The sequence below is a fragment of the Scleropages formosus genome, chromosome 3 (assembly GCF_900964775.1).
Source record: "Scleropages formosus chromosome 3, fSclFor1.1, whole genome shotgun sequence".
Classification (NCBI taxonomy): domain Eukaryota; kingdom Metazoa; phylum Chordata; class Actinopteri; order Osteoglossiformes; family Osteoglossidae; genus Scleropages; species Scleropages formosus.
The window spans coordinates 32,182,729-32,461,835 of NC_041808.1; the positions used below are offsets into that span (position 1 = coordinate 32,182,729).

Here is a 279,107-nt window from a genome sequence, read left to right on the forward strand (position 1 = left end):
CAGGGATTACAGAACATCACAGACTATCGGAGCAGAAGCAGGTGTGAGATCACTGACAGCCCCATCACACCTGACAAACTCAACAAATTCTTTCCCCGTTTCGAGGTCTTTAACAACGAACCACTGGATATTAAACTGACTGGTGAGGACACACAGAACCCACCATTCACGGTCACATCTGCAGTCGTGGCAAAGACTTTTGAGAAAACAAACCCATAGAAATCAGCCGGCCCAGATAACATCCCTGGATGGGTACTTAGAACCTGCTCATCGGTGCTAGCTGATGTCTTTACGGATGTATTCAATTTGTCCCTTGCACAAGCCTCAATTCCCACCTGCTTAAAGAGGACCACTATCCTGCTGCTGCCAAAAAACAGTAAAGCATCCTGCCTCAGTGACTACCGACCCGTTGCACTGACTCCAACAGTGATAAAGTGCTTCAAGAGAATCGTCATGAGGTACATCCAGACCATCACTCCGGACACTCTGGACCCTCTCCAGTTCGCATACAGACGGAACAGATCCACAGAAGACATCATCAGCACAACAATACACACTGCCCTCACCCACCTGGAAAACAAGGACAGCTATGTTCGAATGCTGTTTATTGATTACAGCTCAGCATTCAACACAGTGACACCTTCGAAGCTCATCAACAAGCTTCACAATCTTGGTGTGCCCCCACCCTCTGCAACTGGGTTCTGGACTTTCTAACGGGCAGACCCCAGTCCGTTAGAATTGGGAACCACACATCCAGGTCAATTACCAGAAAGACAGGAACTCCGCAGGGCTGCGTGCTGAGCCCCATGCTCTACGCACTCTTCACCCATGATTGTGTGGCCTCCCAGAACAACACCAGCATCATTAAATTTGCCGATGACATGACAGTCATTGGACTGATAACAGGAGGTGATGAGTCGGCATACAGGAGGGAAGTGGCTGACCTGGTGAAGTGGTGCCACGACAACAATCTCTCCCTCAATGTCAACAAAACAAAGGAGTTGATAGTGGATCCACGGAGAAGGAGGGAGCAACACTCATCAGTGGAGGAGAGAGTGAGCAGCTTCAGATTCCTGGGTGTTCCCATTACTGAAGATCTCGTCTGGTCTCACAATACTACATATCTGGTCAAGAAATCATGTCAGCGTCTACACTTCTTGAGAAGGCTGAGGACATTTGGCATGCCAAGCCGAATCCTCAGAAGCTTCTATAGGTGTGCAATCGAGAGCGTCCTCACCGGCTCTATCACAGTGTGGTTTGGAGGCTGCACAGTACAGGATCGTAAGGCACTACACCGAGTGGTGAAAGCTGCTCAAACCATCTCTGGAACGTCCTTACCATCACTGGAGAGCCTGTACCAGGCCAGAACTATCAGGAAAGCCATTAACATCATCAAGGACAATAGTCTCCCCCAGCACAGCTTTTCGGCACCCTTACCATCAGGCAAACGCTACGGGATTGTTAAAGCCAGAACTTCAAGGCTGAAAAACAGTTTTTACCCACAGGCCATCAGGCTTGTGAACGACACCCATCCACTGCCTCTCCACCCATCACGGCAGACACAGATTACCCTCTGAGCCTGAGAGGTGTCAACTACCTCCATCCCTCCTACACACACATACACACCCATAATGCCAATAACATCAGAGACCACTGACTACTTCCGCATACCTTGCTCACACAAATACACACCCCCTTTCAACTGCGAATAAACCCAGTCTACCTCTGCAGGACTTTGCACATGTACGTCTTCAATGTTTACATTGCGCACTGCACTCTGTATATATGTATATAACTTTTTTTCTTGGATTTTTGTAGTAATAGTAATTTTTGTAAATTTGTGACTTAGGCCTTGTGTTTTTCTTTCCTTGTGTTTTTCTCTCCTTATGTCCTTACAATTTATGTCATAGGGTGCTGAGAGGATTCACAGAGGAAGAATTTCATTGTATGTGTAAAGAACTGTTTACTGTACATATGACAATAAACTCTTGAATCTTGAATCTCCAGGTGTTCCGGTTTCCTCGCACATTCCAAAGGCATGGAGCACAGATTAATTAGTGACACTAAGTTGCCCGTAGTGTATGAACTGGTGAGTGACTGTGTGTTTTGTGGATACCATGTAATGGACTGGCCTCCTGTCCAGGATCTACCCCCTCTCAGCCTTGTGCCCAATGCTTCTGGGATAGGCTTCAGTTCACCCTGTTCAGGGCAAGGAATTATTGAAACTGGATTGATAGATGGTTGGATGGATAGTTTGACATCACCATATCAGTTGTGTTCTCATGAATATCATTACCATGCCGATGATTAAAATACATTTTGCAAACATGCTGCTTCTGCAGCTATGCTACTTTTACTGTTAGTGCCTGGCAACCCAATTTTACACTATTTCAGATAATTTATATCAGTAGACCTGTACAGGTGCTCCTTCGCTGCATTGCTGCATTGCTATTGTTACAGTGCACAGTTAGTGACACAATTATTTTAAAACAACCTACAATGATTGCATTTAATTGTCTTCAGAAATTACACTCTGCTTGTCCAATCATCTTCAAGAACAATATCTGTTTTATTAACTGTTTCAGCTATGAACTATATGAATAGTGGGGAAACTCCTCCGATCTGAACCACATCCATTCAGACATTTAGCTCTAGACCATCAGGCCAGGCTGACAGCACACAGCTTATGAGGAGGAGTGTTAAGGGTGAATCCAATAGCTGGAGTAAGGTCCAATTCAGATTCAGACACACCAGGAGGAGGAGTAAAATTGAACTTTTGTAGGAGTGAAGTGAAGACGAGAAAGAGCTCCATCCTTGCTAGACTCTCTCCAAGACACACTCTACGCCCTGAGAGAAAGAACAACATAAAAATATAATATTCTTCAAAGACAAATCAAAATGCAGAAATCATAACTTTTCAGATTAATACATTAAAAAAATCTTGCTTGAGGTAGAAACCGAAGCACATCTCACAGATGCAATATCCTTTGGGAAAAATGTATCCTGGAAATGGTGATCAAAAAAATGTGTTCATTCATTCATTTTTTACACTACACTAATAACTCCAAGGAGTGTCTATGAAATCGTTTAGCTGTGTACTGTACCTGCAGAGAAGGGCAAGAAGGCATCCTTTTTCACGAATTGACCCTGCTCATCCAGGAAATGTCCAGGGTTGAATGTGTGGGGCGTCTCCCATTCATTCTCATCAAACAGCACAGATGTCAGCAATGGATACACAGAGGTTCCCTTAAGACGAAATGCACAGACAAAATATTATATAAAACCTATTACATCAAGGTATAAAGATATAAAGATAAATTACTATCAAGAGTGAAAAATTTCCAATGAAAATACAGATAAACTACACTTGAACACTTGTACAAGAAGGTGATGAAACTTGACAACAGTCCTCATCAAGTTAAAGAAAAAATTTGTTGTAAAGGACAAAGTGTTCACCTTCTTGATGTGGAAACCCTGGAAAACCACATCACAGGTGGTGATGTGGGGGATACTCATTGGAACAATGTTGGCCATCCTTTGGATTTCGTGGATCACAGCATTGGTGTACGGCAGGTTCTTCCTGTCCTCGACTCTTGGCTGCCGACTCCCAGTAACCCTGATCAGCTCCTCCTGAACACGGTCTAAGAAATATAGAAAGTGCATTGTGTTTTTTCTCTATGCTGGGTGCCTTAGGTAGTTTCTTCATGCATGTCTTTTATCCATTACATTGAATTTTTGTGTGCTTGTTTGAACTTTTGCTAGTATTGCACCTTTGTAAGTGTGTTTAGTTCCTCTGAGTTTGTATACGGTACAAGAGCTGTCATGGAGGCTTGTGAATGTGCTTGCATATGCTCACCCTGTACGTGGGGGTACTTGGCCATAAGGAGCAACCCCCATCGCAGTGTGGCAGCTGTGGTTTCAGTTCCAGCAGCAAAGAGGTTAGACACACTGCACACCAAATTCTTCTCACTGAAGAATGAGTTCTGCTCCTGCAATTTGAAAAAAGTGCTACTACCTATATGGGTAAATGTGTAATGATATGTTGTACAGAAAGTGCATATCATTTAGAACATGAAATGTCTTATTAACACTAAAACGTTGTCTTAGGTGATATAATACCTTAATTTGCAAGTGAGAAAGGAAAGCTGTTTTATTATCTATCATACATAGAGGACAGGAAGAGAGAAGGTTTTTTAAGATGCGGTGACTCCTGAGCAGTGGGTTCAGATCCAGCTCAGTCTTTGTGGATTTTCCCCGCACTGTCCAAACACATATATTTTATAAGGGTTGGTGATTTTACATTGCACACAGTGTGTGCTAAATTTACATTTATTTAGGAGATGCTTTTCTCCAAAGCGACTTTCAATGAACTCTTTGTAGTGTTATGAGCCCACATCTACACATATCAATGGAACACGCTCTCTCCGTCGGTCACATACTATGGGTGAATCTGAACAACATGTCTTTGGACTGTGGAAGAAAACCATGCAGACACAGGGAGAACATGCAAACTCCACACAGACTGCGCAAGGATCAAAGCCAAGCCCTCTTGCACCACCCAGGCACTCTGAGACAGCAGTGCTACTCACTGTGCCACTGTTGTACCATGCCACCCATAGGGAACTGGGGCAATAAATGGGGGAATAATTGTAGTGTGTTTAGTGTAATGTATGTAATATTCTTATTGTCTTACTTTCCCCTAAATTCTAGACAATAATAACTATTGTGCTTTGCATTGGGGGAAAGAATCTGTTGAATGAATAAATGTAAATGCATCAAATCTTTATAAGGACAAAGACACAATCCATCATTTTTTTGTTTCTAGTGACATCTGTTAAAGCTCATATTTTTTGCCTGAATATTTAGTTTTTACAGCCAGAAGACTGGCTAATGGCTTTATTTGGTTCATTTTAACTTGTCTAGAAATCATTGTGTAATGACAATATATTTGTTCTACACTGATGCATAAAACACAGTTTTATGTTACGCTAGTTGAAGACAGATTATTTTTCTCAGTTTTCTACCTCAGTGAGTCACATGTTCTCTGCAGTTAACAGGATTGAGTGCATTTCTGGGATAACTGTTGTAGAATAAAACTGAGTATCCAGTTAAACTCATCACTTGGGATGTTAATGTAATTGAAGGTAAGAGGATTTAAATATGCTGAAATTTTCATCTAAGTGGGAAGTCCGTTTGCTCATAATTCCACAGAAATGTTTTTGAAGTGGGGGTGCAGTGGCGCAGTGGGTTGGACCACAGTTCTGCTCTCCGGTGGGTCTGGGGTTTGAGTCCCACTTGGGGTGCCTTGCGATGGACTGGTGTCCCGTCCTGGGTATGTCCCCTCCCCCTCCGGCCTTACGCCCTGTGTTACCCGGTAGGCTCTGGTTCCCCGCGACCCCATATGGGACAAGTGGTTCTGGAAGTGTGTGTGTGTGTGTGTTTAAAGTCCTGTGTCAGCTTTTTTAGAATAGTTTTTTTATGCTTTATAATTTCTTAGTATTTTTCTATGGTGTATCTTTGCAGTTGTCTGTATATATGGAGGATTTTTGTGATTAATTTTCTTCACACTCACTGTCTGAACTGCTTCTCCCATAGTGGGTCACAGGGAGCCGTAGCCTAACCCGGCAACACAAGGCATAAGGCTGGAGAGGGAGGGGACACACCCAGGACGGGACGCCAGTCCGTCGCAAGGCACCCCAAGCAGGACCTGAACCCCAGACCCACCAGAGAGCAAGACAAGTTCCAACCCACTGCGCCACCACACCCCCTATTAATTTTTTTCAGTCAAATGAAATTATCTTTTGATGTCTCACAGACACCCCTCTACTTACGTAAATTCGATTTACGTAAAAAATCCCGGCATACACGTTATTTACGGATAGCGCTTTTACTTTACACAAAACATCTGAAATGCATTAAGTGCAAGTCAGCGTAACCAGACAAGGCAGAAAGCTGCATCTTCTCAGTTCTCGCATGTTCTGAGCCATGAACACATCTCCTCTCAATAGCGTAGTGCTTCTTTTGCATATTTTTTACCCATTTCGTTAGTCACAATGCTTGGTGGTAAACATGAACTTGAAGGATTCACGTACTGCTGAATCTCTGTCCACATTTAAAAAGGGTCTTAAAACTCACCACTTCTAGATTCACTTTGACTATGATCTCTTAAGTTCATGTAACGTGTAAATGTTTATGCACTATAACTTTGAGATCATCACTGTTAAACAATGGATAAACTTTCACGTAGCTACGTGTACAGTGAGTGTAAATATATATATATATATATAAAATACTAGGAAGGAATTGTTGATATTTGGATGAAGTTTTATACAGCCACTCGTATGATGTAAACTGGTTCATATGGTGGAAATAAACAAACTAGTCATACTTAAGAAACACGCGTCTGCATTTAAGTCTCTGTTCCTGCTAATGCAATGCACACACAGTATTTTTTACATGAGGTGTACGTCACTTTGGGGAACAGCATCTGCTAAATGAATACATGTACATGTAAAGAAAATGAGAACCGTTTAGCAAGCATACAGCAATCGATTTGGAGATTAAACTGAAAATAATAAGTAAGTATTATCATCTATGGCACGGGAACTGGGTTTAGCTGAATACGATAGTGATGGATGCTGAATGTATAAAGGTAGAACAAGAAAGGAAGAGCTAGCATGAAAACAACACTAATAACAAAGAAACATCAAGGTGCAATAACTGAGATGGAAAAATTATTAATTGTATTCCACTGTAATCTAGTGTTCTTATTCTTGCTTTTAAAAAGAATAAACTACATCCTAACCTCAGTTCTGAGAAATTTGTGTCTAGGACCCAGAGATATCTGTACGAATGTTTTTCTACAGTTGAAACCTGGCAGAAAAACTTACGAAGAACAAAGGTATATTTATTCATTCAGCTGGCACTTTTCTCCAAAGCAACTTACAATTATTTACCCTTTTACAACTGCAGAATTTTACTAGAGCAATTCAAGGTAAGTACCTTACTCAAGGGTAGTACAGCTGGAGGTGGGAATCAAAGTTGTGACCTTTGGGGCCAAAGGCAGCAACTCTAACCGCCACACTACCAGATGTCCCAAACTAAGGTCCCTAAAGTAACATAACTGCCTTCTGAAGTGTTGCACGCTGGGCTGTGACGTGACACATTTTTCCTGTACCTTCACTTCTTGCTGCTGGAAAAGGAAGGAATCCACAAAACACCTGCGGTGCTTAGTATTCAGGGTGTTCTGAAGTTTCTTCACCAATCCCCTTATGTGCTCCTCACTGATCTTCAAATTTTTCACTAGGTCTCTCCAGTCCTTCATTAAGGGGCCCAGCCATGGAAACATATTATATACCTGGCAATGGATGCAACACTGGTCATATGAAGCAGAACAATGAACAATTTAGTTCTTTCCTGCTATTTATATCTAATTTTAATAAACTTCTATGTCCCACTAGATGTCAAATGACTCATGCTCAAATAGACTGCAACCCATAAACTGATCGGATCTATTGGAGAATGAATAAGGTGCATAGTGATCAATTCTGCTTGCAGTACCACTGACATACTCCAGAAGAAGGCAGAGACACTACCTGGATAGCAGGTGTTCCTGTGAGCCGAATTCTTTCATTTGCACAATGGACCATCTCCTGAAACAGGGGGTCGGAGTAGTCAAATCTGGCACCGTACACAATGGAGGAAATGATGTTGGAGACTGCATGATTCAATGCCTCTTTGTTATCAAAAGGTTGACCTGATAAGACCAGAAGAGCAAGGGTGAGAATCACTTGTGTAATGTAAACAATCTTTGCTTTTATTTTGCTCCAGGCTTAAATGGAAAATGTTTTCTATTTCTTCAACTAAGGTATGAGGTGGTGCTGCATGTATCCTGCACTGCAAAAAAAAGGTAGAGTTATTTATTTCTGTGCTGTCATAACCCCTATTAATAAATAACAGAATTTTTGGCAAAGAAGATCAAAGACCCAGAGCTATGACATGTTGGTTCAACAGCATTAAGGTTTTGTAAAAGCAACCTGTGCTGGGAGCGCGCGCGAATTCTACTCTCATCTCTTAGTCAGCTTGGGATCAAAGGAGCGGCACTAAGATGGTTTGAGTCCTACCTATCTCACACACACACACTGTCTGAACCGCTTGTCCCATATGGGGTCGCGGGGAACCGGAGCCTACCCGGTAACACAGGGCGTAAGGCCGGAGGGGGAGGGGACACACCCAGGACGGGACGCCAGTTTGCCGCAAGGCACCCCAAGCGGCACTCTAACCCCAGACCCACCGGAGAGCAGGACTTAATCTTTATTCATTTAACTGACACTTCTCAAGTGCAACTTACGTGCTAAGGTTAAAATTATTGATGCATTTATAGAGCTGTGTAACTTCAGGGTAACTACATTGCTCAAGGATACTAGAGCAAGGGGTGGGGATCAAACCTACAACCTTTGGATCCAAAATCAACAGCTCTAAGCACTACAGTATAAGCAATGACAGTTACAGTGAGACACAAGTATTACATTTAATGTATTAAAACTGGGAATTTCAGAGATGGTTATTGTTCTACAGAAGGATCAGTGTTTTATGGATTTATTAGCTGCTGAGAATTTTTTTCTATTGCTAAAGTGATTTTATTTTTCTGATCCAGAGCCCATAGAGAAAAAACTGATTTACTGTAGTTTTTTTCAAAAAAAAAAAAAAAAAGAAAAAAAAAATCCTATAACCCTGCATCTATATTGAAGGTAAGAAGTTTTGAGTTTTAAAATTTCTGCTTACAACTCACCATATGGTAACAACAGTATTTTTCAGTTTTACCTTACATAATTGATAGCCAAGTTGAAGATATTTTAATCAGATTGAAGATATTTTATAGGAGCCAAAGGAAACAGTGACACTGTTCTGTCAAGACATTTCAAGCATTGGCATGAAAGGCTAGAGCTGTCATTTCAACATGGGGTTTTAGAAACACTATCAGATTGAAGATACTTTAATCTGTTTTAATCTGTTATGTTAAATAATCAACATTACCTATGTACTCATACTATATTAACGATATTGTTTTCATTCTTTGAGTAAAAGTCACACAAAAAAGAAAATTAAATAATCAGAAGTGACACTAGTATATGAAAAAGTAACCTGTACATCCATCTTTGTGATGTATAGTATTTAAAGATGATTTTATGAGTACTTTATATGAAATTCAGCTGATGTCTAGCATTATAAAATAATACACAAAGAAACCCTTATATTCATTAAAATTGTCACATCACAACTATCGGACCTTTATGGTTTCCAAACAGTTGGATCATGTAGTCAATCTCATTGATGATTTTTTCTTCAATTATTCGCTTGCCCATCCCAAAGTCCCGAAGACTGGTCAGAGCAAATCGTCTCATCTCTTTCCAAGACTCTCCATTAGCAAACAGGATACCTATGGAGGATGACAATACTTCCATAAGAACTTGATGTAATCATCTGAACATATAGCCCAAAAAGAGCTAAGGTAATGGTTTTCAGTGCACATTGTATAGGAATAACATATTAATAGGAATAACCCAGTAATATCATATAGTATTAGTTCCCTTACCACAATTAAATTTTAAAGCTTCAGGTATACCAATGAAAGTGGTTCAAATATTAAAATATTTGTAGTTAAGAACAAGTGTCTGCTTGTTGAAACGGATTTGGCTCCTGGAAGACATTTTTCATACCATGGTTGTGGCTCGTCTTATAAAAAACAGGAGTTATGTCCCGACCCCCAAACTCTTCAGAATAGTTGACCAAGGCATCTTTCACTGCCCTGAAGCCTGCAAGGACCACCACTTTCTTGGGACCAAAATGAACAGTGAACACTGATCCATATTTTTTGGATAGCTGGAGAAAGTGAAAAATGACATTATCTCTTGGGCAACAAATTTCATTGTAAAATGTCTTAACAATAAGAATTTTTCCCAACATTAAAGTGGAGACTAATTTTTGTGAACCAAGGTTCCCAAAATTTTTGTTGTAATACAATATTGATATCACACACACTTTCCGTTGCAAGGCACCCCAAGCGGGACTCGAACCCCAGACCCACTGAAGAGTAGGACCTGATCCAACTCACTGTGCCACCGCATTGATATTATTTCTCATAGAAATGATTTATAATACTATGACAGGCCAAGTGATCATAATAAAAAATAGGTTTTTCATAAAATCCCAAATTTTTTTGTGTTTATTTTACTAATTTTGAAAATTTCAATTAAAGAGAGTGGCTATTCAAACCATTAACAGCTAGAGCAATTTAAAATACATGTAACATGGTCTGAACTACAGGAAGAAAAAAGTCACCTCTAGAAATGTTCACTTTTCAGTATCTTTTTGTACTGCTGTGTGACTCCCAGATTTAACAAAAATGTGCAATGGATCACTATTGCCTATACAAAAGGCTTCTCCTGGGTTTCCAAATAAATGAAAGTTTCAATTTCGATTTGTCTTTAATCTTCTATTTCAGAGGCCGTAACATTTCCTCTTTCAAAGACCATAACTTTTTCAGTAATTAGTTTTTTTACTATTATTGAGCTACACAGAAGGTGAAGGCAAAGGCTGCTGATTTCTGCTTTTTCAGGAAGGTTTATTTCAAGATTAGTCTTAAACCAAAACCAGCATGTAATCACTTATTATATGATTTTTTTATTTTTTGCATATTGGTAAACACATTTTACCTGGAACAAGCTGACGTGGGGTCTCTTGAGGTCCAGCTGCAGCAGGTTTCCAATGAGTGGCAAAGATCTGGGTCCTGGGGGCTCTTTGCCTTGTTTAGAAGTTGTGGAGAGGAAGTAGATGACCCCCAAGACTATGAATGCACCAAACAGTGCTGTGCTACTATGAGTCTGGATGAGCCCCTCCAGCAGAGCCATACTTTCCACAAAAGACACCTCAGCAGTTGTTCAGGGCTTTTTAATGCTTGAGAAAACCCCACCCCTTTGGAACTGATCTCTAGGAAGGGGAGTAAGAAGGTAGCAAAACAATCTATTTGGGGTGTGGTCTACACAAAACTCATTCTGTGCATTGAATGGCATGTTGAAGCCCTTAAGGACAATTACCTTTGTCAGGTGCTCACACCATAAAAATTCCAAAGTGATCCTATATGTTGCACTGGTGTTGCAGAAGGTGAAAAGAAATATAATAAACTGAGTTAATGCAGCTAAATAAGCAGTAAACTCTGCTACATTGGAAACTAAATCATTTCTTTCAATGTTAAAAATATTTGTAGTACTTTACATTTTTATATTTTGAAACACCAAACCGTTGTTGTCAGGGTGTAAGAGACTATCTATACCAGAACAAGTAACATCGGTGTTTGCCTATGGATTTGAATGGAATTAATTACATATTTCAAGTGCAGGGTTCTAGATGGTAGTAGATATAGTATGGAATAAAACATATTACTTGTAATTTCATAATTTCTAATAAGTAGGCAGTCCCAGAAAATCATCTTGGAAAACGTTTTCAAAGAAATGTTGACAAATTGGACATTTTTTTCTATATAACAGCTTGTACGAGAAGCTTGTATCAGATGTTTTGAAATGGAGATACACACTTGCTGTGTGAAACCCAAAAGGTTTTCATACCTTAGTGGTGACATTCTGGCTGTTTTCCTTCAGTTTTTTACCACAGTCATACTTTTCACATAACAGACCTATATAATTCCTGCCAATTTCACAGTCTCATCCAATCACAAAGTTGAATTTGGATATAAATATAAAAATGAATATAAATCACAGCTGAAACTGCAGATTCAACACTATTATTATTATTAATTAATTTAGCTGACACTGTTCTTCAAAGCAAATCACAGTGATATGCTAACAGAGTACTTCTTTACTGGAGCAATTTAGAGTAAGTACCTTGCTCAGGGATACAAAGCAAGAAAGGTTATTTAACCTTGGTCTGAACATAATACTACCTTCTAAAAATGAAATATTAGCATGCAACTATTTGCTCAATTATGCAAATAACCTAATTATAATAATACTTTTAATAGCATGAACACCCTTTCGTTTTCACAAATAAAGCCTTAATACTTCTACTAGTGTAATATCTGCCAGAAATTTATATTATTCATATTAAGTTATTTACATTTACATTTTACATTTAGGGGGGTGCGGTGGCGCAGTGGCGCAGTGGGTTGAACCGGGTCCTGCTCTCATGTGGGTCTGGGGTTCGGGTCCCGCTTGGGGTGCCTTGCAGAGGACTGATGTCCCTTCCTGGGTGTGTGTCCCCTCCCCCTCCAGCCTTATGCCCTGTGTTGCTGGGTTAGGCTCCCCGCGACCCCGTACGGGACAAGCGGTTCAGACAGTGTGTGTGTGTGTGTGTGTGTGTGTGTGAGATAGGTAGGACTCAAACCATCTTAGTGCTGCTCCTTTGATCCCAAGCTGACTAAGAGATGAGAGTAGAATCCGGTGGTTGGCAGTGTTGAATGCTGCAGATAGATCGAGGAGGATGAGGACCGAAGAGAGGGAGGAGGCTCTAGCAGCTTGGAGAGCATCAGATACTGCCAGAAGTGCCGTCTCAGTGGAGTGACCAACTGTGAAACCAGACTGATATCCATCGAGGAAATGGTTCCGGGTGAGGAAATAAACAGTTTATCACAGGCCACCCGCTCTAGAGTTTTATAGAGAAAGGAGAGGAGGGAGACCGGTCTGTAGTTTTGGACCAAATTGGGATCCAGGGAGAGCTTCTTATATAGAGGTGAAATGAGAGCTGCTTTGAAGGCAGCTGGGAAACAGCCAGAGGAGAGCGAGGAGTTGATGATCTTAGTGATGAAGGTGAAGAGTTGCGGGGAAATGTTCCGTAGGATTGACAATTGGGATCGGATCAAGTGAGCAGGTGGTGGCTGTGTGCAATATCAGGAGGTCAGAGATTTTAGATTCGGAGAACGGCTAGAATTTGGAGAGGATAGCTTTGCAGGGAGGTCCAGCACGAACCGGGCAGGGTGATGCTGAGAACTTGTCAGTGATTGTTTTGACTTTATCTCTGAAAAACAAAGCAAAGTCATCAGCAATGAGAGAAGAGGGAAGAGGAGGTGGCAGAGAACATAGAAGGGATGAGAAGGTCGCAAAGAGTCTGTGTGGGTTTTTAGATGCAGACTGTACTTTGAGTCCTACCTATCTGACAGATCCTATCAGATGGTCTGGCGGAGCTCTCGTTGTTCTCCTCTGCCTCTCTCAACCAGTGTCCTGCAGCGCTCGGTACTGGGTCCTCTCCTCGATCTACATCTCCTCCCTCGGTCCGGTCATAGCCTCCCATGGATTCAAATACCACTGCTATGCTGGTGATACCCAGCTCTTCCTTTCCTTTCCACCCGGACATTTCTGCCTGCCTGTCGGACATCTCTGCATGGATGTCTGATCACCACCTCCAGCTCAACCTCTCCAAAACAGAGATTCTTCACCTCCCAGCTGGCCTGTCCTCCTTTCACGATCTATCTATGAAACTGGACAACTCACCCTTTTTGCCCACCTCCTCGGCCAAGAGTCTGGGAGTAACAATTGACTCGAGTCTATCTTTCTCTCGGCACATCGACGCCACAACCCGATCCTGCAGATACATCCTGCATAATAGTCGTAAGATCCATCCTTACCTCACAATTGACTCTGCCCAACTATTTGTCCAGGCCATGGTGACTTCCTGTCTGAACTACTACGGCTCTCTCTGGCAAACAGGTCCTGGATGACAGACGAGACAAAGTGCGGTTCAAAGCCCCTTATGATGACTATTAAATCAAGGTTTTCATTTACCCCGCCCGGTACGGGGCCATCGGGGCCCCACCCTGGAGCCAGGCCTGGGAGGGGGGGGCTCGCATGCGAACGCCTGGTGGCCAGGTCTATGCCCACGGGGCCTGGCTGGGCTCAGCCCGAAGCCATGATGTGGAGCCGCTCTTTGGTGGGCTCACCACCTGCCGGAGAGACCGTAAGGGGCCGGTGCGTTGTGATTTAGGCGGTGGTCAGGGCCGAGTGCCCGGCCGACCCAAACCTCGGGTGCCAATTCCAGTTTTTGGGACTTAGAATGTCACCTCACTGGCGGGGAAGGAGCCTGAGCTGGTGCAGGAGGTTGAAAGATACCGTCTAGATATAGTCGGGCTCACTTCCACTCACAGCTTGGGTTCTGGAACCACTCTTCTCGACCAGGGGTGGACTCTCCACTATTCTGGCGTTGCCCAGGGTGAGAGACGGCGGGCCGGTGTGGGCTTGTTAATAGCCCCCCAGTTCAGCCGCCATGTGTTGGAGTCTACCCCGGTGAATGAGAGGGTCGTCTCCCTGCGCCTTCGGGTCAGGGAACGGTCTCTCACTGTTGTTTGTGCTTATGCACCTAACGGCAGTGCAGAGTACCCGGCCTTTTTAGAGTCCCTGGGGGGCGTGCTGAAAAGCGCTCCCACTAGGGACTCTATCGTTCTACAGGGGGACTTTAACGCCCACGTGGGCAGCGACAGTGACACCTGGAGGGGCGTGATTGGGAGGAACGGCCTCCCTGATCTGAACCCGAGTGGTGAGTTGTTCTTGGATTTCTGTGCTAGTCACGGTTTGTCCATAACAAATACCATGTTCAAGCATAAGGGTGTCCATCAGTGCACGTGGCACCAGGACACCCTAGGTCCGAGGTCGATGATCGACTTTGTAGACGTTTCTTCTGACCTTTGGCCATATGTCTTGGACACTCGGGTGAAGAGAGGGGCTGAGCTGTCAACTGATCACCACCTGGTGGCAAGTTGGATTCGATGACGGGGGAAAAAGCTGGATAGACCTGGCAGGCCCAAACGCATAGTGAGGGAGTGGGTTGGGAACGTCTGGCAGAGGTCCCTGTCAGAGAGGTTTTCAACTCCCACGTCTGACAGAGCTTCAACCAGGTCCTGAGGGAGACTGGGGACATTGAGTCCGAATGAACTATGTTCCACACCTCCATTGTCGGGGCAGCGGTCCGGAGCTGCGGCTGTAAAGTCTCCGGCGCCTGTCGTGGCGGCAATCCCCAAACATGGTGGTGGACACCGGAGATAAGGGATGCCGTCAAGCTGAAGAAGGAGTTCTATCGAGCCTGGCTGGCTCGTGGGACTCCTGAGGCAGCTGATGGGTCCCGGCGGGCCAAGCGGAACACGGCTCTGGCAGTCACCGCGGCAAACACTCGGGCCTGGGAGGAGTTTGGCGAGGCCATGGAGGAAGACTTCCGGTTGGCCTCAAAGAGATTCTGGCAAACCGTCTGGCGGCTCGGAAGGGGGAAGCAGAGTTCCGCCAACACTGTTTACAGTGGATGTGGTGCGCTGCTGACCTCAACTGAGGATGTCGTCAGGCGGTGGAAGGAGTACTTTGAGGATCTCCTCAATCCCCCCGACACACCTTCTGTAGAGGAAGCTGAGACTGGGGACTTGGAGGGGGACTCGTCCATTACCCTGGCTGAAGTTGCTGAGGTAGTCAAAAAACTCCTCGGTAGCAAGGCTCCAGGGGTGGATGAGATCCGCCCCGAGTTTCTCAGGTCTCTGGATGTTGTGGGGCTGTCTTGGCTGACACGCCTCTGCAGCATTGCGTGGAGTTCGGGAACGGTGCCTCTGGACTGGCAGACCGGGGTGGTGATCCCTCTTTTTAAGGAGGGGGACCGGAGAGTGTGTTCTAACTATAGGGGGATCACACTCCTCAGCCTCCCTGGGAAAGTCTATGCCGGTGTGCTGGAGAGGAGAATCCGACCGATAGTCGAACCTCGGATTCAGGAGGAGCAATGCGGTTTTTGTCCTGGCCGTGGAACACTGGACCAGCTCTATACCCTCACTAGGATGTTAGAGGGTTCATGGGAGTTTGCCCAACCAGTCCATATGTGTTTTGTGGACCTGGAGAAGGTATTTGACTGTGTCCCTCGTGGGATCCTGTGGGGGGTGCTTCGGGATTATGGGGTCTAGGGCTTGCTGCTACGGGCTGTTCGTTCCCTGTATGACCAGAGCATGTTGACCTGTTCCAGGTGCATGTTGGACTCCGCCAGGGCTGCCCTTTGTCACCGATTCTGTTCATTATCTTCATGGACAAAATTTCTAGGTGCAGCCAGGGAACTGAGGGTGTCTGTTTTGGTGGCCGCGAGATCTCGTTTCTGCTTTTTGCGGACGATGTGGTCCTGTTTACTTCATCAAATCAAGACTTGCAGCGTGCACTGGAGAGGTTTGCAGCTGAATGCGAAGCGGCGGGGATGAGAATCAGCACCTCCAAATCCGAGGCCATGGTTCTCAGTCGGAAAAAGGTGGCCTGCCCCCTCCATGTCAGGGGGGAGTTGCTCCCTCAAGTGGAGGAGTTCAAGTATCTCGGGGTCTTGTTCACGAGTGAGGGAAAAATGGAGCGGCAGGTTGACGGACGGATCGGTGCGGCGTCCGCAGTAATGCGGTCATTGTACCGGTCTGTTGTGGTGAAGAAGGAGCTGAGTCGTTAGGCGAAGCTCTCAATTTACCAGTCGATCTATGTTCCTACCCTCACCTATGGTCATGAACTCTGGATCATGACCGAAAGAATGAGATCGCGGATACAAGCGGCAGAAATGAGTTTCCTCCGCAGAGTGGCTGGGCGCACCCTTAGGGATAAGGTGAGGAGCTCAGTCACCCGGGAGGAGATCGGAGTAGAGCCGCTGCTCCTCCGCATCGAGAGGACCCAGTTGAGGTGGCTCGGGCATCTGTTCCGGATGCCTCCTGGACACCTCCCTGGTGAGGTGTTCTGGGCATGTTCCACTGGGAGGAGGCCTCGGGGCAGACCCAGGACACGTTGGAGAGATTATGTCTCCCAGCTGGCCTGGGAACACCTTGAGGTTTCCTCAGAGGAACTGGAGGAGGTGTGCGGGGAGAGGGAGGTCTGGGGGACTCTGCTTGGACTGCTGCCCCCACGACCCGGCCCCGGATAAGCGGAGGAAGATGGATGGATGGATGGATGGATGGGTGGATGGATGGATGGTTAATCTGGCAGGAAACTACAGTTAGACAAGGAGTGTAGCTTTATATGTAACAGCATATATAAAAAAAATTAGGTATTTGATTGTTTGGTTTTTGATAGACCCAGAAGGATGCATGTATATAGAGGCCATGGTCTTTGCACGTGTAATGTTATCTGAAGTATGGAACTGAATACCCTGGAAAGCAACCTTCTTCATAAATGCCCTTCTTGTTTGATTTTCTCCCGTTGTCTGAAAGATATGGCCCAGAGGTCACTGATAATTTTGCTCTAAGGAAAGCGGTTGTACTTCCAGACTTCAGAACTCTGAAAAAAAAGCCCTAGCTAACTATGCTGTGTCAGGTAACACCAGTGCTTCAAGGCTTCTGAGCTGCTTGGTGGGTGTGGGATTCGAATCTTGCTTGGGGTGTGTAGAATTTGCACCCCCACACATGTACAGAAGACAAAATTCTATTAAAGCGTAGCCACACACATTCACTCATTTACACTCTATTGGCAATTTAGTGTTATTAATCCACCTGAACTGCATTTCTTCAGGTGAAACCCCACACAAACATGGAGAGAACATGCAAACTCTACACAGCCTAAGCAGGGATCAAACTCACAGTCTCTCACACCACCCAGGCAATGGAGGGCAGCAGCATTATTCACTGTTCATTATGATGCCCTCCACAGGTATCCTGTTCACCAGTGGAAGAACCTGTATGACTTTTGGATGAGCAAAATAGACGTGAAAATAATTGAGGATGTTCACTATGTAGTTAAAGAGCTCAAGACTCTTGTTACGGGCTGGTTATAAGATGGTCAAAGGATCTGTATACTTCCAAGGTTAGATCACTCCTTACACCCCTGTGAGAGATTGCTTAACTCCTCTAGTTCTGGCTGAGGATTTTAAAACAAAGCACCAAAACCTTTTACTTTTATTAGACAAAATAAAAACATTCTTTAGAGAACTACTGAAACAGGAGCACATGGTACTACTTGGACTGGTTCCACAGGTTTTAAAGTGGGTGCTCTGCACTGAATGGTTCACTAGGCACCTGCACTGTGTATAACCTAGTAATCTTCAAGATTAACACATATAAAGGTTCCATATGTATAGTCAGAACTGTCACTTGAACTTTGCATACTTGTATAACCTAATGATCTTCACTTTATTTTAAGCAAAGAGAAACTATCATGAACACTCTTGTTGGATATACAATGCATTTCTTAACTTTGATAGAGGAAAAAAGTGCTAATAATTTGTCCTTTATTCTTTCTTTTTTTCACAACTTTGCCTGCAGGTCTCAGGTGAGAGTAAAGACTTGTGCTAAATGCTGACTACACCTCCATTCTCAGATTTCCTATTCTACTATTACGGTTGTCATGGTTGCGCGTAGCGAGGACGGACTCAAGTGCAGAGTTCCCGTAGCGATGTTCAATGAAGCCGAATCAGAATCCAAAAGCAAAGTCGAGGGGCAGGCGTGGGTCAGGCGATCAGCAAACGTAGTACAAAGGGCTAGGCAAAGAACGTGGTCGGGAATAAACAGGCAGAGGACACACCAGTAGAAACAGAATGTGGGGACAACAAGGAGGCAAGCCAAGCCATATGTTAAGACCTACCTCAGAGATAAGACTCAAACCTTTCTAGTACTAAGCTTTTGATTAAAGGCTGATTAAAAGCTGTTCTAGGGAGGACAGTATGATCTAGTGGTTTGAGCTCCTGGTGTGCGCTTCTCCCGGTGATTGTGTTTTGTGTTCCGCAGTACATTGGCAGCGTCCCCATTTTGTTTCATTGACTTTACTCATGAAGTCCTAGCTTGTGTGAAAACATGCTGCTTTTGGGCCTCTATCCCACCTTTGTGGCCGCCTCTGCTTAACAACTGGCCACAGGCCTAAGGACAAAGTAAAGTTGCAATAATTTTAAAATAAAATGCCAAGTACTGCAAAGCTCCATAATCACATGGAAAGTCAGAACTCAGAATTTCATGCCTAGTTATGCTTAACATTTTTCTTGTTTTAATTCTGCTTTGTCAAATCAGTACAAGCTGCATAACACCAGAGTCATGCTGGAGTTATGGCGTGAACACTTAACAAATATAACTGGCCTTCAGCATGTTGCTAATTTCATGTACAGAAGGAGCTAAGTTCTCTCTTGACCCTTCCACACAGAGTGTTTATGTATCCTTTCACTTCTTTTCCTCCTTCTTCTGGCTGAACTTCTTAGGGGGGATGTTTGGGCCAAGTGCACTAGCACTGCGTTTTCAGTACACTAGATCTCTCATTCAGAAAAGCATCAGGAGGTAACCTCTCCCAGGATGGCAATTTGTTCTGTGGAAATCATTTGAGTAGAACATGACTGGAACCTTCCCTTCAGCATTGTCAGGTAAGGTCGCAATTTTCAAATTTAATATAAAAAAAATAATCATGCATCTCTAATTATGCATGTTGAAGGGGATGGTACAGCTGCTGTGCTGAGTACATGGTAAAGAAATAAAGGTTTATATGCACATGGATTGTGACTCTCTTGCTCTTTTGCTTGTGGCAATCAGCACTGCTTGGACTACGTGTAAATGTTTACAATGATACACAGTTGTATATTTTACCTGAAGAATTCAGGTTAAACTAGTTGAAACAGCTCAATGTTTTTAAAGCAATCCCAGCTAAATCGCGTGCTCAGGAGGTACTACAAAAGTGCCACTCTCCTGACGTAAACACACACTTTCTTAACCGCTTGTCCCATACAGGGTCGCGGGGAGCCAGAGCCTAACCCAGCAACACAGGGCATAAGGCTAGAGGGGGAGGGGACATACCCAGGACGGGACACCAGTCCATCACAAGGCACCCCAAGTGGGACTTGAACCCCAGACCCACCAGAAAGCAGGACCCGGTCCAACCCACTGCACCACCCTGACATAAACATTCAACCTTTATATTACAAAAGTTATAATTCCATATTCTTAAAAACTATGGTTTATGATGACACCTAAGGTGTCTGCTACAGTATTGCAAACATCTTGATGTACCATACATGCATTTGATTTCTTTCCCTGTTCTATTCTTGGAATCCCAAGGTGTACACTGCTGTTATGCTTCTGGTTCATTAGTCTGGCCCAAGTGTTTATTGAATGCATGTTCCAGCACAAATCCTTTAAAACTAAAAGTGTTTTTCGAGGACTACCTTACGGTATTTTTTTTTCACAGGCAAGTCATCATACTCAGTTATCATTCTGGGTATCTTACAGGATTACAAATTTTCCTCTGAAAAATTTCACATGTGGACAGTCTGACCTCATGTTTTCTGTGTGTGGGTGGTTTGACCTTCATAATGTTAAACAGTGGCGGGAACCCTGGTTCTTACCTGCTGCTAGCAATGCTGTTTTTCATTCTACGTAAGATCCTGATTACTTCACCTTGACTTTCATTTAATGGATTGTATAAAATGAATTTCTTAAATTGAGTACACTAGTTGGCAGCTTGCGATACATTTTCAATACTGTTAAATTCCTGGTATTTTATTAAATGTTTTAAAATATTCTTTATGAGATTCCCTATAAAAGAATGAGTGCTCACAAGCAAGCTTTCATGTTGCAGTTCTATGTCATATTTTACAATGTTACTTCTCCACAAATATACAGCCCATTGAGTGCCTGTTTTTGCCATTTTCACATACTGCATTATTTATTTAATTCTTTATTTCTCTTCTATATAAGGTAGACACCTCATTTCTTCATTAATGAATGTCTTTGCATGTATTGTATTCCATACAAAGGGTGTGGTGGCGCAGTGGCGCAGTGGGTTGGACCACAGTACTGCTCTCCGGTGGGTCTGGGGTTCGAGTCCTGCTTGGGGTGCCTTGCGGCGGACTGGCGTCCCATCCTGGGTGTGTCCCCTCCCCCTCCGGCCTTACGCCCTGTGTTGCTGGGTTAGGCTCCGGTTTCCCGTGACCCCGTATAGGACAAGCAGTTCTGAAAATGTGTGTCTGTGTATTCCATACAAAATGTTTTTGGATGCACAAGCCAGTTATGACTGGAACTGTTACAAACGAACATTGTCTTGACTCTTGACTGTTTCTGCATTTAGCCAAAAAATAACAAACTTTCTATATTAATGAGTATAAAAAGTAATGGCCTTGCTCAGTATAAGTCTCCTTTACTGCTTTACTCTTATACACACATACACACAGAGTTTCTGAACCGCTTGTCCCATGTGGGGTCGCAGAGCCTACCCAGCAACACAGGGTGTAGGACCAGAGGTGGAGGGGACACACCCAGGACAGGACACCAGTACATCGCAAGGCACCCCAAGCAGGACTCAAACCCCAGATCCACTGGAGAGCAGGACCCAGTCCAACCCACTGCACCACCGTGCCACCACCCCCTTCTCGATTTAAAAGTAGTGTTGGAAAAAATGTATTAGATCATAAACCATCTTCATTGCCTTGTCTTGCAGTGTGTCTAACACGAATCTATGCAAAACCATTGTCCAAGTCTAAACAGCCAGGTCGCAAAATCTGTCATTCCTCCTAACATTAAAGATGGATGCAAATAATTACCACAGAAAGCAAAACAACTAAAATCATCTGCAGCACTTGTACCGCCCTGCCCATTAAACAAATAAATCTATGAGACTGCACATGAAGAGGTAAAATTTGTTTAATATTTTCTGCTCTAGTTCTACACACAAATGGAGACTCATGGAAAAAATAAAGCAGTCGGATCTGACTGACTGAGGCAAAAAAAAAACCATTGAAGAGATCATCGGGGAGGTTGGTTGTTCAATCCAAGAGTCTGGGAAGTACAATGGTCAAATAAAGTTGGTGGACGTCGGAACTTTGTCAGTCAATATTGACACTACACAGCTCACAGAGAAAGTCCTGCAATACATGCAACCATCATCCTATATTTAATGCCCAAGGAACTGAAAAAAACATACCCAAATGTATGTAAAAGTTAGCACTTGAGGGCACACAACCATTTCCTGATACACTCCATGTTTAAGGTCTTTGGCTGTGAGGTTGTATTTCATTGCTATCACATTAAGAAAGAGGGAACCTCAGGTGTGGATCACAACATTAAATACATTTCTTTGCTTCAGTTTTTGTTTGACATTATTGTAGTTGTACTATAACATCAGTAGAGACACACATCTGTTTCACCCAATGCTGGATGCACTGTATACTCACGTCAACTTATGAACGGTTAGGACCGGAAGACTGTTTGTAACTCAACTGGTTCAATAAAACTACTGTGTCAGAATCAATAAAAGCTTAATAATTTAGAGTAGATGTCCTACACTTTATTCATATATCAGGTTCTGCAAAAATCTCAGCTAAAGCTATAATGAATTAAGCATACTGTAGGACTTTTAATATTTATTCCATTCTAAGTCATTGCTTGTTCAGTGTACGGTTGCTGTGTTCCAGAGCTTATCCTTGAAATACAGGGTGTGAAGTGAGATATATCATGGATGAGATACCAACCCCTTGCAGAAGTTTTATTCACTTTAAACATTGTTTACTTTCATGTTATTAAAACTGAAAAATATGTCATCTACAAAACATCCAACATCAACTGTCAGTTGATTTATATAAGCATGAGCCACAATTGTCAGCATCTGGCCACTTTCAGTTTCCTTTATTATTCAATAAAAAAAGATGTGCCGTGACTAAGGTAGGTTCTCTAAAAGTCTTGGATAACTATAATAAATCAAAAATTTTCTGTAAGGCTAAATGTGCAATGTTTCTCACCTTGCTATTGATCACCAACACCTAGGAACAGCAAACACAAGCTGTAAACACTTGCGGAAGTGAGTTGAATTAATTTGGACCCACATGATTCATCTGGTTGGTACATTTTCCTGCTAGTTTATATCTTGGTGTAGAAATGAAGATAGTGTTTGCTATGCAACAGAAATTTCGGAAATTGTCTCCATGTTACTTTGACCTAGTGCTGTTCTTTTGTTAATAAAAAGGGAGAAATAAAGCAAAGAAGAAACTAACAGAAAATTTTTTTTCAAAAATTCATGTGAATGTAACACAGTGGCACAGTGACACTGCTGAAATATACAAGGGTGCTCCAAGAGGTCTTTTCTCCTACAGTATGGTTAGGTGTAAAACATTTGATAAACAAAGATGCACATTAATATTTTTAACATCCAGCTTTTATCCAAGTAACCAAATCTGGCTTTATAAACAGTTAAAAGATTGAATAGGAATTTACACAGTATAAAACGCAGAAATGACCATGAGTGCTGGAAGAGTCTTTGACCATATAGATCTTTATCTACTTTAGAACATGCTGGCAGACCTAGGCATGTGGGGAAACAGTCTAGACAAAAGATTCTTCAGTCCTGTTGGTACCAACCCACTTAACATCTGCATTATGTTAAATATTGTTTTTGCCTATTGACATCAAAACAGTCTCTTGTGGGTAAGACAATTTTTGTGTGTTTCTTAAACTTGAATGGCTTTAGCCACATATGATATAACCCACTGTAAACTGAACTGTTGTTTCAGAGTGTCTCTGCCTTAACGATGGTGAACTGTGGGTCCTGTGGTGACGAGGAGACAGGCGAACCTGCATTGGTGGAGGATCGAGCTGACAGACTGCAGTTGTGCAGAGGGTCTAAAGGCTCAGGGTGGCGCTCCTCCTTGCACGACAGCTTGTATGACTGGCTGTATGCTGTCGCTTGCGACTGTGTGTATGCCACAGTATGGGTCTGTGACTGTGAGAACGTGGCTGCGGTACTCAGAGGGGGAGCATCACTGCTGCACGATGGAAAACCATTCACTGCCTGAGGGCTCAGGCCTGTTAGTTTGAAGGTCTCCAGAGCACACAGGCCAGAGCTGTCCACTGCACAGGACTTCGACTGGGCTGGGCTGCCCTGGCTGTAATTGGATGACGTGGGAACAAAGGAGCTCTGGCTGTAAGAGGAGGATCCAGGGGGTGGGGGGGTTCTGCTGTGGTGCTGAGCTGCAGGGCCCAGCCTGGAGGCAATGCCCTGGAGCGTACTTAGGATCTGCCTTTGCACTTGGGTCTGTGCAGCCTGTTCACGTTCCAGGCGCCCCTGCTGCTCTGCCAGCAGCTGCATGGCAGCACCCAGGTTTCGGAGCTCTGCTCCCAGAGTCTGCACCTGGTCCTGCAGCCCACACCGGACCACTGGTTCTGGGGCTTGTTTCTGTGGGGTGGCACTGGGGGGCTGGTTGGGGGGCTGCTGTGCTCTGATGCCACTCATGCTTGTACCCTGGGCAGCAGGAGGAGATGGCACAGGGTTGCTCCCACGAACTCCAGCACAAGAAAGCGGGTCCCTCTGGAGAGGTGGGTGCAGGGAGCGGAATGACAGCCCAGCCCGCTGCTGGAACATCCGCCGGGCAGGACTGGCAGCAGGGGCTCCGGGGCGGCTCCTCTGCTGGGTATAAACAGACCAGCACAGAACACGTTCAGTGGGAAAAAGACAACTTAACCAGACGCTAAAAATAAACTAAATATTTCTGTAGGGCAGTGACAACAAGTACAAGTGCTAGAACTTAGTATGACAAACTATATACTAAACAAAATGTCTCTGACATACACATATTGCACAAATTTCTTAAACTAAAATTTCTGTCAGCTGTTCCTGTTAGTTTAGAAACAGTAGTGGATATTTTCATACAGAAGCAAAACATAAATCAAGGAGGAAGGAAACAAGGAAGCTATGTTCACACCTTATACTATGATGCCTGAGCACAGTGAGCCCTCTCGGTTTTCTTCATACTTTTAACGGGGGTTCTGTAAACGTGCTATAAATCTACGGCTAACGGGCAGTGGACTGCATCCTTTGCACCTGCGGGTCAACCGGTGGAATCTATACCTTTCCTAATTATAAGTAAGTAAACTCCTTGAGCCATAAACTCACCGTAAGAGCAGGTCGAGGTGGGTTTAGGCCAAAGGACGGACTCTGAGTCAATATAGAGACTTTCCGAGCTTCAGAACTTGCCTGGCAAGACAGGTCCCTTCTACACAATGCCGCCACCGGCTGGCCAGACACAGGAACCATCTCTCTTATCTGCACATAAGAAAACATGCCAACATTGGTCCTGTGGAAGCAGAGTTCTAAAGAACGCATTTGCAAGTTTGATGAACAGAAAAAGGCAAATATAAAACACGGCAAAGATCAGCTACCCGAGCCTTGTGGAGCAGGGCCTTGTCCAGCAGCCTCCTGCGAGCTGCCAGGATGCAGTTGGACACTGGTGACAGGAGGATTTTTCTCCTCGCCGCAGCTCCACCTGTTGACGGGCCAGCGGAGGGTCCAGCTGCAGCTGCCTGGGGGCCCCCTTCAGGCTGGGAACCACGGGCAAGCGAGGTCACACTTACAATTCGGATCCCCTCCTCATCCTGAACCGCTGTGCCGCTGGTACCAGTGGAGCCCAAGGGTGTGGGTGCATCCCTTGTCCGCGCAAGCACAGAATTCACAGAGGCAGCATAGCTGATACCACGTGGCCCCTCCCTCATCATTGTGCACAGCTGCTGGTCCGTCCACCCTGTCTGCCTCCCAGCATTAGCAGTCCCTGCTTCCGCGCTCGGCGGCACCACCGCACCCCCGGGCCCTGCTTCTTCGGGCCTGACCTTCCCCTGGAACTCCTTCAGAAAGAGGTAGATGGCCTGGGCGGACACCTTGATGTTCTCCAGCTCCAGGACGGCCTTGATCTTGCGGAAACTCAGGCCTGCCTGTCGCAGCTCCACCACCTTGCGCTTGGCAGCATCATCCAGCCGGCCCATGTTTGCTCACAGCTCGGTGGCGCGGACTCACCCGCCCTTCCTGGACAAGCGATAGGCAAGAGGAGCAATCTGAGGGAGGCACTAAAAAGAGTGGAGATTTCAGCAGTGTGCAGCAGGGGCAAGAAGTGCTGGTGCCAGCCTTTCCGACAGATGCCACCTAACAACACGTCAGCTCTGACAAGTGGGCCACACCTCCTCGCGGACAGATGCGCGCTGCGCCCACTACTTGCCCTGCGAGTGGCTGAACTGGAGGAATCGATCGCCGGGCGGGGGGGATGTGCAAAGTTAACTGGTGTACGAATGATCGACCCTTCTGGGCTTCTGCGAACTTGAACGCAGCGTCACGAATTTGTAAAGACGGACTTGTAGCGCGTGGTGAAACAGCTGAGCTGTGGCCGGTTACAGCTGTGATAACTGCGCAGCTGTCGCAGCAATTTCATATCGCCAGCAGCTGTCTATTTGTCTTGCTTTGTTGTTCGGCGCTCGGTAAGAAAATTAACTAAGTAAACCGAACCGAACTGAAGCGTTTAAAAAGCGCAGATGAAACGGAGGATCGACGCATCCAGAATGCCACTCCTAGACCTGTCACAGGTTGTCGCGATGTCACGCGTAAATAAGAAGTCAGTCAGTCAGTGCAAATCATCTGTTGAACACGACACACACACAGAGATGATATTTACCTGCCTGGTAAGTTACACTCACTCAAACAGCAGCCGCTGCTGCACCGATCGGCGGGCAGGTGCCTTGTTGTCTTGAACTTGAAGCCGCTGGCATTCAGAAGGAACTGTCAATATTGAATATTAAACACGTGGACTTTCAGCCTGGGCTCTTCTCTGAAACAGAAACACTTCGACTCGAGGCGAGGCAAGGCAAGCCACACACGACGACACGACAGCGAGGAAGCCCGCTGTGTGTGTGTCGCGTGCAGCCGGGAGCTCTGCTACTTACCTGAACAGCGAGTCGCGGACTTCGTCTTCTTCCACGCTAAAAACACACAGCAGCGGCGTGCACGCGACAGAACCCCACGCGCGTGCTTCCTCACCCCCGTGTCCCCGCGACTGTTTAGCTGTAACTCCAGCAAAACGCAGGACCGCTCCTCGACGGGGGGCACGCGACGCTCCGCTCTTAGCGTCACAGCATACGTCATCAACGTGCGACCAAGGAATAAGGCGGCCTCCGCTAAGCGCCGTATAACAACACCACCGCAACAAAGATAAAATGTAAGTAGGGAACTGTTTCATGTTTGCCGGTGTTCGACGTTACAGTTACGCGGTTGCATACGGGGGGCAGTGGCACGTTGGTGGTGGTGTCGTCGCGTCGCCGGCGAAGTTGTGACTTGTTTTTTAATGAATGAAACGCGGCGACGGGTATTCCCCTCGAGCTGCAGAGTAAACGGAAGACTAAGGCGCCAACAACGGTGGGCGCGCGCTCAGACTTCCAGGTCCGGTCTCACTCAGTCCGTATGCTGGACGCAGTCCTGCTCCTCTCCTCACTGTCGTTCTTGCCATGAGGGCGATGCTTCACCTGGTTCAGCGGCGTATATAAATACACAGCTTTATTATTATGGTAGTAGAAATTTTTACAAACGCAACAAAAAGATAGAAGAGCTATTATTGTATTGCAGTTAAATAACAAAAGCTGTTTGTGTTTCTTACGCACACCCTGTGTCGCACTGTCTCCCCCCGACGATCTGCGGTTATTTTATTTATCCAAACTCATACATAATACGCGTTTGTAGTAGGCGTCGCTTGTAATTTTCCCCTCGGATCTTCTTTGTCTTGTCCCTCACCAGAACAGTCAATCCCCACATCCTGTGCGACTTCCCATTCTTTACACTACACTACACTACACTACACTACACTACACACTTCAGGTCCCCCCTCAGAACACCAGTTTGTTGCACACAGTACTGTACTTTTGCGAAACTGGAAACATGTTTCTTGTTCTTTCACTTCCTCGGGAGCGCAGCAGTGCGCCGGCCCAACTGCAGCCGTTGCCTTTCGTAGGTTACAGCACTCTGTTCAGCGTAATCTACTTGTTAGTTTACCACCATCAGCCTTCATTTTGGTATAACCTTCGACCCATTACGAGTTTACATGTTTTCCCCGTGTCTGTAAATAAATGTAAATGTCTGTGGGTTTCCTCTGGGTGCTCTGGTTTCCTCTCACACTCCAAAGAGATGCTGTTCAGGTTCCCCCATAGTGTGTGAGTGACAGAGAGAGAGAGAGTGTGTGTGTGTGTTCCACTGATGTATGGATGAGTGACCCATTGTAAGTAGCGTATCTAGCAGCGTAAGTCATTTTGTCTCACAATTTGGATCAGTTGTGAGAAGGCATCAGAAATAAAGCTAGAATCAGATTTATGGGAATGCAAGAAACTGCAGTTGTCTTTTCTCTCTCTGTCTCCTCCAACACACGTGCAAACACAAAATCCCCTAGGGCTCCATCGCCTACTAAGCGGAAGGATCGTTCGGAGGAAAAAGCGAAGGAACGTCTGAAGGAAAAGGCAGCTCCCAAAGACGGAGCTGATAAGGAGAGAGGCAGAGAAAAGGCCCGCAAGCGCCGGAGTGCTTCCAGTGGCAGCAGCAGCAGGTCCTATAATTCTGAACCTCATTCATGTGCTCGGTTTTCAGCCACGTTTGAATGACACTATAAAAAAGAATTAGGTCTTATTATCTGCTTTTTGGCAAAAGGTGACTGCTGTAAATGTAACTATTATATTTGTTTCACTTTAAATGTTGTACCAGAGCAAGTGGCCCCTCCCAGGCCTCATCATCACCTTCATGTTCACAGAGATTTGATGTGTAACGGTGTTCCTGGTCTGTTGGCCACACTTCAGGTCCCGCTCAAGCTCCACATCCAGTACTAGCTCAGGCTCCAGCTCAGGCTCCTCCAGTGGTTCCAGCTCTTCATCTGCCTCCAGTCACTCAGGCTCCTCCAGCTCCTCCCGTTCCTCCAGCTCCTCCAGTTCGTCCGGGTCACCCAGCCCGAACCGTCGTCGCCATGACAATCGCCGCAGGTCACGTTCACAGTATGTATATTTTCAGTATCATTATGAAGGATGATTATGTTCGTGACAGCTTAGCAGAGATATGGTTACTTGTTTAGTGAAAAACCATCAGGTAATCTTGTGGATTCAATGCTGAGTGAATGTGTAAATGGTAGGTCCAAAACAGCAAGGAGAGCAGATGACAAGGAGCGTAAGCGCAGGACCCCAAGCCCGAAGCCCACCAAGCTCCATCTGGGCCGACTGACTAGGAATGTTACCAAGGTGAGGGCTGATACAGTAAGAAGAGCCAACAAACTCCAGTCCTCTCTTCTGCATGACTGGCCTTACTGAGGTTTGGTGCATTTTTCCCTAGGATCACATCCAGGAGATCTTTAGCACCTATGGCAAAGTGAAGATGGTGGACATGCCAGTGGATAGGCTCCACCCGCATCTTTCCAAAGGCTATGCCTATGTGGAGTTTGAGACACCTGAGGAGGCTGAGAAAGCCCTGAAGCACATGGATGGAGGTGGGTGGATATCCAGAACTGGACGATATTGGGGGGACTAAGGATTGTCTGAAGTCTGAAGATCATAGAGAATATCGGTGGTCTTCGTAGCTCGGGTTGATGGTTGAGGTGTTCGATTGTTCGCCGGGCTTGGCATTTAGGTTGCAAATGTTTCATCGCCAGTCGAAGTGACATCATCATGTCTGGAGTCTGCCTTGCATTTCTGATTTTAGTGTGTGCAATGCATTTAAAACAGGAAAGGCTGTGGAGTATGTAACTATAATGTTGTATTTAATAATCCTATATAATTTAGTAAAGTGATGTGTAGTGTCTTGTTTGATTGAGAGATTTGTGATTCTGACCTGTGATGGGTGCCTCATCTGACCTGGTCCTTTTCTGCATCCCCAGGTCAGATTGATGGGCAGGAGATTACTGCCACTGCAGTCCTGGCGCCACGCGTACGCCTCGGCCCGCGTAGGCCCACTCCCCCACGAAGGATGCCCCCACCACCCCCTATGTGGCGCCGCACTCCACCACGCATGCGGAGGAGGTCAGTCTGTCTCCTGATTTTCTCGGCTGGAAAAAAGACATTTGCCATGTTTCTACCTGCGCTGCAGGTATCCTGATGCGCTTTATCAAAAATATGCTCTCATCCAAAGGAATTTAATGAAGGGAATCAGGTTTAGTATTTTTAACAGACTTCCACTTCTGTGTTAACTGTTCATCACTTAAGCACTTAGTATCGCTCCTGCAGTTCAACCCACCACCCCATTGACCCCTCTCTCTCTTTCTAGGTCTCGATCACCACGTCGACGGTCTCCGGTGCGCCGGCGCTCACGATCTCGCTCTGCTGGCCGCCGTCGCCACCGCTCCCGATCCAGCTCCAACTCATCGCGGTAGAGGAGTACCTTTGTGATGCAAGTGCTGTGAGGATGGGGTGGATTTCCTGAGCTTGTGGAAAACTTTGACGGGGCGTGGCAGCCTCTGTCGCCTCGTTTATCCTGACCTCTCTGCAGAGCGGACTGAAGGAGTATCAGTCCTACAGTTGGGCCTCCCTGGTTTTATGGTTTTGTCTGGTTCTAAATGTTTCATTTAGATATGTTTTTAAGCCAGATGTTCATTACTAGGAAGTGTCAGTGCTGTGTGTATTTTTACTTCTCTGTAGCTAGGAATTAAATCTTTGTAGTTGAGCCCATACCTCAGAAGTGGAAAGTTTTTCCATTTTTACAATCTATTGATAATATTGCAGCTTTTGGAATTAAAGGAGAAAACTTGAACAAGAACTTCAGTTGTATTTTTTGTCACATATGTGCTCACTGTACATAAAGCTTGTCTTGCTTGTGATTTCACATGGAATTATTGTGAAGGTCAAGTGACAGCAGTGCACATTGCCCAACAGGTGTGTTTCTGTGGTTTTCACACTGAGCATGAATGTGGATCATCAAGTAAAAGTTTTTATATGTAATATGCGATGTCTGTAGCAACTTCACCAGCAATTTACACTATGTATGTATATGTATTTACCTGTGACTGAAGTTACAATACTAAAATGTATATTGGGTAATGGGGAGTGTATTTTTTTTTCTTTTTTACTTAGCATCACACATTTTCCATGAACTTGAATAAACAGGGCATACAAAAAGTTGGCTCCTACTCCATAAATCCAGAAAAGTAGCAAGACACTGGCAGTAGCAAACAGGCAACTGATGTTCCGTGGAGGCGGACGCTGTGACATCAAACGCCTGTTCTTCGTTTTGAAGGCATTTTACAAGCATCTCCAGTTGAAATGCGTTCCTCCGAGGCTCAGCAACAGGAGTGTACTTGTGGGTTTTCGAATCTTGCTGTTGAAGTGCATGGGGGGTGCGGTGGCGCAGTGGGTTGGACCGGGTCCTGCTCTCCAGTGGGTCTGGGGTTTGAGTCCCACTTGGGGTGCCTTGTGATGGACTGGCGTCCCGTCCTGGGTGCGTCTCCTCTCCCTCTAGCCTTGCGCCCTGGGTTGCCGGGTTAGGCTCTGGCTCCCCACGTCCCCGTATGGGACAAGCGGTGCAGACAATCATGTGTGCGTTGATGTGCTGTTCCTCTGCTGCCTTGTCCTCCAAGTAGGTGTTTTTTTTTGCGCTGGAGTCCACGAGTCTCCTGGACTGGACCTCTGCGCTGTACAGCGAGCGACTGTCGAATCCCTTCGCCCACCCTCTTACTGAACGGTACCGAGTGCGTGTTCCCTCTCCGCACTTCCAGGCTGACTGACCACGGGGGGAAAAGGAGAGCAGAACTAAACTGCACGTGCGAAATTGCAAAATTGCAAGTTTCCTCACCGAAGGGACGGGAATGGGAAAGAAGGCGGCTGCGCTGGGAGCGCAAAGTGGAGCCGCGGTCGGGACAAGAGGGACACAGTCGCCGCTGGGGGTCTCGCTTCTGCCGCACAGTCCGAGGCAGAGAGGACAGAGAGGGGGAGGCGTCTCCATGAGGAGGACGAGCGCACGTTCAAACAGAGCGAGAGAGAGAGAGAGAGAGAGAGAGAGAGAGAGGGGAGTCCACACCGCATCATCTCGCACCATCGGCTCGAACGGCACCGCAGATCACGACTGACCGTCAATATCATCGCAGTGAGTGTTAGACGTGCCCGTGTGCGGTTATCCTCCTTTTTCCCATCACTTACTTTTAGCTTCTTCATTGTGTTCATTTAAGCCCCTTTTTTTTTAGGATGATACAGACAATTGTGTGTCATTTCCAAATGAGGCAGTCAGTTTGATCGCAGCCTTTTTTTGGGCGTCATCTGGGTCGGAGGCGTTAAGTCACTGAGTCGTTCGGTCCGGGCGGCTCATTGATCAGTTGAGGAGATGAGCGCGACGACGAGCGCGGAACTGGAGGAGAACCGGCGGCTGCTCAAGGAGCTGCTCTGCAGACCAGGCAACGGGAGATGCGTGGACTGCGGAGCTGCAGGTACGGTGGCAGGAGCGGGACAGGTGCGATCGACCCCACCCAACCCTGATCTCGGGGTCGTGGTGTGTGTGGCGGGGGTGTGGGGGTGTGGGGAGGTGGGGGGACTCGGACCGATGTACCAAAACCGACTGCTGGACGTACACTTGCAACAATAACCGCAGCTGTCACTCTCCGTCCGTGTCGACCTGACATGTGCTTCAACTTCGCTGCGCAGGACGCTGGAAACCTTAAACATCTGCCTTCTTCCCCACTACTAGTTGTTTAACTTTCACGTCTGCAGTCGTATTTGCCGATCCCTCTGATTCCTCCCTCCGCCTTCATCTCCGTGTGACGGTGCCACTTCACGCGCTCTTACTTCCTGTGGCAGAGAGGGTAGAGACTGAGAGGAGGTGAACTCAGTAAATGTCAAGGTAGATGGTGCCGTTAGAGCGCGACTGAATCTGCCTTTGTCGGCATGAGAGCAGAGCGTCGCGCGCCCTGCTGCTGTTGCCCCTCGTGCATCATCTATTAATAACTCATAAGGAATAGGGAAGGTTGTGTCTGTGGAGCTTTGACCAGCCGGAGACTTGGTACATCAGGGTCTAAAGGTGTGGAGAACTGAGCATGACAGCAGATTGAGGGATTGTGTGTGTGTGTGTGTGTGTGTGTGTTAGCGCCAAACATTTCTTCCTTGGCTTGAAAGTATGGAATGAATTCCGTCATTTAGAAGAAGAGAGATCCTCATAGCTGTGATCAGAACTTAAGAAGCATTTGTCCACAGCTGGATTTATGTTAGGTGCCGTTGGAGTTACTTGCTGTAAAAGGGATGCATCCAGCTGTTTTCATGATGGACATTGACTCTTTGAGCAGAGACATGGACGCTGGTGGAACCGTCTCCTGCGGAAACATCTTAGATGACCTGTATTTTTCTTTGAAATTGGCCTCTCTTGATGTGTAACTTTCTTGGACTTCTGGTTTTCAGAATGGACCTTTTTGCTTCCATGTCTACCGATGCCGCGCAGCTGCTGCTGCTGAAGGGTAGCTGTTGCAGTCCTACACAATGAACTTTGGTCATGACCCAACAGTTTGTAATATGTTCTTGCACTCCTGTTACCATGCGTAATTCTCAGATTGGGAGTGTCCAACGCTGGTTTGCAGTCAGACGTATTGGCGGAGATGCTGTTGCTTCAGAGCAGAAGAGGTGAATGAGGATGTGGCCGGCAGCACACACACTAGAATCAGCCAGAGCTGTCCGTATCCTCACTGGATGTTGCTGCTTGTGTGTGTGTGTGTGTGTGTGTGTGTGTGTGTGTGTGTGTGTGTGTGTGTGTGTATACGCGCTGTGCTGACTGAAGACGACCGAGACTTTTTTCTAAAACGCTGCATTCCCTAGGGACACTGATACACTGAAACCCAGAGCATGAGTTGCCATCAGCGTTTCCTGTTTCCCATCGATTACCACTCCCTCCAGAGACTCTTCTCAGTATATTGCATAGAAACGGATCAAGTTTTTATTTCATTATTATTTACTTTTTATTTATTTGTCTTGCAGGGAATATCTTCATAGACAGCAAAGAACCTCAGAGCTGATGCACTTTCCCATACGTGGGCAAGCAAATAAAAGGGTACAACGAAAGTGAAACTATCTGTAGGCAAAAAATATAATTATGGATGTAATGTAATTATAATAATTATGGACAGAATTATTATATCCTGTATTGACTCGATCAGTGTGCTAATATTCTTTCGTTATGCGTGTTTCATGTTATTTCATTTACAGAATATAAATAATTTTTTGTGTAGAAGGCTGTGAGATTCCAAGAATTTAATAACCGCATGATTACTGTAGGGAAATCCTGCTGTGTCAATCTGCTAAACAGCAATGCAACCCTTTAAATTTCTGCAGGATATGATGGAATAAAAATGACCTCACAATAATGGCAGGCCAAGGTATTGGTGATGTAGCATAATGGGCCGGATAATCCATTAGCTTCTGAGAGATGTAGACCACAGAGGCTTTCTTACAGGATCAAATTCGTTATCCTTCAATCCCCACTGGAGCCCTGCTCATTGCACCACATGCATTTCCTGTGGCTCTGGACTGTTGTGACCATATCTGTGTACGTGTGACTGGAAGAGTGCACATATCCGTACTGTTAAATAGTAGGAAGAGTCTGCAAGACAGCCTCTAATTGTTAAAGACAGCGTATCAGATAGGGGAGGTTTGAATGCCGGGCTCCATGTATTACACACACTGCCTGAGGCCGCTTGTCCCCAGTGGGGTCTCGGCGAGCCGGAGCCTAGCCGGCAACACAGGGCGCAGGGCCGGAGGGGGAGGGGACACACCCAGGATGGGATGCCAGTCTATCACAGGGTGCCCCAAGCAGGACTTGAACCCCAGACCCACGAGAGAGTGGTACCCAGCCAAACCCACTGCACCACCACTCCCCCCTTGTATTACATTTCACAAAGCGAAATACCTATGGCTGTATTCTGGCGAATCCGTTCGGAAGCTCTTCAGCTCTCTAAATGTGTGATACGGATTCATTCTTAGGTTTATTCGACAAAAAATGACAGAATGAACTGATGGAACAGTGAGAGACCGTGCAGTTATGTGGTTGTGCAGCTGGTGCTCTGGGCACCGGGAACTTTTGGCTAAAAGGAAGACTTTGAACCCAACTAGAAAATGGTTTGTCCTCCTCGTGAATGCCTTGAGCTTTCAGAATAATTAAATAATTGAATTATTAGAGGATTATAAATAAATTAAAAAGAATTACCTAGCGTCCAGATGAATTTTGCAGATGGCTGTAATTAAGTGCTAACACTATTTTGAAAGAATTATCAGCGGAGGAAATGAACCTCTAACCTACTGTTTTAATTTAATTGCAACATCAAGAGTATGAACTTTAGAAGAAGATATTGTCTTGTCCAGTCCGTACATCATGTACATACTATCTAGTTCACTTTCTTGATCGATCCTGTGCAGTTATGTAATGACTTAAGGGATCAATAGGACTCTTAATTATTGTATGGGGCGTGAAGGATTTCCCAAGTGTGTTTGTATATTTGTGCGTATGACTCATACCGTGTATTTCTTTTTCGGTGTGGTTATGTCTCAGCCAGGGCGGTAGTTCGTGCTCTTGATTCAAAGAAGGAAGTTAGAAGCATACCTCCAAGCTGTCTGATAGCCAGAAGTGTGTGTACCAGTCATGTGTTTCTAGGTGTGTACTTGGTCTGCCGCAGTGTCCATCTGGTGCACTTGCGTTCTAGTTTTTTGACCCAAATGCTCCAGAGCTGCGGCGTAAAACAAAAGACGCGCTGCTGGTTTCGGAGAGGATGCTGCTGGCATAGCCAGTGCAAGAGCCTATAATATTGTCGCCATAGCTACAGCTGTACCTTTGCTATTTTTCTTTTTAATAAGATCATTACATGCGGTCATATCCTCACTTAGATACGGGCGTCTTCAGTACTTTTCCCAAAGACTGGCAACATGTTGTTTATTGTGACTGATTCTTTGTCTGGGAGCGTTTAAGGGGAAGCACTTTTCAGTCTCGTGCTCCTCTAAATGTCCATATATATTAATGTGGAAAAACTTGTACATTTCTTTGCGGAAAAATGATGGCTAAGCAACTTGGTAATGACAGGTTAAGGAGAAAACACTGGGCACTTGGAGTATGGCTGGCAAATGGTCACTTCAGAAACCGAATAAAGTAAATCGGCGATTCCCGTATTTTTGGAGGGAATGATGTCAGATGTAATTTTTTCATCCGCGTTCAAAGAGATTCTCAGCTCTCTTGAACTCAATTTGAACTTTTTCGCTCATGCTTTCCTTTCATAAATGTGAAAAATCAAAATTGCCTGTTCCATGTTCTGCTCAGTTCCAGCTAGTTTTTTTCTGAAGATGAAAGACAAAGATCGATAAAATTGCCAACTCAGTCTATATATATGCACATTTCTTGCCTACGGACGGTTTCGGAAATGTTTGAAGTAAGAGGTGTTTTGTGGCTGTGAAAGAATAAATTGTATGTTGCCCTTCTGACAGGGTCAGTTAATGATCTGTTTGTGAGTTGAAGGAAAAAATACGAAGTACATTTGAAATGAAAGATTTGATTTGAGCAACGGGCAGCAGAATTTCTGGGGTTTGATCCGCTGTACAGTTTAACAGGGTTCAGCACTCTGGTGTCAACTTATGAATTTTAATGAGGCCAGAATGATTTGCTCTTTTCCTCCCTTGAGACAGCTCTACCTTTTCTCCAGTTATCTCTGGTGGGGGCAAAATGATATAACTGAAAAAATACCAATGCAGAGTAGTGAGATGCTGTTTCTGGACCAGAGGATGTTTGGGATCCCAGGGTGGGATACTGACTTAATTTGTCCCAAGTGTCTGCCAGTCACAGCAATAAATAAAGTGTGTTGAAAAAGCTGGCAGATGTTACGTATAAGAAAGCTGAGCACACAATGTGATGTTTGGTCCAACATTGCTAATTTTCATCGCTCCATTTCTGCAACGAGATCCTCCGAGATGTTTGTGGATTATTCGCCATCGTCTCACCGTGCAAAGAAACACTGTACAGGCATCGGTGTTAATACCATAGGAGGGGTGTGTAGGTGTGTGCTCTGTGGAGTGTTTAGTGTTGCGTTACGAGAGGTCTACAGATGGCTTTTGTTTTCTGAGTTTTTGCATTTTGGTTTGCAGGGAGAATCACCGGGTGCTCATTTTTTATCAGATAGACGTCATGACCAGTTTCCCAGCCCTCGCTATACTTCCTGTTGCAACGTGAATACCGTTTGTAAAGCCGAAGAAGCTGTTTCTTTTCTTTTCATTTTTTTTAAAAGCAATTTATACCTTTAAAATCAGAGTGCTGGGTTCCGCTTAAGGTATTGTTAACCAGGCAAAGTGAAAGTGTTAAATAAATGTGATGTTTTACACGGTGGGGATGAGGAAGGCTATAGATAGAGCTATAGATAAAATTATGAACGCAAATGAGACACGTGTGTATTGTAGTGTGGAAGTGTAGTTCGTGTGTACAGCTTTCAGACTCTTGGGGGGTCTGTTCTTGGACTTCTAGGGGCCCTAGAGGCCCCGGCTTGTTTTTGAAATATGACAAGTCAAAAATGAAATACAAATATTACTACGATAAGACGCTCGATGTCATCATTCCGTGCGAAGGTAATCAATTTTCAGTGCAATAAACTGAGTGCAATATTTTCTCTGACTTTATTTATGGACATTTTTGTAGGACGGGGGTCCTTAGATTACAGCACATTCTTAAAAGGATCTGCGGCCCAGAACAGGTGAAGGACCTCTAGTGTAGTTGTACACAGACATACACCTTCGTCACCTTCCTTCACCTGCAAACACTGAAACACACTCACGCACACGTACAAGGATGCAAAGTGACTGTGTACATCTGCTCAGTGTCATACCTCACGCGCACATACAAATGCACACATATTCATGCACGCATTAACCCCCGCAGTCATACTGATTTAGAGACAATCGCATGCACACATTCAGACGCAAACCACATGCTTTACTCTAACCACACTGGCCTGCATATATAAAAAAGGCACATAGAGCAGTGCATATAATATATATAACTGGAGCAGAACTCAAAGTTATAGATTACTGAGCTCAGGGTGCGCTACGGCAAGCTGTAAATATGCAGGTGAATCGGCGTGTGGAGGCTGAAGCTCTAAATTAGGTCAGAAGACCCGTTTCCTGGTCGCCATTCACCTGCCCTTCAGGCCACCTGCTCTCCTGTGTTTGAGGTCTCTGTGCTGGTGGTGTTAACCTGTCCCTTCAGGACATTCATCCTACTGGGTATGTCCATCCTCCTACACAGAGATGTAGCTGTACAGGATGTTGGTGCCATTTGAAATCTGCTGATTCTGACTCAGATGGCTGTAAGGTCACATGGATCTTCAGAGCCTGTTTCCACACTGATAGTTGGGCTCTTCTGCTGGTGTGCAGGTCTTGCAAAAATGTGGTTTGCTTGCAGCTACCCAACTAAATGCTTCCTGATTTCAACAATGTACTGAAGGGTTTTAAAAAAAAAAAAAAAAAAGAAAAACTACGCAGATTAACATTATCAGTCATCAGATGAAACTCAGTTCACTTGGCTGTGCTGACCTTAGGGTTAGAAAAGAGTGTCACTGCTACAACCCAGAGTAATTAATTCTATGCTTCCATCATTATTCTACAGACATTTCATACCCTAGCATTACCTGTAAAAGGTGTGGCACAGTGGTGCAGCGGGTGGCACTGGTGTCTAAATGCACCGAGGCTGTGCAGTTGGATGTGGGTTTGATCTTAAGTCAGTCTGTTTGGTGTTTGCATATCCTCCCTATGTGTGTGTGGGTTCTCTCTGGTTTCCTCCCACAGTCCAAAGACGTGTCTTTCAAGTGAACCGGTGGCTCTAAATTGCCCTTTGTGTGTGTGTTACATTGCGGGGCGATTGTAGGATGTTTAGTGTAGTGTATCTAACATGTTTCTAAGTCACCTTGAATGAATGTGTCAGCTTAATAGTGCATAGTAATCGCTGTACATTACTTTGGAGAAAAGTGTCTGCTAAACGAGTAAATGGAAATGAACTGTATGAAGTTTGCTAAGCAAAATCTCCCCACGTTTAATCAGATGCACGGCTTGGTCATTTATTTTGCTCTTTTCGTTCAGGGCCACAGCCTAAAGTCAAAACAGAAGGGAAAGTCAGAAAGTATTCACAATAGCCTGTTTTTAAAATGAAAAATTGCGGATACTTTCTGATTTACTCATATGTGCTAGGAAGGAGTTCGGAAGCCCCCTGAATGTTTGTGGGTATATGTAACGTCGGCCGGGCTCTACCGGGGAATGGCAGCTCATGATGTTCAGGCCTGTGCCAAACATTGCTTCTCTCACTCACTATTACCTGTTTGGCTTGCAGACCCCACCTGGGCCTCCTTCACCCTGGGTGTGTTCATGTGTCAGAGCTGCTCTGGCTTGCACCGCAGCATCCCGCACATCAGCAAGGTGAAGTCCGTGGTGATGGACGGCTGGCATGCTCCAGAGGTGAAGGTAATGGCGCCCGTGGCCTGCTCTGGGCTGGACTTAGTAATGGCAGAGGATTGTGGTAGGGATTGGGAGGGATTTCTCTGTAATCTTTGTGACTGGATTTTTACATTTCAAGAGCAACACAGTGATGTGTTTCCAGATGTCAGCCCCACTGTCACTGCCTTCCCATCATATCTTAGTGGTCCTCCAAAAATCCGGCAGGGATTCGTAGGGCGGGTTGCATTTTAAGCACAGGATTGGGGATGAGAGGCTGGGAAGTGGCTGTGATTGACAGCTTTGTTCAGGTTTCCTGTGATCAGGGTGCAGTGCAGGTGCCCTGGGCTTTTTTTTGGCTTGGAGCCGCAGGTGCGGTGGGATCCAGATGAAGGATTTAGGAGTATTTGGGCCAGAGAAAGGCTAGCCACGAGTTAACTTCACATTTTGGGCTGCTGCTGCTGTTTTAGCCCCAGCACAGCCTGGTCTGGTTATGATTGATGGCTGGCAATCTGTCTCTGCCAGCTTACAGCGGGAGGAACCATCAGTGCAGCTCCAGCCTGGGGAGAATCTGATGAGTCTGAGCTTGGCAGATGAGGAGATCGGGGCTAGGCTTCTGGGCTGTCGGAGGTACGGCTCAAGGGAGGAGGGGGCTGGGTTGGGGGAGTCTCAGATGCAATGACAGCACCACACAGCCATGCTTGACAGCTGATGGATGAAAAAGGAGGCCCAGCTGAAATAAAGAGGCATAGGAATTATTGTTAACACTTTTACAGAACTTTCTTTTTTTTTGCTAATCAACAAGGGTGATCAACCAAGAAAAGAGTCATGGCGAAGTCTCCGTCCCAATATGACCCCTCTTTGCTAGTGAGCAGTGAACAGTACAGCGGCTTTTGCAATGAGCTGGCGCTGTAGTGCACAATGTTCCGATCTCAAACAGTCACTGGAGTTGTGCTACGGTACAGGACTTGTATCCTCTGCCCACAGTGCACCACTCACACTACTTTCTGATAAATACTATAACAGTACAGGCATCCCTTGATTTACGAACTCTTTTCATCCACACTTTTGCTATCACGCTCTTTATACCCAATTTTCAATTTCCGGGAACGAAAAATCAATGTTATGAAATTTATCTAAAGGGTATGCAAAAGAATTTGAAAGTCGCAGAAGTGAACGGGAAGTGCAGCAAGGTACTGTAGTTGGCGCTGGTATGCTATCAGCTATTTTCGGTCTCGTGTTCGCTTTGTCTCCACACGTTTGTGCAGCGGCAGTGCAAGAATGACTGCCAAGCCACCTCCCTCCTTCACCCACCATAACTCACTATCAACTATTCTCTTTGCTCGGCAAGTACAGTAACAGCTCATTACAGTAAATTGCCTTATTAATTTTACATTGTCGTCCGTTCTCATTTTTATAACATGAGTCTCATTATTAAATTTTCATTACTGTCTACTGGATATAAGGAGAGCTCAGTTTCTTTCTGAAACGTACAGTTGCCCCATTAAGTGTTTGATAACCATGAAGTGATTCTCTCTCTGTTGATGTGATCCGCTTTTATGTTGTTTTCTGAGATGTCCTCCGTTTCGCAGAAAAGCGTCTCCTGAAGTGTAAATGTATTTGTTTTATACCATAGGTTGATATATAGTTATATAGGTGTCTTGCAGTGTTTTAGTTTTCTGGAGCGGATTAAGTTCGTAAATCGAGGGATTGCTGCATTCACACAATACTCACACACTCGTATAAGTTTGCTCACGGCGTTGCTCACCGCAGCGGTTTGCTCGCATCGCTCCACGAATAGCACTTTGTGCTCGGCGCTCCATTACAGGGCTGCCCACAGTACCCTTTCTGTTGCCCTTCGTCTGCCAGTCGAACGCTGCCTGGTATTTTTGGTTTAACATGATTCCTGCAGACCTCTTCCCCGCCTCCACCCCTGAGCCCGTCACGCATTTGAGAAGGGAGGCTGATTTGCAAAAGGGATCCTAGCTGTAAATGCAGGGACGCTTAAGAAACCTGTTTCTCTGCCTGCTTTCAGTTCATGGCCTCGACGGGGAACTCCGCTGCCAAAGCCAAGTATGAGCAGAGGGTGCCTCCGTTCTACTACAAACCCACATACAGAGACTGCCAGTGAGTGACCCCCCTCCCCCGCCCATGCGTATTCACACCCTGTGTGCATGGATACACATAGCTTTCCTCCTGCTTCGCTTTCTCAGCAGCCTATGTAATAATGTTGACCCGTTCAAGTAGCTGTCAGTCAGTGCAGAGTCCCATCTTCGGCCCATCTACAGGTGAAGAACCAGAATATAAGACATGAAGATCCTCAGCAGCCAGACAGCCTGAGATCTCACACACGCACACACACGCATTGTGTGGAGCCACTTGTCCCAAGCAGGGTCACGGCAAACCAGAGCCTAACCCAGCAGCACAGAGCGCAAGGCTGGAGGGGGAGGTGACGCACCCAGGACAGGATGCCAGTTTGTTACAGGGCACCCCAAGCAGGACTCGAGCCCCAGACCTGGGACAAACCCGCCGCACCACCGCACCCCCCTGCGACAGCCTGAAATCAGACGCTGAAGTCAGGCAGACTGTGAGGCTCTAGATGACGACCGTGCGTTTTATCGATAGGGAAGTTTGCGTCTGTCTGCTGCTCCCTGCTTCCAGCAGGAGACTGAATGGCTGGGCCAAGAAACAAACGGGAGATAATAATTCGATGACTTCAAGGCCAGGGTCTTGCGCTCCTGAAATGTTTACTCGCACACAGATTTAAGAGAACGAACGCGATCCCTCGGCAGAAACAAAACAAGCATTTGGAGTCTTCAGGAAAAGCTAACATGTTTAATTTGATTCAAAGTTTTTTTCCTCTTGTTTTTAGTTTATTTTTTTTTAAATTATTTATGCCAGATTCTCGCATATTACTGTAAGGTAAATGCTGTCTGTAAGGCTCTTTCTTGGGGAATTGGAACAGCACTTGAGTAAACATTGTCACTGTAAATATATGTCGGTACCATATGTTGTTTCATTTGGCAAATGGTATATGATTATTAAATGATAAATACAGTAGAAGAAATAGAATTAAGAGTAAACTACACTCTGGTCATGTCATCTGACCATGAGTATACAAGCCTGACCATCCTGCTCTGCCCTATCCTTAACCACACACATTGTCTGAACCGCTTCTCCCATACAGGGTTGCAGGGAGCCAGAGCTGAGCCTGGCAACATGGGGCATAGGGCTGTGGGGGGAGGGGACACACCCAGGACGGAATGCCAGTCCACCGCAAGGCACCCCAAGCAGGACTTGAACCCCAGACCCACTGGAGAGCAGGACCCGGTTCAACCCACTGTGCCACCGCACCCCCCCTAGCCTTGACCGCTGATGGGCAAAGGATCGGGACCTCACTTGTAATGTCAGTATATTGTTGTGCAGTCTCTATTGTGGACAGGTTCTTCTAGCTATATGCGATTAAATATGCTTTGAGACGTTAGTGAAGCTATTTGGCTAGTGCGCATAGCAAAGGTGGTGGGCGTTAACATCGCCAGCCACAACACCTCCTCTTTCGTGTGTCAGGCAGAACTATGACACCACAGAGACCATGTTATGACAGTGTGTGTCCTCATGGAGATGTGGGCCTGACCCTTGGATTCTCTCTATTTCGTTTTTAAATAAATGATCAAGTTTTAGTTTAGGACTTGCGTGAAAATCGGATCATGTTTTAGGTCTTATTTATGTGGAAATGGAGAAAATTCTAAAGGGTTCACAAACTTTCAAGCGCCACTGCTGTATTTTTGCAAGTACGAACGCGTGTTCATGTGCTACATTATTATTACGTTATATTACTATTTTTATTTGGGGGTGCGGTGGTGCAGTGGGTTTGCCCGGGTCCTGCTTTCTGGTGGGTCTGGGGTTCCAGTCCCACTTGGAGTGCTTTGTGATGGACTGGCGTCCCGCCCTGGGTGTGTCCCCTCCACCTTTATGCACTGTGTTGCCGGGTTAGGCTCTGGCTCCCTGCAACCCAGCATGGGACAAGCGGTTTCAGACAACGTGTGTGTGTGTGTGTGTGTGTGTGTTATTCGGATTAAGTTTCAAACACACAACCATTACACCATTACATAAAGGCTGCTGCCCCATTAGGAAACCAATCCTGCAATTTTCTGTTTCTTCATGTCAACTCATATCCTGTATACCATCAATGTTCATCATTCAAAAAAAAATGTGTTGGGAAGCAAAAAAGAACTTCTTGAAAAATAAAGAGATTTCTATTGATCTGATGTAATGTCTCACATGAATATTCTGTCTGTGTGGTGTGAATGTATTGTACAGCCACTACAAATACCGTGAAACAGGGGTGCATGGATTCCAAGATGTTTTTGGGTGAATATGACATCTTGAGGGTGGTAGGGCTGTCACCGTCTTTTTAGCACAAAGCAGGTAAGAACACCGGCAGAAGCACAAGTCCCCTCTGGTAAATCTGAGCAGCTTTTGTGGGTGCCGAAGCTGCAGCCGTACCCCCCCCGCCATGTACAATCACCGATGGCAGAAATGAAGCGTAGAAAGTGAGCACAGCTATGGGCAGCAGCAGGAGGACAGACTTCCAGTTGGTCGCTCGCGTTGATGTGGTGAGATGGGGGGGGGGGGGGGGGGCACACCCGATTTTTTCACACTCATAAATGCCATGTTGAAATACAGAGTTTTTTTTTTTATTTTGCTTGCTGATTATTAATTCAGATTAGGGTGGATTCTGTAGAACGCATGAAGGCCAAAGAGAAAACAAGAGGAGTAGGTGGAGAGGAAGAGAAGGGGAAAGAAATGGAGCAGGCTTTCACATGTTCTTTATGGTGTGCCAGACAAAGAGGGTACATAAAATGACATCAGCATGGGTTCATTGTCACGTCCACGCCCACAGCACAAGCAACAACACCTGACTCCGCACTAACTCATGAGTAATCACTCACCTTATAAAGACCCTCTTCATCTTCCGTACCCCTGCGGAATCTCATTTGGGACAACCGCCCTCCCTCGCGTTACTACACGCACTCTTGCTCAGTCCATGATCTCCGGTTTTTTGACTCGCTTCGTTCTCCGACCACGTCCATGGATCCTCGTTCCTGTCCCGTTCGCCGATCGACCGACCCTTGGCCTGTCCCTGGTTTTGAGAACTCGCCTCTTCCCTTAACTTCTGATGAACAACGCTGCACTTGGGTTCAGCCGTCCCGGCTCCCTGTGTTCCGCGTGACATTCATCCATTTCATTCTGTATGTACTTTATCATCAAACGCATTTGTGTGCATTAGCAGACTTCTAATGCACCACAAAACAAGTGTATGCATTCCATAGTTAGTATGTAGGTGGCTCCAGAGGACAGCTTCGGCCGAGTGACGAAAAAGCGGTGTAAAGGGCAGGTGTACGCCATCGCAAACACACAGTTCTGGCTGGCCCCAGTGCGGAACAGCTGAGCATGTCTAATTCACATATTCATTGACCTGTGTGTGCATGTTTATCGGTGCATCTTGGTTGAAAGGTGATGTGCATGTGTCCTTTGCAGCGTCCTGCGAGAGCAGTGGGTCCGGGCCCGGTACGAGAGGAATGAATTTGTCTGCGTGGAACAACAAGAACCCTATTCCACGGGTAAGTGGGTGGACACACAGGCTACTCATACAGGTTGGTCTGGGCAACGCCCCTCAGTCAATGGTCATATCCCCCCCGTAGTGATCCCAGTCCACACTGTAAATGGATCAAGTGTCATTATTGCATGTACAGCCAAAGCTAATTCGATATTTTGGCAGGAAAATCCCACTGGGAAGGATAAAGTGGAAAAGTAGAGGGCAGTGCATTCAATGGGCTACTGTGCAATTGTGATGGATGTTCTCAGATGATGGCCAACATGATGAGTGTGTGTGTGTGTGAATGTTCCCCACTGAGAGGACACCTTCCTTAGGAGGAGCACGTGGTGGGTGGGCTTTTCGGAGTGTTTTTTAAGGGGTTGCCGACACAAGCTCCGTTAGTATGGACATGGTCTCCACTAGTAGCTTTGGGTGTTTCTACCCAACCCTGACGGTGCTGGTTGTCAGCTCAAGAGTAAAGTCAAGACAAAATGGAAATACACTCGCAACATGCGTCATCCCTCATCCATTGCTTTGGCGGGGCAGCCTGCTTTGACGGCCGGGTTCCTCTCATGCCGAGACCAAGTGGACGCGCGCACCGCTCATCTTCGTAAAGACACGCTGAAGCCGTGTCTTAAATCAATGTCGACACCGAACGTAAAGACGAACGGATGGGCTACATTGGTGCTGACCACCTGCTTCATTGTCATGGTTGTAGACCAAGGGATTCAAGGTTATTACTTCTGCTTCCTGCGGCTGATCTTCACGATTATCCGCCGCCAATCCCTGATGGAAGCGCCCCGCAGATGTGTCACTGGACCCGTCGACCGGCATCAGAGACACAGATCCATACCGCCTCGTACGCATACGTCACCCGGTTATAGCAGTTCGGTGACATGCGCAAGAATGCTAATTCGTTGTCATGTCACAGTAGTCTATAAATTTTTTCTATTTGATGTGTAAACCCGCATAGTGTGAATTATTAAGAAGAATGGGATAAATATAGCTTTGACCTTTGATACTTTATTAGTTCACAGATGCTTATACATTACACAGTGCATTTTGGCGAAAACTGAGCAACTGTGAAATGGAGGGAAAATCTTTGCCGGGACATTTACATCGAGTAAATTAAAATCTACCGATGATACTGTTGTGCATCAGGAACCCACTTGATGAGCACCATCTCTTTAATGTAAGGTAGCTGCGATATGCAGTTTAGTTAATGCAGCTGTATCTCCTAATGCTCTCGTCTGGGCGAACATGCTTGGATGTCTTTAAGACTGGGCATTTTTGCAGACAGCTCAGATCACATACAGCAGTGGTGGCCCTCGAACCTCAAACCCTCAACCTTGCACTGTCAGGTGAAGTTCCCAAACCGCTGGGTCTGTCGGTGGTCGTCGTCTGTTCTGAGATCATGCTGCTGGGGTGGTGTTGCTAGATCTTGCGGTTGTGACCTGAAGAGTTATCTCCATGGGTGCCAGACATGGGCTGCGGCATGCAGTGCTTCCTCCTTAGCGAAATGTCACAAGGTGCCTTCTGTTTGGGGTTGCCAGAAGTCTATTTGCAGGTGGAGGGGGGTTGAGGGGGGGTTGTTGACCTGAACTTTTAGTAAAAACACCAGGCTTTTTCTAAAATGTCTTATGAGCGGCTGGCTTTTTACAAACAACAGCAATGTGTCTCCTGGGCTATAAAAAGACAGGGCTGTATTTCTGCTAAAGGTGAGGGAAGGAGACACGTTCTACCTACTGACAGCTACTTTGCCGAGATTGATATTTCACGTTGCCCGTTGACAGCCCGGAATATATTTCCAAGCTGATTGCCTGTTCTTACGTACAGCTTGCAAGGGCTTGGTTCATCTCCCTTCTCACGTTTGAGCCGGAACACTGCGGCACCGTGCTCTAGACACCGCGAAGAGCGAACCTACGACCCCAGGGGAATACAGTGTGTGGTGGGAGGAGTCCCTCCCAGCATTCCATCCTGGATATTCTGCATGCATAATGAATAAGGGCAGCATCAGTTACACATGCCAGAGAAATCTGGTCTTTGCTATGGTGGATGATGACTTCATTACTTCAGGAGGAGATGGGTTTTGGGAACCAGGCATAGGCGGTGCTCTCTGTGGCCAAGTACAGTACAATGCTAGCTGGTATTTTACCTCCTAATAAAAAGTAACTTTCACATGGGGACTGTTTATCGACTTGTCCTGTCATGGTTTATCTTTTGCAGCATCAGTGTAGTTGAATTTGTGGTGGTGCTGTTTGCCCAGCGGAGATTGCGGTATTTATAGGGAAGGTGCCGTGGGGTGGGATCCTATGCGCTACTGGTCAAGGATCAAAACTGCTGTCTTGGGAAGAGCAGAGCTTGAATGGACAGTATGGTCCCAAGGCCAATTCTGTGTGTGTGTGTGTGTGTGTGTGTGTGTGTGTGTGTGTGTGTGTGTGTGTGTGTGTGTGTGTGTGTGTGTGTGTGGAAGAAGATTAATCAGCTGGAAGGAGCCAAAGCTAGTGACTGACGGGAAGGTTGAGGAAAGGCAGTATGTCACAATCCAGAACAAAAATGTCACCCGAATAGGAGGAAGTTCAACTTTGAAATTGGGTTTAAGTGTGTGTGTGCGTGTAAGAGAGGGAGAGAGAGATGGATGTCTTCATACTGAACTAGCAGAACTCCCTTCTGAATCATCTCGCCATCCAAGATTGTTGGAGTTCCCTATTAGTACAACTTCTGAAGGATCATGACAGCTATAGCTGAACATCACACACACACACACACACAGAGGATTTAGCAAAAGTCATGGTATGCTAAGACTGAGATGGTGCCATTAGCTTCCTACAAAGCTTTTATTACTTTTTTTCTGTAGTGTAAACTGATAAAAAATGACTAAGATGATTTCGGCATATTAGTAAACCAAATCTCTTCCCTAATTCCTTCTGTTATTCATTTGGCCGGCAGATGTGGGAAATGATTTAGCGCAAGATGCCAGCCTCCTGGGGGGCGCGGTGGCGCAGTGGGTTGGACCGGGTCCTGCTTTCCAGTGGGTCTGGGGTTTGAGTCCTGCTTGGGGTGCCTTGCGACAGACTGGCGTCCCGTCCTGGGTGTGTCCCCTCCCCCTCCGGCCTTATGCCCTGAGTTGCTGGGTTAGGCTCTGGTTCTCCGCGACCCCGTATGGGACAAGAGGTTCATAAAATGTGTGTGTGATGGCCTCCCTATACAGGGCTAATTGACAGCTGGTTACTGTGTCTGCGGGGAATAAGCAGTGAGTCACTCAGCAGGATCATCGGAACCTCAGGGATGGAGAGACACAAGAGAGACAATGAACACAAGTGGGTGGGAGGCGGAGGAGCAAGGTGATGTGCTGCGTGGGGGGACACTGCTGTTTGACATGGAAGCGCTTGCCTGTCTTGGGCAGATTTTCATTTTCTTCGACTTGTTTCTTAATTTTTATTTTCTTAGGAACAGGAAACATTTATAACCAAGCTGGAGAACTATCAGATGATGCTGCTGGTAGTGTTGAGGTTAGAGCTGCTGAGTTTGGACCCATAGGTTGTAGGCTCAAATCCCAACTCCAGCTATAGTACCCTCAAGCATGGTGCTTACCCTAAACTGGTGCAGTAAAAATTACCCTGCTTTCTCAACATGCAGTGGGTGGCTCAACAAGTAGTGCTGCTGTCTCATGGCGCTTGGGTGATGCAAGACGACGTGGGTTTGATCCCTGCTCAGTGTCTGCATGTATTTCCTTTTCTAGTTGAAAGACAGGCTGTTCAGATGGACCGGTTACTCTAAAATCACCGCGTGTGAGCGATAGACAGGAAGTCTGTTTCACTGATGTATGGATGAGTGACTCAGTGTAAGTAGTGTATCTAGCAGCGTAAGTCACCACGGTGAAGAAGGTGTGTGGGTTCATAGAGTTCATTGGAAGCTGCTGTGCAGAGAAGTCTCTGCTAAATAAATAAATGTAAATATCAACTATTGTCATTGAAACCATTTTTTTACACAATACAAAATGACCAGCTAGAAAAACACAGGGTTCATATCACAGCAACAGCGTCAGGATTGATCATACTTTCCAGTCTATTCAAAAATAAGAGGGGAAAAAAGAACAAAACTTGCATAATGAAAAGCAAACAGAAAAATGTGCTGACGGGGATTCCAAAATGGGTGGGGGGCAGGGCCTGCTCTCTGGCGGGTCTGGGGTTCGAGTCCTGCTGCCTTGCAATGGACTGGCGTCCCGCCCGGGGTGTGTCCCCTCGCGCCCTGTGTTGCCTGGTTACGCTCCGGTTTCAAGCCACCCCACTCAGGACGAGCGGCTTCAGACTGTGTGTGTGTGAGTATTCCAAAATGACCAACATGTAAGATTACAGAGAAATACATAAGTAAAAGAATACATTAATGTATATATTTCCAGATGTACACATACATACATCTGTCAGTTAGTATCAGTGAATATTATCTTATTATAGGGGTAGCACAGTGGCACACTGAGTAGCACTGCTGTCTCACAGCACCTGGGTGGTGCAGAAGGGCGTGGATTTGATCCCCGCTCAGTCTGTGTGGAGTTTCTATGTTCTCCCCATGTGTGTGGGTTTTCTCTGGGTGCTCTGGTTTCCTCCCACACTCCAAAGACATGCTGTTCAGATTCCCCCACAGTGTGTGAGTGACAGAGAGTGTGTTCCACTGATGTATGGATGAGTGACCCAGTGTAAGTAGTGTATCTAGCAGTGTAAGTCACCACGGTGAATAAGGTGTGTGGGCTGGTAACACTACATAGAGTTCATTGGAAGTCGCTTTGGAGAAAAGCGTTTCATAAATAAATGAATGTTTTATACCCGCTTAGTAGTAATTTATTTTTCTTTCATCTTAACTTTTTCTATAAATTGTTTTTATATGTACTTTAAAAATATAAAATATAAAATATTTAACATATCTAACACAGCTTTGGGGTGTTTGTTTGCCTAGCATTGCGGTTGCTGTTTGTCTCCGATCTTGAACCTTCGGTTATCGCTGAAGTTGTTTGGGACTGAAGCTGTTAGTGTGGGGGCGGCGCGGGGGGGTTTGGCCTGTGCCTGCTCTCTGGTGGGTCCGGGGTTCAAGTCCCGCTTGGGGTGCCTTGTGATGGACTGGCGTCCCGTCCTGGGTGCGTCCCCTCCCCCTCCTAGGCCTGCGCCCCATGCTGCCAGGTTAGGCTCTGACTCGCCTCGGGACAAGCGGTTTCAGTGCCTGTGTGTGCGCGCTATTGGTGCGGAACAAAAGCTTCGGTTCCAAAGATGTGTCTCTGGGTTACGGGATGCTGTTTGTTTGTGCGGAGCTGAAGATGTTTGTGCGGTGGCCAGCAGCCGTCCCCCAGGAAGGCGCTCTCTTGGCAGGGGGCCGGCCATCCAGAGGCTCGGGCCCACGGATTAATTTCAACATCGATTGGGCGTGTTGAGGAAGTTATTGATTGGTGAGGTAATCCAGGGTGAATAATTCATACCCTGCCCTCGTGGTGACGCCACTCTCGTCCCCTGCTGCACGAGAAGCTCTCAGACCCGGGGGGACGAGACTCTAATTGGTTAATTTCCCCGGCCACAGCGATCGACCGTCACCTCCCCTAACAAAGCCCCGTCAGCCCATGGACGGAAAGGAGGGAAAACGATGTATTTCTATAAAAGGTAAAGATTCCTCATTGTCATGCAAACGCACGGGGGATTTCATTAGCGTGTAATTCCTCTAGATCGCTGTTTGCTGAACCGCGGTGAGGGAACGAGCGCGAAAAACCCCAGATGGAGTCAGCACGGCAGTTAACGGGAAGCTGTGTGCTCACACCTTCTGTCTGTCATGCTATTCCGTACTCATTTAGCTTTTTTTTTTTTTTTTTAATTTCTCTTTTTATAACCCAACGCTGCGGTTACTTTCTTCACAGGATACAGAGAGGGGTTTCTATGGAAACGGGGGCGCGACAACGGGCAGTTCCTCAGTCGAAAGTTTATCCTGTCAGAGAGGGAGGGAGCCCTCAAGTACTTCAACAAGCATGACGTAAGTGACCTCGCGGCTGCGGCTACGCCATCCCTCCCCCCTCCTGCCTCGCTGTCCTCGTCCTTTTCCTTCCTGTCGCTGACATTTTCATCTGCGACATACCCCCGCACACCTACAGCCCTAGTATAGAGCCAGTTCAGTGAATGAATCCCTGGAGTCCCTCATAAAGGGGACGGTGTCCAGTTCTGGCTTAGTCGGTTCACGGGATTATCAGAACGGTTAAGAGTTCTCTGAGGACAGCAGCCCAGAAGTCGACACCGTCCGTTGAGCTCGATAACCCTTTCTGTAGCTTTGGCAGTGCTGGTTCCAAAGCTCTTGGTCGTAAGACTGGGCTGGACTGGACTGGAATGGAATGGATTGGACTTCTTGCACTTGGTAGTGTTGTGAGCCTGGAATTGGTGCTCTGGAAGTGATCTCTCAACTCCAGACCCAGCAGCCCCCAGCAGGATGCAATAAATTGCCTGATGCAAAGACACAACAGCAGCAACGCACTTTGGAGCATGTCCGGCAGGCAGTAGTACATCTCAAGGCTCACATTTATTTATTTAACAGCTTTCTCCAAAGCAACTTCCAGTGAACTCTATGTAGGGTTACCAGCCCACACACCTTACTCACCAATGACTTACACTGCTAGATACACTACTGACAATGGGTCACTCATCCATAGATCAGTGGAACACACTCTCTGTCTGTCACTCACACACTATGGGTGAACCAGAACAGCATGTTTTTGGACAGTGGGAGGAAACCAGAGCACCCAGAGGAAACCCACACAGACTGAGCAGGGATTGAACCCACATTCTCTCACACTACCCAGGCACTGTGAGACAGCAGTGTTACTCGCCGTGCCACCCATGTTTAGACAAGGTGACACTGCTGATGTCCCCGACCAGCCCCAGCTGCCTGCAAGGCTCCCATGATGTCTGGATGTTCATGTAGCTCTGACCATTGCCTCTAGGCACGAGAACCCAAGGCCATCATGAAGATCCAGACTCTGAATGCTACTTTCCAGCCAGCTAAGATTGGGAACCCCAACGGCTTGCAGATCACCTACCTCAAGGACAATAGTACCAGGAACATCTTTGTCTATCACGAAGATGGCAAGGTAAGCTGAAAAAGTGAGGAGACCTACGTGGGATGGCTAATGGCTGCTCACTGTATGATAATTAATGCTTCTTTTACCATGTGATCCTTAATAACTCTTAGCTCTATGGTAGTTAGTAGCTCTTTAGAGTTGGGGAGTTAATGGTTCTTCGGCGTTTCAATCGTTTCTCCTTGTTGCTATGACTGTGGGCTTTTTCGATATCCAGCTGGACTGGATTTCCAGGTCTATAAAACACTGGCCTGGGAGACTCTTCACTCTAAATTTTTATTAATAAACTATAATGTTTGAAACCACTCAAGTATTTATTATTTTTTTTTTTAACAGAAGATGAGTTCCTGCAGGAATTCAAACTAGAAACCAGAAAAATCCTGCTTTTTACGATTACCTTACCTGCCTTAAGTGATGCAGTTCAAGCATTTGGGTTTCTGCTGAATTCAAACATTCACGACTAGGTCTTCAGCCGAGATTTGCTTCTATCAAGCATCTGGGAAACATCTACAATATAGGTCTCTCTGCTGGACATGCACTTTGCTCTGGCTCAGTATCCTCTTACTGAGATATTTTTGTATTTGAGTAACTTTCATGGCAGATACGATCTGGAACTACTGTGACCTTGCAGGTCTTTATAGAAGAAAGAGCAGGAATAAAATGTCAAAGCACGTTGTTGGTTGTGACCCAAAAGAAGGGGGCACCTACTCAAGTACCGCTGAAGCTGAATGTATCGCTGACACACAATCCTTGTACGTCTCTCTAGATGTGACTGCTGTTGGTGATGTGCTGTACTTGGAATAATACTGATGACAGTAAAGTGAAAAACGTGCTTCTGTTTTCTTCTTGTCGACAGGAAATTGTTGACTGGTTCAACGCCATCAGAGCTGCACGCTTTCACTACTTACAGGTGGCCTTCCCTGGTGCGAGTGATGCTGATGTAAGTCCCTCCCGATACCTTTTATGTGTTCATCTGCCTCCCCCTCATCTCCATCTGAGATTTTGACATGACCTTCAGTTGCCCGTCTTTACTAACTATTGCTTTTGCAGTGATGGTCTTTTTTTTTCGCTACAGGTAACACACATTCTACAGTAACTGTAAGATTTTTTTAGTAACTCGCTGATTACGGAGGATAAGGACATATGTATAATGTCTTTTTTCATCATTTTAATGTGTTCCATTTCTGTTTGGTTGTGTTCAGCTGGTGCCAAAACTGACAAGGAATTATGTGAAAGAAGGTTACATGGAGAAAACTGGTCCGAAGGTTTGCTTGTTTAATGTCTCCCATTTAGTGAAGTTGAACACTGGTTACGTGTTGGGATATTTACTCATTTCATCTAGTAGGGTAGTGGTTAGTGCTGCTGCCTTTTGTTATGATGGTTACTGGTTTGAATCCCATCTACCGTTGCAGTACCCTTGAGCAAGGTACTTACATGAAATTACTTCCATGAAATTGGTTGAATACCTGTGTAAATGATTGTAAGTAGCTTCACATTACACTTATCACCAAAGCAACTTACAATTATTTACCCATTTATCAAGCTGGGTAACTTTGATGGAGCAATTTAGTACAAGTACAGCTCAGGGGTACAACAGCTAGAGGTGAGATTTGAACCTGCAACCTTTAGGTTCAAAGGCAGCAGTTCTAACCACTATAAGCTATCCCAGAAAACGACTACTGATTTTCCTCCTATTTCTTGAGTATTATTGAGTATTATGGCCTACAGATATTTGTTTATAAGGCCTTGTGCCCCTTAGGTGTCTGAAATATGCATATGGTTGGAGAAATAAAAATGAGATTTTCATCACGGGGGAGCAGTATTTTGTCGTAACGACTGCAATAAGTAACGGATGATGAAGTTATCTGTTAAAATGACCCTGCAAAAATTTACACTACAGTAGGATCACTTATGCAGAAGCATACTTTGATGTTTTTGAAAACGTGCGCAGGCAGGATGACAGCCTCTGAGGAATCGGTGCGATACCGTGCGGTTGATCTGCTCTCTCTCTGTTCCAGCATAAAGAGGGCTTCAAAAAGAGGTGGTTCACCATGGATGACAGGAGGCTAATGTACTTCAAAGACCCCCTGGTAAGCTGGCCCAGGTTAACCCACAAATATGCCGCTTCCCTACTGCGGCTGAAAGAGAGCCCAGGCACTTCCTATTGGACCATCTTAACCACTCCCGTGTTGCTAATTTTGGAGTTGGTCATGTTGATATGGGGATTTTTTTCTTCAATCAGTGATGCAGGGAGAATTGGGATTCATCGCTTTCTGTCCAGCAGATGGGGCTCTTCTTATAGGAAAATATTTTTGTTTTTGGGGAGGTGGGGGGATAATTAACATTGTATGATTAATCAAGATGGTACATGTTGTACATAAATACGTTCGCGCACACACGAGTTTGGCTAGTGGTGCGATCCTCTAGTTGAGTCCTTGTCCCGTGCCCAGGATGCCTATGCGAGGGGGGAGGTGTTCATTGGGAGCAAGGAGAACAGCTACACGGTGCTGCCAGGGCTACCCCCATCCACCCAGGGCCACCGCTGGCCGTTCGGCATCACCATCGTCACACCCGACAGGAAGTTTCTGTTCACCTGCGAGACGGAGGAGGAGCAGATGGACTGGATTGCTGCCTTCCAAAGGGTCATCAACCGACTGATGCTACCTCAAGAATACGCAGGTATGCAGTGTGCGTGCGCACACAAACACATACGAGAATATGATCAGCAAATTTTAGGCATTATTTTTTTAAAAAAATTTGTGCTTTTGCCACTGCAACGCCAAATGGGTTGTGCAAAAAATTACTTCAAAACAGGGTAATTAGAAGCTGAGTTAAAGCTAAAACCAGAATACCCTGCAGCCCTCTAGAAGACGTACAAGACTAATTTTACATTTTACTGATGCTGCTCTCTAAAGTGACTGTCACAGTTAAGCTAACTACAATTACTTACGCCTTTGCATAGCTGGGTAAGTACCTTCTTTAACGGTACTACAGCAGGAGGTGGGATTAAGTACCTCTGATGGCCAGTCCTGTATTGCAGTAATTGGTCATAAGGTCATATTTAAAACGAAAATACGTGATTTTGCCTCATGCTATTAAGCTCAAGCTGGGTGCTGAGTGTGTCGACGGCTGCAGTGTTGTGACAGGTTGCAGCAGTGGGTGCGGGAACACTGGAAGTGTGTTTTTGTGTCTCTGCAGTGGAGGCCCACTTCAAACACAAGCCCTGAGTAAGTCTGCTGCCATGGCGTCAGAAGGCAGCAGGAAGGGACGGAGGTGGCACTGCAGGATGGACCGCGCTACTGCTCTCTGAGAACATGTCTACGTGTAGCAGGATTCAAAGCTGCACATCTTACCCTTCAAAATGAGGTCTCCCACAACCCCTTTAGCCCCCAGCGCAACCACACTGAGCCTCACCCTTGATGTCCATGGGTACCAAGTAAATGAATGTTTGTACCAGAGTATTGTGAAAAAATACCACATTGATTTCGAGAAAGATACAATGTAGAACTGGCATTAGCTTCTGCACAAGGGCCGCCCGCGTGTGGCAGTCCGTTTAGTTACACGCAAAGCAAGGTTGTATGTTAACGTCAACTGGACTGATGTTTGTATTTATTTTTTATGGAATGTGTTTAAGCATGTCTGTGTCCATTGGATCCTGTGTTGGGTCAAAGCTCACCGCACTTCAGTTCCCTGTACAGATCTGTTCTTAATGTGTTTACAAAGTGTATTTCCTTACTGAAGGAAGGAGACAGGCTGACTGCTTACACACTCACCAAGGTTTTGAGACGTTTACCTGGACGTGTGATTTGGAAGCGTAAAATGAAGTTTTTACCATGCTCCTTGTGTTCGCCTATTAAAATGGCAACAACCTGTAAATACGGTATATTTCTATAAGTACTGCAAAAAAGGTCATTGACATTCCAACATTAATGGTAAATAATTAAATGTTGAAAGTAAACAAATTGTTCAGAAGTGAAACGTTGGAAAGCACAGAAGAGTAGAAACACTGAAAGGTCTGAAAGAAGGTAAGTTCTAACCTCATAAATCCACTGGGGGGCAGCAGCAACATGTGCAAAAAATTACAAGAAATTACAAAAAAGATTACAGCTCACACTCTTATGCGCTGCACAAAGAACAGAAGTTGCTGTATTACGTGATCAGCACGTGTACTTTAAAAAAGTTAACATTACATTTTTAGAACAATGATATAGTTCTGAAAAAATGGAGGCTGATGGGAAATGCAAACTCACACACTTGTCTGAAGCTGCTTGGCCCAAGCGGGGTCACGGCGAACCGGAGCCTAACCCGGCAACACATGGTGCAAGGCTGGAGGGGGAGGGGACACACCCAGGACGGGATACCAGTCAGTCGCAAGGCCCCCCAAGCAGGACTTGAACCCCAGACCCCCCAGAGAGCAGGACCCAGCCAAACCCACTGCACCACCACACCACAATATGAACTGGTAAGAGCAAAGTGTGTAACTTGTGAATAGAATAATGGTGATCAAAAAGCCCCAATATTCGAAGTATTAGATTTTTTAATTCTGCTGACATTACAAGTACACAAAAATTCAGAAAACGATACACTGTAAGAAGGCAATGATACAGGTCCCCCCCCCCCCCCCCGACATACAGTTTTTACTACGTTTGACTTTCTTGGTGGTTTGTGCAATTCCATTAATAATTAATTGATGACAAGCTTACTTCATTACTTTATTACAGTAGATAAATGAAATATTTACTATACATTATGTAAAAACAAACACCACCTTTTACATTTGAGTAATCCTGCTATTTAAAAATCTCAGCCCAAACATCACCTATAGAGAAAAACAAATTAGTAATTGAAAACAAAGGATTTAAGCATATAATTGTGAATATTCAACACAAAAAAAATGTACCACACCTAGCTATTTTAATGAAGAAAAATAGCAATATTCATCTGAATTAAGAACGGTGAAACAATACTAGAGCACTGGAAATCAAACGCTCTCTTCCCTTTCTTTTCCCATGTTTACACTTGTTATACAACACTGATATTTTACAAAAAGATGGAAGTCCTGAAAGTTAAAATTTCCATACATAATTCATTCTGAATAACTCTTCTAACCAAGGCTGGTTATTTCTGTTCTGCATTGCTATGATTAACCTAGCTAATATTAAAATGAGCCTTGTATAGAACTGAGAAAATGACAAGCTTATATATATGCAAAACAATACTTTTATCGATCTTTCCCCACCTTGTATCTGTTTTAATTGTGCATGTTGTATCTGGATGATTGTACTCTACAGGTTCTGTAGTTGCCAGGGTTATGGCGTGTAGTGACCCACGTTGATCTCGGACCAATACTGTCTTTAACCTCATGCCTTCACGGCTGGGTTCCTCATTCCTGCTTCAGACAGGCTGTTGCAATTACAGAATTTCACTGTATCAGAGCATTCATACACGTGGACCAGTTATTTTTGTAATGAAACAAAGCCCTCACTTAGTGCAGAGATTTCAAAGAATGCTTATAAATACGAGGATGCTGTGACCCACAGGACCAGGAGTGGGAGACCTTCCCCTAGGAGAGTTTAGTTCCAGGTGGGCAGCAATCCATCTGACTGAACTATTTTTAAGTTCTCTTCTCAGCTCTTAGTGGGGTTAGGAGATCTGGAAAACCTGCTGGACTCGGTACCTGGACCATAGCCGAGTAGCCCTACTTTTGGGAATCTGCGCCCTTTAACAAAGAGAAATTCCATGAGGGGATAAAGGGCCTGGTGTCGTGCACAAGTGAGGAGAAACATTTAGTTCGCTAAGCGGTGCTCTCTCAAAAATAGGCCGGCTATGGCAGCCCCTTTCCGGCAGGAGTATTATTCTTTTACCTATACATTTTTCATATATCTCACTTTCCAGAATAAATGGCAAAATAAAAAACGCAAAAGTTATCCCTCTGTCTTTGTACTATGCTAAGGCCAAACCACAGCCGCACAGTATTTAATGTTTGAACACGAGTGACTGCGCTCTGCCCCTAAATAGGACCAGAAAAGAGAATGATTGTAAGCGAAATGGCAACAAAGAATTTGTTACCGACAAGAGATGGACTATATACAATATATACAATCCTACATACAGTATATTGCACAAAAACCAACTTACTTTGAAAAGGGAACTGACGCAACAGGGAACCATTTCTCACACTTGCCTTGAAAAGTCAAAACCAACCGTGTCTGTCTTGTCAGTACCTCTGTGTGCGGCAGTGCTCTCTGGGGTTACACACTGCGGTACTTCACGAAGGGGCAGCTGGATATAGTTGGGGACAATGTAACATGGGATACTCGCCTTTCAGTATGTGTTCGCCTCTGCAGCAATCCGGTAACTGTGGTGACTGTGGGGTGTATACAGGCCAGAAGCGGGGGTTTACATTCACAGCTGCACAGGCAGGTGGGTCAGTCTGTCATCGAGGAAGGAAGAGGATCTCTTTTTCGTTACTGCGCATGGAAAGGGTACACAACACGTATGGACAGCAAGGCCATGTTGGAGAGGCTCTTGCCGAATTTACATGGGCACGCACACATAAACACGGGTCTAGGAGCTGCAGCATCCCGAAGTCTTCATTTCCTTGTTGACGTAATCCTGCAGCTTGAACTTGGGCTCGTTGGGAGCCTTCATGGACCGGTGCTTCAGCTCCCTGGGATGGACAGAGAAAGAGTGATGCTGACAGAGACTGCAAGGGAGAGACAGATGAACTGAGGGAAAATATAAATGGAGAGAAAGTGCTTTCAGAGGATGGGCAACGCCTGTGTAGGCTGACACGGGTAGATGGAGTCTGCTATCCACAGAAGGCCCCAAAGGACAACATGAGCAACTTGTTGTGAACTCAACAGGGAAGGCCTGACATTTCTCTGTGAAAACCCTCGGTCGGATCAGCCGTGCAGTCCAGCTGTCAGTGCACTGTGATGTCAAGGGACTCCATCACAGAACGAGCCCTGAGTCTGCTTTATCGTCCTCTCTGGACACACTTTTACATAGTCGAGTTTTCTCTGTATGCTTTGCTTTTCCTTGAATACTCCTGGAACCACCACATTCTCAGCTCACTTCTCTGGATGACTGAGGTCCAGACGCACTTACTTGGCCACAGCGGTGAAAGCCAGCTCCACGTTGAGGCCGGACTTGGCACTGGTCTCCATGAAGGGTACCCCAAAGTCCTGTAGTGGGTATAGAACTGTGTGTTGAGCACAATGATTTGCTTGGGGTCCCTTCTAGAGGAACCCCTGTAGGACCTCACAATCTTTCTAGCTTGGGAGATAAACCCACCAACTGTACGTCTGTCCCCAGACTGATGACTGTAAGGTTATGTCCTTTGCAATGTGTGTCTGTGTTGGCATGTCAATTCTGGATGTAAGTACATCTCTTCTCTTATGTGAGATCTTCTGTTTGCCACCAAGAGCATAGGTACTCCCAAGTATGTATGGTGTTTCAACCTGGGTATGAGTTATGTCCTTTCTTCTTAAAGCGTTCATCTTTAACTTGTTCTTACTTCGCTGGTGATGGAGGGTGAGGCAGAGGGTGAGATATTGTTTACCTTCAGGAACCTATGTCAAATGTTAGTGTGATGAACTTCTAGTTTTCTCAGGCCGTTTCCATTGTAAAAAAAGTTGAGCAGATACCCATATTCGACTAACATATCATCAGGCCCAAGAGTTATCATATACCTCATTGTGGTTTAACGATCTCCCATGCCACTCAGAACTGCTGAATCCTTCGCAACATTCAAGAATAGTCTCAAAACACATTTCTTTCAGACTCACTTTTCACCTGATCTCTTGTATACCCCATCAACTAGGACTTCATTATGTGTTGAAAAAGAAAAAAAAAAACACTACGGTTTCTATATGCAGCTACTTGTGCAATGTACGCTGGTTAAATGGTGGTATTAGACAAACTGACAGTACTCCGACAATCACGCCTATCTACATCTCTGTGTGCTGGTGAAATGCACTTTCGTTTGTTCCGAGTTGTATGTCTATTTGGAGAAAAGTGTCTGCTAAATGAATAAATATAAATGTAAATACAGAATTGAATTTTGAGCCTCTATTAGGACATTAGGTCAGTTTTCTCAGTGACGCATATTCCGACTGACAGTGACTTGTGTCAGTCCCGCATCCAGAGGTTGTCAGTGAAAGGTCGATGGGAAGCACCGTTAAATTTTCTATAGCTGTGCAATAAATCCAATAAAACTCTTCATACTTTCACAATTATCTTTTTTGATGCTGCTACTGCAATTTTTTACAACAATCAAAATCAATACTTTTGGCCAGCAGAAAACTGAGGCAAGCAGAATATAGGGTGGGTACTGTCAAGGCATTTGTTCATAAACTGCAGAGCTCATGCCAAGGAGGGGTCGTGTGGGGCGAGGGAAGGAGGAGTGTTTGTTTTTACCAAGGAGCTCACCTTGGCCAGCTTCTCGCCCTCCTCCCGTTTCACCACCCTCTCATGTGTAGCATCAGCCTGAAAATAACAGACCGGGAAGGGTCACATCTCTGGTGGTCTTCAGTGATGACCATCATTGTCGCTGACATGTAGCTTTATTGCATAAATCCTCTCATTTTTACCATATACTTTTAATCCATGCCCCTGTCATCTAAAACCCTTGTGCTTTTAATCACCTACCCTTTTATTGACATCCATCTCTAAAACCAAACTTGTGCTCTCTGTCTTGCCTCACCTTGTTTCCCAGCAGCATCAGCACCACGTCTTGCTGGGTGTACTCATGGATCTCTGTCAGCCAGGCCTGCAGAGAGGGCAGAAGAGGGTTTGCTGCCAGATGTCTGAGGGAAAGTTGCTGCACCTGACAGAGCTTTACTGAGATCTTGAACAAATAAAGGAGTATGAAGGGAACTTAGAGAGGTTCCTCAAGTCTGTTACATCTTTTGATAGAAAACAGATGCACATGGACAGGGAGGGAGAAGGTCAAACCAAAACTTGGGAGAAGACAAACACTGAGAGAGGAGAGAAGAGAAGGCAACTGGAGCAGTATAACTGGAGTATAAACCCATAAAGGCTCAGAACAGTGTGTCCATGACACTATAAAAACTTTATGGCACACAGACATCTGATGAGATCTGCCATTGCCTGGCAACCTGAGGGCCTCCTGGCAAAATAACATCCAGAAGGGCGGGAGATCACCAAGCTCTGATTAATCCATCCTTCACCACTTAATATGTGCTTTAACAGAGCTGCGTACACACACCACGCTGGAATACTCTCCTTGATTTTTTCGCACTTAGAGTTTTTTTTTTTATTTTAAAAAAAAGAGACTGGCACAAAAAGTGAAAAACTTAGCTTTGACAGGACAAGGAAATACTTTCTTTAGCCAAGTGACCAGAGTTTTAATGGGCCTCAATGTGACAAGCAGCAACGAAACTGTACCCGAGAGAAGTTTCAAATCTCAAGGAGTACGTTCTGTGAATTCACAGAACATCTCTTACACCACTGCATCTTTTTAAGATAGTCCTGGGCACATCTCAGCTGTTTTAAATGTAAAGTCACTCTGGCACCCAGATACATTTATGCTGGCAATGTGATAAAATACAAGCTCACTGGAATGGTGCTCAACTATTTTAAAAAAATCCACAGCAAAAAGTTTGATTTGTCCACTTCTATTTTCTTATTATATCACAACCCATTGTAATTAAGTTATTTAACATAGGCTGATCACTCTTACATGACTGGCTAAGAAAGGTATTTTATTGTTATGATCCACACTTGAAGGTCCCTCTGTAAGTATGTAGATGACTGAAATGTTTTAACCTCTGCTAAACAATTAGCATTTGATGTGCACGACAAGTCAGTGGAATTCTGGAATGTCTGGACATCCTTCCGGAAATTATCAGATAGTGCTATATGATCATGTCAGTGACACTGTAACCTTCTGACCTTTTGCACTTGCTCATGTATGTGGATGTATTGGTGTGCTGTCAGGTACTGAGTATGTCTGTAGAAACTTTGAAGGAATACTGAAATAAGGGTCCAGTCATTTAAACAGAAATGTTCTACTGGTGTCACCTTGTTCACGTGGGTACAAATGACCAGCAAGATCCAATAGACTGTCCTCAATAAAACCACACAGTCTAATCTGGTCTAGCCAGATCCACTCTGTGGCCCCAGTCTCCAAATGGTCCAGTCCAGTTCAACCCCTCGATCATTGATTCCTCCTGCTCTCACCCCGCTTTCCAGCTCCAGCTTTCCTCTTTGACCTAATCCAGGCCTACCGAATAGCTGCCGGCATCAAATCCTCTCCTCCAGTTTAAGTTTGTCATGTTTTGAACTTCTCGGTAAGCCTTTCGTTTCACTGTCCACAGTCTGAAATCTGCCTCCTCTGCATCCTTCACTTGTCTACTGAATGCCTTTGTTTTTTTTTCTCTTTCCTTCCCAGGCAAATCCACTTGCTCCCCCCCAAAGCCCTGCACGGAAACCGCCTGCACCCTTAACTATGAATTCCAGCTTTATGTGTTAAACTCAGACAAGGCAGCGGCGCGACGCCTGTGCAGACGGTATTATCTCTGATGACACCCTGCTGAACAGCTTTCTGATAGACAGGGATTTTACACGCCAAGCAGAATGCCTAATGCTGGCTAATGTTCCGCCCACCACCCTGTTGCATCCCGATTCATTAAAAAAGCCCCGCTTAAAATGCAGCTCTTCACATTGTGCCGCCGTTACTAATTGCTATGAGCTTTATGTTGGGCCCCACAAAGAGCAGCCGCCCGTATCTCTGTGTGCGCAGCGATGTACGCGCCTGCCGCAAACGAACCCCCGCTGCTTCTCATGGCGTCTCTGCATTCTCTCCGCGACCGCGTGTTCCTCTGCACTCCATTTTTCTGTATGCCTGTCTCCATCTTGCCGTCTACATGTCCTGTACGTGTTTTTTCGGGATGTATGTATCTGTGTATGAGTGTGCATACCAGTGTGCAACACTGATCTGCTTCTAAGCAGATCTAGGTACTGAAACGATGTGTTGGACAAATGCTTGCAGATACGGGTCTCCGCAATGCAAATGAATGCTCCTTTGGCTGGTCTCCTTCCTAGGGCTGCTGCATTGCCGCATCCAGCAGTGCTCGCAGCTCCGTTTCCACACTAACAAGGTCAAGGATGTTCACCCATTCCACTAGGAGGCCCACATGCTTTTTGTTAATGCTTCCCTTCCTGGGTGATTTAGGCTCATGAAGGCTGTTTGCCAGCACTCTTGCTGCCGGCACCAGCACTTTCTCCACACCTCGTGCTCACCTAATGGAAATACACTTGGGCACTACAGTCTGATGGCTGAGTGCAGAGCTGCTCCCTTCATTTGTACTCCGCAAGAAATCCAGGGCAATAAAGGTAAAGTTCTGTCACAGTTTTTACGGTGCATTCAGAAAGTATTCAGACCCCTTCACTTTTTTTGTTTCAGCCTTATGCCAAAATTGTTAATTTTTTCTATCGTCAATCTACACTAGACATCCCGTAATGACAAAGCAAAAACCAGATTTCTGAAATTTTTGCTAATTTATCAAAAATGTGGGGGGGGGGGGGGGGGGGGAGAAAAACTGAGGGGTCTGAATACTTTCTGGATGCACTGCACCTTCATCTTTGCACTTGATACAATAAGAATCGATGAGAGCGTTCAGTCTCAGTGTTATCACGAGGGGTACAAAACCATTTATTCCCATTCAGCTGTTATGCATTGGCTGATTCTGAAGGGCGTATATAACCCTTGAGCAAAAGTTTGAATTCTTCATTACCCCTGAGGTAGACACAAACAGTCAAATGGAATCAGAAATAAATCACTAACAGGCATCTAACTTGGACGTGACAGTTTTTGGCTGTTTCTTTTATCGAGGGAAGGACGCGCTTTGCTGCATTTTAGAATGCAGTGCCCTACTGGCAAAGTCGGTAGCTACACTTGGCCCTAGACGGTAAATAGCCATGTTTTGCTTGCAGCCCAAGCCCCAGCGAGCTGTCAGGATCGCGTCGGCTTTTGCGCTGTTAACACTTTGCAAGGGCCATTGGCAGCAAGCTGTGAGAAACTAGTTTATGCATTCAGGCCGTAACGCTTGCGGCGATTGAGGATGATATTGTGAATCTGGAGCTCCACTGGAGTGTAACGTGGTTCTGAGTAATGAGGTTAACCCTTTAGGGGCAGAGCGCCTGCTATCTCCTGAAGTACCGAAGCACACCAAGCACAGCAATAAGTTTCAGCACCGTCCTTGGCGTCTCGTTTATTTTTGCAATTACTCATTTGTGGCCCGAGGTTTTTCCAGCCTCTGGAAATGGTCAAGCTTATCATTTCTGGAAAGGTACTAAAGAAATGTGACTTGGTGCCACTGGAAACAATGACAAATGCCTGCTTGTCACCAAACAAACAAAGTTGCTTCTTTGCAGCCAGGCAACATTGCCTTTCATCCTGAAGTAAGGGAAAGAAAGGATGAGTGTGATCATTTTTTCATCTGAATAATTGGACTGATTTGTGGACTAAGACGGAACCAGTGCAGTTTTTACAAAGAGGAGCCAAAAAAGAAGGTACTTGGGGAACACTGGTGTAACATCTTCCCAGCAGCTGACTCTCCAGTGACTTTCACTCCAGCAAACAGGTCTGGGTTCACCTGTCCCGAACAAGTTCCGTGTGAGAAAGAATACCTTCCGTGTGCTGCCACACCGTGCCGCAATGATCCGACAGGAGTCTGGAAAAGCTGCGTGCTGCACAGAAAAGTTAATCATCAACAGCTTGCAAGCGTAAACTTTTTGTTACGTCCGGAGGTCACAGACACAGACGTGCATTACTAGCACATCCCTATATGGATGTAGGGGTGTGAAACTCACGTGCAGAGTGAAGCACAGGGCATTTCAAACAAGGATCGTGAGCAGAACAGGACGAGCACACCAAAACATGATCTAAACAGGGCTGAAACAAAGGACTAGGACGGGGGTACGGTGGTGAAGCAGACAGGACAGAAACTCAGGACTGGAACGGAAACACAGTGTGACAAGAACTTTGCAAGCCAGCAAATAACCAGGGACCAAGAATTGCTAGAAAGATAGCTGATCAAAGATCCAACTCTATGGGGCTTCTAATTAGCCTTTTATAGCTTCTTCTCCAATTGTTTCGCTGGGAAAAGCTGCGGCGCGTTCTGCCAGGTGATTGGGACCCACACCTCTGGTCGTTACTTTCATTTCTGCTCACGGCACACATGATACTTTTCACCAGAGGCTTTTTGCTGAGCCTGATTGTGGTGCCACTCCCTCCCTGCTAGGTGGGAAAAGAAGTCATTTAGCAAAAGATGGAAAAAATTCAAGTGAGAATCAGGTCAGGTGCACAACACTGTCCAGTCCTGGTCATAAATCACCACCTCCGCATACCTCAGAAACTCATCCCGTAAACGTTAGTATGTTTTCCTCTTCTATCCAAGGGTTCACCATTTTTGAAGACTGATGTGGCTTCTTTGCGCTGCTGCTAGCACCCCTATCCCAGCTATGGAGACTCACCTGGCAACCACCCACACAGTGGCCTTGAGGTGCCAGGCGGTCAACTTGGAAAGTCAAACCGGACCCAGATGAACGAGGTATTATCCCCCACTGTGGACCCATGTATATGCCCAGTAAATATCATGGATCACATGTCACCGTGCATCTGTTTGGACTGCATGAGCACAACAAACCTACTTCTCCTTCTGCTGCATTTAGCTCTGAACCGTTTTTCATCATCGCAGGTGGCAGGTGCATCTCACCTTTTGCCAGTAAGTTTATTTATTAATTTTTGACAGCCCTATGTTCCTTCAGGCCTCGCTAAATATAATAACAGCACAAATATTGACTGCCACTCACACGCTACATGGGGAGCGAGGGTGCAGTGCGGGCAGTAAATGTTCTACCTAGCCCCAAAGCTTATCTGTACATATACAAATAAGCTCAACATTAACAACTTTTGGGGTAATCAGTGAGAACTAGTAGAACAAGGATTCTCTTCAAGAGCTCATACTGGCAATGTAAACATGGACAACCACATGTTTTTTCGTGCTGTCTGTTCTTATTTCCCACTGGGGAGGCAATGGAGAAGTTCTGCAATCCCAAGCTCTACAAATAAGGCTTCTGTGGATTTCTGAATACTGTAATTGAAATCAATAAAGGCAGATGCTTTTATCTGTAGGAGATGGAGAAAGCGCCATTTGTCAAATGCAAAAAATAAATAATTAAATCAACGACAGAGCCCGACTGCACAAGGAATATAAAACACTATGAACATAAACAAATGCAATGACAAAACAGTGCTGTTCAGGCCTTGTCAGATGCCTGGATCTATTTGCCATTTTAATGGAAAGAAAAAGCTTTATACAGCAACAAATGTTGAGTTGAAATGTCTGAAAGGATTGGTACCAAGGACGGGCCACTTTATTGAAGGTGGTTGTGATTTTACATAAGCAGGATGTGGAACTTTGAAAATGTTTCAGAAATATTCTTTAGGATTTTAAAGTCCAAGACTGCAGGGAGTTTGCTGAAACAAGTTTCTCTGACAAAACTCTTATAAATAAGGAGATTTCCTATGGAGGCAACTTAATCCTCCTCCGCAGCCTGGATGTGTATATCCCCTTCTCTCAGCTGCGCACAGCGGTTCGTGCAGGTTCCAGTTGATCAGAAAGTGTGAAACACTCCGGATGCTCATCTAAATCATCTCTGCTGGTGTGGCTGAGCCTACAGAGGGATCCTGTTGATACCACAGCATCCCTCTTCACAGCATTCCAGCTGAGAGGAGCAGTGATGTGAAAAGGCAGATGTGTTTTTGACCACCAGTGAATATTTGCTTTGTGTGAAACCTGGTGTTTGCAACCATGCTGCAGCGCAAATATCCACACGCTTTGCTAAACTCCATGCTACAAATGTGACTGTCTGACTATTATGCGGGGCAGGGCATCAGGGTAGGGCATCAGGGTAGGATGCTTCCAAAGGCTCTGTTTCAGAAGTCTGAGAGGCCGGAAAAATACAGGCTTCAATCGAGCACAAATGAAAAAGGGAACAATACCTTCCTCCACATCTCCTGCTCCTGAAGTCAAAAGTCACTGGTTCATTACAACCGGATATGAGCATCATTTTGTCATTCCTGTGGCACTGAAGGAAGTACTGAGCATTGCCCTGTTGTACCCACTTCATAATGCAGAGGGGTTTCAAAATACTTTCCCTATCCACATGCTCACTGAGGCCAAAAGAAAAATCAGATAAATTTCAGTAAACAGTAATATATGATGGACACAAAGAGAGAAAAAGTGAACAAGCATTTTCAATTTCGCCTCCTTTCTCCATTACGGTCAGCAAGGATAGCTCAGATGTGTCCCAGCCTCTATAATTAACAACTAATTGTGAAACCAGCAATGGGAACCTCTTCACTGCTACATCATAAACACAGCCCTTTGGAGCCACTGGATCTGCATTTGAATTATTTAGATATGAAAGAGCTGCTCTATATCAAGGAATAAAGGACTCTTTAAAGTGGCCAAACAAAGGGGGTTACATTAACTCTTCAGTCTCCCTCTTGCAAACAGTAACTGCATACAGTTAATATTTACACTGTTTGTACACTTGTCCTTTCAGTAGATTTAATCTACACTTACACCATGTTTCGTTTTTCTTCCCACTGCGCCATTGTCAATCGGTTTTTCACAGGAGCTTTGGCAGTCATCTATCGTTCATGTGTAATTACTGGATTTTCTTATCAGCCCTGACACCTGTGTTCGTGCTTTGGGTTAGTGGTCCCCCTCAGGACTGATACCCCTGAATCCACACGCTGTAGGACATATACTGAGCTCTAAAGAACAAGTGACCCATTGCACCGGCAAGCATTCTTTGCATTCGTGTCATCAGCTCTTAATCAGGTCTTCACCCACGAGGTCTTACTGAACCGCTCAGAACTGCTTCAGTAAATGTCCACATGCGCAAACTGGCCAAAACCAAGAGCTACACTGCTCAAGAGTCACTTTGACGAAAGGCATCTCGCTAAGCAAATGAATGGGGATCATAACGGTAGAAATGGAATTTTAAGGGCAATAATGAGAGCGTTAGCAGTGGGACACTTTTGATCCCCAAATAAGTGCCCTTTCCCTTGTGAGATGAACCAGAGCCCTCAAGAAGCAAGACATGGGAGGATGGGCCTACAGTAATGACCAGAGAACAGAGGCACCAGGAGAAGGAGGGTTTGGTCACAGTGGTTGTTGGGTTCTCCAGGGTGCACCATTATGCTAATGATGGTCAGTGTAGGGTGCAGGGCTTGACTGCTGAAAGGGCCAGATTCTGGTTTTAATGCTCATCCACAAGCTCAAATTCCAGCTCCCTTAGGTCCGCCCAGTGGAGTGCCCAGGGGACCAGCGTGACATATTCCAAAATGCTTTTTAATGCAAAAGCAAAACCTTGACCTTTCAGGCCAGATGTTGTTGCCACAAGGCACTAGAAGCAGATGCAAACCGTCTGTAATAAGCATGCTGACTGGAACACAAAGCTCTTTTAACCTCTTCAAGAACTTGGGTGAGTTTGGTTTAGTCTAGCTATGTCCGGAATCTTGAGATTCTGGGCAGGCAACCGTGATTCTGAAGTGTTATTTATTATTTTGGAAATTGTGTGTACCGAGTTGTTCACAGATGCATACATACATTTTTATTTATGCCAAACATTACAAATAGATTTCACTGAATTTGTAAATACAGTGGTTGAGCACTGCTCCTGTTTTTTCTGTACAGAATAGCAGAACCGAAGCAATTTTTAAAAAAAAGTGATACTCATGTATTCATAGTTTTACTGCAGCGCACTTACAAAAAAGCAGTTATTACTTTGAAAGTACTTCTTTCCAAATTTGACATAGAGAAGCATGGAGACACTGAAAATTCATTTCAGTAAAGATTATAATTAAGCAATACAATAAGAGTTATTATGCTGGAAACTGAAGTTTCATGACCTTTAATCAGCTGATCACTTCCCGTTGAAGGGTCTTGTATTCACCGTACAATAAAGGAAAAGCAAAAGATCTTTCTTTTCACACGTTTCTTCCTCCCTCTCCATTTGCGGTATGGTTGTGTAGCGCACCTGTGCATGACTGGACAGATGTGCATTGCGCATGTAAGGCTGCGTGAGGAATCTAGAGGCAGCAGCAATAGCAGGCTCCCTAGATTCCGTTCACTGTTAATGACACCTAATGAGCCCAGGCGCTTCTTCTTCTTCAAAAATCTGTGCTTGTATTCATTCATTCATTCACTTGTAACAGTCTAGTCTGGGCTTCACTTGAGGGTTTCCAAAGACATGTAGTTGAGTGTACTGCTGAGCTGTCCGTTTGACATCACTGTGCGAATGGATGTGTGTGTACTTATATGTGAGCATCCTGCCGTACATATGTCCTAAAGGTTCTTGAATAATGTGCAAAAGCTACTCATCATCTGTGAATTCACTGTGTGAAAAGAGCGCTCTATAAAAATAAACTGAACTGAATTGATGGACTGGCATCTTGTCCAGAGTGGGTCCCTCCTTGTCTTGTGCCCAGTGCTTCTGGGATACACTGCGGGACACTGTGACCCTGACCAGGACTAGTAAATAATAAATGTGAGTGAGGGAGCAAGCGAGCTAAGGATTATAGATAGACCGTGGATGCGCGGGCAGGGGAAGTATACACAATTTAACAGCAGTGGACTTCATGGCAACCCCCCAGACCTCCTATTGGGTTTGTGGGGTTGATCTGAAAAGGTAAGGCTTATGGGAAGACTGACATGACATTTGGCTCTGTGGTGGAATGGACTACTGAATTCTACTTTTTTTATGACGTAGTACATTTGATCTGTGTTAAAAGTTGTGAAACATTTTGAGATGCTGGCCAACAAGACTTTAAAAGTTGCAAACTGCATAAATAAAAAGGTTACTTTGTCTCCCTGTATCAGTTGGTCATGATGGTCGTGTGAGTGCAGGTTATCCATCCATGGAGGAACTACTTCTTTTACTCATTAAATTAACTGTCATGCCCACATCGTTGGCACAACGAGGAACACCTGGGGCACCGCACGGGGCAGACACATAAAAGGCTGCAGCAGAGCAAGAGCAAATGTGGAACCTTGCTCAGCTTTGTGAATTGTTACCTTGCTACTCAGTATTCTTACCTTCGTCCCTGTTTCCTTGCCTTCCTCCTATATTTCCTACGACTCCCTGAAATCGCTGACCTCTGCTTGTATATTGATTACGACTTTTGGATTACCCTCTTGACTACGTTAGCACCTCGGAGACACTCGCCTGTCTTGTGATCACGCCTCTGATTGCCCGCAATCAAGTAGTTTGCTCTGCACTTGGGTCCGACGACTTCCTTCCGGAACGGAACATGGCATTAATTTTCGTTTCTCACTTGGTCCTGAGTACGGCTGCTTTACTTACTAAAAGAGCTGCAAAACGGGATTCATAAAAAAAAAAAAGGAAAAATGTTGCACTGCGAACTGCTATTTTTGGTGCGGATTGAAATTCCACCTCGTGCTGCCTTTCCCTTAAGCAAGGTACTTCCCCCTAAATTACTCCAGTAAAAATTACCAAGCTGTACAGATGGGTAAATAACTGTAATTATTTTATCATAAATCACTTTGGAGGAAAGTGCCAGCTAAGTAAATAAAAGCAAATTCAGACCAGCCCAAAAGCAAAACATCAGCTATCACCAAATATACATATTGTAACGACCCGCGTTACTGTTTAAATGTAAATAGTTGCATTATGGGAAATAATGTTAAATGTGTGTAACCACTGGGGGCGTTTGCCTCCTTGTTTCCCGAACGAAGTGTTACAGTGAACTCTGCCCGTGTCTGACCGTTGCCTGAATCATTCGACCCTGATCTTTGTCTTCGCCCTTTGGATCCTGTTCGCTGATCGCCTGACCCTCGCCTGTCCCACGACTCTGCCTTTGGATAACGATTCATCACAAATAAACCTCTCTCCCACCGCACTCTGCGCTTGAGTCCGTCCTGCCTCCGAGCCGTCATGACAGTTGGTTTGACAGGAGTGCTATGACTAGAACACAACTGAGTTATACCATTTTTAAAACTTTTACTTGTTACTTTTAATGTCCCTCAGAAATTTAATAATGACCACTTTTATTCCACATTCAAATATGTAAAAAGTTCCTGCACGATTTACAGCCTTAACTTCTGAAGACAGGAAAAAAAAAAAAAAAAAAAAAAAATCCCAGTACCTCCATAAAACACAAACAATACAATATCAAAATACTGAATACTTTCACCAAAAACAATAATCACCAACATCAATATATCCTATGCATCCACAATTAGCCCCAAACACTCCACAATTCATAATAAGCACCCTTTATCATTTAATTGAAGACATACATCCCAAAACCCCGTTAAACTCTGACAGCAACCCATACCCACATCGAACCAAAACAAACCCTGTAGTCAATGCCGGAATGGTCATTGAGACACTCGGGACTTTACCCAGTGGGCCAGTTAGGCTAAAGTGGACTGAAAGCTGCCAGGCCACTACAACCAGCGAGCCTGAGCAACATAGTTGCCTGTTTTCACTCTTTGTAGCAGATATACTATGTACATAGACTTGCACACAAAAAAGCACCAAAGTCAGTTATTCTCAAATATACCTTTTTCTCAAGTGTTCCAGTACATTTAGATTGGTGCAGCAGCACTGAGTCATTTTCTACTCTCAGGTTTGTGAAAAACAGACTATAGAGCTCTGTCACCCAGGAGAACTTTCATTTAACATTCATGCTCATGTCGGAAGAGAAAGAGATTCTGACGTCCCTGGACAATGATGAGGTGACAAACACAGTGCGAGAGTTCAGCGGCCTTCAGGGGGGCCACTTGTGTTTTAATGTGAAAATGACAGCATCAAGTGATATGTGCCACATGTCATTTGAGGTTCTCATCTTCAGAAGTTACATGGGTTCACAGCTGACCTTTCAAATGTGTCATTTCCTTTTCGTGGACCACTGTTTCATTTGTCATATGGAATAGAGTGTTTGGTTAGTGTATGTTGGTGTGACAGTGACATCAGTTAGCGTTCAATTCTACTAAACACCGGTCTGCAGCATTTAACTCCTGTGAGTCCCTCTGGGCCTGCATCTAATACAACCTTTTTCCATAAGTCACTTCGAAAACCCTTAAATACTCAACCCCCCACCTACCCACAGAAACACCCCTATACAACAAGTGCACCAAAACATAGCAAAATATTAAACATTCCTCAAGAACAACCACAAAACACAAACAAACCTTTTCAAGTAATACCAAATAATGAGGAAACATTCCACTTGGTTGAACACTGAGGGAGGACATGTCCCCCCCGCCCTGCGCTATTTAACGCTCAAAAAAGTGCATAAAATACTTGATGACAGAAGCATCAGTGAATTGGGACAGTTGACTATGTTGCACCTCCTTTCCCTCACCACTCACAGCTACAGAACCCTGGGGTCTGAATCCAACCTGGCTCTGTTCTCTTGATTTCAGGTCTCCTCCAGCCCCTCCCGCTCTACAAAGGTAAACAGAAGGGAGGGGAGATAGCAGGGGAGGAAGCTAGAACAATCTGGCTAGACTGATGCTGAATGGGGTGGCACTTTGCCATTCTACTGTGTCATCATCATCTACTCATCCAACCCATAAAGCCAAGATCACCAACTGTACTACTGTGTTTGCACATGGCTGCACCTTGATCCAGTTTCTGAATCTTGGTCGCAATCTTCGTCTTCTCCACATAGTCTTGTGGCTTCTTACCTCTCTTTTTGGCTACCTACCACAGCTAGGCTTCCTCCACTGCAATCACCCACAGGGATGCCTGCATTCCTAAAAACTCTTCCTGGTTTTCAAACTCTGTCCTAATTAGATCGTGAGGAGGCAGACCCATAGAGAAAACAATCATAATGTACCCTGGAACAGGTCAGGGCCTCATTTACCATCTCCATTGTGACACTCCATTGGCCTGTGCTTGTTTCTTAGGAACTAGAACTTTGGCCTCTTCCACTGTTTTGACAGTTCCGCTGACAGCCACTGTGATGTTCCATCCACAGAAACTGACTCAATGTCTCACTTCACGTGCAGCTGCACCATACCTGCTTATTTAGCAAAGAGGCCCTGACAAGGCAGGTCATATTACCCAAACATGATTATGGAAAAAAGAAAGAACACCAAAATGACAGACATTGCGTCTTTACATGAACAGCTTTGCTTTTGGTGGTGGGAATTTGAATCAAAGCAAAGGATACATCTCCATAGCCTTGGCTGACACTTCTGTTTTTAATGGACCAATTCTACCCTTTATCTTATCTTCTAATTAGCAGCTGGTATGCAAATGTAACCCATTAAAACAGTGAGTAGACATTATTTAGAATATTCCCATGAGTGAAACAATTACTTCATATTAGTCATATAAATACAAATATGACTAGTCAGCATATATGTGCAAAATAAAAGATTCTTAATGAGAGTAGAGGTAGGAAAAGGTTGATAAAAACTGAGTTCTTTTGAAGGCATGCAAAACAAATTTTAGTATGTATTTGGGTATCATGCTGCATTGCAATTTTAATTTTGCTCCTTCTAAACCACCATGGACATATTTCCTAGGTCCATAATGTAAGAGTCTACATGACATTCACTGTGTAAGAGCAAAATCTGCTTTTGTGGCAGACCTAAGTCCATAATCACCACTGGATCATTTGAACTTTTTACTTTTTCCATTTCACAAGGCTGAATATGCATGTTTGTAACATCTACAGTCTAAAAAAGTGACAATGGCAATTTGAGGTTAATGACTGCGTGGTGTCAAAAGAAGTCCAATACAGTCTCAAAAGGATGGATAAAGAACATTCATTTACATTGCTTCATTTAGTAGACTTTTCTCCAAAGTGACATAGATCTCAGAAAAATACAATGAGTATTTTACAACATTCTGTGGGAAATAAAAAATAAAAGATGGAACACAACAATGTTTCTAAGGTCATTTTTTTTCCCCTTTCTGTTTCTCATAGCATGGGTCAGTGGCCAATAACGTAGAGAGAATTTAGAAAAATCGCCACAAAGGACTTTGAGGTAGCAACTCACAGCAGTGCTTGAGTGATGTTAAGCAGGACAGTCAGCATCTTGTCCTCTAGTTCGAGTCCCAGATGCACTGCTGTCGTAGATGCACTCCAATTGTTGTACTGCACTGTACTGCACAATTCTTTCAGCTCCCATGGCTCAGAGCCGGAGTGTGGCATCAGAGGAACTGAGCAAGGCAGGAGATCCTCTGTGAGCAGCTGTTGCAGGGTTTGCCGCAGTGAGGAAAGGAAGCCAGCAGGACAGCAGCACTGGTCTGCGCGTCTTCCATCAGCCATTAGTCCTCAGGGGCTCTCATTTTCTTCCCAGTGTTTCCTTCTAGTCAAAAGGCTCTTCCGGTTCTAATCAATTCCTCTACCAGTTGGTCTAGAGCATCACAAGCTTCAGCCACTTGCTCCCAGGGCAGCATCATGTCCATCTGACATCCTTTGAGTGACATGCTTCAGTCCTCAGTCCTCATCCCACTTCTGAAAACACTAACAACTCGCCCGTTTTGCTGCCCCCACATTATGAAGTTAATGCATTCCAAAAACCCTTCATGGGGGAAATTTTAAAATGTTTTTAAGTTAATTACTATCAATTTGGTCACAATGGTAAAAATTATGAAACACTGTGTGATCAAGGAGCAGCTGGTAGCGGTGTGGTTAGAGATGCTGTCTTTAGGTCCAAAAGTCACAGGTTTGAACCCCATCATCACCTCCAGTACCCTTAGGTAAGGTATTTATCCTAAAACTACCCAGCTGTGTAAGTTTTAAGTTGCTTTGGAGAAAAGTGCTAGCGAAATGAATAAATGCAAATGACTATGATCCTGAGTCCCAAAACTAACACCCATTTATGGTAAAATATCACTAAGTGTCAGAATTACTGCAACAATTAAAATCAGCTATCATAATAGAACACCACAGTTTTCCTTCATTAATTACTCTATAATAATGCCATGTTGTCTACATGTGCTCCATCAACTTGAGACACTTAAAACACATCTCAGATATGGGGAAAAAAATTGAAACCACTCTGTAGAGAATACAGCCAGTGAGGATAAATCTGGGACCTTCCCACTTCTGTTAGCAATAACACTCCAAATCAGTAAAATACTCCATTAAAGTACATGTAATAATAGTGCAACCACACAAAAACAATCTCCACAAACCCTTTTTCCCAATAATCAAGACAGACATATATCCTCTCAAATATGCAAATTAAAGCGATCCAAGTAGTTACAGTTCGGTTCTTAACTGAGCTCGTAAGCGGAGCCTGAGAGAAGCGGACCCTACAATATGATACTCACACACACTAACTAAAACCACTTCTCCAAAGTGGGGTCGCAGTGAACCGGAGCCTAACCCGGCAACACAGGGCGCAAGGCTGGAGGGGGAGGGGACGCCAGTCTGTCACAGGGCACCACAAGTGGGACTCGAACCCCAGGCCCACCAGAGAGCAGGACCCAGCCAAACCTGGTGTGCCACCACATCCCCCACAATCTGATACTTAGTAATTTAATTGATAGGTATGTAAAAAATAAGCTTCTCATACAATAACAAACAGGTTGATGAAAAGTACTTGCCCATGCTATGATGTGTACCACACAGTGAATGAATATACTGTATATACACAACAATTTTATTAGAATTAATATCAGTCAACCATGCAGAGACAGGGTAAATGCTAGAAAACAGAGACCACAGTGGGATAAAAAGGAATATGTATGAATGAGGTATGGCAAAATATGACCAGAAAAGAGCACATCCTTCCTAAAATGGAAAAGGGTATATTGCTACCATGAATAGCAAGCATTACGGATAGGGGTGTCATGCTGCTGCTCTTATGATGCGAATATGGTGCTTCATTCTACATTAGTTCTATGCTTTAGCTCCCCTCCAGTTTCAATATCCCAGTAGGTACCTATGATGTGTTATAATGTGATGCAATTTCAGTTTTTCCAATATGTGTGGTTCTTCCTCTTTATCGGGAAAAAATAAAGCAGCTAGCAGGGGTAGATAAGGTGAGGAAGAAACAAAAAACCAGCAAAACAGACTAATGAGGCAAAAAACAGAGCCAGTCTTGCCTTGTGCAGCACTCTGGCGTACACCTTCTGCATCCTCCAGGAGGAAAGTACCACTGACACGTGACTGTGCAGCAGGCTGCAAACAAGGTGTGTTCAGAAGAGCAGGCTGGCAGAGAGAGAAGGAGATGCAAAGAAAATGGTGCTGCTTCTCAAGAACCTAAGTATAGTCCTTCAAAAAGTGAATGGATCGAGTTCATAGGAGTTCTTCATAAAAAAAAAAAAAAAACTGCATGGTATCTGTACCATGATTTTGTAAAGGTATTAATATTGACATAGATCTTAACATAAATCTGAAACTGAAATATTTCAGAAACCGATTTTGTAGAAGGTATAGATGTGCAACCATTTTGACTGTATAACCCAACTACGATAGCACAGAAAGCATGTTGAACCCTATCCCTTACTATCTACAAATAAAATTTAAGTCATGCAAGCAAGGTGGTGACATTTGCAAAAGATCCCTGTAAGCTCTTATTCTCTCTGTTCCTTGGACTGATTTACACGTAAAACAGAGGAGCTTTGCTGTTGGCAGCGCTTCAGACAGCCTTGTCAACAGATCCTATTATATTGTGGATATTCTAAGACGCAGTAACCCTCAAGGATGAAATGTGTTTTGAGAGAGCCTGACTCCTGGGGAGACAATGGAGGAAAGAGCACACGGTTCATGATTTTTTTTTTTGAACACAGCCGAGGACAAACATGTAGAGAATGGAAGATGGCAATACTACGAAACAGATTTTCTGAAAGAGGAAGCGAAGAAGTGAGAAGGAAAGAACAAGAGCAGGCAAGTGAAATTACCAGGAGAGGCCATTGTGTCAATGAAGTACAGTGCTGTGTAGCGACAGTCTCGGACTGGGCTAATGAGGAAGGGCCTCCCAGAAGGGTTTGGTTTTCTCAGTGGAAGAACCCCCCCCAAGCCAACAGTACACAATACACAAATGACTCCGCTATTGAGCCTTCACACTGCGCTCCAGTACGATGACCTGTTTGGAACTCGGAAAGATAAAGGTGCGCAAGTTTCCTCCTCGATTCATGCCAGTGAGAGGTCTGCTTTCATAAGCGCTTGACTCAGAGAAACGAAATGGCTTGGATGCCTTAGGGGACGGCACAAAAAGCCGGTGCCACCGCAATAACAAACAGACCTGGTGAGAGGTGGGTCTATCTTGCTGTCTGAAGAGTTGTGCGTTTGTCTAGACCGCAGCTTTCACGCTACTATCTGGACATGGAGTTCTGAGTGCTGAACTACCAGTGACTTTCTCTGAAGCTTGAATTACAATTCAGTTTTTCCCATATTTACTTCCAACTATAAGTAAGACAGCAAATTCTTCTCACTTAATTTTTATTTTCTCTGTTTCTTCGTTGTAAAACGTAAACATTAGCCTCGCAACAGAAATGCATGCCGTGTAGTGATTATATTAGTCATTCCATATTTCACCATGAATTTTAAGATTACAGTCTAATCTACTGTCTGCCAGTCTGCTGTCATTTTGGCTGGTAAAGGCACACACTTTACACCCTGTGATTCCCAGGACAGGCCCAAGAATACTGTAAACTAAACTACATGACAAGTTTATGAAAAAAGGACTGATCTACAGATATAAAGTCATAAATCATTTCTGTCACAGCACTATAATACAAGCAACAACATGGTAGGATATACTGGATCATTAGTGAATTTCTCTTGAAATCACTTGCATAATGGCTTTTGTGTGATTTTTGTGAAGCAAAGTAATTATTCAAAGACATCAGCGTGGCAGAGTCATGACTTCTGAAAAGACCATATCGGTGTTGGCCAACGACGGGTTCCGACAAAGTGCCCATGACAAAAAACAGGGCCGACCAAATAAAACGTTTCGGCAAAAAAAATCTTTCTGGTATAAAACGTGCAGCTACTATTACATTTCAGAGTAGAAAGTGTGAAGAGACATGATGAAAAACTCACACCTCTGTACATAATACCACTTCAAATAGAAAGCAAAAATAACGTGGCAGCAGAACACCAAGAACATTTCAGAGACCGTTTCGGTACTATACTTAGATTTCTTCACACGGACAAATTTAACATTGGATGTTTGTGTACAGAAGTCTTGACATTTTTTGACGCCGACAAAAGATTTGCTTCTGGAGTCTGCAGAAACGCAGGGCTACGGTAGCATAAAAGTGAGTGTTGAGCGCCAGATGGGGCTTTCAATACAATATGTTCTTGGGGGCTCCATAAACTGCCGAATGGAAGTGAACAGCGGGCCTCAGTTGGCACTGTTGACACTGGCAACAGCTTTAGACTGAGCTCTGATGCTTCTGAATCTGATTCTTACTTGTTTTGTTAAGGCACTTTATGTGAACAAAATTCAAGGCGGTGGGTTCTGTCGGTGTGCTGAAGGGCTGCGATTCACCCTCGGTGACCACAGTGGGAACACAAGTCAAGGCAGGAGGTGGGGAGTGACTCCCGGCGAGCAAAAAAGAGGTTGAAGAACTCGACCGGGACAAAAATTGTACATTCAGATCCCAAGAAGAAAACCACTGTACAGTGAAGGAAGAGTCAAACCGGTTTGGTAAATACACAGCCGTATGTACGGCCAAAAACCAAAATATTGCAAGTCTCTACGGATAAAGGTGTCTGCAAAGCAACATAAATCATGCCGTTAGATTAAAGGCTGTTACTGTGTGGAGTCTTATGCTCCCTATTTTTCATGGTGGCTCTCTGATAACAGAATTAAATGGCTGTTGGTGAAGTGCTGGAACAATATATAATCTGTTTGGGGTGTCTGTGACAAAACTTTCACAGATTAATGGTGCCTCTTTTGCTTACACCATTGCTCAGAATCCAGCCAGCAAAATAAAAAATAGTCCGATATCACAGAAACGGCCAAGGGAAAACAATCTGAATTTTTAAATAACTTTATTTACGAGGGCATTTTAACTCAGGTGAGAACGAGGCCGAAACTGTGTGGTGAAATTATGAGCTAGAAGTGCTCCTCTTACACAGAATGATACAGTGTGATGCAGGGACATTTACCGAAGAGCACGGACCATGCTTCTATGAAGAAAACCACAGCTTTAAGACCCAGGTCTTAAATGCAGGTCTTTTCAATGCACCGTGAGTACTTTCACAGAGGATGACATGTCTAACAGGGAGGAGCACAGAACGGTAAATTAAAACAAAATGGGAGTCAATATTTATTAATAGTCTCAGGTCATTGAAGCCCTGAATCCAGCACTAACATCTCTCCTCTGTGTGCCTCAACAAAGAGGCATTTTTTAATAAAATGTAGTGCGCTAACTGAGCATATGACCAGCTGTCAGTCACACTTAGCAAGAGCCCATTTCTCATATGCATTTCATAAGAGCTGAGATTACAACTTGAGGATTGTCATTTTATTAAAGCAAACCATTAATGCCATATAATGATTATACATAATATGCAATACAAGCATATTTTTTCATGTTTTTTCCTTCCAAATACTTCCATCCGGGCAGTTCTTTCTTACACTCAGTTCGATCTGTTAGACCAGAACTCCTGTGGATTGCTGGCACAGCCAGAGGGACAGCCATCTGCCAACAGTGAGCTGAACAGGGGGCTTTGAGATGCAGGGAGGGGACAGACTGAGTTTCGGTACTTGTTCTGCTCGTTACCTTTGTTGACGCTGCTCCGTTCATCCCCATTAGCATTAATTAACACTCATTAAGTGTTTGTTCAGAAAAAGCTTCAGACTCTGCCAGTGGGCATTGCTGCTGCATGCGAAAGGTGCCCCTGTAGTTCCCACATGCCCCCTAGGGACACGCAGACAGACAGACACCGGCCTCTTTCATTCAAAGTGTCCTTTCCTCCACTCTTCTCGCTTTTCCTCTCCTCTCTGCCTGAAATGTATACGAAAATCCAAACCCAGAAAACTTTATTGGCCAAAAACCCTGTTTGCACTGTTAAAGTATGCATCGGTATTTGAAAACATAAAACCCTGCATGAGAAAACAGCTTTTTGGGTTCAGTCATACCTTTGCTGCATGTGTGCATCAAACAACGGATATTTCTTTGACAATATGAGTTCTACTGTGTAATATCTCCCAAACTGTCACGCCCTGCACACCCACCGCATTGGCGACACCTGCAGATTCCTAATGAAAGCTGCTTAAAAGGAAACGACATGCAAGCAGGGGTGCGGAACCTAGTTTTGCCTCTTTGTTTCCCGACCGATGTGTACCAGTGAACTCTGCCCGTGACTGACTGCCACTTGTATTTTCCGACCACGATCTTTGCCTTCGCCCTTTGTACCCCGTCTGCCGATCGCCTGACCCTCGCCTGTCCCATGACCCGCCTTTTGAATACCGATTTGGATCTATTAAACCTCTCTCACTCATTACTCTGCGCTTGAGTCCCTCCTTCCTCTGAGCGAGCATGACAGAAGGTTCCTCCTCAAAACAGGACTCAGCAGAGATTGCCCAGATGCGCACCGCGCTCGCGGCCCAAGGAGCACTCTTAGGAACGCACGACCAGTCGCTGAGACGCCTGGAGGGGACGGTGGAGCGGCTGATTCAGGCTCTTCAAGCCGGAGGGATTATCCAGCCCTCCACCGGGACGGCCACCGCGACCCCGGCCGAGCCCGCTCCGACCCCACCACCGGGGAAATCTGGCCCGGCCCCGCATATCGCTGCGCCGGAACGGTATGACGGGTCACCTGAGCATTGTCAAGATTTCCTAATGCAGTGTGAGCTGGTCTTTGAATGTTCTCCCCACATGTACCGAACGGACGCTGCCAAGACCGCTTTCATTATGTCTCTGCTTACCGGTCTGGCCCGGGCATGGGCTGCCGCGGGGTGGCGAACACGCAGACGATCCCCCTACGCCGAGTTCCGCGAGCAGAGAGGAGGAGGACTTCGACCGGTTCGTCGAGACCGCTATTTCCATTGACAACTTAGGCCGGTCTCGACGAACCTTGGAAGGCCAAACCAGCCGCACAGCGCACCGGTCGGAGGCAAAACCCGAACCCATGCAGGTGGGACACAGCCGCCTGGTACAGGAGGAATGCAGGAGGAGACTGATGGGGAATCCCTGCCTCTACTGCGGGTCCCCAGAACACCTCCGGGCCGCCTGTCCCGTCTGACCCTCCCAGAGGTCCACCAAGAACCCAAAGGTGAGTCCGGGGGAACCTCGGGGTCAATTGAGATTACCAGTGTGTATTGCTTGGGGAGGAAGGCGGGTGCAGACCAGTGCCCTGGTAGACTCCAGGGCCGCAGGCATTTTCATGGATTGGGGCTTTGCCAGGGCCCATTAGGTTACTTCGAAGACGTGCGAGGTCACGTTAAGCATGAAAGCGCTAGACGGGTAACCATTGGGATCCGGAGTCGTGGACACCCGGACCATCCCTCTCCGGCTTGAGACAGGGGCCTGTCATTGGGAGACCCTAACCTTTCTTTTGATCCGGGCTCCAGACACCCCGATTATCCTAGGCTATCCCTGGTTGATCCGCCACGACCCGGTCTTCTGCTGGAGCACCAACGACCTGGTGACATGGGGAGACGCCTGTCACTCCTCTTGCCTCTCAATCCCATGTCGAGCCACCTCCGTGGAAGGGGTAGAAGGCCTACCCCCGCCAGAGATACCCCCCAAATACGAAGATCTTCAGGAGGTGTTCATCAAGGCTTGCGCTGCTGAACTGCCCCCGCATCGATCCTGGAAGTGCGCGATCGACCTCCTCCCAGGTACCTCGCCGTCTCGGGGCCGGGTCTATCCCCTGTCGTTGCCAGAACAACAAGCCATGCAGGAGTACATCAAGGAGGCCCTTACGTCCGGTCTGATCCGACCCTCCACTTCCCCAGCAGCAGCAGGGTTTTTTTTCATTCAGCAAGAAGGATAGGGGTTTGAGGCCGTGCCTCGACTATCGAGGATTGAACGTGATCACGGTCAAGTAGCCCCATCCCTTGCCGCTGATCACCTCTGCCTTGGAGGGCATTCATGGCTCGACCTGGTTCTCCAAGTTGGATCTCCGGAGTGTGTATAACCTGATCCAGATCAGGAAGGGGGACGAGTGGAAAACGGCATTCTCTACCACGCAGGGTCATTATGAATACCGGGTCATGCCTTTTGGTCTGGTAAATGTCCCCTCAGTCTTCCAGGCATTCCTGAACCATGTGTTGGGGGACTACATCAACCGATTCGTCCTCGTGTATCTCAACGACATCCTGATCTTTTCCCGAACCCGAGAACAACAAGTCCAGCAGGTACGGGCGGTCCTCCGGCGGCTGATGCAGCATCGGCTCTTCGTCAAGGGAGAGAAGTGCGAGTTCTATCGACAAGAGATCATGTTCTTGGGGTACATCTTAAGCCGCGACGGAGTATCCATGGACCCCCGGAAGGACAGTGCGGTGACGTCCTGGCCACAACCCACCATGGTAAGGGCTCTCCAACGCTTTCTCGGGTTTGCTAACTTCTATTGCCGGTTCATCAGAAATTTCAGCACCATAGCGGTCCCCCTTACCACACTGACTTCTTGTAAGGAACAAAGACTCCCCTGGGGGGTGGCGACCGAGAGGGCCTACCAAGACTTGAAGGCCCAGTTTTCCTCTGCACCGATACTGAGGCAGCCTGACCCGTCCTTGCCCTTCGTGGTTGAGGTGGACACATCATCTGTCGGGGTTGGGGCAGTCCTGTCTCAAAGGCAGGGAGACCAGCCGAAGCTGTACCCCTGTGCCTTCTCCAAGATGATGACGCCGGCGGAGTGTAATTATGACATCGGAAATCGAGAACTCCTTGCGATTAAACTCGCGCTAGAAGAGTGGCGTCACTGGTTAGAGGGAGCGGTTCACCCATTTCTGGTGCTTACTGATCACAGGAACCTAGAGTACCTTGAAACCGCTAAGAGGTTGAACTCCCGTCAGGCCCGATGGGCTTTATTTTTTACTAGATTCCATTTCACTGTCTCCTATCGCCCAGGCACCAAGAACGCGAAAGCAGATGCCCTCTCCCGGCTGCACGATCCCGATCCGGTACCCCCTAACCCGGAGGGGATACTACCCCAGGGGTGTGTGGTGGGACCGATCCACTGGCGACTGCTGCAAGAGATCCAAGACACTCCGACCCAGGAACCAGAACCACCACGCAAACCGGCAGGACGGGTCTATGTCCCCAGTACCAACCGAGCGGCTGTGTTGACCTGGGCTCATGAGAGCCCTGAGGCGGGACACCCAGGTGTCCGGCGTACCCTTTCTCTATTGCAGGGGCGGCTCTGGTGGCCTTCCCTGTCTGATGACGTTCAGGACTTCGTGCAGGCATGCACCATCTGCGCCCAGACCTGTACCCCGTCCGAGAAACCCGCTGGCCTCCTGGAGCCTCTCCCGTCACCGACCCGACCCTGGACACATGTGACTCTGGATTTCCTGGTGGACCTACCCATCTCCGCGGGCAAAACAGTGATTCTCTCCGTTGTGGACCGCTTTTCCAAGACCTGTCGACTGGTTCCCCTTCCAAAATTACTGACCGCTTTGGAGGTCGCAGAGATCCTGTTCGAACAGGTGTTCAAGTTGTACGGGCTCCCAGAAGACATTTCGGACAGAGGCCCCCAGTTCACCTCCAGGGTATGGAAGGCCTTCTGGAACAGAATGGGAGTAACGGTAAGCCTCACCTCGGGGTATCACCCACAGGCCAATGGCCAGGTTGAGCGTCTGCATCAGGACGTAGCGCGATACCGCCGAGCCTATTGTTTCACACAGCCACACCAATGGTCCCGGTACCTGGCATGGGCCGAGTATGCCCATAACTCCGCCCAGCATACCTCCACCGGGGTCTCCCCATTTCAATGTCTCCTAGGTTACCAACCCGTTCTCTTCCCCAGAGGAACCCCAGGGAGTCCGCTCCCGGCGGTGGAGGCCTGGCATCAAGAGAGTGCCCGCGTGTGGAGAACGGTCCGGGACCACCTCCTCCGCAGCGCACAAAGACACAAACAACAAGCAGACCGCCACCGCTGCACCCTCACCTTCGTTCCTGGCCAACGGGTATGGCTTTCAATGAAGGATTTCCGCCTGAAAAACCCCTCGAAAAAACTCGGGCCCCGATACATCGGCCCTTTCAAGGTCCTACGCCGGGTCACCCTGGTCACCTACCGTCTCCAGCTGCTGCCGGACCTCAAAGTACATGCCACGTTCCATGTCTCCCTGCTAAAGCCAGTGGGAGTATCTCTTCACCAGCCCACAAGAGACGTCGCACCAACCCCTCCGCTGCCTTTGGATGACAACAACACGTACAGGGTCCGGGCCCTGTTGGACTCTCGCAGACGGAGGAGCCGGCTGCAGTATCTGGTGGACTGGGAGGGGTATGGGCCGGAAGAACGGTCATGGGTGCCTGCCCCTGATATTCTTGATTCGGAGCTAATCACTCTCTTCCACAGGGATCACCCGGATCGTCTGGCTCCTCGCCCCCGGGGGTGCCCGCCTTTTAGGCTCAGGGCGTCCGGGACTTCCCGTCGGGGGGGGGGGGGGGGTACTGTCACGCCCTGCGCATCCACCGCATTGGCAACACCTGCAGATTCCTGATGGAAGCTGCTTAAAAGGAGATGACGTGCAGGCAGGGGTGCGGAACCTAGTTTTGCCTCCGTTTCCCGACCGATGTGTACCAGTGAACTCTGCTCGTGACTGACTGCCGCTTGTATTTTCCGACCACGATCTTTGCCTTCGCCCTTTGTACCCCGTCTGCCGATCGCCTGACCCTCGCCTGTCCCACGACCCGCCTTTTGGATACCGATTTGGATCTATTAAACCTCTCTCACTCATTACTCTGTGCTTGAGTCCCTCCTTCCTCTGAGCGAGCATGACACAAACACGGGGGCACTGTGTCTTTCTTCTGCAAGTTCCACGAGACAGCCAGTGTCCCCAGGTGTAATGCCACTACCATTAGCAGGTTTGATTCAAAATAAAACCTGTGATGAACAGTGTGTTCCAGCTCCCTTTCGACGCTGTGGTGTCACAGCACCAGCACCTGTGTTAACATTTAACTGGTAACAGTCTAACCGTACAGATTCCTCACGGTAACCTGCAGTAAAATGATCTTCCAGGAATGCTTCTGTTTAAGTTCCTGCATTGTAATCATTTATAACCTTCATCACCTACATGGTTTGCATGCTCTGAAAATGCTAGCTATCCTCTTCAGTGGTTTTTAACAGATGTTTCTGTTTTTGGCTGTTTGGCACCCTTTCTAGGTGCAACAGGGTAACAGTTCTGCTGTCTGCGCTTCAGTATAGTCCATGTGATAATCACATCTGCAATGCAAGCTAGTGTGCAGCATCAACCTCTTTTGCTCATTAAATTTCAATTTCCTTAAAGGAGTACATTTTTATGGCCCATTGCACTTTGTGTTTATGCAGTATGGTGCCCGTGGAGACACTGATCACTCAATGGGACTAAAATCTAGTTTCAAACAGACTTCAGGTGCACTAACATTCAGTAAGCAATGCGTGCATGCGGAGCTAGGTTACACCGGTATTCATTACTTGCTTGTACTTGATGAACAAGTGTTAAACAGGGTTCCCCACTAAATGATTCCTTGACTTAATAGAAAAGCTTTTAAAACAGATAACAATATTATGAAAAAAATGCTGAAAAAACTAATTTGCAAAAGAAACATAATAATTACTATAATGCACTTCGTACAAACGCAATTACGGCTCTACTTTGAAGTTCTGACGTTTTCAGTCCATTGTTTCTGACATTATCATCACCATTACTGTTATTTTCAATTATTGTGACTGAACATTTTGACCATTATGACTACCACATGTATTAACAATAATTATACTTATTCTTTCTCACTCAGTTTGGAATTGATTGCTTTGGAGTTTTCAGGGATCATTACTTTCATTCTATTATGGTTGACTATTGTTCACAGTGGAACTTCCACTTCCACAGCGTCATCCTACATAGCGGCAATAAAGCAGCTGGAAACAAAACTACACTGTGAAGAGAAGGACTAAAATGTTCTGATTAATGTCTGCTAGCTGTCAGATGAAAAGCCGAGTGTTACGGACTGGCACTCCTTGAATGGCTGAATAAATCCGGTTGAGGGAGAAATCAGTTGCGTTGAGCAGAAGAACACAGTGCATGCAGCACAAGGCCATGCTGAGTCTGTGTGACTGCCCCCTGCTAGCCCAGCACAACGTGCGTGTTACTCTGTAGCCTTCTTCTGTTTCTCTCTGCTCCTCCTTCTTTCTAGTCTTCCTCTGTCACCCCTCGGGCGATCGCATTACCTCCCTGTAATTCTCCTTATAATAAATTAACACACTTTCTTTGTTGTAGTTCATGGGAATATGACAAATACATACTACAATGCCATTTATGTTCATTCATTCATTCATTCGTTTGTTCGTTCGTTCATTTTCACAATCTAATTATGCCGACTTGAGTTTCACCACCAACTTTGCTGCCTCTGGGAACCATACAACTAGGCACCAACATCTCCCATGACCGTCACTACAATAAAGACACATCAGGGCCACATGTGTTTCCGTACCTTCACGTGCAGGTGCTCCAAATCTTTTGTGGCAAAATCGGCAACAAGGACTCTTGTGCATGAGTGTGGACTGTAATTAATCATTTGATTTAAAAAAGGTAACAGGTATCTCAGTACCAAGGTGATTTTAGCTTTACTTCCATCATGCATCAATCAATGAGTAAATAAATAAAAATGAGCACTATAGACAATACAATATGATTTGTTAATATAGGTATGCACCGCTTTACGACGTTTCAGGCAGTGACGGAGCGCATATACGACAGTGGTCCCATAAAAAGACATGCATCACTTAACGACGGGGATACGTTCTGATTAATGTGTTATTAGGCGATTTTGTCGTCGTGCAAAGTGTTCTTATACAAACCTAGATGGTATAGACTCGATGCAGTCAAGAGACGCGGTAAACAAGATTTATGACCCTGCTTCCAGCGTAACACAGCATACTGTTTTACAGTGAACCGTTTACACCAGGAGCACCACCACGAACACGTAACATGTTGCGCTATGATATCGCTAGTCAATTAGAATTTTTCAGCTCCGTTATAATCTTATGGGATTACCGTCGTATATGGGGTCAGTCGTTAATCGAAATGTCACTAAGCGGCGTTAAACCCATGTTTGTCTAAGCACATTCTATGGTGTTCGCTCAATGACGAAGTCGCACTGCGACTGGTTTCACAGAATGTATCCGCGTCGTTAAACGGTGCATACCTGTAGTTTGGTAACAGCACCTAATTAATTCAGCTCATGTCATTAGTTCCGAGTCTATCTGTACTGATTTACTGTAGAAAGTCAATGTTTCTACTGCTGGAAAAGGCTTGTACGGAACATGGCAGTGCAGCCTGGCACACCTGGCCTGTGTGTCCCCTTTCCCTTAGGCCAGGTTCAGATAGTCAGGGGCATTAATTACTGCACAGCTGCAGTAAGGTTATTCCACTCTCCTGGACCTGCGTTGGTGGCTTGCAACTAAAATCCAAACATTAGTGTCAATCGAGGAACAGGCCAGCTCATCATAAACATGCCTTCGGAAGGGGCTCCTGAACCACAGAGTGCTGCCTGACAGCAGAGACAGATGGCTTCCAGTTTCAACCTCAAATGAGCGCTTTGCTGGTACTATCTGTCCAGAAGAAAGTCACTGTTTTGTCTCAGGTAGGGCTGGGAACAAATCCAGTATCACTTATTCACTATAATAAGCAGTGACAAAACTTAAATGAATACTACCTAGACAAAGTATGTTTATGTCTATATAATAAATGGTTTAGGCAGGACTTTCAGACAGTGTTATGCTTTACTGAGCAATACCAATGAAGTCTGTTTTCACCCCAACTTGGACAGCAGTCAGCTCTCTTCCCTCAGAGAGAACGAGTCAGTTTTACATCATTTTAGACCATAATTAACCAAAAAAGATTCACACAGCCCATCCCACTATCGCTGAGTCATCCTTGGTCTGAAGGAAAAAGACATTTTTGAAAAGTTAACACCTTACCTGTATGTTGTCAAATGAGGTCTTGTTAGTGACGTCATACAGCAGCAAGAGAGCTGGGGGCAGGGAAAAAGAGAGGTGGTGAATCATGAGGATTATTCTTCATGAAAGGACGTCATGAAGCCATTCTGCCCTTGCAATGTAAGCATGGAGAGGGTACAGACAGCTGAGGTCACCGTTTACTTCCCACCCGCAGTCACAAAGGTGGTCTTCAACCCAGCTCACATATTACTCACTAAATGGGTTGAGCTTCTTTCCTTGTTACCACTAACTTACAACACTCCTTGCGGCGATATGGATTTAAGGATCATTTGCTTTCAGTGAGAGAAGGGAAAAGGAAAAAAACTGGCCAGATAACACTTGCTACATTCCAGCCCCGCTCAACTACAGTCCGGTTAAGAGGTCAGGAGATCGTGGTAACCCGTCACTGCCTAATGAAACAGTACATAGCCCAGAAGAGCATGACAATTTTCTGCTTGGCGCTCCAAAGGCCTGAAAGATGGAGGGCTGAGGGGAGGGGAGGGGAGGGTGAGAACAGAAAGCCAGTGGAATGAGCTGCCACCTGGACTGGGGGCTATGGCTGAACAAACAAGCCAAGAAGAAGTGAGCAGCAGGAAAGGAAAGGGTCTTTGAAGCCTTTAAAAATGCAATCAAGAAAGATTCAGAGGCTGACCAAGCAGTTCTGGAACAGCACGCCTTTAAAGAACTACAGCACCTAGCAACATGGAGTTGCACAGTAACAGCCCATCAATCTACAGAAACAGTCGCAGGTCCATACTCCATGGCTGCATTACTCGTAGAGGCACCAGATCAATCTCTTGCAGTATGAAACCATGCCACCGGCAGTTAAAGCCACAAGAACGTTCCACTGAATCAAAAGCTTTGTCAAAATTTAACATCACATAATATTATCACATATTGTACATTACGATAAAATTAAATCAAGACTTTGGACTGCAATAGCCAACACTGGAAATAAGGTACTATTCAGAAAATAGTTTTACTTGGTAGGACACCGCTAAGCTTTTATTCAAAAAAGGATCATAAAGGAAGACATTTAAAGAAGCACATAGTAGCGCACAGCACCGTGGGTTTGGATGGGGCGAAAAAGGACGCACAGGCAGCGTTCATCTTGAACGTTTAACTGAGCGCCGGCACACAGGGAAATAATCCTCTCGGTCCAAGGACGGCATTTCCTCTAGAACCTGTGCCTCCAATCAGCCTTCCCGGCCTGCTTAGCACCCCCAGGCTTTTCTCCGAACACACTGGCACACACGGTCACCCCATCATTTTCCCCAGAAGTGGCACACTTACATTCCACATTTTCCCCCAAAATGCAACTATCTACATTTAACAGGTTTCCTACCTAAAACAGTAACACGGGTTGTTACAACATAGAACTTCACCAAGGTCAACCAGCAAGAGGATTAGTTTAGCAATCCCCAGTTTTTAGCTGGCTATGAATTTAAGGCCTGCCCTTTGGATCTTTCAGTTTTAAATGAACTGAGCCAGACTGGACTACACTGGACTGGACAAAGTATGTTTGTGATTAGAGCCCTGAATGAGGGCTGCAAAATAATGTGGGTTATTCAGAAAACTTGAAAAACTCATTTCTCTCTCCTGCTGTGAATTCCCAAACTACTGACAAGTAAGCAAGAAGCAGAAGTAACATAAGACAGAAGCAGGAGGTATGTGGCTATGCTTTGTGGCTCTCTATCGACTTAGGTATCTATTGGTGAGTACAAGATCATCCAACAAGGGGAAAAAAAAAAAAAAAAAACACAGACCTAAGAGTGCTTTAAAACCACACTTGTTTCTTCATCAGATGCTTACTGCAGGCAGATAACCGTCCAGTGAAAGTCATGGGGACCTAAAATAGACTAAAACTTTATACAGCTTCCTGTTAAACTTTGTGTGGAAATACAGTTTCATAGGATGTCTTATCTAGTGGGGGTGCGGTGGCGCAGTGGGTTGGACCACAGTCCTGCTCTCCAATGGGTCTGGGGTTCGAGTCCTGCTTGGGGTGCCTTGCGGCGGACTGGCGTCCCGTCCTGGGTGTGTCCCCTTCCCCCTCCGGCCTTACGCCCTGTGTTGCCGGGTAGGCTCCGGTTCCCAGTGACCCCGTCTGGGACAAGCGGTTCTGAAAATGTGTGTGTGTGTGTTATCTAGTAAAACTCCATTGACAGACTGATCTGTCAAGGGGGGGGGGGGAGAGAGAGAGAAAAGGGAAAAAAAAAAAAAAATCACCATTCCATATGCACCATCTTCCTTGAATAGATATTTTTCCTAGAGCAGTTTAAAAACACCTCAGTAGGGTCATGCAGGCACTTGTAGTTGTCCCAAACCTCATCGACAAGTATAATGGGTAAAGTGGACATTGCCGGGCCATGCGGACCTTTCTCGAACCCTGGCATGCTGGCGCTTGTTGACAGGATAATTGGGAGGCAGAGTAATTACAGCACTTAGGCGAACGAATGGTGCTCAGACAAAAGCTGGGCAACAAAAGGCTCCCAGAGTCCTGTCACTGGGTCTGAGACGGTAACAGTGCTGTACAGCAGAGGAAAGGGAGAGGAAGAAAGTAGGGGGATGTCAGCAGAACAGAAGAAAAGAGAAAAGGCAATAGAGTGAGCGGAAAACGGGTGATGGACAGATGAGAGAGAGAGAAAAGGGTGAGCTAGGACTACGTGCACCTTATCTGTGCATCACGGCTCACTTCTTTCCTGAAACCCTAGAAAACAACTCACTGCTTGCAAGTCTCCAAAAAAGACTTTGTAGGAGGTCACTGGTGACCACCTATTCAAGACACTCAAAGAATAATTCACCTAAATGTCAAAATACCCAGTTTCCCTCCTTTCAGGCTAATATCCAACATGTGGGCTCCTTGGATAGAGTACTATTAGAATACTTAGAGACCCTAAGTCAGACTCGTGTTTGCCATGTGTAGCTCACACAGTGTAGCTGTTTACAATTAAGACCTGAAGATTCCTGTTAATATGACACTGTTGTGTCAGCTTAAGGTGGATGGTTGAGTTTTACCTTGCAGATCTGGAAAAGGTGATCTGTCTGTGGAGAGCTAACACACAGGCCTACAAAAAGATTAATTGATTCAAATGGAAAGCGCTGGAACAGTCACCCCCAACTCTAAGCAATCTCACATGCCCATCTCTCACTCCCCAGCAGTGGGAAGGCTGATAATTCAATGAGGCCCAAAACAGCACAGCTTGTTAGACAGTCCTAATTTAACACTCCTCCGGCTGCCAGGCTGTCTCCTTGGAGCGCTAGGTTGGCAGTATCATGGGCCAGGCTATTGCTGCACCTCTCATGTCAGTGTTGTCAAGGAGGCTACACAGCCCACCCATCTTCCTTTGCAAAGCTCAGTTCCCTTTCTTTTGTTACAAGGCTGCCTTGTACGTGATTTGCTGATGAATGTGTGTAAGTGTGTGTGTGTGTGTGTATGGGTAAGGTACAGGTCAAAGATGAGAACCTTTTAACCTCCTGCTGTCAGGGCCAAAGCCAGAAACATTCCTACACAAGTGACTTGTGTGGTGAACAACACACTGCAATGACTATCTCCTCAACTTTGAGCTGGAAGATCACAAGGTAACATTTCCATGGCCAACAAGTTCAAAGATCACTAAGCTTAATAACATCACTAAGACTAATAAGCTTAAATTCAGAAAGATTAAACCTAAAGTGCTCTTCGTCCGAGGCAGTGGGGTGCGGTGGCGCAGTGGGTTGGCCTGCAGTCCTGCTCTCCGGTGGGTCTGGGGTTCAAGTCCCGCTTGGGGTGCCTTGCGACGGACTGGCGTCCCGTCCTGGGTGTGTCCCCTTCCCCCTCTGGCCTTACGCCCTGTGTTGCCGGGTAGGCTCCGGTTCCCTGTGACCCCGTAAGGGACAAGCGGTTCTGAAAATGTGTGTGTGTGTGTGCTCTTCGTCCAGAAAAGAGAAGTCAAGATGGTTTTGCAGGTCATTGGGAAGACTTTTTGTTCTGCAAAGACTGGGATGTTATCTCAGTGTGGTATCTGGAAACTTTTAGCAGAAACCACAATGTGCCTGAGAAAGAAGAGCTGAAAGAGCACAGGGATGGGCAAAGACTGACATGGCGAGCGCTAGTGTAGCGATTACTGCACAGTCTAACTCCTCCTGTTGTATCACTCACAATACCGCGTGTTCTTTAAGTGATTTCTGAATCTAGGCCGGTCTTCTCAGCATCACCCCTTCATTGATATCCACGGAGACAAGACGCCCAGGGGAAATTAAAACTCAGTTACGGAGCATTCCTCTGCTTCCTGTTTGATGTGGAAAAAAAACTAAAAAAGCAGTTTCAATTAAAAATGGGACCGCTGTGAGAAAAAAAAAGTCAGGGATATGGAAATGCCCAATGTTGGGCGCTATATTAAACCCGAAGAAGCTGTTGCTCCCACTCTGCAAAGTGTAATAATGGTAGAAAAATTTGTTGTATGAGACATTCCCAGGCTGACAATCCACAGAGTGCACCCAATTCATTGTTACATATGCAGAGCAGGTATTAAATTCCAGCTGATGATGCAGTTTTCCTGCACACAGGCTGGTTGCAGTGATCAGTCAGCTTGAAATTCAATCAAACGCAGTATGGCCGCCTCACTCAGAGACTTACTGACTTTAATGAGCAATTCCCTCCCAGGCAGTCTGCTTTTCCACCTCTTCTAGTTTGTTGAGGCTCATTTACAGACATAGACACAGAAAGACACACACGTGTGTGCAGAATGTGAGGTTTCCGTTCCTTACTAGCCAGTAACAAGCCAGTCTGGTTTCATCTGTTGGCGCTGTTATACTGTACAGCACGTGCACTGTCAATGCAGTGAGACACAGCAGCCCTGGCAGAAAGCAGGCACCATGAGGACGATGAATGGAAGTGGCAGCAGCTCTGCGCTTGGTCACATTTGCAGTGCGCAAATGCACCCCAACAGCGGACAACCGTTAGGTACTGGGCCAGCCATGACAGATATCCCAGCATCCTCGCTGAACCTTTGTTTGGATGACTGTTCGATGCTGACTCCTTTTGGGATAGTTTCTTGGAAAAACTGCATTTCTGCTTATTGAGGACTACACTCGGAGCAAGCAGGGACAGTGAACATTAAGTCATCCCTGGAGAACAAGATCAGGGAGGCTAGTGGGAATAAGAAGGAAGGTGTCAAATATCTATCAGTGAGGTGCAGTGATAACCTGTCTACCAGAAGTGTGACTGACAGGTCAGAGTTAAAAGAACTGACGCAGCTTTTTTACACTGTATTCGTTGCACACCGCAGGTCACACGGACCTGCCCTCGGAAAGGCAGCGTGTCTGCGACTACAGGAGAAAGACAGCTTTAAAGTTGGACAGCTGACACAGCATATACCGACATCCAATCAGCTCTTCCGACAGGTTTCCGTAGTGTTTATCTGCTACAAATTCTAATACAAGCTATAAGCAGCTTAATAGAAAAGAGTGAAAGTGACCCAGTAGGTTCAGCTTCCTCTCTTGAGCTGACAGCCAAACCTCTTTCATACAGGGCTGGACACAAGGGGTTTGACAGAGAGCCAACGGCTGAACCTGTCTGTGCTGTTACTCTGGACTGCAACAGCATCCTTTGCCCATTTAAATGCGCGCGCGCACGCACACCCCGTCTAAACCGCTTGTCCCATACAGGGTCGCGGGGAGCTGGAGCCTAACCCGGCAACACAGGGCAGAAAGCTGGAGGGGGAGGGGACACACCCAGGACGGGACGCCAGTCCGTCGCAAGGCACCCCAAGCGGGACTTAAACCCCAGACCCACCGGAGAGCAGGACCCGGTCCAACCCACTGCGCCACCGTGCCACCGTGCCGCCCTTCATTTAAATGTAGGCAGGGAAATGTAAACTCCCTGGTTCAAGACGCTTTGCATTGTGGGCCCCTAGGAGTAGCCTGCTAGGCTAAGTTTCAGTTTGCGCTGATACGGCCCCCAGTGCCATGCCTCCCTGCCACGAGCCCACCCACTCAAAGTCTGTTCTTTCCCCACAGTTCCTTCCCCCATACATGATGGCAGTTGCTTGCTGAAGGTTCTTCAGGGTTCCCTATCAGTAGGACAGTGGTCAGCATTCAGCAATACTAAATAATCAGAGAACTGGCAGGACCAGAGAGGCTGCTGACATGGATACAGACTTAAACTTCAACACTGATGCAGGAACTGTGGCCTCTCTTACAAAATCATCTGATTCTCCTGGAAACTGAACAATTGCATTTCTATTTACCACTCTGGATTTCTCCCATTAAACCCACCCCTACAGTTTGACTTCCTGAGTGCAGGCTTTTTAAAGCACTTGTAACACCCACCAGAGACTTTTCCTGTTAATATATGCTGCCTGTAGTCTTGGCTGACTTATGTAACAAAAATAGCTAAAAATATGTTGGCTTTAATTTTCCCCTTATGATCAGATGGTCCACTTTCTATGTTTGACACATTTGAAAGTTTAACTTCACCTGTTTTTATACACTGAGTTTCTGTGGACCTGAAGCAGACAGTCAGAATCTCTGAAGGTCTGGGAACACAGAGGTCAAATGAAGACATGTACATAGAAACAAAACTGTGCTACAGTATTCAGCGAGTTCAGAAGCACCAGTCAGTACAGTAAAATTACAGTAAGACACTAACTGCCTTTTATACAAAATGGAAAATGGTCTGAATTTTTTGGTGAGGACCCTTGTTATGCAGTAGAGTGGAACCTTCCTTTGTCACACTACTTTGGAGCCGTTGTCGCCTGGAGACGAAGGTGGATGTGTGGAAGCCCTGGAATAGTGCTATAAATAGCATCTCTGAGAACCTTTGGAAGACTAACTGTCTGATGGGTGGCCCCAAAGTGGAAGAGCAGTGGGCACAGAAGGTTGAATCTCTGGACGGCTCGGTCACCTAGGCCGATCCCGACAGCTTCCCTCGAGTTTAATGAGACCATCCCCCCAACAAGTGGAGCAGGGACAGGGAATATGACTAGATGTAATTACACTGCAACCAGGCAGAGTTAAGTGGGCAGGGAGGAGGGGTGACCTGCAAAGACATGATCAGAATTCTCAGAGCACTAGCCCGCGAGCCCCTGCCTTGAATCATTCTCTGAAACAAGCATTTGGGAGGGTGGGAGGTCACTTGTAATTTAGAGATATAAATGAATTACCCAGGGGGTACAGTGGTGCAGCAGGCAGCTCTACTGCCTCATAACACTTGAGCTGCTCAGCCATAGGACATAGGTTTGAGTCTGGCTTTATTTGTCTATTTGTGTTTTCTTCCTGGGTTTATGTAGACTTCCTCCGGATGCTCTGGTTTCCTTCCACTGTCCAAAGACACACCTTTCAGCTGAACTGAAAACTCTAAATAGCCTTTAGAATAAGAATGTGTGTGACTGGGGTCTTATCCAGGGTGTGCCCTGACTAGATTAGTGCTTCTTGGAGAGGCTTTGTACCACTACAACCCTGACCTGGATGAGTGGTTAATGATGAGGGAATCAGCAATAAATTATCCAACTCCCTTATCTGGACAAGTTCCAATTCTGATGGTGCTGACTGGGAGGGGAAGACATTTTACACTACCATTCATTTTACATAGCAAGACAGAATAATCATGAAAATACATCTTCCTTGTCTAAGTACATAGGTTGCAGCATATTTTCTGAATTATGAATGAATCAGAAATGTTTTGTAACTGTGATGTTTACGTAAGCATTTCTATTTGGATTGTCTGCGTTTCCCATAGATGTTTATTACCGTGGTATGCTATAATATGATATGGGGGGGGGGGGGGGGCGGATCTGTACTCATGGACTTTTGCTGCGCAGGTCTTTTGGAAGCAGCAGACAATGACAGGTCACTCTTTGCAGAGACAACATAGAGAGCAGAGCTCCTGGAAACACAGACGCAACACTTCCTACTGTCACCACATCCTGACTTTCATTCTGTTTGTTTACATATCTTTCCACTTGGTCTGTGCTAAGATTAGAACTGCAAGCACACCTCCACTTCACAGGGAAAGAGCGGAAGGTAGGTATATGAGATTGGGGGGCGGGGGGGGGAGAAAAAACCAGCAGCAACAGTGCTTTTGGTTTGATGCTGAAGCAGGAAACGCAGCCTTCACTTGATATGCCAGGAAGGGAGATTGGGGGGGTGAAAGCAGTAGAAAGCGCACAATACCTGACCAGGAGCTGAGAAGAGTGAGATTGAGAAAGGAAATGTGGGGGCCTAAACAAACACAAACTGGAGGTCCATAGTGCTGTCATGCTGTTTTCTCCTAATAGTCTAATTAAGGCCCCTATTATTGCCCATCATTGCTTCTGGGGCAAAAAAGAACACTAATAAGAAAAAGGTTTTTGCTTCTTTGTAACTGGTTACATGCATTAACAGACATGCAGTGAGTGGGAGCATTGGCTGTGGCAGCTGAGTCTGGACTACAGTCACACATAGGAGGTGGACTCCAGGCAATGGTAGGGATATCACACTGAAATGGCAGCCAATTGCCCTTTGTGGGCATCCTTCACTGGTCACACAAATAATGAAAACAAAAGTGCAAGCAAGGAAAGATGGCCCACGTAAACAATCATTCTGAATGTCACATGCTTACAGGGAGTAGAAACTGCATACCCTTTGCATGAGCGCACGCACACACACACACAAGCTACATTTAAAAAGGAGAACATGTCAGAGGATGGTAATATTAACCATTCCCAAGGGTATGCATTACAGTATGTTTCCTGGGGTGCAGTTGTGTGGAAGAAAATTAGATTGTGCCAGCACTGATACCAGGTACCTTTATGCAAATCTGTTAATGCCAAATAAACAACCAAACAAAAAACATTACATTCAAAAGAACTTACATTTACCCAGTTTGGGTGGACGTGCACGCTTTTTATTAAGATGCCTTCGGTTTGAGTTTGGAAAGGATTCAGATCACAGAGGTAAAGAAGGATCAGGACTGAGTTAAAAGCTGGTACTTTTCTCTGGTGATGTTCCCACTAACATTGACATGGCTATTTATTGATTAAGCAGATGCTTTTCTTCAGCGTGAAGTACAACTCAGAGTAAACAATGTCTGTCTAAACAAAGTGCTTTTCACAACAGTTTATGTCACTTTTAGGAGATGACGAGAGAAACGGGTCTGGAACAGATGTGCAAGATCCTTCTTGAACATTAAAAGGAATTCAGTAGTTCTGAGAGAGAGGGGAGCACACATTCCAGCACATTAGAGTCAATACTGAGAACTGCTAACTTTTGATTTTCACCTCCTCAGTAAGGAGGGAGATGCTTAATGATAAACTAGAAGAAAAGCATGAAATACTGTGTTTCTTCAGTTTCCCTCAAATCTAATCACTCAAAGACAGGTAAAGAATGAAGCACAAGTAAGGCTCCCCCCCTTACTTACCATGCGCATCCCGGTAATAGGCGTGCGTGACACTGCGAAAACGCTCCTGTCCAGCTGTGTCCCAGATCTGGGGCGAGAGAAGGAGAACTATGAGATTAGAAGTCTGCCAGCTCTCTCCTCAGGGTTACAGTCAGGGATAAATTCAGATTAGTTACTTTCATTTTTACATAGCGTTACTCTCACCAGAGTGACACTCCAGCACAAAGACCCTGAAGATACAGGACTTGTTGGTTATTATGGTAACATTTATAGTAGGTTATTAGATAAGACAGCTGGCAACTAAGGAGAGGAGAGAAAAAAGGAAAGGAAAAAAAGACAACGACAAGAGGGAAGGAGAATAAACCTCTTAGGGTCCACATTCTAGTGACTGCCCACTCCTCCTGGGCATTCCTCTGTGGTCACATGGGACCTGTGTTCACTTATCGAACCAGAAAGAAAATATGACTAGTGGCTACTATTTATTAATGGGTGCAATACAAAATCTCGGATGTTTACTCTAACAAAATATGATGAAATGTGAAATAATGGTAAAATGCTTAAAATGTGTGAATGATACCCCATTCAGGTCCCAGACAAGTGTAATTAACACTGTAGAGCTTTCAAGGAATGTTGTTGCACATTTCCATAGCTGCAGAAGGGGATATCCAACATGCCCATTGCTTGGGTTCAATAAAGCAGCAATACAGCTATTACTGTGATGATAATTAGTGCTGGAAGAAAATCATCTTGACTGGTAGAAGCCGTCACACTTCAAGATTCATAAATGACTCACATTTAAATCCAAGGAGGTTTGAGTAAATTAAACCTAATTAAAGCAAACATCTCTAAAACTGATCTGTTATCAATGCAAAATAATCATCTGACATTTGCTCAAACTGAAGTCAGAGGGAAGTGAATAGTTTTGATGCAACAGCATCTAATTTGTGAGTTCTGTTCAGCTGTAGATATTCCTATAGTTTTGTTTTGGTCTATTACATCTGGAACTGGTCAACAAAAATGCAATAAAGACAGTGGAATAACGAGTCACAACAAATACTGGTTGCCCAATGCAATATTAAATAATTTATATATAAATTAATCTTTTTCTATGTTTGAGGGATGCAGTGATTGCAGTGGAAAAAGCTTATGTCCCAGAAGAAATTATTTCTGATGAATGGCTTCAGCAAAAAAAAAAAAAAAAAGTACATTTAAATAAAACATTACTACTATTGATTCTATTAAAATGATTCATACTACTACTAATATCACTAAAGTACTTCATATTTACTATGAAGTCACAATGGCATTATTCCCAGTGTTCCAGGGCCCACTGGGTGGTGAGCAGTTTGCTATGCTGACTATCGTGTTAATTGTACCAGTGCCTTGGTGTCAAACTGAATACCAGTCAGCTGCTAGCACTTCAGCTGCAGTTGCCGTTGAGCTTGCTAATGAACTCCAGTGGCTCAATGTACTCACTTCCAAATTCTGGTCATCTTGCCAGTGTCCACAAAGTTAAGATGTTGCTGCTCAGTGTTACCACATTAATGTCTGTTAACCAGAAATAGTTCTTACCTGTAGCTTCACCTTTACGCCATCAATGTTCAAAACTTTGTTCTGAAAAGGAACACATAATAAAAATAAGTAATCACACATTAAGTTACACTCTATATATTCTAGGTCTATAATGAATCACCACATTTCACTTTTCTGGTACAGGTAAGGCAGTCCTCAACTTATGACTGGGTTCCATTCCACTGACCTTAAACTGTATCATATAAACCATAGGGAAATATAAACAACTGACATCCATAAATGCTATGCTGATGAAAGAGCTTTGTTATACTTTTTCACTAATTTCAGTCATTATGTTAATATACAATAACAAAAATACAGGATAGCATTATATTTTCATGCTGCATGGTTGTTTTCATTTCTAAATCTGATTTCTTTAGTTTTTTCTTTTCTGAAACACCAGGATATTCACATTTTGCTTGCTAGCCATTGCAAAAAAGTAACTTGAGTGGGAGAAAAATATTCTTTAAACAAAAAACACACGTACACTGGCTGAAACCGCTTGTCAGATGGAGCGGTCGTCATTAGATGTTTGACCAAATGTCAGGACTTAAAAGTAATACAATAAGGTTAATGGGATGGCTGTCATATGCACAGGTTGTCATATGTTGCACATTGAGCACTACCTGTAATAAATGATGTTACTAAAGCTAGGAGAGAAGAGGAAAAAAAAAAAAAAAAAAAAAAACAATTAGCATACAGAATTCTGCAGGACACACATGTACTTCTCGTTCTTGGTATCAAAAATATGTGAGTGTTGAATAAACATTTGTACTGTCCCACACTTCCTTCTGCAGCCACATTAAAGTGCATATGAAACAACCTCGGGACATCAACGGTCTACAGGGAAGTGAGAGACTGTTCATTTTTAATAAAGTGACTTATTCCCCAAGGGAGTCTTCCAGTCTGCTTTCTCCTCCATTACTGAGGAAGGAAGACTCCCCATCAATAACTGGTAAGGTGTATATGCTATGTATTATGACGAGAGCAGAAGCAATTACTGCAATAATGGTAAAAATATCTATTATCATTCATTGTACACTTTTCAAAAAAGGGGAGAATAAAAGTGATAAGGAAACCACGGTTTGAATGAGGACTCAGTACTGGCCATTGCGGTACTTTTGTTAGCAAAGATGTACCACTTACTAATCAGGTTAAGCATTCGTCTGGTGGCACACAAACTTTCCACAAAGGAAGCAGACTCTAAACCCGTATATTGCCTACACTTTAGTTTCCCTTATATTGTATAGCTTGCAGTCTTGTTATTGTTATTCTATTGGTCCATTCATCCACTTCTACCACAGCCACTGTAAAACAAGCACTTAGCAGCATGCGGGATTAAATTGTATAACTCATTACTGGTGCCTGCAACTCTTCTGGTGATACAAAACAGCTGAAATCCCCAGCATTTATTCTGTTGCATTTGCTCCATTCTAGTGTGGAGCAACAGCAATGTGAATAAACAAACTGGTTGGTGTTCAAGAGAACATAAGTTGCATTTGATTTCATCACTGCTGCCATGGTGACACGTGGCTTGAGCACTAGGTGCCTCTGCTGCTGAAATGAACAGTCCTTGTTGCAGTCTCATCGCACGGTGGACGTGGCTCACACGACACCAAAAGATGCTCTGTTGTAATGAGGTGCTGCAGTTCCTGCTGTCTAACAGCGAGGATTCTCTGTTTTAAAAAGAAACATGCCTGAGTCTAAAAAGCCACAGTCCACACTTTTCTCATGAATACTTCTTAGGCTTAAAGCCATTGTCTCATTCTGTTCCAAATCCAAAGACAGACTGAAGCCCTCAGTAGAACCTGCATAGCTGTCAATTGTTCCGATCCAGAATACACCCCGTCTCAAATGCCCATTAATATTCATGATGATGTGGCTCTTGCCCAGTACTCCTCAAAGCTGGAACACAAAGAAAAGTTGAGACACGATCATAGCTGTAAGATCTTCACCGTTTTTGTAACATGAAGCAGAGCACAGAGTAGATAAGGCTTTTCAGCCACGCAATCACTTTTACAGAGAAAGAAAAGCTGGGATAAATTAGAGCGCACAACTACCCTACTAAAGAGGTTGCACCGAAGACTTGTTTTGAAAAGTAAGCTCTGTGCTCATCATCATTAGCAAAAGCGCAGTTTGAAGGACAGTCTTAATTGTGGAATGCCAGTGTGTTTATAATGAGGCAATAACAGGGTATGTGAGTAAGACATCATGACACCAGTGGTTTTCAAATAAGCAGATTACTTTCTAATTAACACAACTACCTCCTACTTATTTCCACTTTCCTCTACACCTATAATTTAACATGAATCTAACTGCTAAACTGGAGACTGTTGTTAACGTAACAATATGACAGAATAAGGCTTTAGAGAAGAAATCTACCCATCCCGACTACTGGAGGACAACAATTCTAAAATGTAAAATCTGCAGGAGAAACACATAATCATACTCATACTTGAGTATGCCAGCCACACATCTTGTTTAATGGTATAGGCAAATAAATAAATGCAAGATGCTTAAATACTGCTCTTTCAAACCTTCACTTGTGCACTGTTATACTGTATAAGACATAGCTAGGGACCTTGAAAACTTTGGAACAAAAATTTTATGAGCTGGGAAACTGTTAAAACAACTGATGGAAAGAACCACAAAGTGTGTTCCATCTGCCGAACGTGGTCTGAATTGCAACACCCAGTCTGGTGCAGTAAACTGAGACCGTGGCTGAAAATTGCACAAAGCAGCTATGTGACACAGAAGACTGAGCTGCGCTGTGCTTTAATTTTCTTATTATTCGTTTATTTAAATGTGACACATAGCTTTTGTCTTCCCAAGCCTTTCCACATCAGGGTTTAAGCTTACTTTATGAAATCATTATTTAAAAACATACACACAAGACAATGAAATTTCCACAAAGAGCTGGCAATTTCCTTATAAACCCAGAATGTGCGCTTTATGGTAAGTTCTGACACCATCATCAGGACCAGTGAGGAAGAAAGAAGAAAAAATAGCAACTACAAAATAACAAAATGTTTAAGTTCTGTACTTACTTATTTAAAGAAAAAAAAAAAAAAAAAACTGACCTGAATACAATGAAAATTCATTGTTCTTACTTGTTCCAAATGTGGACTTTAAAATAAATAGATAATTAAATTAATGAGGGGGGCGTGCCGGTGCGGCAGGGTCAGCTGGTGCCTGCTGTTTGGCGGGTCTGGGGTTCGAATCCTGCTTGGGGTGCCTTGTGACGGCCTGGCATCCTGTCCTGGGTGTGTCCCCTCCACCTCTGGCCTTGTGCCCCGTGTTGCCAGGTGAGGCTCACCGCAACCCACTCGGGACAAGCGGTTGTTGACTATGCATGGATGAATTAATAAATAAACTGTCAGATGAGGAAGCTTTTTACACACATGCCGTTGTTACTGCAACCACACATACGTGATTTAGAAGAGCTTCATGGAGGCAATGGAATTTAAAAAAAAAAATAAAGACTGAAAAAGTGAAATTGCAGTATTTTCATGTATTACACCGCTTTTATTCATCATATCAGGCATCGTTTAGGGGTGATTTTGGAATAAAGCTGAACTGGAAGTTGTAACCAATTGAAATCCCCCCCCTTAAAAGAACTGAAAAAGCAGTTTCACTATTCCTTTTTTCAACATTTACTTTTCAGGAACAAATCAGTACCAGTTAACAGCAGACTGGCATATTTAGAAAAGAAATCAAAGTTGCACAGCCAGTTTGAGTAGTCAATACTTCTACCTATTATAACACTGAATAGTGTAAAACACACAGAGGGAGGCATGGAAATGGACCTGGTACCACCGTTGCCTCATAACTAGGGGACACCGTTAAGGATTAAACGATATGGTACATGATCAGTACCGACGAAATGGTACAGTATCATATGATATTAATAATGTATATCTTATGCAGAACACGTTAAATACTAACTAGATACTGACAATGAAACCCAAACTGTGTTTCTTTGATGTTGCACTTAAACTGGAAAAATTCATGCGTTTTCAGTTTTAGTAATTACTAACACTTAATCAGCATTTTTCTTAAAAAAATAAGCATATTGCCTTTCAATGCATCCATGTGAGATCTCTCTTGGCTGACTGTACTGCCTGCTAAAGAAAACACCGCCTCTGATGGCACACTACTTCCTGGTTTACAGAATTATTTTGGCACCAAAGATGCTTACACTGGAAACTTAGGCCACACACAAAAAGTGTGGATTATGCTGTGGTTAAAACGAACGAGTATCATTTTGGTTGCCATCTTTCTTTAGCAAGCATGATTTTGTACATTTTTTGTTGTATAGCGGGAATAATGTAGAAAATAAAGCTTTTGTTGGGCTAAAGTACCAAAAATGGTACCAGAAATGTGCAAAACGATATTTACCATTATAAAATTAAACGATAAATGATACGGTAGTAATACCGGATACTGACGTCCAACACGACTTGTGACACCTTGGATGTAGGTTTGGATTCAGTTAAGTGGAGATTATATGCTGTCCACGTGTCTGCATGGGTTTACTGCCACAGTCCAGAGACACGGTGACTCTACTTCGCTCAATGTGAGTGAATCTATACAGATGTGGCTCTCCTGCAATGGACTGGCATCTTCTCCAGGATGTATGTTACTTAGCCTTGTGCCCTGGGCTTCCGGGATAGGACTGCTGCAGACTTGATTTAGGCAAGTACTTACAGAAAGTGAGTGAGAAAACGATAGAGCATTTAAAGGAATAGGTGTAGGAAAAATATGATTTTAGAGTCAAATTTCAGACACTGAAGAAACGGAATTATAAGAACTTATTTATGTTTTCTCAAGCCTGTCAAGTGGTATTTATATGCACATAATGTACCGGGAGACTGGTATTGGCACTGTGACAAAGGAGACATAACTACATGAGAGCGGCTGGGGTTAAGAGGCAAAGCACAGACTGAGGCAGGCAGGAAGTCAAGGGTGGAGCTATCCAGGACGTGAGGTACTTAAACACCGAGGAAGTTTAAAGATTTGGGAAAAGAACAAAGGCAAAAATACAACACTAAAAGGAAGTAGGACAGAAAGCCTTTAATGAGGTCCCAGACTTGGGACCTTTGGGTTTTACCCACATTACCAAAATAAAGAGGCAGCAGAAAGGTGTGCACCGAACACCTCATTAGGTGAATTCACGTATTAAGTGAAGCGCAGCGTCAGCATTCTGAGCCAGCGCTCGTCCTCGTTCCCGTCCGTGCACGTCTTGGCAAATTTCAGTAAGGGGGGAACCACAGATAAGGGACAATAAATCTCAAGTCTGATCTCTTCAAAGTTCTGTTGGTGGAGGGATGGGGTAACACTATTCACCTAACACCTGCATACTTTTCTGGACAGCACACTGGCACAGTGGGTAGCGATGGTGCCTCCCAGCACTTGGGCAGCATCATTGGATGATTGGTTTGATCCTTTGAGTTCTCATGCACATCCTGTGTTTGTGGGCGATTTCTCCGGGTGTCTGGTTTTCTGCCACAGTTCATGGACATATCGCAGGTGATTTATGACTAAGGTGGCCTTTGTGTGTCTACGTGTTACATCGCTCTGGTGTATAGATAAATAAATGACTAAGGAGATCACACACACATTCATTTAGCTGATGCTTTTCTCCAAAGCAACTTAAAATGTTAAGCTACTTGCATTTACTTACTCATTTATACAACTGAATAATTGTTACTGCAGCAAGCCAGAGTAAGTGCCTCGGCTCAAGAGTACTACAGCTGCAAGTGGGATTCAAACCTGTAACCACTGGACCCAAAGACAGTAGCACTAACCATTACGCTAACAGCTGGCACACAGTTCAGTATCTAGCACTGTAAGGCACATTACATAAAGTGTGTCAGCTACCTACTAGCTGAATCATTGTACCTCCTTTGGAGAAAAGAATGTGTACAAAGTATAAATGTAAACCTTCAACAGTGAGAAGATGATTTTCTCCTTTCCGGAGCCAATTCTGAATAAAACTGAATGTGATGTCTAAAAAAATTGTAAGGATGTGTGTTGAACAGGACCCCTGACTCTGTCGTTCCCAGGCCGACTGAAATGGAAACACTGGCCCTGGCCTCCATCTCCCAAGGCTCTCATTAGCTGGTGGGGGTTGTTCACCCTCGCTGTCCCACACTAAACCACTCGCTCAAACTGCCTACGAACACTGTTTTCTGGGCCTGTGAGTCTACGTGGTGCCGACGGCTACAGCTTTCCTTCACAGGGCTGGCAAACTTGACAACTGCGGACGCTCGGATAGCGCTTGCCCAGCAGCACATTCGCACAAAGCAGCAAGCGGCTTGGCAGGTAGACCGCAAAAATCGGCACTCCGTTCCAGGAAGTAAAATGTGCAAATAGTATAATTGGAAAAAGAAAAACGACATTGCTCTTTTGAGAGAAAAAAAAAAATTCACAGAATGTTTCACTGAAATAGACTATTCACTTGTGTTGAGGAAGAGGAGGAGGCAGGGGCTCAAGTGAGGCAACCAAAAAAATTAAGGGGCCTCCTGTCCAAAGGAACAGGCCCAGATCCACAGGAACAATAACTCCTCTACATTAAACCACCCTCCTGCAGCTCAGTGGTTAAATATTCATGGCCCCACCCCAAGGCCACGTACGTATCATCCTGTTGACATTCAAGCAGCAGGTGGCAGCGGTGGAAAAAAGGAAGGAAAAAAAAAAAAAAAAAAACCTCTGGCCCCTGTGTCATTAATTAGTAACACGATGCACACAGACACACGGTCACAATCTCATCCAGGTGTACAAATTATGGCTGACAATGAGAAGGTCTCTGCTGAGCCTGAACACTATAGCTCCTCCTTCGAAATACAGGTTAGGCTGTAGGTTCAAAACCTGTACAGTGCAGGAAAATGTACTGTAGGAGTGATGTCTGATTGTAGTCCTACAGCTGTGTGTGCGCAGAGTCTGTGTCTGGCTGGCTCTTTCACCACCAAATTCAAGTGGCTTGACCTTCTGACCACTGATGCGGAAACACGTATTAGGACAAGAGGACCAAAAGGAACCAGGAGACAGAGAGATGGGGCGAGTTACTGCTAAACTGTACTAGAGAGATCTCAGACTGAACCTGGAGGTGAAACCTGTTTCTCATCATTTTTCAGAAAACACATTTGTACCCACAGATGGGTCAGGCTAAGACTCACCAAGGTAGACACAGAAAGATCAGACCCGCTGAACAAGGAAACCTTGCAGCCACAATGGTAGTAATGAGGTGAAGAGAGAGACAAAAAGCTTCATGTAGCACGTAGCTCTGAGACCATCATGGCAATTACTTCCACTGTTAGACAGCGAAGCTCTTTTTACAAGATGATGTTAAATGGCTTAATGGCTGATTTTTAACCCATCAGGAATGTATTAGCGAAGCACGGCTAGCTTTTGTGCTAACCGTTACTTCCTTATGATTCTGCGTACAATTATGTACCCGGTACCCACAGCCCAATTTCTTGCTATTGTATTCCACAAAGAAGGAGAAATGGCTCCTTCCTTAGAAAAGAAGTGAAACTGCTACAGAGCGTAAGACTGGTACAACAATCTCAGACCTAAATGGTCCCGCACTGGTGAGATTTGAGTGAAACAGGCATGGAATGTGAAACTGGATCCGTCGACAAATCAGTGCACTGTTCTTCCGATGGATTAAACATCTCTGTAGGTCGGCTTACTTTACCAGTCATTACAATTAAACATCTCCTTATAGGAAAATACCATTTTATCTTAAGATATCTAGGTGACATGCAGCTTCCTCATCTGAGGATGAGATTACTAACTATGCCCAGTCCTGCCTGACAGACAAAAAATTTGTTTGCTGTACTGGAAAATTGCCTTCTCAATCACATCATATTAAGCAGAAAAATACAAATAGAAAAATACTCCACAGACTCCATTTTGAAGTGTGAGATCACAGCAGATGGTGAAATTGTGTTCTGGAGATGCCCAACATATGCTTGTGTTTGCATTTCAAGAGTTGAAAAGCACGTAGTCTTACAAGCTCAGGTTTGAGATTGAGATTACCACTTCAGGCTTAACAAGATGTTGAATCTCACATCTGCTTCAAATTTTGTGAATTTGTACACATAAATGACAGGCTTGATGTGACTCTCAACCTAGGAATACAGTTCAAGCACTGTTTCAAATATCAAACTTGTACTCCCTTTGTTATCTTTGTTATCTCAAAAGCCAAACACAAATGTTTTCATTTGCAACAACAGCTTGTCCGGCACAGGATCTTGCCGGTGGCACAAGTGCATGGTGTGAGGCAGGGTATGCCCTGGGCAGGATGTCATTCTTTCACAGGTCAACCACATATGCACACACACACTCATCCTAAGGTCAGATGTGAGTCGCCAGTTCACCTGAAATCCATATCTTTGGACTGTGGGAGGAAACTGGAGCACCTCGAGAAAACCCAATTCAACACAGGAGGAGCTGGATCCAAACTCACATCTGATTCCACAGTCCAGGAGCTGTGAGACATCAGTGCTACCTGCTGTGCCACCACGCTGCTGAAACAAAATGCAAGCCCATACAAAAAAAGACACTGAGGGGAAAATTGAAATATTACACACGGTCTCACATTGCCATGTTGGTAGACATATTTACTACAAAGGAAATTTATGCCTTTAGTTAGTCAATGGAAGATAATTAACAAGAAATAAATAACGCTTCTGCGGAAAAACATTGAATGCTTCCAGGAAGCTTACAGTTTCACAATAGCTGGAATTACGAAGCTGCAGTGCCTTTTGTTGTACCTTACCCTTGCAATCCCTACACATCTATAATGTCCACACAGCTCCCTCTGATATAAATCAAAAGAACAGCCTGTGAAAGTGGTTCATCCATCTGAGCACATAAAACACCCGGATGACTTGCAAACGTCGAGGAGTGTACACAAGGTGAGAAGCGCACAATGGCACTGTGATGACAGCTTCACAGGGATTCTTCCAATAGTAAGGCGGAAAGGCCAACACAAAACTATAAGGCAAGTGAAAAATGAGCTGTCAACAGCTTTGGTGCACTGTGACATTAATCCTACAGGAGTCTGGAATTGAGCGTTAGGGATGTCAATATAGGAACTGCTACAGGGTGTCCCGTAAGCGCACAACTAGACTGAGGTTTGGTGACTGGGATGACCATCATTTATATTTTACTTTTCCTACCATCATTTGCTAACCCCTTGTGCACTGAGGATAAGGGCATTGTCATTCTGGACTATTCAGCTATTGTCAGGATAGAAAAGCTTCAGCAAGTCATGGACATGTACACTTAGAAGTGCTCTCCATTAATTTGTGCTACGCTCATTTGAAATTAGTGACTCTAAACCATGCCAGGAAATGCACCCCATGACTTAAGAGTCACCAGAACCCTCCGGCGTAAGGCAACAAGTGTTTGTTGGCTTGTACACTTGTTACACGTAGACACTCATTGATTTACTGACATCAAGGTGACTCATTTGACTGCATAAAGTCTTTTCTAACACTCAGGTCGGTCACACCTTGTCTCTACATCACCTTACTTGCAAAAGTACATACATACAGTATGGTATTAATATAGAGTGTGCAAATCAGCTCTTGAACAGGATAATGTAAGAGGACAGATGGAAAAAAAGAAGGACACGATATATATAGCCTGTGATTTCTGACCGTATAATATCAGTGAGACAGACAGGGTCGGCTTACACAGTGGAGGCACCCAGTTTGGCTGGAATCAATTTATCTTGTATGCCGCTCATTGTGCCACAGAGCACAACATATCAAACCACGTTGACAGAGCAACGTGGCCTCTTGCTCTTCTGTGGACATTAGAGTATGTGGAGATGCTTTTCACACACATTTTCTTCACCATTCCCAATACAAGCAGTCTGTAAACAAGCATCATAAATTTGCTATTAGCCCATACATCAGCAGAGGTCTCAAATTTGACAGAGAATATTGACCACAGGGAACATTTCCCTGCAGCCTATTAAGCCACTGAACTGTGATGAACGCTGACTGAGAAAGTGTACTATAAATCTCCACAACATCTTGCCGGAGAGTGGCAGGAACCCCTTCATTCCAGGAAACATATCGTGAGCGCCACACAAATCAGGCGTTCATGTTATTCCTAAACAGGTCGCTCCAGTAGGATTCCCATAAAAAGGAATAGAGCACCAATATATCCTCCTCAAAAGTGGTTATTTGATTTAGGACAAGAAAAGATAAGGAACCTGGGATTTAAAACACTGAGATGTGTTGGCAATTCATTCCACGTTGCCCCCATATAAAGGTACCTTCAATTGTCCAAACAAGAGATCTTTTTCAGTCTTTAAATCTGGGGACGGTGGGGTGCAGGAGGGACTCCTGCAGCTCCTTATTCCTTAGCTCCATTGTTCTCTGGTTGGGGCGAATCACAGTGACCCCATCTTAAAATGCTGTCTTACCCAATGAGGGAGAAAGTGAGCAGGCAGGCAGGCCAACCCAGTCCTGCAGGGTGTACTTCTCTGTGTGATGGGTGTCTCGCCCTCCTCCTCCCACTATCCTGGTACTGACATGCTCAAGGGCAGAGATAAACAGTTCAGAACAGGGGTGGCTTCAGCAAACAGGTCTCTTACAGCAGCAGGTGGCGTAGTAGTTAAGCAAACTGCACTTGGCACTAAATTCACTGGACATTCTGATCCTAAGTCACAAAGCCCAAAATGACATGACTAGCCCAGATCTCTATATCGTAGCCATGACAACAAAACTGTCTATGAGGGTATCGATAAAGGAGATATAAACAAATGTGCAATGCAATGAAAACTGATTACACAAAGCTTTCTGACTTTACCATGGATTGAACATATATGTGTGTGTGTGTGTATACACACACACACACACACACACACACACACACACACACACACACACACACACACACGCTTCCAAAGCTCTCATCCTGTATTTGCAGAACCGTTTCGCAGGTGGGCACGTTAAGGCAGAGACGCTGTTCTGCTGCCTGATATCTCGGTTTGGGAATGAAATGTCATTGGGATGCAGCAGACCTGCAAGGCAGCTGTAACGCCGCATTGCTGAGAGCCCGTAGGACGTGTTGGCATGTGAGTGCGGCACCGCTGTCTTGGGCCAGGAACAACTTTCCACCCACTGCAGGCCACTGAATGTAGAATACAGTGGACTGAAGTGGGAGGGCATGTGCCCAGACACCAGTACACAACTAGTTTTGGTCCTGGATGAATATTTGAAAGAAAAAAAAAAGAAAGCCCATGCTGCATTACATTAGAGCTACAGTATAACAAATATTTAAATCCAAGAAAAGAGCTGACTATGTGGAAAAAGTCTTGTATAAACTTCCCGGTCTTTTACACAGATCAAGGTTGAGCATAATAGAATAATAAACACTAACACGGGGTAATTTACAGTAAGGTGCAGCAATACATAGAAAATAAGCTGCCCTTTATGGCCTGGAAAGACTGTCAGAATGAAGGTTGAGCAGCATTGTCCAGTTTATTATTTTAACTAATTTGCACCAGAAGACAGACAGTGAAACAACACAGGCAGGAGAAACATAATTTGAGCATTTGGAACAGCATCTTCCTCTTCACAGACGAAGAAGCGCAAATGCGGGATGGCGACCTTTGCACGGAGGTGGCGAGTGTGAGGAACATGTGAGGATGAAAGACCAGAAACGGATTAGAGAAACAGAGGATGAAGAAGATGCACAGCAGGGTGGGGAGAGCACAGGGTGACATTTAAACAATGACACTGAGCATCCACCATCACCACGTCCCTTCAGAACTTCTCCGCTCCATTTCAAAAATCATCTGCTTCAATGAGCTAAAGTTACACACAGATGCACACGGGCACATTTGTGTGCATAAACAAACGCGTGAGTGCACACAAATGGTGGCCTTTATAGAAAGGTACCCAAAGTGGTATAAAGTATTTTAACTTCGACTGCTAACTAGCTTGTCATTGAAGGGCGTTAAAAAACGAAAAGAATGCAATTTGCACAGTAATAATTTTTATGAATAAGCAATGCTGTGGCTTCTGAATGGGCAAGGTGGAAAAGCTCAGTATAGGTACTGTGTGTGTGTGTGTGTGTGTGTCTCTCTCTCTCTGGTGTCAACTGCAACTCTGAAAGACTACGGGTAATACCACAAGACAAACGGCCGCTCTGGATAATCTGCAACTATCAGAGAAAATTCCATTTTGCATTCTCGCCCATTCTGACCCAAACAGCCGTATCCTCATTCGTCATTGTTCAGCACCCTGCAGTTTAACATGGACTGGATGGGTGAAATAAAGCAATCTGGATGGAGGATACTTGGGGAAAGGTCATCTCAGCCTGTGGTGCTGAAGGAGCCAGAGCGGTGATCAGTTTTATTAATAAACAAAAAAAAAAAAAAAAAAAAGATTTAAAAAATAAAAACACCTCAGAGAGCACAAAATCATTATGATGACAAAAACCAATGTCATGGAATTCTTTTGTGCGGCTGACTCGTAGGTTAACTATATATATATTAAAAAAAAAAAAAAAAAAAAAAAAAAAAAACTCTGAAAATAAGTACATACACTTTGAACACCACCCACCGCCGAGAGATTTAGACTTTACACATTAGTTGGCCTTGCTCTATTTGTTCTGTTCTGTTAAACACAGAACAGGTAAAATTTACCAGGTGTGTCAAGCCTGGCAATTGTGGCAGTGACTGCAAGCACCTATCATTAGCTCATCCATATTCATGAAGGGCTGGCAGAGAAAGAACCATAACTTTAGTGTTCATCTCCTGACTACAGGTCCTCTGAAAAAGCCAGACACTGGGACAAACCTCTAACCAATAATGTATTTAATGTTCCTCACACTGCTTCACTCCATCAGCCAAGCATGGATGGTGCCAACAGTGAGAAACACACATCTGTACAGTTTAGTTGTGGACAATACTGTATCTGGGAGCCCTTAAACTGTTGAGCTTTTCCAGCAAATCAGTTTTGAATAAGAAGACAACTACCAACCAAGGTCAACAACTGCTTGTCCTGAGCGGGGTCGCAGTGAACTGGTGCCTATCCTGGAAACACAGGGTGCAAGGCTGAAGGGGGAGGGGAAACACCCCGGATGAGACGCTAGTCCATCGCAGAGCACCCCAAGCAGGACTCGAACCCGCCACGCAGTGGGCACTGGCCAAACCTGCTGTGCCACCACCATAAAAGATCAAAATAGGGCATATTACTATTCCAAATAACCAGGAAAGAGGACCAACTGAATTAGACATGTTCCACAAACAAATCCATTTTGAAGCTTTTACCATTTTACCTCTGGTTACACAAGATGTCTCTAAAAACATTTAAGAAACAGTTAAAAGCACAAAAGGAACAGTGGGGAAAGTCCTAGTTTCAAACCCCAGTGATCCAAAGTGACCTAGTTCATTACCCATAGAAGCATCTAGTCACCTAGCCAAACATTCTCCCCCACCAGGGGGGGTAAGGTCTGAGGCAATATGAAGTCTGAGTTAGGTAGGCCTCAAACGCAAAGCTTTAATGGACAAAGCCCCCCTGGAAAAATGAACAAGTAAAGATGAAACGGTGATGAAGTAAAGAAATGATAGCCAATCGGTCTGTACAGAGTTCTACAGCTGTGGATCGATCAAGCTGAAGTTTATCCCACAGCATCTCTAATGTGAGTGGTCAGAGTGACAGAACCAGGTCAAGGCACATTTTCCTTCGCCATTGATTTACAAATGCCGCTGATGGATCTGGGGCGAGCACAGATCCCTCCACTGGAGATGATCAATGGCTGATCCTTGTGTGTTAATTGCAGGGACAAATACTAATGGCCCCTTCCAGCTATTTGTGTTGACTATCACAATAGAGGACTGAGGGTGGGGGTGTCTGTTTTAAAAGCTTTATTAAAAATCCATTTCTCTTTGCAAGCAAAAAAAAAAACCACACAAAGTATCCTGTTGGTCTGCATTTTGTTCAGTCCTCCTTAGCATCTGACCAGTCCCTATCAGCATCTGACCTACTCCAAGACATTTGCTGTGGTTCCCTTCAGCTCTGGTAGGTAGGGGTGTGGTTTCTGAGCAGGGCAGGAGGCAAATGTAGTAGGTAAAACAAAAGCTCACCAAAAAGGATGCACATTGACAGGTGGCTGGAGAATGAGGTAAGATGGTGAGCCTCACCCTTCAGGTTCACATCTCAACACTGCCATCAAGCATGCATATCGAAGATTACTTATTACCTTAGTGACCAGATGGGGCTGTGCAGTGGGAAGGAGGGCAACGTGGCTGCAGAGGTTGATGGTGCCTGTTCAAATCAGGTCAAAGCTGGCATTTCATGTGTTAGTTGCAGAGAACACACACAAAGGATGATGTCATCTTGGCCAAATGTCATCACCAGTTGTCACATCTCATTACCTAGTCCTGTACCAGCAGGTACTCATCTGAACATCAAGTGTTTTGTATGTTCCTTATATGTAATCCAAACTTGCCATGGAAAGTACTGTTATCTACCAGCAGGTAGCAGAGCTGAGTGGCTCATTATGTGTTCCAGAAACACAAAGTTACATAAGCCTACAGTTTACTATCATACAGACATTATGTTGTGAGATTTATTAGAATATACATACTTGCACATAAAATGGACAGTGCAATTAATAATTACAGTAAATTACTGAATATGTTTCCTGAAGCCTGAAACATTACCTTTAAAAACAACAAAAATGAGCAAAAGGTATACCACAATATGATAACAAAACATACTGTAACATTAACTCAGGTTTACAAAGCTGTACCTGCTTAAAAAAAATTATATTAAAAACAAACAAACAAAACATCTGTCAGTAACTCCTTGTCCCGGCCATGGTCACAGCAGTCCAGAGTCTATTACAGAATCACCGGAAACAACACTCGGAAAGGGGGTAGACCATGGATCGGACACCAGTCCATCACAAGGTAGCCAGACAGGCACACACTCACATATTCATACAATAAGCATTGCCCATTCACGTGTACAGCAGGCCTTTGGACTGTGGGAGGAAACCTGAGCATCTGAAGGAAATCCACTCAAAATACAGGTAGAACAAACTCCACACAAGCTGTGCTAGATTCAAAGCGAACCCAAACAGGCCAGGTAGTGCGAGGCGGCAGTACTATCTGTCGTGGCACATAAAATATAACTACTCTTTTATTAACTTACAGTTCTGTAAGATATGAATTATTTAAGATAAAAATTTAAGTAAGTCGAGATGGCCAGTGTGCCCACATTTAAGAGTAGATCACACTTTGTTCACACCAGATGGATATGTGTGCTGTGCCACTAGCTTAGCTGTCTGACTAATCTGATTACTTGCCTTGATTGAATATTTTCCGCCACTTCCCGCTCTTTGTGCAACAGGCTACAAAATGCTTGTGAACAGGCCACCGAGGAGCATACCGGGTTACTTATTTGTTGACCTAGTAAACATCACTGGGCATAACTGAATCTTCAACAATTATAGAAGACACACACACACACACACACACACACACACACACACACACACACACACACACACACACACACACACACACTTTCTGAACTGCTTGTCCCATACGGGGTTGTGGACACACCCAGGACGGGACACCAGTCCGTCGCAAGGCACCACAAGCGGGACTCGAACCCCAGACCCACTGGAGAGCAGGACCCGGTCCAACCCACTGCGCCACCACGCCCCCCCAATTATAAAACATCCCAGTCATATTTTGATATTTGAATAAAATGTGACAGCTTACAGCAACACACACAGAAACACACTCCACCCACTCTGTGTCCATTACTGAAAGGCTGTGTGTGTCTCCAGAAGAAACCATTATCACTGGCGACTTATTGCTCATTTCAGCAAAAAAAAAAAAAAGAAAAAAAAAAAAAAAAGAATGAGTTTTCATCCACACAGCTGTACTCAATCTTTTGTTGTGGACTTGAAGGAACAATTGCGCAGAGCATATCCGTGCGAGTCTAAATCTCTCAGCATCGCACATTCTTTGTAGACTGGCATGGCGGAAGCTGACGGGAAGGGTGTCTGGCGCTGAAAGGCCCCTGGCAGAGCAGGATGTTGGCTGATTGCAAATGGCTGAGAGGGACCAGAAACGTCAGCATCAGTCAAAGAGCCTGGGAGAACTGCAAAGAAAAACAGATCTAGGGGGCTGTGTTGCTTGCAACCACTTAGCTCTTCTCTGAGATGTGTGCTTCACAGGGTAAAGCACAGAATGAACATACTGCAGAAAGCCAGTGAGCTCCATCCAACCTCATGCTTAAGCAACTTGTGGTGTTAATCTATCTACAATTACTTACCCATTTGTATAGCTGGGTAATTTTTACTGGAGCAATTTAGGGTAAGTACTTTGTTCAAGAGTACTACAGCTAAAGGTGAGATTTGAATCTGCAACCTTTAGGTCCAAAGGCAGCAGCTCTAACCACTATGTTACCAGCTGCATCAAGGGGAGCTTACTTTTAAGCAGCTCTTACCTCTCTATTGTCCTGCTTTATCTTCTAGCAAAACAGGAGATCGAGCCCAGAGACCTCACTAGCATCTCCTATTGAAAAGGCATGGCAAACGGGAAACTGCATGTTTGACTATGCCTGCATCTGATTCCTTCTGCTGGAGTCCTCTTTAAAATGCCCAACCCTGAGTGTGAATAGCCATTAATATTACGGTACATTACAGTGCAGACTTATGGTTGATTCATTAAATACATATATCAACACGTTAAGCTGAATGTTCTGAACTACTGTCTTCGAATGACTGCAGCTGCAGCAACATGCGTCTCCGTACTTCTACTGAAACTTAGTATTATAAGGAGACAAAACATCGAGTTAAAGTTGAACAGGATTTAAGCCTATGCAAAATGCCTTCTGTGGGATATGCTTCAAATGACACTAATGAATAGCGGTAATAAGGTGTGTTGTTAAACAAGATCATGGCATAAACTGTAAGGCCAAGGTCTCTTCTAATTACCTGAATTAAAGTGTGCAATGCTATTCTCAACATATTATTTACTGGTGTGAAAGCTCTGAAAGACAATCTCCCCATGCTCGTTTGAGGAATATCTGAAAGAAAGTAAACTGACTCTTGGTTCCAGCTGACAACATAATGTTTAGAAACAAGTTTTGGAGGATGGAAAATGTGTAGTCAAGCTGTGTGCTCTCACTCTGCTTCATGCTCCCTGTAGATCAATAATGCTGGGCGCTGAATGTCACACAGCGGAGCCAAGTGTTCAGTAAGCTTTTTTTGTCAAAGGCGAGGGCCACTGAACAGCACAGCTGCAGAACTGGCCACCATGAGAAAACATAAAAAAAAGGTATAAACAGCACAACATTCCAACTGTTGTCTCGGCCACAGTGGCGGAATGATGAACATGAGAAGCCCATCACTCTCTGATGCAACCAGATCGATTCTCAACGTGAGCTTGATGGAGGAACCTGGGGTGAGCAGGTGGCTGCACTTCCATGGGGCCGGATTGTTGACAGACTGCTGTCAGCTGTCCTGACATCCAGTGCAGACGGGCCTTCCGCAGTGCCACGGAAAATGGCACCGACAGCGCCATCAATCTGCTGCAAAGCAATCTTGAGCTTTCCATTAATGACCCCAGCAAGTTCGCTGCTGAGCTTAAGTAACTCCACACAACAGGGGGAACTACAGTGCTTCACGTTAACTAGTAATCAGAGCAACTATGCCGTAAGTGGTCCTCCAGCTACTTGCATTTTCTGCAAAAACCAATCAAACCTTTATGCAAGCAGTCATTGCACAAGGAGGGGCACGCAAGTGGCCAAACGAAAATGCCTTGTGGTTGTACATAGAAAAGAAGCTTTATTTTTACACTAAGTGCTCTGTGGTGAATCTTTGATAATGGGCCCTTCAAAGCAAGATGTCCTGCATCCAGAAAAGCAGAAATGGACAACTCAACTGCAGAACGGCCCAGCTGCTGAGCAACAGGCTACAGGTCCTTCAGCCATCAGCCATGTGAAGCAGGCTGCTACAAAGGGGTTGTCATGACTACCTGGGCTGTATGCACAGCAGCAGCCACACACCCAGCCCTGAAGAGTTCTTCAACCTCAGGCCATGTGAGCAGTTAGATAACAGATTCACTCAACAGCTGTCAGCCCCTGAGACACAATTATGCAGTAGTTGAGTATTACCAGCCCATGAGCAAAAAAAAGATTCAGACCAGCTACATACTAACTGGCCACACTTTGGCCACTGGGTGCATAGTTATCTAAAAGCAGTCACTCTCTCCAGCTGTATAATCATGCTGCCCCTTGGAATCAAACAGATGAACTCTTTCCCGCATGCTACAGCTGCCCATTTTAAGATAATTTTCCTGTTTTCAAATTTAATTATACTTTATCTGGGACGGCTGCAAAAGTGCAGTCATGGTCAATTTAATGCTATGATTTGTCATACATTATGGTCAAGAGCAAGGTCTTTAAATATAAATCAGTAAATAAATCTTTTTAAGTTTCCTTTCTGAAATGCTTTCCCCTCCTAGTCCCAGTGATTTAAGCTCTTTATCCTGCTGCTATTTGGATTCAGGTATAAGCCTCCCTAGGCTCACAGTAAAAGCACATCACACTTACTCTGTGTTTACCAAGCCTTACAAAAAAGTTGGCAGGAGTGAAAAGCTGTTCTCTCCCAGCAGTTTATTAAGCGCATATTACAAACCTCAGCACAGAGGTCAGTCAGCTTGTTCCCACTCAATGGCCTTCCAGCATCCCCATGGTCGTGGAGCAGGAAGTTAACGTGCAAGGCATGCTGTCCAGACCTGTTTGCAACCTGACCTGCCTCCACCTTCTTCTGACAACACAGCACTAGTGATCGCAACCCTAGTAGCCACAAGATGTGTGGGTGTGTTTGTGTGGGTGTCTGGATAAGTGGGAGAGCATGTGAATGTGCCTGGGTGTGCGTGCAACAGAGCCAAACAACATGTGCTAGAGTGTGTGCGTGTGTACATGTTGTGTTGTTAAGAGCAAAGATGAGATTTCATCCTGACTCTGCTAAACAAACGTGGGGCTGGCCTGCTTCTGCCACAATCGTACCGGTGATGACATGGGCTTTGGCTTCACTTCAAAGAGTGCCTGTGATGAACTAGGCTGTGATATGCCATTAGCCAAAGATTACACCTGTTCCCTATATCCCTGTGGGGGGGAGGGAAAAAAAAAAAAAATAATAAATAAATGAATGAATGAATGAATGAAAAAAAATTATCTTAAGACATTACACTGGGTGGAAGGCTGACTAGAGCAGAACCTTGCTGAAATCAGGACAGATGACAGCACCAAAAGTGCTACTAATTTACACCTAGAAAACAGTGATGCTTTGACTTTGTTTTCTATTATTTCAATCAATATGGGAGCGGAAGCAAGAAAGCCTCCATAGACCAGCAGCATGAGAGATGCAGAATTTACACTGAACAACATAATTCCCTCCAGGACCGCCTTCCAACTACGCATTAAAACGAAAGACTCACACTTCAAAAAAACAGAGAGAGTATGTCACTCTTTCTGCACTTCCCCTGGGGATTAAGATAAAGAACCAGCAGGACTTCCACCTCCTCATCTGCGACCAGTGCTTCTGCCATCACATCGAAAGGCTGTGCAATGCACTGCCACATGCATGTCTATCTCAGGGAACACAAAGCGGTTTTATGTGTTAGCTTTGCACATTTTAAAAGGGGTGCCGTTTGAAACCTAGGAAAGTGCTCTTGGAGAGTGATTGCAAGTAAAATGTGCCGGGTATGTAAAACACCAAAAGAATCAGGTTTACTTCACCTTAAATTTACATTTACACATCTTCATCACAAAAAGATGCCTGAATCCCTAGATCCTCATGAGTCTCATGTAGCACACGCCCAGCTGCCACAGGAGCTGAATGGTGCCCAGTGGTGAGAGAAGCAGCGCCAGTACTGACCTAGAATGAGACCGTCTGTGAATTGATGCCATGTACGAAGCGATCCATGACCAATCCTTTGGGTAATAATGTTTACAAAAAAAAAAAAAAAAAAAAAAAAAAAAAGGCTTTAACTTACTAATTATTCCAACAGCTGTATGTACAACCTCAAGACATGGGTGAATGACTACAAACCACTCACAGGAGACCTATAGGCCTCACCATTCCTTAATGGGCTCATAATGGACACATCAGTTATACTCTAACAATTCAGCCTGTTGAGAACCCATAATCCACTTTCGTCTTGAAGAACCAAAGCCCTCCCGCCACTAGACCAGCACCCAACAGCTTCATCAAGTTGGTAGACTGCCATGGTAACGACAATTTGCCATTGTTATTCCGGACTAGGGATCATTTCCCTGAAAGAACATTCATGATAATTTCTCGCATGTGAAAACTGTACGTCTGTCAGTTGTATGGAGCAGAATAATAAATGAATCCTGTATGCAGACATCAAATGCTTATCTCTGGTCGCCTCAGCCCTAGACAATCACTGTCACGGTTACATCGTGGAGCACTGGTGATCACTATGGCACATGTCAGTGTGCCTTGCTGACTGTGGAAAATCATGGTGACAAGGTCCTGTCTGCATTTTCAGGACTGATCTTTAGCTGTCATCTATCTGCCTCTGCTCTGTATTTACCTTAGATTAAGACATCTTTGGTCACGTGCACTCTTTCACAAGGTGCCTCACAGGAGACGGATGCACATACACTCATCTTTCTCAGGAAGAGTGCTTACAGAGGTTTTCAAAGCAATATCAACTGGACCAAAAAAAAAAAAAAACCCCAAGATGGTACATACATGGAGCATATCATATTTTCACAGATCAGAGCCATTGAAAAAATTACAGTTTCCCTGTAAAGGAAACAGAGCCGAATAACTTCAACATTTGTCAAAGTAAGTAATCCTTGTGTAGCAGAGCCCAGATGATTAAGTGGACCAAAATGTAATTATGGAGATGGAGTGATATAACATTACATCATCTGATTTATCTTGGCCGTCTGATGCCTTGTCTGCAGCCTGTCTAAATTACAGAGCCAAATTACAAAGAAAACCGATTTCTGAGGCACAGTTTTAAGGGAAGAACAGAAAAGGAATCACGGCAATGCATTCTCTCTCTCTCTCTCTCTCTCTCTCTCTCAAACTGCTTGTCCCACTTGGGGTTGTGGGGAGCCAGAGCCTAACCCAGCAACACAGGGCATAAGTCTGGAGGGGGAGGAGACACACCCAGGACAGGACACCAGTCCATCCCAAGGCACCCTAAGCGGGACTCGAACCCCAGCCCCACTAGAGAGCAGGACCCGGTCCAACCCAATGCGCCACTGCACCACCACACCCCCACAATTTATGCTGAAAGTCAAAAACACAAAAGCTACTCTTATGGCGTGTGTGCGATACATAAACTGTAGCCCAGAGACATGTACTTTGACCAGGTCTTGTGAGGAGTTCTGTTCCACAAAAACTATTCAGCACTTTCCTCATGTAATTACATTTCTTAACAACATAAGAAATATATTTATATGCTTTAACTCAGATTGGCAGTGTTGGGGGGGGTTGAAAATATTTCACATGCAGGACATAAAAATATAAAAGCTGCTCAACCATGAAGAAGGAACAATCCCTGGTTCAGCAGGCGAAACACTAACCTCTGGTGGAAAGGTCAAGCAGCAGGTAGCCTCATCAGCTGCCAGGAACCCAAGGTAGAGGAGGAAAGGTACTTGGCCACAACATTTAACACTGTTAGGCTTGTCCAGCTGCTGTCTGTCTCTGTCTGTCACAGCCAGGAAATATGAGCGTGTAGCGCTAATCGAGACAAGAAACACTGAGTGAAGGAATAGCTGGAATTCTAGCACTGCGATCAACCTAGAACCCCCACCGTTTCGCAGACAGCGTTAATGAGTATTAATCTGAATTTACACTGAAGGCACAATGTTCCTTGATCACCATGACACTATTACGTGTCCCCAAATTAGCCTTTCCTGAAACTGTGTTTCTCCTGTTGGAGCTAGATCAACTTCAGAGCGCTTAATGGGCAAGCTGCTCAAACAGAAAATCAACCACAATAACAGTCATACACTTAGCACTGCACATGACTTTCATGTCTCCATCTGAAGCACACTTCTCAGCTTTCTCCTTTACTGCATCACAGACTCAGTGATGTCCTCTCTATAAATACCCTCTTTCCTGCCTCTCCTCCCTTTCATTCTGGACAATCTTCAGTGCACAATGACAACTACATGTGTGTACACAGACAACCACACACGTGACTACTGTTGGGCTCCAGTTCCGGCTGAAGGTCCTGTTGATATTCGACCGTGCTTTTCTTAACTAGTAAGGTGGTGCAGATCACTTTGCTCTGTATCAGTACTGCGAACACTGATACTCAGAACAGAACAGCACGGTATGTATGCCACCTCCTCCATCACTTCCCGATTTCACATCTGGTGTGATTTGCAGTCAAGTACCAGGACTTGTAGATATGCAGTTAATGAGCAAAGGCTACCGAGCCTCACTACACTGATTGCTGAGACATTCCCGCTGGATGTCTGTTACTCTAAAGCAGAGTTACAGGAAGACTGATTAACGTAGCTATGAATGTGCAACAGCATAGCGATTCATTTGTTCATTCATTTTCTCAGTCACGAAAAGATCGAAAGTCACTGCTGTGATACAAAACAAAGGAAAGAGAGAGGAGTGCTACGACATATCCACAGAAAACTACCGGAACCCAAAGTGATGCTCCTGAGAAATCTAATTTAAATAAACACACTTTTGGTGAGATACTGAGTGTGCCAGAAAAAGACCTGTTCAAGTCCCAAATTCCAGACTGGCAACACTGAAGTGGATGGTTCTGTCCAACGTAAATTTACAACAGAATGCTTGTTTTTCATAATCCTATTATTGGCAATGCAATAAAATGTTACTGCATAATTACACACTCTACAAAAAGCACAAATGTTGAGTGCTTGGTGAAATGTTCCAGTGGTTTGGCAGACACTGAGGACAACAACATGAAAACATCTAAACAAGAGCAGCTTGACATGTGAGGAATATTGGGAGCCCAGAAGAAAGAGGCTCTGTGGCAATTTTGCACTGTGCAGACGGAAGTCGGCAAGGACAGGGAGCAACACGCACTAAATGCATTTTGAGGATTAACTTTCAGTTTCCAAACTAGTGTTCAAAATTAATACTTCAACATAAAACGATTATTGCAAAATTAATAACACAGTTACACCTAGTGGGACAGCTAGTAGCCACCCTTGGACTGAGAGGTCGCAGGTTCAAATCTCACCTCAACTCGTAGTACCCTTCAGTGAGGTACTTACTCTAATTGCTTAAAGTAAAATTACCTAACTGAATAAATAATTGTAAAGTAGCTTAACATTATAAGTTGCTTAGAAGCATCAGCTATATGAATAAATGTAACATATATTTACTGTATAGACCCGAAAAAGTGCTGAATTCAGAAAAATCTAACACCACACATTTCTATGTTCTGCATAAACAACAAGTCTAAAATCACTTAAGAATGCACCAAACTGAAAGCAACCAGTCTACTGTACTCTGTGACATATAAAATCATATCCAGTGTGCCTTTTGATATTGGCTGGCCACAGGCAGCTAATTGGATCAAACAAGGGTAGAATGAGAAAGGCTTATTTCATTTGCTGCATATTGCTGGTATGGTACACTATAGAAAATGCACAAACCACAACTTGCAAAGCTGTGTGTCACAGGAAGAAGCAGACACTTGAGTGAGGGTGGGGGGGGACTCTTGGGAAAATAATCAATACATGGAATTCAAAATGAATCCACATCAAGTTTGGAAAACTGAAACTGATGTGTGAAATATTATTCTTTATTTAGCTAAATGTTGGAAGAGTCAGGGAAATATATAAGATTTGTAAGACACTCAACAAGTAAGGGATAGAACCCTCCAAAAGCCATAATTCAGCATTACAGTGGATCTCTGAAGCTGAAATCTGTAACTGAAGCTTCAATACACATTTAAAGCATGCGCCTCGGCATGTGGCATTATTTAAACATCTTGAAAATGTAGCCTTCCCAGGCCTGAAGGTTCTCAACTGGTCTTCCAATTCCAGACAGACAAGCATTCTGGATTGTTTCACTCATAACAACTCTGAATATTCCGCACATCAACTATTGGAGAGGCTGTCATTTTCTTCTTCACTAGAGCAGAACATTAAGCAACACACAGCCAGTGTGGACCAAAGCTGCCAACCCACTGAAGGGGCATCTCACGGCCCATCGACTGTGAATCAGCAACACTGACAATGTGTTTCTGAAAGGTCATATTTTTGCAGAGAAATTAAGCATTTTTGCGATGTCAGAGTCTTCCTTCTCCCTTCCTCTTGCACTTTTGTGGTCGGTTAACACAAGGCTGATGGGTGTTGGTTGGGGGTTTGACCCCATTGAACACAGGTGGAAAATATCTTCAGTAAGGATTCAGATGACACTGTTCTCTAGAACTTCATCCCCTGCTGCAACAAAACACAGTCTCCCTGCCTACCAAGGTGATTCTTTACCGCCACTGTAAGACCTTGATACCAATTCCTGAGTTCCTGCAGAACAGCCAGGAAATAGCACACAGATTACAAAGGAACATCTTACACACAAAATCACATCGCTCCACCTAAGACGTTACCTCACAGCCAGACGTTTGCTGGTGCTTTGGGAAATGCATACTGAATAGGCATCCATAAAGAACACTGAAATGTGGACAAATTTTCAACTTGTTGCCTTGTCTTACATAATGAAACAAATCAGGGAACATTTCAAAGCATCCATGCCAGCCTACAGAGCGATTCAAGGCAGAGACACAAACTAGGAAATTAAATCAAAATAGTTAGAACAATGAGCCATAAATGGACACATTAAACTGTGTAATGCACAGCTATTAAGACCTGTTAGTCATGTGGAGAACAAAGTAAACATTTCGGTCCTGAACGAGCTACTTTCCTTCTGTTATTTGCCCTCCTTGTGCTAACAAAATTTGTTGAAGTGAATAGTCAGGTGCCGGATGTACAGGAGGAAATCCTGACCATCCCTCTGCAATTGCAGTATTGCTCAATCCCAGAGCAATGGGGGACACTAAGCTTGTTGAACACTGCATGTGTATAACCGCATATATACGAGTCTTTGTGGGCATACGCGGATCTTTTTGTCGTGTTAAATGTATACGCGCAAGTGTGTTTTCTCTCCCGTAGCACATACCCTGAAGTCGATCCCCACAGTGGAGATGAAGCTTCCAGCCAGGAAGGCCCCATCCTTGAAGCGGACAAGAAGGCAGGTTTTGCCTACACCAGAGTCCCCAACCAGCATCACCTGCAGACAGAGAGGAGCCAGACTGAGCCCAGGGACATGGTCTCAATGTGCTACCACACCATGCAGCAAATGGGCTGAAAACAATAATCACATCTTCTCCTAACACAGCAGCACCAAAATCCAAGAAACTCAAGCCCTCACATAGCAGGGTAATACAAAAGTGTTCAGACCCTATCCCTCTTTCCCACCACACCCTGTGTTCCATATCATTCATTGGTGGTCACTTAAAAACAGTTTTTGAAGCATGCAGGAGTTTCTGAATACTCTTCATGGAAATAACACATCCAAGAGACAATAGCATTTACTGAATGTCTAAGTCTTTCTTTACACATTTGAATATGGAATATTCTGGGACTGAATAATGGGAAGTGATGTTGAATAGGCAGCTATGGACCTCCTTTGACTTTGGAAAAAAAAATGGCGATGTTGACAATGTACAGAGGTGGGATGGGAAACTGAGGCTCATGAGGAACTGAAGACTCCCCAGTAGGAGAAAACATGTCAGTCACATAAGTCAAAGCCACTCCTGTCAAAAGAAAGCAGTCAAACCATGAATGGCTAAACAGCCACTCAATACCAGTGGCATCTACCAGCAGTTCAGCTTTCATGACTGATTTTCTTGTGTTGTGATGCTTTTTGATATTCTAAACTGCAAATAGTGACCGAGAGAAGGTGGGCAACTTTCAACAACTGAGCATATCATTAGTGGTGATAACCAACTGGGTGATTTAAAGAGTAACAACACCCATCATTTTAAAAACACACAGGTAGTGGAATCAGAAATTTCACATGCATATATTCATTTTGTTTTTTCCCCTTGGGTTGGATCGTTTACACTGCAACTGCTCCCAGGTGGATTGTCATAGCAGGACACTGTAGTAGAGAGCATAACATATCTCAGGGAGGTTAATTCAAACATGCATTTAGCTGTAGAAGACAGGGTCTAGATTTATCATGCACATCAAGAGTCCTTACAGTGCAAACACACAAACCAAATCCAGCACAAGAGCCCAAATACAAACTCATCACCCAGACCTTGGCTCCCAGTTCAAGTCTTACATCACCGAAAGGGTTAACCTTATTCTGACATGATATCTCCCCTGAACCACAAGGAGAAACAGGGTGAAACCATGTGGGATGAAAGGAGGTGTCTGGGGGGGTTGTAGGCACACCACTGGTTATGTGCAGTGAGTAAGCAGGTCAGCAGTCAAGGCGAGCCGCACTCCTACTGTTCCACAACAAGTGCCTCTGAGGCCTGGTCTGAGAGCGCAGCTTGTGTGGGCCGGCCTCTCGGTAACAGCATTTTAAGATGAGAGGGAAAAAAAGAAATCCCAGCCTAATCTCCCAGGAGTCTTCAAGTCTTTTTTTAGTCAAGAGGAGTGATGTATTGTAAAACGATTGGTTTGTCTGCCCTTTTCCGCAGAAGAAAGAACAATTCAATGACTTGCTGTGCAGTTTTGTTTTGGTACCTCAATCACAAGAACTGAACAATGCTGGTTCTGGTGTTGAAGAAATTCTGCCAGTGAGTCATTCTCGCTGCCATACGCTGCAATGTGAAGGTTCTTACACCATGGCAGCGATACACTGACCCAAGGCTGAATGACAGCCTCCTGCTTTAAACAGAAAATGGTTAAAAAAAAAAGTGCTTTGCTATACACATTTAATCTGGGGTCAAGATTAATATCAAATGGCAATCAAGCAGTTTAAACAAATGCACTCATCAGAAGAGTGCACCGAGACACTGGGAGGACAAGGTGGTTGCAGATGTGGCCACTGCAAGTCCAAGAGACAGGCTACTGGGCCATGAATGACCTTGAGGCTTTGGTGTGCTGAGGCACCTGTTGATTCAGAAGACAGCAGAACCCCATCCTTCACCTCCTGTAATTCCTCTGTTCAAGTCTAAATTGTGCCTCATTACATGCATTCTCTTCTCAAATGAAAAGGAGGGGTGGCTCGTTACATCAATGGGGCTCATCCTTACTGCCATTAAGAAGAGAGCCGCGTGCACCGCGCGCGCTTCCCGCCGCTCGCTCGGGGATTATCTGTATTGACACAGCTGGTGCAGGAGCGCGCGCCCGCTGGTGACTGATGATGGCTGTTTGACGCACCCGCAAACAGATGAAATACGAGCGCACACGAAAAGGTGCGAATTCGTGACCACGCCGTGTGGAGGGAAAAACAAAAAAAGAAAAAGATTGTAACGTTTTTATCAAATCATTGATTGTCATAAATTAATCCGACTTCGCAAAAAACAGCACTCACTGACTTTCTGTGAGGATCTAGCTTTCCGTTGCAGTGAGTTAGCCGAGTGGATTTCGAACGGAGAAGCTGAGGTGGAAAATGTTCTAAAAAAAATAAATAAATAAATATTACGGTTGTACGGCAGGCAGAGCTGCTACACTCGCTGAAAAACACAGCTCCGCGTTAACTCGTATGAGGCGGGAAATGGACACTGCTGCTCCGTCCGTGTTGTGTGGACAGCTCCATCCCTCTACCTGGTGGGGTCGTCTCCCCTCATTGCCGCCATCATCTCAGACTTACCAACTTTCCGTGATTAATCACTCCAAGTCGCCGGGCTTCCGTGTAATTAAGACAGTTATTTTAAACTGACGCGGAAACGCAGAGTTTGAGTCACCGTTCCATTATTAGATAATCGGGCACTTTGACACTTACTTTACTTCAGTTTATTTCGCCTCGTCTGGCCACCCACCTTGAAAGCCATGTCGTAGAACTCGCTGCTGTTGCTCAGGGACGGTCTGCTGGGCCGGACAACCCCGTTGGAAGGACTCTCCGCTCCGCAGCTCAGCGCCTTGCTCGTCTTCCCCTTACCTGTGCTCTTCGGGCTACATGCTGTCGGACTGCTGTTACTTTTCCCCTTCACCGCCTTTTTTCTGGACATCTTCCTTTCTTTCCCCAGCCGAGTCTACGACGTCCTAGGCGCAGTTCTTCTCTGAGCACCGTTTACTGAATAGTAGTAACTAACTGTTAATCTGCACTGCTTTACCTTCGTCTTCACACTTGTTTTGCGCAATTTCTTGTTATGTGTAAATCAATGTATCTAACGTACTGACTGTCACTTCACCTCAAGTTTTCACCTGTGTGTCAGTATCGCAGCTATTAATGTCTTACTCATTTTGGTCGTAGGACTAATTGGCAGTTGTCCAGCTCATATACTATAGCCCTTTTCTCTCTGATGCTTCAGACACCAACTCCTCTCCGGGCTTCGTCTTAGCAGTGACTGCACGGCTCCGCCGCCCTCGACACCGACAACACGCGTGGTTCTTTCTGAACACGATGTCAACCAATCGCAGCGCACCCTCTGTCAGCGCCGACCAATGACGAGGCTGCGCTCTCCTTAATATTGACAACAAACGTGGTTCTTTCACGAGGAGGTGTAAGCCAATCGCCGTGCAGCATCGCACAACGGCGACCAATGACACGACAGAGAGGAGGGGCGAAATGCACAATCAGACGGGCGGTCGGTGCTACGCCTGATGCGCTCCGATGATCGTTCCGGCCACTTGTTGATAACCGGCAAGCTTCACTGAGACACTGGAATCTGTGGACGGTACAACTATTATATATCTTTTCCCGCTGTGAAGGTCGCCGAAAGAATTTAATGAACGTAGATTGCAGGTTTTTTAAATAGCATCCATCCAGGGTACGGAACGCAAATGCTTAGTTTACAAATAATAATTCACAAAAATGATAGAAGAGCAGCATATGTTTTTCATAATTTTCTCCATCATATTTAATTATTTTATTATTATTACTACTTTTGCGGTGCGAACCGTTACTTTGACCTTTTTTTCTTGTGTCATAAGACGCTGCACTGAAACCTTCCTTCCGCTGACAGATTGCGCCTTGTAGGCGTACATATGCAAATATATGCAAATAAAACCAAGAGATACACCAATAAGAAGGTACTTTCTGGTTGCGCAGGCAAAAGCAGCAAACCACGTCTATTCCTGTTTCAACACCAGTCAATATGAAGTGCAGAAAAACAAAGCAAAATACAACAGAAATGATGCACGTATCCGTAAATACACATGATTCATGCGTTCTGGTGTGGAATGGAATCATTTTCATGAAGTTTAATTCACTCGTGCTGATTCAGATGGAGCATTTTTAGTGTGTCCTGGCCCTGCTTTGAGTGACTCACTCAACAAAACATATGCGAAAATTAATCATTAATCATTAATACCTGCGATCACCGGTTGCGTTTGCAAAATGATGTTTCTCTTTAATTACCTTCTTTACGCAGATGAATTTTATGCTTCATTTCTGTACCGCACCTACTCACCAGCTTAAAAATCTCACAATGTAATGAGTGCATCAAATCGAGGATGGTTTTTGGGGGCAGGCCCAGGTGCTCAGGTAAAACAAGGAAAGCTGCTGATGGAACAAATCACGGTACAGACAGGTTGGCTTTCAAGATGTTGAAAAGCTCAGAATTTTTAACCCTATGAGCCTGTGTCAGTGTCACTGCATAAAGTGACAATTTATTAACATAACAACGCCGAACACCTGCTCTGTGATATGAGCTTTCTGGGACTGACTCCTGGCCCTTGTAACCCCACATTTATTCATTTTGTTGTTGAGGCTTTTCTCCAAAGCAACTTACATCCCCAATTCCAAAAAAGTTGGGACAGTATGGAAGATGCTAATGAAAAGAAAAAGCGTTTCTAAATTGGCTTTGACTTGTATTCAAACAAAAACAGTATAGAATTTATTTCATGTTTTACCTAATCAGCTGCATTGTTTTTTCAAGATATACATTTAATCTGAAACTGATGTCTGCAACACATGCCAAAAAAGTTGGGACAGGGTTAGTTTAGGACTAATAACAATGTGACAAGTTGAGATAACAATGTGATGTGAAACAGGTAATTTTAAACAGGTAAGGCAATCATGCTGCAGTATATAAGGAGCCTCCAAAAAAGACATAGTCCTTCAAGTGCATGGATGGGTTAAAGTACACCAATTTGTCAACAGATGTGGCAGCAAATAATCCAGTGCTTTGAGAATAACTCCCCCCCCAAAAGACAAATTGGTAGGGTTTTGAGCATTTCACCCTCTACAGTGGACAATATAGGGATAAGATTAAAGGAATCTGGTAAAGTCTTGGTATGTAAAACCACTCCCGAATGCACATGATTTCCAATCCCTCAGATGTCACTGTTCTGAAAACTGCCATCGGTCTGTAATGGATATCATGACATGGGTTCAGGAATGCTGCCGTAAACCTTTGTCAGTCACCACCGTTTGCTGCTGCATCCACAGATGTAAGTTATACCTTTACTATGCAAGGCAGAAGCCATATCCATCAATGTAGTCCAGAAGCGCCGCTGCCTTCTCTGGGCTCGGTCTCATCTGAGATGGACAGTAGCACTGTGGAATCATGTTTTTTGGTCCAATAAGTCAACATGTAGGGGGCGCGGTGGCACAGTGGGTTGGACTGGGTCCTGCTTTCCGGTGGGTCTGGGGATCGAGTCCCACTTGGGGTGCCTTGTGGTGGACTGGCATCCTGTCCTGGGTGTGTCCCCTCTAGCCTTATGCCCTGAGTTGCCAGGTTAGGCTCTGGTTCCCTGTGACCCTGTTTGGGACAAGCGGTTCAGAAAGTGCGTGTGTGAGTCAACATGTCAAAGAGTTTTTGGAAAGAAACAGCCATCATGTTCTCTGGGCCAAAGAGGAAAAGGACCATCCAAGCTGTAATCAGCTTAAGGTCCAAAAGTCAGCATCCATCATGGTATGGGGGTGTGTCAGTGCCCATGGGAGGGGTATCTTGCACTTCTGTGAGGGCACCATCAATGTAGAAAGATATGTAGAAATTTTGGAGCAACATATTCTGCCGTCCAGGTGCCATCTTTTCCGGGGATGTCCCTGCATTTTCCAGCAGGACGACGCCAAACCGCATTCAGCCCAGATTACGAGTTCATGGTTGCGTAAGCAGTGTGCCGGTACTAGACTGGCTTGCCTGCAGTCCTGACTTCTCTCCAGTTGAGAATGTGTGGCCCATTATGAAGCGCAAAATATGGCAACGAAGGTCCTTTACAGCTGCACACCTGTATAATGGATGAATGGAGGAAATTTCTACTTTCTAAACTTAACCAACTGGTGTCTTCAGTGCCCAAATGCTTACTAAGTGTTATTAAAAGACAGGGTGATATTACAAGGGTAAACACTCAGCTGACCCAACTTTTTTGGAATGTGTTGGAGGCATTCATTTCAGAATAAATGTATATCTTCAAAAAACAATGCAGCTGATTAGGTAAAACATTAAACACATTGTCTTCATACTGTTTTTGTTTCAAAACAAGTCAAGTAAATGTAGAAATAACTCCTTTTTGCTTTTAATTAGCATTTTTCATGCTTTCTTAACTTTTTTTGGGATTGGGGTTGTACAATTAGTTATCCATTTATACAGCTGGGTAATTCTTTACCAGAGCAATTTTAGGGTGAATACCTTGCTTAAGGACACTACAGCAGTAGGTGGAATTAGAACCTGCAACCTTTGGGTCTAAAGACAGCTGCTCTTAGTACTACACTACCAGCATCTCTGTGCATTAAATTAAAGAGTGGTTATTGGAGATTAATGGATTTACAGTTTCAAACAACTACAGCATTCTCTGTGTGTGTGTGTGTGTAAGAGTGATGGGGCGGCAAAGAATAGGTCTCACTCAGCAGCTACACCAATACCTTTATTCTCAAGCAATCAAGGTAGGTTTTTGCATCCCATCCCAAAGAGCCCCTTGACTTATATTTATTCATTTAGCTGACATTTTTCTCCAAAGAAGCTTATAGTGTTAAGCTACTTGTAATTATTTTACCCATTTATACAGCTGTGTAATTTTTATTGGAGCAATTTAGGGTACAACACACAGAGGGGGGATCAAACCTGCAACCTTTGGGTCTAAAGGCAACAGCTCTAATTACTACTCTACTAGCTTACCAATAAAAACATCAACTGACATCATCCAGTGATATAAAAATATAAAGTAAGCACAATAAAATAATCCTTTTCTAATAAAAAATGGTGTTTGCTCTGACAATCATTTATATTCGTTGTTTGCAGTTCTTTGCATTATGGAGATTTAAACAAGCTGAAATGATGGCATTGTCTGGCATTGTCTACTGGACTCTTTCTCCATCGATTAAACTTCACAGAAATCAGATGCAGCTATTATTCATTGGTTTTGGCAGTGCCATTAAAATCAGGTCCAATTCTTCTGGCGACAGAAATGCAAATACGACAGGTCTCAACAGAGTCTGCCTGACTGGCAAAATATCCTGATTAGAACTGAGCCAATATACAATATTTCAAAAAAAAGTTCTCCTTCCCATAAGAAGCATTGTCACAATGCAGGAGAGTAATTATGTCAGTGAATTCGGTTTGGAAATAAGCCCAAGAATCTCAGCAGAAGCAGGTCCTGTAGATCTTTCTGTTTTGATTTCTTTTTCCAGATAAGACAGGAACTGAAAGGAATTGTACCAGAGTGGACAAAATGATAAATTACTAGATAGAGTAATTTGCATAAAAAAATGTAAAAGCACATTTACATTATGGCGACACTGTTGTGCAGTGGGCTGTTTAGGTGTCGGTTCCAGTCTGGTTCAGTCTGCACGTTCTCGTGTGTCTCTGTCGGTTTCCTTCAAGTGCTCTGGTTTCCTCCCACAGCCAAAAGACGTGTTCCAGGTGAACTAACACATTGTATGAAACCGCTTGTCCCAAGCAGGGTCACAGTGAGCCCGAGCCTAACCCAGCAACACAGGGCGCAAGGCTGGAGGGGGAGGGGACACGCTCAGGGCGGGACACCAATCCATCGCAAGGCACCCCAAGCGGGACTTGAACCCCACACCCACCCGAGAGCAGGCACAGGCCAAAAGTGCTGTGTCACCACACCCCCCCTCCAGGTGAACTGTTTACTCTAAATCACCCGTATTGCGTGACTGGGTACGAGTGTGCGACTACCCCTCGATGATGTGGCGTTCTTTCCAGTCTTGTGCCCAGTGATTCCAGGATAGACGCTGGACCTCTGAGACTCTCACCAAGCGGTCAGCGAAAGTGAACGAAATAGATGTACATTACAGTAGCCAGACCTCAGCATCACTGGAGGCATTAAAAACACAAAAGCAAAACACAATAATGTTATTGTACACTAGGGGGAGCAAAAGGCCACATCATTTCACATTTCTTTGTGGAGAAATAAATAAATAAATGAATAAATTAGTACAAATGAAAAGGAGAAATGGGTTTCGTGCGCAGGAAACTAATTTTAAGTTCAAGGTGTGTTTTCATCTTGCTCCTGAAACAGTGACTGCGAGATGTTGTCCGTTTCCATGACCTCATTGTCACCTTGACCCAAAACGTCAGCAAAATTGTTTAGTGAACATAGTCATGCTTACTTCTCTTTTCAGTAAGCTGGTAATGAAATCTGTATCTCTTATACATGTTCTGTATTTTCTATGAGATGTACGTCGCTTTGGAGAAAAGCATCTGCTAGATGAATAAATGTAAATGTTCTGATCCCTAACCTTCTGCAGTACGAAGTGGCCTGTATCTGATGGTGGGACGGGTACTGGTCAGTCCAGCCACATTGAGCTCCTAAGCACCCCTTGTCCCACCCGCCAAGCCTTGACAGCTGAGATTCATTGTACACCATGCAGCTGTGCCCCTGGAAACAACTGGACATTTTGGAGGGAATTAAAGAAGTCAGCAATTCCTTCCTGGTTTAAAAAAAAAAAAAGCTTAACAGTCCTGTCAAGGAGGTTTAGACATGCCACTGGACATCACTCTTGGATTTCTGGGGGCACACTTTTGTGTGCGTGTGTATGTGTGCTGGCAGTTTACTGAAATATGAAATCAGAGAAACGATTTCAAGGAATCTTGCAGCAGCTCTTCACTTTGCAAACAAACATGCTGTGGCAGATGCACCCTGCATTTCAAAAGCATCGGAACATCAGCTGGTAGCCAGGCGGTTAAAGACACAGACTATAACATAAGGGTCGGTGGTGTTGTTCCCCTGTGAAGGACACTGAGTGTGAGACACTCAAGTAAATAATCCACAAGCTGAAATGGCAATGAAATAACGGTGTAACGGAGCTGCAGGCACATTAACCCTGCAGTAGCCAAGTCAGCAGGACGGGAGGCTGAACAGAACGTGGAGATTCCATGATCCTAGACTTCTTCTCTCCTGGCACCAAGGGAGGCTGGCAGGACAGAAGGCTGCCTGCCTGCTGCCCAGGGAACCACGTGCATCCTCAGCTGTGAAAATGGGGAGGGCTGCTGGACGCAGGCCCACCTGGGACAGCTGCAGCTTAGATAGCCTTCCTCTCCTCCCTGACCAGTCCTCCACCATGGATGCCCTTCGCAGGGAAACAGGCATGAAGAGGATGAGAAGCCCCTGACAGTCTCTGATTCTTGCCTTTTTTTAATCATATATACATTTACCTGGCAGAGGGCATGGTGGCGGGGTGGCGGGGTGAGTTGGACCAGGTCCTGCTTTCCAGTGGGTCTGGGGTTCAAGTCCTGCTTGGGGTGCCTTATGACGGAGTGGTGTCCCGTCCTGGGTGTGTCCCCTCCAGCCTTATGCGCTGTGTTGCCGGGTTAGGCTCCAGTTCCCCGCCACCCCGTATGGGACAAGCAGCTTCAGATGATGTATACATTTACCTAAACTTATTTATTTAGCAGATGCTTTCCCCCAAAGCGACTTCCAATGATTTTCATGTAGAGTTATCATCCCACACACCTTATTCACCAAGGTGACTTACACTGCTAGATACACTACTTACAATGGGTCCCTCATCAATGTTTTATCTGAGCTTTCTGAGAGCACTAGAGTTCTGGCACTAAAGAAGATCCTCAGGAGAGATTGAAATGACGAGCGTGAAAGAAAACCCCTGCAGCTCAGTACTCACAAGCACTGCTGGCCTCTTTGCCTTAAGGAGCAGTTTAGCCGAGAGCGTAAGGATCATACCTATGGCCAACAAAGAGCCATCTAATTTAGACATGAAGCAACAGGGGGGTACTTGCACGCTGACAGACTGAGACGAAGAAGTGTGTTGAGAGATGTTCCATCTGGAAGAAACATGGCCGTTTTTAATTTTGAATGTTGGGAGTATCATTTACAGAGTCATCCAAGGAGGTTTAAAATGGGGTAATGACGGCAAAAAAAAAAATCTTTAACTGAGCACAGGGTTTTCGATGATGTAAGAACAGGACAGAAAGATTACAAGTACCAAGACTTTATTTCTAAACATTCCAATTCCCACAGACTTAAGTGGTGAAGTAATTCTTGAGTACCAAGGCAGCGCTAAAGTTGTTCACTGAAGACATAGAGGGGCATCAGCAAGGAGCTGGCAGTGCAGTACTTGGAGCTGTTACCTTTGGAGGCAAAGTTTGCAGCTGCTAATCTGACCTCCTGCTGTAGTCCCCTTGAGCAAGGTACTTACCCTAAATTGCTCCCGTAAAATTACCCAGGTGAATAAATGGATAAATAATTGTAGGTAACTTAACATTGTAAGTTGCTTTGGAGAAAAGAGTCAGCTAAACAAGAAAATGTGCTGACTGATGCTTGTTGACGTTTATACACTGCTGGGGGTTCATCCCCATGCACACACTCTTCCACGTGTCAGTGTCACCCTCTCCGTGAAAGGTGACATGATTTATGGACTCGCACATGGTGCGGCCATCACGGTCAGGCAGCGCGGTAGCGGAAAGGCAGCCTGGAAAACCGCTGAGGCAGCAGAGGTTTGATTTTACACACTTGGGTGTACGGGAGAGCATCCAATGTCTGTGTCAAGTGTCGCGGGCAAACTTTTATTTATTTCCTAAAGAGGATGTGCAAGTGTTAGAGGGCAGCTCTTACTCAGGCATTGTGGATGTGGCACCTTTCACAAAGGTCCAAAATAGATATCCCACCTAGAATTCACAGGGAAAGCAGGTAGCAAGTTTTCTTGTGGTTAAAAACCTGGGTAAAAAGATGTGTGGGCACTGAGCATTGGGTAATCTCAAAAATGAATTAAAACTTACTAATTATCAGCCTTAACATCACAGACCTATACCTACAGTCTCATTCACTTACTCATTTTTGTTAACTGCGTGTACTGGTCAGGGTCACTACGGTCCGGAGACGAGTATCCCGTGAACCAGATGGAAATCCGTCGTAGGGTAGCCGCACACGCAGACATTCAGTTATCCACTTACACAGTGCGGGCAGTGTAGAGTGTCCAAGTCATCATTGAACATCTTTCAAACGTGGGGAGGAAACCAGAGCATGTGGAGGAAACCGACGCAGGCAGAGGGAGAGCATGCAAACTCCACAGATGCCAAAAGTCTTATTGAATGAATTGATTTATATATTACTTGATTTTAATTTCTCAGCCAATGATTATCCATGGTGACTTACAATTTTTCTCCTTCAACAGTGGGATATTTTAACAAAGAAATTGCTCAACTATAATAACTGTAAGGAGTTGGGAGTTTCACCACCCTTAAATCAGAGGAGTCACCTCTCCTCTTCAGTATTTAACCAGTATTTAACACATACAAACTGCAGCTGCCAGGTAAACTCTTTTCTTGACGCTCTGAGACTACCGGATTAACTAGAGATGGAGTGGATTAGTCCGTAAAATTGTTCAGAGCTGCTGAGATGTAATCTGATGGTTGTTCGTTTGAATCCTGCTGTAGTACCCTTTGATTAAGGTACTTACCTTGTAATGATGTATCAAGAACACCCTGCTGTGTAAACGGGTAAATGACTATAATGTTGTTTATCTGACATCGTAAGTCACCATGAACATTGGTGTGTTATTTATGTTGGTATTTCTTTTTTTGCTCTTCTTGTTTAGCGCTTCTCCTGCTTTGGTACCAGTTTCATTTGCTTCTGTAAAGAAAATAAGAGTATTGGCTGTGTTATATGCGTCTCTTTAATCACTGCGCCTTTTAAAATAAAAACCTGGACTATGCATCCATCACTTCCAGTAACAAGTGATCGTAATACATTCCCCTCCTGCTGGCTTCAGTAGGACCTCCTCACTCCAGCTCCTGGACCCTTCTCGCTCCAGCTTAATGGTGGGATCCCCTCTACACTGAGGGCCAGCAGAGCAAACTGGGAGCAGCTCCAGACCAGAGGACTGCTTTTAAAGGGGAAACCAACATGGAAATGGGCTTAGCTGGTTTAGAAGGTTCAGCGGCAGAGGGCTGGGGCTGATTTTTTGGCACGGAGGAGATGTGGTAAGAGGAAGATGAGCTTTGCTGAGCTCGTGAAATAGACGGGGTGTTATTTAAACGTGGAGGCAGTGATGGCGATTTGTGGTATGTCTGGTCAGTAGGGTTTGACGCTCGCCTAGCGGAGGGAGCTTAGTCGCTGGTTGGATCCTCAGAAGCCAGTCGAGGCATGATATTTTTCCAGGAGGTACCAGCAGCACAAGTGTTTGTATGAGTGTATGTGCGTGTGGAGAACAAAGTGCACGCGCGCTTGGACAGACATGTAGACAGAGAGGGTTAAACGTTGGCTAAGAGAGGCTGGAGGGAATGGGCTGTGTTAACAGAGCCAGCAAGGCAGTGGGTGATGATGAGCTCATCTGCAGGCGGGATTTAGTAGTGACAACTGGAGACACAGCCTGAGCCAGCCCTGCTGTGGGCACACGGTATCAAAACAACTTTCTGGTAGCGCTGTCCTGCTGGCAGGGGCCCGATGCCTTCTGCAGCCCATTAGCTCACAACTTGTTGGACAGGACTCCACCAACATAGCACAGGTTCCTCTACGGAGTGACCATGTCGGGTTTCATTGCAAATGACTCGGTACTACGACCTTCAGAAGTATGCTGCATGCCCACTCTTCGAAAAGGTCTCTCTGAAGGTCCATCTGAGGTGACATGGTCCATCCTGGCCTGCAAAAAGCAAAGAAGAGAATGTTTGGCTTCAGGATGAAGAGTTTTGCCTCAGTATTGTGGGCTGGAAGCTGAATCCTTCAAAAGTGAACTCAATGAAAGCATACGGTCCACAACATCTCATTGTGGACCTCATTTCTGGCATTCTAAACGACATGGGAAGGGTTTTGATGCTTGTTCCAGGTGTTTCCAGATTTCTCCTTAAGCCATAAAGTGTCTCCGGTGCAGGTGGCTTGGTGCACTGGCAGGGAACCCTGAACGTCTACTAACCAACGTCTCCTTCTTCTCATTTCAGCGGGTTCCCTGCTGAGAGCAGCAACTGCCGTTTAGCCTCTACCCAACGAATCCTGCTGGAATCATTTCATGTGGAAAGTCACTCAAATGTTTTCTTTTTAAAGGAAAAAAAAAAAGAGTTCAAGTAATTACACTTCGTCCTCTGCAGAACGTTAATCGCTCTGTGGCAATTCGTTAGCGATGGCAGCAAACCCAGTTTGATTAATGGATACGTGTGGTGATCGCGATCGCTCCGTGTTTTTACTGCACCAAATTAAGTATGTGACTGAATGTCTGGACTGGGCTTTCCAGTTCTGTAAAATTAATGAAAAGCCATAAAAAGTGGGCCAAACTGTTTTCATGCCCACTTATTCCAGCGGACGTCCCCCATAAAAGCATAACTATTAGTGGGTCTTCCGAGACCAGTTAGCAAGACATGGCTAAATAAACCATGCTTGCGCTATAAAGACCTGTTCTGCCACCTCCAGTCCCCAACCCCCAACTCCTCTAATACCCTCACCCTCCCTCGCAGCTCCAGCGTTGGCTACCTAGCGTGGCTGAAGAGCCATTGGCATAGTTTGAGCCCATAAATAGTGATTAATGTCAAACCTAGCCCAAACCTGCCTGCTATTCTCAGCCTCGGGGCCAATCCACACCCTAGCTGACATGCCCAGGGGCCTGCTGTGGGCCAGCCTGTCAGGCTACAAGCAGAGGCAGCCTGGCTAGCAGGGGGATTTGGAAAAGGACTCTCCTAGGAGAACCATTTGTGTAGGAGACAGAAAGGCTTCATACACGAGAAAGACTCTCAGAAGGCAGCTTGCGATCTCAGTGCTGCGCTCTTCGAACAAGGCTTGCTGGGTTCAGGTTGATCTCTTGTTCTGGTTTGTTTTTCTTCATTTGTTTCAAAACCTCATACCGAGGTTCACTTCCGAGTAACCGTCAAAGATGTACGCCTGTAACGTCCCCCAACAGAGCTACGGTCATCTGGTCACAGAGCAGTCGGAATACAATGAGAGTGATATTCAATCTGCCGCTTCCCGATTCAATCTTCCCCGCGGTTTGGCTCTGAACTTCTGCCACCGAGGCCCATCTCCTGGGTCCTTCATCCATATCCTGTTTGAAGCCGGATCAGACCGGTGATCTGGGGACATCATACTGCGAGCCTGCTGCCGTGGACTTCGCTCTTGCCTTACGGGGGGCATTTAGCACGGAGCACACGCTGGGGACCGCCCCTCGAGCAACCACTGGGTGGCAGTGCAGCTTCAGCCCGTCATGTGTGGCACGTCTTGCTCCTGCGTTGCCAGATTTCGCCATTTTCAAGTAAACTGGCACCGGAGCACATGCTTAATAGAAGGCTATGCTATCCCCCATGAAATCATGGCCATCAAAAAATGAACTGAGGAGGACGCGTACGCTTCTTGCGTCCTTCTGCCGGTTGAAACGTCTCATGCACATTGCAAAATATGACCTTTAGTGCCTATGAACACAGCAAATGTTCACCTTCTTTACCACATTTCAGCTTGATCAGTAGGGTGTTAACATGATCAGTAGCACAGTGGCTAAAGGCCTACACTTGTAACCTAATGCTACTGATGTACATTTATTTATTTAGCAGATGCTTTTCTCCAAAGGAACTTATAATGTCAAGGTCACAATTATTACATGCTAGCAATCATTTACCGATTTATACAGCTGGGTAATTCTACTGGAGCAATTTAGGGTAGGTACCTTGCTCAGGGGTAGGCATCAAACCTACAGCCTTTGGGTCTAAACACAATAGCTCTAACCACTACACTACCAGCTCTCCCGTTAGTCCCCTCTAGTGTCCTTGAGACAGAGACTTACCCCAAATTACTCCACTATGAATATCCAGCTGTATAAATAGGACAAATTCTCTAATTTGATTTAGATAAAGTCGTAAGATCAGGATAACAGTAACGTTGATGAGTGTGTCGTCACGGCACGCTGACCCATCGACAGCCTCTTCTGAAGACCATTTAGTACCACATGGTGCGGTGCCCAAGGGGTAAAGAAGGGACAGGCATTAAGGCAGCTCATGCAGCCCACCATGAGGTCATTAGGCAGGATGAGAAGTGCTGGATGCTCACACTGGTTCTACATTGGAAAACTGGGGGCAAGTTCTTTGCTTCTCTTCTCCAGCTGTATAAGGGGAACATGGTGAGTCTAAACCAGTAACCGACAGATTACCAACGGAAGGAACCAGTGCGATGTGCTGAAAACAAACAAACAACAAGCAGAAAAAAGCTTGTGAGCTGCAGCAGCAAAAGACTTTCCGGGGGGTCGGCGGGTGGAGAGCTGTGGTTGCTGCATCCACTGTGTTTTTATATGCCTCATAACAGCATGAAAAAGAAGAGGAGAAAGGGGAAAAAGAAAAGAAAAGAAAAAAAAAAACGAGCGCCATGCCTGGAATTAATAAAGCTGTGTCTTTATTTGGGATGGGGAACGGCGCCCGAGGACAGGCAACCGCATCCTTCCTGCCTGCAGTGTAGGGACAGGAAGGGCCGCCTGGGGAGGTCACACGGTCAGTGGCCCCGACGAGCCCCCGCTGCTTCCTGCTAGGGTCGGCAGGGGTCACGGGATAAGTACTTCCGGGGTTGCGTGAGGTGCCACCTGTCTCCGGTTGTTTCCCTGAAGCCCCTTTTTTTTTTCCTCTTTCCATTGCAACCAGGTGGAAAAGAGATAGGGGAGGAAGTGCACAATGCAGCCTACCCAGCACTGGGGGTTTAGCACAGCATGATGAGAGAGGTTATAACCCCTGATGAGACAAAGCTGGACGTGTGGTATGCTTTAAGTCCTAGTACCATTGCCCTTTTTTGAAGAAAGGGTGTTTTATTTGCTCTTGCATGACTGCAATCACATGGAGGGACACAGTTGTACATTTGTACTGACAGAGCATCTGGATCAAGATCTCAACTCCTTGACAGGTCTTAAGGTTGGTACCACAGTTACTGTCACTGTTTTTTATCAAATTCTGTGTTTCCCCAGTTTTCTCAGTTATTTTGTGCCGTAACATGAACAGCTCCCAAGTGGAGGTACTCCTAAGGCTCTTCTGTTCTATTTTTTAAACTAATCTCAGTTCACTGCAGGAGTGTTTTTTACACTATCAATGTAAAGCAGACAACTTCTGGTTTTTTTTTTCTTCTTAACAGAGAAAGGACCTTTCCTTGTATTTCAACTTGCAGCCTTTTGGTCACAAGTCAAGATCCGATATCAGACCCCAGAACTCTGCTGCTCTGTCAGAGTTCCTGCATCACAACCCGGATTCTAGTCTCCTATTGTCTAGCCATACCTGAGATGCACATATTAGTAACCTGCAGGTATTACTTTAGTTTATCAGTCTCATATGTACAAGTAATTGAAAAATATTATGAGTTTGGAGGAAGACACATGACCCAGGTTGGGGACAGAGGATTGGCTGATGTCTCACACCCATCACATCATTAATGGAGCAGCGGGGCCAATGGACCATTTGAATCAGACCTGTGGCCCTCTGCCTGAGAAAAAGCAAGCTGACAGATGTTATTTAACCTTGTCCAAGGTAGTTCCCAGCTTTCATGTGGGTAGTTCCAAAACAGGGACAATAACTGAGCTGTGGCTTCATTAACAGTATATTAGTATTTATCTGCACTACTTAGTGTTCATGCACAAGGCTTGACTGTGTCTTGTGCTGTTATTTCAGTGCCTCAGGCCACTTTACACACACACACACACACACACACACACACACACACACACACACACAGAGAGAGTCAGAAGCTGCATGTCCCAAGGGGGTGGTTGCGACAAACCAGAGCCTAACCCAGCAACACAGGATGCAAGGCTGGAGGGGACACACCCAGGACAGGACGCCAGTCTGTCACAAGGCACCCAGGAAGGACTCGGATCCCAGATCCGCCAGAGAGCAGGACCCGGCCAAGCCCGCTGAGCCACTGCGCCCCCCGGCCACTTTACTATAATTCATCAGTCCTAAGAAATACTTCCCCTTTTTATTTTTTAGTACACTCATCCCCTCATTGTTCGATCTCCTCATATGCGGTTTTCATGTAACCTATCTGGGATTATTAATGCTGCTTATCGTTCATCAGTCTGGATTTCCATATATTCAACCTGCCACATCCAGTCTAGGCTGTGACCTTCAGTCCTGCGTGATAAACGGAGACCATATTTGAAAATCGTACCACATGACTCTGTGGCAGAGACTGGGAGACACATTGCATTGTGGGAACCATGTACCTCTGCTCTCAGCTGTGGTGCCTTGCCTGCATACTCATCTGTTTGTGCTTTTACCCTATTTGCACCATCATACTTTCTTTTTCTAACTATTCATTTATGTACATGTGACATTTAGTCTTTTTATTCCTCTATTCAGTCCATGCACACTATCATGTTAAGTTTACTTAATGAAATCATCATTTCTTAAAAAATTGTTTTATATTCACTAGAGCCTTCCTGAATGACATTTCCAATTAGAGCTCACTGTTAATCCTGTAAAACCCGGTATACTTTCAAAGATAATTAAAAATAACTAATCTTTAATCACAAGAAGAGAAAGGAAATTAAACAAAATAGAATGAAATAAAAGTCAACTTCATCATTTTTACTTCTGTTACAAACGTAGACTTAAAACTCTCGGATATAGGATGGTGAGGAAGCTTTTATATACAAACTCATGCTTGCTGTTGCAACTGAACACAATTTAAGAAGTTTAAGGATGCAATTAAATAAGAAATTATTTTATTTTCAAATTATTTTCCAGAAAACAAATGACAAAATGCCCAAACATGAAGGGCTTTGGGTATAATATTGTTACTGTTATCAATTCTATTTTGTTGAACTTTTGCCATATGATATTAGGCATCGTTCAAGGTGATTTTGGAGCTGACTTGGGAAAGCCTTGGGATTCCCCTGAAAGAAATCATGGAGTAAGTAATGTCATTATCCAGGTTTTTGATGTTCAGTCTGTTTTCAAGGAGGAATTTGGGACGGTCAACAGGGAAAATGTATACAGGGTATACAGCAGATTTGTACTTGTCATCTACCTCTGTACCTTCTGGCTGTAAATTCAGGGCTTAAGTCACAATCCTGTGTTATACAGAATCCTACAATACGCTGAGAGATACGTCACTGCTTATTTATAACCACATCTTATAATAAAACACTTGGAGATACACTGCATGAGATGTCAAAGGATGGATTTCAGTTGAAAATCAAAAGTTACAAAAAAGAAAAATTAATGTCTAATGTTTTAATCCATAATTCCTTATGTGTTATGGTTGTTAAAAATGCTTCTGAAGAAAATACTGTACTGGTATACAAACTAGCATTCATAATTCACACACACACACATTTTCAGAACCGCTTGTCCCATACGGGGTCACGGGGAACCGGAGCCTACCCGGCAACACAGGGCGTAAGGCCGGAGGGGGAGGGGACACACCCAGGACGGGACGCCAGTCCGTCGCAAGGCACCCCAAGCGGGACTCGAACCCCAGACCCACTGGAGAGCAGGACTGTGGTCCAACCCACTGTGCCACCGCACCCCCCCATAGCATTCATAATTCCTGCTTACTAAAGAAGAAACACACACACACACACACACATTTTCAGAACCGCTTGTCCCATACGGGGTCACGGGGAACCAGAGCCTACCCGGTAACACAGGGCGTAAGGCCGGAGGGGGAGGGGACACACCCAGGACGGGACGCCAGTCCGTCGCAAGGCACCCCAAGCGGGACTCGAACCCCAGACCCGCTGGAGAGCAGGACCTGGTCCAACCCACTGCGCCACCGCACCCCCACTTAAAGAAGAAACCGTTGCTTAAAATGACACTACACTTTTTATGTTACATATAAAGATTAAAAAACACAAGAACCTCTCAAAATATACAGCAGTCACCACAAAATATAGACATTTTGTGGAGCAGGACAGGTATAAGATAATACACCTTTTACACAACAGTATTTCTCCTTTCTCCATCAATGAAAAGATGTTTTTGCTGTTGCCTCTTGCTACTATGGCTTTAAATTCACTGTGGTACAGCAACGTACATACAGGATTTTGAAAACAAATTTACCTTGTAGCTATGTTTATTCTTGCACCGGTAGAATAATTGAGAGTGAGAATGGGAAGTTATCAAATACAGTACTGATTAGATATTGTAAAACAAACAGTAAGATCCTGTAAGTATGAAATGTAGTTGATGATGCATTTCTTACTTTCCACACATCCTATGTTGTCTGGCTTCATGGAGCGTCATTTCATTCCTTGCCAAGAGTTTCTGTCCAGTGCTCCTGCTGCTAGTGTTTTACTAGTGCTTTGTGTGTTCTTCGCGCATGAGTGACGATTTATGGTACGACTCAACTTTTTACACTCCCTCTGTTTACTCGTTCCAAAAATCTTTAAAAGTTCAGCATCAAATCCCAAGGGGCTGCCCTCGAAAGGATGAGGACTTCTACGTGCTTTTCATTTCTTTCCTTAATGCCCATCAATCGACTTTAACAGCCTTCCGTTATTTCTAATAGGAAAAATATCCCTGCTACATGTAACTTTCTACATTAGCATGATGTAGAGGGGTTGTTTTTTACTGAGTTCCAATATGTATCGGATTAATATGAGTAAAAATACGTCTATCTTCAAGGTTGATCTTAATATAAGTCTTTCTTAAAATGAAAATCTTCTTTTCTTTTTCACACCCCCACACATGGAGCACTTCCACTTCTTTTCTGGGTCTCCGGAACCGGGATGGGGAGGGGACACGAGGGCCCGTGGGCGATGGGCTGAGCCACCGGAACCGAACGGGCCACTGGGAGATGCGGGTGGAGGGAGGGCAAGCAGCCTGACGATTGGCGGTGTTTGAGAGGCTGCCAGACAAAGCGGAGAGCCCTGGCAGTCTCCTTGAGACACGGAGCCTTTGCTGCGGTCCCCAGGGGAAGGCCATATGAGGGGGTAGAGAGGAAAAGGCCCGAAGGCTGACGGCTGGGAGATGGGCCGCCCCGGCGCAGCACGGCACCGCTCCCCATACTCGCAGATGTTTTGCATCAAAAGCTGTCCTTTTGGAATCATTATTTTTGAAAGATGCGGAAGGTCGCAACAGTTCAAACATAGAAATGACACTCATTTGAAAAAAAAAAGAACACAAATGACATTATAGAACTTAATTATACAGCCAGCCCCCAGAATTACATCTAAATTGTTAATTAAATCAGAAAAATTCCACTAAAACAGAAGGACAAACAGGCTTTTTTTTCACATCGAGGATCTCTTTGAAATGCCAGAATTTTTGTGACATTAAAATGAAAAGATATGCTCAGATCGCTCAGGCCTTCGGAGCGTTCAGGAGCACGGATCTTCACAACCGATGTTCACGCAATTACGTGCACGTTTTGAAAACTTGCCAAAATCCCGCTTTCCACTTGGTTCCTATTTTTGTTTGATATGTCAGTTGTATGTAGCAAAGACCTCTCAGCACAGTCTGACAACCAAGTTTTTCTTCCTGTTTCTTGAACTATGTTCTTCAGAGGAATCTTCTGATGGAATCATTGAGAAACATCTGCTTTTGGGATTAGGTCTTTAGCCCAGGTGATGCTGAGGAAGAGCTAAAGGAGGGGCAAGGGGCCATGAAAATGAAGGGATGCTTGTGTTCATATGGAATATAATATAAGGTATGATAATTGCATTATGAGCTCGCTAGCCTGTATCTATGATTTTGGAGACTTACAGTAAGAATCAAAGTAGGAACTTGGACTGATAAGGCAAATAGTTTATTATGGGTTCCCCTACCATGGAAAAAACCACTCAGAGGTAAAAATGTCTCTTATAGAAGTTTCCATTACAGCCCCACACCAGCAATGCTAGAAGCCTCATATTGGGAATCCAGTTTCACTAAATCACCACTGTGACGACGGCGGTCCTTTTCGGAACCACGCGCAGGTACAGACTGCCTGCAGGGGACAGACAAAGTGTTCTTTGAGTGCTGTGGTCGGGCGGGCCGCCAGCTGGCTGTCCGCACCTACCGCTTTCGGGTGGGTGGGGGGGATGTAAGGACTGCTTTATTGGGAGCAGATTGAATCCCATGTCACCAGTGCCTTTATTAACGCTCGACACATGAGCACCCACTTTTTAACAGCCGAGCCTCACTACCAGGTAACGCTCCTGTCTGCGGGGGAAAATGATCACCCAGGCCAGTAAACACGGCATTGTGACAGCGTCGCATTTATTAATGCTATTAACAATACCAGAGCGCCGTGCTAAGATTCCAAGGCTGTTACCTAGGCAACAGCAGAATTTGTTTTCATTGTCAATACTTGTGAAAATGTGTGTGTGTTCGGCCAGCTCTGTGAAGCAGACATAACGCCAATAAAAATTATTTCAGTAAATAATACCAGAGTTACTTACACCAAATGACTTAACTCACACAGCTCTCACAGCCCAACCCTACATTTCCCCCAGTACTTAGACACAGAGGAGCATCCTCTGTGTTAACAGCTGGTTATCACTGTGGGCGTCAGGGGCTCTCTTCACAAGGGTCTTCCTACGAACAGGCTCTTAAAAATCACTGCCACAGAAACGCCGATTAAAAATTTCTGCCAGTTCCTCGTTACACAAATTAATAAGACACAGAAAAGGAACTTCAGGCACTAACCACCCTGCATTATGAATGCCACATAGAACAGAAATACTGATATTGCCATGTAACAAAGATTCATGCGTTCCCATGGCCATCCCCTGTCCCCAGCACAGGAAACTATCAGAGCTCCTCTTACAGGAATGCCTATCCATAGATTCACTCCTTGTCTGTTCGCCAGCTGAACAGCAGGTGGGACAACTGCCATATTGGCAACCTCCCTCCTTCCCTTACATTATAATCGGAGCCTGATTTTCCATTGGCATGTCTCCTCGAGTAAGGTGTGTGTGCCGATGTGCGCGTGACCGCATGCTGGAAAAAGCATGGGTTACGGGGGGGAGCCTGAAAAGCAGCTCTAACTGAAAATGTCACGTGACGAGCAAATATTACTGTGGTAATTGCTGGTAACTCAACCGCAACTAGGGGCAGATAAATTGATGCAAAGTGTGTTTCCAGTGCAGACAGCAGGGGCTATTGGAAGTCCACACTAATAGCTCTGGTGATTACACTTCCATGCCGGCAGTGCTGACAGAGCTGCTGTTACAGGACAGAGTTGTTGATGGCAGGGTGAAGAAAAGTCAGAGCCCTGTCAAAAAACACTGTGCTGTCACCATGGCGACAGCACTGATGACTATGACAGTAGTGATGCATGGTGGTGTTTACCGCGGTGTAGGTGAGGCAAAGCCCTGACACACCCATCCATCCATTCATCCATTCATCAATCCATCCATCCATCCATGCATGTATTTTCATTAACCGCTTGTCCTGATCAGAGTCGCAGCAGCCCGGAACCTATCCTAGCAGCGTTGGGTCCAAGGTTGAGGGGGGTACACCCTGGACAGGATGCCAGTCCATACAATGTTAGGTATGCATACTCATAACATGTACAGTTATATTATCCAGGTGGTCCCTGACTTACGGTGGGGTTACGTTCCGTGAAACCCATCGTAAGTCGAAAATGAGTTTAATACACCTAATACACACTTCTGGGAGATCCGGATCGCTGCCGCTGCCCAGCATCGCAAGAGACTATTGCACCGTATATCGCTTGCCCGGGAAAAGAAATCAAAAAATTCAAAGTACGGATTGTCTATCGCCAGCTTACCATCATAAAGTCGTAAAAATCGTAAGTCAAACCATCATAAATCGGGGACCACCTGTGCTAAAATTTACAGTGAGAAATTTTTACTGGAAGAAAAGGTGAACTCCTGCTCAAAGGTATTACAGCAGGAGGTGAGATTCAAACCTGGCTGTTTTGAGTACAAGACAAAGGGTCAGGTGAAGAAAATATGTACTGCAAGAACACACTTACACTCTCACACGGATACGAAGATACACACCAGTAACCCCCCCAACCACACACACAAACAGATACTGGTCAGACACCCCTCAACATCATAGACACATAAACACAAACACAAATGGGCTGGCAGACACACAAACACGCAAAAAAGAACCCGCCGACACACACAGCCAGAAGCCAGAGCTGACCCCTGACCTTAAGCTGCCACAGAGCAAATCAAGACCATGGGGCATGAAGGAAGAAACTAGTACTTGGGGGATGGGGCTTTTGGTTTGAAGGGACTGGGAGGACCATGGTGCCCCAAGGAAACTGTAACACACTCCAGGAAGAGGCAGTACCCTTAATATGAACCCAACAATGGAAGCCATTCTCCTCTGTGCAAAAAGAGTCCCTTCCATAACAAATTTGAATGGCACTCTGCCACCCAGCTCAGGGTACACGAGGGGGGGGGGGGGGGGAAGGAGCACAGGGATGCAGCCAAAATACAAGAATACAACTTGAACGCGACGCGGATGATTCATTTCCTGTCGTCTGGTTATACCAAGACTGTGCTCAGCGATGGGGTGAAAAAAGAACTGAAGACAATGCCCCAGGAGCACAGCTCTGATCACGTTAGCATTTCGCTGCTCTACGTCAGTGGTGTTCAGACATGCTGAGTAGCTGCTGAGCTGTGGATCCACTTGCTGCCAGGCACAGCCAGACTCGTTCCCCTTGGGTGCACATATACTTTCCTAGAATGGCTTTTAAATTGGACCCACTGGATTTTATAAGCAACACTTGTTTTCCTTCAATGGGAACACCATTGCACTGCGGCCTGTGGCGTAATCCATGAAATCCATGGGCCAAGCATCCGCCAAGACTTCCAAACCTTCAGTGCACCAGATGCTCCCTCCGACAACAATCTTTTGCGTAGTGCCGATTCACAGTGGCTGCAACACTGTAAGACACTATAAAATGCTTCCCCGTTGACATCACTGGGATACGTCGGAGACAACGTTGCACAGCCTGAAGGAAAGGCTGGGAGGGAAGGGGATAAAGAGCAACCATGGATGTTGGGTGTGGATCATATTTGCAGCATCTACAGCGATGGACAGATGTGAAGTTGCTGATGGATGGGACAGCAGCAGGTGCTGAGTCAACTGGGGGTGAGCCAGCTGTGTGGGGCCAGCCATGTGGTGACTGGAGATGGGCACCTGTGGCAGTTCGGGGACAAGCAGCATGGAGATTGAAGGAGGAGCTCAGTGTGACACCGAGTGCTGAAACAATACTCTTCGATGTGGAACGACTCATAGTGACCACTGGGAGTCTTGACCACAAGAGGGGCACGGTGGCACAGGGGGCTTGGCTGAGTCCTCTGGTAGGTCTGGTGTTTGAATCCTGCTTGCGGTGCCTTGCGATGGACTGGCGTCCCATCCTGGGTGTGTCCCCTCCCCCTCCGGCCTTACGCCCTGTGTTGGCGGGTTAGGCTCTGACTTGCTGCGACCCCGCTCAGAACAAGCAATTTCAGCCAATGTGCGCGTGTGTGTGTGTGTGTCTTGACCACAGTCACGTTACAGAAGGGCGTTAGAACTTCCCTGCCATCGCAGGTGCTGCACTACTACAGTGCCATATTGCCCCTTAAAGACAAGGCTAAGTAAACTTAACTGGCTCACCTGACTTTCCTGAAGAAGCTACCGTAGCCTCACCGTGTGTTTCCGTTGAAAAGAATGGAAATGGGGAGGAAATCATTGTTTGAAACTGGATTTTGCTTTAAGAACAGGAACTAGATAGCCAGTGTTTTGCATCAGAAGAGGCTAAAGATATAGCGCTAGCCTGGCTAATAAGTAAAACGGTGACTCTCAATACAGACTTATTCTTGCCTTTAGTAAATATGCACGGCAATGGATTATATGTTTAACCGTCACTATATGTCCACGTATAGCTCCTTATACCGGCGCTACGCTCTCCCTCTTTAACAAAGGCACATTCCCCAGGCTCACAGTCTGGCCAGCTGAGCACATTGAGATTTATTCCTTTAGCAGACGCTTCTCCAAGGTGACGTACATCTCAGGGAACAATACAAACACATCAACAGAAGGAGGGTTCTGGATGCAGACGTGTGATTTTTGACTTCAGACAATTTGTGAAAGTATAAGCCAGTATACGTTACACAAGTAGCTGGATATAGGCTTTTCCATTATTAAATAAATTGTGACTAAAAAATATTAAGAATGAACACTCGCACGTTAATCATGCACTTACGAGATTAGGGGATAAGTGACGTGAAGAGAGGTGAGCTTCGGAACCTTTCTTAAATGTAGAGAGAGATTCAGCAAGAGCAAGAGACGAAGGGAAGGCAGGATGTCCCCAGAGTAGAGGGTTTCATAAAAAAAGTGAGTATAAACCCTGTCTGAGATCCACACCCAAAGCAAACATATTTGAAACGGTGAGATGTTTCAAGACCAGAGTTACGACTTCTGAAGCAAGGAGAAAGTTTCATCTGACAATGAGGGTGGAAATTCACCTCCACGGAGTCCGCTGTCTGGTTTGGACTATTTCCTAGTTCTCAGCCGATCCAGTCGTCCAGTGACACCTAGTTAACAAAGGCACTGGACTCGCTCTCTGTTGAGAATCCAGGCAGTCTTGGCTAGGAATGGTGAAGACCAGAGTGGGAAAAGAAAAGCAAAGGTGGGAATGACCTATCAGCATCCAGTGCCGCTGCTAAAGCATTAACCCTGAAAACAAAGCGATAAAATGAAAAAGAGGGAAAAAAAAAAGAGGATTCTAACCTTAATCGTCCTTCAATTTTAGGATGCAGTACCTCCAATCTCACTTCGTTCGGCCCCGTTCCTCGCTACGGCCCAAGGCTCACGAAGAGGAAACCGTACTTTTGCAACTAAACCCAGAACCGGGAGACTAACAAGGCACCCACAGGCTGTTCCGTAAACCAACCCTGTTATTCAATGGAAGCTAATGTGATAATCCACCCAAAACCGAGCAGCCAAACACCCTTCACTCCACATAAAACAAACATGACTGACTCCATTCGCCCGAGTTCTTCCGCAAAGGCCTTTGGAGGCGCGGTGACCCCCTTCAATGCTCAGCAGGAGGAAACACACTGTGTACTCTGGTAATGAGGATGACAAAAGTAGGAAAGTGTGCTGGGGCTAACTTAGACATTCCTTAAATAATGCCTTGCATGCTGATTTTATTTCCGGTCAATGTCAGTTGAAAACAGCACTCGCAGCGTAGTGGTTTTTGTCCTCTTAAAGAATTAAACTGGCTTCATCTGGTTACTCTGAGAGTTATGGACACCCTACTCTGGTTTGGCGGTAAAAGCACACTGGGGGGGGGGGGTCACTATGCTTGCTGCATAACAGCCAGACAGTGGGAGCCAGGCAGGGCAGTCAAATTCATGTCCATTGGCTGAGGAATAACTCAGAGGATCAAGTTGCCACGTCAGCGCTACCGGCACCAGTCGGGGGGGGGAGCATAAAAGGCAACGACGAAACCAAGTCTGATGCGGAACCTTGTTCGCCTCGCTCCCAAGCTTCCCATGAGACACTACTACTCCTCCCTGCTCCTTGTTCATCGTTCCTTGCCCTCGCTCCTCGCCCTGTGTCCCCTGCTCCTTGTTCCCCAATCACTGTACCCTCCTACCTGGTTGGCTTTCCTGTGTACCGGCCCTTCGCCTTCCTCTCGACTTCGCTTCCCGGATCATCCCCTTGAACGACGTTAGCCCATCGGTGACCCTGACCTGTCTGAGATTACGACTTTGGATTTCCCTAATAAACTTCCTGTTCGCCTTGCACTTGGGTCCGTCATTTCTCATCCGGACACGGAACATGGCACAAGTACTGACTTTAGACCACAGTCGCCGGCACACCGAGAGGGCAGGCCCACCTTTACCCACTACCACGGCCATGAGCATGCTGACAGCCGACACGGTTGACCTCAAACTGGGATGGCTGGGAGAAAACGCATGTTTCTTGACCTTACCTCTCAACACACATCTCAACCACGTGCAGGGCTGCTTGCACCCCCGTGAGATCATTTATGATTCGTGAACATGCGACTGATGGGAAGACTCCACACGCGGCAAGACCTACTCGGTGACGACCCTGGGAAACCCGTTGTTCCCATCTAAATACGTGGCTCGCATAACTGAAAAAAAAAAAAAAAAAAAAAAACTGTTTTTTTTCTTTTCTGGAGGCATCTTGCCAAGAAGTTCTAGTTCGACAGCTGACCTGTGACTTCTTAATTGCCCCAATTTTCAAAGAATAAATTCAATAAGGAGATACAATGACGTTCAGCAGCGGCATAGATAAGCATTAACCTTATATTTGTGTTCCTGCAGTTTCCCACAATCTTTTAATAAGGGATCTTTCATTGGCAGGGATAATGAGCCAAAATAAATTCAATAACATATACTGCGAGTCCGCCATATAATTACAGGAAAGAATATATTAGAAAATGGGACTCACTGTCAATAAGTATACTGGGTCCTTTATGACAGGGCAGACTGAACTAATTGCTGTAACTAGGGTTAAATGATTTAACTGTATTTAACCAGATTAGAAAAATACCAGCTTTGTAAACAATAGATATTAACTTGCTGAGGTACATAACCCGGGCGGTCAGCATTTCGCAAGAGATGGGTGGGACGGAGATGCAGAAAAATTAACTTGCATTTTTTTAATGTGGTAGTTCTTTCCCGCAGTGTTTTCATTGAGTTCATCAGGGAAGCGCTTCAGTGCCCTCATGGCTAGAGTCCAAGCCAGGCTCTGGGCTTCCTGACAGTCGTGTCAGGGGTATAGGATATAGAAGCCCGTGTCAAGGAAGCGGATGATGCTTTTTGCATGTTGGTGTTTGCGTGTTTAGGGGGTGAAGACCCGGTGAGGCTAATAAAGGGGTGGGATAGAAGGAGAGGACAGAGTTTTGTCAGGGGGAGTCACTGGGGATGCCCTGCCCTGCCCAACCCCCCAGTCCCATTTGCTCTCCCACACAGGAAGCCAGCTCATCGTGAGAGCTGGGGTAGGACCACTGCGTACGGCACGCCCTGCAGGAGCCTCAGAACCAAGTGCGTGCTCTCTCTCTACATCTCACTTCTCACACCGGACAAGAGGTCCGGACCCGAGGAGCCCGCTGGAAGGCAGGCCCAGCAATGCCTCAGTAATAAGGCATAACATTCTAGAGCAGATCATCACCTTAGAGAACGACCCAATGACAGTCTCTTAATCCCTTAGTAAAGTTCATCTAAATATTATTTTCTTGTATATGGCTGAGATAATGACTCTCAGGTGTGTCAGCCTGTTCCCACAAGTTTGCTTGCTGATGTCCTGCCAAGGCAGATGACTAATGACGAACAATGGTTAATAGCAGTTTATGAAATCTTCATGTATTTTAAAACTACACCACTGGCTAAACAGCAAAGCGCAGGACACCCGACTGGCCTTCCAGAGCCATCGTAAGACGAGGCAGGAAGGCAAGGAGATGAAAGCAACAAGACGCGCGTCCCGGTGGTCCCGCTGCTGTCCGACTTCATTTATCTGTGCTGGTTTGGCAGGCGCTTTTCCCCAAAGTGATGCACGGTGCAGGGCAAACAAAACGGAGCGTTACACAAGCCGGCCCACGATTCTAGAAGCGTGCTCTGTTTGTTCAGCACGACTGTCTCTGCAGGAACACAGTGCATGAGTAGCTGTGCGTAGAGTTCATAGGGAAAAAAAAACACAGGTGACTGCGACGAACGATGTAACGCAAGTTTAGGGAGCGGTTACGAAGTCCAGAGACAAGTGGGTCTGAAAAAGAGATACATTTTGAAGCCCTCTTTGGATGTTGAAAGGGGGTCCAATTTTTCAAGGGATGCTGCTTTCATGTAGATCCTAATGTTTGATTGCATGAAATATTTACATTTACTTTTTTAGCAGAAACTTCTCTCCAAAGCGACTTCCAATGAGCTCTATGTAGTGTTCTCAGCCCACACACCTTATTCACTAAGGTGACTTACACTGCTAGATACACTACTTACAATGGGTCACTCATTCATACATCAGTGGAACACACTCTCTCTGTCACTAAAACACTATGGGTGAACCTGAACAGCATGTCTTTGGAGTGTGGGAGGAAACCAGAGCATCCAAAGACTTACACTGGTAGATACGCTACTTACAATGGGTCACTCATCCGTACATCAGTGGAACACACTCTCTCTGTCACTCACACACTATGGGTGAACCTGAACAGCATGTCTTTGGACTGTGGGAGGAAACCCACACAGACACAGGGAGAACATGCAAACTCCAGACAGGCTGAGCAGGGATCAAACCCGCATCCTCTTGCACCACCCAGGCGCTGTGAGACAGCAGCGCTACTCGCCGTTCCACTGTGCCACACCTATGTTATAGTATGTTATCGTGCAACAGCAAATAAAAACCTACTGTGATGAAACACATTCAGGCTGGGTGACTGTGATTTATACATACATATGAAAATATGAGGGGAGGGGGGCACGGTGGCGCAGCGGGTTTGGCTGGGGACTGCACTGTGGTGGGTCTGGGGTTCAAGTTCTCCTTGGGGTGCCTTGCAGCGGACTCACGTCCCACCCAGGGTGCGTCACCGGGTTAGGCTCCGGCTCGCCGCGACCCTGCTCGAGACGAGCGGTTGTAGACACTGTGTGTGTATATGCGCGTGTGTGTAAATATGCATATATATTCCATGTGCTCAAGGCTGTCTATAGACCATAGTGGTGACCACTCATGATCATCCTAAACTAATACGGCTCTCAATCAAAGAGGATTACTACACATTAGGCCTTTGCATGTCAATTTCATGGTTGCGAAAGCAGTATTCATAATGACTTATGTGGGCGATGCTGATAGCACTACAAGTGCAGATATATCACCGCGGACGAGCGTTTCAGTGGTGACGCATCCCAGGTAATGCACTTCGCTGAAGTTCTCTTCTTGATTCGGTCTCCATCTTCTGCTGTGGCTTGCCAGTGGCAAATGTGCAACACAGAGAAACCCTCAGACACCTGGCTGCCTGCTGCACCACGCTGTGAGGAAGAATGGTGTTTACATAACTGCCAGATGGCGCCTCGCCGCGGCTGACTGTAAACACAGCGGTTTGAGAGCCGCTAACTGGCAGCCTCTTTGACTAATTGACCGCTTTGCGTCAGGCCACAGAGACGCCCTTGTCGTGCAGCTGGATCTTCTAAAAGGAGAATTTTAATGTTCATTTGCAAGGAAAATCAGCTCCCTTGGATCAGGACATGTGACACGGTTTAAAAATGGGGAACTTGGGGACCGACAGATTCCGCACACAGGGCAAACATGCAGCGCTCTCAGCTGCGTTGCAAAGGTCTAATGGATCACCTTCGCATTTAATACAACTAAAATAAAAAATTTTACACGAGCACTCATCCCACTGTTCATGTGTTACAAGCTGCTGTTAGATATAGTATAAAATGTCTTTCGAGAATGTCTAATGATCGGTAAAAAGCAAAAAGGCAGTGATTAAAATTAAGCACTTTGCAATAATAATTAATAAAATGAAATTTAAACTGTACCTGTACCACTGCTAAAATGCCAAGCAAAGTATTGCCTTCCAGGAAATTTCAAAGATCAATAATTAGGTATAAGTTATAAGACCTATAATACAATAGGCCTGGAGGACACCACCACAGATCCGCGAGAGTGATGCCTCGCTCCCAGATGCCCTCGATGACTTCTACTCACGTTTTGAAAGCGCAGACAATCTGCAGGTGTGCAAATCCCACCCCCCACCCCCGGATGACCAGGTTCCGCATGTAACAGCAGCCAGCGTGCAGAAGACCCTATCCAGAGTCAACCCCCGAAAAGCTGTGAGTCCTGACAATTCACTGATTTCAGCTTGGCATTTAATACAATCATCCAACAGCACCTTATAACAAAGCTGAGTCTGCTGGGCCTCAACACCTCCTTGTGCAAGTGGGTGCTTGACTTCCTGCAGTCAGTCCATATCAGCAGACACACCTTCAGCACGGCCATACCAAGCTCAGCCCGCTCCTGTTCACAGTTCTGACCTATGACCGCACTGCAACGCATGCCTCCAACCGCATCATCAAATTTGCTGATGACACGACAGTGATGCGTTTCATCAGCAACAATGATGAAACAGTGAAACAACTGGTACGCTGGTGCAAAATCGATAACCTTTCCCTAAACATAGGAAAAGCTGTGTGGAGAGAGTGAGCAGCTCGAAGTTCCTGGGAGTGCCCACTGTTGAGGATCTCACCTGGTCCTCACATATGTCAGCCCTCACTGAAAGAGCCCAGCGGCACCTCCACTTCCTGCAGCAACTGAAGAAGGCAAGTCTACCCCCACCCATCCTCACCACATTCTACAGAGGTACCACAGAGAGTGTACTGACCAACTGCAAGGTCTCTGATCGCAAGTTCCTCCAACAGAAAGTGAACATTACAGGAAGGATCATCAGTGCCCCTCTCCTCTCCATGCAGGGCATCTACCGTATACGGTGTACCCGCAAAGCCCTCAGCATCACATCTGACCCCAACCAGCTCTCCCATGTTCTCTTCATCCCCCTACCATCAGGCAGAAGATAACAAGGTATCCGTACCACCTCCTCCACAGGGCTTCTTCCCTCAGGCTTTGAGAATCCTCAAAAGCATGATCCCCCAGACCATCTACACAACACACATACAAAAGAAAAAGACTGCCCAAGTCACTTGAACATAGCATATGACACTTTGTAGAAAGCACATGTCACTTTAAGCAAATAACATGTTATGCAAATAACCGAATGCTCCCCAAAAAATCTACTCAAACTGTTAAATTGTCATGGCACATACTGTCCCCCTATTTCTTTATTGTGCTCCTATAGCTCTCATCACTGTCTCTAGTGTCTAGCATTTTATTATCTCTAGTGCTACAGTGTAAATTGCATGTCCTGTACAATTTTCCTTTTTTATTGTACAGACACCCCTCTACTTCTGTAAATTGGCTTATGTAAATCTGGATTTACGTAAATTCCCAGCACACGCATTATTTACGGATAGCACTTTTATTTTACGCAAAACATCCGAAATACGTTGAGCGTAAGACGGCATAGCCAGACAAGACAGGAAGCTGCATCTTCCCAGTTCTTGCATGTTTTGAGCTGTGAAGCATCTTCTCTCGTTAGTGTCGTGCTTTTTTTTTTTTTTTTTACATATTTTCTACCCTTTTCATTAGTCACAACGTCTGGTGGTAAACGTGCGCTCGAAGGAAAACGAGAGCCGTCTCGCGAGCGTGCAGCAATCGATTTGGAGATGAATTAAAATAATAAGGAAGCACGAAGGTGGACAAAGGTTACGGTCTACCAGGATCAGCCGTTTCGACTATAAATACGAAGGTGATGGATGCTGAACGTAAGATAGAGCGTGAAAGAACAGCTAGCATGAAAACAAACAATAATAACGAAGAAACGTCAAGGTGCAGCAACTGAGATGGAAACATTATTAATTTTATTATGTTGAATGGTGGGGGAGGAGGGGGATCCGACATACGGAAATTTCGACTTACGTATAGGTGAGTTACACATGCAAGAGAATGAAATTTTGTTTCTCTTTGGACCTATGTGCCACAGAAGATATAGTGCAGGGTGTTACAAACAGACAAGTGCAAACTCAGGACAGTGCAGAACACAGGCCAGACTCTGGTGACAATATACACAATGTACAATATACACAGATGATATACACAGTACTAAAAAAGATTTATACATAACATACAGACACCCCTTGACTTATGCAAATAGACTGTTCTTCATCCCGGAATGACAATAAAGTTGACTTTGATTTTGACTCGGACTTTGAATTTCTCTTATTAGGTGTATTGATATCATTTTAAATGTGTCTCATAATATAATATGATAACTAGTTTTGCCCTGGAGGTGTTTTATTCTGTTTTACATTTGGCTCTGGCAAAAAAAAAACTTCCGGAAGGCTCCGGATTGTGTCAATGAAGCAGCATCGTGGAAGAAGTTCCTTGTTGTGTGGCCAGTTTAATTTTAAAAAACACCTTTAATGGGCTTGGGTAAGGAGAACGGATCAAATGAATATTCAGATGGGCAAATGAGTGCAAATATGAGTGTCAAGTTGAAGCCATTGTAAACTGCGTCAGTTAAATCTCTTATTTGCAAACAAATAATGTTTTAATATGTATGAGTCAGCTAAAAAAGCAAGAATATTTTATAAATGGGAATGCCAGTGTTTGCTTTGTACTGTAGGTATCTCTATTGCTCCTAGACTCACTTTCCAAGGCTATTATACTAAATAATTTCCAACAAGCACAAAAAGTTCAGTATCACTATGTTCAAATACTATGAAATATTTCTGAACCTTTAAATTTAATTTCTGGACATTTAACTGTAATGCATTTTAATTGAAAAATTAACCTTCCCCTCCTTCTTTCAGTCTTAATACAGCAGTGATGCTGCCAGTCTTATGCTGTTAGTTAAAAATTTGCAGCGTGGGCTGTATGAAATCAGACTATATTGTAAAGTGTGACAAAAATGTATTTTTGCCAATAGTCCTTTCAGCGAAATGTGAATATGCCATTATTGCACAATTAAATCGGGTGCCTTCAGCAGATGTGATTTTGACAGCAATGAAAGTTATGCGACTGATTGTGAACAATCAGCTGAGGATTTTACACGCGCACACTTTCAGAACCGCTTGTCCCATACGGGGTCACGGGGAACCGGAGCCTAACCCGGCAACTCAGGGTGTAAGGCTGGAGGGGGAGGGGACACACCCAGGACAGGACACCAGTCCATTGCAAGGCACCCCAAGCGGGACTTGAACCTCAGACTCACCGGAAAGCAGAACCCCGTCCAACCCACTGCCCAACCGCGCCCTCGCTGAGGATTTTAATGTTTTGATATTCCAGGAAGTGGAAAAAAAAAGAAAAGTAATGAGTATCTTGAACGTGAAAGAAAAGCAATGACTGGGCGGTTGAGATTACCAACAAGAATTCATGCACTTGCACAGTGAAGAGCAATACTACGTATGTGCTCATGACTCTATGCATCTTTTTATATCTTCATAGATCCGCTTGTACTGATACTCGGTTCAAAGGACCCCGTGTGGGAAAGCATGGACTAGGTTTTATCCTCAACTACTAATTACTGTGCTTACTACTCAAACAGAAGGTACGTTGATCATGTTTGTTATTTCTGATAAGCTGGAGCCTTGTGGGTCAAAGTTCAGGCTTTGTCAGGATCTCGAACCTTACAGCAGAACCTCGCCTGCAGTAACCTATGCGGAGCACGTACTGAAGCTTGTGCCTGGTCAAGAATGAAAGAACTGTTGAATGACGCAAAACCCACACATACGTTTTTTTTTTTTTTTTTCCCTTGGAGACAGAGAGACGATCTGAGGGACAAAGGTTAGAGGTCAGATCACTTAACCAGTGCACCCCTCCCTCGCCCCAAACGCTGCCAGGCTCCGCTGCCTGGACCGTTCTCAGAAAGGGGCCCTTTCTTTGGCCACTCCATCACTAATGCAATTGAACAAATGAGAATAATTATGCTCCATATTGGAGATTGGAGGGGGCAGCGGGGCTGCAGGGGGTGGGGATTCGCTGACGGGAATAACTAATTCATCTGCTACTTTTGCTATTTATCAGACTGCATTCTTGCATTTATGACATTATGGATAATCAAATAAGAAGGCTAGGAATGCATTTCCCCCCCCCCCAAATCATGATTCTGCTAATGTGAAAATGCGGGCCCCCCAGCCTCGGCAGGCAGCCGTGCAATTCTTGGCAACGAAAGCCTCCGGGTGTAGCCGCGTGGTCTCGCCGGGCAATCCATCTGACCTGTGTGCACTTGAACCCGGCAGCATTGTTCCTCCAAGCAAAACGAACACGACCACTTCTAAATGTACAGTAATGCATCTTTGAAGATAAGTCAATCTATCGAGGAGGTACATGGACTTGTTCACCTTTTTGAAACTGTCCCATGGGATAATTGTGGAGCTCACACAAAACACCAAATAATGGGTAAATACAACATTCCAGCAGGGGTGCGGTGGCATGGTGGCACAGTGGCACAGTGGGTTGGACAGGGTCCTGTTCTCCGGTGGGTCTGGGGTTCGTGTCCCGCTTGGGGTGCCTTGTGACGGACTGGCGTCCTGTCCTGGGTGTGTCCCCTCCGGCCTTACACCCTGTGTGGCTGGGTAGGCTCCTGTGACCCCGTATGGGACAAGTGGTTCAGAAAGTGTGTGTGTGTGTGTGTGTACAACACTCCACATTCAAAGACCATTCCCAAAACTAGCAAAGGAGTAGACATGGCTTTTCTAATTTTTTTTTTTTTTTTTTTTAACAAAATATCTTGCAATTTGATCTGTGATAATAAAAGCTTCAAACAGCAGGAAATCAAAACCACAGGTCCACCGGGCCACATGTTCATGCTCTAGGAGTTTTCTATCACTGTCCTTTTCCTTAAACACCATCGAGGCCCAACCTGAGGAGATCTGGCAGAACAGTGGCCAATGCAAGAAGTTTTTCTCCATATTTACACTAGAAATACATGGTAATATTATTGGAAAGATTGGATTTATCAAAGTACATAGGCTCTCTGTCACACACACACACACACACACACACACACGCAGTTATACTGCAGAGGGTGTACTGACATGTACAAAAGCTACACACAAAATAAGAGACACACCAGAAATACCAACATAAAAATATCAATATTTATCCTGAAATTAAACTAAAATAAAGCAAATATATAACAACCCAGATAAATAATAAAGTTTTTCCCTCACTAATAGTTAAAAACTAAAATCTGGTATATATATATATATATATATATGTGTGTGTGTGTGTATATATACACATATATATATAAATATAGTATATATATAAATATATATGTATACACACACACAGAGTACTGTGCAAAATTTTTAGGCGCTTAGGGAAAAAATTTGTGAAGTGTAAATGCTTCCAAAAATAATGCTCTTATTTAATAAACTTCCTACAAAGCTTAGTAATGATCCATCATCAACAACTGTGTGGCACAGTGGGCTTGGCTGGGTCCTGCTTTTTGGCAGGTCTGAGGTTCGAGTCCTGCTTGGGGTGTCTTGCGATGGACTGGCATCCCGTCCTGGGTGTGTCCACTCCAGCCTTACGCCCTGTGTTACTAGGTTAGGCTCCCGCTTGCTGCAACCCTGCTTGGGATAAGTGGTTTCAGACTGTGTGTGTGTGTTTACTTTCTTTCTTTAACGGCATACAAAACCCTTACTGTAGTACTGCAGCTTTTTGCAAAAGGAATGCTTGGAAATATAAAATATGATCTTTCCCATTGACGCTAATGCAGAAGACATTAAATAACAGTCTAAAACCAATATTTCTGTGAAACACCTAAGTGCTAAAGACTTTTGCACCATACTATATATATATATATATCTTAGACATATTATACTATATATACAGTATACTATATCCTTTGATATGATGTTGAAAAACATACAAATTCCCAAAAAATGTTTTTGAGAAAATCACATTTGGTATTTTTGCTTGATTACTTAAATGTAAGTTATTTGTCTAATCTTAGTGACGCAGAAAACACTTTGGACATGTGTTTTTAGATTTGAGGCAATTAGGAGAAAATTGAGTTGGACCTTTTTTGCTTTCTGAAACATGTACCTGATGGTGGATGCCTGTGCGAGAGAGAGAAACTAACTAAGGCAACATAATGGTGCATGGTGTGTGTGTATGAGCCTTTAACATAGTGACCACCTGTCTGATCTGGTTGCTAAAACAGTAAATAATGCTGCTGTAATAAAAAAAAAGACACGGACATTGAAGTGCACAGTATTAAAAGGATTCATACATCATAGCTGACATCTAGTGCCCCTGATACATCAAAAATAAAAATCACTTCAGCTATCAAGAGGCAGATAATAGTGTAACAGTTACACTGCTGCCCTTAGTCATGAAGGTTGTGGGTTCAAATCCCCCTTCCAGCTGTAATACCCTTGAGCAAGGTGCTTACCCTAAATTATTCCAGCAGAATTAGCCTGCTGGATAAATAATTGTAGGTAACTCAATATTGCAAGTTGCTTTAGAGGAAAGGTCAGTTAAATGTATGTATGTATTTATGCAATTCCAAATGCTGCCAAGTCTTAAAATTAATTGACTGTGCTATGTAAATGAGGCTATAAAAACAGAACTGATAGCTGTTGTCCTCTTACACCCCAGCAGTAAGAAACCTTAATGAGTCAAACGGATGTTCCGTAGGTGAAGTTGACATCTACAAAACGGCCCCCATATTCGTCTCCAAAGATCTTCCGATGGAAGGTTCTGAGTTTTCAAAAGGTGTTAACAATGGCGAAAAAACACAATACCCGAAAAGATTATTTATTCTACAGCAAACTGAAAATGAATTTCCGTGCCTGGCCATTCCAGTAGTTGCTGAGATGTTCAGGAGATGAATGAGCTGGAGAAGCAGAGCCCTCAGAAGGTCCTTAGCTTGGTGGGAGCAGCCGGTAATAAACCTGCACACCGAATGCTGTGTCACACAGCCTGGCGAAAAGACACACCGCGATGCTTGTAGAGAGACATGGGGTTGGGGTGGCGTAGCGGTGACATGACAGAGCATATGTCAGAACTTCTGAGTGAGATCACTTGTGTGTCGGGCCGAAGTGCAAATGTTATCTTAAATTTGAGCGTAACCTGCAATAATGAAAATGCTCAGGCAGCTCAGAATGAGCGCAGGCCAACAGCATCACTTTGACCATTTGAATATACAAGTACGAGCCATCTGACAAATTGAACTTTATTAATAGCTGGCACGCGCAGCCACTGCTACCAGCGCATATCAAACGTGGAACCGCCGAGCCATAAGGCCGGGGCGGTCAGCCGTTCGTCAAGGCTTGACGGTTCGTATCTTCTCACGCGCCAACGTGCGGTTTCTCAAAGCGTCTTCAAGCGCCGCTCTGAGTTCTGCAGGAATATCGATCTTCGTTCGTTTGGCTTCGGCAGACGTGACGCGCCGCACGTGTTGGACTGCAGCGTCCGCTGTCGAGCTCTGAAGTGCAAACTTCGGGACCGTGAGGAAGGGCGGTTGCTCTCCATACCAGACTGGGATCTCTACTGGTTCCCTTAAAAGGCAAGCTATATGTCTACAACCACTTGTCCTGAGGTAAACCAGAGCCAAACCCTACAACGCAGGGTCTAAGGCTGAGGGGGATGCACCCTGGACAGGACAGCAGTCCACTGCAAGGCACCCCAAGTAGGGCTCGAACCTCAGACCCCCCACAGAGCATGCCCCAGCCAAACCCGCTGCACCACTGCATCCCCTATAGAGGTCACCTGTTGAAATTCGCCAATCTAACACTCCATTCTATGACCATCCCAGCATAAGAAAAAACTATCCAAATTGAATGAGGGTTTTTGAGCGAGCTTCCCAAAATAAAACCAAAAAAAAATTTTCCGTAACACCGTCAAACTCTGATCTTGTATTAAGAATTAACGCGTTATTAATTAAACAGATTTTTTACAACAAGGAAAACCACCTGCCTCGCACAATTTCAGGACTGCCTAACAGAAATGATTTACATTTATATTTATTCATTTAGCAGATGTTTTTCTGCAAAGCGACGTACATCTGGGTGTAGCAACAGAAGGACAGATTTGGCTGATGACACATGATTCTTGAGTACAATAAGTTCATCTCATACCATGGTATAAATCAGTCTACATTTCACAAGTAGTTAAATATGGAGTTTTTTTTTTTTTTTACAGATAATATAATATGCATTTATCAAGCACATAGGAGATTAGGGAAGAAGTGAGTCCAAATGAGATCCTTCTTAAATGTTGACAGAGATTCAGCAGTTCTGAGTGGGAGAGGGACCTCAGTCCACTACATTGGAGTCTGAACCAAAACTCTTTTGGCTTTTGATTTTGGACCTCTTTTGGACCAAGTGGCTAGAAGCGGAGGAGTGGAGCAGTCTGGTTGAGAGTTCAGAGCCTCGGCATTAATTTCAACCACACTGAGTCACGAGGAGCTCATTTTCTCGAAGAGCTTGATTTTATTTCACAGTTTAAACACAAACACGGCCTCATGAATTAAGCCTAATTAAAGAGTTGGCTTTTTCGTTTAGATACTTAAAACCTATTTACACTTTACATCATAAGTGCTGGGATCTTTCCAGGCCGCTTTACAGCAGGCGGAGCATATAGACGCACAAGGAAAGCTCTGAAGGGCCACTTTTTTCACATGCGTCAAGCACAAAGAAAATAAATGGTACATCTGACGGAAAAAGCCCCGATGCGTTTAGAAGCGTCCGCCAAATGTGATTAACCAGCTCCGTGAGACACAAAAGATGAAACCCAGTTTGCCGGAGCAGACCTGACAGCAAACCGCGAACGTGATGTCTCATATTTGGAGAGCTTTAATCGCAGAAATACGAGCGAAGAAGCAGAAGATGTTAGGGAAAAATTAATGGTGCACGTCAGAGCGGACCGAGCAACCGCGCAAAGAACGGCACTCTCCGTCTGAGTCTTTGAAGTTTATTAAAAACATCTCCCGCTCATTTAAGGGCCTTGACAGCCGGCCGACCGCGGGTGACCACAGACTGGGGCCCGTACGTCCAGATGAACCGAAACGAGCCGCAGAGCCAACTCGGTGACGCCTTGAAACGGGGTGCAGGTTAACACGGTATTTGGCACCGCCGGGTCAATGCGGCATTCGGGGATGATGCGCTCAAGAATAAATGACTGCACGCCGTTTTAAACCTTGAAATTTCCTCGTGCAAAAAGGCAGCGGTATGCCTTTTTTCCCACAGTTCCTTTCTCGGTATCCTGCTGGGTTGGGATTGCTAAAGGAAAACACAACACACGCTGACCAAGGTGTGTCCTGGGCGCACATTTTCCATGCTGTGTGGTCCCGCAACCAGAACCCTTGTGTCGAACCTCACCCTTCGTCAACAGAACTCAAGTGCATTCTGGGGACCCCCAGCGGATGCCAAATGTTTGGTCCCAAAGAATGACTCACTATGAAAAAGTGGGTGGGTTGGCTCAGCGGTTCCGGTTCTGACACACGTGCGGGACGATGTGTGAGCGTGTGAACATGTGACCGGGTCGGGGTGGGATGGGGAAGGAGGGTCACTGAAAACAGCGAGTCAGCGAGATGCGTGGAAACGGGAACGGTTGACGCTCGAGGACGTGGCTACGCCTCGGTACATGATGCAACACGATGCCACGGCAGGTGACCTCGTATTACCTCTGACCAAGAGGGCTACCGAGAGGAAGACACGGAGAAACACAGATTGCGCACAGATAATAAAGACAATATTTAGGGGAAAAAAGCGATCCCAAGCCCTCAGTTACCACCCCCGCGCGCCGCACATGGCGGCTCTTGGCTCAGATTAGGCCGATTAGCTGAGCCTTGCTCCCGCCCGACAGGTGTGCGGTCACGCCCTGGCAGGCGTGCAAACCGTCCCCTTCTGAAACTCGGCTGGAGTGGGGGGGGCGGGGGTTGGTGGTTCCCTCCGACTGTGCGGTCATTCGGTTTTTTTATTAAAAAGAGACGCAGCAGAAGTAGAGAGCAGAGCAGAGCAGAGCAGAGCGGCGTGAGCCTGGGGTTCAGGATCACCGAGCCACACCAGAAAGGACCTGCGGCTCACATAAAATTCCACCCTTCTTCGCAGGGAACCTTTTCATTGCCCCGTTGTCATCTGCTCTCGAGGTGCTTTCGCCATCGCCGTGATCCCGGACCGACAATTACGCAGCACAGCTGATTCTAAAAACATTACGCTTATTGCTTCGAATGACACGGCATTAAAAGTGTGGTTATTCATTTAGGCTTATATGTGTTACTAGGCTCGAGACTATTTTTCATTAGCCCAGTCGTAATTACCTTGGGGTCCTGGGGAAATGGCTCGGGTTTTTACAGTCGCAAGCGCTTAAAGCAAATTATATTCCTGGCACCTGGATCGCCACCAATGCGGAGCTCTCCGGTCCGAGGCCCACGCCGGCATAATTGAAAAAACACTTTCGGCATCATGGCAACCCTCGTGCTTGGCAGACAGCACAACACAGCCGTAGAAATAATAAAAAAGCCAGACAAGCCGTCTGGCTGATTTCGTACTGGCAAGGCCGACATATATTACACTGTTTTCTGTTTCTCATTCTTTTTTCCTCATTTCATTTTTATGTGCGCACAAGCAAGAGTGTATGTAAAGGTAGAACTTTTACGGCTTTAAAATAAAGGAGCAAATGAAATGTGCAATGTGAAAAAAAAAAATCCCCGGTAATGAGACTACGGGCTCCCGGTTAGTCGAATCGAAAGTATGCGGAGAAGACGCACGTGGACAACGAGAGGCGAGGAAAGAAGGAGAAAGTGGTCGAGAAGCAGCAAGAGGAGGAGGAGGGTGAGAGGGAGGTGCGAAAGAGATGCGGGGTGCTGTATGGGGTAGGGAGACGTGGACGTGAAGGAGAGGAGGCCTGGAAGGCGCATAATAACAGTCATTATAACACACACCGTTTCTGAACCACTTGTCCCATTGGGGGTCACAGGGAGCCAGAGCCTAACCTGGCAACACAGGGTGTAAGGCTGGAGGGGAAGGGAACACACCCAGGACGGGACGCCAGTCCATCACAAGGAACCCCAAGCAGGACTTGAACCCCAGACCCACCGGAGAGCAGGATGAGGGCCAACCCACTGCGTCACCGCACCCCCCGAGCCGTTATAACTCTTTGAGCAAACAATCTGTCCGTCTTGAAGTCCATACAGTCAAGAGCAAGTGGGTCCTTTTTTGTCCAAGCTGCTTTATCCTATACGTTTTGTAGCACGCTGCTTTTTATGTAAGCTACTTAGCCGTTTGCAGTTTACAACACGACATGAAATAATGTGTTCAACAGCTAGTCATGCAAGATTTATAGTGAGTCGTTACGTTTCGGGGTAAACTGTCCAGTCCCAGCTGTGTGAATTTACCCCAGAACCAGGTGGCAGTAGAGGTACCCCAGTGCCTGCGGTGCACCGCGGTCCTGTTAGTGAATTGTGCTGAAAAACTGAGCTGGAAGTGCAAACGTAGATTTACAGCACAGGTACAGCAAACGAGTCTGGTCGGGCAATAAAGCGAAGGAGACACCATAAAGGGACAACATTAAACAAACACGCGAAACTAACAGTGCGCTGTGTGTGGTGATCCGACTGTTATTGGTGGCAACGAAGTGGTCGTACAGATGTTCGGATGGGTGAACACTGGCGTGCGCCGAGACCCCCATCGAGAGCGCGTTGTGAGGATATTAAAGGAAAATGTGTGCGAGTGTTAGTGTGTGAGTGACAGAGAGAGTGTGTTCCACTGATGTATGGATGACTGACCCATTGTAAGTAGCGTATCTAGCAGTGTAAGTCTTTGGGTGCTCTGGTTTCCTCCCACACTCCAAAGACATGCTGTTCAGGTTCCCCCATAGTGTGTGAGTGACAGAGAGAGTGTGTTCCACTGATGTATGGATGAGTGACCCATTGTAAGTAGTGTATCTAGCAGTGTAAGTCTTTGGGTGCTCTGGTTTCCTCCCACGCTCCAAAGACATACTGGTCACCGATAGTATGTGAGTGACAGAGAGAGTGTGTTCCACTGATGTATGGATGAGTGACCCAGTGTAAGTAGTGTATCTAGTAGTGTAAGTCACCACGGTGAATAAGGTGTTCAGGCTGGTAACACCACGTAGAGTTCATCGGAAGTCGCTTTGTAAATGCTTTTTAATTACATTTGTGGCGTATTTATAGGTGATGGATTTAATTCCATGTGTGATGTATAATACAAATGTAATCATGTAAAAAGTCCATTTATTCTACTGAATCATGCAGCTCTAATACCGCCACCGCCTTCTCCTCACAGCACGCTTTCCGCATTTACTCAGAAATTAACGTACGCGAGAAATGAAGGGAAAAAAAATGCAAATAGCAGATTTTGCATTTCAGCTTTGCATCCCCAGCATCCTGGTTGGTGGAGACAGCTGCAGGGCCGAAGCTGCCGCAGAGCACAGGGGAGGGAGGCGTTTGAATAAGCAAATGCGGCCCAGTTCTCGTCTGGCCTTATCACCCACAGGACGACACCGCAAGACTAGTCAGGAGTCCACGCAAAGCACCCTGCCTGATTGTTATCATCGCCATACTTTTTCAGCCAGAGCCGCGGGCCAGGCAGCAGGAACGATTCCCACCGACAGTAACTTTGTGGCGACTCACACTGTTCCACGTCCCGCAAACACACATTCACACCTTTTTGGGCTTCATACTGACTTTTGCATGGATGTGACAAATGGTCCCTAATTTAACCCTAACAAAATTCTAAGCTGAAAGCAAAATATTATTATTATTATTATTATTATTATTATTATTATTATTATTATGGGGGGATGTGATGGCGCAGTGGGTTGGACCGGGTCCTGCTCTCCGGTGGGTTGGGGGTTCGAGTCCCGCTTGGGGCGCCTTGCGATGGACTGGCGTCCCGTCCTGGGTGTGTCCCCTCCCCCTCCGGCCTTACGCCCTGTGTTGCCGGGTTAGGCTCTGGCTTCCCGCGACCCTGTATGGGACAAGCGGTTCAGAAAGTGTGTGTGTGTGTGTGTGTGTTTGTATATTATTATTATTATATCATTATTATTATTATATATATATATTATGATATTATTATATCACCTATTATTATTATGATAATAATAATAAGTTAATGTCACAAAGTCAGTTTTTTCAAGGGCTAATATTCTCGAGGAAACATTTTCCTTCAAAAATGTCTCCATGAGGTTATCAAAACATGCACAGGGTCACAGACAGAGACACACACACAGAGACACTAAGTGATGAGCAAGTGACGTACTCATTTTTTTATGTCAGCTCTGTCCTCTCTCGCAGTGACAGCTCCATCCCAGGAGCTGAGATCCAAACCCAAATCCCTGGATGTCTTAGCTCCCTGAGCTCTCAGTGCATTTTGAAACTAGTGCTGTACTCTGGTAACATACGGCCGCCTGAGCTTCAGGGGGACCCTCGTTTCCAAAGACGGAGAGGGGCAGCGCTGCAGCTGGGGATGGTCAGCAATACACGGGTCCGTAAGAAACACGCTCGGCTCCAGGACCCTCTTCGGAAGGAAAGGCAGGCAGAGCAGGACAGCACCCACACAGCATCACATGCTGGTTCCATCACCCTTCAGCAGTTGTCGCACACGGAAAATCACGAGAGCCCTGTGCATAAAAACCCTGATGGAACAAGTGTCGGCAACGCATACAACTTGTATGACGCGTGAAAAGAAAATGCAACGGCGAGCACCAGCGCCGGAAAAGCAAGAGATGGATATGTGAAGCAGTGGATGAGGAAGGGAAGTGATGGAAGGCGATGCTCCGAGCGTCCCGGAGAGCCCCGGGCAGCGTGCAAGTTATGCATGTCATTAGATGGGCCAGATAAGCAGAGTCACCTACACAAGAAGGCCTCTGTTGAGGAGCTTTTCATATGGAAATCACTGGGCCTCCACTGCGAGTGGCCGGCACAAGAATGCTTTCATTTTATCAAGCAATTTAAGTCAGAAGCAAACAAATAAACTAGAAACAGTTACATACGGCGTTTTTTTTTTTTTGTTTGTTTGTTTTATGAAAAGAGAGGGATGCAGATCTCGATGATGAAACTTTGCGCTCCGCCGCCAGAAGACGAACGATGCCGGCGGCTGGATTTGACTCATCTGTGCTTTCCGGTGAAGGAGGTCTCCTTAAGCAACAGAGTCGGATGAGTGCGAAGGGCGTGCTGTTTCCCGTGACAGCACCGAGGTGCACAGCACAGGGCAGATAAACCTTAATACACATAAATCAGGGCAGCAAGAAAACGAGGTCTTGCCCGTTAATCGGGAATGTCCAGATACGTGCGAATACTCGTTAATCGGGGCAGGGTGAACGAACGGCGACGCATCTTAAATAGGAAAATGACACACTGATGTTCTCAGGTGCTAACAGCTGCCTCTAAAAATATTTACACACATACACACACACCGGCTGAAACCGTTTGTCCCAAGCGGGGTCACGGCAAGCCAGAGCCTAACCCGGCAACACAGGGCACGGGGCTAGAGGGGGAGGGGACACACCCAGGACGGGACGCCAGTCCATCACAAGGCACCCCAAGCGGGACTCAAACCCCAGACCCGCTGGAGGGCAGGACCCAGCCAAGTCCGCTGCACCACCGCAACCCCCTTAAATATATTTACACATTATCAAAAAATTTGACTATTTCTCAGCTATTTTCCAAAGTAAGTATGACTGGGGGGAAAATAATGGTATGAATATTATCAAAAGTCATATATATACAGTAACATGGTATTTATGGAAATATGGTGCCCTGTGACACACACACACACAACAATAAAACTGTCACTTACACACCAAATCGAGACATGAGAAAAAGGCCTCTGTGGTGTTGCTCACACTCTTTGTCTGCTCCTCCACGTGAAAAGCAGCATTTTGCAATTAGAATTGTAGGAGTCTTGTAAATATGGGCTTGGTAGCCCATAAACCGAACATAAGGCTCAAACGGCACTTGCTCCCGAAAGTCGGTTCTTGTAAAGAGAGTGCTCGTAAAATGAGGAAGGCTATACTATTCTTGCTCCTTTTATAAAAGAGAAATACATTATCGATGAAAGAAATATGTTATTATAAAAAGAAATACATTATTAGCAAAAAAAGAAGAACTTTTCTCGTGCGAAAAAACCCATCAAAACTCTATCTAGAGGAATCAGTAATTTAGTTAGAAAAAGACCAAAAAAAATTGATTGACTGGTTGCCAGTCAATCAATCAATCGATCAATCAATCAATGGGTTACACATTTTTACATAAGATGGCTAAGGGAGGGCAATGGGCAGAAGACTGACCTCTCTTCTGCATTCTGGGTGACAAAAGAGTTTTACTACTGACACGGAACCCTGATATGTGTGACTTGTACCCAAGGGGCTCGCGTTGTCTTGGGATGACATGGGGTCGGGTTGTTGGTTTCTCCCCGGGAATACTAAGCGTGCAGGGAGACACAGGGGTCTTTCACAGGCCTAGGGTCAGCTGTGGCTGGGGGGGTGTTCTGGTCACCCATTATGCCGTGAGGGCCGGGACGATGACACGGAGACCCTGTTCCTGGCGCAGGCAGTGGCCAATTTGGAGCAGGGTGAGAACAACGAAAAAAAAAAAAAAAGATTGCGCATGAATGCATACAGTACTAAGATTATTTTCCTTTTAATGATCTGAAAAGAAAATCACTGCCCATTTTCCTTTGTGTTTCTTTCTTTAAAGAAGTCAACGGGAAAAGACGTAAAGAACAGCGTCTATTCTGCATGTACACAAAATGAAAGCCCTCTCACGCATTTGACAAATATTATAAATTCCAGTGACATTTTGTGAAAAAGCCCCCGTTGTGCATCCTTCTTGTTGTTGCTATGAAACAAAGGTGTTGAGAACCAAGTATGACAAAGTGAAGCGAACTGGGAAGAAATTCACCGCAAGGTTCAATGGCAAATTCCAAGTGGTGCGTTTTTTTTTTTGCTTAATTTTTTCCTTTTTCCCGAGCTGACTGAATTAGCCCACCGAAAAAAAGGACGAAGTCCGTAGGATCTGAATCCGTTTAATATCTGCTGTGTCTTCAAAACACGTCACACCCAAAACGCTCTAGATTTACATCCAAGCTTGTTTGAGACCTAGTACAATGCCCTGCAAAGTTTCATTTTTTCCTTCCCTCCAGTTACTTTTTTTCCCTGCTGCACACAAAGCCGGATAAGGGTCATTTTACCAGCGTTCTCATTATGATGCAGAAATCCGAGTTTGGCAGCCCGGATCCCGTTCGCATCTCAGCTCTGCGGATCGGATGGGACATTTCCACCTCAGTCATTTCTGACCGCAGACCCCTACAACTCGGACAACTTTTGATACATTTCTTTCGTCCGAGTACATCTAGTGTACGAGAAACCAAGATGTTCTCATCGGTGAATGAGCAGAACATGGAGGTTCTGGGGCGATTATTGAGGATCCTTATTATGTGGGTCACCAATACCTCAATGAAGGACATGAATAACCCTAAACTGACATCTCACCCATACCATATTGGCCTGGGGTGAACTCATTGCAATGCACATTCACATTTATTCATTTAGCTTACACTTTTCTTCTGATGTAACTCTTTACACACCTGGGCAATTTCAGGTAAGCCCCAAATTGAAGGGCAACACAAATGGAGATGGGATTTGAACCTGCAACATGCTGAACCAAAGGTAGTAGCTCTAACCTACTCTATCCTACTCTCCTTTACATAGAGACCCCTCTCCCACACTTTATTCTGAGCGCTTTGCTGTACGTCATTCTATTCTGCATTACTTAGCACTTCATCAGTGCTGAGTTTCGGGAATGCCGGTCAGAGCTGCGGTCCGCGTTGTCTGGTTCCTACTATACTCTGTGCTTTGCTCTATTGGCACTCTATGAATATTGCGTTGCGAGCTGTGTTTCATTTGTGATGTGTCCCCGCTGTCGTCTGCACTGTGTTTGTCGTGTCTGTGGGGGGGGTTCAGTGGTCGCTGCTGTCATGAGTACAAGGAAATGAGCCCAGCCCTCTAGAGATGAGGACTGGGATGAGCTTCGCAGCGGTAGGGGTGGGGTTGTACGAGGGGGGGTGGTGGTGGGGGGGGGTGCAGGCTTTGCAGCCTGATATTCTGGGAACGGAGGGGTCGCAGTGTTGACCCACCTGCTCCCTTCTCTCTTCAGCTGGATCTAGTCGGATTTCAGCAGCTGCATTCCCTCACAAAGCACCTCTTTGTAATCCCTCCGAAGGCGCGCAGATACGACTGCAACCAGAATAAGAGAGCGGAAGAAGAAGAAGAAGAAAAAAAAAAAGGTTTTTAAAAAGTTACAGAAAAAAAAAAACTGCCAACAGTTCCTAGCTGTGCAATGAGTTCACTGGCCGTGCTTGTCTTTCAGCCAGGCTTTGGGTAGCGGCAGGAGCTTCTGTGAGCTCCAGCAGGGGCCACGCTGGGCTGTCTCCGCACCGCCGTGTCCCCCACATACACGGCACACATCGCTCTCCACCTGCTGCGCGCTACGCCGCTCGCACCCCGATCCCACCCACAGGAGGCTGCTGGAGTGGGTGGTGCAGAACTGCCTGAGAAACAACCCAGTAGGGACACGGGGCAGTGGAAGAGCTTAAGAACACATGGGGCAAGAGCTACAGAGCTACGGCAGATGTTCAGATGACAGCGCAAGAAACACACACACACACACACACACATACACACAGAGAGAAGATCCTAAACTGGAGAGCAATACATTAGCACCGAGGAGACCAACGAAAAGTGGATGAGGATAATAAAAAAAAGAAACAGTCCTCAGTGATGCACATTTAATATAATTACAAATAACAACAGGAATACTTAGAACATTGAGAAGTAAATTAAAAACCTCTCTCACTCCCCGTTCCCCTCTCCAAACAATAACATAAATTAACATCTTGTTAAAAATCCTGAGGCCAGGCACCGCAGCAGATTTACGACGGATATTAAAGCAGCCCCAAGTTCTCTCTGGGGCCGTCATTAGAGAACGCGTTGGTAACAGCAGGGCGACTGGGTGAGCTTAATGTACCATTAAATCAACCAATATGGCCATATTAGCTGTAGAAAAAATAACCCAATGTATGTTTTAAAAAAGAGTGCAGGGAAACACAGACAAGCCGCTACAGAGCAGGAGGCAAAGCCTGACCGCTGTCTGGGGCTGGGGTCCAGGGGTGGGGGTGGGCTTGGGGGAAGGGGGTGTCAGGCTGGCACAGAGCCCCTTTTTCAAACGGGCCGACATACGCTGGGCGGGCTGCTGTCAGCTGCTCGTGGCCACGGCCTGCTCTGTACGATCCGCAGTTGCTACTGATGCTCCAACACCTGTGGTTGGTTCATGTGGGTTCTTCCTCTTTCTGCATGTGTGTGTGAGTGTCTCTGTGTGCAAATGAGCAAGGATGTGCACTGGTGAAATTATGGGCACATACATCGCAACGTCACTGCGCTATGGGCAAAAACACAGTTATTCACCACGTGTTTCATTTACGGGAGAGAACGGATTGAAGACCTCTTTACAGTCAGGTAATCCAGAGCTCTGCTTTGAGCTTTGATATATTATATAATTACATCCATCCATCTTCACCAACCGTTTGTCCCGATCAGGGTTGTTAGGGGTCCGGACCCTATTCCGGAATCACTGGGTATAAGACAGAGAGGGATTCACCCAGCGTGGGATGCTGGTCCAATGCAGTGACATATTATATTGCAGCAACCCAAGTTACTGGGGAGTGTCTTGTTTGAGCGGGAAAATGGGTTTATTGTAAATAGTTGAGAATTGTGGGTAAAATGAGAGAGAAGAGAAGAGAAGAGAAGGCTGGCTTGAGGTGCAGGTCCTTGAGGAAAAGGGGTCGTCGGACCAACAGCATTATTTCCTTGTGTTTGCGCCGATACCGCTCACTGTGTGCCGGTGTTCCAATAAATATTCGTAATTAATGGTGTCCGTGCATCCTTCTTCGCCCCATCTGAACGTGCAGCGAGCTACAATATATTATTTTGCTTAGCTGACATTTACCTCCTTAGCAACCTGAACTGATTTTGATTGATTGATTTGATCTTGATTTGATGTTGCAAGCATATCTCTCATTAATGCACCAAATTACAGTGTTGAGGAGAGTGTGGAATGGAGACGTGTAAAAACAGTGGGCATCATGTGAATTTCGAGGGTATGCGTGCTGAAAATGATCCTTCTATTCTGTATGAAAAGTATGCCTTAAAAATGCTGGGAAAAAAAATCATCCTGAAGGTAAACATGTGGAATTTGGACTATTGGGATGGGACAAAACCCCTCAGGGTTACATATCCCAAAAAGACTATAGAAAAATTAATCCTTATTTATGCCTGCAGTTTTACGAAATGTGGATGCAGGAGTCAAAACGACTTGCTCATAAAGAAAAAAACAAAAACCAAAATCACCAGAGGGACCCCAGCTCTTTGTATTTTTGGCTGTCTCATTTCTCCTTGACCCCAAACCCCAAACAGGAAAGGGCTGGTGTGGAGTTTGGCAGGAGTTATTTTTTAAAAAAACAACTCCCACCCGATCCCATAGCGCTTCTGCAAAATGCAAAATCCTATCCTTTGAGGACTGCCAATCAGCACTTGGAGGTGCGGGGTCATCGGAAGATCGAATCCCAGGGGTAAATTCAAAATTCAAGGTAACCTGAAGCCATCTGAGAGGTTTCAGATTAAAAGCAAGTTTTAGCACTTAGATGAAGGTTTGAATAGAGCATTGGGTGCAACATCACTCCTAATGATGTCAGTAATCTGGACATGTCATCCAGGCTGTGCCCCACACCCCAGCCTCATGCCTAGTGATTCCGGGACGGGCTCCAGACCGCCGCCACCCTGACCAGGACCAGCGGTTAGCGAAAGTGAGCGAGTGATGTCAGTAAGCTTTCCGTGGCTATATGATGATCATTTTCCACTAATGAAGATCACACGGTTTGCGGCATCGCTCTGATCAGACTGGATTTCACGACTAAATAATAACTTTATTTCCATTTGCTCTCCAATTGCCTCCAGCAGCCAAAAAATCTATTAACCAATAGAGCTGAGAAACTCACTGACAGCAACATCACAGAAACAGGAACAATATTTCCTACTATATTCTATTTTTAAACACTTGGCAGCGCTTCCACTACAAAATTAAGATTACCGCATTTGGGGGAACGAGTTTCTGCGCATCATTTAATCTTTAAAAAGATGAGCTGTGATTGAATTGGGTTGTTTGGGACGACATCTGAGCCTGCTGCGGCCATTTGCACATTTCAATGGCTTGAATTGGCCGATAATAATTTGATGTTGATGCAGTCTTGTTTATTGGTGGCGGCAGAAGCTAGCCACAGAGGCCTTCGTCGGCTTCTCTGGCACGGAAAAAGTGTTGTTTGGTGGTAAGGATTTTTTTAAACGTCAATAGATGTTTTTGTTTTAAGGATAACATGCTGTCGTTAAACTACATATAATGTAAAGTGTAAAGGCAAACAAACTCCAGTAGCCCAGAAGGAAAAAGCAGGGGGCACTGGTAATCAGCATGGGTATATATGAGAAGCTGTTCTAAACGCACAGAAAAATTTGATTTGTGTAAAGCAAAAGATTAAGCAAGAGAAGGTTTAAGTATCTCTGAAGTTATGAGGCTCAAACTAAATCTTCAGGTGGAACAGTATAACATGAGTCTTTATCAAGAGTGGCACAGCAAGTAGTGCTGCCGTCTCACAGCACCTGGGTGGTACGAAAGGATGTGGGTTTCATCTCCAGTTCGCGTGTTCTCCCCGTGTCTGCGTGGGTTTCCTCCGGGTGCTCTGGTTTCCTGCCACACTCCAAAGACACGCTGTTCAGGTTCCCCCATAGTGGTGAGTGACAGAGAGAGTGTGTGTCTGTGTTCCACTGATGTATGGATGAGTGACCCAGTGTAAGTAGTGTATCTAGCAGTGTAAGTCACCACGGTGAATAAGGTGTGTGGGCTCATCGCACTACATAGAGTTCATTGAAAGTCGCCTTGCAGAGAAGCATCTGCTAAATAAATAAATGTAAAACTCTGAGCTCGAACCGAATACATGTGCAAATAGTACAGCTTACACCATTTAGCCTGATTGACTTTAACAAAAAAAAAAAAAAAATCATCCAGTTGCACTCCATCCAGTTTTGGGTCCAACAAGGGGCACAGTGTTTGCGCTCAGGCGAGTACCAGGTGCGGCTGGGTGCCGCGAGCGTGTTAACCCTTATTCTGGGACAATTTGCATAAGCATGAGAGCCGCTGATTGTACAGGAGGCTCTCCATGACAGTGTGCGCTATGGTCAGAAGGGCAGCTGGGCAGCGAGGGATACTTCCAGCTGCGAGGCTCCCTTCTCCTCATTTCTCTGTCAACACGTCCACAGCAAGAAGGCATGTTGATGGCTTTACTGTGCACTGACACTCACTAGCCGGCAGTTTACCGATTCCCTGGGCTATCTGAGAATGCATATATGCATGTGTAAAGAGCACGTGTGGGACATGCACTTACATGCGCCCCTGATGGTCCTGTATAGGCTTCACAATCACAGTCACAGTGCTGCCAAGACGGTTACCTTTGTATTTGCCTGTTTTGCAGATCTCAGGAGCAATAAGCTCAACTGGTATAAAAAAAGACACACTAGCAAATAAAGCTCCACGGTGCTGTAGTACCGACTGAGAAATGCAATATCTGCGAATGTTGCTGCTTGAAATATCAGCAGGAGCCCTACTATTATACCCCAGAGGTAGAATAACCTGAAATAACCTGAATTGCTTTGGCAAATATCCAGATTTTTGAAGGGACAATGGCTAAAAGTGTTAGTACACACACTCACAAACACACACGTATATAGAAACACACTCAAAAGATTGGTGGTGTGCGTATATAAAATAGACTGTAAATGCATGTAAAGGAGATGCTTCAATAATGGAGAAAAACACTTGTTGAAACCTTCACCCTTTCGACATTGATGCTGCTTCTCACATAACCAGTATACTACCAAATAACTCCCATATAACGCGTGATTGGCAATTAACGCAAATAACCATATGAAAATAGTTGTGTTCTGCTTTGCTCTCGCAGGTTGTGGACGCCGTGGTTTTTGCAAATAGCAAATATGAGTGTGGCAGGTGTCACTTTGCGGCCCTCGGAGGCAGAAGCTGACTACCCGCTCCGGCGACGGGACTTGTTTAACAAGGACTGCGGATGCCGATTAGCGTTGTCATGTGCACATCATAGTCTTTCTCGCTGCGTAAAAATGAAACGGTCTCCAAACGCCACACTTAAAGTCATGTAAAAAGGTGGGAATGGCCCTTTTCCATAAATCATTCTTAGCATAGCAACCAATTGCATATCTCTCAAACTCCTTAGTATGTAGGATGCAGAGAAAATGCATTGCGGTGCACAGTGCTCCGGGTTTGGAGTGGGTGAAGAAGAACAGGCTTATTAGAACATGGACACACAAGGAAATAATGCTCTCGGTCTAAGAACCCCTTTTCCTCCAAGATCTGCACCTCAAGCCAGCCTTCCCAGCATGCTTAGCATCCTCAGGCTCTCTCCCTCTCCTGTTGGCAAACAGTCACCCCATTATATTCCCCATAAATCCCCTCAGCGGTTGAACGCTTTATTCCGATTTTCCCACAATCCAACTATTTACAATAGACCCATTTTCCCGCCCAAACTCACGGTAACGCGGGTCGTTACAGTATGTCTGTGTGCACACGCGTGCGCTGTACATTTTTTTAAATGCTCTTTTCTGATGGCGATAGAATAGTCAACTTTGGGGGCTGCCAAAAAATGCAGATCGCCTCTTACTTTCTGGAAACTGACTGTTTACAGGATGATGGTGATGACTGTATAGGTACGTCAGAGCTGCTGGCATGCTTAAACAACATGTGAACAACATAGGCAGGCAGGGAGTAAAGCGGTTAAAAACAGGTACTTGGGGTTAGGTTTAGCCCTGTTGTCTTACCCTTGAGAAAGGTTCTTAACCGGAAGTGCTCCAGTAAAATATCCAGTTGCGCCAAAAAAAAAAACTGCATAAAATTAGTAAGTCAGAATAAATGTACAGGCCGGGACTTTTTCGATATGCTTGTCTGAAAAATTAGACAGAGCACACAAAACCTCATTCAGGAGTGGAGAACTTGAAGGAATATGAGATCTAGGCAGCGCAGCGGCAAACGGATCGAGCCCAGAGAAAGGCAAGCGAGGTCCAGCGGTCACGTAACTGTGGGAAACGGTTCGATTTCCCGTAAAACTCCGCGGTTGTTCTCTGCATCGCCACCCCCCCACCCCCCAGCACCAAACCGCCAACCTACCCCCACCCAGCTTTGGGTTGTCCCGCACCATCTAATTCACAAGCAAATATGAATGATGATTTATGAGAAACTGGGATCAAAAGCAGACAACTGGGAAGACAGTGTGCACCGCAAAATTCATCCAGAACACATGTACTGTACTGACAGGGAGACAGCGAGGGAGAGAGGGAGCAGCGGCGCTGGGGAAGGACACGCACATAAAAAGACGTATGTGTCCTGCAGACGGCTCCTGCTGTATGGCTTTGTAAAAGATGTAGGGTGGAAGAGGAGCCTCCCAGTGCCAGCTTCCACCCCACCCCGAGTCCTTATCCTGTCACATCATGACAAACTCTATAAATGGAAAGTGATCTGAAATAAATGATGACTTCAGATCTTATAAATCACTTGACTAATTTCCCCCTGGAAAGTACGGTCTGAGACATGTCTGAAGCATTAGGTCAATTCTGTTTTCATCTTCAAGTATCTTTAGATGGCTATGACACTGCCTGGGCCATGTGTAAATGATTAAATGAGGTGAGCACATATCCAATTACCGCACGTGTAACTGCTACGACGAACTCCACACCCCAAAAGTCACACGGAGGTATAGAAAGTGGAAAAAGGTGTAACGGTGTCCTCCTGTGGGAGTCCTGCTCAGGGTCTTAGGCACTACGTCTACTAATTCAAATGAAGTACGTTATGAGTATTTAATTTTACAAACATATAAAAACACAATATACACAATACATACATACATTTTGGATTTGGACAAATTGGATACATACAGTTTATTAGACATATTTACAGTGAATAGCATAGTGTTTAGAGCGGCTGCCTTTGGGCCCAAAGATCACAGGTTCAAATCCCATTTCTGAGCATAGTACCTCTGAGCAACATACTCACCCTAAATTGCTCCACTAAAAGTTGCCCAACTACATAAAGGACAAATAACTCTAAGCTACTTTGAAGAAAAGCATTGGATAAATGTAAATACATATTATTGGATTATATATCGTACATTGTATTATATACTAAAAGTAGACTTTGTATATTACTATTAATAGAATAGATAAATAATGTAACTATTTAATATAATTTAATTGCATAGAGAGGGGGGCGCAGTGGCGCAGTGGGTTGGACCGGGTCCTGCTTTCCAGTGGGTCTGGGGTTTGAATCCCACTCGGCGTGCCTTGTGATGGACTGGCGTCCCATCCTGGGTGTGTCCCCTCCCCCCTTCAGCCTTGCGCCCTGTATTACTGGGTTAGGCTCCGGTTCCCCGCGACCCTGTATGGGACAAGCGGTTCAGACAATTTCATAGAGAAGCATTTCTCTCTATTTATTTCGAGATATGTAAATGTACATGTATATATTCAAAAGATTGGATGGCAGCGGTTTCCATGCCTCCCTGATCTGTGTGACCTTCTCAAAGCACAGAGAAATGCTCTCCCTGATCTCCGGTACTTTCCCCATCCTATAATCCCGTTGACCATACGGACCTCAAACGGCCACGAACACTGACGAACAAGACTACAACATGTCAGGACAAAACACAATAGTATCTGGAAGTACTTTAGTGCTTTTCATATTCGTAAAAAACTGGCTTTGGGCCCGTTGAACTCTCAGCCGTTTGCGCTAATTGTTTCCTTCAGCTCGAAACGCCAAAAACTCCCTCTGCCCGTACCCCGGTTCCCGCACCCCCTCCTTCCGCCGAACCTCCCCAAGCCCACTAATACGTTTTAATAGAACCTACAATTGGGCCAGTAAACCCCTCATTAAGCTGTTTTTATAGGATGAATTTAGGAGTGAAAGAGGCCAAAGGTCAGCAGGAGGGCCTTAATGTTGAGCAGCTGCTGGGAGGTACGGCTGCGATTGGGAACCCCAGAGTTCAAATGGCAGGCCAGCGTCAACATCCATAGGTCCAGAGCGACCACCCGCCCCCCCCGCACCCCCCACACTTGACAACCTGGAAAATACATTTGGCCTGGAACGCTCAGTAAAAACATCCACCACACACTGCGCGTGGGGGAGCGCAGGGAAGAGGATTTGCAGTTCAGAAGGATGCCAGTTGTATCTCATGCGGTTGCACATGTCTGAGCGACTCCGGTCCTGTCCCAAACCCGAAGAAAACCTGTTAGTACCATGTCATAGGAAGCAGTTCAAGCATATAAAACTGTCAGGAGAGACAGAATTCTCGACCTCGCTCTTAACATCGTTATCTGGCGGTGCTGTGTCCACCGTCACAGCGAAACTGTGTGCAGTCCTGCTTTTGGGAATCATACCGAATGCCAAGAGTACCGACATCTCTCCAAACGGGCCAGCTGTATAAACAGCTAAGGTGTCAAATATAAACTGTGGAAGTCAGCCTGGACAAAAAGGCAAATAGTAATAATAATTATGCTATGAGAAAAGCTTATGAGCATTCCAACCGGCTGGCATGCGAAGAAACAGAGTGCGGGGTGTATGGGGGGGGTGAATTTAAAGAGGCGTTTGGCTTTGAGAGCTGTGTGGGGGGGACAGTAGTTGAGGATCTGCTTGTTTGGAGTTTGGTTTTGGTGGTGGCTGAGGAGTCTGGGGTAAGCGTGAGGCCAAGGCCAGGGTGACTGAGAGGATGAGGTCCGCCAAGTGCTGCTCAGGCAATGACTCACGGCAGCAGCGGAGCGCATAGGGCTGTCTCCTGGGAACGCATGGCCCCCAGAGATGAAGCAAGGCCATGAGGCTATGGGCTGTAGGATGGGGCTCCTTCCCCAAGCTACTGTTGACCTACACAATATTTCCGCTACATCCAGGTTATCGTCTCTCAGACTGTCTTTAGCCACCTGGCCAGAAGAAGAGTCTACAGTCTAAATATCTTTCAATATTTGGAAATATAATGTTCTCGAGTGAAAATGTGCTTTCTTTTCGTGTCCATTTGGTAACTGGTACCCAAAACTTGGGCTTCTATTCCATACCAAAAAACAAAACAAAACAAAAACGAAAAAAGATTTTTTCCCCATATCAGCTGTAGTGCTGATGACTTACCGGTGAGGTGGATACACCAAAAACTAAGTATCTAATGGTACATACAAGTGATTCTTTACTCCTATTACTTGTGTGAGAAATTTAAAAGAAGAACAAGAACAAACAACTCCTGGGAACTGGGGAAATTTTTGCTGCCACTTCTACCTCATCTCCCCCTTCTTCTCAGTCTCTCTCGGTCTCTTTCCGTCTCTCTGATTACAGAATCCAGAGTTCCCAGCCTGGCAAAACTGTCACCACAACACAGGGACACAATAAAGGCCGAGTGCTGGTTTTCGTTTGCCGCCATCCTTTGTTTCCCCGCAACCCCCCCCACCTCTCACCCGGGTGACACCAGAGCCTTTTGGACCGTAGGCGCATTCCGCCACTTGGCAGCAAACGAAACCAGCTGTCAGGCAACATTATGGTCTCGCTTCGTAACGGGACTTCCACGCGCTAATTACAAACTTAATCCGGGCTCTCCGCAAATTTCACCAGGCAAAAGATTTCTTGCCCCTTTGTGTGTGTCCCTCAGCTCCACCACTCGCCCACCCATCATCCTGAGTCCCTTCCACAAGTCTTCCTACACAGGAGAGGCTTACGTTCAAATGCTCCTCATCATTCCTGGAGGAAACATCTGCAACGTTTTACAGCGCTGGGAAGTACCAGCACCCTCCGGTCTGCCCTCAGCAACATGACCGGATCACGGTGTAATTGATACACTGAGTTTACAGTACATACGCTGACTGTTGTGTATAGTACAGTGCTTTCAAAACAGCACTGCAGACACAGCATCCATCTGCTAGTAGCCACACGGTTAACTGGCATCATTTTTAGATGTCACTCATGCAAGTCTTTTGAAATGAAATTAAATGTACATTTATTCATTTCATTGACACCTATTTCCTAGGCAACGTTCAACTTTCGATATACTGTACTAAGCTACTTACAATGAATTACCCATTTATATAATTCACTAATTTTTACTGGAACAATTCAGTACTTTAATTCAGTACTTTTTGGTAACTGGTACCCAAAACTTGGGCTTCTATTCCATACCAAAAAACAAAACAAAACAAAACAAAAAAAAAGATTTTTGGTGGTGGTGCAGCAGGAGCTGGAACTCAAACTCAAACCAAAGGCCTTTGGTTGCAAGGAGTCAACTCTAACTACTGTGTTACCTGCTGCCCCTAACAACTCATTCATTTACACAGAAGCATACTCTTACAAAGGTATATCAGAGTAAAGACTATAGCAGGAGCGGGTTTCAAACCTGGAACCGCCAGACTGTAAGGTTATGACCCTGGCCACTACAATATTTAAAAGAAAGAGAGGTTGACCTTTCAGTTTAAATGAAAGCGTAACATATTTCACATTATCTTGTAATGTACAATTCGTTCTAGGACTTGAGTGGCTGGAGAGCCAGAATGAGCCCAGTAAAGGATCAATGGATGTCCATGGAGAACAAGACTTAAGGAAATTCGAGGAGGAGCTACAGCCTATTGAAAGGTCCAGGGAGAACCAGAGCAAAATAAGGGATCCATGGAGAATAATAGAGAACCAGTGGTCAGTAAAGGATCCATGGAAATCAACGGAGAGCCATAACCCAGCAAAGGAACCCTGGAGATGCATGAAAAATCAAAGGCCAGTAAAGGATGCATGGAGGCTGAGGTAGAGTGTCAATGAAGATCCATGGTGAACCAAAGTCTACTAGGGGCTACTAAAATACTCCTTCTGATGCAAAATCAGAGACAGTCAGGAGTAAATAAACTTCAGATGGATATTATCGAAAACGTTTTCTTGCACTTCAGTCTACGGGTCTGTTTTAACTCAGCCAGTTTCTTTACACATCTCTTGACAGAGAGAGATGCCTGTGTCTCTCTGACTGCCTCACACTTTTTGAGCTGTCCATGTGGAGACCAGCTCTCCAGCAACATGTCTTGTGCTGTAGCCCACACAGAATGTCACACCTTTCTAGTACATGCAGTAGGTAGGAGGAAGTGATAATAACTGCAGGATTCTCAAGATAGTTTCTCTGACACAGAAGGTAAATCAAAGTAAGTACCCCAACAAAGTGTAACACAGTATTTGTGAGACAGTGTAGACTGTGATGTACATTTAACAGACACCATAAACACCAGTGTAAAATATCATAGTGGAATTCTGATGGAGTCAAAAACTTTCAGATACAGAATATTGGCATTACATGAATTTATTTAGCTGACATTTTTTTTTCCAAAGTACCTGACAACATCAAGCTACCTACAATTATTTGCCTAGTTATACAGCTGGGTAATTTACACCAGAGAAGGGCAGGGTAAGTACCCTGGGCAACAGTACTAGAGCTGGAGATGGGATTTAAAGCTGCGATCTTCAGGTCCGAAGACAGCAGCTCTAACCACTAGACTAACAGCTGCCCCATGAGTAGAAGCATTATCACTGATTTTGCCAATGATTTTAAAGAAATTCTGGCAAAGCTGCATACTTCACAAACAAACAGACATCCACATAATGGCACATTTAGACTGAGAGCAACCAGTTTTGTAGTCATCATTTCAAGTTATTGCAGTCACAGCCACATATGTTGCATAAAAAAGCATGGATGAACTAAAAAATCTGCTTGAATCCTTCAGAAATCAGAAACACTCCAAAAGGAAAAGTAAGGTAATGAAAAAAACTCTGCTAAATACGTAATTAGTAGAGTTTGCGGATTCCACGATTCATAAAACAGATATCGCTTTTATTTGAGCAGACGAGCCTACAATAGACAAAAAAAGTAATGCGGCAATAGGCTGCGAATGGAAAACATCTGCAGGTAATGATAAACAGACTGGTTCTGCCACTTTACATAGCCCAGCAAAACAGTAATCGGTCAAGCTTACCATCTGACAGTCCCAAACACCTGGCCACCGGCGAGGCAGTTTCACTTTTGCCTTAAAATCTGGGGTGTGGAAAAAGCACCATCACGTCCTCCAGGTGTGCAGATGGACCACTTTGCAGCTCGCCTTCGTTGCACCTTCTGCCTATCGTGGACAATGTACAAGCCCAAATGCCAGCCAAGGGAAACATACCTTTTCTTTCATTGGCAGGACCGTGATAGGAATCAACTGCCAATACACAGGCACAAAGACACACTAGTACAGAAAGAGATCCAATCTTCCCTCTTATCTTCCTCTCCCTCTCTTCATCATCCCGTATTAATGGGCTTATATGATTTAAGTGAAGGCAAAATGTTTTTCTTTCCCCCTTCTTGCTAACAAACAGGCTTCTGTCAGAGATACACTTCCTTTTTTAACAGGGGAACCTGTGGTTACGACGTTAACAAAAGGACATTTACAACAGATAGGGCCTACGCTCACGATGGCTGGCTATGCTGCAGTTCCATCAAACAGTGACAGGGCTCTTTGTTGAATTACAATGGTGGCATTCTACCGAGCCTCGTACAACGTGTCATAAACGGATGCCCAATTTGTTTAGTTTCAATCGTTACTTTGCTTTCTGTTTTCTGAAATCGAGAGGAGCGGAAAATTCGTGGTCAGTTACCTTTGAGGAACTGCATGAGTCTAAATTCTGGAACACACAACGTCTTCATCCACCACAAAAGGGTCTGTAATTAACTTTATTTACTTTTCATTCAAAAGACATTTATTTGTGGGAAAACTAAGCTTATGTATGAAAATACCAAAGGGTAATGACTCAGCTTTAAAAACTAGGACTCAGGATTTTATCAGCCTGGAATAAAATCTTATTAATAATATAGATTAATCTGATGAACATTTGGAGCAGTGCCGGTTTACCAGTGATGTCAAAGCCAACAAGTTGTGTATGAGCGTACGAGCCTTATTCAGAGTGAGTCATATTTACACCAGATATTTACACCACAAAGTGGTGGCTTGTTTATGCTTAAAACGAGCTACTGGGCAGTTCAGCACAGCACACTGAGATCTGAACTAGGAATACAGACTAACTGATACTTAGAATACAAACTGCTGACTCACAGCTCCTGGGCCATATGTTTGGGAATGAATTTGAATGGAGCTCAGCCTGTGCAGTTTTTGCATATCATACACTGGTTCACACGGGGTTTCTGCCCAGTGCTCTGGTTTCCTCCCAGATTCTAAAGACGTATGTTTCAGGTGAATTGCTGACTGTAAACTGCCCTCTAACTGTGCACATGTGAGAGAATGAGTTTGTGTATTTACCCTACGATGGACCAGCATCTCATCCAGGGTGTACCCTACAACTGCGACCCTGCAGGTGAAGTTACTGATAATGGATGACTGAATGTTGATGGCACAAATTATGCACCCAATTGGAGTAATTTATCTTTCTCTCACACAATTCAGAATATAAAACTGCCAAACTTCATACAGTGAGGGTCCTCAGAGTCAGGACTGGTCATTGCAGGTGTAAATACACCCAAGTCCAACCTGAATGGACTATGCCCATGAGGCACATGAAGAAAACCATGCTGCATGAGTATAATTTTTGTTATGTATATCATAATAGAGAGAAAGTGAGTCTGAAATTCTCGTCTGTTTCATACCAGACGAGAACACATGTACCCACGAAGAGAACCGCTATGGGAGTTGCAGTTTCAACCTTCAACCAACCAAAAAACAAATGCTGCAGGCATGCGTGCTTATAATAATGTCTGAAGATTGCAAGGCTTTGGTCAAAGGTTTCTTCCAAGCCAGAAGATTATATTTTGAACATCAGTAGCCATAACATGAAGCCCAGCAGTTATGAATGACTCCACTCAGTCCTATTGTATTGGTAACACTCTTCCGTTCTAGTAGCAGCTAAGTTGTTCACTCAGGGAACAAGACTAGTGTATCTTCTTTTAGTTTGCTCACCTGTAATCATTCACTTGTTACAAATATGAAGTTCTGAATAAATTCTTTAATATTAACCTATATGTTACCAATACGTACTGCGCTGCTACCTGTAATTTTTTTGATGGACAAAAAAACTGAAACTAGTCCCTCCATTGCCAATGCCATGGATATGTGTCTATTTGTATTATATTACATTTATGTTTTATATATAGGTGGAAACAGCATGCTACATTTTTATTTTATTACAGCCTACAATGATTATAGACAGAAAATTACCTCACTACAGATTACATACGCGGCGGACAAACACATAATTAAGAACGGGATACTACGACAAACGAGAAACTGAACTAAGGAACGCGGACAAATCAAAAAGCGGCGGGACAGGAAGTGACGCAAGCGCCAGCACGAGCGGTGAAACGAAATAACAGCACACGCGCGAGAGGGTATGTCGCTGATGTTGGCTGTGTCGCTGTAGCGAAAAAACTTGTAGACAAAAGCGATAAACTCACAACGGCGAGAGAGAGCGAAAAGGGGTGAAGAACAGTGCGTGGAGGACGGGCGGTCGGGCGGGACGGCCGGGGGCGTTGTGTTCGGGTAACAGCTGGTGCGACTCGCGCCTGGAGAGCAACGCGACCGCGCGAGGGGAAGCCGAAGCGGAGCGCGCCACACGCAAAGGAAATAATAATACTACTACTAACAATAATAATAACAGAAGCAGAAATTAATTCAAAAAGTTTTCACAAAGTTTTAACGAAAACATTACTATATACATTCCTCATACAGTCTAACTTGACTGCTATAGCCACAAATGATCATCTAAACCCACCAAAATAAACGAAACAAAGGGAACCTTTCCTTTCTCGGTCTCACAAATCAATCCAGTGCTGCTGCGGGTTCACCTCCAAACAAGGAGAAACTGGAGGGAAACACCGGAGGGAAAGTAACGCAGTTCTCACCCAGAATAAATCGGTACACGCAGTGTCATTGATTGTCCGTGCGGTTAAAGTGGAACGCGTTGCTGCTCCATGCTGTTTCCTGCGATTATCGTATCCCAAACACTAAGGAAACTCTATACTGTTCTATTTCCAGAAAGCAGCGTAAATTAGTAATAGCTGGTGGGCCGAGCGATTTGCCGCTTTACATATTTGAGCTGCTCACACAGTCGAAGCAACGTGGATTGGAACGCGAACACACTCAGGTGTACTTTGCGCAGTCAAGGGGTCAGAGAAAACACCGATGGTGGGGAAACACAGACGACGCCCGGACCGCTCACACAGCAGTGTGTACTGCCCTGTATAATATATTCATATATACTGTATTATATTCGCTGCGCTGCGGCGTCTCACTCAGCGGATCGCAATTTGTCGTATCGCAGGGACTTGACTTAAAAGACACCGCTTCGTGTCCGCGCGCACCCTTTGAAGTGTTGCACCACCTTTTAATAATTTCCCGCACGAGCCAGTTACAGCGAAACACGAGTGGATTTTTAATAGACAAATACACAAAAGAAATGCAGTTATGCACAATCGGAATATATATCGTTTTAGCAGTATTAAGAAGAATAAATAATCTATAGTACACGCGGCACGCTCAAGTTCATCTGTGCTTATATACTGTATTCTGCTACATTTAATTTTTCGTTCAGGTTTTACATTGTTTAGCTATTATTACGCAGAATATACATACGCATTTGTTTCCAGTATAATAATATTCCGTAACCGAATTATAGCGATTCAGTACAAATTATATAAAATAATAACAACTAATGACAAAGCTGTTCTTTAATATTCTTCTTAATGTACATTTACGAGACTTCGGTTACAGAAAGAGAAATTGATAGACAAACCTTTAGTTGAAACTAAATCCAGCTAGTTAAAAGTTTAGATAAACCGAATCATTATATTTTGCTTCTTATAGTTTGCTCTATTTGCATAGTCCAGTACGGACGTTTCTTTTCAGGTTAGTATTATGATTTTTAGAAACGAAATAATTTGAATATGTGTTTTAATAAAAGAGAGAAATACTTTAAGTGTGTATATATTATAACATATTGCTTAATTTTTGCATTGTTTGAGGTCATGTGGTATTAATAGTTTAAGGCATTGAAATTACTGATTTAGATCTTAATTTTGTTTTATCCATGCAAACTGAAGGAAAATTATAAGTGTCCGCAGTCTTTAGTGATGTCAGCAAAATTGAACAAGAAATGTAAAAGTTTTAAATGAGTTATTGTGCTTTTCAGTGTGAGGATACAGGGGCGTACTTTTAAAATACTTTCAAAGGAGAGGTAAAAATAAAATGAATCCTTATTCCAAAATGGCTTGTGATGCTTTTTTCGTTTAAAGAAAAAAAACGAATAAAAATATTTTTCTTTCTATTAAGTCTAAATTATTAACGATTGCTATGTACCAGTTTCACCGTATTCATTTAAGACATTTAATTTTAAGAGATTTCTTTCTTTAACACAGGAATGTGTATGTTTATCAGATGTCTCTTGTAACTTTTCATTTCATTTCAATTAAATGAAGTATTCCGATTTCTGAAGCTCATCTTAAACTTAGCTGAATAGTTTCAAATTACTTTGCAGTTTTGACAAATGCAGTTGTCTAAAGAATGTTCTGAACTGATGTTCCCGTTTTTATCACACACACACACACACACACACTCACAGAACTAGGCCGGTCCGTTGAAGTAACTATCATAAATTTGACATAAGTAGCACGAAGGCTTATGTTTTCAACAGCGAAACCGCACCTGTTACAGATGTCTCTCAGTCTCATGTTTCACTTCCAGTTTGAGGGTTATTAACATGAATGATTTGATCCGAGTTCCCCAACCGCCCTGTGGGATGATGGACACCTTTTAATATGTTTTAATAACAAATTTCTCCACTCACATAACGTTTTCTCTTGAAGCATTTACCCACCAATGTTAAATTCATTTTGCATTGCATTTTGGGTTTTATGCAAATAGAAATGATTTCATTCTATTACATAAATTATTTTAATAGTGAATCATTTTCTGGGCTTAGTGTTGGAAAAGTGTAGTACGTGTACTGATAAAAAGACATTCAGAATAATGTTGTGTAAAATTACCCCCAATTCTAACCACGCAACAGTTTGCGTAAAAGTATTCTAACAGTTGTAGGTATAAAGCAGGTAAAAATTTCAAAATATTTACACCGAGCAAAACACCCAAGACCATGTATGTAAAGTGACCAATCGGAGTTGAAGTGTTACGCTCGATGACCAATCAGAGGGGAGGAGGTGGAGAGACTGTAGCAGAAGTTCCACAAAGTTCCTCCAACGTGCAGCGGCGGAGCGCAGAGTGGAAGCGAGAGCGACGGGAGCGGGAGTGACCACCGGCCGCGCGCGGGATATCGCTTCATTTTCGTTTCACTTGTGAAGTACCGCTCATTTATATCTGTCGCCGCAAACATGCGCATCAGCTGTTACAAACAGTAAAGCCGCAGCGCTCTTAAGGAGAATTCTTTCGAAACCACCGAGTCGAGCGGCGTTTCCTTGGAGTCCTTCCTTCCTTCATCTGCTCCATCCGATGTTCAAGATGACGGAGGAACTCGACAAGTCCCTGACAGACCCGCCCTGCAGCCCCGCGGGGACCTCCAGCTCCGTGTCCCAGGAGGACTCGGACTCGGACGCGCCGTCCTCTCCCGCTGGCTCCGACGGACACGGCTCCCTCCTCATTCCCGGGATGGGCAAGAAGATGAACGGCGACGAAGACGAGCGATTCCCGGCCTGCATCCGAGAGGCGGTGTCCCAGGTGCTCAAGGGATACGACTGGTCGCTCGTGCCCATGCCGGTGCGCGGGAACGGCTCCCTCAAGAGCAAGCCGCACGTGAAGAGACCCATGAACGCGTTCATGGTGTGGGCGCAGGCGGCGCGCAGGAAGCTGGCGGACCAGTATCCGCACCTGCACAACGCCGAGCTCAGCAAGACCCTGGGCAAACTGTGGCGGTGCGTCCTCCGCGCTTCCGTTTCGCCGCGACTTTCCCCCACACAGAGTATTCAGAACAGCCGCGACAATTCGCAGTTCGCGCACGCTCGGTAGCGGCAGCATCTGCATATGCAAATTCGTTACATAGAATGTCGGTGACGCTTCACACGCACGCGCCCGCACTCACGGCTCGCGCAGCGCCGAAAGTCAGGTGTTACATTTAGCTGACGCCTTTTCGGTGAGTCACGTTAAGGTAACTGTTAGGAACTGAGAACTGTTCACCCATTTATACAGCTCGGTAATTTTTACTGGAGCAGTTTAGAGTAAGTTTCGTACAGGGAGAGATCGGGTTCGAACCTGCGACCTTTTGGGTCCAGAAAGCGTAGTCAAAGTGTTCATTTGTGGTGCGCAGCACATTGGTCTCCTGCATCGGCTGTTGTGATTAAGAAATGAGAAGGTTCATCCAGGTCTTTCTGTCTTTAAAGCAGCTTGGCGCACAATAAATCTGCCCGATTCAGTTTTGACCTGATTTATTTGACAAGTTATTGTATTAAAAAAAAAAAAAAAAACTGTCTGTAATCATTGTAGGCTGTAATAAACTAAAAAAAAAAAAAAAAAAAGCACAGAGAAAGCTACTTGGACTGACTCTTCGCGGCTTCTCGTTTCATTGCTTACAGCTTGCTGTCAGAGAACGAAAAGAGGCCCTTCGTGGAGGAGGCAGAGCGGTTAAGGGTCCAGCATAAGAAGGACCACCCAGACTATAAATACCAACCACGGCGACGGAAGAGCGTGAAGCCCGGTCAGAGTGATTCGGACTCCGGGGCCGAGCTCGGTCACCAAATGTACAAGGCTGAACCAGGCATGGGGGGAATGGGTGGCATGGGGGGGATGGCGGACGGACACCACCACCAGGAACACGCAGGTGAGTGGATGGCACAGAAAAAGGATGAATTAACTGCATATTCGTAATTATGGGGCAGCAGATAACATAGCGATTAGGGCTGACGCCTCGCAAGCTGTCACCTTCAGATCCTGCTCTTGCTGCAGTACACTTTGATAGAGTAAGAATACCTTGCTGTATGAATAGATTGTAAATTTGTTTGTCTTACACTGTAGGTTACCTTGGAGACGGACACAGTCCAGATTGAAGCTAGTAACAGTCGGCAGTCTTATCTACATAATGGGGAGGCACGGTGGCGCAACGGGCTTGGCCTGCGCCTGCTCTCTGGCAGGCCTGGGGTTCAAGTCCTGTTTGGGGTGCCTTACGATGAACTGGCATCCTGTCGTGGGTGTGTCCCCTCCCCCTCCAGCACGTCCTGTGTTGCTGGGTTAGGCTCCAGTTCGCCGCAGCCCTGCTTGGGATAAGCGGTTTCAGTCAACGTGTGTGTGTGATCTACATAATGGTACATGGCGACTAAAGTTAACACTTCTGCTGCTCTTTTTCTCTCAAAAGGACAAACTCATGGTCCACCGACTCCACCCACCACTCCTAAAACTGACCTGCACCACGGGGGGAAGCAGGAGCTCAAGCATGAGGGCAGACGTCTCCTGGACGCCGGCAGACAGAACATCGATTTCAGCAACGTGGACATCTCTGAACTGAGCACAGACGTCATCAGTAACATAGAGGCGTTCGACGTCCGCGAGTTCGACCAGTACCTGCCTCTCAACGGTCACGCCCTGCCCTCAGACCACGGACACAGCCCCGCAGGGGTCGGTTCCTACAACTCCTCGTACGGTCATCCAGGTGCTAACAGCACCGTGTGGAGTCGCAAAAGCGCCACGTCTTCCGCGTCACCCAGCAGCAGCGGCGGCGGTGATGCAGGACAGCAACGGCCACACATCAAAACAGAACAGCTGAGCCCCGGCCACTATGGCGAGCACCCCCACGGATCCCCCACGCACTCCGACTTCGGGACCTACAGCACGCAGGGCTGCATCACGTCGGCCGCATCGGCCTCGGCCGCAGCCTCCTTCTCCAGCTCCCAGTGTGACTACACAGACCTGCAGAGCTCCAACTACTACAGCCCGTACTCCGGCTACCCCTCTGGTATTTACCAGTACCCTTACTTTCCTTCGTCCCGCCGGGCGTACGGGAGCCCCATCCTCAACAGCCTGTCCATCCCGCCCTCACACAGCCCCACGGCGAGCTGGGAGCAGCCTGTGTACACCACCCTGTCCCGACCGTGAGCACCTGCCCTGCACGTGAAGCGCGCCACTAACCAGGTGTTAAGGGAGCCCCGAGCGAGCGTCCCGTAGGTCTCTGCACTAATCATGAAGCCGTAGAGTTAGCTGGGGCCTTCTGCCAGTTTATTAACAGAAACCAACACAAATCAAGACTATTAGGAAGGAAAAGCAGCAACGCGATAAAAGTGCCTACTGATTTATGCAAGCTTATACACGCTGTCAGCGTTCTGTGCTCCTGTCGCATTGTCGCGGACTTCTGTGAAGCATCGGATCTGCTTTGTGCCCTAAAGTCGAGCGGAACTCCTCTGCGAGGACCACCCGAGGCCCGCTCGCGCGCGTCCTTGTGATTTGACGATTCTGCGTGACGTAAGACAATGTAATGCGCTCGCGCACAGACTGCTATTAAACAGGTGGGAAACATGCGTGTTCGTGCACTGGGACCAATTAATTCGATTCCAAGTCATTCTGACAGTACTTTTTACTGTAAATTCTCGGCCGAAAGCTATATTCCATTCCAGACGAATTTTCATTTTGCATACTATTGCGGTTCACGCGGAACACTCCTAACAGTAATTGTAGGTTGTAAATGTATTTTTTTTTTTAATATTCATTTTATATTTATGTTTTTGCATATTTTTTCTTTCTTTAAAAAATGGTACGTTTTAAGTTTAATTCAGTTTAATACATTTTAAAATTATATACAATTCTATGCATTGGAATATGAAAACCACTTTTGAAACATTGCAGTTAAAAGATGCTCACATTCCGACTCCTTGAAAACCGTGAGACGCAAGTAAGGAGAACTGAGTGACCAACTGAAGTGCAAGTGGTTCAGGGCAACAGCTGTGCGAGGCCCTATTTTGGTGGACTGTGTGCAAAGAAAAGGAGGAAGGTGGCACCCTGTACTGTACTGGACCGCGCTATGAATCGGTTATGAAGGAGTCGGGAAGCTGTCACTGAACCAACCGGCCACAATAAACCCCGTTATGTGGTTAACGAACTCGGCCTCCTTACAATATTCACAGTCTTCACACACTTTTCACAAGGACTACGTTTGCGCATCATTTCGCATTATCGGAACACATTCCAGCGGAACTGGAGACCAAAAGGCAGCTTGCAGTTGCCTGAATGACAGCGGACGAGGGAGAAGCAGGCAGAACCTTTTACATGCGAACAATGTTTTTGACGACAACATAAACCTGCCCCCTTCCCCAGTTGGTCATAGTGTGAGTCCTGCTCAGTGGATCATTGCCAGCAGTAAGTCGAACAACAGAAGCCTGTGCAAAATAGATTTTTGCGTTGCGATTTTTCACTTACTGTTGTTCCAAATGCTGCGAGATACACCGGCGTGCAAATTTGCGGAGAACCCAGATTGAAATAAAAAGTACACATTCCTGAACATCTATGTAATTTTAATACCCGAAGCCTTCAGTGAAGGTCTGAATTTTAATGTAATGCATTAACAGTGCGGGAAACTTCGTGATTAAGTCGAGACTTACTAGAGTGTAAGTTTAAAACCTGCAAAAAGGAAATCTGTACAAAACGCAGAGTGTACAAAATTTGTTCAGAACAAAATCTGCAAAAAAATGCGGTCATCTGTAACATATTAAAAGATGTATGAGTAGTATGTTCTCGCCGCCCTAGAGGAATAAGCGTGCTTTGGGTCAAGCTGGACCAAGTAAGCTATTTTACCAAACAATGATCCATGCGGTAAAAGCTTGCTCGACATCAGAAAGGGGCCCGCAAAATGACACGTGGTCCGTGTGGTGCGGTCGATACGCAGCTCCTCTTCTTCGAGCACCTGCCCCAGGTAGCTACACATACTACTGCACAATCATTAATTTTACTAACAGTACTAATGGACGCGTGGCAGTCTTCGGTGGGGAGTTTTGTTTAAAACAATCAATATAGAGGAATTTGGAGTCAACGCAGTTGCTTCAGCACAGTTTATAACTGGAAATGTTTTGACTGTCATGCGTATTTAAAGTAACTGGACGCGTAGGGACTCCGGGGCGTCAGAGCGGAAGTGGGAGCGCGAGCCGCGGAAACGGTCACGCAAGTTTCAAGGAAGGCGGGAACATCCTTGCATTTACTTTGCGTTATACCTTGAGATCTTGTAAGGTCTACTTTTCCTCCTCACCGCTGACATGATTCAGCAGGAAATACACGGAACACCGGATATTTAATTTTCCCGAAAACATTGTAAACGCAACGTGAAAAACTCAGATGTGGTGCTTTGACTTCATTTTTACATCAAGACCCTTTGATCACTTCTAAAAAATATGTCGCCAATACGTGTAAAGTTACACCTTTACAGAGACAATTTAAAAAAAATCTTGTACCATGGTGTTACGCAAATGCCTATATACAACTTAAAGTTTGTCTTCGTATATTTTATTTTGTTCATTTTTCAGTGTTTTTGAAAAGTGATGAGATGTACGTTTAAAATGTTAACTAGCAAATTCTCACAAGCACAGCTAACATTTTCTGCTGGTATTTTTTAAAGAAGAAATAAACATTGTTTTACATCAAACTTTCTTTTTCCTTATTTAATGGTTATCACTGTTGCAAATGGCCACATGTATGCACAAATTCAAAGTTCACAAATGCTGTATTTCCGAAGTCCATGATTTCCTTTTCTCTGGAATAATTTATTCCTTTAACTGGAGTGCAAAGTACCGCAGCTATCTGCCCAGTCCCCATTGTTTGAGGTTACTAAAGAACACCCAGTAATTTCTAATTTTACCCCGTTTCAGACAAGAAACAGAAAATGCAGTCAACTCAACATTTAGGGGGTTGCACTTGAGCAAATTTTTATATCTGAAATGTTTTTGCCCAAGTCACAGTGAAGGGTTAGATTTTCAAATAAACATTGTCTCACCCTGCCTCTAATAACACCCTTATGACAAGTTCAGATCAGTAATAAATAGAGGACATCTTTGTCAACGGACTGAACTATGCGTTTCTCGGTTTGCTTGGAAGCATTACAGCAATGCGTGACAGTGGAAAGAAAACAATAGCTGAATTATATTGCACCGGACTTGCAAGATGTGTCTGGTGCCAACCCACCAACGGCATTAGACTTGTATTAGATCTGTATTAAATCAATGTCAGTCCTCATTGATGTCTTTAAGTAAGAATGATGGCGATACAAAAATCTGTTTACTGCACACAGATGAATGGTTTTCCTGAAATCATTCATGTTACGTACCCTGTCCCAATGCCTTTCGGACCTGCGGCCGTTCAGCTGCAAATTTAACTCTTTCAGAAACTAACCAACGTTTTAGTCTGATTAGACAATCTGACAGAATTCTCCTCTCTAGGGTGTAAGAGTACAAACATCTCTGCACGGACATACTGGTTAAGTACTCCTTAAAAACCTAACTTGTATATTTGCTGCGAACGAGTTACTTTGGGTTTCAGATCCTTTTAAATGCAAGGTGATATGAAACTTCTGTTGCCCGTGCTGGTGTGCCAGTCACCAGCGCTCCTGAGGAAGTGACAGACCTGATGGGTGCCCATGTGGGCAGTGTACTGCCTGACTCGTAGGCTTGTAGAGCGCGGGGGGGTGGTGGTGAGGGTCAAGAATGTTGGACCGTGTGCTATTTCCCGTTTTGGTTTATTCAGTTTGTGCACAGGATCAACATGTGTGCATCGGCAGCTGTCCTAACTGACGGAGTTGTGCGGCATCGCCCCTGCCTGGTGCGAAGGGAAGCCCCACGCCCTTACCATCACCTAACAAGCCCGGCTGCCGTGAGAACTGAAGCCAGGGAAGGAGGAAGCGCCTGGGCTGGCAGCCCATGGGGTGGAATTTTAAACTGGGATGGAGCATGTACGCCAACCAGGCGTCCCTAATGGGCCATAGGGACAGTGCCAAGGGCCGGAGCGCGGAGCAGCTGAATTTTAATGATTCATTATCTTGTGGAGGGGGTTCTTTTGTGCCCCTTTATCCGAGGAGCAAGAAAAGAATTAATTTGACAGAAAATAGAAGGGCACAGGCTCTGACAAGTCATTAAGAGGATGGCGAATGAATGACTACATTTACGCCGGGCGGATTTCTTATTTTTTTCCCCGTCCTTCCTGTCAGTTTTATATATCGCGTTGTTCCGTTAACATAAAATAAATTAAAAAAAAAAAAAAAAAAAAAAAACAGCAATATCGACTGTAAAATATTTCAATAATCTGTGAAGTTTTTTTTTTTTTTTTTTTTTAATGGAACAACAGTGAAACAGATGGGATGTGGGCGGTGTCAAAGAGGGAGAGAGAGGGAGAGGGAGAGCGACACGTTGCGTTTCCTCTTTAAACTCGGCTTTCTCCATTGTTTGTCGAGTTGTTTCAGTAGGGACTCTTAGGAAGGAGCCTGAACAGGCCGAATAGAATTCACAAAGCCCCTCTGGGGGGCTTTCGGCTCAGTTTCAGTGCAGAGGGGTCCCATCGTATTGCCCCTGACCATAAAAACCTCTGCAATACAAAAAAATCCAAACCGTGACCAAATTCTGAGTGTCGCAGTATTCCCACCAGGTAAAAGAAACACTGTTTTGATGATTCCCAGTGCTTTCCTGAAGCCTGAGCCTGCGGATTGTACAGCGTGCATTCGTCAGCCTTCCCCGCGGCCTCAGAGACAAGGAGGAAGAGGAACACAACCTCCTGGACCGACGTCAGCTTTTGCACCGTCCCGCTCGAGTAGCCGCTCAGCGTTTCAGCTACAGCAGAAAGCGGTTTGGTTCTCTTATTAAATATACCAGAATCATTAAAATCTTGCTATGCATCCGTATTGTCATTGATCATACACGACATTCCCATGCCTACGGAATATCAGACGGATGCTGGCGGAACCCTAAACCCTGACGCTAACAGGCACTCCTCTCGTGCCACACCCAAGAGCTTTTTGCCATTTTTCACAATGGAATGACTATTTGAGTAACAGTCTTGTTCTATCTAATGAGCTTGCGGTCTTTTTATTGGGGGGGATGGGAAGAATGATGTGGGATGTGTGTGTTTGTGCACATGTCTGTGTGTGTGTGTGTGTGTGTGTGTGTGTGTGTGTGTGCGTGCGCGCGCGCGCTTGGGGAAAGAGCAGTCGGTGCTGGGAACACCAGGCTTATTTGCAAGGGAAATGAGCTACGTGCAAACCATGGTTATCTGCCGTTGGAGGCCTCGCCTCGCCTCAACTCTCCGCTCCCCGGATGCGGCGCAGCCTGGGAGCCGCTGCGCCCAGTTGAACGTGTTTCACATTGCGAGACAGCCAGGTTCCGCAGTCCCTCTGCTGACTCTTCAAGCTTTGTTTTGGTACTCTAATTAAATAGCAGGCCTTTTTTTATGACATTATGGCCTTCGTGTAGGTGTATGGATCAAGAGCTGGATTTGTGACTGAAAGGTCCTTCTGATGACCTGTGGAAAGAGGTTCCTAACCTGAATTTCCTCCATGTGACTGCAGCTAGACTAGGTGGGGAAGAATGTTAGCTACACCTTGGATAAGGGGTATTGACTAAATGTCTGCGAAGATTCTCAGTCATCCAGGTCTTGGTATATCTAAAAAAAAAACGAAGCTATAACAAAGGCAACTGGACTTGCGTGAGTTTTCTTGAAAACGTTTCACCACTCATCCAAGTGGCTTCTTCAGTTCTAAAAGACTGGTGGGGAGTTTTGGTTTTTAAACCAAAGGTATTGACTAAGCAAGCAAACGAATTAACTGTACTTTCAAGCCCGTGAATCGAAGTAGGATACAGTATAGGATCCGATGTGGGCCCATTCCTGCTAGACTGCTCGGCACTTTTGCAGTCAACTCCGTAAGCCACGCATAGACGTTCCCTCTCCCGTTCAGCGGTTTTCACCCAAAGCTGTTTTCTGCTTCCTCCTGGTCTCACTAAATGAAGGGCTGTGTTTTTAGCACTAACCCCTCTCTCCACAAGCTGCTGTCCTGGCCAGGCCAAGGAAAACAACCACACACACTGAACCGGTGTTGACCGTGCTGGCTCTGTCAGGACCCAGGATGAAGTGAGAGAATTCAGAGGACCATCGTGAGCCCTGTGCAAAAGAAGCATGATACAATGAGAAAAATATGTTTAGCAAACTAAACTAAATTTTACACTGATTTCAAGCCTGTTTGAAAAGATTCATTTTGGTCTTGCAAAAATAAATAACTAAGCAAATAAATAGTCTATTGCCTGTCACGCGGAACACAGGGAGCCGAGACGGCTGAACCCAAGTGCGACGTTGCTCGTTAGACGTTGAGGGAAGAGGCAAGGTCTCAAAACCAGGGACAGGCGAAGGGTCGGTCGATCGGCGAACGGGACGGGAACGAGGATCCATGGACGTGGTCGGAGAACGAAGCAAGGAGTCACAAAACCGGAGATCGTGGACAGAGCAAGAGTGTAGTAACACGAGGAAGGGCGGTTGTCCCAAACGAGATTCCGCAACGGTACGGGAGCTGAAAAGGGTGAGTGATTACTCATGAGCTAGTGCGGAGTCAGGTGTGTTGTGGGAGTGGACGTGACATTGCCAGCCTTACCCGTGACACTACTGTGCTATTTTGTTTTAAATTAATATAGACGTTCATTTTTAAGAGTTATATTTAGATATTTAGAAAGAAAAATGAACATGAATACCGAGCTCTTTAGACTTGGATTAGGAAAGACAGCATCAGAACACCTTGACATTGTTGGAGTTGGAGAATATAACATATCTTAGTAGAGTTGCACAAGCTTGACGACCCTCTGACTTTTCTAACATGCCTTTGGATGTGCCTTTCAGGTCAATGAGATGTTCGTTTCATTGGATCCATTCAGTTTCCATGGCAGTATATCCTAATGCTTTTCCAAAAGTAAACACCTTTGAGTCTGTCAACGTACGTATTTCTCATTATTTATTATTGGAAGAGAGATGGATATTGGGGAAGTTGTCCTGTTTAGCAGTAAGATGTCAATAGGAGGTTGATAAGAGCGATAAGACATCCTCTATGGACAGGACAGGACAGGGCTGTAGTCATCCGTAACATTTGAACTGCGGCCCCCAGGGGCCACCTTGGGGGGTATCCAGATGACAGAGTCAGCAGTTTGACAGTCCTTCTGCAAAGCGGAGCGCGGCCATAGAGCAGTCCCCTCGGTGGGGTTTGCATCGCTCGAGTTTGAGCACATGTGCCTCCCCCGCCCACGCCACGCTTCTGTCTCGTACCGACGCCATCGGCATGTGGGGCCTGCGCTCTCCTGGAATGCTGAGTGTGGGAGGAACATTTGGTAAGATTTTTTTCATGCTCCCTCCTGCTCTCCTTCTCACAGGCGCTTCTGAAAACAAGGGATTCAATAATAAAAAACAATCTCAGTTACATTGGAGTGCCTGAATGGCCCAAGCTCCACTTTTACCATGGAGTGGCACTAAATACAGGGCACTGAGTGTTTTTTACGCCCGAGTGGTGCCACATATTGCAAATTGGGTTTTGAGCTGGAGATCTCTTAAGTGCAGGATTTCACACTGGAGTACTTTGCAAAGCTGTGAAATGTTGATGACTCCAGTTGTACACTAGAGTGAAGTAAAACATAGTGATCCAGCAATAATGTGCACATAAGAAAGATGCAATTTTCCCACTCACTTTGATGTAAGAAATGAGAGTTGGGGAGGGGCAGCCATCTTCAGTCCTGTTTTTGCCCCCCCAGGAAGCTCCCACCCTCAGGCTTTGCAATGGGGTTGAGGCACGGAGCCACCGCGGATAGGAAGGGAAACATTTGCAGTCTAGCGGTCGACTGGGGTTCATTACGGCAAATGTGCTGTGGCCACGAAAGCCCCTCGTTGTGACCGAGGTCGCCAGTACCGCATCGCTGTGGCGCCGCCCTTCAGCAAAGTCTCGCTCTCTCATGTTGCAGGAAGGAGACACGAGTCAAGCCGTCACCAAACATGAAAGTCCAGTGAAAATATTTAATCTCTTTTAACCGGGACAAATGACAGCATCACTTCCTCCATGAGTACCGTAACGCTTTGACCGGAGATCTTCAATGGGTCTCAGTTCCTACCTTCCACTTTAAAACAAAAAGTGCAAATTCTGCTTGCGTCAGAGGAAAGATCTGTCCTTATGAAAAGGTTCGAAAAGGACACGTGATGTGGCTGCAGGACTTGAGTGTCTACTGAGAGCGTACCTGCATGTGGAGGAACCGCAGCTGGAAGCAGCCCTGCGTGTGATCGAGAAGGCAGGGTGCCCACTGGTCATCAGATGCAGCCACCCTTTTGGTCCCCAGACACGTCTCCGTGTCTCATGGCTTTATTTATAGAAGTTTCCCTGGAGCCTCCTGCGTTGGGGGAGTGATTATGGCTTGGGAGCTGACAGCTCTGACCTCCGGCAGTCAGCCACAGTGCCGGGCGGGAAGTGCTTGGAGACTGTGGTTTCTTTTACCCCGGCATCTCTGTATATCTCTCTCCCGCCGCCTCTCACTTCTAGGGCAAGTGTCAGCTCCTGTTGTGCCACCGCCCCACACCCAGTCATAAAAAACGTAATTTTTAACTTATAAAAAGTGTCTTGTGCTTTTTGGGTCAGGGAAAGCACCTCAAGAAGTTGGTCCAAGGTTATTTTCAACAGTCTGGCTTTACCCAAAAGTTGACCATGTGACAGTTAAACACGACCGTGAAATCTGTGTAGAGGCACGCCCGTAACTGACAGTCACTTCACAGTCATCCCTCACACACACCCACAGCCACCACTGAAAGCCAGCGACGGATTGTTCACGGTAAATAAATCAGTGCTCATGATTCTCTCGCATGCCGCTTTCCTGGAGAGCTGGAGGGGGATGTGTCACTTCTGGCGTGCCCTCTTGCCGCTACGATGCACATCACACGTGGCACACGGTTTCACTAGTCCAGCACCATCATCACAAGCACATGGGAATGACTCTGCTCTGCTCTGCTCTTCTCCAGCCACCCGGCTGACCACCTCAAGGCCTTCCCGAGTCCCACGTGGCCACACAGTATGCCTGGGTGCCAAGCACTCTGAACAAGGTAAATCTGCCCTCTTTTACATCCGCAGCTCAATCCCTGCGGCAAGTCGAAACTAATTGTTCTCAAATACGCAAATGTTTTGTCTGTTTGATGGATCCCACACAATGTCACTGGAGATGATGTCATAGCTCGTTCACACACACACACACACGTTGGCCGAAGCAGGGTTGTGGCGAGCTGGAGCCTAACCTGGCAACAGAGGGCGTAAGGCTGGAGGGGACACACCCCGGACGGGACGCCAGTCCGTCGCAAGGCACCCCAAGCAGGACTCAAACCCCAGACCCACCGGAGAGCAGGACCCGGTCAAACCCACTGCGCCGCCGCACCCCCTGATGTCATAGCTGCTGACCTTATATAGTGGGATCAAAAAGGAGGAATAGATGGCAGTGGGGCTGAAACTGGCCAGATCTGTGTATGTCTGTGTGTGTGTGTGTGTGTGTGTGAGAGAGAGAGAGAGAGAGAGAGAGAGAGGCAGATGAAAGAACCACTTCCTGTTGTGCAATGATGGGCCATTTGTTGAAAGTGCTAATGAGTCCGGACCGTGATCCCACGAGCGGGGGAAAGCTATGTGGCTGGTGGCTGCTGGTACAGCCTGGCTGATCTCGAGATTTACCAGGCGAAGCGGAGGAATCGAGAACGAAAGGCAAGAGAAGAACAGATGGAGAAGGAGGGAAAAAAAAATACGGGGAAGGAAAAAGAAATAGGGCGGTAGAGGAAGCCAAAGTAGAGACCTGGGAGGGCGGAGGGAAAACATTAGATGTTACACTAATTGAACATTTTAATGAATGTAACTATAAGGAGGGGAAGAAGGAAAGGAAGAGCGAGGGAGCAAGAAACAATGGAGCTGGAGGAGGAGAGGAGAACAGCAGAAAGGTGTTCGGAAAGAGACGAGAAGGGAAAAAAAAGAGGGGGAAAGAAAGGCGGACAAAGAAGGAGACGGAATGGAGAAGAGAGGCGCCAGTGCTGAATTACGGGAAAGTCCCAGGGTTCCGCAGACGCCGGGTCGATTCACAACAAACTCCCGTCAGTCTTTGAAGTACGCAGGGAGGCTCTGAAAGGCCAGTGCGTGCGCTCTCTCACGATAACTCGGGCACTTTCACATATAAATAAATTATTTCTCTGTCGCTCGTGGCAGCAGTAATATCTAGTCCTCTAGGGTATCGGTAGCTGACAGCTCAGAGTTCCGTCCTTTGCCAGCACAAGAAGAGCCAGTCTGTATGACCAGGGAGAATATACAGCGTCCCCTAGTGGCCATTACAAATCATTCGTAAGCCCACCGAATCAGAAGTTGCGCCGAATGTGCAAAATACACACACACACACACACACACACACACACACACACACATTTTCAGAACCGCTTGTCCCATACGGGGTCACGGGGAACCGGAGCCAACCCGGTAACACAGGGCGTAAGGCCGGAGGGGGAGGGGACACACCCAGGACGGGACGACAGTCCGTCGCAAGGCACCCCAAGCGGGACTCGAACCCCAGACCCACCGGAGAGCAGGACTGTGGTCCAACCCACTGCGCCACCGCTTCGAAAATGTACAACTTCAACTTGAGCTCAGGGTTGCTGAAGAGAGGGCCAGTGCTAGGTGGGTGATCGGGTGGCATGGTGGGACGGCGAGTAGCGCTGCTGCCTCACCCCGCCTTCGTGGTTTGAGAGGATGTGGGTTCAATTCCCTTTGCAGTCTGTGTGGAGTTTGTATGTTCTCCCTGTGTCTGGACGGGCTTCCTCTGGGTGCTCTGGTTTCCTCCCACACTCCAAAGACATCCTGTTCGGGTTCACCTGTTGTGTGTTCCACTGATGAGTGACCCATTGTAAGTAGTGTATCTAGTAGTGTAAATCACCTTGGTGAATAAGGTGTGTGGGCTTATAACACCCCATTGAGTCAATGAGAAGTTATTCTGGAAAGAAGTGTCTGCTAAATAAATATGAATTTGAAGTGATTTGTTGCATGACCTGCTGCAGACAATGTTATGAAAGTAACACATAAGGCCTGAATCAGGTCTTAAAGCAGGTGTGTCAGTTCAAGATGAGTATCACTGCAGCAAGAGGGGAGTTTAAACTCATACTTGTAGAAGGCAGTCACTGTGCCTCCTCGAAGAAATTGGGGAATTGACAAACGCATGCTCTGGAAATTAAAACCTCATCCTTTCTCCTGAGAAAGCACCCTTGGCGGTTCTTTCCATTTTTTCAGAAAGCAATGAGATGTCTCCAGAAGCTCTTGGGTCTTGCCAACCTCTTGTTGTCCCTGCTTTGCGACAGACCTGTTAACGTCACCTGTCGGGAGTTTGTTTGGACCGCTTTGTTCGTGGTGCCTATATGGAGAGATGCTCTTACTGGCCCACCCCCATATGGGCACTCGCTCCCCTCCAGCCAGGTAATGCTCCTATCTACACCGTGCTGCACTCCAACTGGTGAGGGGGATTATGGGGGATCGGTAAAGGAACCCGATCCTGCGCAGGGGTGGGTGGTTCTTGTTTTAATAAAACAGCCCTTTCAGCGGCATGGTGTGCGATATCCCTGGGAATGCTGGCCTGTTAGGATGGGACTAGGGACTGGAGTAACTGTAACTACTGTATCAAAAAGCACAGTTATTATCCTACGACACTTAGAGACAAGCAGAGAATGCTCGTTTTTTTTTTTCAAATTATTTTCATACAAATACTAAAATCACAGGTAGCCTAAGACATCAGACTACCATGTGGTTTCTGACTTTGAGGGTGTATAAGGGTATTTACATTTATCTGATACTTTTCTCCAAAGCACTTACAATATTAGTCTACTTACAATTACTTACCCATTTATACACCTGGGTACGATAACTGGGGCAATTCTAGGGTAAGTACCTTGTTCAGGGGTACTACAGCCAGAAGTGGGGATCAAACCTGCATTCTTTGGATCCACGGGCAACAGCTCTGACCACTACGTTACCAGCATGCTATCCCCATCCCATGCCGTCCCCAATGCAGGAAGACTACAACTATGACATTTATAGGTATCAAGTAGCAGGAGGAGAAAGTAGTGAGTTTTGTGGGCAGAATATCTCCAGAACTTTTGCCTAGAATTAAATTTATACAACCGCTAAAGTTGTTCTGCAGAGCGGACTGTTTTGCCTATCGTGGGCATAGCTATCGTAGGGGATGCTTGGGAACGTAATCCGATCCGCAGGTGCGGACAAGTTGAAGTTGGGAACTTGCTCTTGGACACATCTGGAGGCAACGGTGACGCCGAGGCGAATGTTTGTCTTTGTGCGTAGAACCTGGGCAAGGTGATGCCTCCTTCACGGATGAGAAACTGGGCATGGAGCAGCACTGGAGTGAGCGAGAAGCATGGCAGTCTAAACCAGGCCCAAACCGACCCCGCCGTGAAGAGGGGAAGGGCCACAGCTGAAAGGACCACATGGCTGCATCTGTCAGCTGCTATTATGATGTTTAGTCTCGCTCTGTCAGCACTTCTTGAACCTGTTCCAGAAAAGCTTTTAATCCTCTATAATTCCGGACCTCTCTTGCATCCTGAGGCCCCTCCATGAACCCACCCAAGACCTAAGGACTTGTCCGTCTGTCACAATCGGTGTTGAAAAAATGAGAACGGCATTAGAGAGCATCCCTGGGATTGATTTCGTGGTTAAGGGCGGTATTGGCGAGGGCTGACGGAGCCGTGGGATCGAGACGCGAGGTAGATTGCGCCTGCTTCCCTCATTCTGGATTTGTCCGCTAAAGCGATTTCAGCAAATTAAATCTGAGATAAATAATACGGTGGAAGAGGTCAGTTAAATTAGGCTCTGTTGTTACAGGGTGAACCAACATCAGCTGTTCAGTACACTGTAGGAGACCAAGTAATGCATATGCTCCTTAGGCTTCATTATATTGTTAATGCTCCTCCCCCTATGTGGTGAAGAACGTGCACACAGGGCACCTTGGTTTCTGCCCCAACACTGCCTCTATGAGCCAAAAGGATCTGTACCAGAGTGCCCAGGGTCGAGGGCTTTCCACTCTCTGTCCACCCTTTTGTTGGGGCATCTTGGAAAAATATCGTGACCCACTTTCGTTATATCACACAATGTCTACAACCGCTTGTCCCGGAGCCGAGGGAACACGCTCCAAGCGGGACGCCAGTCCACCGCAAGGCACCTCAAGCAGGACTCGAACCCCAGACCCACCACACGGCAGGCCCCGGCCAAACCTGCCGCACCACCACACCCCTGTTTTCTTTGTATTTTTTGCCTAATCCGGTTTCTCCAAGACAGAGGACCAGGGCCGTACCACGATCTCACGCCATTAATTCGCTGATGCCACACCGCATCGCTACAGGAATGACTGGCGCACTTTTCTGGATTCAATTAGCCTGTTACTCATTAAACAGTCAGGTGTTTCCGGGCCTTGTCCCTCAAGGGCCGGTCACATGTTTGCCCCACTTGCTGTCGATCGGGACACGAAGAATAATCGAGAGATGGTGCAGCAACTTGGACACATCACAGACTCTCAGGTGGCGTAGAATGAAAAGACCAAAATGAACCAGCCTCCCCAGGGTCATGACATCACAACAGCAAGCAACTGCTCGGCACAGTAATCACTTTGTCACTGCTGGGCCTGGCAGCTGTTTGGCCTGATCTCCGTAACAACAGCTGTACCCTTCGAGCCCGAGCAGAGGGATGTATTCTAACAGAGCATGTCAAACCGCACATGAACCTGCTGCCCAACGGCCAAACAAGGGAAGTAAAACATTGACCATCTCTCAGCTGAAAAGCAGATCCCACGTGTCAGGTGCGGTCCGCTCTTCTCCCCACATGTATCTCAAAATATACTGCACATTGGTCGGGGGGTCCTGGTCGATCTTCTGCTACAGATCCTGATGCCATGTACAGTGTTTTATGGTAATGCATTTAACTTTGAGATTTTCTCCTTGTTGGTGAACAAGAGTTCTTATTGTGCTCCATCCCAGTGTTAATAATATACTCCAAACACCGTATTGTGATCTTTCTGGGAAATGTTACTCAGGCCCTGTAATGTAGTTGCAGTTGGAAATCGCGTCCAGCGGAGCACCACATCCTTTGTGCGGTGGGTCCATCTGGAGTCCAGCGAGTTGTACTACAACTCAGCGAGTGCTGACACATGTTCTTGAATTTCCCTGCAAGGGTCAGAATATTTGCGCTATAAAAGGCAAAGCTTGGATCTGCAGTGCAGTATATTTCGCATTTAGCTGATACTTTTCTCCAAGGCAACTTACAGCGTTAAGATTCTTACAGTCAATTACCCATTTATACAGGTCGGCAATTTCACTGACCATTTTAGGGTAAGTACCTTCCTCAAGGGTACTACAGCTGGAGATGGGATTCAAATCTGTGACCTTTGGGTCCAAATGCAGCACCTGTAATCACTACGCTACCTGGTGGCCCTTTTTCTGTAACAAATGAAGTGAGATTGTTTCATTTCAATCTGGATCGTTCCAAGACCTGATCTGTGAGATCAGCCTCAGAGTTAAGTGCTAGTAAGTAATAAGTGCTATTTCGCTTGTCCGTGTCTAGTTACGCAAAAGCAATAGGAGCTGAAAACTGCAAAAGTTATTTTCCTAAAATCTGTGATCCTGATGCAAAAGGTAAGAGTCTCATTTACTTATTAAGTCATTTTTGTGTTTGTAGCTCATATTGTGAATTCATTCATTCATTTATTTTCACTGAACTCTGTTCCTGGTTAGGGTCACGGTGGTCTGGAGCCTATCCCGGAATCCCTGGGAACAAAGCAGGGGGGAATACCCTGGATGGGATGCCAGCCTACAACAGTCATACTATAAAGGTAAGTTATACACACACACACACACACACACACATTTTCAGAACCGCTTGTCCTATACGGGGTCGCGGGGAACCGGAGCCTACCCGATAACACAGGGCATAAGGCCGGAGGGGGAGGGGACACACCCAGGACGGGACGCCAGTCCGTCGCAAGGCACCCCAAGCGGGACTCGAACCCCAGACCCACCGGAGAGCAGTACTGTGGTCCAACCCACTGCACCACTGCGCCACCGCACCCCCCTATATAGGTAAGTTATAATCAGGCAAAAACCCAAGAACATGCAATACAAAGAGTGTAATAGGCTTCGAAACAGAGTTTTTGCCTTGTTTTCCTCATCGGTACAGCTGGCTCCACCGAGAGTGCAGGCTACGCACTCTCATCCACCTTGCAAGGCACCAACTTTCAGGAACTTCAGGAGGACATATAGGTCTTCGGTCATTTCTGAAACAGTGGTTCACGTGATATGTTTCTGGAACAGGACACTTTATGCCCTACCTGACTCCACCGACCAACCCTCTTTCTGAGGCTTGGCATTGCATCCCTGATTTTACTTTACCTTTACCCTCAATGTAGGCATCGAATGGATGCCTCAGCTTTGCTGTCACCTTTGGCACCTGGACCACCTGGGAATGCATCAGTTCTTCATTGATTCAGCTGCTTGTTTTGTTCAGCTATATTTTAAAGTGAGATATTGGCAGCGGACAGAGTTGTGAATCAGTGCTAAATTCCGTGTCGAATGGACCCGTCACTACCTGACCCCCCCGCCCCCCACACCTTCCACCTTGATCACACAGAAATGTCACATTAGTGAGGTCAAACCTTTTTTTAAGAAACACCTTTCTCTTGTTTTTACTGCTGTGGCCACAAACCTTATCCCCAGACCTCCATGCCCTCTCTGACCTCACCAGGTCAGTTGGTGTATGACCGTACCCTCAGCAGTTTGTGCTGGAATGATGGCTGTCTCTCTTAACCATTTTCATTTCTGTCTCACCGTGTCTCTTGGCTGGAAATGGAATGATGTGTGTTCCGTGACATATGTGGACCAAGGGAAAGAACTATTTCTGTAATATCTGGCAGTAATTAAATACAGTACATTCAGAAAGTATTCACACCCCTTCACTTTTTTCACATTCTTTTATGCTGCAGCCTTTTGCTAAAATCGTTTACATTAACATTTCCCTTTATATTAATTTTTTCCATCACCAATCTAAACTTAATATCCCATAAAGACAATGCGAAAACAGGATTTTAGAAAATTTTGTGAATTCATTCAAAAATGAAAAATAAACAAAATATCACCTTCACATAAGTGTTCCGATCCTTCAGTTAGTACTTGGTAGCAGTTACAGCCTCAAGTCTTTTTGGGTATGATGTGACAAACTTTGCACCTGGATTTGGGGATTTTCTTCTCTGCACATCCTCTCAAGTTTTGCTGGGTTGGATATCAGAGGTGTTTGATTGGATCTGAGTCCGGGCTCTGGCTGGGCCACTCAAGGACATTCACAGAGCTGTCCCTAAGCCACTCCTGTGTTGTCTTTGCTTTGTGCTTAGGGTCATTGTCCTGTTAGAAGTTAGAAGTCCTGTTAACTTATAATGAGTTCCTTTGGCCTAGTCTGAGGTCCAGAACACTCTAGAGCAGGCTTTTATTAAAGATATCTCTGTACTTTGCTCCATTCAGCTTTCCCTGGACCCTGACGAGTCTCCCAGTCCCTGCTGCTAAAAATCATCCCCACAGCATGATGCTGCTGCCACCACGCTTCACCGGATGGCATTGCACAGGTGATGAGCAGTGCCTGATTTTCTCCAGACATGGCACTTAGAACTGAGACTGAACGGTTCAATTTTGGTTTCATCATACCAGCGAATCTTGTTTCTCACAGTTTGAGAGTCCTTCAGATGCCTTTTTATTAACTTCAAGCGGGCTTTCACGTGTCCTTTACTTTCAAGTGTCTTTTACTACCTTTTGGCCATTCTGCCGTAAAGCCCAGATTGGTGGAGTGTTACAGTGATAGTTTTTCCTTCTGGAAGTTTCTTCCATCTCCACACAGGATCTCTGGAACTCTGCCAGAGTGACCATTTTGTTTTTGGTGACCTCTCTTACCAAGGCCCTTCTCCCCCAATTGTTCAGTTTGGCCAAGGATTCAAATGGGCTTGTTTGGGGATTCCAGTCTACAAACATGCATGCTTGCAAAAGATAAAACTAGGAAGATCTGATGGGCCTTAGAATGTGCAGGACCACATGTGGTGGAATGACCCACATGTGGTTTGACATGGGAAACTTCACCCCAACCTCACATTCCACATGCCACCTGTAAGATTTCATCTTAATGTTGGCATGATCAAGAATTTTCATTTCCAGGCCATTCATTAATTTATTTGGAAGAATAAACAAACAACCTGCAAGCAGCCACGGCACTAGTTTAAGGTATCAAAACTCCATGATGTAAATATAAGTCACAAATGCCCAGTTTCTTAGCAATATTCCTCTCATGACCATAGTGCTGTTCCAGACATTTTGTGTTTTTTTTTTTTTTTTTTGTCCACTAAACTAATTCTTGCTTCATTACAGTACTGGTTGGCCTGCAGCATTTAGCAACTGGGGTTCTACAAAACAAAACATTCATTCAAGATGCACAGGAAAAGATGTTATACCCTGTGCGTATTTTTCAACGGCTGCACACAAGGACCCAGTCCACCCACCACCCTAAAACCACAGAGAACAACACCCAGCATAACCAACATACATCTTCATGCCCCGAAACCAAGACACTTAACTGATCTAACCCACCCACCAAACCGAAACTAATCCCACCAACAAAATCCAAACCAATAAACCAGATTTAACACACCGACAAATAACCAAATTAAGCCTAACCAACTAATACAAAACACCAAGCCACACCCACCAACAAAACACCTAAATCAAGCCTAACCCAACGAACCAGCCATCCAGCCAACCCACTAACAATAACCAACCACCAAACCACACCCAACAAATCCAAACCTACAGACCACAGCCCCACCACAAACAGAAACCAATCAAGCCTACTCCCACCAGCACAAAAACTAACCAACAAACCACACAGACCAGGTCTAACACATCAACTCAGAACCATCCACTCATACCACCAGCAAAACCAAGCCAACAAACCAAGCCTCACAACCAACCATCAAACCACACCCACAAACAAAAACCAAACCAAGTCTAACCCACCCACACAAAAACCAACAAACCACACCCACCAACAAAACCAAACCAACAAACCACATCTGATCAACCACCAAACCAAAGCTAACCACCAACACAAAAAACACTATCAACCAACCCAACAGACCAAGCCTAACTCACCAACCAAACCAACAAACCACACCAGCCGGGCACCAACATGAGTATTTCATTGAGGTTATAAGTGGGCACCTCCCTTCATCGGTGTTTTGTTGAGTTAGGCCCACAACACCTCCGGAAGGCTCAACATTGCAATCCGGCGTCCCAGATGCATCTCTCCCCACACACATGTTCAATACCCTTCACACTCAACAACTATCACAACCCCGCTAACTCAACAAGCTAAACCACAGCTCTTTACATACCTTCTAACCTTACCCCCATACTTGCCACCAAACCAACTGCAAATGCGCCACTCCACAAATTTAAGTATATTAAATTTAGAAAAGTATATTAATACTAGAGGGGGCGTGGTGGTGCAGTGGGTTGGACCGGGTCCTGCTCTCCGGTGGGTCTGGGGTTCAAGTCCCGCTTGGGGTGCCTTGTGACAGACTGGCGTCCTATCCTGGGTGTGTCCCCTCCCCCTCCAGCCTTACGCCCTGTGTTACCCGGTAGGCTCCGGCTCCCCGTGACCCTGGATGGGATAAGTGGTTCAGACGATCTGTGTGTGTGTGTGTGTATTAATACTATATTATCTCAAGTTGTATCTTACTGTATGTCATGCTATTCCCCCCCGGTGCGGTTGCGTCGGACCCAAGTGTGGGGCACGGGAAACTTGGTCAAGGGGCGGTTCAGTAGACATTGTCAGGAAACAGGCAAAGGGTCACCGATGTACAAACAGAATCCAAAGAGGCAAATCCAAGAACCGTAACCCAAGAAACAGGCGAGTGATCAAGCAAACCAGTGAGTCGGAGATGAGGAGCAGGGCGAGGACGAGGAGCGATGAGCAGGGCGAGGAACGAGGAGCAAGACTAGGAGCGCAAGTGATCAGTAAGGTTGAACAAGGTTCCGCAGCCCCTTTTTAAGCTTGTGCTTGCTAATTCGAAGCAGGTGTTCCCTGTTGCGCAGCCGTGGGGGGAGTGACACTGTAATGCATTGTTTTACAATTTTCTGAATGACTGAGTGCAAATGAACCCCTCAAAGGGTGATCTCAGTAAGATGCTTAGTAATGATTTGGAAGAAGTAGGTGGTGTAGCGGTTTGGATTGTATCCTTGTGACCTGAAGGTTCCTGATTCAAATTCTTGCTCCTACTGTAGTAAGGTACATAAACTAGATTAAGAAAAGAACACCCTGCTGCACTGATGATACAAAACTGTACATTTGCTTTTATGACCTTGTCAGTGGCCTTGGACAAAGGCGTCATGTAAGTATGAGAGTAGTAATGAATTCCTATCGAACCTCAAACCTCTGTTTGCTACAAGTTACCCCCACCAAGCAGCAGGGGTCACACTTGCCATTTGGATTCAAAAGATGTGGTGCTTTGCCTATTCTCGTGAACCTTCCCTCCCGCTGCCCGAGTACAAAGGTAAGGCTGTATAAGCTGTTTGTAGAAGCCAGAGACAGTACCGTCTGTGAGGGCTACATCTGTAAACAGATAATTCCTTGGTTGCAGGGGAAAGACGACAGAGACAGCGTGTGTTCAAGGAGTCAACAAAAAACTGACACATTTATGAAGAATATTTGCTACTGTATGCAAAGTGCAACACTTCAAATATAAAACATTTCTTAAGCGCATTGATTTCTGCATATCCAGGACTGTAGGTTCTCTAAATTTGTGTCAGAGGTGGACTGGCGTTCCGTTCAGGGTGTACCCTGCCTCGTGCCCTATGCCTCTAGGATAGACTCTGGACCACCACCAGCTCTTGTCCTGCACAGGACAAGCAGTTATTAATAATGTATGGATAAGTGAGCTGTTCAGTCAGAGTGTGTGTGTATATAAATACACTGTATAGGTGTATTTAGGGCAGCATGGTGGCACAATGAGTAGCATTGTTGTCTCTCAGCAGCTGGGTGGTGTGAGAGAACGGGGGTTCAATCAATGCTCAGTCTGTGTGGAGTTTGCGTGTTCTCCCTGTGTCTATGTGGGTTTCCTCCAGATGCTCTGGTTTCCTCCCACAGTCCAAAGACATGCTGTTGAGGTTCGCCTATAGCGTGTGAGTGACAGAGAGAGTGTGTGTTCCACCGATGTATGGATGAATGAGCCATTGTAAGTAATGTATCTAGCAGTGTAAGTCACCTTGGTGAATAAGGTGTGTGGGCTGATAACACTACATAGAGTTCATTGGAAGTCACTTTGGAGAAAAGCGACTGCTAAATAAATAAATGTATTTATGGATGTGCAAATCTGAAGTCTAGCGCATTATAATACCTGCAAACTTTTGACAGCATGAGGCTTTTGATGCTCTTGGTTAGTCCTGGTCAGTCCAGCAATTCCAAGCCAGGTTTAGGGGCCTTATGCAAGATGAAGGGGATGTGCTTCCCCTTCACCAATGGCTCATCATTCCCAAAGTAAGGGGCTGTTGGAGGGTTCTGTCCAACAAATCCTTCACTCACTGACTGCACTGTTGGAACATGCAAGTCGACCATGGCATCAGCAAGCGAGATATCTGGCATGTCTTTGATGGTGGGTGTGGTTACGGGGGTGTGCTAAGGAAGGTTCAGAAAGTGCTCAGGGACTGGTGAGAACAGGAGAAAACCTGTTTTGCTTTTGTGTGCCTGGATTATTTGTATGTCTCATTAGTTTCTAATAGCTGTGTTGAGGACAAACTGGACATTTATTGCTTCCGCATATGTGAATGGTTCCATACTCAGATCCTTCACTAACCCTTTTCAAACATCAGCAGCTGTCCCTTGTGGACGGAGCTTGTCGAAATGAGTATGGCTCACATGTTTCGGTGCCATTGGGTAGCGCTTGTAATGAATACAGAGGGCCAGCTATGTAAATCCTGCATGATCATGGATTTTTTCTGAAGAAGGCTTAAGGGCAGATCTAGAGAATCAACGTGCGGGTGAGGTGCTTGACGTGAACAGTACTGTTTTCAAACTTTGACTGAAACCTTTATGGAAAAAGCAGCAAACAATGAGTCTTACGGACAGTTTTAGCCATTTTTTTCCATGAACTCCAGTAATGACACTGAGCTGATCCAAAACAAGATGTAATGCTGTAGAATATGGCTTTATGGTCAAGTGTGGTTCCATTTTGGTTTCCACATGGAAAGGGAGGCAGGTGTTATCTTAATGTACCAGACCCACATTATACAGGGCAGACTACCATAACAGTAACAGCGCTGCCTCTACCCCTCTCCATAGCAGCCTTACAATGATGTTTACCTTTCTTTCGTGAGGCCACGTGTACTCCATGCTGATGTTTTTACTGCACAAGGATGGACACACAGACACACACACACACACCATGGAATATACAGCATCTCACCCATACAGACAACAATACACATACCTCAGCAGACTTCCTGGATGCCCTTCCAAACTGCAGATTTGAACCCGCACACACGGCCACACATGACCACACCAGTGCACCAAATAACAGATCTAGCAAATCCATTTGTTTCTCTCAATGAAAACACCCTTAGCACATGTGACAAATGGTGGGGATTTTGCAGACAGTACACTTGTTGAACACAGCCCACGCAGTCCAGGATAAAATTAGAAACAATCAATTTACCTATTGTGCATTATGTTTATTATGAGTGCCTGGTTATGGAAAACAAACTTGTGAGCTGAGTCAGATGTTTGCCTTTCTGCTAACCACTATGTGGTGGTTTTTCTATTGAATAAAGGACAGCGCTTTTTCCTCTGTGGGAAAAAACAGCACCTATATCTGTGTTTTTCCAGTTACAGTCATTTATATTTAAATGTTTCTCACTCACCGTGAAAACTGCATTTTCGAAACGCAAAGAGCTGGAGCAGCATCCCTTCTGATTCACTGTCCATTCCAATAAAGGAGCAGTGATGTCAGCTTGGACGCAGAAGCAGTCACTGACAGCCCAGGATCACGCAACCTTTGAGAACAGAGAGCAGGACCGAATCTGCGGGCTCTGTAATGAGATTGTGAGGGTGTCATCTGTGTGTGCCAGCGAAGCGAGTAATGACGTATCCGAATAGCGTCGCCCTTATGGGAGGAATGGCAGGTAGCTCTCGCGACGTAGCGAAAGAGTCACACAGGTCCTCAGGCTATGCCGAACCGAAGCACAGATGAACACAGTGTTGCTGGCGTGTCTCTCTTCTCAAAGAAAGCAGTCAGGTTAGTCTGATGAACATGCAAAGAGCCATTTTCCAGAGGCAGCATTATGCCTTTTTTTTTGCGCAATGTTTTAATCACTCTAGGGGGTGCGGTGGCGCAGTGGGTTAGACCGGGTCCTGCTCTCCAGTGGGTCTGGGGTTCGAGTCCCACTTGGGGTGCCTTGCGACAGACTGGCGTCCCGTCCTGGGTGTGTCCCCTCCCCCTCCGGCCTTACGCCCTGTGTTGCCGTTTTAGGCTCTGGCTTCCCGCGACCCTGTATGGGACAAGTGGTTCAGAAAATGTGTGTGTGTGTGTGTTTTAATCACTATATTCTCAAAGTATTTTCAACATTTTAGCAAAGTTTGTAACACTTTGTTCACTGCCCGTATCCTTAACTAACATGCCACCCGTATCTACGCCCTTAAGCAATATGAAATGCTGGCTGACAATCACTAACAATCCCCAGAAGGAGCAGATGTGGCCAGGTAACTGAAAGAGCTCAGCTCTGGCCTTTTCAAAGGGACGTCATGTGGGGTCCAAACAGGCAATATATTTTTTCCCCAAACTGACAATATGACAAGATAAGCAGCTGAACCTATTGACCCAGACCAGATGACCGCCCAGAGATGATCGCACCTTAGACAAATGGTTTGTGTGTGTTTTGGGTGATGGTAGGTGGTCAGCTGATCACTTAACAGGTGGCAGTTGGGTAGAGAAACCAAGGCAAAATTAATGCACTGTTCTTAAATATAGATACATGCGCATAGTGCACACATTGCCACCCTCTCTTGTTCCGCAGAATTATAGGTGAGCACCCAGCAAGGCTGCATCACCAAAGAGGAACTGCATTAGTGGCTACAAAGGTGAAGCACCATGGTAATGATCCAGTTACACCAGCAGGGCAACTCTTATTATAATGTCTGTTCACCAAATATCCTTCTCAATGTTCATTATGTAGGGGGCGCGGTGGCGCAGTGGGTTGGACTGGATCCTGCTCTCTGGTGGGTCTGGGGTTTGAGTCCCGCTTGGGGTGCCTTGTGGTGGGCTGGCGTCCCGTCCTGGGTGTGTCCCCTCCCCCTCCGTCCTTATGCCCTGAGTTGCTGGATAGGCTCCTGCTCCCCGTGACCCTGTCTGGGACAAGTGGTTCTCTGTGTGTGTAAAAAAATATTCTAATAATAACCAATCCCCCTAGGCCCTGAAACTGGGAATGACATTTGGTCATATATAACTAGGACAGGTAGATGGCGTATGCACAGATCGGTCACAGAGCACAAAAGCAAAACATACCAGAAATACAGCCCTTGATGATTGGAGCTGTTTTGCTGAGGTTTCCCGTAAACCACCTGTCAAACCCGGCACCATTTTTGTCTGGATCAATGCATCCCTGCTTGGTCTTGCATGAAGGTACCCATGGGTCACAGGAGTTCGCTGCTCCTAAATGGAGGCTGCTGACCGCGGAGTCTTCCTGCCTTTGTGGGTCGATACCAGAGGACTCTCAAATCCCGGCAGACGTCTGCTGCAGATGAAGGTTTACAGATGAGTCAGCCGAGAAATTTTAGCTTTAAATTTCACCTTAACTCTTCCTGTTTTCCTTGCGTGACTCATTTTAACTGTTATTATGCAAATTACTAGTCATAGTTGTAGCGGACCAACATTTAGCCAATTACACTGACCATGGGAATTTTACAGTTTTTCTCAATCGATTTGACGCATTACTCCAAACTCCGGTCACTGCTCTCAAAACAATTAACACAGCCATCTGAACACTTCATTCATTGTCCTAAACAGATTGTAAGTTCTTGTCTATCTCAAACTACTTTCAAATGACATGCATACTTTTCCTAAAACACTGTGCACAAAATTCTGCAATGTTTGCACAACAGTTCATACAGCCAACCAGAACTGTAATATATCAGGAAAAAAAGCAATTGCATGTCTTTCATTGGTTTAACACAAATCACAAACATTTATGTACCATTTTGATAAACACAACAAGCAAAACTCTGTCATTTGTTCAATGCTCAGTCACACATGGTATGTTCTCAATGAGCCCCAAACTGATATCTGCTGATTTAGTAATACGCACAACACAGGAAATGCAAATTTCCTAATTGATTACACAGTTATCACAATTCCTATAACTATAAAAGGAAAAAAAAAAAAAAAAACAAAGAATAAGAACAAGAATGAGAAGGGGAAAAGGAAGACATGTAAGAGTGAGAGGTGGTGGAGAGGGTAGAGGAAGATGAAGAGTGGAAGAGGTAGAGGCAGATGAGGGGAGAGGAGGCGAGGATGTAGGAAGAGGAGAAGGGAGAGGAGTAGAGGGAGAAGAGATGGGTAGAGTGGAAAGAGCAAGAGAAGAAAATGTAACAAGACACGAGCAGAGAGGAAGGGGACAGCAAGGTGGAAGAGGAGGGAGGAGAGGCAGAAGGATTGGGTACAGATGGGTTTCAAATGAAATGAGGGCCACCCTAATTGACCATGTCATAAATCATGGTCTCTCCTTCAGAGAAGCTGGGCAGAGAGTTCAGCCCAACATAAACAGATCCACAGTGACTTAAATTATCCGCACATTTCAGAGTGAAAACCAGTAAGTAACCATACCACTGTACTGGTGTGGTTAGCCTGTAGTACTCTAGTTCTCTACTATAAACGTTCGTACTCATCCAAACATTTGTCAGAATGGAAGTTCGACAACATTCAGGTGGACGAACAAGACTCTTTTCAGTTGTACAAGAGCATGCCATTGTTGACGTGGTGGTCCAGAACAACACCATCCACCTCAAAGCGAAGAATAATACAGGACAACCAAGTATTCCAGAATATTCAATGCAATCTTGCCACAATTGATAGTGTTGTAAGGAGAAATGCCATCTGGATGAAGCAGGTATACAAAGTGCCCTTTGAGAGGAACTCTATCAGAGTGAAGGAGTTGCGATTCCAGTTTGTTCAAGTACGTGAAAGTCACACAATTACTGCTCTTTTTTGAGTACCAGTATATTGATGAAGCTGGCTTCAATCTTACAGTAATTCACACATATTTAAATGTTTACATTTCTTCACATTTATATGCATGGTAATTATTACTTTTTTTACTAGCTTTGTCATGGGCCGGTTACCCAATTCTCACTTCTCTAAGCGCCCCTGAGAACACAAGATAGGTAAATACAGATGCAAACATCTTCAGTGAAACAAGTATTTTATTCACATGACTGTCAAGTCCACGCCCACAACACAAGCAACAACACCTGACTCTGCACTAGCTCCTGAGTAATCGCTCACCCTATAAAGACCCTCTTCAGCTCCCATACCATTGCGGAATCTCGTTTGGGACAACCGCCTTTCCTCGCGTTACTACACACAGTCTGACTCTATTCACGATCTGTGGTTTTTTGACTCCTTGCTTCGTTCTCCGACCACATCCATGGATCCTTGTTCCTGTCCTGTTTGCCGATCGACCGACCCTTCGCCTGTCCCTATTTTGAGAACTTGCCTCTTCCCTCAACTTCAGACGAACAACGCTGCACTTGGGTTCAGCCGTCCCCGCTCCCTGTGTTCCGCATGACAATGACAAGCTTCAGGTTTCACCAGGTCCCATAACACAGTTTGAGGATGCTGCCATTTACCCAGTTGTACACGTGGGCATGTAGAGGCTTGGATAACTAGGAGTGTAGATCTGATTATGTTTGACTTTCTGTCATGTCACACCAGTCACTTTATGGGAGCAGTAGGCACCACAGCGGTTGGAGCTGATGCCTTTGGATCTGAAGGCCAGAGGCTTGAATCCCACCGATACCAAGATACCTACTCCAGTACCCTTGACCAAGGTGATTGTCCTATATTGCTCCAGTAAAAATTAGCCAGCTGTATAAATAGATAAATCAAGTAATTGACTTAACACTGTTAAATGATTTTGAAAAACAATGTCAAATAAATGTCAGTCTACCCAGAATTTCTCCCATGTCCCGGAAGAGATAGGGGGAATGGAGTCTGAATGGACCCTGTTCGGAACCTCTGTTGTGGAAGCAGCTAGGCGCAGCTGTGGCCAAAAGCTTGTTAGTGCCAATCACGGTGGCAGCCCAAGAACCCGCTGGTGGACACCAGTGGTGAGGGAAGCCATGAAGCTGAAAAAGGAGGTCTTTAGGGTCTGGTTGGCTCTGGGGACTCCTGACTCAGCAGATAGGTATCGGCAGGCAAAAAAGGCGACAGCAGCTGCGGTTGCAGAAGCAAAATTCGGAGCATGGGAGGAGTTTGGAGAGGCTATGGAAAATGGGGATCAGCACCTCCAAGTCTGAGTCCATAGTTCTCTCACGGAAAAGGATGGCATGCCCCCTCCATGTAATGGGAGAAAATTTGCCCCAGGTGAATGAGTTTAAGTATCTCAGGGTCTTGTTCACGAGTGAGGAGAGAAGGGAGCGTGAGATCGGCTGTAGACCGGGAGCAGCAGTAATAGTAATGCGGTCGTTGTACCAAACTGTAATGGTAAAGGGGGAGCTGAGCCATAAGGCAAATATCCCTACCCTCACCTATGGTCATGAACTCTGGATAATGACTGAAAGAATAAGATCACTGATATAAGTAGAGGAAATTAGCTTTTTTCACAGGGTGTTGGGACTCACTCTCCATGACAGGGTGAGGAGTTCGGACATCTGGGAGTAACTCGGAGTAGAGCCGCTACTCCTCCGTACTGAGAGGAGCCAGTTGAGGTGTTCAGGCATCCGATAAGGATGCCCTCTGACCGCCTCCCTTTGAAGGTATACCAGGCATGGCCAACTGGGACGAGGCCTGGAGGTTGGCCCAGGACCTGCTGGAGGGATTATATCCTACAGGTTGAGCTGGAGGAAGTTGCGGGGGACAGGGACATCTGGGCCTCTCTTCTCTCCCTATTGCCACCGTGACCCTTGTAGGACAAGTGGGTAAGAAAATTAATGGATGGATTGATGGTGCCCCATCATATGAGCAGAGGTTGGTATGGGAGAGCAGGGCCTTGAATGTGTCCCCAGGATAGAAGCACTAAATAAAAAAAACCAACAAAAATATCTTGGTTCCCCCACCTCCTATCAATTGCTGCCCAAAAGTGGGGGAGTGACTCACTGAAGATGCAAGATTCTTGTCGGCAGGTCAGCTGGTCAAACTTAAAGCAGATTTAATAGGTTATGAAACAATCTACAAAAGCATAGAAAGTGCTGCCAAGTGCCACTACTGTTTCCTGCCAACCCCGAAGGCAATTTTCACCACAGACAGGTTAGAACTGCAGTTTTTACTGTCTAATATGTCCACTCAATATTTCTTAACTTTTCAAATTAGATATAGATTTTTTTGTGCGTGTATCACCCAGTTTTAGATCTGATTCATAAGATTCCTAATTGATCAAGCTGACTATCACCTGTGTTTGATTGGATACCAGTGGCGAGCGTGAACATTAATAATAACATCCTATTGCTCCAGGTCATTTAGGTCACATCCGGCTGCATGAGCTGAAACTGGGTCAGCAGGCTAAACTACAGCCTTCTTACTCCATCACACCTGTCGTTGATTACAATGTTATTGAAATATAAACTGTACATACTGTTATTTATACATGGTATATGATATACACATCATCTGAGCCACTTGTCCCATTTGGGGTCGCGGGGAGCCAGAGCCCAACCTGGCAACACAGGGTGTAAGGCTGGAGGGGGAGGGGACACACCCAGGACGGGACACCAGCCCACTGCAAGGCATCCCAAGCAGGACTCGAACCCCAGACCCACCAGAGAGCAGGACCTGGTTCAACCCACTGCGCCACTGCGCCACCGCTCCCCCTGTATGATGTACTCTATTTCTGTACAATAAATAGCTGAATATTCTGTACTGGCATTTCTGTGTTTTTGGCTAGTGACACTGTAGATCATAGTGAAAATATCCTGTGCTACCCAAATCTTTATCTCCTGAAATAGACCAGCTGCAATATCATGTGAATTTTTTTTTTTTTTTTTTTTTTTTTTTGTGAAAAGCAGATGATGCAGGCAGAACTCTAAGGATACATCAGAAAGTACTCGTGATCCTGTGAATTGGTAATTCCTAATAAGACAGTACAGCATGACTTTGTAAAGTGTGGCATGCAGCTATCTTATTTATTAAGACACACACACACACACACACACACACACACACACACACACACACACACACACACACACATACATCAGCTGAGGTCGCTTGTCCCATCAAAGCTATGGCTACATTGTTGGTACCTTGCACAGTGACGCAATATGCTTTGGATGGTATAATTAAATGCCATATGAGTTAATGTTCTGTGCTGGTATAAAAGGTTGTTTTTCTCCAGACACCCGCAGTGAATTCTTCATCAATAAGGAGAATGGAGCAGTTTAAAATGCATTTCATAAGGTTTGCCAAAGGCACAGTGTTAATTAGTGTATGTACACATACACCTACATGGGCTTTCGCGCCTCATGTGGTTTCTGTTTACCTTCTTTGGGTTTGCTTGGCTGGTGCTCTCAGCGTGAGATTGCGGACATGCCGCTAGCATTCTCCACGCTGCTGGATGGGTGCTCAAGATACTCCAGACGGATGCAGGAGCACGGCTCACGGCTGCGACCCCAGGCACGGGCCTCTGGAGTACATTACCCCAGGGTGGGATTCATTTGTGCGCGCGCGTGTGTTTATGTTTTTTATCCGCTTGTTTGTGTCTTATTTCATTCTCCGGCTTTTAAGCACGATGAGCAGAGGGATGGGGGAAGAACCCGGATGAATGATCACATGCCTAATTGTGATGGAGAGATCAAAAGACCGCCTCCTGCCTTGCACATTTTCCTTCCACCTGCACAGCGGCAAACACTTATCCTTCATCTGTGACATGTTGAATGTTTATGGCCTTTATAGACGATTGTGTTCGGTTGTATTAGGGTATGCGGCATACATAGAAGAAGAAGCATATTGCAGAACGCATGTGCAGGAAGATATTAGGGTCTCTCATCCCAGCCATCGATCATGAGCCGTCTGCTGATGCAGGTACTAGATTTGTCAAAATCATACCTGGGAATAGAATGTCCCTCTCTGCATGGAGAAACAAACACTTGTTTGCCTTTTCAAGCGTTATTCTGTTCTTTTAGCAGTGGAAGGAGTGACATTACACACTATTTGAGGTGAAAGGTACACGTAATGCTGTATCAAAGACAGACAAGTACAGATTTTATTTATTTTCTAGCTGATACCTTCATGGGACATAAGAAAAATTGCGATGCACCTGTGAGAATAAAAGTACAATGGAGAATAATGTTCTCTATGTGAGGTAAATGCTCACAAAAATGAGAAATGTGATTTTTCTTTTTGGCAGGGAATATATGCAATGGTGAATCAAAAGGTTCAGTGAAGCTAAGTTCACCAAGTTTATTTCATGTGTTTTCAATTTGAAACATCTTGTCAGCTTCCACAAGTGACAATACAGCACAATCCATGTTGACCATTTAAATGTTTTCCAACATCTTTAGCACGCTGATATGAAACTTATTCTGAATGAATGTCTAATGTAGGGAACGCATTGAGTGCTTTGTTTTTGATCCTCCACTGTGACAGTCCAAACATCTGTCAGTGCGTGAAAAGTGTCCATGTACGTTGCATTCATTTGTTTCTTGATTCAGAATTGAAAAACAAAGTGCAAATTACGATGCCTTCATTCGATTTTTGTTTTAAAAATAAAAAAACAAATTATGAATTAACTATATTTTAAAAGCATTTTTTTGCTCAAAATGTGAAATATTTAAAATATGCCTCATTTATAGTTTCTTGTCGTATTATTTTTTGACTTTGAGTTATTTCGTTTTGCGGTATTCCTGAACAACCCGCATGTAAACGAACTGAAACCGCGCATGATCCATCAGTGGCTTCATCGAACATTCTGGCTTCGCTCCGAGTTACTCGTAAATTAATAAGGATCAGTAGGTGCTTTTCCAAAGCAGCAAGAGATTGACAGTAAGGGACAATGACATGTCCACCAAGAAAATCTGCAGGATTTTTTCAGGTGCTACTTAAGAATCTTATTCGTAATTAAGAGCAGGTGCTAAAAGCACCATGGAGTTGTAGTTTACATTTATTTATTTAGCAGATGCTTCTCTCCAAAGCGACTTCCAATGAACTCTATGTAGTGTTATGAACCCACATATTTTATTCACCGTGGTAATTTACACTGCTAGATGCACTACTTACACTGGGTCACTCATCCATACATCAGTGGAACACACTCTCTCTCTCACTCACACACCATAGGTGAACCTGAACAGCATGTCTTTGGAGTGTGGCAGGAAACCAGAGCACCCAGAGGAAACCCACACAGACACGGAAAGAACAGGCAAACTCCACAGAGACTCTAGCACCATCCCGGCACTGTAAGACAGCAGCACAACTCGCTCTATCACCCATTCTAGGTTAGGTTACTTGTTAGACTGGAAATATTGTGCACTTTAGGGCATTCATCATATTTGGTATTATGAGATTTTGATTTCTACACTTTGTATGATTGAACAAAAAGAGAAAATTACTAAACAAGTCCTTTTCTTTTTTGTGTCTGCTTTGAAACAATAAAGAAAATTTTAAAAAATGTATGAAGGCATCGTAATTCGAATCAAAAAATGAATGAACACAATGTAAACTGTCACGGGGTGGGATATATTGGGCAGCAAGTGAACAGTCACTTCTTGAATTTGATGTGTTGGAAGCAGGGAAAATGGGCAAGTGTAAGGATCTCAGCGACTTTGACAAGGGCCAAATTCTGATGGCTGGACAACTGGATCAGAGCATCTCCAAAACGACAAGTGATGTGGGGTGTTCCTGGTATGCAGTGGTTAGTACCTACCAAAAGCGGTCCAAGGACAACCGGTGAACTGGTGACACGGTCATGGGTGCCCAAGGCTCATTGATGCGCGTGGGGAGAGAAGGCTAGCCCATCCGGTCCGATCCCACAGAAGAGCTACTGTAGCACAAATTGCTGAGAACCTTAATGTTGGCCATGATAGAAAGGTGTCAGAACACACAGCGCATTGCAGCTTGTTGTGTATGGGGCTGAGAAGCCGCAGACCGGTCAGAGTGCCCATTCTGACCCCTGTCCGCTACCGAAAGCGCCTACAATGGGCACGTGAGCATCATAACTGGACCATGGAGCAATGGAAGAAGGTGGCCTGGTCTGATGAATCACGTTTTCTTTTAGATGACGTGGATGGCCGGGTGTGTGCGCGTCGTTTACCTGGAGAAGAGATGGCAGCAGGATGCACTATGGGAAGAAGGCAAGCCGGCGGAGGGAGTGTGATGCTCTTGCCAACGTTCTGCTGGGAAACCTTGGGTCTTGGCATTCATGTGGATGTTACTTTAACACGTACCACCTACCTAAAGATTGTTGCAGACCACATACACACCTTCACGGCAACGCTATTCCCTGACGGCAGTGGCCTCTTTCAGCAGGATATCGTGCCCTGCCACGCTGCAAAAATTGTTCAGGAATGGTTTGAGGAACATGACAGAGTTCAAGGCGTCGACTCGGCCTCCAAATTCCCCAGATCTCAAGCCGATCGAGCATCTGTGGGACGTGCTGGAAAAAAGTCCCATCCATGGAGGCCCCACTTGCCAACTTACAGGACTTAAAGGATCTGCTGCTAACGTCTTGGTGCCAGATAACCACAGCACACCTTCATAGGTGTTGTGGAGTCCATGCCTTGACGGGTCAGAGCTGTTTTGGCAGCTTGTTTTAGGCAGGTGGTTTCAATGTTTTCGCTAACCGGTGTGTAATTGTCAGAGCTGAAAGAATAGGTCAGGCCATTCTCAGAGAGAAGACCTTTGGAGGCCTCTGGTTCAGTTTACGCTCTACCAACATGATACCAGGAAAGAGAAGAGAAGCATGTGACAGAAGAATATTTTTCAGGGTTTCTCACGTCTCTGTTGTTAGCATCTGATAAAAAACACAGTCCCCAGAATTGCTTTCTAGTGATTTCTGCTTCCAGGAACTCTTTGGCAAAAACTGAATTCTTTACAGTTCTCCAGTAAAAGAGTCCTTTTTTCCCAGGGCCACATACAGTACTGTACTCTCCAAGAATGGAGTCATGACCTTGAGTCCCAAACATCCAAAAGCCCCAGTCAGCACATACATACATGTGAAGGCACTGCAAATCAGCCAAGAGCAGTGGAGTGATAAATTGTAATTCTCAGTTTTCTCTTTTCTCATAAGCACAGTCATAACATTTTGTCAAAAAAAAAAACAAAAGTAATCTTGTCTCTTGTTTACAGCAGTAATGATCGAGGGAAGGACAGTTGGAGCCCCTGTTCTCTGGGAGACCTAAAGTTCAGGATACTCTGGCTAACCCTTCAAACCTACTGTCTGAGGTGAACTTTTATCACCTTTACAAAAATGCATTTTAAATTTACTTAAGTAACAAATTACTAACTCTGTCCTATCTTCTCGTTGAGCACTACCTCGCTACATAAGACCCGAGGAGGCCGGCCAGCGGTGACAGACGAATCCCATGTAGACAGAGGATGATGTCCATCTGCCGTGACGATCGAGACGTTCCATGCCGAGCTGGGGATCCAAGATGCCATTTACCAACATTATAATTACTTGTTAAACACTGGCTTACAAATTGTTACTTTCTAGAATGCCCAGGAGGGGTGGGCTACCACTGGCCCGTGGACCCCCAGAGGTTTTTCTCCCTCCACTTTCAGTTGGGAGTTTTTGTTCCTTTCCCTGGTGGCCAGTAGGTATACTTATAGCTCTATAATAAGTTCTTCATTATGGTAGCCATTAGTTGACTGTCTTCTTTGTTTGTATCAATTTTTCTTGCTGTATGCCTGTGTTAAAGCGCTTTGTGTCACTACGTGAGAAGAGCGCTCTATTAAAAAAAATAATAATAATAATAATAATAATAATAATAACTCTTTCCCATGATTTGTGGCCAACATTATATAACAAAGACGATCCTCCCAACTGGAGCTGGAATGGTGCAACGCTGTAAACTGCTCATTATAGGAAAAACCTTCTTTGTTTTTTCAAATTGTTGTCTGCATACATCTATATCTATATCTATATACACACACACACGCATATATACAGTATATAGAGGGATAGCTGGAATGGTAGTGTGGCTGTGGCTGTAGTGCATTTGAGCAAGGTGCTTACTCTAAAAATTGCTCAAGTGAAATTGCCCAGCTGTATAAATTGGTAAATAATTGCAAGCATCTTAGAATTCTAAGTCGCTTTGGAGAAAAAAGCATCAGCTAAAGAAATGAATGAATGAATGAATGAATAGTAATTAGTTTCTGAAATGTACTGCCTTCAAACATACCCACAATGGTATCTGAATTTTGGTGTCTGCACCTTAATCAGAAAATTATTAATTTTGCAAATTGACAGATTGAGGTTCTATGACGGAGAACTGTACTGACCTTCAGATGGCCCTTGACTGCAAGTCCCAAAAAAAAAATGGGATCCATGGAGGCTGATGAATCAGACAACTTGAATATTAAGGTTCCAACCAACAACACAAATCTCACACAGTTATGTCGCAGGATGAAGTCTCTACATGTGGGGCAATTCTGCAGGGAATATTGCTTGTTAGGCTAGAGTTTGTAGAGTATGTTTATATGAGGGAGGAAACTGATATATGTCAGATTTGCCTTTTGGGGGGAACATTTAAATTAGCTGTGTTGATTCTGAGAGATTATGAAGAATCTTTTCTCATTAATTTTCAGAAAGCACTCATTTTGCCCACAGTTCCGAATCCTTGAAACCCAACAGACAGAAAAAAAGAATTGCGAATGCTAAACGAAACATGTAACTTTGCTATGATCTGGACATTTTCAGTGTCTTAAATGACATTGCAGCCATCCTTCCAAAATCCAGCATAAATAATTATTTCAGGGGCAGCACGTTTTAAACTGGATATATAATGAAACATAAGGGGAAAATGATACACTAGAACCTGGGTTGGCTGTACATTCACTAGTGACAATTAAAATGGCTTAGTTTAGGCAATTAAATTAAGAGTTTTAATTGTTGTGTGCTGCTGCATTGCATTCACACTATTTATTTCGATTAGTACCGGGGGTGAGCAATTAACATAGTGATTAGTGCTGCTGCCCTCCATCTGAAGATCCCAGGTTTGAATCCCGCTGCTTACTGTAGAACCTTTAAGCAAGGTACATATGCTGAATCACTGAATCACAAAAAATACACACACACACACACACATTGGCTAAGCCGCTTGTCCCAGGTGGGGTCATGGCGAACTGGAGCCTAACCTGGCAACACAGGGTGCAAGGCTGGAGGAGGGAGGGGAAACACCCAGGATGGGTCACAAAAAAAATCTTTGGCAGAAGTGCTGAGTTAAGTAGACTCAGTTTTATTTTTCATTTTCTGTTAGTTTTTGGTAATTTTTGATGTTAATTTGAAGCAAATTTCCGATTTCTTACACGTAGGAACTTTGAGTGTTAAGCTGTATGTGGTGAATTTTGTGCTTAATTTGCCACATCTGTGACTTAACTTGAGCGTAATATCTTCCCTACAGGTTCTGAAAGACAGATCTCATGACAAACTAAATGAAGGGATATAGTTGGAATGTCTCGTTCAAGCGTCCACTTTGCCAATAGAGCAAGCCGACGTGGCAATCGGGCAAACAGAAATGGAAACCAACTGGTTATGACTCATCCGTGCGGGTTCAAACGTGTGGACATGGACATATGACAGCTCCATTGTCACAGACGGCAATCAATGAGTCAACTTCTAGGTGGTACCGTGTCCAGGAAGCAAGAAATTTTCCTTTTCCCTAAATCCACTCTGAGACCTGTGACTGTAAAATTCTATTTCTTTCCTAACATGAATATTTTCGTCTCGAGCTCATTTAAACCAGGCCCCAGTGACACATCATTATTTTAATTCAGTTGTTAGGTTCTTGTGGCACCTGATGAAGTAAAAATGATTTGACTGAAACATGTACACCTGTTTCAAGATTTTTTAACAATTCTGTATTAGTGTCTCAACACACACACACACACACACACACACACTGGCTGAAACTGCTTGCCCCAGATGGGGTTGCAGCAAGCTGGGGCCTTAGCCTGGCAGCACAGGGTATGGGGCTGGAGGGGACGCACTCAGGACAGGACACCAGTCTTTCACAAGGCACCCCAAGTGGGACTTGAACCCCAGACCTGGCAGAGAGCGAGACCTGGCCAAGCCCGCTGCGCCACCACACCCCCACACTCCCTTCCTACTAGTGTCTGAAACAGTTCAAATCAAAGACTTATAGGTGTCTTTATTAAAGTAAAATGGTTTGTGTAAATTGATTTTTCATAGTCTATGGGTGGCACAGATTGTAGTGCTGCTGTTTCATGGTGTCTGAGTGGCGCAAGAGGATGTAGGTTTGAGCCCCACTCAGTCTCTGTGGAGTTTGCATGTTCTCCCCATGTCTGTGTGGGTTTCTTCTGGGTGCTCTGGTTTCCTCCCACAGCCCAAAGACATGCTGTTCAGGCTCACCCATAGTGTATGAGTTCCAGAGAGAGTGTTTTCCACTGATGTATGGATGAGTGACCCATTGTAAGTAGTGTATCTAGCAGTGTAAAGTCACCAGAGTAAATAGGGTGTATGGGCTGATAATGCTACATAGAGTTAGTAGGAAGTTGCTTTTGAGAAAAGCGTTTGATGAATAACTGCATGTAAGATCCTTAGCAAAAAGTGAGAAGAAGTGTCTGACTACCTGTCACACCAGACTTTAATTGTGAAACTCTGGATGGACTGATTGCTCTTAAGTCTCTGATTCGCATGAAATTAAATTACCAATGCATTGCATAACTCAGTGTGAAAGGTTTCATTTTTTTCATGGCTTGTTGAAAGTGACATTTGTTTTTTTTTTTTTTTTTTTTTTTTACTTTTTCAAACCACTGAGTATGTCACTAAAGCAAACCTGTACAGTTCCACCTGGGAGTGCTCCGTGATCTGCTTTCACTCTCTTCACCATATTCACACGCCGCATCTGATACGCTGCACTGAGCAATCATGAGTCAGTGTTTGCCAAGTTAATTAAAAAAATTACGGCAGGAATGACATTCCCACTGGATGTAAAGAGACCCGAGTGTGGGCGTGCGCCACACACCGCCGTACGCTGGTGCCAGCTTCCTGCTCCAATGACTTCCCTCAGCACTCCTCTCACCTGATCAGTCATGCTGCTGCCACATCTGTGGATTTACCATGTCCAGACCATTGAGGTGTTTCACAAACCAAGACTTATTCTCCGTAGGAAACAGACAAATCGACATTAGTCTTAACCCCGTCGCCGTTGTCGAGGAAACAGATCAGGTTGCCAGGGGTTGACAGTGTCGGTGGGTGCATCCTGAGCAGCACATGACAGTTAGGTCAACACAACAAGACTGTATAACCCTGAGGAGATCAGGGGTAATTAGACCTAATAATCGCACATATGGCAAGAGCGTTAGAGGAGTGGCCTGAGATGATAGAGAAATGGGTCAGTAAGAGCTGCTCCCGCACTGGCCTCCCTCTTTCCCACTCCGGCATTACAAAAGCGCGCTCTTCAGAATCAGCTGATCTGATGCTGAGTGTCGTGTCAGGAATTTCTAGGCACTTGCGTTATGGTAAAACTGAAAAAGTGTATCATTTAAAGTCCAGTAACGGCGGAAGTCTTTTTAAAAGTTCACAGTAGTATCTGTAGGCTCAGTATCGGAATAGGCATGATCCTTTAATTGTCAAAGTTTTGCTAAGGTTCAGGAAAGTAATTTGCTCAGACCTCTTAAATACCACACACACACACACACACAAGCCGCTTGTCCCGAGCAGGACTGCAGCGAGCCGGAGCCTAACTCGGCAACACAGGGTGTAAGGCTGGAGGGGAACACACCCAGGACAGGATGCCAGTCCACCACAAGGCACCCCAAGCGGGACTCGAACCCCAGACCCACCAGAGAGCAGGACCCGGCTAAATCCGCTGTGCTGCTGCACCCCCTTTCTTAAATATTATTCTATTTCATATTTCATTCTAGAACCAGTAAGTGTGTCTTATTACTGCAGAGAAGCATTAAGTCATTCAATCAAAGATCTGACCTCATGGTCATGTGGAACTGACCAAATGCACACCCTCCTTTCGCAAGTGTGTTATGTACCGCATCTGATAACGGTTACCCTTTAATGTTGAACCATTGCAGGAGGGCAGGTGTTACGTAAGCCAAGCGGACTGGTGTCGGCCCGTCCAAGACATACAACGCCGGAACATTGCAGGAACATTGCGGTCGTGCTGTGAAAACGTTGCCGTGAGGACAACCAAGATGCGGGATGGATCTCACGGTCACATCAAAGGGACGATGAAAGGAACCAAAAGAGCCTCTTAATCAGGTTACACATGGCTGCCATGCGAAGAACAACAAGATCATGACACGCACAAGGCTAGAAGTGCAGAGCCTCACTGAAACATGGACAGAGATTAAAAATAGCCATATACATCTTTTTGCCATCTCTGCTTATGGTTATTTTCCATTTTCCGCATGGTTTGGAAGCAGCGGTCGAATGTAGAGTCGGATGGTAAATAACTGTCATGGAACACCAAGCAAACATGAGGCCCAACGCACCGTTAAGGCCAACAACCATAAGGGCAAACACACCGTGCAAGATCATCACACTGCTTGTTCTGCACAGCGCGGATACACACGCACGCATAGCTGCGCCCAAATATGATGTGCTGCAGATGTGTTGCTGCTTGACTTCTTGACTCAGGGATGGAGGGGAGCCGACTGACCGTTCAGGGCTGCGCTCCATCATGCATTCGTTCCCACTTTACTGTATTTGCCTGCATGTAGAGGTGGTCCCCAATTTACGATGGTTCGACTTTTCAACTTTACGATGGTGAGCTGGCGACAGGCATTCAGTAAAAACCGCATTTCGAATTTTGAATTTCGATTTTTTCCAGGGCAAGCGATATACGAAATGATGCTCTCTCGCAATGCTGGGCAGCGACAGCATCTCCCAGTCTGTCACGCAGAGGTGTGTATTAGGTGTATTAAACGCATTTTCGACTTCCGATATTTTCGACTTACGATTGTTTTCGTGAAACGTAACTCCACCGTAAATCGGGGACCACCTGTACAGCGGCTTGCTAAAGTACTGAGATTTCTTCACCTAACTGGTGGACTTTCGTTATCATTATTTGTGAGTCACTACTATTGCACACTGACATAGGCCTCTCAACTAACTTGGTGGCTTTTAAAGGTATTTTTATGTATCTAACTTACGGTTTGCCACAATCAAAAGGCTCGAATCCTTATCTATACTGAATATTTCACACACATTTTCTGAACCGCTTGTCCCATTCCAGGTCACGGGGAGCCGGAGTCTAACCTGGCAACACAGAGCATAAGGCTGGAGGGGACACACCCAGGACAGGACACCAGTCTGTCACAAGGCATCCCAAGCGGGACTCGAACCCCAGACCCACCGGAGAGCAGGACCTGGTCCATCCCACTGTGCCACCGCACCCCCTCCTCAATATTTCAGTTTTTATTTAATTTTTTAAAATTTTTTGTCATGCAAAGCTCATGTTAATTGGTTTTGAAATAAAATGTCACATGGAAAGCAATATTTAAGCTTTATTTTGCTATCCGGAAAAATATGTGATTTGGTCAAGGGTCTTAATACTTTTGCAGGCCACTGTAAGTTGAACTGCAATGTGCACATAACGGTAGGTTGTTGTGTGCATTAGTTTACACACATGTGGGTTACGGTGCTTATGTCAACGCTCCTGTGTGCACAGGTGTTCACGTCATCCTGTATTTCCGCCCTCCTGCGAGAACAAACTCCTGAGTCACAAGGTACAGGACACACCTTCCGCGAACGCTTTGTTTCTTTTGTCTGGGAGAAAGGCTCCGTGCCTCTCACCGACTCCCCTGAGACTGCACACCTCGGCTGGCTGCAAACTGAATCTCTCCCCATCACTGGGCGTTTAAATCCACAAGCACATCGCTGCCAAATAGTGTCTGTATATGTGGTGGAGTTTCGGTGTTATCCCATAACTTCCTCGATAACCTCATTATCTGTCCATAATGTTTTTTGCAGTATGACCGTATTTATAAGAGACTCTGGAGATTGCTTGCCAAATCAGCTCACAGACACCAGTGCTTTTCCTGTCTGCCCTGGGTTCCACTCTCCACTGTCGGTGCCATTCCCTCAGTGCATTCATCCAGCTGCACTGCTGTGACTGGACACCATAAAATCCATGTCTAAATCAAATTACCCAGCACGGTAAAAACAAATACTTTTAACGAGTAAAATCTACGGGAACTATTTTCGTGATCTTTAAAAAATACATAAATTTAAAAAGCAGAAATAAGGAATGAAATCATTTCTTTTCACTCACGAGTCCAGTTCAATTTCACCTAGGAGCCACTTTCAGGCTCACGGAAAATGTGCTCAGCTGACAAAAATAAGAATAAGAAGTGTCATTTTTTTTTTCAATTTAAATGAAAAAGGACCAGTAACAAAGTAATATGCCAATAAGTACGAAGGCTTCTTTCTGTATCCTCATGTTAATAACCGAAAGCCTTCGTCAGCATAGCCTTCAAGAGAAAGTGATGATAAATGTCACTTTCTGTCATTTGCATTCGCTCATGCAAGGAGGTTAGTCTTCATTTTCCCTTCATATAAATACAGACACAAACAAAGCTTAGTGTCATTACATGACATTACATATATATGCTGCTAAGTGCCTTTTATAGGGAGTATGACAGGCTGCGTCCATTCGCAGCTTCACTGGGCAGTCGGCTGATGTTTACTGCAGCTGGTCTCGGGATGTTGTATAATGCCGCTGAAATGGAAGTGCAGGAAATGGAAAGCCAAGCGAAACTCTAAAAACTGTGACTGTTTGGTGTTTAATGTAGCAGACGCAATTGACAGTGACACCTTACTTCCTCTGGCTACGTCCTGTTGCTCGACATAGCAATGTGCATGCTTTCACGTTGTACCGCAGCTCCTCAACCTCCGGGTGACCGGTACGTCCTGAGAACCTTTCACTCTGCTTACCATCTACAGAATAGTAGTGAGGAAAACAAGATCTGTCTTGAAGATGCTAACTTCAAAACCCATGAGTAACTTTTTAAAATCCCAGTCAGCATTGAACTATATTTTACATTAACACGTATTCATTTAGCAGACCCTTTTGTCCAAAGCAACGTACATCTCATAGAAAATACAATGTGTGCATTACATTAGCAGGAAGAGAGAATTGGATGCAGACATGTGATTCTTAAGTGTAGTTAGTTTGTTTCTTTCCACCATATGAACCAATGTTCATCACACGAGTAGCTGCATGAAACTTTATCTGAATATCGAAGATTCCTGATCACCCTCCTAGTAATTTTAATTTTTTTTTTTGGAGATACATATAAGCATTTACGTTACATTACAGGAGAAGCTGTGTAAAGGATTGATCCGGGCATGATCTTTAAGTTATAGTGCATGAACATTCGTGCGTGGGACCACCAAGTGGGTTGTCGCACCAATTTTATGTGTACTGCTTTGAATAGTGCTTGATGTTAGCCACTGAAATTCAACAAATTCACCTTTATATTCTATATATTCAGTATGTAAAACTGTCTTTATATAGTCCAGATCCATAATAAAAGGAGACAAAGATCTGGAGATCTGAAGACCTGCAGATAGCAGCACCAGTTCACCTCATAGACAAAAGGCTGCTAGTTAACAAGAGGAAAGACTGAACTCCCCTAATTAATCTCAGTTGTTCCACTAAGTGGTTTTAAAGGAAATTGAGCTGCATGCAGCGAAATTCAGTCTGTTGTTTCACGCTGGCTGTTTGCTGCTCTGATGGTTGTTTCAGGAGAAAAGAGGAGGACAACTCCAAAAGGACCCAAAAACCCTTTCATAGTAATAATAGGAATAAAAACAGTCTCCAGAGAGAAATTGCGGTTCATAAAATTGCATAATATAATTGTCATTATTGCAGCTCCTTCTCGAAGAATCTGTTTTCTGTCTCGGTAAACGTGTGATAAACGAACAAAAAATAAGTTAAAAATATTGAATGTTGAATCGTCATTGTGATCAAACTAACCAGGATTTCAGCAACACTCAGTCAGTCAAATCTCAGTATGCACTTTTACAAAGAAGCTGGTGGACGGCGCTTACAGATAATCAAAAAAAGATGAATACCCAATTTTCTAGTATTGGGGAAACGGAAAATTGTTTCATAAAACAAGATGATCTTGCAACGCGCAGCTCCTCCAAAGTCTTAAAAAAGTCTTAAATCAGTGTATTTGCACACGTAAAGGGCCTTGGGGGTCATCGGTCGGGTTTATACAAATACCAGAAGTAGGGCGGGTGATGACAACAGCTCCATCCCACGTTGGACAGAATATGAGCAGACAGAGTGCGCATTTAGATGGCATTGGCCCATTGCAGGGCCTGGATGTCGTTCTGATAGAGTGACTGCAAGAAATTCTATCCATATCAACATTTCTCAACCTAAAACTGAGTTGCAGCTGATTCTCAACTGGTTTGTTAAAGTATATTTGGCATACAGTGCTGCCCTCAGCTGCTCAGACTGAAATCCTCCGATCCCAGCATCCTCGCCTCTCGGAGGGTCTCCAGCCCTTTTCTCGCCTGGCCAGCAGTGAAAGACATTCCGGAGCTGCATGAGGTTGGTGGAGATAATTGTATTAGGGCAGAGGATAGTTCTTGCGTGTCGCTCATTTGTTGTGTGTGGGCACCGTCGTTTGGTACAACACATTATTGCAGTGCTTGGGGAAAAGAGGGTTGTGGTGTTTTGATGGATACACATGAGCCTACAGACAGGGCTTTCGGACCTGCACCAGTGTTTTTCCCATCCAATCCATCCATAATATTTATTTGCATTGAGATAAAATAATCTTAGAAATTTTGCAGCTAACAATTACAAACGACAAATGATTGCAGTAGAAAATCTCACGTGTGGTTCATGTGGCTTAAGCCATTTGTACATAGTGGCACAGTGGGTTTGACTGGTGCCTTGCTGTGTGGTGGGTCTGGGGTTCAAGTCCTGTTTGGCATGTGCAACAACCCTGTCCTTCTCCCTGTGTTTGCCTCCCCCACCCTGCAGAGGAAGGACCTAGCAACCAACCTCTGTTCCTCCCTTGACTTGCCTTGGAAACAATGTGAGTGGCCACTATGGCTTGGCACCAACTTGGCACCTTGCATGCATGCAATTTGTATATAGCGTCCTTAACTACTACCAGCCACCCCTATGTTCCTCTTACTCACTCAGTGGACTTGTGCATGTTTTTATTGTTGTACAGCCTCCATTATATCACCCTTGCAGCTTCAATGGTGTTCAGTCTTTCCTAACGTAGTCTCAGGTGTATTTGTGCTTCTTGCCAGCTGTTTATGAATTCAGAACGCATCGAGGATTCAGGGTAAGGTAGGTCCACATCTCACAGATCTAAGTTTGATTTTCTACTTAGACCCTGAAGAACATGTTTTGAACACCTGATGTCTCCCTTTACAGAAGAGTCGTGTCTCCCTTGCTCTACAGTGCGTGCACACAAGTCAGTTTTTTTCCGCTTCGCTCAGAATTTCCATTCTGTTTCGTTTATTTAAAAGAGAATTAAGTAATTAATGAAGCTGTTTGAAATTTAAAAAAAGATGAGGCTGTCATCAGAATATTTATTTGAAACAGCTGTTGAGGTTTGATTGCATCACAATATTCACAGGGAGATCAAGGGATTGTTCAGTACCAGTAAGCTCATTCAGCTGTTGTCTTAGTATTGTTACGGTGTTAAGTGAATTTGTGTTTTTTGTTAAAAATAATCACATACTTACAGCTGTACAAGCTTCAGTGATTTTCCATGTGGAATATTGCAGCAATCACCTGTCTGATTTGTACGTCCTAGATTAAAAACACTTTCACATGATTCAAAATGCAGCTATACAAGTTGAGTACAACATTTCCAAGCTCTTTCCACCTGTATCAAGTTAAAACTCTAGTCACAACGTACAAAGTGGTCAATACCTGACCTGAGCTTACCCTCCTTCAGGACTGATGTACCCCTCAAACTTAGATCTGACTGCTCCTTCTGCAAGATTTTTGGCACCATTGGCCATTGAAAGCCTCTTCATCAAGACTCAAGAATCCCACACAGCTTTCAAGAAGCATCTCAAACCCAACTTATATAAATACAATTGAATAGTGACTATCCTGAGGTTGCTCTAATTCTGATTATTAGTTACATTAATAATTGCCTTTGGGTTTATGCATGTATCAAGCAACCCTTGTCCAGTTGTCCATAATTGATTCCTCTATCTGCTGCTGGAAGAACGTTGCCATGCCCCAGGGAACGAGTGGAGCGGCAACACCTGCGCTCAATTAACAGGACACGAATAAAAGGAGATCCAGGTCCACCCGTCGACGTGGATTCTTGCAAACACCTTCGTGGTTTTGCAGTCTCAGCATCTTCGTCTTGCTTGTTCCCTTGTTCCTGGTTTTTGACTCTCGCCCGTTCTCCTCGACTACTGACTCCGGATTGCCTGTACTGCAACGTTTGTGCCTTGGAAGACCTCCGCCTGTCCCTGACTTCGATTGTGTCCAGTCCTACGAATCTCCTTGAACGATTAAAACCAACCCGCAGCTGGGTCCACTACTTACCTGTCTCCAGCCTGCCTGTCCCCAGCATGACAAATATAGTATCATTTTGGAGAAAAATGTCCACCAACAAATGTAAATACAAAGGTGTTGCTGGAGTGAAGAATATCACTAGTGCTCATACAGCTCAATAAACACAGGTGACTTCTTTTCGGGGTGTCACCTGAGCATTGAAACAACAATGCTGCATCTGTCGAATGCAACAGTGGAGTGTCATTCTCATAATGCTCCAGGAGCAAAACACGTTGTTAGGAGCTGAGACTATTAGCATCAAGGGCTTGTAAAGGAGAAGGAAAGGTGCCTGTTTTCTTGTAGAAGAACTGTAAGGTAGAGGCATATGCAAAGGCACTGATATTGAGAGATACGCGCCAGTACTCTTGTAGTAAACAATCGCAACTGCTGGTACAGTGTGCCGTGGAGGACGGCCCCAGTTCAGGTGCCGATTATCATGCTGACCATGTAAAATTGGATTCGAAGAGCTTGTGCTGAACTTCATCCTTGGGGATTACATTACTGCACTACACAGCTGAAGGTCAAGTGCAGCAGAAGCACAAGTTTCCTTATTGTCAAGTCACTCAAATTACAAGAATGGTCAAACTTCTGCAGGAACCAGCAGACAAGGATGGGGCCATTCTTCAACGGTGATAAATGGAAAAGCAAGGTGGTGTTAATAATCTGAAACATTGTTAAGTGATCATAGCCTAGTTCTTGGATGAGCCAGTTGGCACCTCCTCAGGGCCCCAGCCTGCTTCGTCATAGCACAACTAGCAGAAGTGCCTGGGTGACTGTCATTTGTTTTGATTTCACAATGTAGGCCTACAGTGTTTTTCATTGTAAATTCTAATATGTTCATAATCACAATACTGAGACTAATCGATTCGCTGTCAGTCACTACCTGATTGCCGCCAATCTCTAATTCGGCGAGGTTGAGCTGCATACAGAATTTTAAAAATATAACTCAGTTAAGCCTTATAATTTCAGACAGGGTAAAACACTAACCCTCAAGGAACTGCTTCATCACTGTGGAATAAAATCCAGCTAAATCTATTCTGAACACACGTATGTTATGAACCACAGACACCCTTGTCCCAACCTCATTATCACAAATTCACAGTGGTAACCTGCTCTCCATCTCCAAGGGACGCTAAAAATATCAGGAGACATCACAACCGCTCTGTTCCCCTTTCTTGTGCTGTCCTTTAGATGGAGCAGTGTCAGATCTGCTGTGCACCCGCTTAACCCTCTTCCCACCCATCCTCATCCACCTCCTGTGCCCTGATGCTAGGAGTTCAGGTACGCAGTTATGATCATGCACGTGAGTCAGCCTGATCAAAGTGTCTTCAGCTGAGTACAACAGCAAAGGAAGAAAGCCCTTGAGCCACTTTGGAGAGTTGACGTGAGCAGTCTAGTGGGCACCGGTTCATTATTATTCTGTCCTTTCTTCAGTCACCTACTATGGCTGGATAACAGTCTCCCTCCTGACCTCAAACAGGACAGGAGTTCAGTGCTTCCGTTACTCCTCTATAGCTCTTCATCCTCTCTGGGAACAAAACTCTGCGGAGCAGCAGTTCCGTTATACGAAACGTTTTGTGCTGTGACAGATAGATTACACAAAAACTGGAACGGGGGTAAAAGCTCCTATGTGGCCTTAAAGTTTCAGTATTTCAGTGTTTATGAAACTTTGCCAGCGTTTCCATTAGCATCTGATTGCCCTGTTTGTTTCTTTTGTCTATTCAGTCTTTTCACCTTCATCTGTATTCTATCCTGTAATGTTCAAGTTTATTTGAAGAGGCTGTACATCATAACACAGATCAGAGTCAGTTTTATATGGTTAAATTTGGAAATGGCTTGGGAGACCAACCTCTTAGCTCTTGCATCAGCAACAAGCCCCACCAATAACTTTTATTCACATTATAGTCATATGAGAGAGGGGACGCGGTGATGCAGCATGTTTGTCCAGGTCCTGCCCTCTGGTGGATCTGGGGTTTGAGTCCTGCTTGGGGTGCCTTGCGACGAACCGGTGTCCCATCCTGTGTGCGTCCCCTCCCCCTTCAGCCTTACGCCCTGTGTTGTCGGGTTAGGCTCCGGTCCACCACGACCCCACTTGGGACAAGCGGTTTCAGACAGTGAATGTGTGTGTGTGTGTGTGTTGTCATATACCACTTAGATTCACACTGCAGTCTTGAAGACCTACAATAAATTTTTTGCCCTTTGTCATATTTCAATGCAATGACCACACAAGTCATCCTGGACCTGGATAAAATGTAAGAGAAGCATATGTGAATGTATAGTTTCACGCTTGGATTTTTCATAAACACGGTGCAGATCTTTGAAAGAGCGCCACCATCCTTCCCTCGAGGGTGGCACTCAAACTGCAAGGCTGAGTACCCAGCTGTGTTGGAAATCAACCGTCAAATTATAAGGCACCTAAACAGGCTTCGCAGTGATGCGTGGTAAAAGACTCACCATCAGAAGGAAGCTGGGGGGGTTCTTCATGGTTCTGTGCATCCTGTAACTTTTTCCTTCTGCATTTCGCAGCACCGGACTTAGCCATAATGAAACCGTCGCCCCCGGAAAATAAAAATCTGCCTGTGAGTATTCAGAGCTACAAATTAGTGCTGCTAAAGGTTCCCGGTTCTAAGGTTCTGCAAGTAGAAACAGGTTAAACAAAGCCCAGGGGCCACACTGGTAGGGAAGCACAATGCCAAGCAAAGTCATGCCTACACCGCAGTAAAAGGAAGTACTGTCCTCATCTGGCACTCAAGGGTTCTGTCTGAAAAGCAATACCATTTACAGGGAAGCTATATTATGGCTTGTTTATAGTGCAGAATGTTCCTTTAAATAAGCATGGCATCTGATGTGTCCAATGGATCCCAACCACTAATGTACTGGTGTCCAGTGGATCGAGCATGAGACTCACAAGTGCGCACACAAAAATGACCTCAGTTCCACTTGACAGTTTAGATACGCCATGCCCGTTCTGAGTTGCTGCAGAGGAGATCTTTGACATTGCACTGAAGAAAACTGGCGAACTACAGTAAGTGCTGCAGCCTACACTAACAATAATAGTACACACACACACACACACATTTTCTGAACCACTTGCCCCATACAGGGTCACAGGGAACCAGAGCCTACCCGGCAACACAGGGCGTAAGGCCAGAGGGGGAAGGGACACACCCATAACAGGACACCAGTTCATCGCAAAGCACCCCAAGGGGAACTCAAACCCCAGACCCACTGGAGAGTAGGACCCGGTCCAACCCACTGCGCCACCACACGCCCAATGTGCAATAATAGTAATAGCAATAAATTCCCCAGCACTACTTGTAACAGAAAGTAACATTCCAAAAGTACTTAGTTTCATGTTATTCATAATTGGTAAGTATTGAAAGTTTGATTTTGCGAGTAGTCTGATTGTACCATCTCCACTTTGTACAGTATTCAAAACATTGGAATAATAATAATAATAATAAGAAGAATAATAGGGGCATCGTGCTGGTGCTGCGGGTTCAGCCAGTGCCTGCTGTGTGACGGGTCTGGGGTTCAAGCCCTGCTTAGGGTGCCTTAATGTGGACTGGTGTCCCATCCAGGATGTGTCACCTCCCCCTTTTGGCCTTTCATCCCGTGTTGCCAGGTAAGGCTCCGGCTCGCCGCGACCCCGTTCAGGACAAGCAGTTGTTGACGATGGCTGGATGGATAAAAATAATAACAATAATAATACCAGGGATGTCACTGTAACTGGGACCTCATGGTGCAACAGTAGTGCATCAGACTCCCGATCAGAAGGTTGTATGTTCAAATGCTCAAGGGTACTTACCCTAAATTGCTCCAGTAAAATCACCCAGCTATATAAAAGGGTAAATAATTGTAACATAAACACTATGATTCACTTTGGAGAAAAGCATCAGCTAAATGTAAATTGAACCATATTGTGCAAGTGTATTTTTTTCCTGTATCTCTGACCTAAGCACTTTTTTACTATGTTTTTCCCTCTGGATTTTTCACCTTCTCTTACTCCTTCTTTGAGTTTTCAGAAGTCATGTGCTTGTACCCCTCAGCCATTATCCCGTGCAGAACACAGAGGGGTACAAAATACCTAACTCAGAATGTTCTTGGTTGCTATTTTTAAGTCTTTTTTTCTCTCCCAGACAAATCACATTCTCCTATTGGGTAAAGTTGAACACATTAAGTTGCATGCCCTCAGGAGATGCAGTATGGGATGCTCTCTGGACACTATGACCAACCTGCACATGAGCAGCCAGTGCAAGCCCTGGGACGTTGAGGGAATATTTATAAAGGAGGGAAAGGCACGGGATAGTTTAGGCTGGACAGAGAGAATGCAGAGGTTCTGGTCTCCATGACCCGATAACTACGTAAGAAAAAAGAAAGAAAAAACGAATAAAAAATGAATCAGAACCTGGCACAACTTCCCAGGTGGACTGACACCACCCGAAGTGACCAGTCGCTCTTAAAAGAGGACATTTCAGAGCAAGTGCTCAAAGCACTGATTTGGATTTCATGAAAATGCCCCGGTTTCACGGCTATGGCAGACTGGTACAAGGTCCAGAAACACACACGCACACGCAGGAGATGATGCCTAAGCGGCTGTTCCTTTGGACACTGGCAGAGAACGTTGAGAACGTGCTGATCACATTGAGCACAGCCCCACGAGACCCGCTGGAGCTGGGACCAATGTGTACCCACCTGCTGCTATCTAACCTTGAAGACTCTGGGCACAACGGGCATGAAAGCATGCCTCTTCCCAGGCACTGGAGGTAGGCTCACCTGTGACAGGTACTCTTAGCCAAAACGCACCTCAGTAGCACCCAACTAAGTTGAAATTAGGGGTCTTTTTCCTGAAACTGATTTAATCATTTGCTGACTATCTGCTTTAAGGTTTTTTTTTCCCCATCTCACACACTCCTGACTGCGCGTTATGTTTCGGAGAATGATTGCAAGCTTTCCATGCAGACCTTAGAATACAGATGGTGGAGATATCGGCATGGAAATGCAATGGTGACCTTAGAACGCTAGGAAAAGGTGACTTTAAGTTATGGCTTTAAAAGTGTGATTTTTGCTCCGTTGCCATCGTTTTTTGGAAAACTGTGCCAGACAGTCATACGCGAATAACTTTTTGCTACCAAACCGCTGATAAGACGCCAGGCTTGGAATGAGCCTTTGATCTGGCCTGATTTTAAACAACCGTCGTTGCCCTGGAAGAAACACTGTAAATACGCTGTTTTGTGCACTGCCTTCCCGATGCAATAAGTTAATAGTTATGAAACAATAAAAGTACTGTCTTAATTACATAACTTTAGGATTTCATGAGACTTAGATTCTTGCACAGAGACGGGTCTGTCTTTCCTGCTTGCCTGGAGAGATGTTTTAGTATGACTGGGTTTACTGAGATTTACACTGCTGATAACAGATTATTAGGACAGTTTTATTTTCATTTAGACCTTTTATTATTGTCCAAACCAAAGTCCACCATGGTAACACTGGCAAATCATCCTCAGCGTAACCACACACACACACACACACACACACACACACACACACACACACACAGTGGCTGAAACCGCTTGTCCCAAGTAGGGTCGCGGCGAGCCGGAGCCTAACCTGGCAACACAGGGTGCAAGACTGGAAGGGGAGGGGACAAACCCAGGACGGGACGTCAGTCCGTCACAAGGCACCCCGAGCGAGACTTGAACCCCAGACCCACCAGGGAGCAGGACCTGGCCAAGGCCACTGCACCCCCCCCCCCAGCATAACCATCTCTTTCATATTTTTACAATGGAAGTGTACAGTTTACTGTAGCACTAACCCTAATTGTAACCCTTCAATCCTAACCCCGACTGCCAACCAGAAACCCTAACGTTAATGCTTTACGATGATCTTTAACCCATGTCCCCAAATCAGTCCTCCCCCCGTCTGAAAAGTTGAGCTCTTATTCCGTTGTCAGTAAACTGCTCTCATATGTGAGGTTTCTCTGATGGCATTTTTGGACTTTACTGAATGCATGTACTGTACATCCAAATATTTTGGATTTTCTTGGTGTTTAAGTGCTTGTTTTATGAACTATATATGGGCCCCGCTGGATGAATTAAGGGGAACAACTTTAAGAGCAGTCAAGGTGGTGCCTGTGCACTTGAACTCTCCCTCTTCATATAATTTCTTGCATTAGGATGTGGCTTAACTTTTACTAAAACTGCTTAATGTACTAAAAGGGGGCAGAGTTTGCTATGATGAGCAGTTGCTCCTTCTGTACATGGGTTTTCTGGTTTTGACCTTTCTGTCTGGTCAGGGGAGGCTGGTGTGTGTGTGTGTGTGTGTGTGTGTGTGTGTGTGTGTGGCCTATCATTGCTGTTAGCTGTTTTCGTATCCCCCAACCCTATTTTTAAGAAGAGGAGGGTAGGATTAGGGAATTCGATACCATTAGGGTTATGTGGTTAGGAAGAAGGGGTTAGTGTTTGGGTTACAGTAAGGGTTGGAGTTAGAGTTCAGGGTTAAGTAGAGTAAAAACCCCCAAACCCTAATGCTAACCTTAAAGCTAACGCTAACCTTTACCCCCTTCTTCCTATTGCCCAACCCCAAGCTATAACCATAACTCCTCCCTAGTGACCATCGCCTCATATGCTGGGCACTCTGTCCCCTCTCAAACATTTCCCTCAATGCGCTGCTCCGCTTGGCCGCACCCAAAAACGCAGAACAATGTGTTTCTGTACATATCGCAATATTGCAAAACAGCGAATGATATCAGGAAGGGACAGAGAGAGACCTCTGAAGAGGAAAACAGGAACAGTGGCAAGCTGGAGGCTGCATGTCCTATAAAGCGTACACCCACGCATAAACATCTTCTAATAGCACCTCAAATTTAGCCATGCTGTCAATTACTAGCTAATTGCTAATTATGAGCCTTCCACACGTTCTCACTGATACACACCACTAAACGTATTTGGTAAAGAACTTCTCATCTGCCAGCTGTGAGATGGTTTGGCAGTTCCTCTCTAGGTTGCTTATATGCGGAGATTTTTTGGTTCTTGGAATATATGTACTCAGAATAAATAAATACATTAAAGGTAAACAAGAATGTTGCCTCATCTGTTGTGTCATTCATAGCCGAAAATGCTTTGTAGTTGTTTATAACCAAAGGAACAGTGGGGTTGTTGACTAATTTGACAGTACGTGCAAGGGCTGCTCTTCTACAGTATATAACTAACAGAGGTAACTTTTGATTACATTTACATAGATTTAGGAGACACTTTTCTCCAAAGAAACTTTCAACGAACTCTATGTAGTGTTATGAGCCCACACACCTTATTCACCGTGGTGACTTACACTGCTAGATACACTACTTACAATGGGTCACTTATCCATACATCAGTGGAACACTCTTTGTCACTCACATACTATGGGGAACCTGAACAGCATGTCTTTGGAGTGTGTGAGGAAACCAGAGCACCCAAAGACTTACACTGCCAGATACACTACTTACAATGGGTCACTCATCCATACATCAGTGGAACACACTCTCTCTGTTGCTCACACACTACAGGTGAACCAGAACAGCATGTTTTTAGAGTGTGGGAGAAAAGCAGAGCACCCAGAGGAAACCCATGCAAACACGGGGAAAACATGCAAACTCCACACATACTGAGCAGGGATAAAACCCATGTCCTCCCACACACTACAAGACAGCAGCACTACTCACTGTGCCACCGTGCCACCATGCCACCCATGGAGTTTTTTTTTTTTTTTTTTCCAGGCCGAACTCTTTAATTGCAACATTTGTATAGGAGATGGCATTTTCAATCAGTCACACACTGACAGTGGCAGCCTGTGTTGAAAACACATCAGTTTTATTTTTACCCTGATATTTTTGAAGACTGGAGTTTTCAAAAAATTGCAGCATCACAAATTCCATTGAGAAGTCATCACAAAATAATGTAATTACAGAACAGGGGAACACAATATTGAGGAAAATCATCAGTGTTCAGATGTGAAAATACTACATGGACGGAAGCACAATTACTTCATAAGCAAGGGATAAAGAAGCAAACGAAAAAATTATTTGCTGTAATTTGGAATTCCTGAATAAAGTAGCACCTTAACAGTGCACAGAACTTACGATACTAAATACACATATTTTATTTACTTATCTGTTGCCTAAAATTTTAGGTTTTAGCAAAGCAAGGATGACCTACGTTTACCCACTGAGCCAACAGATTGACTCAACCAGGAGTGTGCGACTGGCTTAATTCCATTTACTTCCACGCTGTTTACAGCTTGTGTGTGGTGTTCGTCAGTATTGTTCCTTCTGACAGCACCATTAGGAAGAATTGTATTGCTAACCACAGAGACAAAAGTGGAGATAAAAAAAACAGTTTAGAGGGGTGAGTAAAAGTGATCTTGCAGATGGGAGAAATGCAGTAAACAATCAGCTTTGAATATGTGTGTGGAGTTTTGTTAGTATTTTTTTAATAATTTTGAATTAAAATTTAAATTCATGCCAAACTTATATTAATGAAAAGATGATAAAGTAACACCCCTCCGCGAACCGCCATCTTAACGTGGTGGAGGGGTTTGAGTGTCTGAATGACCTCAGGAGCTATGTTGCCTGGGGCTATATGCCCCTGGTAGGGTCTCCCATGGCAAACAGGTCCTGGGTGACAGACGAGACAAAGCACGGTTCAAAACCCCCTTATGACTATAAAATCAAGGCTCTTGTTCACCCCGCCCGGTATGGGGTCACCGGGGCCCCACCCTGGAGCCAGGCCTGGAGGAGGGGCTCGCATGCGAGTGCCTGGTGGCCAGGTCTATGCCCACGAGGCCTGGTTGGGCTCAGCACAAAGCCAAGATGTGGAGCCACTCTTCGGTGGGCTCACCACCTGCCGGAGAGGACGTAAGGGGCCGGTGCATTGTGATTTGGGTGGTGGTTGGGGCCGAGTGCCCGGCCGACCCAAACCTCGGGTGCCAACTCTGGCTTTTGGGACTTGGAATGTCACTTCACTGGCGGGGAAGGAGCCTGAGCTAGTGCAGGAGGTTGAGAAATACCTACTAGATATAGTCGGGCTCACTTCCACTCACAGCTTGGGTTCTGGAACTACTCTCCTCGACCCGGGGTGGACTCTCCACTATTCTGGCGTTGCCCAGGGTGAGAGGCGGCGGGCGGGTGTGGGCTTATTAATAGCCCCCCAGTTCAGCCGCCATGTGTTGGAGTCTACCCCAGTGAACGAGAGGGTCGCCTCCCTGCGCTTTCGGGTCAGGGAACGGTCTCTGTCGTTTGTGCTTATGCGCCTAGCGGCAGTGCAGAGTACCCAACCTTTTTGGAGTCCCTGGGGGGCGTGCTGGAAAGCGCTCCCACTGGGGACTCGGTCGTTCTACTGGGGGACTTTAACGCCCACGTGGGCAGCGACAGTGACACCTGGAGGGGCGTGATTGGGAGGAACGGCCTCCCTGATCTGAACCCGAGTGGTGAGTTGTTATTGGATTTCTGTGCTAGTCACGGTTTGTCCATAACAAATACCTTGTTCAAGCATAAGGGTGTCCATCAGTGCACGTGGCACCAGGACACCCTAGGTCCGAGGTCGATGATCGACTTTGTAGTCGTTTCTTCTGATCTTCCGCCATATGTCTTGGACACTCGGGTGAAGAGAGGGGCTGAGCTGTCAACTGATCACCACCTGGTGGTGAGTTGGATTCGATGGCGGGGGAAAAAGCTGGACAGACCTGGCAGGCCCAAACGCATAGTGAGGGTCTGTTGGGAACGTTTGGCGGAGGCCCCTGTCAGAGAAGTCTTCAACTCCCACCTCCGACAGAGCTTCAACCAGGTCCCGAGGGAGACTGGGGACATTGAGTCCAAATGGACTATGTTCCACACCTCCATTGTCGGGGCAGCGGTCCGGAGCTGCGGCCATAAAGTCTCTGGCCCCTGTCGCAGCGTCAATCCCCGAATACGGTGGTGGACACCGGAGGTGAGGGATGCCGTCAAGCTGAAGAAGGAGTTCTATCGGGCCTGGCTGGCTTATGGGACTCCTGAAGCAGCTGATGGGTACCGGCGGGCCAGATGGAACGCGGCTCTGGCAGTCGCCGCGGCAAACACTCGGGCCTGGGAGGAGTTCGGTGAGGCCATGGAGGAAGACTTTCGGTCGGCCTCAAAGAGATTCTGGCAAACTGTCTGGCGACTCAGAAGAGGGAAGCGGTGTTCCGCCAACACTGTTTACACTGGAAGTGGTGCGCTGCTGACCTCAACTGAGGATGTCCTCGGGTGGTGGAAGGAGTACTTTGAGGATCTCCTCAATCCGTCTGACACGCCATCCGTAGAGGAAGCTGAGGCTGGGGACTCGGAGGGGGACTCGTCCATTACCCTGGCTGAAGTTGCTGAGGTAGTCAAAAAAACTCCTCGGTGGCAAGGCTCTGGGGGTGAATGAGATCCACCCCGAGTTTCTCAAGTCTCTGGATGTTGTGGGGCTGTCTTGGCTTACACGCCTCTGCAGCATTGCGTGGAGCTCGGGAACGGTGCCTCTGGACTGGCAGACCGGGGTGGTGATCCCTCTTTTTAAGAAGGGGGACCGGAGATTGTGGTCCAGCTATAGGGGGATCACACTCCTTAGGCTCCCTGGGAAAGTCTATGCCGGAGTACTGGAGAGGAGAATCCGACCGATAGTCGAACCTCGGATTCAGGAGGAGCAATGCGGTTTTCACCCTGGCCATGGAACACTGGACCAGCTCTATACCCTCACTAGGGTGTTGGAGGGTTCATGAGAGTTTGCCCAACCAGTCCATATGTGTTTTGTGGACCTGGAGAAGGCATTCGACCGTGTCCCTCGTGGCATCCTGTGGGGGGTACTTTGTGATTATGGGGTTCAGGGCTCGTTGCTACGGGCTGTTCGTTCCCTGTATGACCAGAGCAGGAGCTTGGTTCGCATTGCCGGCAGTAAGTCAGACCTGTTCCTAGTGCATCTTGGACTCCGCCAGGGCTGCCCTTTGTCACCGATTCTGTTCATTATCTTCATGGACAGAATTTCTAGGCGCAGCCAGAGAACGGAGGGTGTCTGTTTTGGTGGCCGCAGGATCTCGTCTCTGCTTTTTGCGGATGATGTGGTCCTGTTGGCTTCATCGAACCAAGACTCACAGCGTGCACTGGAGAGGTTTGCAGCCGAGTGCGAAGCGGCGGGGATGAGAATCAGCACCTCCAAATCCGAGGCCATGGTTCTCAGTCGGAAAAAGGTGGATTGCCCCCTCCGGGTTAGGGGGAGTTGCTCCCTCAAGTGGAGGAGTTTAAGTATCTCGGGGTCTTGTTCACGAGTGAGGGAAAAATGGAGCGGCAGGTTGACGGACGGATTGGTGCGGCGTCCGCAGTAATGCGGTCATTGTACCGGTCTGTTGTGGTGAAGAGGGAACTGAGTCGTAAGGCGAAGCTCTCAATTTACCGGTCGATCTACTTTCCTACCCTCACCTATGGTCAGGAACTCTGGATCATGACTGAAAGAATGAGATCGTGGATACAAGCGGCAGAAATGAGTTTCCTCCGCAGAGTGGCTGGGCGCACCCTTAGGGATAGGGTGAGGAGCTCAGTCACCCGGGAGGAGCTCGGAGTAGAGCCGCTGCTCCTCCGCATCGAGAGGAGCCAGTTGAGGTGGCTCGGGCATCTGTTCCGGATGCCTCCTGGACGCCTCCCTGGGGAGGTGTTCCGGGCATGTCCCACTGGGAAGAAGCCTTGGGGCAGACCCAGGACACGTTGGAGAGACTACATCTCCCAGCTGGCCTGGGAACACCTTGGGGTTCCCCCAGAGGAGCTGGAGGAGGTGTGCGGGGAGAGGGAAATCTGGGGGGCTCTGCTTGGACTACTGCCCCCACCACCCGGTCCCGGATAAGCGGAGGAAGATGGATGGATGGATGGATGGATGGATAATAAAGTAAAAGTAAAAAAGTAATTATGAATAATTTACAGAATTAAATTAGAGAATAACTTTATCATAGCTATATTCTAGTTTTTTCCAGAAATTTACCCACTAATGAACTGATATACCACTGTATACTAAGCTTTAATAGACCGTGACTTAGGAGTCGATGTGAATTTATTGTTTCAAACAAAACAAGTTAAGAGCCTTCTGGTCCCAGTTGCACTTGAATGTTGAGGAGTCACTGCATTCTGGAATAAATGCAATTTACCATATTTTACTGCTTTATACAACACTTTTTGATTTCTCATGTTTCATATTGCATTTTGTTTCAAGTTAAATATTACACACACACACACACACACACACACACACACACACACAAATTTCCTGAACCGCTTGTCCCAGGCGGGGTCGCGGAGAACTGGAGCCTACCCGGCAGCACAGGGCGTAAGGCCGGAGGGGGAGGGGACACACCCAGGACGGGATGCCAGTCCGCCAGAAGGCACCCCGAGCAGGACTCGAACCCCAGACCCACCAGAGAGCAGGACCCGGTCCAACCCACTGCACCACCGCGCTCCCTTAAATATTACATTCAGTTCATAAAACTTTTAATGTGTACCATCCCAAGCCCCCATTCCTGAGTCCGTCCATCAGGGGTCTCCCTCTCCTCCTTCAGGTGAAGTACACCTGCAGCTAGGAACCCCATCTGGACCTGGTTGAAAAGAACCTGCCTTACACTCCAGGAGTACAGGGCCTTGTGTCAGGACCCAGCTGAGCTTGTTCCTGGGATGTTTGTTTATTCATAGAGTTCTGCACTCTGCACTTTTCCAAGGCTTCACGATGTGTAAATAAACTGCCTTTGGATCCACCCACCTTGTTATCCAGTCTCTCATTACATAACCTCTGCTTTTCTAGGTGCTAAAGCTTTTATGAAAGCGTTAAAACCGTACAAATTGCTTTGTCCTTCAATAAATTATGAATGTTTGGGGAGGACTTACACTGCCCTGGAGCACTTGTGACTAAGACGTGACCAAGATTCCGAGAAAAAGCCGGACAACTCACTCTAATTATATTAAAGGATTTTTAAAAAATAGCATAATAAAGACTCAGAAGACTGAGGCAAGGGCATAGGCGCATTCCCAAATTGCCTGCTCTGCATGACGCAAGGAGTAAAGCTTACATTAAACGGATCTTTGGAAGGTAGCAGTGAAGGACCGCAGGAAACGATCGAATCAATCAGAATGACAACCGTGAACTCATAACAAAGCCGAGCAGTGTAAGTATACACGCTGAATGGTCAAAGGTTAGGCAGTTTGAGAGCGAGGCCCAAAATAGGTGTCATCTCTCACTGGGTCTTGCGCCTTCAGCATGGACTCATGCAGGACCAGCAAACAGAGCCTTGAGGTTCTGAGCAGGTGGGGTTGGGCTGGTTCACTGTGGTATTAGCAACACACACACACACACACACTTTCTGAACCGCTCGTTCCATACGGGGTTGCAGGGAACCGGAGCCTACCCGGAAACACAGGGCGTAAGGCCAGAGGGGGAGGGGACACACCCAGGACGGGACGCCAGTCTGTCACAAGGCACCCCAAGTGGGACTTGAACCCCAGAACCCACTAGAGAGCAGAACCCAGTCCAACCCACTGCGCCACCACACCACCACGCCCCCGTTGGTATTAGCAACACGCTTTTGTAATTTTCCAGCAAAGGAGAAGTTCCAACCTCAAGGATATGTGTTTATTTTTCAAGTAGGAGAACTTTGAACTGTAGCTGTTTTAGAAATAAAATGCCAGAAATTAGCCAGTGCTTTTATATATAGTCAGTACTTGTGGTGTAGTTTAACATGGGGGTAGGTAACGGATGCCCCGTTCAATCTGAATCGCGGCTGCCTCTCACACAGTATTCGAGGTAAGGGGCGGTAGGGATGTGTTTACCCTTGGCTTCTTCTGCACATGTCTTTAGGATGCCAACAGGGGGAGAACAAGAAAACGACACAACATGAGCTGGATTCGAACCCACACACAAAAACACAGCTAAGGCAACATGAGGCCCCACTGCTACTGCTGCACCTCTATGCCATGTGTTATTAAGGAAACACTATACGCAGTATTATGCTACAAAGCATTATTACGTCACAGTTCTACTATAAGACTAGGTTGCATTTTATTTAGTAGGTCCTCCTGGGGCGTGTAGTGAATAGTGACACATTTTACCCAGCAAGCTTTGCCTTTGTTTCCTCTGCCCAGTATAATGTGAAATACTGCAATACTGTTCTTACTTTCGTCCGCAACAGGTGAGCCTTTAATAGTGGATGGGAGTATTAGGGTACAATTAAGTTTTCAAAAAGCAGTCATACAGGGAATCACGGCAAAAATGCAGGAGGTATTTTTTTTAGATTTTTCCTCCTTGCATATTGACTCTGCAAAGCTTTAGTTAATTAACTGGTTTTGTGAATTTAATTTAAATGCAGAATTTAACTGTTACACCATTTTGGACGAAGTACTTTGAATAGTAATTAGCCAGATACATTACTGAAAATAAACTGAAGTCAGTGGGAAAAAATGCGGATTATAATGACTTTTTATAACCTGCTATTTTGTTTATTACATTCAACTGATGCTTTTCTCCAAAGCAGCTTAGAATGTTAGTCTACCTACAATTATTTACATTTATTCATTTAGCAGACCCTTTTCTCCAAAGCGACGTACATCTCATAGAAAATACAATGTGTGCATTGCATTAAGAGAAAGAGACTTAGATACAGATATGTGATTCTTAAGTATTATTACTCTCCACCATATGAACCAATGTTCATCACACAAGTAGCTGCATAAACTTTATCAGAATATCCACAGAATATCCACAATTCCTTATCACATTCCTAGTAATTTTTTTTTTTGAGATATATATAAACATTTATGTTGCATTAGAGGAGTAGCTGCATAAAGGATTAATCCAGGCGTGATCTTGTAATTATAGTGCATGAACACTATATACTTTAAATGAACTTCAGAGATCATGGGCAAAGTGAGTGTGGTAGAGGTGAGTTTATAGACCCTTTTAAAATGTGGCCAGCGATTCAGCAGTTTTGAGTGAGAAAGGTAAGTTGTCCCACCACAATGGAGTCAGAACCAAGAACCTCCATGCTTCACTTTTTGTGCATGGGACCACCAAGAGGGCAGAAGTGGAAGAGCGCAGTACTTTGGTTGGGGTGTAGCAAATGATCATGTCTTGTAGGTAGCTGGGAGAAGTTCCATTGATGCATCTACAGGCCATAACCAGGGTCTTAAATTTGATTCCCATCAATACCTATTTATACAGCTGGGTAATGTCACTGGAGCAATTTTAGGGTAAGTTCCTTGCTCAGTGGTACTACAGCTGGACGGGGATCAAACCTGCAATCTTTGGTTTCTAAAGGCAACAGCACTAACCACTACACTACCAGCTGTCCCCATTACAGACATCTGATGAAACTTTAGGTACCAATAATGTTCTGTTGTCATGGAATTCCTCTTTAAATTGTTAAGCATCACTGAATCAAAAAGATCAGTCAAAAAGAGTGTTTGTAATAAGAGTGACTGTACTTGATTGAAGAATATCTATTTTCAACTGCTGGAGCTCATTTAATTAGAAGGTATTTTTAGGGTAATCGCGCACCAGTGAGTAAATTGCGTCACTGACCTTTTTTAATGTGCAAGAACAAGTTATGCCGATTCGACGGGTTTTTGTACAAGGTATTTGTAGAAGAGCACTAGAGGACATCGGCGGTGTCTCATCCACTATCCTCATATTCACACATTCCTGTTCACGCAAATTCAGAACGCAAATTCTCATGAAATTGTGTCACCAGTGGATTCTACATCACAAGCCACTGGAACCTGAGTTCCCTTGACCCTAGAACCTGTGTGTCTGTGGAAAAAGTAACACCACTATTACAACAATTGTAAATGTAGCTGTTGTCATAGCAACGATAACAGTGAGCACAATGCACATTATTGGAGAACAGTAAGACAGAATACAAGTTATGAGTTTAAGTTTCCTCAGACGCTTTGATCATGTTCTTATGTAAAATAAGTAGCCGGGATTTGTGGATATTACAAAATTGCAAATAATTTCTTGGCATGCAATGTATAACAATATGGTGAGTTCTAGAAGGCAAGCGAGACTTCTCTCCTTGTTAAATTAAATAAACAGCAGCCAAATGGGATTTGTTTCTCATCCATGTTGATGCTTTGGGATCAAAATCCTTTGCAGATGAATCATTAAAAGCCACCAGTAACACAGTGACTGGTTCCCAAACTGCTTACAACACAGACTGTGACCCAGTTTATTTCAATTTTTCCATCATGGTATCAGTATGCCAGTGTGTGGCATCACATTGCATGTCCTGTATAGATACAAGCTCAGAGAAAGGGGGCTCAGTCTTCCTTGGGAGGGACCCAAAGGTGTTCATTAAAGGGATTTGTTTTGTTTTCAACACCGGAATGAAAAAGAATCGAGATGACATATTGAACGTGTACAGGGGGGTGAAGGGCGATGCCATGGTGAATAATATGCCGGTCAGGTTGGCTCTGAGATCCCTGCAAATGAGTCACTGACCCATTGACATGCTTTCATTTTTACATAACTATGAAGGCTGCTCATGTTCCAAGACAACAAACACCCATATCTTCCCTCACGCACCTGAATACTTGCAACCAGTCACAAGCTAGAATTGTCCCAAACACACCCTTCAGAACTGTCTTGAGTTGTGGCTACATGCCGATAAATTGTTCAATTACAGACAATAGCAGAAGTATTTTTAATTTTTCATGCTAAAGAAATACATTTACATTTATTCATTTAGCAGACGCGTTTGTCCAAAGCAACGTGCATCACAGCAAAAGTACAATTTATGTATTACATTAAGAGAATAGCTGGTATATGTGTGTAAATAGCTGGTAGATGTGTGTAGGATGTCTCTAAGAACAATTATGAGAATAGATAATTCTTCAGGCAGAAGACAAACTTATGAATGCCTTTAAAAAGATCTCTAAATGCTCTTTTCTATATTTGAACTCTGCATATTCATCATTTAATTTGATTACCAATTAGAATGCATATTCAAATACTCAGTCACCTCAGATGGTACAATGTGTACCAGTTCATCTGTGAATTATGCACCAGCATTGCCTTCAAATATTGCAAATATTAAACCAAATGATCAAAGCCAGCTCTTCTCAGGCAAATGAGCCAAATGAATAAAAATTCTGCACCAAAATGCTCTTACTTCTGTACAATAGTTGACTTCTGCTCTACTGATGGCATGTCTGTGTATTGAGAGTTGCAGGTATATTTACGTGCATTTCTCTCTGTGTGTGTGTGTGTGTGTGTGTGTGTGTGTGTGTGTGTGCGTGTTAATGACAAGTGCTGAGTCAAGTAACTCACATAAATTAAGAACAAGCCAAAGCCTGCAGGGTAAGATGTGAAAAAGTAACCATGACCCATACGAAACTAAGCAATATTACCAAAAAGGGACTTAATTAGACACGTTACGCATACGATCACTGCGTGTTCTGTTCTGTTCTCCCTTCCCACCGAAAGAAGCAGGCCAATGGTTTGCATAAATCATGCCAACACATTTCAGTGGCCAAATTAATGGGAAGGGAGAAGTCTAGCAGGGCATTTGTCACGAGATACCTGAGTAGGCTACTGCACGTGATCCTCAGAAAAGAGTGGAACTGAGGGAGGGGTTGGGTAAAATTGTAGTACATGTCACCCTTCTGTTATTTCCATACCTACTGCTCATTTAATAATGCAAGAATGGGTTTTGTGGTAGATAGTGATGATTCCTTTGTTAGCCGGGTATGAGGGACTCGCTGGCCCATACATGCGTGACAAGTTGTGTGGACCAACCACCCCACCCACCCACACAATCCTCCCATCACATGCCATGCATTTACTAATAGATGCCTGAAGAAATATGCATGGGTGAATCATTGAGGAACTGTGCTACTGAGCTACACGTCTGCCTGCATACAAAGGACTGGGGCTGGAGGGCCGGCAAATGCCTGTCACGGCACCCCGAGTGCACGTGCATCCTTGTACACCCACACATCCATGCACCTGAAACAACAGCAGCAAAAGAGTGCCAGGAAGATGAAGGCAGGGTTCTCCAGTGGTGCACGCCACACAGTGCTCACTGTGCTTTGTGTTCATGGGTTCATTACCTTCAGCTTTGTCCTCTTTGTTTGCTTTGTTCCATGTTTCCTTTCTGGTCTGTAACACAAGATGCTCTTACCATTGTAACTCTACTGATACGTGTCAGAGATGGGCCCCAAAAATATCTCTAAAAAAGACACTGCCTAGAAGGCAAGATGTCGATATGAACAAGAGCTTGTCCCACTGCCCCCATACTGCAAGCAGCAGAAATCCAAGAGGAGCTCACCCCTTTAATTGGAAACAGCAGAGTGACTTTCCCTCGCCAATGCACACGATAGAGTGGGGAGTGGGTGCCCCACAGGCCAAGCCTTGACGTATCTCAGGTTATAATCAGTAGTGGCAGGGGTGTGCAGCCCAGTGGTAAAAGCCAGGGGAACCTGTAATCAAGAAAAGAAAGCACGGACATTCTCAGGGTTTCTGTGCTAAGGTCAACCCATCACAACCTTGAGTTGGATGAAAAGTGCTTCCCCATAACTAATCAGAACTGGGCTCAATTAAAATGTGCCCAAAATACTATGACAAAAAGATGTCAGAATAGGCTGCTCTTTTTAAAAAAATATTTTTCCTGCAAGCACTCAAAAGAATCTGTCCTTTACAATGACTGCAAAACTCCCATTATGACATGAGGAACTTTTGACCCCCTGGTCCTATGTTCTTGCAATACATCAAAACTCTGACAAGTCACATGATGCTCATAGATCACAAAATCAGCTAGGAAACATAATGACCACTCACCTACCACAAGCAAAAACAATACAAACACATGAAAATATTAACTTTTGTGCCAAAGTACAAATATTCTTTGAACTCCAGACTTTCATTATTCATTGTATGATTTTTGCTTCAGTGTGAAAACAGTGCATTTTGCAGACTTTCAGTGACAACTGTAGTAAAGAGTTTTGCTGGGTGAGCTTAAGAGAACCTCAAGATAACAGTCTCATTGAGGAAAACACTTCTCCCAAAGAATGCATAAAAATATGTGAGCAAAATAAATATTATACCAATACTAGTACAAAACGTGTCATTGATTCTCAATGTGGTTGGAACTCCTAGCCAATATCTGTAAGGAAATTTGTGACTTGCCTTGGCTTTCGACCCAGTTGCCTCCAGCACGGCATGAGAAAGAACTTGCAAAAAAGAAAAAAAAAATAAGAAAATAATTATGTTTTTAATCCAGTATTCATACCTCCACAATTCACAGAAAATATTCACTTTAAACTGCAGAGTACCATACTGATCTGGATTTATACACCATTGATGAACATCTTATGGTACACACACTAACTGCACCAGGAAAAAAGGCATGAGTAAATCACTGCTCCTGATTTACTTTTAATTTAAATTCTATTAAGCAATATTTGCATTTACAAAACACAGGCCAAGAAAATATGAGAAAAATAAACAGCTAGGGATCCAAATCCTAGTGGCTGCCCATCCCTCCAGTGGGCCCGTGTGGGTAGTTACTATAGTTAAAGAGCTCAATACATATAGCTGATGCAGAATTGACACCCGCTGTACAATGAATTGTTAATCACTTCCAGTAATGGAGAAATCTATCCCCTCTACTAATAAAAAAACTGGTTTACAATCAGATTCGGCAGAAGCTGCAAGCTATCCAAGAAGTTCTGAAGTCACACCATAACACATTGCTGTAAAATTAGTCATCTGTAGTTCTTAGTTTGCACATTGTCTTTCTGTATTTTTTTAGGCTACTCCCTTCAAGTTGTGAATATTTATTCCATATATTATATTCACATTGTAAATGTTACTTTTCTGTTGTCTTATTCTTGTATTATTATTCTGCAGTGTCTTGTATTATTTTGTCTAGTACTCTTTTATATTTTCCCACCTTTTACTCCCAGTCCCCAGATACATATTATCATGCGAAGAAAGGGCTATATCACAAGAATTTCTCTGTGTTCGTCAAATACATATAATAATAAAACTTGAAATTTAAAGCGCCTGCATACAGAAGGAGTTGGAAAATGATAAACAACAGTTAGTGTTTTCAGACATGGGAGCTGGTACCCTCGTTTGGAAAAGCAAACACACCACATGACAACACACAACACGGAAACACGTGCAAACAGGTCATACAGCTCAGAGAATCTATGCCATAGTGAGAATTCACTAATTCACATTTCCCAAACACAGAGGACAGTTGGTCCAGGCCTTCCTGCTGAGCCACATCACATCCATTCAGTCCTCCTCTTGTCGAATAACCAAAAATCAAGCAACAGAAAGTCAAACAGACTGATTTTCAATTTTGCAGCAAGATGTTGCAGAAGAGTCCACCTGAACATCACCTCTTATTCAGACTCAGTGACTCTGTGTCACCATTTTGCAGCTAGACAGTTTCACTGGAAGTGCGTTCTTCCTGTTTGGACCGGTATTCTCATGACTCCGTCCTTCAACCCAAAGACCTGCTGCTTAAGTAATTTAGTGACTCTGAGTTGTTCATATTGTGTGACTGAGTGAGGTGCATTTGAATCCTGTCCACAGCGAACTCTGTCAAGACAACACCATCATGACAGCAGGTAGCGTAGTGGTTAGCACTACTGTCTTTGAACCCAAGGGTTGCAGGTTTGACTCCCACTTCTAGTTGTAGTACCCTTGAGCAAGGTATTTACCCCAAACTGCTCTAGTAGAACTGACTGAAACCACTTGTCCTGAGTTGGATTGTGGCAAACCAGAGCCTGGCACAAGGCTGGAGGGGGAGGGGACACACCCAGGACAGGATGTCAGTCCATCACAGGGCACCACAAGTGGGACTTGAACCCCAGACCTCCCAGAGAGCAGGCACAGGCCAAACCCACTGTACCCCCCTTAGAATTGCCCAGCTGTGTGAAAAGCTGCTTGTGTGTAGCTTAATATGGTATGTTTCTTTGGAGGAAAGTGTCAGATAAATGAATGTATTGTAGAAGTTGTTCCTTACATAGAAGGAAAATTAACCATTACAAACAATCTAGACTGAATTTAGTTTTTTAGGTTATACTCCTTAGAAGAACCATCAGTAGCAAGGGATCCCCTGAAATGAGTGACAAGTAAAGGATGATTATACAGATTCAGGAATAGGTTTGGACTACCATCCAAAACAAGTCTTCAGCTGGGATCAAACCGGGCTGTTCTCGAAGTGGATGCCCAATAGAACCTATATTCCTACAACCTACAGAAAAGTGCAAAGCAGACACCAGGGTATTAAACATGGAAGGACAGATTAATTCAGGTACTATGTGGGAACTAACTCTGCAGGGCATATGATAAAGTCAGGCGTAGTGTACAGAGCAAAGAACCCACGCACTTTCAAAAACAAGAACAAAACTTATGCGCCCATGTTCTGGCAACACAATCATAAAGTGTGGGTGACAGCCAACTTGTTCATGGAATGGTTCCACCAAATACTTGGAAGAGGAAAGGTTGGAATTTAAAGTCCTATTAATAATAGACAATGCACGTGGCCATCCTGAATCTGTTTGCTATGAAAATGAAAATGTCGAGGTTGTATTTTTACCTCCAAATACAACCTCATTGCTTCAGCCCCTTGACCAGGGCATCGTGGTGTGTCAAGGCCCCACACATCCACCTGGTATTTGATCGCATTCGATCAGCAATCGATGGAGATCCTAATCTTAACATAATGCAGTGCTGAAAATCATTCACTATTGCTGATGCAATAACATTTATAAAAGCTGCAATGGATGAGCTGCAATGGATGAATTAAAACCAGAAAGTGTAAATGCTCCAGGAAGAACTTATGGAGTCAAGTCATGAAGGATTTTATAGGCTTCCCAGGGATTGATGGAGAAGTTAGGAAAATAATTTACGCAGCAAGACAAGTTGGTGGAGAAGGATTTGCCGATATGCTTGATGAAGAAGTGGGAGAACACATTGAAGGATATCGAGAAGTGTTATTAAATGAGGAATTAACTTAAGTCATCCACAGAGGAAGAGGAAGATGAAGACTAAGAAAATGAAGCAGAACCAGCAATTTAGACATTACAGAAACTTGCTGAAGTGTTTCCAGTTGCACGGATGTTAAAGGACAAAGTTATGGAATCCGATCCTTGAATGGAATGCAGCATTAAAGTCACCCCTATGATCATCAAAGGATTACAACCTCCGCAGCAACATTTTGATGAGTTAAAAAAAAGAGACAACAACTTCCGATCACAATGTTCTCCCAAAAGGTTTCAGCAAAAAACCTCCGTCTATCGAGGATCCCCAACCATCGACCAGGAACACCAGAAGCAGATAAACTTCCTTCTGACATAACGTCAGAAGGTCAATACTAGCCTAACACTATGTCACAATGCCTGCATCATTCACCTCACTTCATCTGATCATGTAAGTACTGTATCATCTTCACATCATCACAAGAAGAAGAAGAAGGGTGAGTACAGTACAATAAGATATTTTTAGAGAAAAAGAGAGAGACCACATTCACACTTTTATTACTTTTATTAGAGTATAATGTTATAATTGTTCTATTTTATTATTCGTTATTGTTGTTAATCTCTTATTGTGCCTAATTTATAAATTAAACTTTATCATAGGTATGTATGTATAGGAAAAACATAGTATACATAGGGTTCAGTACTATCCGCGGTTTCGGGCATCCACTGGGGGTCTTGGAATACATCCTTCGCAGATAAGGGGGGGCTGCTGTATATTTATTATGGCAAGGAGAGCTCCAGTTGGACTAGCAAATGGAATTACCCATCCATTCAACACATTAGTCAAATATAATTAATAGGTTAATGGATTAGAGTAAAAATCTGTATGAATAGTCCCAGGAAGCGTTAGCTGAGGCTGAAGGCAAGTGCAGTGCAGATTCTTCCCTGGGGATTCAATTCTCATGTCTGCGGTACAATATGACACCGCCACCGCCTTTCGACTCTCCACTCGTTTTCCGCTGCAGTTACAGTAACACCAGCAGGACAGTCCACAACAACCTGGAGGTACAACAGAAAAGCTGTGGATGGTGGAAAACAGCTGAGGAACAGATTTTCTAGTAGTATTGTGTTCAGAGCTGCTGCCTTTGAATTCAAAGGTACACTCGAGCATGGTAATTACCCTAAATTGCTCCAGTAAAATTACCCAGCTGTATAGTTAAATAATTGTGAGTAGCTTAACATTGTGATTCACTTTGGAGAAAAGTTCCAGTTAAATGAGTAAATGTAAAGAACCATGCCCCCCTGTAATCTCCACGCAGAAGTAATGACTCCACAAATAAACCATGGCCTCAGCGCTCATCTCCCAGTTTTACTCAATGACTCGCATTTGCCTTCTGCTCCTGGAAAAGCAACACAGATGAACTCTTTCCTTCTCGGCCCCCCTCTAGCCACCATTGCCGTGATTTCCGTAATCACTTCACTTTGCAGCAGTACTGAAGCGCAAATTGCAAAACGCGACCAGCTGTACAGATCCTAACGGGTAAGCCACTGTTACTGACTGCACAGAACAGCTTCTCCGTTTCTAATATTTTTTCCTGAAAAGAGAAACGCTGCGCAGTACTACTTGTGGTTAATTTGAATCGAAAGAACATATTCATTTGTGGAATTTGTGTTGAGGTCCTCTACTTAATTACTATCTTTTTTCTTTGCCCAGAGTCTTTAGCACTAAATGGTGCGTTCACATATTAACTGTGAAAAATGTCCTTTGTAATTTTTTAGTTTTAATTGCACAAAATATATACATATATATATATAGTTATGTAAGTCCTTAATGGAAAATACAGGTGAAACTGGCCCAGTTAACCAAAATATGTATACATGAAAGAAGCAAAATAGGGAGGATTGCAAATCGGTGGTTTATGGCTTAAATATGTTCAACCTGGTGATTGTAGGGTCAAATCCCAGATGCCAGCATAGAACTTGATGCAAAAGGAATTGCTTATGTATAAATGGGAGTAATAAGGGAATTATTTTAGAATGGAACAGTGGCTGGCACTGGTTTCTGGTTGGCCGCACAAATTGGTTAAGGAAACCGTAATCTAAAAACACCTTGTTCTTCAGGGCGGTTTCATCTTTCTTTTTTGAGCAAAATGCAAAAAATAGATTTTTCCACAGTTGAATAACACTTGCGAACATACAACACATTAGTTGAGCTCACTTGCAGGCTGCAATCAAAATTCTGCTCTGTGATTTATGATACCCTATACCCCCGGATTACCCCCCCATGCATGTCAATGAAGGAAAATGTGATGGTGAAAAATGATAAGTATATTTCTGTTATGTGCTATGTAGGACATACTGGTGATTTTTTTTTTAGTGTTTTTAATTTCACTTACAAAGTATTTTGCATGAATGTTTTATGTATTCTTTTCTGTATTGCAGTATTATACCCCAATGAAGCTGTATGTGACTTTTGCTTTTACATGCCATGTCAGTCCCCCAGACAGTCCCCCGTCTGAGTTGTGACTTAACTGTACTGCGTTTTCTGCATCTGAAAAGATAAAATCCCGTTGTATAAAAATACTATATAATGTAGAAACAAAATAAAATTACAACTGGCAAACAGGAAGAATAAAATTAAGGTGAGCATAGGCTATATTTCAATGCCTGCAGTACATAAACTGTTCTATGACAAAACTTCTCCTGTCAGGTTTTTTTTTACCATGGGAAAACCATCAAGTTTGTCTCCAACTGATGTAACATTGTCTTTTATCCTCCAGATGAGATGAATGATACTGGATTTGCTAATCTGCTACGCTACATTAATTTACAATGGTTCTGTGTGAGTTGTTCTGTAACCCTTTTCACGAAGCCTGTAACCATGGCCACAGCAGCCAGGTTAGATCAATCTCACACATTTGATCGCTTTGAAAGTCATTGAGATCTACTGACAACTCCCTGCCTATAAATTTGTTTCGGCTGGCCATGCCGTTTGTTGTCTGTTTGGGATATAACTGTTTAGAAGTCCAATAGAAAACTGGCCGCTGCCGACAGAAAATATCAGGATTGCCTGTTGATACCATCTGAGTGCTGTTTCTCGTAATACCCGGCTGTGGGCTGAGTGGAACCCTGCACACTGCTACTGAAAGGGAGCATGTAAGAACTATTAAACATCTTAATAAAGTTCTCAAGCCCTCTGTCGAGTGTAATACAGAGAAAAGGGTTTAAATGATATCATCAGCTGCAGTAACGTACTCTGTTTTCATAACACAAGTCGACAATTAAATTTAATGAACTATAAATTAATTGTAGGCAGTTTCATTTATCAAACTTTATATTAAGCTCGCCATATCGTCTGGCATTAGGGAATAAGGTTTCCATAGATTTTGATTGCATGCTGTATTTCATTGTGTCGTGCGTTTAATTATCAGGTGATTCAATTATTACATGTTGACTTTTCACAAGCACTTCTTCTGCTGTGGCTGCATTGAAGGTTTCAATAGCACATCTGGCCTCCAACTGCTTGATACGTACAGGAGCCTTATGAACTGAAATTTACACATGATAAGACTTGTGTATCAAGTAATTAACACGATACACAATGTGGTATCTAAGATTTCGGTTTAAAGAACCATTCTGATTTCGCTTTCGAGTACGGTTAGAGACGGCCAGTAATAAATAAACGGAAAAACGGAAAATATAAAGCGTTCGCCCCCTCATTTCATAGTGAAAGTTTATGTTAATGGCTCACACCACAGGAGCGGTGTTAACATAATATCTATCACTTACAGAGGATTACCAATTACCCAGCAGCACTTATTAGAATAACTGCATTCAGATAGCAAGTGCTGTTTGCCAAGGACTCAGTGTCTCAGTTCAAGACCTGTAATTTTACTCATTGTAAATACCTAATGTCCAACTATACGAAAAGGGTTAAGACAATAAGCATGACAAAGGGAGGCATGACTCCCAATATTCAAGCAAGTATGTATAAATTGCCTCTCAGTAATATGTCTTAGTCTCATCCCTGGCTGAGAAGTTTGCTACCTCTCAGGTAAAGCGTACTGCGTGGTGCTTAAAAAATTAAAATGAGCATTTTGGCGCATTGATCCTGCACGAATGTAACAGGATACAAGGCTATTGGAACAGTGTTCAGCTAACCGTTGAAAAAACGTTTGATAAAGATAGTGCAATGTAAGCTCATTACTCACATTCTTGGCAAGGAAGTATGTTCCATTTTTATAGCCTACACCTGGAGTTCCCTTAATAAACACAATATGTCGGTAACCAAAGTGTCTGAGTTTTTTCCACTGCAGAAATGAACATTTCTACCGCATGACAATTCAGACAAATTTTAGAATGTCTGGAGGCCCTTTTGAACCTCTCAGTAATACATGCACCCTTGAATTATTGAACTCTTTTTCTCCTGTTTTTGTAGGAGGATGACGTACACAATTTTCTTTTACTGTTCCTGTTTCCTTCTTCATCTTGCCGTGACCCAAAAGTGCAGTGTTAATCAATTTTTTGAAAAAAGTATTTGAAAGTAAAGGAGTAAGTTAGGGCAAGCAAATGATATAGTAAAATTGGCTGAATCACAGCTTCACTGCATATGAAAAGTATTAATCCCCACAGGGACTTTTCCATGCTTTTATAACATTGAATCACAATGAATTGAATTAGGCTTTTTTAACCTTGATCAAAAAGAAAAATACTCCTTAGTGTCTCAAAGTGCTTTCAGCTTTGAATTAATATAAAATACAAAACAACTGAGTGCATAAAAATTCATCCCCTTTACTATGACATGCCGAAATCAGCTGGTTAGTCAGGTTCCTAACAACTACATAATGCAGGTAAAGTGACTTTCTTAGCAAATCTCTGACTAGATTATTTTTAAAAAGTACCAAATCAGAGCCCAGGCCTCAGTGCAGATGGGAATTTGTGGCAGGACTTGAAAACTGAAGATCGGACACAGTCCCCATAAACTGCACAGTCGAGACGTACAAAGCCAACGGATTTATCCAAGTGGGTTAAAAGCGATTGCTGCCAAAGGTTCCTACATTAATATTGGCTTGAAGGGGTGAATACTTATGCACTCTGTCATTTTTGTGTTTTATATTACAAAAAAATTCAAACTCGGTTTTTACAAATTGCCGCTTTGACATCAGAGCGTAGTTTTCTGTTGATCAGTGTAAAGAAAACTAATTAAATTCATTGTGATTCAGTACTGTTAAACAGTAAATCATGAAAAAGTCCATGGGGGTACTTTTTATAGGCACTGTGTGTTATTTGTTTCGAATAATACCATGCAGTCAGGAGCTTCTGAACAAAAACAAAGTTGACCATGAAGAGCAGCAGAAAGGAAATGGCCTTCGGTGCTTCAGCTAGCTCCCCCATCAGGCTAAATTTCAGGTGATACTTCAGGTTATGCTGCAAAGTGTTTACTCCCCTGATTGTGCTTTCTTTCCGTGGGCGTGAAAGCTTTTCCGAACCTTGTGCACTTGGAAGCAAAACAAGGTGGTGCACACCTGAAGGCAACCAGGCCCGTTTCCAGGAAGGGAACCCTTTGCTGCATACGTTAAAGGCACCGGCTCTAGGGTGTTACCTGGAGTGGCCCTTTATATATTTTCTTAGCTCAAGCGCAGTGCGTTCTACATGTGTCAAACATACACACAGTTGCAGTGATGACTTCAACTGACCGAAGCATGCCCAAAGAAAATTTTACGGGGGTTGCGACAGTGGAAAAACCTGAAGCTTTTTCCGGCGACCTATCTTCTCAAGAACCTTGTCAAATCTGAGCTGTTTCAACAGGTACGGGACTACGGTGTGTCACACCCACAGGTACGATCATCATTCACATTCAATGTCAAACAAACGTGCCGCCAAATGAACTCAACAAAGGACAAAAATAGACCCAGACAACCACACTTCCTCTCTTTATATGATGCATTTCAAAAGCTTCGGTCTTCTTAGCCCTAAAGCAGACATCATTTTGAAAACACCATATGCAAGCATATTAGGGAAAAAGTACATTTGTCTCGTTTAACACCAAAGCAACTGAATTGCTGTAAATGAAAAACACAACGGTAAATAATTCATACACACACAGTGGCTGAAATCACTTCTCCCAAGCGGGGTTGCGGTGAACTGGAGCCTAACCTGGCAGCACAGGACGCAAGGCTGGAAGGGGAGGGGACACACCCAGGATGGGACGCCAGTCCATCACAAGGTGCCCCAGGCAGGGCTCAAACCCCAGACCCACCGGACAGCAAGACCTGCGGCACTACTGGGGCCCCCTAATATTTCGTACAATATGTGAAAAAAGAACCCCACAGGGAATTTGTATACATGTGTATTCACTCAGCACTGCTGAATCTTTGTCCACGTTTAAAAAGGGTCTTAAAACTCACCTCTTCCACACTCACTTCGCCCATCATCTCTTAAATTCACGTAAGGTGTAAATTTTCATGCACCAGAATTTTAAGATCACGTCCGGATCAATCCTTTACACAGCTACTCCTGTAATGTAACGTAATTCAGAAAAGTTGATCAGGAATTGTCGATATTCGGGTAAAGCTGTATGCAATTACTCACATGATGAACATTGGTTCATATGGTGGAAAGAAACAAATGAACTGTATTTAAGAATCACACATCTGCAACTATGTCTCCCCTTCTGCTAATGTAATGAAAAATTGTGTTTTAGATGAGATTTACGTCGCTTTGTAGAAAAGGGTCTGCTAAAAGAATAAATGCAAATGTAAATGTGTGTTTAGGGTACTACACAGGACCAGTTCCATCACCCCAGTTTCAGATGAGCGCTGATGTTGCAAGGCTCTAGTGGTTTATCATGAACAAGACTTATTTACCCTTAATTTGAGATGTGCAACTCTTGGATCTACTTTTTTTTTTTTTGCCCTTTTTATTCCGGTTTGCACCATACATTCATACTAGCTATACTTGCACAAGGTTTTTGAAAAGTAGGTCAGAATCTGACCTTGTTGTGCGAAGTTAAACATGAATTACGTCACTGGTTAGTAACTCCTTCGTTCTCTGAGCTTTTGTTATTTACAACGTCAAAGTGCTCCAAATTCGGGGAATTAAAGCTGCGTGCAGCAACTGCTGATGTATATTTCAGAAGCCTCTGCTGTTGCTCGAATGCTAATGTGTGCGAGTGCATTAACCCTTGGCAGCAGGAAGAAAAGATTAGGTGACGTGATCACATATGTATTATATTTCGTTATGCACTCACAAGGCAAAATGCATCCATCCAGCCAACATCTACAACCACTTGTCCCGAGCAGGGGGTCACGGCAAGCTGGAGCCTAACCCGGCAATGCAGGGCGGAGGGTCAAAGGGGGGGGGACACCAGTCCATCGCAAGGCACCCCAAGCAGTGCTCGAGCCGCAGACCCACCACACAGCGGGCACAGGCCAAACCCACCACGCCACCAAACCCCCCGCAAAATGCATCCATCATAATATGTAAATATAATCAAATATTTCTAGGGCGGTGATGAGAAATGTACGAAGCAATTCCAAGAACCGCTTGTCCCAAGCAGGCGAGCTGGAGCCTATTCTGGAGACAGTGGGCGCAAGGCTGACGGGGGCACACATTCAGCAGAGTGCCACAACCAGTCACCTACATGAAGGTACGGATGCAACTGGAAGCATTTTGCTCAAGGGAACTACAGCGTGGAAGCAGGGATCAAACCGGCAACCTTCAAAGCCAAAGGTAGCTGCTCCAGCCGCAATGACATCAGCCAGCCTGTGAACAGTGTAATGAAGGTACTAAAAAATATGCTGCTATGGCTGCAGTCTCCGTCTTCTCTCAATCTCAGCATCATTCAGCACGAAAAAAGAAAATAAGATTTGGTGAGCTGTCCATAGTAGCATTCAACACTCTAAAGCTTTTTAGTATAATCCTTTTGTCATCTACGGGAAAGGAGCCTTATTAATTTATTACGGGAGGAGGTCTGACTTATTGTCTGGGGCACTTCAAGGTGGGAGTACCTGTCAGTCAGTGAGAAAACACACTTCCTGTGATGCAGGTGATGGGTGCCATCAATAAAGAGCATGATGGTTTGGAAACGGCTTCGGCGATGTTTCAATAACGCTCTCTCGTGTCCGCACTGGATCCGCCTCTTGCCCGAAAGCAGAGGGACTCAGGGGTGAGCCGAACGAGATCTTAGTTACGTTCTTGAGCAAATTGTCACGCAGAAGCTCCACGTGTGAAAACCTGTCACGAGCAGGAGCTTGGTGAATGGAACGGCGCCACCGGCAAAACTGTGCACATGAAGGGCTGCTGTTAACAAGAGTGGGCAAACGTTGTCTTCGATTCAAATTTCATTACCTGACGGAAGGATCTCGCAGACAGGTGTTCTTATCTTGAAATCTATGATAATTTATTATAGACCACTAATGTTGTATATTAGCATAGGCATCTCAACTGGGGTACCTGTTAATATAATTTTGTCTATCTAACTTAAGGTTTGCCACAATGAAAGGGTTTGAGCACTTATGCAACCGGCATGCCGTTTTTCTATTTGCGATACAAAACTCATGTTGACTTATTCTAAATCGCTACTGTATGAATTGGTAAATAACTGCGAGTAGATTAACATTTTAAATGAGTAGCATTATTTCAAATGAAAATATCACATGGAAAGAAATATTCAAGCGTCACGTTATCCAGTAAGTATGTAATTTTTGTCAAGGGTCTGAATACTTTTGGAAGCTACTGTACATGTGCAATGGTTTTTTTTTTTTTTTTGTTGGGTTATGTCATCGGAACATCATGAACTGGTGTTGACAGTGCAGTGCCAGTTTGCAATGGGTGGTCCTGACGAAGCGGTGTCCAGGAGTGGATGCGTTTAGCACAATCTCGGACCACATCCGGCGACCCAGAAGTCACCTGATGCTCCTCATCGAGTCACAGAAACGACTTGATCCCTTGAACACTGCAGAGATACTGAAAAACCATGTCTGTCTTCATAAAGGTCCTTTATTCCACTGTCTAAGAGGAGGCCAATAAATCGGCAAATTTTGTTTTCTATTTATTTATTTATTTTTTTTTTTTTTTGCATTTTGGCCATTAAAATAAAAAATAGCTAGAATGTATAAAGCCACAAACACAGAACCATGTCTTTATATGCATTTGCATTTACAAGGTTTTCTTTGGAATAGCCGAACACCCTCAGTCTGAAGACAAAGAACCACTTAGCCATATTGTTATACAGTGTGAGGTGAGTAAGGCCAAGTAAGCGGTCCTGTCATAGGAAATTATATGAGGAATTAAGAAAAATACAGTAGTCCAGCCTTATTCGCGGGTTCGCTTTCCGAGGTTTCAATTACCACGGTCCGAAAATATTAAACGGAAAATTCCAGAAACGAACAACTCATAAATGTTTTAAACTGCACACCGTTCTGAGTAGTGTGATGAAATCTGCGACCGCCCCGCCCAGGACGTGAATCATCTTTTTGTCCAGCGTATCCACGCTCTACAGACTACCTGCCTGTTCGTCACTTAGTAGCACCTCGATTATCAGACCGACTATTGTGGTATCCCAGTGGTTGTATCGAAGTGCCCTTTTTTTTTCTTTTAATAAAAAAAAACTTTATTTAAAAAATCAGTATTTATGAGGAAGGGGGTGTGGTGGTGCAGCAGGTTTGGCCAGGTCCTGCTCACCCGTGGGTCTGAGGTTTGAGTCCCGCTTGGGATGCCTTGCGATGGACGGGCGTCCTGCCCTGGGTGTGTCCCCGCCCCCCTCCAGCCTTGCACCCTGCGTTGCCGGGTTAGGCTCCGGCTCTCTGCAACCCTGCTCAAGACAAGTGGCTTCAGCCAGTGTGTGTGTGGTGTGTGTGTGTATATACTTATGAGGACCAGGGCATTAGTCTTTAGTTTTCCTTCTTCTTCTGTACAAGGAAAACATAGCATATATAGGGTTCAGTACTATCCGTGGTTTCAGGCATCCGCTGGGGATCTTGGAACACATCCCCCACATATAAAGGGGAACTACTGTAATAGCTGGCCTGTAACCTGGGAATGAATTTTTGCGATTACGAGATTTTCTGAACGCTGCGATGACGTTTGTACCACTAACCCAGTTTTCCCCTGGAGATACTAGTAGTACGTGCCCTTTATTTCAGCGCTTTTTTGTGCCTGCCGTTCACGAGACAGACAGAGGGGTCAAGATGGCACCATTGCCTTTATTTAAAAAAAGCAGTTTCTGTACTCAACACAGACAGATCCTTTTGGAAAACCACCCTGTTATTGAATTGCTTTTCAGCTGAGGGTTTTGTGGCCAGTTACTTACACACACACACACTTAAGCCGCTTCTCCCGACCGGGGTCGCGGCGAGCCAGAGCCTAACCCGGCAACACAAGGCGTAAGGCTGGAGAAGGAGGGGACACACCCAGGACGGGACGCCAGTCCATCCCATGGCACCCCGAGCAGGACTCGAACCCTAGACCCACCAGGGAGCAGGCACAGGCCAAGCACCCCTGTGCCCCCCTCAGTGACTTACAACTTCATCTATTCATACAGCAAGATATCTCACTGAAATCAGGTTCAGTACCTTGTTTTATTACTGCCACAAGCGCTTTCTTGAGACCCGCTCCCGGTTCTGAGCTCACAAGAACGTGTCAATAATCAATGCCATAACAAGGTGGCTTTTAGTAACTGCAACTAAAAGTATGTTTATTCCTTTATTTCCTGATCCTGTGAATAAGTTTTACTGTGCTAAAATAAAAAAAAAAATTGCTGGGAAACCAGTGCATTATTTATATGAATGAGGGAACTTATTTATCTACCCGTTATCAGTAACAGGGCCACAGTGGTCTGGAGCCTCTACCAGAAGCACAGGGCATGAAGCAGAGAGCAGAGTACAGGATGCCAGTCCAGTGCAGGACATTCTTACACACACACACACACACAGCAAGAGTAATTTAGAGTCCATTGAGCAAGACTGGAACCCAACTATAAACCCACAGGCCAGCAGCTGCAAGGCACTAGCACTGATCCTTGCACCACTGTCCCAACATTAATTATGTTTATATGAAGGATAAATATAGCACAGGAGTAATATAGCACAGGGGGCAGTTATTAGAGTAGGGTAATTGGCCTTAAACAAATTGGAAAAAAACCAGGACAAAACACAAAAATACGTTTTAGTGGCACCACTTATTGAAGTCTGTCATGGTCTGTTCCGGAAGGAAGTTGACGGAGCCAAGTGCGGAGCAAAGGGGCTTTATTACGGGAAATCGAAGAATCGTTGTCACGGGACAGGTGAAGTTCTCCGAGGTGCGTACGTCGTAGAACGGGAAATCCAGAAGACGAGGTCAACGAACAGGCAAGAGGTCAATGATCACAAAGATTCGAGGAGGACAAAGGAGTGGGGGCAAGGGAACTGGGGAGAGGATGTGAGGGCAAGGAAGACACTAAGGCTGAGCAAGGACGTCACAAGGCTGAACAAGGTTCCACATTAGCTCTTGCTCTACCGCAGCCTTTTATGCGTCTGTCAGTGCCGAGCCCCAGGTGTGCCTTGTTGCTCCGGCGACGTGGGCGTGGCAAAGTCACTATAGTTTGCTTTGTTTTTGTATGCTGGGGAAACACTTTTGCCTTCCAATGGGCGTTCATGCAGAAAGTTGTGTTACTAGATTTTACGATTGGCCATGGGTTCAAATCCAGCTCAGACTGTGTGGACTTCGGATGTTCTACCCATGTTCATGTGATTTTCCTCCAAGTGCTCTGGTTTCCTCCCACAGTCCAAAGACAGGTATTTCAGGTGAATTGACGACTCAGTTTTCCGTAGGGTGCGAGTGAATATATGTGATTGTCCTGCAATGGGCTGACGCCCTGTCCCGGATCCACTCTACCTCTTCACTGTCCTTCTGGGACAGACTCCAGACTACACTAATGCTGAATTAGAACGTACGATTATCAATGAAGGAATAAATAATGAATCTGGATTATGACCTCTACCTTAAGAAAAAATGGATTTTGACTGATTTGTGATGGGGTGTTAATGTGAAATTATGTTGTACAGGTCTGTTTGAAGGGGCAGAGAGTGGTGTGGTGGCGCAGTGGGTTTGACCGGGTCCTGCTCTCCGGTGGGTCTGGGGTTTAAGTCCCGCTTGGGGTGCCTTGTGATGGACGGGTATCCTGTTCTGGGTATGCCCCCTCTCCGTCCAGCCTTATGCCCTGTGTTGCTGGGTTAGGCTCCGGCTCCCTGTAACCCCGCACAGGACAAGCAGTTTCAGGAAACGTATGTGTGTGAGGTCTGTTTGAACGGATTCAAATTAACACTTTATTCAGCTTCACAAAATCAGTGCAGTGTAGAAAGAAGCACCGGCTAAGAAAGGTTTCACTTTTAATCATCCCTCAATTTGGTGAGGTTAGGGTTAGTCATGAAACCTTTTAATACGGCAGTTGTTCAGCAGCCTACCTCATGAAGAGCAGATTTGTTAATTATTATAGACTGAAGAACTACGGTTGGCTGACAAATGCATCAATGGAACTTTTCCCAGCTATCTACGTGACTTGATCATTCGCGACACGCCAGTCAGACTGCTACGTTCTTCCACATCTGCCCACTTGGTGGTCCCGCGCACGAAAGGTAAGGCACAGAGGTTCTCGGTTCTGGCCCCGTTGTAGTGGAACGACCTCCCCCTCTCACTCAGAACTGCTGAATCTTTGTCCATATTTAACAAGGGTCTTAAAACTCACCTCTTCCGGACTCACTTCGCGTATGATCTCTTTAGTTCATGTAAGGTATAAATGTTCGTGCACCATAACTTTATGATCATGCCCGGATAAACCTTTACACAGCTACTCCTGTAATGTAAGGTAAATTTTTCTATGTATCTCAAAAAAAAAAGCTCTCGCTCTACTCAAACTTGATTCAGTTAAATTGCCCTGGTGCCAGTGGATGAGCATCAACCATGCCAACAATGACGCCAATCAACTAAGATGAGTGTGCGCACGATGCGCCGGTACCCAGCATCACAGAGAAGCCCACGGCCGGAGCGCATGGCTCCCATTCAGCTAGAGATTAGAGCCCCAGCGGGGTGTGTCCTGGGTCTTTACATAACCTGATTAGATAACCCAGAGTGCTGCTTTCGCACCAGCCTCCAACACAGACAGGCCCATCCATACATGTACACGCAACTTGAACCCCTTGTCTGCGGGCAGCGAACCAATACCTCCCACTCTAGTCTACTGAGAACACTATAAGAACACAGAATGTTCACAGAAAGACAGTTCAATTTATTCTCATTTCACACGTACCAATCTTAGGGGCATTCGGCTTTCGTTTTCATAGCTTGCATCATTTGGAGGTCATGGTGTTGAGCTGAGCAGTGGGGTGGAGATGCTGATCGAGATCCTCATGGTTGCTCGTTTGAGTCCCAGGTTTGCCTCACGTGGGTGCCGACTGGGTGACCAAAGCTTCGGAGGCAGTAGCTGCACTGGGGAGCTGCTTTTGAAAAAACCTGCATGAAGTATATTTTGCTCTCCTTAGCCATCACTGCTCACAACAGCAGCAGGTAAGGCTGTAATAGCACACCACCTGGCTGCAGGAATTCTGTAACCATCAGCAGTTTCATATACATATTAATACACACAATGACTTCAAGATCTGCTTCCTTTGCCACATTTATCCTGGAGAATTCTGGAAAGGATGCTGCCATACCAGCATTTTGCAGGATCACGGACCAGACCTTGCACTTGCTTTTTTGCTGCTCAGGTTCGGATGAGCATTTAATTTCACGTACACTATGATAATACATTATATTTATACATTTTATAGTGAAAAATGGATTGCGGTAAAAAATGTAATGCCCTTTTAGAGGCTGGGACCACTAAATAAGGAAGCTGAGGTAAAGTCAGGCCATGTACAGTACTGTGCAAAAGTCTTAGATGCTTCACAGAAATATTTCTTTTAGACTGTTATTTAATGTCTTCTGCATTAGCGTCGATGGGAAAGAGAATATTTTAGATTTCCAAGCGTTCCTTTTGCAAAAAATTACAGTATTAGAGTAAGAGTTTTGTTTGTCGTTAAAGAAAGAAAGTACACACACATACTTTTTGAAACCACTTATCCCAAACGGGGTTGAGGGGACACACCCGGGACGGGACGCCACTCCATCACAAGGTACCCCAAGCAGGACTCGAACCCCAGACCCGCAGATAGCGGGACCCGGCCAAGCCCGACCATGACCCCGCTAAGGACAAGCGGTTGTTGACGATGGATGGTTACTAAGCTTTGTAGGAATTTTATTAATTAAGATCATTATTTTTGGAAGAATTCTCACTTTACAGGTTTTTTCCCCCAAGTGCCTAAAACTTTTGCACAGTACTGTATATTATTGAACTGACTTACTGAGTCTGATTAACAAAGCTTCTCACTTTCAGATTTCGATGTCGTATTTAAAGCTTTTAACTCCTACTAAATAAAATTTTCTCACAGCTAAAGTTTTTTCATTTAAAAAAATTAAAAAAAAAGAGGGTTACTTGAACATAAGCACTGCGATACCGTGACAGTCGTTCTGATAACTGAGACGGCTACCCAAGTGACTAACGGGTGGGTAGCGTATAGAGTGTGGACATGCTAGGCAAAGGGTTGATTTACGTCCTGGGCGGGATAGCGCGAGACTTCATCACGCTACTCAGAATGGCACGCGATTGAAAACTTATGAATTTTCCATTGAATATTTTTGGATCTGCGGTTGGCCGCAAGTAACTGAAAGCGCAGAAAGTGAACCCGTGGATAAGGGGAGACTATTGTATTTATATATCTTTTTTTGGATATATGCATCAAATGAATGTCTGTTGCAGGGGTCGGCATCTGAGCCATTTGGGCCCGTTTCCCACCAAATAAAACCCATCTGAAGCCACAAACCCAGTTTGATCCCTAAAATGAAGAAAACACAGCATATATAGTTTCATTACACTTATGCTATGTATATAAAGACTGTGATTTGTTACATTTATGAAATAAAGGAACTACAAAGAGAAAACGACTGACATTTTATTTCTAAATTATTTGTAACAACCAAAACAAATTTTTCTTTAAATAAAATAGCCATTTATTCACATTATTTTTTCAAAGCCGCGGGGAGCCACGGCAGAGGGATGAAAGAGCCGCGGGTTGCTGACCCCTGGTCTATTGTGTCTTTTTATTCTATATTTTATGTTTTGCAGGCCATAATATGTACACACACACACACACACACACACACACACACACACACACACACACACACGCTGTCTGAAACCGCTTGTCCCAAGCAGGGTTGCAGCAAACCAGAGCCTAACCCAGCAACACAGAGCGCAACGCTGGAGGGAGAGGGGACACACCCAGGACAGGATGCCAGTCTATCACAGGGCACCCAAAGTGGGACCCAAACCTCAGACCCCTGGGAGAGCAGGACTCGGTCAAGCCTGTTGCGCCACCACGCCACCGTGCCCCCCCTCCCATAATATGTAGTCTTGTTTTAAATGTGGTATGGTCTAAGAGGGGTGGATATAAGGTAGTCCTGAGTACAAGATGGAGAGGTGAGGTCTTAACGGTGAAGGTGAGCGGTTCTATGACCCCTGTACATTGTGTTGCACTATGTTTTATGTTATCTGTTTGGGCTTGCGTCTCGCGCTGGGTGTGTCCCCTCCCCCCCAGCCTTACACCCTGTGTTGCCAGGTTAGGCTCTGGCTCCCCACGACCCCGTATGGGACAAGCGGTTCAGATGACGGATGGATGGATGGATGTTTGGGCTTGTAAATAGCCTGCACTTTCCATGAGATCTTTAAACTCTTTCACTGCTACTGCACTTCTGTGTCTGTGACGTTGCCGTCCTAGAAATCAGTGGAGCACATGCTCGTCCTTTTTGGCAACAATACCCTCACTAAGGACTTTTGGTGTGACGCAGTAGCACACGTAATACTGATGCAATCAATGGCCTTCTTTAAAAGCAGAAGAAAATGCAATGTGTGTGTTACATTAGGAGAAAGAGAGACTTAGATGTTTAGACATGATTCTTAAGTACAGTTAATTTGTTTCTTTCCACCATATGAACCAAAGTTCATCACACGAGTAGCTGCATAAAACTTTATCAGAATTCCTGATCATCTTCATACTATTTTTTTTAATACATATAAACATTTGCATTACATTACAAGAGTAGCTGCATAAAGGTTTATCTGGACATGATCTTAAAGTTATAGTGCATGAACATTTACACCTTACATGAACTTAATAGATCATGGGTGAAGTGAGTCTGGAAGAGGTGACTTCTAAGACCCTTTTTAAATGTGGACCGAGATTCAGCAGTTCTGAGTGAGAGGGGGAGGTCGTTCCGCCACAACGGAGCCAGAACCGAGAATTTACATTCATACACTTAGCAGACACCTTTTTTCCTCCAAAGCAATGTACAACTACTTCTGGGCATGGCTCTTTAACTACACCAGTCCCCATACCTTGTATTTCTGTTTAAGCATATATATATATAAGTATATATATATTTCACCCTCCTTAAAGCAGCAACAGTACATTACCTACCTGTGCTGAATCCTACTCTCTCCATCCAAAGAAATTTCAGAAGAAATTAAGGAAAAAGTTGTTTACGCTCATTTTTAACATGTTGCATTAAATGAGGTGGTTTTAAGCTATTCTGGCACTAGCTCTCATAATTCATACTTTTAAAGGGCAACATGGGGTGTACATGTGATTCTTCTTTTTCAAACTCGTTTTCCCTAGCAATAATGTTTTGTCCATTTTCAGCTGTGTTTGTTAATATGGAAATCAAAATTCTAGATTCTGCTGATAGATTTTGTTATATAACACAATGTTTATGCCCCCATCAACTTTAAAACATTTTAACTGCCTTCTTGGTGTTGGAAGAAAAAAAAAAAAAAAACAATTTAATTTTCCAGGTGTATGTATGCCTGTATCTTTTTCTGTACTTATGTCAATGGTAAATTAACTACAAAATAGGTCACAGATAGAAAACATGAATTGTGGAGAGCAGTTACATGTCCATTGACATGTTACCAGGTGTTCCTGCTTTGTGTTTCACTGAGGATTCGTTCCTCTTGCCCTAGATTTTGGTCTCACAGCAAAATTTTTACCCTCACCCCATCCCGCTGTACTCCTCTTCTATGAAAGTCTTGATCTGCTTCTCCAGAAGCTTCTTTTAGGCCATTCAGCTAAAACAATGTAACAGCAAGTGCAACGAACCATGCTAGGAGGTGTCCTGCTTTATAAAATATGTAATGGCCATTCTTCTGGTCATTACATAGACTACTGTTAATTTCTTCACATTATTATGTAATAAATTTAGGGATTGACAGCTCGTAAGAGACTCCTTTCCTCCGAATTATCAAACAAATGCATCATTTTGTGTATATATTTTTCAAACTTCCATCAATAAACTTCCCTCAGAAAGAACTGAAACATGTTAGCTGATGTGATTAGGATTTAAAGTCAATTTTAAGACCTACCAGACATCTGACCAAAGCAGAGTAGCAGAAAGTGAAGTTGAGAGAAGCGCACACACACACAAATTTTCTAAACCGCTTGTCCCATACGGGGTCGCAGGGAACCGGAGCCTACCCGGCAACTCAGGGCGTAAGGCCGGAGAGGAAGGGGACACACCCAGGACGGGACGCCAGTCCGTCGCAAGGCACCCCAAGCGGGACTCGAACCCCAGACCCACCGGAAAGCAAGACCCGGTCCAACCCGCTGCACCACCGCACCCCCCTGTTGAGAGAAGCAGTGGTTCTTAAATTATTTCTGTGCAAAGCTGTCATTTCTTTCGACAGCATCCAGTATGATCAGAGACACACCACTATACTGGAGACCACCATTGTTTATCAATAGAGTAGGAGAGGTGACAGAGTAATGATAAAAATAGGATAAAATAAAATAAAGATAAAAATATAATGGCAAGATGAAAACACACACACACACACACACACACACACACACACACACACACACACACACACACACACACACACACACACATTTTCAGAACCGCTTGTCCCATACGGGGTCGCGGGGAACCGGAGCCTACCCGGTAACACAGGGCATGAGGCCGGAGGGGGAGGGGACACAATGATCTTGAAATATAGTAATATAGTAGACATATATATATAATAAAAATGTAATGGATATTAACAGGGAAATAAAATATATATGGAAAAATCATCATAGAAAACATAACACCCAAGAGTGCTGAATTTTATCAGAAAAAAAAACCCTCACTGAAAAAATCTGTGTGGAGGTGATTTTTTTATGTCTGTTTTGTCTGATTGTTGTCTGTTTGTCTTAAAACTGTGTGGAGTTTGTATGTTTTCCCAGTGTCTGCATGGGTTTCCTCCGGGTGCTCTGGTTTCCTCCCACAGTCCAAAGACTTGCTGTTCACTCATAGTGTGTGAGTGACAGAGAGAGTGTGTTACATTGATGTATGGATGAGTGACCCAGTGTAAGTAGTGTATCTAGCAGTATAAGTCTTTGGGTGCTCTGGTTTCCTCCCACACTACAGAGACATTGGAAGTCGTTTTGAAGAAAAGTGTCTGCTAAGGAAATGAATGTAAATGTAAACCTGAAAATTACAAAAAAAGGTGAGATCATATCAGATGGTGATGCAGCCAGGCAAAGGCAAAACTATCACTGTATGTACTGTTTCCAGTGCAAACCAAATGAAATCCCACATGAATCATTTTTAAAATTTTGTCTGACCCCATATGGGACAAGCAGTTCTGAAAATGTGTGTGTGTGCGTGTGTGTGTCTGCTAAGGTATGATTTTCCAATTTAGGATGTAGAAGTGAAAGGTACATTTCTCATTACATACAGTTAAGTGAAAAAGGGGGCACAACAGACAATAATTCAGGCTAGCAACAGTAATTCTAGTGCTGGACAACATTTTTGTGATTTTTCTATGCAAGAAAAACTGCCGTAAGTACGGAAAAGCTTTGTTTTCTATCCGTTTCCATGGCGACTGAGCAGCCGGTGACTGCTGCATGGCGTTGCTAGGCAAGACTCAGCTGGAAAACCATTATCTTCCTTCCTGGAGGACCTCTTCCTTTTGTGGCTCTTCAGGTGCTGAGAGTGTCCCATTTTCAGACAGCTGTTGAGCCCTAGTTTACTGACAGCGGTTGATCCTTTTCCCCATTTATAGCCGTGCCCTACATTCTCTGCGTTAGAATAAAGCACAAAGCCCAAAACAAGAAAAAGGATGGAGGAAATTAAGAAGAAATACTAATGCTGCTAATTAGTAATGCTGACTCAAATCAATTAGGGACCAATTCGCACGTAAAACGCCAGGTGATGTTCTTCGCATGAGGTAAAACACAAATTAGCAGAGATTCCATGCCATTTTACGGGTTCTACAGGTGCATTCATGCAGACGAATATCCTTTTTGAAGTCACAGTGAAGGTAGATTAACGTCCGAGTAGAAAGTACACATCAAGTGCACAGAAAGAGACATCCCATGAAAACATACATTAACATGTTGATTCAGCAGGTGAAGCCGAAAGTCATTTGACAGAATGCTTTATATACTGCGCGTGGGTCCGTGTACGTTGCTTCCATTTGTTTTTTGATTCGGAAACTGAAAAACAAAATGCAAATTAGGATGCCTTCATTCGTTTTTTGATTTAATATTGAAAGTAGAAATTTAATTTTCTCTTCGTTTAATCGTGCAAAGTGTAAAAATCAAAATCACACAATATCAGATATGATGAATGCCCTAAAGTATGCAATATTTCCTGGAACGGGTGGCATGGTGGCACAGCGAGTAGCACTGCTGTCTCCGTGCATGGGTAGTGAGCGAGGACGCTGATTCAATCCCTGCTCGGTCTCTGTGGAGTATTCATGTTCTCCCCATGTCTCTGCGGATTTCCTCCGGGTGCTCTGGTTTCCTCCCATACTCCAAAGACATGTTCAGGTTCTGCCATAGTGTGTGAGTGACACGGAGAGAGTATGTTCCACTGATGTATGGATGAGTGACCCAGTGTAAGTAATGTATCTAGCAGTATAAGTCTTTGGGTGCTCTGGTTTCCTCCCACACTCCAAAGACATGCTGGTCACCCATAGTATGTGAATGACACAGAGAGAGAGAGTGTGTTCCACTGATGTATGGATGAGTGACCCAGTATAAGTAGTGTATCTAGCAGTGTAAGTTACCCTGGTGAATAAGGTGTGTGGGCTGGTAACACTACATAGAGTTCATTGGAAATCGCTTTGGAGAAAGTGTCTGCTAAACAAATAAATGTAAACTACAACTTCATGGTGCCTTTAACACCTGCTCTTAGAAGTAGCACCTGAAAAATCCTGCCGATTTCAAGTGGACACGTCATCGTCCCTTACTGTCACTTTCTTGCTGCTGCTGAAAAGCACCTACTGATCCTTACTAATTTACGAATAACTCGGCGTGAAGCCAGAATGTTCGATGAAGCCACTGATGGATTATGCGCGGTTTCAATTAGTTTACATGCGGGTTGTTCAGGAATACCACAAAACGAAATAACTCAAAGTCAGAAAACAAGACGGCAAGAAACTATAAATGAGGCATATTTTAAATATTTCAAATTTTGAGCAAAAAAAATGCTGCTAAAACATAGTTAATTCATAATTTGTTTTTCATTTTTAAAACTAAAAACGAACGATCAAATTGCAGTCAGCATTTTGTTTTTCAGTTTCGAATTAAAAAAAAAAAATGAATGAACGCAACGTACACGGACCTGTACGATGAGTGCTTTTCCACACCCTACAGCTATATATACAGTCCTCCAGGCGAAAACCCCAAAAAAACACGAAGCATGGTGGCCCCTCCCTTTCTTGTCTCCTGCCTCTGCGGTTGAGTGCAGATCGTGGATGGTGCATAAATCAATCAGCAGATCGATCAGAGATTTGTCACGCTGCTAATTTCATAGGCCTTCCCTACGTTTCATTCTGAGAAACCCCAACTTCCGTGCAAACCCACC

General features: G+C 45.0%; 6 protein-coding genes across 13 annotated transcripts; 3 read left to right on the forward strand and 3 right to left on the reverse strand.

Moving 5' to 3' along the window:
- Window positions 1-2,659: 2,659 nt before the first annotated feature.
- Window positions 2,660-10,910, reverse strand: LOC114910207 (cytochrome P450 2K1-like). Of its 2 annotated transcripts, none has more exons than XM_029250383.1 (9): window positions 10,716-10,910; window positions 9,720-9,882; window positions 9,290-9,439; window positions 7,596-7,756; window positions 7,163-7,357; window positions 3,857-3,983; window positions 3,457-3,641; window positions 3,105-3,246; window positions 2,660-2,847 (listed from the first exon to the last, which is right to left on the reverse strand). In XM_029250383.1, the coding sequence occupies exons 1-9, from the start codon at window positions 10,908-10,910 to the stop codon at window positions 2,660-2,662; spliced, it is 1,506 nt and encodes a 501-aa protein (XP_029106216.1). The 2 variants fall into 2 exon arrangements, with proteins under 2 accessions (XP_029106216.1, XP_029106215.1); XM_029250382.1 differs by having other exon boundaries at window positions 3,857-3,989.
- Window positions 10,911-22,363: 11,453 nt separating this feature from the next.
- Window positions 22,364-26,790, reverse strand: LOC108940946 (developmental and secondary metabolism regulator veA). 3 transcript variants are annotated; one of them, XM_029250546.1, is made up of 5 exons: window positions 26,654-26,721; window positions 26,386-26,489; window positions 25,109-25,745; window positions 24,843-24,992; window positions 22,364-24,353 (listed from the first exon to the last, which is right to left on the reverse strand). In XM_029250546.1, exons 3-5 carry the CDS (start codon window positions 25,703-25,705, stop codon window positions 23,460-23,462), a joined length of 1,641 nt encoding a protein of 546 aa, XP_029106379.1. In that variant the 5' UTR covers window positions 25,706-25,745; window positions 26,386-26,489; window positions 26,654-26,721; the 3' UTR covers window positions 22,364-23,459. The 3 variants fall into 3 exon arrangements, with proteins under 3 accessions (XP_029106379.1, XP_029106378.1, XP_018618867.2); XM_029250545.1 differs by having other exon boundaries at window positions 22,364-24,356; XM_018763351.2 differs by lacking the exon at window positions 26,386-26,489 and having other exon boundaries at window positions 22,364-24,356; window positions 26,654-26,790.
- Window positions 26,791-26,836: 46 nt separating this feature from the next.
- On the forward strand, window positions 26,837-30,826 carry rnps1 (RNA binding protein S1, serine-rich domain). Its single transcript, XM_018763392.2, has 7 exons — window positions 26,837-26,925; window positions 28,144-28,296; window positions 28,544-28,735; window positions 28,870-28,975; window positions 29,067-29,220; window positions 29,608-29,749; window positions 29,994-30,826. Coding segments are annotated over exons 1-7 (855 nt in total). The 5' UTR covers window positions 26,837-26,923; the 3' UTR covers window positions 30,100-30,826.
- A 921-nt stretch (window positions 30,827-31,747) lies between these two features.
- Window positions 31,748-55,672, forward strand: LOC108940962 (arf-GAP with dual PH domain-containing protein 1-like). Of its 3 annotated transcripts, XM_018763371.2 has the most exons (12): window positions 31,748-31,805; window positions 31,903-32,142; window positions 39,045-39,175; window positions 41,181-41,272; window positions 44,687-44,769; window positions 50,641-50,753; window positions 51,712-51,858; window positions 52,703-52,786; window positions 53,049-53,111; window positions 53,865-53,936; window positions 54,297-54,525; window positions 55,045-55,672. In XM_018763371.2, the coding sequence occupies exons 2-12, from the start codon at window positions 32,040-32,042 to the stop codon at window positions 55,071-55,073; spliced, it is 1,146 nt and encodes a 381-aa protein (XP_018618887.1). In that variant the 5' UTR covers window positions 31,748-31,805; window positions 31,903-32,039; the 3' UTR covers window positions 55,074-55,672. The 3 variants fall into 3 exon arrangements, with proteins under 3 accessions (XP_018618887.1, XP_018618896.1, XP_029106380.1); XM_018763380.2 differs by lacking the exons at window positions 31,748-31,805; window positions 31,903-32,142; window positions 39,045-39,175 and adding an exon at window positions 39,702-39,775; XM_029250547.1 differs by lacking the exons at window positions 31,748-31,805; window positions 31,903-32,142; window positions 39,045-39,175; window positions 41,181-41,272 and adding an exon at window positions 43,704-43,761.
- A 723-nt stretch (window positions 55,673-56,395) lies between these two features.
- Window positions 56,396-184,490, reverse strand: LOC108940734 (ras-related protein Rab-26-like). Of its 3 annotated transcripts, XM_018763101.2 has the most exons (10): window positions 126,949-127,479; window positions 124,128-124,238; window positions 98,913-98,954; window positions 97,362-97,428; window positions 87,968-88,020; window positions 60,554-60,619; window positions 60,280-60,336; window positions 58,957-59,033; window positions 58,400-58,516; window positions 56,396-58,279 (listed from the first exon to the last, which is right to left on the reverse strand). In XM_018763101.2, exons 1-9 carry the CDS (start codon window positions 127,135-127,137, stop codon window positions 58,414-58,416), a joined length of 765 nt encoding a protein of 254 aa, XP_018618617.2. In that variant the 5' UTR covers window positions 127,138-127,479; the 3' UTR covers window positions 56,396-58,279; window positions 58,400-58,413. The 3 variants fall into 3 exon arrangements, with proteins under 3 accessions (XP_018618617.2, XP_029106501.1, XP_018618609.2); XM_029250668.1 differs by lacking the exon at window positions 126,949-127,479 and adding an exon at window positions 184,102-184,490 and having other exon boundaries at window positions 56,396-58,516; XM_018763093.2 differs by having other exon boundaries at window positions 56,396-58,516.
- Window positions 184,491-189,615: 5,125 nt separating this feature from the next.
- On the forward strand, window positions 189,616-192,756 carry LOC108940729 (transcription factor Sox-8-like). Its single transcript, XM_018763079.2, has 3 exons — window positions 189,616-190,034; window positions 190,692-190,936; window positions 191,468-192,756. Exons 1-3 carry the CDS (start codon window positions 189,616-189,618, stop codon window positions 192,202-192,204), a joined length of 1,401 nt encoding a protein of 466 aa, XP_018618595.1. The 3' UTR covers window positions 192,205-192,756.
- The last annotated feature ends 86,351 nt before the right edge of the window (window positions 192,757-279,107 follow it).

Excerpts from the sequence above, each read along its gene's own strand:
- LOC114910207 (XM_029250382.1), bottom strand. The coding sequence starts at position 10,910 with ATGGCTCTGCTGGAGGGGCTCATCCAGACTCATAGTAGCACAGCACTG. Across the intron at positions 9,440-9,719 it reads TAAGACGAGCCACAACCATG|GTATCCTGTTTGCTAATGGA; the intron begins GTATGAAAAATG and ends CATCCTCCATAG. Across the intron at positions 2,848-3,104 it reads CTTCTTGCCCTTCTCTGCAG|GGCGTAGAGTGTGTCTTGGA; the intron begins GTACAGTACACA and ends TCTTTCTCTCAG.
- LOC108940946 (XM_018763351.2), bottom strand. The coding sequence starts at position 25,705 with ATGGGCCGGCTGGATGATGCTGCCAAGCGCAAGGTGGTGGAGCTGCGA. Across the intron at positions 24,993-25,108 it reads CCCTGCTCCACAAGGCTCGG|ATAAGAGAGATGGTTCCTGT; the intron begins GTAGCTGATCTT and ends TCTTATGTGCAG. Across the intron at positions 24,357-24,842 it reads CACCTCGACCTGCTCTTACG|CAGAGGAGCCGCCCCGGAGC; the intron begins GTGAGTTTATGG and ends GTTTATACCCAG.
- rnps1 (XM_018763392.2), top strand. Across the intron at positions 28,297-28,543 it reads TCCAGTGGCAGCAGCAGCAG|GTCCCGCTCAAGCTCCACAT; the intron begins GTCCTATAATTC and ends GCCACACTTCAG. Across the intron at positions 29,221-29,607 it reads CCTGAAGCACATGGATGGAG|GTCAGATTGATGGGCAGGAG; the intron begins GTGGGTGGATAT and ends CTGCATCCCCAG.
- LOC108940962 (XM_018763371.2), top strand. The coding sequence starts at position 32,040 with ATGAGCGCGACGACGAGCGCGGAACTGGAGGAGAACCGGCGGCTGCTC. Across the intron at positions 39,176-41,180 it reads GGCATGCTCCAGAGGTGAAG|TTCATGGCCTCGACGGGGAA; the intron begins GTAATGGCGCCC and ends GCCTGCTTTCAG. Across the intron at positions 54,526-55,044 it reads GCTACCTCAAGAATACGCAG|TGGAGGCCCACTTCAAACAC; the intron begins GTATGCAGTGTG and ends GTGTCTCTGCAG.
- LOC108940734 (XM_018763101.2), bottom strand. The coding sequence starts at position 127,137 with ATGTCCAGAAAAAAGGCGGTGAAGGGGAAAAGTAACAGCAGTCCGACA. Across the intron at positions 97,429-98,912 it reads GCGTAAAGGTGAAGCTACAG|ATCTGGGACACAGCTGGACA; the intron begins GTAAGAACTATT and ends CTCTCGCCCCAG. Across the intron at positions 58,517-58,956 it reads GCTTTCACCGCTGTGGCCAA|GGAGCTGAAGCACCGGTCCA; the intron begins GTAAGTGCGTCT and ends TGTCCATCCCAG.
- LOC108940729 (XM_018763079.2), top strand. The coding sequence starts at position 189,616 with ATGTTCAAGATGACGGAGGAACTCGACAAGTCCCTGACAGACCCGCCC. Across the intron at positions 190,035-190,691 it reads ACCCTGGGCAAACTGTGGCG|CTTGCTGTCAGAGAACGAAA; the intron begins GTGCGTCCTCCG and ends CATTGCTTACAG. Across the intron at positions 190,937-191,467 it reads CCACCACCAGGAACACGCAG|GACAAACTCATGGTCCACCG; the intron begins GTGAGTGGATGG and ends TTCTCTCAAAAG.